General features: G+C 37.3%; 1 protein-coding gene and 1 pseudogene across 1 annotated transcript; both read right to left on the reverse strand.

Annotated features, from left to right (window-relative positions):
• Positions 1 to 1,840: 1,840 nt before the first annotated feature.
• Positions 1,841 to 223,432, reverse strand: DNAJC1 (DnaJ heat shock protein family (Hsp40) member C1). The gene is made up of 12 exons (XM_045465800.1): positions 222,916 to 223,432; positions 149,145 to 149,246; positions 148,612 to 148,658; positions 141,773 to 141,938; positions 140,785 to 140,882; positions 139,718 to 139,811; positions 126,528 to 126,618; positions 106,390 to 106,553; positions 32,012 to 32,131; positions 6,253 to 6,301; positions 4,482 to 4,942; positions 1,841 to 2,043 (listed from the first exon to the last, which is right to left on the reverse strand). Exons 1-12 carry the CDS (start codon positions 223,126 to 223,128, stop codon positions 1,975 to 1,977), a joined length of 1,674 nt encoding a protein of 557 aa, XP_045321756.1. The 5' UTR covers positions 223,129 to 223,432; the 3' UTR covers positions 1,841 to 1,974.
• Positions 223,433 to 260,838: 37,406 nt separating this feature from the next.
• On the reverse strand, positions 260,839 to 261,049 carry LOC123592370 (annotated as a pseudogene).
• Positions 261,050 to 288,358: the final 27,309 nt, after the last annotated feature.

A 288,358-nucleotide genomic window follows, 5' to 3' on the forward strand; every position in this document is an offset into this window, starting at 1 on the left:
AAGCAGGCTCCATGCTGATAGCAGGAGCTAGAACTCACAAACCTGATCATGACCTGAGCCGAAATCAGGAGTCGGACACTTCACCAGCTGAGCCACCCAGGCGCCGCTGACTTCTTTCTAAAGAAGTTAGTAGGCAGAACAGTCACGCGTAGAAAGCCATGCTAGACTTATTTCCTTGAGTCTAGAAAAGAGGCCATTCTATCTCGGTTGTGCTATCATTGGGCATGTTTGGAGCCCTGTGGGCTGCTCCCCCCACCCTGGGAGCCCAGGACACTTGTAATGCGGTCTGGGGGTATGTGTGACAGGAACCCCAAGTACTGCAAGTAAGGGGCGTGCTTTCACGCTCACGGACCCACAGACGCTCACGGACCCACAGACCGGCTAAGCTGGACCACCAGGCTGCATGAAAGCCAGGCCTGAAGCCGGACTCAGAGATGAGTGGGTCCCGGGCCCGGAATGAAGCCAGGACGGACTCGTTCTCTCCTTTGTTTCCCTCCATGCACGTTTTACTCGCGCAGACCCCCGGGTGAATCGGGGAGGTGAGCTGTGGCCCGCGACAAATGCAGCGACGGCCCCACGGCTTCGGGACAAGCCCTGGGGGAGCAGCCGTTGGTGGCGGGGCCGTCCCGGTGGCCTGCGGAGCTCCGGTTTGCTGTCGGGAAAGGTGGCCAGCACGGCCGGGACGACACGGTGACAGCACCGGCCCCCCCACCCCTCTCCACGCCCGCCCGTCCCCCGGCCCAGGACAGAGCCATGACCTGCTGGCCGGCCTGCCCTCCCTCCTGACTGGGACGGGGCTGGACGGGGCTTAGTTTGTGAAAACCAAATGACCACGGAGCCAGTTAGTTGGTAACCTGCCCTTTTTTTGCATTTCAGTTTCCCTGGTGGCGTGACCTGCGCGGGGGGTGAACGGTTATGGGACCAGTGGGGCCACTGCCACCAGACTTTCCTGCAGGAAATGAATCTTATTTCAGTCCTTAGAGAGAAGTGATCTCTTCATAGATGTTTTCTCAAGTCCCTCCCTTACATGTGTCCTCGTGATCGTAATGCTTTCCGAGTTTAGACGGTTCGCACTTAGCAAACCGTGTGCAAGCCCTGACCCAATGACGGGAGCTTTGGAAGGCAGCGTTCGGCGGATGGTGACAGGGCAGCAGAAACCGGCACAGAACAGTGACTTCGGCTGTCGAAACCAGGACCAACCTCACGGGTCCCTACCACCTCTCCCGCGTGTCCCACGTGTCCCCTGGAAGGTCTTGCAGTGGGGAACGCATTCCTCCCAAGCAGCCCAAACTGGAGTAGGCTGCCTTTGTCACCTTGTATCCTTGTTCATCGACACGGAGTTTTCTTCTAGATGCATCTGAGATAACCTCACACTCTTCTCAGCCAGCCGGCTAGCTCAGAAGTGAGCCCGCTTTTCTCCCCAAGCACCTGCCTCCCGCTACCAATGAGCTCGTTAACCCGTGTGCTTTTGACTCACAGAAGCACATTAGGTTTTTTCGGGGTGGGGGGCGTGGGGGGGAGAGAGAGACAGTGTGAGCTGTAAGCAGGCTCCACACTCAGCTCAGAGGCCGATGTGGGGCTCGATCCCACAACCCTGGGATCGTGACCTGAGCCACCCAGGTGCCCCAAAGCACATGAAGTTTTAATTCTTACACATTCGCTCATTTCTTCCTTCAAAATCCTGTACTTGCCGATTGTTAGCACTTTTCAGTTTGTTCGTAGGGAAATAACTTTGCGATGATGAGAGGGAAAATTATCTGTAAAATACCCGAATACTTTTTCTCCTGTAACATAGTCTTTGTTTAAACAATATAGCACAACATTTTAAAAACTTTTTTAATTTTTTTTTTTTTTTTTTTTTTTACTAAGGCACATGACGTATAGAAAGGTTGAGGTACAAAATGCAAATTTCTGCATAAGACTTTTAAAATAATCATTTTGGAAAATGACGGTGAACATCATCTTCCAGAATATTCAGCTTTTAGCTTGTTTTTTCTTTTGGACCAGTTCAACCAGCAACTTGTATCTAGCGATACAGTCTTCCTGTAGGAAGAGAAAAAGAGAGGTGAAACGGTTATTTCCACAGATCAGCGTGAGCGTCGTGGGCTTCAGCCGCGGCCTGTGCGGGGAGGCGGCCTCGTGAGCGTCCGCTCTGCCCACGGCCGGCCTGCAACCGGCTGGACGAGCCCCGCGGCCCGTACACATGGGCCCACGCGCACACGCCAGGGCCCCCGCCGGCCGGGGCCCACGTGCTGCCGGGCGCCCCCAGGCCAGCGGCAGTCCTGTGAGGTGTTGCGTGGGCCACTGGCGTGAGGGGCCCGTGCTGCTGCGTGTGAGGCACACCACGGGCATCACGATGATGCCTCTCAACTTGCTAACGATAACGAGCAGCTTTCACATTTCCCTGTCATCGCGCATCCCGTCAGAGCAAGCGGACAACTTGAGGCTGGCCGGCCGCCCTGTTATTCCATCTGGGTTTGCCTCTCCTTAAGGGGCCGTGGGGACCCTCCCGTGGTGGCCGCGTCGGCCCAGCCCCTAGGACCGTGGCGGGGAGTGCGCGGCCCAGATCCCGCCCGTAGCTGTGGCCGCTGGGGGCGAGAAGTGGGGCCTAGAGCAGAGGCGGGTGGTGCCAGGGGGCCTCACGCTCTCCTGTCCATCATGAGGTACTTTCCAGAGTCCGTTCCCGTTTCTGGCCAAGAGATACTCCCCTCCGAGGCGTTGGAAGCCTTCACTAACTTAAGGTCTAGGGCAACATGATCGCTGCTCCCTGGCAGATGCTTCTATCAGCCGGGGACACAGAGTGGATGCTCATGCTCTTCCTAGGGTTCTAGCTCAGGAGTGGTATGAGGGATGCTTCTAGAAGTGCCTCTCTGGATCCCCAACGATCACGCGCATGGGGTCAGTCTTTAAATACCAGCCTTTTCTTAATAGCTGTGCTGCCCACTGGTGAGGCCCCGGGCATGATGCGGGGACTTCACCGGGGACCACGGCGACCCAGAGCGCTGAGCCGCAGGCCTCAGGCAAAGTCCCCCCCTTCATCGCCAGCGGCTTGCGGGCCACGTATAGGGACTCGCTCCCTAGCAGACGAGTCAGCAGGCCACCTCTCCGGGAACTGGTTCCAATGTCAAGGCTTAAGGGGAACACTTGCGGGACAATAAAAGGGCTGCTCGTGTCTGTTTCAAACGGGAGGGTTTCCAAACCCCGAGGCAGTGAGTTTCTGAATGTTCTATCCTTAGGAATCCACGGTTCCAGCTCCTTCATTTTAAGCCAATGTCAATTCATCACACATGTAGATGCCTGTGTCCTGACAGATGCTAGGGAAATTCAGGGAAAATAATTACTTCTGGCAAACCAGTTGGAGAGGCTGGGAGAATCTGTGTTTCTCAAATAGATCAACTGCTAATGGTTTATTTTTCTCCCCGGGAATTCTCAACTTCATCATTTTAAAGTAGGTGATAGATAACTAGACCTGTACACACGGGGACATTTATGGCCACAAGCTAGATTTTCCAACATAGAATTTCAATTAAAAAAAAATAAGAATGTAAATGAACATCAATGTGCCCAGAGGCTACTGAGTGACAGGCACAGGAGGCAGAAGAGACTCGTTCTTCTGATTTCTCCGCGTTCCTTGGTGCCTCAGACTGAGAGTATAGCGAGGAGGGAAGAAACTCAGGAGATGGTGTGTGTTTCGAGAAAGGCCCGAGTGGGAAAGCTCACACCGTGAGCCCCGCAGCATGAACTGGCAGACGGAAGGCAAAGGCTGGGGTGAGCGCTGGCTCTCTGTGGGGCACCCCGTCTGCCCGCCTAGCTGGGAACTACCTGTGGGGGTTTGTAAGCAGATACCGAGAGCCGAAAACAGGGAAAAGACTTAAAGTACAAACAGTCAAGGCTGCAGGGTGGGTTGAATCCTAAATGTCATCCCTGCCCGGGCCCCCACCCCCGCCGCCAGGGCCTCGCCAGTCTGGTGCAGCTGCTGAGTCCAGAGTGATGTGCACTGTGGACCCGATGACCAGCATGACACGGGCCGCCACGCGCTCGCCCTGGGGTAAAGGCTCCTCGCAGAGCTGGAGGGAGACCTCCCCCCACTCTGGTTCAAGGGAGCCTCCGCCCGGGGGAGGGCCTGCCGGCCGCCAGGGCTGCTCCCGCTGCCCCAGCGATGAGGGTGTGGCCCAGCCACCCCCCTGCTCCTCTCAAACTGCCAGACTGGGGCGGATGCTCCAGAAGGTTGGCGGGCTTGTTGCGGGTGAAACTTATCCTCTATGCATGGAATTTTCTGAGGAAAACCAACCGGTCTGTATGGTCTCCTTAGAATCTTGACCTCATTCATACACACTAATCAATCCGGTGCACAGACTGACCATGCTCTTAGAAGAGCACCGGATGGTCACGCAGACAGCTGTCGCTAGAGGGGTGTGCGTAAGGTGGGGGATTAGGTGGAGCTGGCCGCGCTGGTCTCGTTCTTCCCCCGCCTCACCCACCTTACTCTTAGACGGGACACACTTGGCTATTTTGTCCCAGCGGTCCGAAGATCCCTTTGGGTACTGCTGTAATGCTAATTCCAGAAGCTTCTGTTGACTCTGAGTCCATGGCTCCTCGGCAGCACGAGTTCTCTCTTTCTTCTGGCTCTCCTCATCACTGGATTCGTTTTGTTCTGAAATATCGAAGTCCTTCTGCCTCTTTCCTCTGAACTTCTCCTCGGGCTCCACCCTTGTTGCTGCCTCAGGCGGCCTGGCCGGCCTCCGCCTCCGTGGCCGGCTTTCCGGAAGCACTGCCTCCTGCTCGTCGGCATCTTCCTCCTCCTGCTCGTCCTCCTTGTCTTCCTCCCCGGGCTGCCGTGCATCTTCTCGCTGGGTGATGATGTCATCTGGCAAGGCCGTGGTGGCCTTGGTGGGCCGGGGATTCTGGGCTGTTGACTTGAGTTCGGAGAGTCTGACCATTCCTGTGAGGAAGGACACACTTTATCACACAGATGGAATGGCAAGGTCAGTGCAGGTGACAAGAGTAACAGCAGCTGTCACCAACACAGCAGACAGTGTGGTAGGTGCTGTGCACCTATGATTCTGCTTAATTTTCACGCTATTCTAGAAAGATAGGTGTCATTATCCTAATTCTACAGATGGCAAAAATCAGTCTCAGAGAGCAGCGGAGGTGGGATTTGAACCCAGTTCTGTCTGATTCCAGTTCTTTGTCCTTTCCAACGCTCTGAGGGACTGAGGGCCACATACAGAATCAGGTTGTGGCCAAAGAATGCAACGTGGCTCTTTGACACTTTTTAGATAAGGAAGGATGTTCTTTATGATCTGGAACTGGGACGACTCATTCCATTAGCGGAGCTAAAATGGATCTGTCTAAACTCGCGCTGTGCTCACACCATTGTAGGTGAGCCACCGACGCTGTGGGACGTGCTGTCTGCTCCAAGCTGCTTCCAGTGCCACTGTGCCACCACGTTGGCCAGTAAAGAGCAAACGGACTGGCTCTCAGGCGCCATCTCAGGGATGCCCCTGAATGTTCAACCATACGTCTCCTGTTCTGGTCACTTTTTACCCCCCCCCCCCCCAACCCCCCAATGCTCTAGTAAGATCCCTATCTGTGCCACAGTCTACACCACACTGCCTTTTCCAGAATACACAGAGTGTCTCGCAGGAAGGCCTTTTCACATGGCCTCTCACTGCCCATTTTAGCCTCTGTTGCCAACAAAGAATTGTGTTCGCAGAACAGGAATCTGGAAATGCCTTCTTTCCTGAAGCCAGCAGAGCCCCACATTGAATCCCTGCTGGGGACGGCTTTTTGAGATCTCCCTGCTGGGGACGGCTTTTTGAGATCTCCGGGTTTGCTCACCTGCATTGGTGTCTTTGGGACTTGTCTTTAAATTAAGTTAGAAGGTTTTAGGAAGTATTCTCTTCCTGGTTCCAGGCAAACAGTATGGAGACTCTAGCAAAATTCCAGTTAGTCTTGGAGGAAACATATTTTGAGAAATGTGGGTTCTTGGGAAAGCTGCTGGTCTATTCTGAAAGACGGCTCCGTGTGCGTGGGGCTGGCAGGGGGACCGCGTGGGGGAGCCGTGCACCCCGCGTTTGTGTGGCGTCCAGAGAGATCCCCCCTGCGTGCCCCTCCCCCAGTACTAGCAAAGAACTAGGTTTTTAGGGTTTTTAAACTTATCAGGTCCATCTTAGCACCCACCCTTACGAAAAGGGATTTATGTGGGAGAAGTCACTTTAGCTCAGTGGGGTGAAGGGGGCACTGACTCACCTGGGGAGCAGGTAACGGAATCCTTCAGTTGCTTGGCTTTGGTTGTCACCTGTTCCAAAATATAAAGGCAACGAAGTCTTACTTTCCACCTATCTCTTGTAGGTCAAGTGACCTATTTCACGTAAGGTCCATGTGAATGAACCGGGTTTACTGAATCTTCGGCCTAGAAGGACCCTCGTTCATCCATCCACTCATTTAGTTAAGCAACAAGGAAACTTTTGTTTGAGTATCATAAACGGTGGAGAAATTCAACTAATGTTTTAACATAAAAGTCTGTCTTTTCTTTGCATTCAAGAAACCACAAGAGCATAGTAGGCTAACACTAGAAGAGTAGGAAGAAGAAGAAAATACTTCCTAACACGAGGCCCACGAGACGTACGTACATGAGTGAGGGGCCACAGAAAGAGTTTCGTTCGGTCGCTGTTACTTCTTTGTTCTCTGTATAAATGGTATCACATCATTTGTCTCGTTCTATACCTTGCTTTTCATTTAACAATGTCTTGGAGATCCACATATGGATTTCTTTTTAAATTGATATAAAATTTGCATACAATTCAATACACAGATTTTAAATGTACAATTCAATGGGTTTTGACCCCCCAAAAAAGGGCCTATATAACCATTCCAATTCTAATCAAATTATAGAACGTTCCTGTTATCCCAGAAAGTTCTCTTCTGCCCTTAAGTTAATCTCTACTCTGCCACTGACAACACTGTTCTGATTTCTTAAAATACAGGATCAAAATTAATTAAAAAAATTAAAAATGGTTGATTGCCCAATGAATTTTCAATCAAGCCATCCTTTCCCCACTTATTCGAAATGTTAACTTTAGGGGCGCCTGGGTGGTTCAGTTGATTAAGCATCTGACGTTGGCTCAGGTCATGATCTAGCGGTTTGAGTTCGAGCCCCGTGTTGGGCTCTGTGCTGACAGCTCAGAGCCTGGAACCTGCTTCGGATTCTGTGTCTCCCTCTCTCTCTGCCCCTCCCCTGCTCACGCTCTGTCTCTCAAAATAATAAATGAACATTGAAAAAATTAAAAAGAAATGTTAACTTTATTAAAATTAGTGCCACTGTATACGTGAACTATTTTTCTACACTTTGTATTCTATCCCATTAATGCATGCATATTCTTGAATCAATGTTTCGCTGCTTTAATGAGATTTGAAAATAAAACCTCAGAAAGCCTGATTGCTAAGAACTCAGGTAGACTCATCTTGGTCCCACCTCTTCTTAGCTGGGTGATCTTAAGCAATTTCCAATCCTTTCTCTGTGTCAAGAATTACCCTCTGTAGTATGTGGATAATGCTAGTAATACCATTTGCCTATTAGGTTTTAAATTTGAAATAAGCTCTTAGCAGGATACCGAGCAGATATTCAAGTCTCAGTAAATACTACCTATTGTAATTGACATGGGTCATTTGTTTTTCATTCATACAAAGGACAGAATTAGAGAAAATATTTAAAGCCACTTAGAAACACTCTTCAATTTTATTCCCTACCTTCCTCTCTTTCCAGATGACCTTGGTTAATGTGAGAAAAAAGGAAGTTCTCCAACATGAGCCTCCTTGCCTTCCAACTTTCTCAACTCAAAATTCTGATTACATCACTTTATATCCTTCCTATCTTTTATCCCAAATCAAAGAAATTATCTTCCTTCCTCTTGAATTTTCCCAGAACTATGCTCCATCTATTAATTTCCTTTGCATTCTTTCTTTTTTCTTTTTCTTTTTTTAACGTTTATTTACTTTTGAGAGAGAGGGAGAGACAGAGTGTGAGCGGAGGGAAGGGCAGAGAGAGACACACACAGAATCTGAAGCAGGCTCCAGGCTCCGAGCTGTCAGCACAGAGCCCGACGCGGGGCTCGAACTCACGAACTGTGAGACCATGACCTGGGCTGAAGTTGGACGGTTACCGACTGAGCCACCAGGGTGCCCCTAGTTTCCTTTGCTTTCATCTTCACCTTCTCCCTGTCCGTCAACTGTGTCCCATGATTCTTCACGCTGAGCTCAAGCGGCCTCCACTCCAGAAGGTGATCTTCCCTTAAGCTGTCTTTTCTACTCCTTTTGGCTTTCTCTTTCTCTGAATGTTCCTTCACTGCCCATCCCACCCCCCACCCCATATAATGCTCCTCAGCATTCCGTCCTTGCCATTCATATGTTCTTTCCATTTTCTCCGTTGGTATCTCATGCCACTGGTTCAGTAACACTTTTGAAAAGGAATGATTAACCTGTATGTCTAGCCCTGACCTCTCCCTTGGAGTGGCAGTATAACAGAATTGACCACATAGCAACAATGGGTCATCAGATCGAAAGGGCCTTCGTCTACATAGCAATAAGCTTTCTTTGTACCAAGCGTTGTTCTAAGATATGTGTCTGTACAAATATTCCTCACAGCAGCCATAGTAGGTAGGTATGTAATATTACCCCCATTGTACAGAATCTGAGGCTCACAGGGCATAGAGAACATACGCAAGATTAAAAGGCTAATGGGTAGCTGAACACAGACAAGTTGGGTTCTGAAATGTTGTCTCTCAGTCCCTGTAACATGCTGCCTTTGGCATCCAAATCTCTTGTTGTATAGATGAGGACATGGGCGATGCTCTCCTTCCGCTCTGCTACGTGACTGCCCTCTTTAACTGCCACTGAATCTCTTATTTAGCGATCTCCTAGTTCCTCAAACCAAACTTACCGACTTGTCTGCTTTTGCTTCCTTTTCTTTTTTTTTTTTAATTTTTTTTTAATGTTTACTTATTTTTGAGACAGAGAGAGACAGAGCATGAACGGGGGAGGGTCAGAGAGAGAGGGAGACACAGAATCTGAAGCAGGCTCCAGGCTCTGCGCTGTCAGCACAGAGCCCGATGCGGGGCTCGAACTCACGGACTGTGAGATCATGACCTGAGCTTAACCGACTGAGCCACCCAGGCGCCCCTTTTGCTTCCTTTTCTTGATAGAGCTGTCATCCCAGTCACCCAGGCTCACGACCTGAGTCCAGTTGTGGACCTTTGCCTCCCGCCCCCGCCAGCTGCTACACTCTTCACAATGTCAACCCCGTCTGTTCCCTGCTCACAATCACACCTCCTCTCTTAGTTCTTCATTCTCCCGCTGGATGAATGTAACAGCCTTCTAACTGGACTCCTACTTACCACTAATTTTTATAGATTAATACCCCTAAAGCAGAGTTCTGATGAGATTCCTTTCATGGTGCATCACTGATTACGTAATGTTTAATTCTTAACCTGACATGCAAAGAGATCCACAATTTGTGGTCTGTTCTCTTTCCTGTGGTAGCTTTCCTTTGAGCAGAACTGAATAATTAATGCTCCCCCAGACAGAAATTTCCCTACCCTGCACTTTTTGCCATCCTTAACATTGCCTGAAACGATTTTCCTTTCTTCATCAACCCTCCCCTTAAATCTCTCTCTAGAGCCAAACCATCCTTCAAGGTACTCTCAGGTGTAACTTTCTTCTTGAAGACTTCCTGGTGTTCACTACCAGGGTGACCAACTCTGGTGACAATTAATCCTTCTTCTCTCTCAATTTCTATTGTGTTTTTTAAAGATTTAATTATCTTTTTCTCTTCTGTCACATAGTTCTATGAATTTTATTTATTTATTAAACTTGAGAGAGAGAGAGAGAGAGAGAGAGAGAGAGAATGAGTTCGAGCAGGGGAGGGGCAGAGAGAGAGGGAGAGAGAGTCCCAAGCAGGCTTCACATCCTCAGTGCAGAGCCCATTGTGGGGCTAGATCTCACAAACCTGTGAGATCACGACCTGAGCTGAAATCAAGAGTCAGACGCTTGACTGAACTACTGAGGCACCCTAAACACACTCAGAGAGGTTCAAGTAACTACCGCCACATCTAAGATGTGAGATAATTCTTTTTTTTCTTGGACTTGTTTTCTTATTTAACAAAACATTTTGGAGATTATTACAGAATAGTACACAAAGATCTCCTTTTTTTTTTTTTTTTTTTTTTTTTAAATAGCTTAACTGAAATGTAATTCACATACCATACAATTCACTCACTTGAAGTGACAATTCAGTGGTTTTAGTATATTGGTATGTATAGCCATCATCATGGCCAACGTCAGAACATTTTTATCACATCAGAAAGAAATGAAGTACCCTGTAGGTATCGTCCTCCGTTCTCCCCCTCCTACCCCATCACTCAGCAAGCAATAAACAACCATAAATCTACTTTCTGTCTCCATAGATGTTCCTGTTCTGGACTTTCATATGGATGGAATCATATCGTGTATAGATTTTTTTGTGGCTGGCTTCTTTCCCTTAGGGTAATGTTTTCCAGGTTCATCCACGTTGTAGTATATATGAGTACTTCATTCCTTTTTGCTGAATAATATTCCACTGTATGAATATACCACATTTTGTTTATCCATTCATCATTTGATAAACATTTGTGTTGTTTTAGTCTTTCTGGCTATTATGAATAATGCTGCTGTAAACATTTGTGGATATGTTTTTGCTTGGGCAAACTGTTTTCATTTATCTTGGGTATATACCTAGGAGTGGAACTGTGGAGACATATGGTAATTCTATGTTTAACTTTTTGAGGAGCTGCCATACTGTTTTCCAATATGGCTGTACCATTTTATATTTACATCAGCAGTGTATGACGCTTCTGATTTTTCTACATCTTGGCAAACATTTGTTATTATCCAACTTTTTGATTCTAGCCATCTTAGTGGGTGTGAAGTAGTATCTTGTGCTTTTGATTTGCATTTCCCTAATGACTAATGATATTGAGCATTTTTTCATTGGCCGTTCAGATCCTTTCTCCACATTTTTAAAAATTTGGGTGATTTCGCTTATTATTTAGTTGTAAAGAGCTTTTTATATATTTTGGATAAAAGCCCTTTATCAGATAAATGATTTGCAAATATTTTCTCCCATTCTGTGGGTTATCTTTGTACTTTCTTTCTTTTTTTTTTTTTTTTTTTTCAACGTTTCTTTATTTTTGGGACAGAGAGAGACAGAGCATGAAAGGGGGAGGGGCAGAGAGAGAGGGAGACACAGAATCGGAAACAGGCTCCAGGCTCTGAGCCATCAACCCAGAGCCTGACGCGGGGCTGGAACTCACGGACCGCGAGATCGTGACCTGGCTGAAGTCGGACGCTTAACCGACTGCACCACCCAGGCGCCCCTCTTTGTACTTTCTTAATGGTGTCCTGTGAAGCATGGAGTTTTTAATTCTGATGAGGTTCAATTATAGTTTTATAATTTTATAGTTTTTAATTATAGTTTTAGCTCTTATATTTAGGGTAATATTGCTATCTTGACAATTAAGACTTCTGATCCATGGACAGGGGATATTTTTCCACTTCTTTTGAACCTCAATTTCTTTCAACAGTGTTTTGTCATTTTCAGAGTTTGTACTTCTTTTGTTAAATTAATACCTAAGTATTTTATTCTTTGTGATGCTATTTATGAATGAAATTATTTTATTAATTTAATTTTCAGGTTGTTCACCGCAGGTTTATAAAAATAAAACTGATTTTTGCATATTGATATGTATCCTCCAATCTTTACTGAAGTCATTAGTTCCAATAGTTTTTTTTAGTGAATTCCTTAGGATTTTGTAGATATAAAATCATGTCATCGGCAGACAGGGACACTTTACTTCTTCCTTTTCAACCTTATTTTTTTTTCTGCCTGACTTCCTTGACTAGACCTGTAGTTCAATGTTGAAAAAAGTGGTGAGAGCGGTCATCCTTGTCTTTCTTACCAGGAAAACATCCCCTCTTACACCAGTAAGCTGATGTTAACTGTGGGTTTTAGTAGACACTCTCAGGTCGAGGTATTCTCTTTTATTCCTAATTTGGTGAGTGTTTTTATCATGCAAGGGTGCTGGCTTTTGTCATATGCTTCTATTGAGATGCTTTGTGCTATTTGCTTTTTTATTCTATTGATACCATGTCTTTAATAGTTGATTTTCAGCTGTTGAATCACCTTTGCATTTCCTGAGTTAAACCCTACTTGATCAGGGTATCAAATTATTTTTATAAGTTGCTGGATTTAGTTTGCTGTATTTTGTCTAGGATTTTTGCATTCATACTCATAAAAAATTTGTCTACAGTTTTCTTGTAATTTTCTGGTTTGGTATAAGGCTAATAGTGGCTTCATAAAATGAGTTGGGAAGTATTCACTCTATTTTTTTTTTTTTAATGTCTATTTTTGAGAGAGAGAGAGAGAGAGAGAGAGCACACGCGCACTAGTAGGGGAGGGGCACGGAGAGAGGGAGACACAGAATCTGAAGCAAGCTCCAGGCTCTGAGCTGTCAGCACAGAGCTCAACACAGGGCTCAAAATCATGACCTGAGCTGAAGTCAGAGGCTCAACCAACTGAGCCACTCAGGTGCCCCCACTCTCTTCTATTTTTAGAAGATTTTGTAAAGTACTAGTATTCTTTAAATTGGTAGAATTCAGTGGTGAAGCCATCTGGATCTGGGCTTTTCTTTGTAGGTAGGTATTTTAAGTACTTGTTCACTTTCTACACTTGTTATAATTTCAATGGTCTATTTCTTCTTGATTCAGTTTTAATAGTTTGTCTTTCTAGGAATTTGTCCATTTCGTCAATATCTATTAGAAAAATAGATATCTGGGGCACCTGGGTAGCTCAGTCGGTTAAGCATCTGACTCTTGATTTCTGCTCAGGTCATGATCTCACAGTTTGTGAGTTCCAGCCCCACATTGGGCTCTGAGCTGACAGTGCGGGTCCTGCTTGAGATTCTCTCTCTCTCTGCCCCTCTCCTGCTCATGCTTGCTCTCTTTCAAAATAAATAAGTAAAAAAGCATTAAAAAATAGGTATATAATTTCTTGGCATATACTTATTCCTGGTATAGTATTCCTTTACAAAGCCCTTTTTATTTCTATAAAGTTGGTAGTAATGTCCTTTTTCTCATTTCTGATTGATTCTAGCAGTTTGAGTCCTTTCTTCCCCTGTTGGTCAATCTAGCTAAATGTCAATTTTATTACTATTTTCAAAGCGTCAACTTTGAATTCACTGATTTTTCTCTACTGATCCTCTAGTCTCTAATTTCTGCTCTACTGGTTATTTCCTTTCCTCTGCTTGTTTTAAGTGTAGTTTGTTATTTTTCCAGTGCCTTAAGGTAGAAGGGTAGAGGGTAGATTTGGGATCTTTCTTCTTTCTTAATAAAGGCATTTAAAGCTATAAACTTCCCTCTACGCACTGCATTAGCTGCATTCCCTAAGTTTTGGTGCATTAGGTCTTCATTTTCATTCATGTTTAAGAATTTTGATTCCCCTTGTAATTTCTTCTTTGACTCATTGGTTATTTAGGAGTCTGCTGTTTAATTTTGTCATATTTGTTGATGTTCCCACTCCCCCCCCCCCCCCCATTAACTTATTTCTAATTTCATTCCTTTGGGATCAGAAAACATATTTTGCATTATTTCCATCCTTTTAAACTCATTGAGGTTTGTTTGACCTGGCATACAGCCTGTCCTAGAAAATGTTTTATGCATCCTTGAGAAGAACATATATTCTCTTGCTGAATAAAGTGTTCTAGAGATATCTTTTAGGTCTAGTTTGTTTGTTGTATTGTTCAAATCTTCATTGTTGATCTTCTCTCTAGTTCTACTCACTATTGAAAGTGGGGGTATTAAAGCTTCCAATCATTGAATTGTCTCTTTTCCTTCCTCCCTCCCTCCCTTTCCTTCTCTCCCTTTCATTTTTTGTTATTTTAAGGTAATCTCTACACCCAACATGGAGCTCGAACTCACGACCCGAGATCAAGAGTTGTATACTTTTGTGACTGAGCCAGTCAGGCACCCCCATGGCTCATCATTTGTTGAAAACTGAATGTTTGGATATTATATGGCAGCATTTCTGGTTACTGGTCTTCCCTTGCTCTACTCCCCACCCCCTCGATTACACTTATTGTTATTTGCATGTTTGTTCATTGGATGGCTCGATTATTTTAGTGAAGTCTATGCCCCTCTGTCCCCTGTGTTAAGCCTCTGATGTTGTTCCTCAGGGAGGTGCAGGTATGGATAGGCCCAGTAATTCTGGATGATAGTGGTATTTGTAGGACTCTTCTTTTTACCTGACCACACCGAGCTGTTAAAAACCACTAATGGCTGACAGATGCTCTACTGTTTACAAGATGCCCTGGTGCATAAATTGCTCTACAAACAAGTGAAATCAAATTGTGGCTCCTTTGAAGGAAAGTTTCTGAGGTCAGTGTTTCATATTTGTTTTGACCTCAGGAGGGCTCCTCCAAGAGAATGTATTCATGAGTGGGTTTGAGCATACATGGTTAGTTACTCCTTGTGCTGAGAGAATTCTGAATACAGTATATATCAAAATCTGGCCTGTCTACCACAGAAAACAAATAGCTGCTATAATCTGAGTCCTTTAAATCCTTAGCATCTAACAATGAAACTAATGGGATGTCACCACAGTTATCTTTGAACCATATTTTTCTCCCACTTAAAAGGCAACTTAGAACTTATTAGAAAAAAGCAAAGCACAACTGTGACTTTTCCAGTTCTGTGGTAAAGGAGTTCCTTTAATATTCTAGCCTCTTTGTGAAGTTCACATTTCCTGGTGTCATTAAACAGTTGTATGACAATGATTACAGCAATGATCCCCTTTTCTTGAGAATTTCTCTTCATTGGCTTTTGTCTCAGGAGAAAACATGTATATGGCAATAATCACAAAATAATTGTTTTGGGGGCAAGTGTGGCATCCTCAGCATATTATTTATGATTCTAAGCAGATAAAGATGTTTCTAAACAAGTGATGGTCTAATATAAAGCTTAAAGGCCAGGATGTCCCTGAGTATGATAGTAGGTCACCTCAGGAAAGTCAGATTATCTTTCGGTGACCATGGTCATCGCTAAATCCAATTTTCCCCTATGGATCTAGATGACTTCAATTCCATGGATGTCAATTTACTGTTTTGTTTAGGTACAGTTGACAAAACTGTACTAAAATTGTAAGATGTTTACAGTGCACATGATAATTTTGTATTTATATCCACCGTGAAAGAATTTCCCCCATTGAGTTAATTAACCATATTCATCACCTCATGTATTGACTTATTTTTGGTGAGAACATTTAAGTTCTACTCTCTTAGCAAGTTCTAATTATATACCACAGTGTTGTCAACTATAGTCACCATGTTATACATTAGATCCTCAGACCCTATTCAGCTTATAATTGAAAGTTTTTATCCTTTTACCATCCTCTCCCTATTTTCCCCACCCTCTAGCCCCTGGCAACTACTTTTCTATGATTTGTTTCTATGAGTTTATTTTTTTGGCTAGATCATATTCCTGTGTGTGCGTGTGTCTTTATGTATTTGTATGTGTATATACACACATATATAAAATCACATTTTCATTATCTATTCATCTGAAAGACACTTAGGTTGTTTCTGTACCTTGGCTAATTGTGAATATTGCTGCTATGAACATGGAATATGGTTATCTCATCGAGATCATGATTTACATTCTTTGGATAGATAGCCAGAAGTGGGACTGCCGAATCATATGGTAGTTCTATTTTTCTAAAAAAATATCCAGGTGACTTTTTGTAATGTTTATTTGTTTTTTATGTGGGGGCAGAGAAAGGAAGAAAGAGAGAATGCCAAGTAGGCTCCATGCTATCAGCACAGAGCCCAACACAGGGCTCAAACTCATAAACCCTGAGGTCATGACCTGAGTCGAAATCAAGACTGGAGTGCTTGACCAACTGAGCTGCCCAGTGACCTTGGTAATTCTATTTTTAATTTTTTGAGGAACGTACTAGTTTACATTTCCACCAACAGTGTACAAGTGTCCTCGTTTCTCCACATCTTCACCAGCATTATCTTTTTTTTTTTTTTTTTTTTGCTCTTGCATTATAGGAGTTCCTTATATATTTAAATATTAACCTCTTATTGGATATGTGGTTTACAGAGTATTTCCTTCAATTCCATAGGTTTCTTTTCCATGTTGTTGATGGTTTTCTTGCCATGCAGGTTTTAGATTTGATGTAGTCCCACTTGTTTACTTTTGCTTTTGTTGCTTTGCTTTTGGTGTCAAATCCAAAAAAAGCATCACTAAAATTAATGTCAATGGGATTACCCCCCAGTGTTTTCTTCTAGGAGTTTTAGGGTTTCAGGTCTTCAAGTTCTTAATCCATTTTGAGTTGATTTTTGTGTAGGGGGTCCAATTTCATTCTTTTCCATGTGCTGTCCAATTTACCAGGCACCATTTATTGAAGGGACTGCCCTTTCTCATTGTATATTCTTTGCCAAAGATTAGTTGACCATATATGTGTGGGTTTATTTGTAGCCTCTACCCTGTTCCGTTAATCAGTTTGTCTGTTTTTATGCTAGTACCATATTGTTTTGATTACTACAGCTTTGTAATATAGTTTAAAACTGAAAGTGTGATGCCTCCAGCTTTGTTCTTCTCAAAATTATTTTGGCTACTGGTGGTCTTTTGGGGTTCCATACTGATTTTAGGATTGTTTGTTCTATTTCTGCGAAGAATGCCAGTGGAATTTTGATAGGGAGTATATTGGATCTGTAGATTGCTTTGGGTAGTATGGGCATTTTAACAATATTATTTCTTCCAATTCATGAGTACAGAATATATCTCCATTTATTTGTGTCCTCTTTGATTTCTTTCATCAATGTCTTGTAGTTTTCAGCATGCAGGTCTTTTGTCTCCTTTGTTAATTTTATTCCTAGTATTTTACTTTTTTGATGCTATTGTAGATGGAATTGTTTTAAGCTCTCTTTCTGATAGTATGTTGTTCATATACAGATACACAACTGATTTTTGTGTACTGATTTTGTATCGTGAAAATTTACTGAAATAGTTGATTGGTTCTAACCATTTTTTGGTGGAGTCCTCAGGGTCTTCTATATATTATATCATGTCATCTGCAGAGATGACATTGGAGGTGACATGGTCATCACCAAATCTCTCTCTCTCCTTTAGATCTGGATGACTTCAATAGCACATGTGCATATTTAGTCTTGAATGTTTAGTGTTATTATTCTCACATATTCCATAATGAAAATTTCAGTTACTCATTCTGCTTTTATATCATGTGCAATTGTAGAAGATGTAGTCTCGTGCTCTCTCTCAAAAATAAACAAACATTAAAAAAAATTATACATGTGTTTTAACAGTTACATGGATTGTAGAATTGTAGGAAAATTTGTTTTCCCATGTTCTGATTCCAAGTAGGAAACATTTTATAATCCTTCTTCTTAATATAGCTATGGCTGAATTTATCTTTAAAATTCTTATGACATAGGGGCTCTACAATCAAATCTGGGACATATGGCATAGGTTGGGATGGATGAAAAAAATCCAAAATAGGTTTTATTCCTTCTAGTGAAAACACTGATGAAAGTAAAGGAAAATTAAAATAGTAAAATGAAAATTATATTCCATAAGGTACAATTAGGATCAGAGGAGTATAAATATGCCACCATGTAACTCTCAATATACAGAAGAATTTTCCAATTTTCTGAGCTATATAAAGTGTATCCTCAATTCCTGGCATCTTCAGATAACTCAGAAAATAAATGATGACTACTAGTGATAATCTCAAATCCTATTTTTCAAATTCTGGCTGATTTGATGACATTTTAAGTATTACTCTAATATTAAAAATTGTGTAACTGAAGTTCATATTTTCATTCAGTTGTATTTAATTTTGGCCAACTCTCTATATGAACTGAGCACTCATTATAACTGAGAACTACTGTACCTTTCAAGTACAGAGGGCACTCTGTTATCTGAACATTAAATAAACTGAGAATGTTTCCCACTGGTAGAAAGCAGTGTTCATTCTTTTCTTTTATCTTTATTTATTTTTTAATGTTTATTTTTTAAATATAATTTATTGTCAAGTTGGCTAACATAGAGTGTATACAGTGTGCTCTTGGTTTTGAGGGCAGATTCCCCTGATTCATCACTTACACACAACACCCAGTGCTCATTCCAACACATGCCCTCTTCAATGCGCATCACCCATTTTCCCCTCTACCCTGCTCCCCCCACCCACCCACCCTCAGTTTGGTCCCTGTATTTAAGAGTCTCTTATGGTTTGCCTCCCTCCCTCTCTGTTTGTAACTATTTTTTTCCCCTTCCCTTCCCCCATGTTCTTCTGTTAAGTTTCTCAAGTTACACATACAAGTGAAAACATATGATATCTTTCTCTGACTTATTTCACTTAGCATAATACCCTCCAGTTCCATCCATGTTGCTGAAAATGGCAGGATTTCATTCTTTCTCATTGCCAAGTAGTATTCATATATACATATATATTCAATATATTCACATTCATATAGATGTACATATATATATATACATTCAAATATATATACGCACATATATATGTATACACACCACATCTTCTTAATCCATTCATCAGTTGATGGACATTTAGGTTCTTTCCATAATTTGGAAATTTGTTGAAAGCGCTGCTGTAAACATTGGGGTACACATGCCCCTATGAATCAGCACTCCTGTATCCTTTGGATAAATTCCTAGTAGTGCTATTGCTGGGTCATAGGGTAGTTCTATTTTTAATTTTTTGAGGAACCTCCACACTGTTTTCCAGAGTGGCTGCACCAGTTTGCATTCCTACCAACAGTGGAGGGTTCCCATTTCTCCACATTCTTGCCAGCATCTGTTGTTTCCTGAATTGTTAATTTTAGCCACTCCTGACTAGTGTAAGATAGTATCTCAGTGTGGTTTTGATTTGTATTTCCCTGATGATGAGTGATGCTAAGAATCTTTTCATGTGTCTGTTGGCCATCTGGATGTCTTCTTTGGAAAAGTGTCTGTTCATGTCTTCTGCCCATTTCTTTCCATTTTCAATCCGAAAAACTGGACTGTTTTTCAGGTGTTGAGTTTGGTAAGTTTCCTTATAGATTTTGGATACTAATCCTTTATCCGATATGTCATTTGCAAATATCTTTTCCCATTCTGTTGGTTGCCTTTTAGTTTTGTTGATTGTTTCCTTTGCAGTGCAGAAGACTTTTTATCTTGATGAGGTTCCAATAGTTCATTTTTGCTTTTAATTCCCTTGTCTTTGGAGACGAGTCCAGCAAGAAATTGCTGTGGCTGAAGTCAAAGAAGTTGTTGCCTATTTTCTCTAGGGTTTTGATGGTTTCCTATTTCACATTTAGGTCTTGTATCCATTTTGAGTTTATTTTTGTGTATGGTAAGAAAGTGGTTCAGTTTCATTCTTCTTCATGTTGCTGTCTAGTTCTCCCAGCACCATTTGCTAAAGAGACTGTCTTTTTTCCATTGGATACTCTTTCCTGCTTTGTCAAAGATTAATTGGCCATACATTTGTGGGTCCAATTCTGGGTTCTCTATTCTATTCTATTGATCTATGTGTCTGTTTTTGAGCCATACCATACTGTCTTGATGATCACAGTTTTGTAGTAGAGGCTAAAGTCTGGGATTGTGATGGCTCCTGCTTTGTTTTGCTTTTTCAGCATTACTTTGGCTATTTAGGGTCTTTTGTGGTTCCATGCAGATCTTAGGATTTTTTCTGTTCTAGCTTTGAGAAGAATGCTGGTGCAATTTTGATTGGAATTGCATTGAATGTATAGATAGCTTTGGGTAGTATTGACACTTTAACAACACTTATTCTTCCAATCCATGAATATAGAATGTTTTTCCATTTCTTTGTGTCTTCTTCAATTTCTTTCATTAGTTTTCAGCATACAGATCTTTTACATCTTTGGTTAGGTTTATTCCTAGGTATTTTATGGTTCTTGGTGCAATTGTAAATGGGATCGAGTTCTTGATTTCTCCTTCGGTTGCTTCATTATTGGTGTATAGAAATGCAACTGATTCTGTACATTGATTTTATATCCTGTGACTTTGCTGAACTCATGTATCAGTTCTAGCAGGTTTTTGGTGGAGTCTTTTGGGTTTTCCATGTAGAGTCTCATGTCATCTGTGGAAAGTGAAAGGTTGACTTCTTCTTTGCCAATCTGGATGCCTTTTATTTCATTTTGTTGTCTGATTGCTGAGGCTAGGACTTCCAACACTACGTCAAACAACAGTGGTGAGAGTGGACATCCATGTCGTGTTCCTGATTTCAGGGGGAAAGCTCTCAGTTTTTACCCATTGAGGATGATATGAGCTGTGGGCTTTTCATATATGGCTTTTATGATGCTTAGGTATGTTCCTTCTATCCCGACTTTCTTGAGGGTTTTTATTAAGAAAGGATGTATTTTGTCAAATGCTTTTTCTGCATCTATTGACAGGATCATATGGTTCTTATCCTTTCTTTTATCAATGTGATGTATCACATTGATTTGCAAATATTGAACTAAACCTGCAGCCCAGGAATGAATCCCACTTGGTCATGGTGAATAATTCTTTTTATATGCTGTTGAATTCAATTTGCTAGTATCTTCTTGAGAATTTGTGCATCCATGTTCATCAGGGATACTGGCCTGAAATTCTCCTTTTTTGCGGGGTCTCTGTCTGGGAGAAAGAGAGAGAAAGAGAGCACGAGCAGGGGAGGGGCAGAGAGAGAAGATGACACAGAATCTGAAGCAGGCTCCAGACTCTGAGCTGTCAGCACGGAGCCTGATATGGGGCTCGAACTCACAAACTATGAGATAATGACCTGAGCTGAAGTCAGATACTTAACCAACTGAGCCACCCAGGCGCCACTTTTCATTCTTATTATTTCTCCAATGTCTAAGTTTTTCTATGTTTTCTCTGGACAGAAAAATATAAGAAATAATAAAAGTGCCCATCTTAACCATTTAAAAAAGAGTGTGTTGTGCTAACTTCCTGATTAGCTTTATAAGTAATGTAGATGTTTTGGTTATTGAGTTGTTGGAAAGTCTTATATATTTTAGAGATTAATTTTTTACCAGATATAAGGTTTGCAAATATTTTCCCTCAGTCTGTAGGTTATCCTTCACTCTTTGAATTGTTTTCTTTGCTGTGCAGAGCTTCTTAGTTTGATATGGTCCCACTTATTTTAGTTCTTGTTGCCTGTGCTTTTGGTATTATATCAATGAAATCAATGCCAAGAACAATGTCATGATGCTTTCCCCTATTCTAAGAGTTTTAGTTTTAGATCTTATGTTTGACTTTTTAATCCATTTTGAGTTGACTTTTTACATGGTGTAAGAGTCCAGTTTCATTTTTCTGCATGTGGCTATCATGCAGATTCCTAACATCATTGCTGAAGAGGCTACTCTTTCCTCGTTGTGTACAGTTGGTATCAGTTAGCTGTATATATGTGTATTTATTTCTGGGCTCTCTATTCTGTTCCATTGTCTGCTCATCATCTTTATGTGAGTACCACACTGTTTTAATTACTGTAGCTTTGTAATATATTTTGAAATCAGGAAGTCTGATGCCTCTCGCTTTGTTCTTCTTTCTCAAGACCGTGTTGGCTACTTGGTGTCCTTTGTAGTTCCATACAAATTTTAGGATTGTTTTTCCTATTTCTGTAAATCAATAAAGCCTTTATAATTAAAAAAATGAAGAGTCAGGTAGGTATATATACACTGATACAGAAAAACATTAAAGGTAACATATTCTGTTTCCTTAGATTTTTAAAAAGAGTTTTAAAAATCAAGATAATACATGTTCATAGCTTAAAAAAGAAAAGCAGTAACCAACAAGGGCTTACGTTGAAAAGCAATGTACCCTACATCCTGAGGCAATAATTTATGTTCACAGTTCTTCTGAAGATTACAGTGTGCACGTGTGTGTGCATGTGTGTATGCTTTGAGTTAAACTTCTTTTTCCCACCTCTCCCGATAACCCTTGGACCAAAGTACCATTATCTTTTGCAAGAACAACTGAAATAGCCTTTTACTTGGCCTGCCTTCACACACTTTCCCTGCTATGGTGTCTTCTCCACAAAGTAGTCAGAATGACCTGTCTAGATCTTGCACTCCTTTACTTAAAATCTTCCAGTGCTGTAACCATCTCAGAGTAAAATCCAGGATCTTTATCCTGGCCGGCAAGGTCCTATATCATCTGGCCCTCCACTGCCTCTTGTCCTCATCTTCTGTAATCCTGTCTACTCACTCTGTCAGCCATATTGGCCTCTATGCTGGACTCTGCACACCCCATGGGTGTCCTTGGTCTTAAAGCTTTTGTAAGTGCCTTATCCTCTACCTGGAACACTTTTTCTCAGACAACCTTGCTCCTTTACTTGCTTTGTGTCCCTGCTCCTATATTACCTATTTGAGAGACCTTCCTCAGAACCCCACTTTTAATTGCAATTCCCTTCGGTCTGTAACCTCTTAATCTGTTGTGTGTGTGTGTGTGTGTGTGTGTATATATATATATATATATATATATATATATATATATTTATCTTGTCACTATCTACAATTTTCCTTTTACTCCATCCCCAGGTTCTTTCCACTGTGCTTTGCCACCATCTTTGGGGCTATTGTCTTTGCCTGCAAGGTTGTAGCTTGGCTGCAGGCAAATTTTGTATTTCAGCGCAGTAGAAGGGAAAAGTGAATAAGAGCTCCTATGAACACACATCATTTCAATTATGTTCCTCTGAAAAGAAATTAGTAACTTAGAGCAGAGGTTTGGGGGACTTGGACAAATTGTTGCTGGGCAACTTGCCATCGTCTTCTGCAACTTGTTGATTTTAAAAATTGGAAAACCATCTGTAAAACACATAAAATGTTTCAAATATGAAAAGCCATTTTGTAAGATCTTATAAATTATGATCTGGTACATATTACTGTAGAGACAAGTACTGCGCTGTGAACACACTTCTTGTGCTACTCAAAGGAGAATGGTCGCAATATCAAATTATTTGGCTGTATTACTCTACTTTCTAGTATACTTAAATTTAGACTTTGCCTTTTTTGTATGGTTTTCTGTTGTCTGTGGAGTTTCTGGTTGCCTTTTTCCATATATAAAAGTTTTTCCAAGTTTTCAGCCATACTATCTAGTCTATCAAATTTCCCTTTCTTTAAGGGTTGCTGTCAAACAATCCTTCATTCTCCTACTTCAACGAGAACACACAGTAAAACCTTGGATTGTGAGTAACCTGTTCTGCAAGTGTTCCACAAGATGAGCAAACATTTCTAATAAATTTTAACTTGATAAACGAGCGATATCTTGCCATACGAGTAGTACGTATGCCGGACACCACATGATCACAACTGAGCTAATGGTTCTTCTCTCTCTCTCACTCGGCATTGTGGGTGTTCATCTCCCATGCTCGGATGCTCGGTCTCAGGCTGTGGTGTTTGGCAGAAATTAGTGATTTTTCAGAACATCGGAAGGTGCCCGCACTAGTATATTTTTTGTCACTTCAAAGCACCTATGGACAGTCCTTTGCTCTTCCCCACAAGAGTAAGCTTAGGAATGCTTTGCTTCATTCTAGGTCAGGCTGCCTGCAGATATAGACCCTTTCCTCTGTTGCCTTATTGTCAGTTACATTAAATACAGTATATTGCAAGTTTATTAATATGGCACTGTAGTCAACATCCACATGAGCATATACAACAGCCCTCATGCAGAAAAAGGTTGAAAAGAAAGTAAGAAGAAGGAGATGATTACAGTGAAAGTTAAGATGGTAATCACCAAGAAGTATGACTGAGAGATTCAAGTCGCCGAAACTGCAAGATTCTATGAGAAGTCTACATCTGCATCTGGTCTGCAGAGGAGGAGGAGAAAAAGGTGGAGGAATCCCTCGCTTCAAATGAGATTAGGGAGATGTGTAAAATGTATGAAACAGAGCAAACAAACTTTTGTAGAAAAGCACCATCCGAATAAGGCTGTAGCAGTACGAGCCATGAATCTGTTTAATGACAGTGCTAGGTCACATTTCTGCAAAATTCTCAAAAGGAGGCAAAAACAAGTGTCATTGGATAGGTTCCTTATTACAGTTTCATGAAAAGAAAAAGATTCCATTGAGCCAACAGATAGCAGTGATTCCATTAGTGATAGTGAAAGTTGTCCCACACGATAACCCTCCTCTCTCTTGTCTCCCTCACACTAGTCACAAAGGTTTTCAAAGGTAAGTGCAGGTTAATTTGCTTATTTTTCCTTATATGTTGTATTTTTTTATTATTTTGTATTATGTTACAGTATTGTTATCATTTTTATAAGAACATTTTTGGGTTGTGGAACGAATCATCTGAGTTTCCATTATTTCTTATGGAGAAATTCCCTTTGATATCCAAGTGCGTTGGATTACAAGAATGTTTCTGGAATGAATTATGCTCACAAACCAAGGTTTTACTGTATTGCGCTTTGGGCCTATTATATCACTGTGGGGTCTTGGGATTCCTGCTCATTGGGTTGGATCCTTGGATTCCATGTCTTCCTCTTTTTAAAATTTATTCAGCCTTCTTGTTTTTGTTTTGTTTTTGCTAGAGTACAATCTCAGGGAACTTTCTGAGAAGGAATAATCCTTAGATACTCCTTGCCTTATATATTTAACTATCACATTTGGTCTGTTCTAGATTCAGAGCTATTTCTCCTCAGAACAGTGAAGGCATTGTTCCCTTGTGTCCCAGAACATAGAGTTGCAAAGCAATTTGATGTCACTCTGATTGGCCTTATTTGGATGTTTCTTCTCCCTAGAAGTTTTAAAGATCTTCTGTGTAATCTCAGTGTTCATAAAATTTCCCAGGAGCTTTTCCATGTATCCAACTTGACTTTGGACAGCTCTTACAAACTGCTCTCTCTGGAAACTTCATTTCTGTTTACCGAATAATGTTCATGCGTCTCTCATGTCTCTCTCTCTCTCTCTCTCTCTCACTGGAACTCCTTTTAACCGGGTTTGGACCTCTTGGACTGATTCCCTGTAGTTCTTATCTTTTCTATAATAGTTTAATATTTTTTAAGTTCTTCTTCACAGTAGATTTTCTTGATAACTTTCAACCATTCTACTTCATTTATTTGGATACTTATTTTTGTCCTGATTTTTTTTCCCCCACCACATCCTTTCCTTTTTCCTGTTTTATGAATTCAATACTTTCTTGACCCTCCAGATGCTAGAAGGCTAGTATAATTAACTAATTCTAGAAGGTTGGTATAACCCTACCTAAAGATATCCAGTTAACAAAACAAAACATATACATATATGCAAGAATCTTAAATTATTAACTAATCAAATCCAGGTGTTTATTAAAGAAGAGTATTATATGACCAAGTAAAGTCTATCTTGGAAATACAAAGATCCTCATTAGGTCATATGAGAAGAATTGTATGATCATGTCAATTTATGTCAAAAAAGTATTGTTAGAATTTCTTATCTACTCCCGAGCACAATTGTAATGAATTAGAATTAGAAAAACTGAATAAAATTTCCTCAGCGTAATAATATATCTCTTATATCAATGACTAATATTAAAATTAATGGCCAAACATTAGGTTTTTTTACTATAATGTTGAACAAGAAGTCTCCACTAATCACTATTACTGTAATATATTTCTCTGGAATAGCTACGTAATACAGTCAAATAAGAAATAAGATAAAGAAAATGCCAAAGTACATGCAGATGATAGGAGTCTATCCTAAAATTCTAACGCATTAACACAAACTCTATTTGAAATAAGACCAATATGTAAGGAGGCAATATACAAAAATCAGTGCTGTAGCACTTTTCACTTATTTGGCAGGCAATGATAAAAAACAAATAATAACATCCGGGGCACCTGGGTGGCTCAGTTGTTTAAGCTTCCGCCTTAATTTCCGCTCAAGTCAAAGTCTCGCGTTCCTGAGTTGGAGCCCAGTGTTGGGCTCTGCACTGGCAGGGCGGAGCCTGCTTGGGATTCTCTCCCTCCCTCTCTCTAAGAATAAATAAACTTACAAAAAAAAATAACATTCAGTGTTGGTAAGATTACGAGGAAGTGACCTCTCTCATATACTACCATTGGCATTGTGTATTGTTATAACCTCTCTGGAGCCCAATTTTAAAGCCATCAAAAGTCCTAAAAACATCCATATATATTTTTTTAGGTTTACTTATTTAGAGAGAGAGGGAGTGTGTGTGTGTGTGAGTGGGGGAGGGGCAGAGAGAGAAAGAGAATCCCACGCAGGCTCCATGCTGTCACTGCAGAGCCTGACACAGGACTCAAACTCATGAACCATGAGATCATGATGTGAGCCAAAATCAAGAGTCAAATGCTTAACCAACTGAGCCACCCAGGTGCCCCAAAACATCCATAGCCTTGAACCAAGCAGCTCTACTTCTAGAAATACAAGCTACAAAAACACAAGTGGAAAGTAGAATGAAAAAAAAAAAAAGACAATCCTGTAAAACAGCAAAAAAGGAAGCAATTTAAACGACAATCAGTATGATACTCCTTAATTATATCAAAACAACAAAGTATTCTGTGTTTAGAAAAATGAAGTGTCATGAAAGGTAGCTCATGTTTCATAGCGAAGTGAAAAGGACAGGATACTGATTAATAGTGTTAAAATTATATACACTCATGCCTAGAGGAAGACTAAAGTCTAGAATTATATATGACAAATGTTTATAGAAATAATTTTTATTATGGCTGATGAGATAAATTTTTTTTGAGTGTATATTTTTTAAAGTTTATTTGAGAGTGCGTGAGCATGAGTGGGGGAGGGGCAGAGAGAGTGAGAATCCCAAGCAGGCTCCACACTCTCAGCTCAGAGCCCCACGTGGGGCTCGATCCCACCATCTTGGCGTCCCTACCTAAGTGTACTTTTAAAAGCTTATTTAAAAATTTTTTTTTTTTCAACGTTTATTTATTTTTGGGACAGAGAGAGACAGAGCATGAACGGGGGAGGGGCAGAGAGAGAGGGAAACACAGAATCGGAAACAGGCTCCAGGCTCTGAGCCATCAGCCCAGAGCCCGACGCGGGGCTCGAACTCACGGACCGCGAGATCGTGACCTGGCTGAAGTCGGACGCTTAACCGACTGCGCCACCCAGGCGCCCCTACAAGTTTATTTTTTATACGAACATAGAGTTTTACCAAAAAAGGTCTAATGGTAAAAGTCTCTAGACATATTTAAAGTGCTCTTCAGGGGCGTCCAGGTGGCTCATTGGTTAAGCATCCGACTATTGATTTTGGCTCAGGTCATGATCCCAGGGTCATGAAATCAAGCCCTACATCAGGCTCTGCACTCAGCATGGAGCATGCTTGGGATTCTCTCTCTTCCTCTGCCCCTCTCCCCTGCCCGTGTGCTCTCTAAAATAAAAATAAAGTATTTTTCATACACACAGCAATAAACAACATTAAGTGGTGACAGGAACATATGAGATGAAGAACCAAACTATCTAGTGTTGCCTCAACTCTCTAGTAGTTGTGTCACCTTGAACAAAGGTCTCGGCAGTTTACACAACTGTAAAATAGAGATGAATAATGGCTGCCTCTCTCTCTCTCCCCATGCTGTTGTGAAGGTCAAGTAAAATAAGGAGTGTTTAAATGTTTTAAAAATACAAAAGAGCATAAAGAGGAATGAGGGAATAACCAATATTATCAGTTAAGACAGTTAAAAATGTTGGTTTGATCTCTTAACTGATTTTTGCAATGTTATGCTCATGTAGTGAATGTATAGCTTAGCCATCCTGTTCTGTGTGTGACGTTACTCAATGTTGAGACAGAAATGGTGACGTGGAATGCACATTTACACACCTTTGGCCCAGAAGCCATATAATAGAAAAAGTCTAACCAGGTCAGTAGACAGATTAAGCAATTAATTATGTAATTTTGTCTGATGGGACCCCAAAAGGTCCTATTACTGTCTTCTCTTTCCTTTAAACAGGCAATCAAGTTGCCTGAAACTCTTATTCCAATCATTCATATACTTGGGATAAGAACCTGAAGGCTCCTATTAAAATACGTGTGTGTGTTTGGTAACACATTAAATTATCGTCTATTAATATTAGTTTGAAAATTGGTTATTAAGTTAGCTAGTGACTCATGTAGCAGAAGAAAGGGATAAAGGCCCTATTCCTTTCTAAGATTCAAATGCCTTTAAAGGTCTTGAGGTTGGGAAGGTGAGGGAGGAGAGGGACCAGAGGATGAGGTCAGGCCCAAACCAAGAGAAGTGTGCTAGGGCAGGAAGCCTGGTTCAGAGGGCAAGGTTGGGCCTGGTTAGTACTTGGATGGAAGAGGGCAGGGAAGCAGTCCTTGTGATCTTTACAACTCATGTAGGTCTAGCCTAACTCGAAAAGTAATGGCAGTAATATACTTGCCAAAATAATTACTATATATATTAAATACGTAATTACTATGTAGTATATATTTAATTCACTGATAAACTGTAAAGTTTATTTTCTATGGAATAAAATTCCACTTACATATTTTTAGAACAACTGCCATTACATACAAATCCCAAGAGTATCCCCTCTCTAGCTGTAGCTATATAAAACACACTTGGGAATTTTATGATTTTTCCCTCCTCTTTTTTTTTCACGTGCACATGGGGATGCTTATCTAACTACACACCTCTTACCTCTCACTGTGGCACTAAGCTAATTATAAAAGTCTGTCTAAATCTATTCACCTGTTTTTTGTTTGGCTGCCTACCTGGGCCTTTTCCAAGCAGGCAGAAAATCTCCAATCAGTCTGTTATCACAACCAGAATGCAAGAGATTAGTGGCCACAGAGAGAAGCAGAATCAGTTTACATCCTTTCAGGCAAGAGAATGATATTACTTCACAAGCAAGAAATCTGAGGCTCCCTGACCTTAATTTAGAAAGCCTGCAGTTAATAGTCACATTAAGGTTGGTTTTACGTGCCAGTTTTTGTTTTCTTTGTTGTTTTTACAATTTGAGTATCCTTTGTCATTATCAAAATTATCTGCTGAAAGGCATACATTAACGTTTAAAATACTTAATCTGTAATAAAGGAAGTCTTATACTTTTGATATATCTGAGCTAAAATACACTTTGCATTAATTTTTTACAAAGGCAATCACATTGCTTGTGTTTATCCAGAGTAGAATTTAGCAACTTGTTGACTGTGACAATTAATACACTGAAAACTCCTTTTTAAATTGAAGAATCAAATGGGTTTTTCATTGTAATCTGTCAATCCCAAAAAAGAACATATAGATCCCACCAAGAGTACACTCTTGCCCCTCCCTGAAAAAAGGTCAATTGTCTCTTGAAGGAAAGAGAACTAAACCCGAAGCTACAAAGTTAGCAAAACAAAAAAACAAAAACGGGTCAAGGAACAGATGTGCAGACCAGGGAGAGTTGGCACAGGTGACTAGGTCAGTAAGAAGAGGTTCTGATGACAGCAAATTGAACTTGGGGTTGTCCCCATAATTAAATACTTAATGAAAACAAATCTAATTAACGCCATAAGCCAAAAAGAACTATAAGTGATCTTCTCAAGTATGGTCAACTTTCACTTGACATTGTACTGAAGGAACTGTATTAGCTCAACCTGCTTTAGCTGCTTCAATGTAATTCACTGTGTTTTCACTAAAATGAGTTATCTGAGTCTTCTGACACCTGCTCTCTTTTAGAGAGAGATTTGTGTGTGTTGAAGGGGGGCGGTTATGATGTGAAATGTGTAGTCCAGCTATGAAAATGACACAGAATGAAAATACTCACAGAATGAAAAAAAATGTACATGCTGTACTAGAAGAAAAGTTTGTCACAAGGACATTTTTTGGTGCCAAAAAAGTTTGGGTTTACTAAAATATTTATTTTCAAGGTACTTTTGGTATTATGCAAATAGAATACTTGGAGGGAAAAAAAAATTCCCAAAAGTCATGTTTGCTACTTCTATGGTAAAAAGGAAAAATATCTATTGCAGACATGGATTCAGTCTCCCCTGGGTAAGTCTAGAAGAAAAACAATGGAAACATATGGGATGAATTTACAAAAGTTCGAAAAGATGTCTTTGCCTATACTAAGACTGCACTAAGACTACTAGGTTATGTATAGATTTTCTAGATTTCTGATACTAATTAGCCATTCTCAAGGCTGTGTTGGTTACATCATGTCTGTTCTTAGCATTTAAACTTTCATCTCTCTTTTTAAAAACACAGATACAAATTTAGCCAGATTTTAATAACAACAACTTAAAATATCGCTCTATTCAACTGCCTTTCTTGGGCATTTTTAACTATGAGGTCTCCCAGAAATCTTATTTAAAGGCAGTGCTGCCTTCAAAGGAGACACTAAATTAATGAAACATTCTTTCCCATTAAAACTAAAAGTTTAGGGCCCTTTTAAACCAGTGTGTTTTATAACTTTCTAAAAATTATTTCAGTAATTTTTATTAATCATTATATTAACAGTAGTTGTATAATTACAGGGTCATAGTACTTGAAACCCCAATAACTATGGAATATCTTTAATTTGGTCAGATATTTACCGATAAGGCATTATTAATTTATCTTTTACAGGCAACCTAGAAACAAGGTAATAAAATGCATAGCCCACTAACATTCTTAGCAGAAGAAAAGGTACCCTTAAGGTTCTTCTCCGGTTACCTAAGATAATGGGTCTCCTCATGTAACACCAAGAAAAAAAAAATTGTTACAAGATACTAGAGCTATTTTTTCACATGATGAGACTTTGAAACCAAAATAATGCAAAACATCACATAAAAATTCAGTCTTTTAAATGTGATTTTTAAAAGACCTACATGGTAGTAAAAAATTCATATCTATAATTTAAAATTCTCAAAGCAGCTCCTATCCAAAGGGTAATAAATAAATAAATAAATAAAAAAGATTGACAGTAATGTTTTGTAAGTTTGTTTATAAATTAAATGGTGGAAGCTCACTATGAAAAATAACTTTCAGCATTTATGTAACAAGCTGGGTTTTTTTTGGGGGGGGGGGTAGTTGTGTTAATCATTTTGCAGGGTTTTAAAACTGTTCATTATCAAAAGACTCAAAGGTATACTAACAGAATTGAAAAGGACACTTGAACTTTGCTTTCAGTAACCCCTGAAATATTTTAGGTGTATAGGGTTTATTTACAGTAAACTTGGTAAACTACTGATTTATATGGTAAAGAATATTTACTATCATTTATGAAAATAAGGCTCATATTGATAAAAATAAAAATTTTTCTGAATTTCTATTTAGTACATGTCAGGTACTGTGGTAGTTGCTTTTATAAGATTCTCTGCCCTAAGTTTACTGAATAAAAAGCATCCAAAGTGTTAAATTCAAACCTTCCAGGCAAATACTTAGTCTTTTAAATGTTGGGTATAGGCAGTCATTCACCTATAGATTCATTCACACACATATGCATATTATATATGTGATATATATTATATATTTGTTCATATATATAATTTTGTTGTGGTTAAGCAACTTGTCAAAACGGATAGTAGGTACCATCCTTGAAATAAAAAGGCAAACATAAGAATATTGATGATTAAATTAATGCAAACCACCTGATCAAATACCTATAGCAATCTGTTCTTCAATGTTAAAAAGATCCAGCTGAAATTTAACTTCTCTAATTCTGATCAGTCTGAGAACTATCTTTTCCACAGCTAAAGGGGTCACTTTAAACACAAAAACCAGCATTGTTTTCTGTGGTTAGGTTACTGTAGCTTCAGTCTCTAAACACTAGAATTCCTCACACAGCTGTTAATTGTGGACCAGGGGACTGGCTGACATCTGCTTCTTGCTTATTTCGTTAATGGTTCACTTCCAGGTCCTAAAAGGATTGTAGCCTTTCTCCAAAGAGAAATGTCGGATGCATCTATGTCTGTCTTCTACATAGTTGGCTTGTTCTGGTTTGTCACTCTCCATACAATGCAAATCTGAGTGAACTCACATCTGTCACCGATCGACCCAATTCGTGGGCAATCTTTTCCCATCGACCTGGGGTCCCTCCTGGGAACTTAACCATACTTCTTGTCAGCTGGCTGAGGTCCTCTTCTGTCCATTCAGGTGCCTGCAAAACATTATAGAAAAAGATAATTTAGAGAACGTTTGCCAAAACATTTAATAAGCCTGTGAAACAAACCACTGGCAATTTGTTTTCTACAAAAACAGTATTAACATGTGTCCAGTAGTTTAGATAAAGCTTTGAGTTGCATATTTAACATTAGAATGCAAAGCTCCAGCAGCCTTTTAAATTTTCCTACGTATACGAAATAAGAAAGCAGAAATATTGTGAAGTCAGGCTTTTGAAGACATTAAAAAAAGCAGTTTTGCATTAAAGTAGGAACGACTCTCAAAGACTATGAAATGCATTGTGTGTCACTGCTGCTCTCACAGATGCCTCATGTAAGGTCACTATAAAAGGTCTTCAAGTTTTAAGAAAAATTATACTTTGAAGAAAACAAAACACCTTATAAGCGAAGATGAAAAGGTGAACAAGCAAATGTGCTGATTTAGAATCAGAACTGAGACAAAGATAGTTTTTGTTCATTCTGTGTAACACTATTTCATTCTAAAAATCGTGCATTTCCAAAAAGTTTAGCTTCTCAAACGCTAGCGTTTTAATAAACTTGGAACAGAAATAAAATGAGACATGCCTACAACCAAGACTTAAACCATTTCAAGTCCAAGCAAAGCAACACTTCATTTCTGAGAAGGTAAATAGCTTCTAAAAGTTGATCTGTTAAACCGAGTTACAAAATAACCGAAAGATTATAAAATCTTTTTTCCAAAAGCAAAAATTCTAAGAGCAAGCATATTCTCTGCATTTTATCAGCACTACTACTTGGTCAAACCTAAAGCTGAGCAAAGCAAAAGAACCTATCACTGAGTAACAAATAACCACGTTACAGTTATTTTACATGAGATTTTAGCACGAAACTACTCCCTCCCAGAGGCTGCAGCCACTCTGGTATTAAACAATACTCTAGGAGTCAGCAGAGAAATGGAGGAAGCCCACCTTATTTTCCTTAATTAAAAAGAAAGAAACAAGAAAGAAGGGAACCTTGGAGACAAGTACCTTTTCTAATCACCATTTCCGATAATGAACAGCATACATCAGGCCGTTTGCATTACAGAACCGTCAGCACAGAACAACAGTCAGAGGTGAGTGACCCCAGGGATGATCTCCACAGCTACAGCAAAGCTTCTCCCTGACACTAATCCTCGCTGTCATTCTCCCACTGTGCTCTAACCGCACTGACATCCGCCTGCCTCACTGCAAGCTTAACGGGGCCCTTCCTGACTTTTTACTGTCTCCCCCAATCAATGGTTCAAGCGTGCTCTTTTCACCATGTCCAAACGGCAGCTTCACTCGTAATCAAAGCGCACTGCCCCTGTTAAAGGGCTTTCCGAAAGGCTCTCCCATTTGCATTCATTTGCAAAGCAAACTACTTTTATTCACTTTGTTCTGCTATCAAGAATGTTCCCTGAAGCAGATAAATTGGCATAAATACAACCTGCCACTTAAGAGTCAGGAAATAATAGCCAATAGTAGGGAGGATTTTATCAATCATTCTATTTTGTATCCACTAAAAGCTGAAAGCCTCAAACATATTCATCAGTACAATCCGTACGATACAGGCATAAATTCACTTCTATAAAAAGGTAGCCCACATAGGGTATGGTCAGAATTTCTTTGATATTTAATGAATATCAGAAATCTAATGCTCCTTATCAGATAATTTGAAAATTTACACTGAAGCTTTTTTCCCTTTATTTAGGGGAAAAATTCATACTCAGATATTAGAGGGACATAACTGGATTTTCAAGGAAATAGTTTTCTTTCTAAAAAGCCGAAACATTAATAAAGTAATTCTTTAAAATAATTTCAATTTTTAGTAGATTGGCTTTCCAAATATGCTGCATATATGGACAATGGGCATTAAAAATCAATCAGATTTTAATTCTTTGTTAATAAGATGAGTCTAAAAGAACAGTGCCACTTTTTTTTTTTCCCCCGGGAAGGGAAAATTTTAAGTATTTGGACTGGTATTCTGAAAAATCATCTACTGCTAGGACAGTCTTTCCCTTTAGTTTCCTGGTTATTTCATGGCTGTGATTTTTTTCATTATTAATATAAAAAAACTGGATCGATAATAACTAGGCCCATAATCTGAAATCTTTGAAAGAATCCTTTTAGCAATTCATTATTCTCTCTCCTACAGCTGTAAGGCACTTTGGTGAATGTGTAATTCCTCGGCAATAGTTAGTTGTGTCTTTAGAAGCAACTGAGCCTACTGTGACCCAGCTCCTACAGCAGCCGTGAGGGTGGCCATGGTGTGAATGTATTCTCCTTGTTCTAATCTGGAGCCAACTGTAGCTGTGAAAGTCAAATGAATGCATACGCATACTGCTTTGCCACTTAAAACCATGTGTGTCCAATATTACTGAGACACTGGGCCAAAAATTCATCTCTACAGTAAAGTAATGGAAGATACCACATGGTGTGGGGACAGCTGTTGTGACTACACCAGCATTCCAATTTTGCATCAGAAAAGCCCCACTCTGGGAATAAATCTCCATACTGAATAAAAAATAAAAAGTAAGTTTTCAAATTATTCGCGATTTTTATGTAATGATCCCCAAATAGATCTCCTAAAGTAAGAGCTCATAGGAAAATTTAAATTGTATTCCCAAATAATATCCCTTTGGGATAGATTTTTGTCGTAAAGCCACATATGTTCAAAGATTTGATGCCTTTGAAAATCCTTACTATTCTTGGGGGATAGGAGTTGGAAGCTATAGAGGAAAAGCACACTCTATGTTTTGAGTAACTCATATGCACCTTCCCCCTCACAGCTGTAGACCATCAAATGTTAATTACCAAGTATCGTGCAATTTATTTGGTACTGAAACTTAGGGCCAAATTAAAAGAAATTTGTATGGGCTTATTTATTATATTTCCCTATTGTAAGGACAAAAGATCCATTTCTATCTAATAGTAAAACTCACCAATGAATATTTCTATCCACATGACCTACTAATGACCATTATTTATATAACTATAAAACTTACAATTTTGGATTCAACAGTTTTTAGTAGATTCAACTCAATTCATAAATTCTCAGAAATTTTACCTAAGAAATAATGTCCTTGTAAATACCATCACCCAGTTAAAATATCAGATATTATCAGATCTCATAATGTATACCTAGTAATATGGATGGCAAATCTAATAATCTACCTTCCAAATCCACATTCTATACTGACTTTGTGTTTCAGAATGTATATTTGACTTTCACCTATACAGTTTTCCTTTCCAACTTAAAAAGTGAGCATTTACGTGCTCTTGACTATATATGTGGATAAATTGTATGTAAAGGAAAAAACCCAGGGGTGCCTGGGTGTCTCAGTCAGTGAAGCTTCCGACTTCGGCTCATGGTTCTTGAGTTCGAGCCTCACATCAGGCTCTGTGCTGACAGCTTGGAGCCTGCTTCGGATTCTGTGTCTCCCTCTCTCTACCCTACCCCGCTTGTACTCTGTCTCTCTCTCTCAAAAATAAATATTAAAAAAAAAAAATTAAAAGCTTATCTCTTCAAATGTTTTTTCACTCTTAGGAAGTGAAACTCTTCTTTAAAGAAAAGCTTGTAACTCATCCCAAACTGTTGTTCTAAGGCTGTGACCCTTTACCAGTAATCGCTTCATGTCGTGCCCAGAAAGGTCTCCTCATCTATGATTTAGCTACCTTCCCAGAAAGAGGTCTCCTCTGGATCAGCAATCCTAAAGTGTGATTCCATGTGCTGGTACCAGCCTGCAACCAGTTTGTCACCAATCCATGACCGAGTAAGTCCAGAAACTTCGGGTACGGATTAGAAACGGCAAATTAACGCTGCCGCAACAACCAAGTATGTGAGCAGTAAACTCTTCTTTTAAACAATATAAGACGGTGAGATGTTGTCAGACTACCATGATGGGTCACGTGAAGTGTGGGCACAATAGGACTACAGATGGGTCAGCAACAGATGGAAAGAAAAATATTCTACACCTGGTTCTTTTTTTTTTTTTAATTTTTTTTTTTTTTAACGTTTATTTATTTTTGAGACAGAGAGAGACAGAGCATGAACGGGGGAGGGTCAGGGAGAGGGAGACACAGAATCTGAAACAGGCTCCAGGCTCTGAGCTGTCAGCACAGAGCCCGACGCGGGGCTCGAACTCACTGACCGCGAGATCATGACCTGAGCCGAAGTCGGCTGCTTAACCAACTGAGCCACCCAGGCGCCCCTACACCTGGTTCTTTACTACAGATAGTTTGAGAAACTTTGCTCAAGACCATGCATACAGTTCAAATTTCTTTTTACCTCCTTTTGGGGGAAACAACAGTAAATAAATCCCTCTTGAGAAACGGACACAAGGATGTTTGATCCTTTAAAAACTATTTTATGCCACTAAGTGTTGTGGTGATTTGACACACAGTGAATGATGATACTCTGGGATTACTCTGGGATAGGAAACAGCAAGTTGTGAAGGGCTTGCGGCAGGAGCATGTCCAGGATGCTTGAGGAATAGTGAGATGAGCCGGGAAGCTGGAGCAAAGCAAGCAAAGGGGGCAGGGAGAGGAGAGGAGGCCAGAGAGGTAAGAAGATAAAATCATATAAGGACTGAGAGACCACTGCAAGGACTCTAGCTCATTTACTCTGCATGATACATAAAGCTACTGGAGGGATAGTTTTAAACTGAGGTATAATTACAGACATTATATTAGTTTCAGGTGTACAACACAATGATCTGATGGGTTGGAACTGCATGGGTCCCCTTATACACGGATTTTTTTTTTTTAATACAGTACAGTCCTATAAGTGTATTTTCTTTTCCTTATGATTTTAATAACATTTGTTCTCTAGTTAAGTTTTTGGGGAGTCAAGTTATAAGTGGGTTTTCAACTGAGCACAAGGTGGGGGTGAGTGGGTTGGCACCCCAATCCCCATGTTGTTCAGGAGTCAACTGTATTAAGAAATGATCACGGTAAGCCTAGTAACGTTTGTCACCATATATAGTTACCGTATTTTGTTTTCTTGTGATGAGAACTTTAAAGATGTACTCTTAGTAACTTTCAAATATGCAATACAGTATTAATTATAGTTGTCATGCTATAAATTACATCCCAGGGCTTATTTCTTTCTTTATATGAAAAAGATTTTTTTAAGATTATTTCTTTATTATTGCGGGGAAGAGCGGCAGAGAGAGAGGGAGAGAGAATTCCAAGCAGGCTCCTTGCTGTCAGCGCAGACCTGACACAGGGCTCAAACCCACGAACCAGGAGATCATGACATGAGCCAAAATCAAGAGTTAGATGCTTAACTAAGTCCTCCAGGACTTATTTTATAACTGGAGGTTTGTACCTTTTGATCTTCTTCAGCCATTTCACCTACTCCCTACCCTCCCCCTCTGGCAACAACCAATCTGTTCTCTGTATCTATGAGCTTCGTTTTGTTCTGTTTTAGCTTCCAATATAAATGCGATCATATGGTACTTGCCTTACTCTGATTTATTTCACTTAGCATAATGCCCTCAAGGTCTGTCCATGTCATAAATGGCAAGACTTCCTTTTTTTAGTGACTAAATAATATTTTCTTGTGTGTGTCTATGGGTGTATCATATTTTCTTTATCCATTCATCTGTCAGTGGACACTTGTGTTGTTTCCGTATCTTGGCTATTGTAAATAATGCTGCAGTAAATGTGGAGGTGCATATCTTTTTGAGTTAGTATTTTCATTTTCCTTCAGATAAATAACCCAGAAGTGGAATTGCTGGATCATACAGTGGTTCGAGTTTTAATTTCTTGAGGAATCTCCATTCTGTTTTCCATCGTGGCTGCACCAATTTACCTTCCCGCCAACAGTGCCCACAAAGGTCCCCTTTCCTTCACATCCTTGCCAACATGTGTTACTTCTTTCTTTTTGATACTACTCATTCTAACAAGTGTGAGGTGATATCTCATTGTGGTTTTGATTTGCGTTTTCCTGATGATGAGTGATGTTGAGCATCTTTTCATGTACCTGTTGGCCATCTATAGGTCTTCCTGGAAAAATGTCTATTTAGATCCTCTGTCCATTTTTTAGTCATTGTTTTTCTGCTATTGAGTTGTATTGAGTTCTTTAATGTTTTGGATCAGGTATCGAATTGCAAATATTTTCTCCCATTCAGTGGATTAGTTTGATGTAGTCCTACTTGTTTATTTTTGTTTTTGTTGCCTTTACTTTTAGCGTCAGCTCAGTTTGGCCTGCTCTTGAATGAATGAATGAATGGTGCCTCATGGTAGATTACCTCAAGCTAAATGCTGTGGGCCTCATTAAGTTCCCCGTAGCCAATATTATTGCAGTTACTGACTTCATCCAATTAGCAATTGGTAAATATTTTGCTATTATAGATTTAGTGAATATGTTTTGTTTAGTGACTATTTCAACAGCCTCTTGACTGCAGTTTATCTCACCTCCAAAGTATGGTACACTTGTACCCAACTACCATGGGGTACCTCATCAGCCTTGTCCTCACAGTCTTTAAGGACAAGATCTTAACTACTTCCTGATTCTTTCAGGAAGACAAGTATGACATTACACTGATGATTTCTTCCCATGAGGAGATTCATTTGACATACTCATTCAAGGCAGACAAAGGAGCTCACCGAAATGAAATGGGCCATTGCCTCATACAAAATGTAATGTCTTGCCACCTTGGTTAAAGTCTTGAAAATTAATTGGTATACTGAGAGGGCTGCTCCGCCCATAATGCTGTCCAGAAACAGCTACGGATTCTCTCAGCACCCACAACTTCTTTTAGGCCTTTCTGTGTTCTGGAAGAAACACATTTCTCCTTTACATATTTTACTTAAATACTTTTATGCTGTTTGCTGCAAACTGGCTCTTCTTGAGTAGGGGTCCCCTTTAGGAAAGGGATCTAGAACCCATCCAAAATGCAAAATGACAGACACTCCTACTCCTGTTAGTGCCCCCCAGAGACTCCTTCATCGTAGAGAGGTTTTGGCAACTTTCTCTCAGCATCAGAATACCATTTAATACATGTAGTAACTTTAAAATGGTAAAACCACAAATATTTGAATTTTGCTAAAATTAAACTTGTGGTCTTTAAAAGAATTAAAAAAAAATTTTTTTTAATGTTTATTTATTTATTTATTTATTTATTTATTAAAAAAAAATTTTTTTTTCAACGTTTATTTATTTTTGGGACAGAGAGAGATAGAGCATGAACTGGGGAGGGGCAGAGAGAGAGGGAGACACAGAATCGGAAACAGGCTCCAGGCTCTGAGCCATCAGCCCAGAGCCTGACGCGGGGCTCGAACTCACGGACCGCGAGATCGTGACCTGGCTGAAGTCGGACGCTTAACCGACTGCGCCACCCAGGCGCCCCTGTGTTTATTTATTTTTGAGACAGAGAGACAGAGAGCATGAACGGGGGAGGGTCAGAGAGAGGGAGAAACAGAATCTGAGGCAGGCTCCAGGCTCTGAGCTGTCAGCACAGAGCCCGACGCGGGGCTCGAACCCACGAACCGTGAGATTACGACCTGAGCCGAAGTCGGACGCCGAACCGACTGAGCCACCCAGGCGCCCCTAAAAGAATTTTTTTAATGTTTTTATTTTTAAGACACAGAGCATGAGCGGGGAAGGGACAGAGAGAGAGGGAGACACAGAATCCAAAGCAGGCTCCAGACTGAGCTGTCAGCACAGGGCCCAATGCTGTCAAACCCATGGACCGCGAGATCACAACCCGAGCCAAAGTCGGACCCTCAACTGAATGAGCCACCCAGGCGCCCCTAAACTGTTGGGTGTTTCAAAGAAACTATTTAAAAAATGAAATGGAAAGCCACAAAGTAGGAGCAAATATTCCATAACACATATCAGAAAAAAGATTTGTATCACAATTTATCCATTCTCCTACTGATGGACATTTATTTGGGTAGCTGCTAGCTCTTGGTTATCACATATCATTATTATTATTAAAGTTTATTTATTTTGAGAGAGACAGGGCGCATGCACACACACATGCATGCACAAGTGGGGGAGGGGCAGAGAGGAAGACAGAATCCTGAACAGGCTACGCACGGTCACTGCAGAGCCTGATGCAGGGCTCAAACTCACGAACTGTGAGATCATGAGCTGAGCTGAAGCTGGGCACTTAACCAACTGAGCCACTCAGGCACCCCTATCATGTGTTATGAATACAGCTGCTTGGACATTTATTTATAATTGTCATAGTGGTCATATGTTTTAATTCTTCTTAGATAAATACCTAGTGGTGGAATTGCTGAGTCATAGGGAAAGTATACATTTTATAAGAAACTACGTAAGTATTTTTCCGAACAAGTTGTATTGTTTTACATTCTAACCTGCAGTGTATGAAGGGTCCCTCCAGGTACTCACCCACACTTGATATTGCCAGTTGTTTTAGTTTTGACCAGCCTGGTAGGAATGAAACGTGTTTTATTTTGGTAATAATTTCCAAGATTACAGATGATCTTGAGTATCTTTACATGTATTTATTGACCAACTGAATATCTATTTTTATGAAGTGTGTATTCATGTGTTTTGCTCATACGTTAATTGGGTGAAGAGTTTGTTATATTTTGTGGACACAAGATCTTTGTCAGAAATGTTTTATGAATATTTTCTCCCATTCTGTAACTTATATCGTCACTTAAAATCCTTTAACTTTTAGTTTGAAATAAGTTCATTTATTTATTTATTTATTTATTTATTTAATGTTTATTCCTTTTTGAGAGACAGAGAGAGACAGAGCATCAGCGGGGAAGGGGCAGAGAGAGGAAGACAGAATCTGAAACAGGCTCAAGGCTCCAAGCTGTCAGCACAGAGCCTGGCGCGGGGCTCAAACTCACAAACTGCGAGATCCTGACCTGAGGTGAACTCGGACGCTCAACAGACTGAGCCACCCAGGCACCCCGAGTTTGAAATAATTTCAGAGTTCTAGAAAAGTTGTAAAAACAGTATGGAGTTCCCATATGTTCTTAATACAGCTAACTATGATGTTAATATACTTTTATTGAAGTATAATCGACATATAACGTTACATTAGTTTCAGGTCTATAATACAATCATTCAATATATTGCAAATTGTTTACTACAATACGTTTAGTTAAATCAGTCACCACACATAGTTACAATTTTTTCTTTTTTTTTTTTTTAATTTTTTTTTTTTTTCAACGTTTTTATTTATTTTTGGGACAGAGAGAGACAGAGCATGAACGGGGGAGGGGCAGAGAGAGAGAGGGAGACACAGAATCGGAAACAGGCTCCAGGCTCTGAGCCATCAGCCCAGAGCCCGACGCGGGGCTCGAACTCACGGACCGCGAGATCATGACCTGGCTGAAGTCGGACGCTTAACCGACCGTGCCACCCAGGCGCCCCACAATTTTTTCTTTTGATAAAAACTTTTAAGATCTGTTTTCTTAGCAACTTTCAAATGTGCAATACCATATTAACAATAGTCACCATGTCGTATATTACATCTCTATAATTATTTAATGTTTATTTACTTTTGAGAGAGAGTGAGGCAGAGCACGAGTGGGGGAGGGGCAGAGAGGGAGACACAGAATCCGAAGCAGGCCACAGGCTCTGAGCTGTCAGCATAGAGCCTGATGTGGGGCTTGAAACTCACGAGCCATGAGCTCATGACCTGAGCCAAAAGTGGACACTTAACCGACTGAGCCACTCAGGCCCCCCTATAACTAATTTATTTTAAACTGGAAGCTTATACCTTTTGACTCCCTTTTTATCCACTGTGTGTATCCTCTACCTCTGGCAACCACCAGTTGGTTCTCGGTATCTATGGGCCTTGTCTTAGAGCTTACCATCTGTGTTTTATGTCCAAGTCTTTAATCCATTTTGAATTAATTTTTGTGTATGGCGTAAGATAGTGGTCCAGATTCATTCTTTTGCATGTGGCTGTCCTGTTTTCCTACCATCATTTACTGAAGAGACTTGCCTTTCTTCATTGGATGTTCTTGGCTCCTTTAACATCAATGAATTAACCATATACGTGTTGGTTTATTTCTGGGCTTCCTATTTTGTTCCATTCCTCTATGTGTCTTTTCTCATGCCAATGCCATACTGTTTTGGTTACTGCAATTTTGTAATATAGTTTGAAACCAGGCAGTGTGAGGCCTACAGCTTTCTTTCTCAAGACTGCTTTGGCTATTTAGTGTCTTTTGTGGTTCCATACACATTTTAGGATTGTTTGTTCTATTTCTATAAAAAATGCCATTGGAATTTTAATAAGATTGCATTGACTTTATAGATTGTTTTGCATAGTATGGACATTTAAAAAATATTAATTCTTCCAATCTATTAGCATCGTATATCTTTCTATTTGTGTCTTCTTCAGTTTCTTTCATCAATGTTAATATAATAGCATACAGGTCTTTCACCTTTGTGGTTAAATTTATTCCTCGATATTTTATTCCTTTTGTGTGACTGATTTTTGTATTCTGAAACTTTACAAAATTTGTTGATTTGTTCTTAATAGTTGTTTGGTGGAGTCTTTAGGGTTTCTAAAATATATAATACCATGTCATCTACGCATAGTGACAGTTTTACTTCTTCCTTTCCAAATTGGATGCCGTTTATTTCTTTTTCTTGTCTAACTGCTGTCACAAGCACTTCCACCATTATGTTGAATAAGAGTGGCAAAAGTGGGCATCCTAATCTTGTTCCTGATCTTAGAGGGAAAGTTTTCACTGTTGAGATGTTAGCTATTACTGTTGAGTACGATGTTAGTTGAGTGTGATATCAGCTGTGGGCTTGTCATATATGACCTTTATTATGCTGAGGTATGTTCCCTCTATACCCATTTCATTGAGAGTTTTTATCATGAATGGATGCTGAATTTTGTCAAAAGTTTTTTCTGCATCTATTGTGATAGCTCTAATCTTTTTTTTTAAATGTAGTATATCACATTGATTTGATTTGCAGATGTTGAATTGTCCTTGCATCCCTGGAATAAATCATACTTGATCATGGTGTATGATACTTTTGATAAATTGTTGAATTTGGTTTGCTAATATTTTGTTGAGGATTTTTATACGTTTATTTATTTTGAGAGAGACAGAGACAGTGTGAATGGGTGAGGGGCAGAGAGAGGATCCCAAGCCAGGCTTGAACTCACCAAACTGTGATATCGTGACCTTAGCCAAAACCATGAGTCAGATGCTTAACCGACTGAGCTACCCAGGCTCAATCCCCCCCTGTTGAGGATTTTCTACATTTATGTTCATGAAGGATATTGATACTGGCTTGTAATTTTTACTTGTGTTGTCCTTGTCTGGTTTTGGTTTCAGGGTACTGTTTTATTTTTTTGAAGAGTCTAAGTAGGATTGGTATTAATTCCTCTTTGAATTTTTGATAGAATTCACCAGTGGAGCTAGACTTCTGTTTGTTGGCAGATTTTTGATTAATGACTCAATGTCCTTACCAGTAACCAATCCGTTCAGATTTTCTATTTCTTTTTTTTATTATTAAAAAAATTTTTTTTAATGTTTCATTCATTTTTGGGGACACAGAAAGAGACTGTGAATGGGGGAGGGGCAGAGAGAGAGGGAGCCACAGAATCCAAAGCAGGCTCCAGGCTCTGAGCTATCAGCACAGAGCCCAATGTGGGGCTCGAACCCACAAACTGTGAGATCATGACCTGAGCCCAAAGTCTGCCACTTAACCTACTGAGCTACCCATGAGCCCCTCTATTTCTCTTTTTTAAAGTAAGCTCTAAGCCCAACATTGGGCTTATACTCACAATCCCAAGATCAACAGTCATATGCTGTACCAACTGAGCCAGCAGGCATCACTCAGATTTTCTATTTCTTCATGATTCAGTTTTGGTCACTTGTATGTGTCTAGGAATTTATCCATTTCTTTTAGGTTGTCCAATCTGTTGGTGTATAACTGTTCATACTCTCTTATGATCCTTTGTACTTCTGTGGTATAAGATATAATGTCTCCTGTTTCATTTCTGATTTTGTGTCCTTTTTTCTTGGGGAGTCTAGGTATTTGCTAATTTTGTTTATCTTTCAAAGAGCCAGGTCTTAGTTTCACTGATCTTTTCTATCATCTCTTTAGTCTCTATTTCATTTACTTCCATTCTGATTTTTATTTCCTTCTGAATACTAACTCAGCTTTGGTTTTTTTTTTCTCATTCTTTGAGATATAAAGTTAGGTTGCTTAACATTTTTCTTGCTTCTTAATACAGGCATTTTTTTTGCTATGAAGTTCCCTTTTAAAACTGCTTTTGCTGCATTCCATAACTTTTGGTATGTTGTATTTCCATTTTTATTTGTTTCAAGATACTTCATTTCTCTTCTGATTTCTTTTTGACCCACTGCTTGTTCAGCAGCATGCTGTTTAATCTCCACATACTTGTGAATTTTCTAGTACACTTCTTTTATTTGATTTCTAGGATACTTTGGAAATGACTAGTGTGACTTACAAGGATAAGTTATAATATAATGGGAATCCTCCAATTTTAAAAGATAGCATGTAATTTGTTCTTGACTATCGGAACTGACCAATGGTACTACCTACCATGGTGGTAGAAGGCATTCAGGTCAACCTCAACTCCAGGGTTGTTATGGATGACCAAACTGCCACAGATGTTTCCTGTGGGTAAAGGTGGAAACTGTACAATTGGTAATGCATCTTGTGATACGTGAGGGTGGTGGAACTGGCATAAAAATGCTGGTATTCTGGCTACTGCTACTGCTCTCTGACCCAAGAGTCATGTCTTCCATCAGTATCCTTGACACTGTGGCTAACTTGTTAGTCTATAAATAGGGTGAAATTTTACACCTTTTACAGCTGTTGACAGTCTATGCCTTTTCATTTTCTTTTTTTTCTTTTTTTTAATTTTTTTTTTCAACGTTTATTTATTTTTGGGACAGAGAGAGACAGAGCATGAACGGGGGAGGGGCAGAGAGAGAGGGAGACACAGAGTCGGAAACAGGCTCCAGGCTCCGAGCCATCAGCCCAGAGCCTGACGCGGGGCTCGAACTCCCGGACCGCGAGATCGTGACCTGGCTGAAGTCGGATGCTTAACCGACTGCGCCACCCAGGCGCCCCTCATTTTCTTAAAAAGCAGGAGTTTTTAGTTTTCATGAAGTACAACTTATTAACATTTTTCTTTTATGGTAAGTGATTTGAATGTACTATCTAGGAAATCTGTGCCTGTTAGGATGAGATAGGTTCATTGTCTATTTCACATGGATATTCAGTTGTTTCACTATCATTTGCTGAAGACTATTCTTTACCCATCTGAACTGCCTTGATATCATTGTCAAAAAGCAATCGATTGCATTTAATTCAGGACCCTCTGTTACACTGATCTACTTGTCTATTGTGTTATTGTGTGCCATGTAATTTCCATTATATAGATAAATTTAAGATGTAGCATATCACAATGTGGTTTTTTTTTGCATTAAACCTGTTTTAAATTACAAAGAAATGTTCAATCTATTTAAATTTTATCCCTGCATGTAAAATAATGCCTGATCACGCATGCAAAGGACATAAATCATGACATCTAGTGTTTGTTGTATCCCCCCCCACCATTTTCTTTATGATAATGCTGCTGCGCATGTATCCCTTTGAATTAGTTATTTTTGTATTCTTTGGGTAAATACCTACTAGTGCAACTGTTGGATCATAGGGTAGTTCTATTTTTAACTTTTTGAGGAATCTCCATACTGTTTCCCAGAGTGGCTGTCCCAGTTTGTATTCCTACCAACAATGTAAGAGGGTTCCCCTTTCTCTACAACCTCGCCAACACTTGTTTCTTGTGTTGCTGAGTTTCGCTATTCTGACAGGTGCGAGGTGACATCTCACTGTACTTTTGATTTGTATTTCCCTGTGTGATGAGTGATGTTGAGCATCTTTTCATCATGTGTCTGTTGGCCATCTGGATGTCTTCTTTGGAAAAGTATCATTTATGTCTTCTCATTTCTTAACTGGATTATTTGTTTCTTGGGTGTTGAGTTTGAGAAGTTCTTTATAGATTTTGGATACTAACCCTTTATCAGATATGTCATTTGCAAACATCTTCTTACTTTTTAGTTTTGTTGACTGTTTCCTTTGCTGTGCAGAAGCTTTTTATTTTGGTGAAGTCCCAATAGTTTATTTTTGCTTTTGTTTCCCTTGCCTGAGGAGACCTATTTAGTAAGAAGTTGCTATAGTCAATGTCAAAGAGGTTACTGCCTGTGTTCTCTTTTAGGATTTTAATGGTTTGAGGTCTTACAGTTTGGTCTTTAATCCATTTTGAATTTCTTTTTGTGTATGGTGTAAGAAAGTGGTTAATTTCATTCTTTTGCATATTGCTGTTCAGTTTTTCTGATACCATTTGTTGAAGAGACTATCTTTTTCCCATTGGATATTCTTTCCTGCATTGTTGAAGATTAATTGACCGTATAATTGAGGTTCACTTCTGGGTTCTCTATTCTGTTCTACTTATGTATGTGTCTATTTTGTGTGGAAACAGACCAAGTGTCCATCAACTGATGAATGGATAAGGAAGATGTGGTATATAGATATAATGGAATATTATTCAGCCATAAAAAAGAATAAAATCTTGCCATTTGCATTAACATGAATAGAGCTAGAGAGTATTATGCTTTGTGAAATAAGTCAGGTACAGAAAGACAAATACCATCTGATTTCACTCATGTGGAATTTAAGAAACAAAGTAAATGAGCAAAGAGAAAAAAAAAAAAAAAAAAAAGAGAAAGGCAAACCAAGAAATGGCCTCTTATAGAGAACTGAAGGTTACCAGAGGGGAGAGGGCTGGGGGGGTTGGTTAAGTAGGTGATGGGAATTAAAGAGTACACTTGTGATGAGCACCAGGTGTGGTATGGAAGTATTAGATTATACTGCACACTTGAAACTAATATTACACTGTATGCTAACTAAATGGAATTTGAATAAAACCTTAAAAAAAAGTTCCTGATAAAAGGAAAAAAAAAGTATTCTGGACAAAATAGAAAAGATTAAGATCCACCTTTTACCAAATCATTTACATATACATACAAAGACACGTATACATATTATATATGTATATATATATAATATGTATACAGTACATATAATATATATAATATGTATACATTATATATAATATAATGTATACATTATATATAATATATATTATATATAATAAATATATATATAAAAACATGTATTTACTATATTAGAAAGGAAGACTCTGAAAATGAGCACTGGTAAATTTATATTAATTTATATGCAGTCATTAGTTTCTGTTTTTTATATGATGAAAGGTACAAAAATGCCTTATAAAGGATTACAGTACTGCTCACTGCCTGAAACTTTGCTGTTTTTAGAACAATGCAGAATAGTAAAGTGGAGAAAGTCAGTTACATGCATCACTATTACACTACTTAGGATAAAGTAAAATCATATTTCAAGACTAACATCATGTTAGTAGAAAAATTTTAGAACATGACAATGGCTTTAAGACCTCTTGAAAAAGCAGTTAAAACTACTGTTTTAGTTTTGGTGGAAATGAATTAGTCTATCAGCTCGTCAGTCATGCTTTGAAATTCAAGTTCTAAATCTAACATAATTTAAGATTAGAGAGATTAGATACAAGGTACATGGGAAGTAGCCTTTAAAAGTTATTTAGTTTGATTCCCTAAATAAGGATAAGGCCACATTTAATAAAAAATAAATGTATAAAAAAAACCATTATTGAATGCATTAAGGTCTAAACAGCATACTATAAATTCACCTAAAGTATCAAATTCAATGTTTCTTAGTATATTAAGAGTTATGCAACCATTACTACAATCAATGTTAAAACATTTTCATTATCCCCAAGAGAAATCTTTTACCTAGTGTCCCCCCCTTTGCCCCAATCTCCTTAGCCCTAGGCAGCCACTAATCTACATTCTCCCCCCCAAAATTCCCTAGTCTGGGTATTTCATGTATATAGTATGTGGTCTTTTATGACTGGCTCCCTTTACTTGGCATGTTTTCAAGATTTGTGTTGTAGCATGTAACAGTACGTCAATTCCTTTTCGTTGCCAAATAATACACCAGTGTATGGATATACCGAATTTTGTTTATCCAGTCATTGTCTGATAGACATTTGGATTATTTCTACTTCTTAACTATTATGAATAATACTGCTACAGACATTTCATGTATAAGCCTTTGTGTAGACATATGTTCATTCCCTTGATTAGATGCCTAAGAAGGGGACTGCTGAGTCATATGGTAACTCCATGTTTAACTTTTTGAGGAACTGCCAGACTGCTTTCCAAAGTAGCCGTGCCATGTTACATTCACAAGAGTTCCAAATTCTCCATGTTTTTGCCAGTATTTCTCTTATCTTTTTTATTATGACCATCCTACTGGATGTAAAGTGATATCTCATTGCTTTGCACTTCCCTAATGTGAAATACACGTTCCAGATATGCACCTGATAAGGGCCTGGTATCCAGCATACATAAAGAACTCATACTCAACAATAAAACAGGCCAGCAACTGTTAATGAAGCAAGTAGGTAAAATGTTAATTAAGCAAGTAGGCAAAATATCCATAAACATTTTTCCAAAGAAGATATACAAATGGCCAATAAACATATGAAAAGATACTCAGTATCATTAGCTATCAGAGAAATGTAAATCAAAACCACAATGAACCTGAATCTTGTGTCCAATACAGGGTAAGTAATATTTTGAGAAATAAGACTCAAGAATTCAGGGATTAGATCATGCAAGGCTTCCACGGCCTTCTGAGACAGTGCCAGGCACATAGTAAGCATCTATCAGTGCTTCACATGTACTAAATCATTTAATCCTCAACAATCTAAGAGCATACCACAGAGTATTGAGATATTATAGAACTTGCCTAAGAGCTCACAAATGGGATCCACTACTAAAAAATCCACCAATGGTCCCCATTTCCTATAGGAAAAAGAATCCAAGTTCCTATGCACGGCATCTAAAGGCTTGGCATCTGGTCCTTGCCTTCCTCTCTAGTTTATTTCCTCTTAATCTCTGCCTCAAACCTTATGTCTCAGGTATCCGAAATTACTGGCTGAACATTCAGGCTGTTACTTATCACTGTGCCTTTTTGAATACATTCCTTCTGCCCAGAATGCAGTATTGTCTACCTAACTCCTCCTCCATTAAGAGTAAGTTTTCTCAGAGAGGCCTCTCAGGCCCACCCAGTCTGTCCTCACTGGAAAACCTCTCCAGCATTCCTGATTCTCAGGCCTTGAGACTTGGACTGGAATCTATACCATCACTCTCTGACTCTTAGGCCTTCAAACAGACCTCTCTGGGTATCCAGCTTGCAGACGGCAGATCATGAGACTTCTCAGCCTTCAAAATCACATGTAGACTCTGGATTTAAAATCAGTGTACATAAAACCGAACACACAGGCACAGGGGTCCTCCCTGAGGATTGAGAGGATCAGGCCCCACACTGGGCATCCTCTGCCTTGGGAATCTGTACTCTGAAGACAAGCCGCCATAATATCTGGCTTTGAAAATCAGCAGGATTTAACTTGGGGAGAACCAGAGGGGGATAGGAAACTCAGACTCTGCTCTTAAGGGCTAGCATAGTTCTTCTTCTTCTCAGGCAACAGTCTGAAAAGCTCCTGGGTTATACATGAGGTAAATTTATTGACTAATTTCAGCGCATGTGCGCATGTGGCAGGGATCGGTAGGAACTCTTAGGGAACGGAAGTGCTGGCGGGCACAATTTTTCTTGCTCTCCTTTAGCCCAGCTGGCCTGACGTTGACTGGAGCCAGTTCTGACACACTTCATCTAAACCATGATAGCACTGCTTGTCCTTCCCTCGTATTCCCCTGTGGACATGTCCCATTTAACCTGCTCGCCCCTGCAGGTGCCCTTCCAAAGCGGCTCCTGCCCTGAGGACTGGTGGGCAGCTCAGCCCACCAACATGCCCACAACAATTGCAACCGGGGCCCTCAGACAGGGGGTCTGGGTGCTGAGCCCACCTACCAGTGCGCACACAGTAGCCACGGCTGGTCCTCACAAGCAGCTGAGCTGGGGGCTAGCCCCACCCACCAGTGCTCCCAAAGTAGTTGCAGCCCAGTCTCAACAAGAAGCCATGTGCAGCCCACACAGGGGCCACCTCTGGAGTGCCTGGTTTTGATAACCAGGGGAAGTGTGCTCCTGGGCCCCACAGGACGCCTTCAATACAAGGCCACCGCCTGCAAGACTGGGAGCTATACCTGGTCTAATACACAGAAACAAACACACAGAATCAGACAAAATGAGGTGACAGAGAAATAGATGTCAAATGAAAGAACAAGATAAACTCTGAGAAAAAGAACTAAATGAAACAGAGATAAGCAAATCTACCAGACAAAGAGTTCAAACTAATGGTCATAAAGATGCTCACTGGACATAACAGAAGAGTGGAAGAACTCAGGAAGAACTTCAACAAACAGACAGAAAATATAAAAAAAGAACCAAAAAGAGCTAAAGAATACAGTAACTGAAATACAGTATATACTAGAGGCAATCAACAGCAGATTAAAGGATGCATAAGAACAGATCAGCAATTTGGAAGATGGGGTAGTGGAAACCAAGTTGAACAGCAAAATGAAAAAAAGAATTACAAAAAATTACAGGCTAACAGACCTCTGGCACAACATCATGCATGATAACATTTGAATTACAGGAGCCCCAGAAGAAGAGAGAGAGAGAGAGAAAGAGGCAGGAAACTTATTTGAAAAAAATAGCAACTGAAAACTTCCCTACCCTGGGGAAGGAAACAGATATTCAGGTCCAGGAACCCCAAACAAGATGAACTGAAGGAGGTCCACATCAAGACACATAAAAATTAAAATGTCAAAAATTAAAGAGAGAATCTTAAAAGCAGCAAGAGAAAAAGAACTAATTAAATACAAGGGAAATCCCACAGGGCTCTAACTTGAGTTTTCAGCAGAAACTCTACAGGTCGAAGTGGTAAAAGGTAAAACCCTACAACTAAGAATACTCTGACAAGGTTATTATTCAGATTTAAGGGGAGATAAGGTTTCCCGAACAAAAATTAAAGAAGTTCACCACAACTAACCATATAAGAAATGTTAAATAGACTTCTTTAAGCAGAAAAAGAAGGGCCATAACTAGAAGGCAATTATGAAAGGAAAAAATTTCACTGGAATAGGAAAGGTAGTAGAGTAATCGCTTACAAAGTTAGTTTGAAGGTTAAAAAACAAAACCAGTAAAATCATTTATATCTAAAATAGTCAAGTGATACAAAAAATAAAAAGATGCAAAATGTGTCATATACATAAAAGGTGGAGGAAGGAGTAAAAATGTAGTGCTTTTAGGATTGTTTGAACTTAAGTGACCATCAACTTACTATATACTGCTATATATATGTTATATATGAACCTCACGCTAACCACAAGTGAAAAACCTATAAAGATACAAGAATTAAACAGAAGGAATCTAAGCCTAAAGCAAAAGAAAGTCATCAAATCACAAGAGAACAGAGTAAGAGACAAAGAAAGAGACAGAGTAAGTGTATAAAAACAACCAGAAAACAATAAACAAAGGTGCGACAAATACATAACTGTCAATTATTACCTTAAATGTAAACGAACTATGGGTACCTGGCTGGCTCAGTTGATAGGGCATGTAACTCTTGATCTCAGGGTTGTGAGTTCAAGCTCCACATTGGGCATGGAGCCTACTTAAAAAAAAAAATAAATAAAAGAACTAAATGCTCCAGTTAAAATACACAAAAGACTCACTTCAGACCTAAAGACATACACAGACTTAAAGTGAAGGGATGGAAAAAACACATGCCATACAAGTGAGAGTGGAAAAAAAGCTGGGGTAGCAATATTATTATCAGACAAAATAGACTTTAAAAAAAGACTATGACAAGAGACCAAGAAAGGCATATATATTAAAGGATCAGTCCAACAAGAGGATAAAACAATTATATATCTGTGCTAGGAATACAAATAGAAACAAATATGTACAGCAAATATGAACAGACATAAAGGGAGAAATTGACAGTAATACAGTAATAGTAGAGGACTTTAACAGCCTATTTACATCAATGGATAGATCATTCAGACAGAAAACCAATAAGGAAACAGTGGCTTTGAATGACAAATTAGATGAGATGGACTTAATAGACATATACAGGACATTCCAAACAAAAACAGAGAATACACAGTCTTTCCAAATGCAGATGAAACATTCTCCAGGATAGATCACATGGTAGGCCACGAAATAAGTTCCAATAAATGTAAGAAGATTAAAATCGTCAATCATCTTGTCTGAACACAACAGTAGGAAACTATAAATCAATTACAAGGAAAAAAACTGGAAAAAACACAAAACATATGGAGGCTAAACAACAACTTACTAAACAACCAGTGGGTCAATGAAGAAATTAAAGAGTAAATCAAACAATACTTTGAGACAAAGGAAAATGGAAACACAATGGTCAGAATCTTTGGGACACAGCAAAAGCAGTTTTGAAAGGGAAGTTGGTAGCAATACCTGCCTACTTCAAGAAAGAAGAAAAATCTTAAACAATCCTTACAAACTGAAAGGAACTAGAAAAAGAAGAACAAATGAAGCCTAAAGTTAGAAGGAGAAGGTCATAAAGATCAGGGTGGAAAAAATTTAAAAAAAACTAAAAACAAGCAAACAAACCAGAAAAGATCAATAAAACTAAGCTGATTGTTTCAAAAGATAAACAAAGCTGATAAACTTTTAGACAACTCATCAAGAAAAAAATGAGAGTGGACTCAAATGAAACCAGAAATGAAAGACACTAAGTTACAACTGTCACCATAGAAATATAAAAAATTATATGTCTACCAAATTGAACAACCTACAAGAAATGGATAAATTCCTAGAAACATACAATCTTCTAAAACTGAATTAGGAAGAAATATAAAATTTGAACAGACCAACTACTAGTAATGAAGTTGAGCTGGTAATCAAAAACTCCCAACAAACCACAGTCTAGGAACAGATGGCTCCACTGGTGAATGCTACCAAATATTTAAAGAAGATTAAGACCTATTCTTCTCAAATGAGTCCAAAAATTGAAGAGGAGGGAATACTTTCACATTCATTCTATGAAGACATCATTGCCCTGATACCAAAACCAAAGACACTACAAAAACAGAAAATTACAGTTCAATATCCCTCATAAACAAAGATGCAAAAATCCTCAACAAAATATCAGCAAACAGAAATCAGTAATACATTAAAAAGGATCATTCACCACAATCAAGTGGAATTTATTCCAGGGATACAAGGATGGTCCAATGTATGTAAATCAATCAATGTGGCACACCACATTAACAAAATGAATGATTAAAAATCATATGATCATCTCAATAGATAAAGAAAAAGCAGTCGACAAGATTCAACATCTGTTTGTGATAAAAACTCTCAACAAAGTACGTTTAGAGGGAACATCTCTCAACATAATAAAATCCATATATGACAAACTCACAGCTAACAATACTCAATGGTGAAAAGCCTTCAGCTTTTCCTCTAAGATCAGAAGGAAGACAAGGATGTTCATTCTCACCACTTTTGTTTTTTAAGTTGATTTTTATTTTGAGAGAGATAGTGTGCAGAAGGTGCAGAGAGAGAGAGAGAGAGAGAGAGAGAGAGAGAGAGAATCTCAAGCAGGCTCTGCACTGTCAGTGCAGATGCGGGGCTCAAACCACGGACCATGAGATCATGACCTGAGCTGAAATCAAGAGTCGGATGCTTAACCAACTGAGCCACCCAGGCACCCCTATTCTCACCACTTTTATTCAATGTCATACTGAAAGTCCTAGCTGCAGCAATCAGACAAGAAAAAGAAATAAAAGGTATCCACATTGATAAGGAAGAAATAAAACTTTCACCATTTGCAAATGACATATAGAAAACCCTAAAGAGTCTACCAAAAAACTAACAGAAATAATAAGTGAATTCAGTAAAGTTGCAGAATACAAAATTAATATATAGAAATCTGTGCCATTTTTATACACTAATAATGAATTTCTAGAAAGAGAAGGAAAACAATCTCATTTACAAATGCATCAAGGGGCACTTGGGTGGCCTACTCAGTTAAGTGTCCGACTCTGGCTCAGGTCATGATCTTGCAGTTGATGAGTTTGAGCCCTGTGCTGAGCTGTCTGCTGTCAGTGGGAGCCCACTTCAAAAACTCTGTTCCCCTTTCTCTTTGCCCCTCCCCCGCTAGTGCATGCTCTTTTTCTCTCTCAAAAATAAATAAACATTTTAAAAAAAAGTGGGCACCTGGGTGGCTTCAGTCAGTTAAGCGTGTGACTCTTAGTTTCAGCTCAGGTCATGATCTCACGGTTTTGTGAGTTCAAGCCCCATGTCTGGTTCTGCCCTGGCAGTGCAGAGCCTGCTTAGGATTCTCTCTGTCTCTCTCTCTCTGCCCCTCCCTGACTTGCACTGTCTCTGTCTCTCTCAAAATAAATAAATAAACTTAAATAAAAAAAAAAAATAAAATAAAATAAAACAAAAAAATACCTAGGAATATTTAACCAAGAAGATGAAGACACGTATTTTAAAAACTCTGAGACCCTAATGAAAGAAACTCAAGATGAAACATATGAAAAGACATATCATGTTCATATATTAGAAGAATTAATATTGTTGAAATACCCATATCACCCAAAGCAATCTTCAGATTCAGTATAATCCCTACCAAAATAGTAATGGTATTTTTTCACTGAACTAGAACAAATAATCCTAAAATTTCTATGGAAGCACAAAAGACCCTGAAGAGCCAAAGCAGTCTTGAAAGAACAAAGCTGGAGGTAACACAACCCCAGATTTCAAACTAGACTACAATGTTATAGTAATCAAAACAGTATGGCACTGACAAAAAAAATAGATACACAGATCAAGAGAACAGAATGAAGAGCCCAGAAATAAACCCATAATTATACGGTTAACTAATTTACAACAAAAGAGGCAAGAATATACAATGGGAAATAGTTTTGGGAGAACTGTACAGCTGCATGCTAAAGCACGAAACTAGACCACTTTCTCATACCATACACAAAATTAAACTAAAAATGGATTAAAGACCTAAATGTGAAACCTAAAATCATAAAACTTCTAGAAGAAAACATTGGCATTAATCTCTTTGATACTGGCTACAGGAACATTTTTCTAGACATGTCTCCTCAGGCAAAGGAAACAAAATAATTGATTTTTTTCACAGTGAAGGAAACCACCAACAAAACAAGGCAAACTACTGAACAGGAGAAGATATTTGCAAACAATATAGCTGATAAGGGGTTAATCCAAAATATGTAAAGAACTTACACAACTCCACACTTAAAAATCTGTAAGTTAAAAATAAACAGAGGACCTGAATAGACATTTTTCCAAAGAAGACACACAGATGGCCAACAGACACATGAAAAAATGCTCAACATCACTCATCATCAGGGAAATGCAAATCAAAACCACAATGAGATAACACCTTATGCCTGTCAGAATGGCTAGAATCAAAAGACAGATAATAAAAAGTGCTGGCAAGGATGTGGAGAAAAAAGAACCATTGTGCACCGATACTGGAAATGTAAATTGGTGCAGCCACCGTGGAAAACAGCACGGGGGTTCCTCAAAAAATTAAAAATATAAATACCATATAATCCAGTAATCCCACTACTGGGTATTTACCCAAAGAAAACAAAATACTAATTTAAAAAGATTTATGCATGCACCCCTGCGTTAATCACAGCGTTACTTACAATAGCCAAGATATGGAAGCAACCCAAGTGTCTACTGCTAGATGAATGGATAAAGAAGATGTGGTATATATACCTACAATGAAATATTTATTATTTATTTTTGAGAAAGAGAGAGTGTGAGCAGGAGAGGAGCAGAGAGAGAGGCAGAATTTGCAAGCAGGCTCTGCACTGTAAGTACAGATCCTGACATGGGGCTCGAACTCACAAAACTGTGAGATCATGAGCTGAAATCAAAAGTCAGATGCTTACCCAACTGAACCATCCAGACGCCCCTACAATGGAGTATTACTCAGACATCAAAAGGAATGAAATCTTGCCCTTTGCGATAACATGGAAGGACCACAGGGTATTACGCTAAGTGAACTAAGTCAGACAGAAAAAGACAAATGCTATATGCTCTCACTTTTATGTAAAATCAAAAACAAAACAAAACAAACAACAACGAAAAAACCAGAAACAGCCTCCTAAATACAGAGAACAAACTGATGATTTCCAGGGGGGAATGGGCAAAATAGGTGAGTTGTAAAATAAATCATGAGGATGAACTAGGGAATTAACAGGGAATAGGGAATTAATCAGCATAGGGAATTAATACTGTAATAGCTTTGTATGGTGACAGAAAGTAACTACGACTTATCGTGGTGAACATTTCATGTATATAAATGTAGAATCACTATATTGTACACCTGAAACTAATATTGTAGGTCAACTGTACTTCAATTAAAAAAAGGGGGGGCACCTGAAGCTGACTTTGGCTCAGGGCATGATCTCAAGGTTTGTGAGTTCGAGCCCTGTGTCGGGTTCTGTGCTGACAGCTCAGAGCCTGGAGCCTGCTTCAGATTCTGTCTCCCTCTCTCTCTGCCCCTCCCCAACTCACGCTGTCTCTCTCTCAAAAAATAAACATTAAAAAAAAAAAAAGGCAGGGGGGAATAGATTTCCTTTGTGAAGGCTTTCTAACTCCCAGGATTCTGAGGTACTCCATACCTTCAGTACACTTTTACAAAAAATCACTGTATTATATTATGATGGTCTCTTTATGTAATTGTGTGTATGATAATCTCAAGTTTTGGGATCATGCCTTTCATTTACGTATCCTCAATGCCTGTAGTACATTATAAAGTCAGTGAGTAATTGCTGAATGAGTATTTTTGGGGAAAAATACAAGAACCCATAGGAGAAATAAATGGAAAGCTTATTGGAGGTATAAAAATGATGTCTAGATGTATTATTTGAAGTGAATAACATACACAAAGGGAAGTAAAAATAATTACATGTTTTCCCCAGGGTTTGTGAGGCTCAAAATGTAGATCTCGTGCTAAGTAGAAGTCTGCAAAGGACACATTTTCATGTTTCAGGGGATGTTTTTACTTATGTATTTATACCATACATACATACATACATACACACTTATTTATTTAACTTAAATCCAAGTTAGTTTACATACAGTGTAATAATGGTTTCAGGAGAATTTAGTGACCCGTCACTTACATACAACACCCAGTGCTCACCCAATAAGTGCCCTCCTTCATGCCCATCACCCATTTACCCATCCCTCCACCCAACACTCCTCCAGCAACCTTCAGTTTGTTCTCTGAATTTAAGAGTCTCTTATGGTTTGCCTCCCTCTCTGTTTTTATCTTATTTTTCCTTCCCTTCCCCTACGTTCATCTGTTTCGTTTGTTAAATTCCACGAGTGAAATCATATATTTGTCTTTCTCTGACTCATTTTGCTTACCATAATACACTCTAGTTCCATCCACGTTGTTGCAAATGGCAAGATTTCACTCTTTTTGATGGCTGAGAAATATCCCATTGTATATATATACCACACCTTGTTCCTTTTTTTAATGTTTATTTTTGAGAGAGAAAGAGACAGAGCACAAGTGGGGGAAGAGCAGAGAGGGAGGGAGACACAGACTCTGAAGCAGGCTCCAGGCTCTGAGCTGTCAGCACAGAACCCGACGCAGAGCTCAAACTCACCCATGAGATCATGACCTGAGCCGAAGTCAGCTGCTTAACCAACTGAGCCACCCAGGAGCCCCCCACATCTTCTTTTTCCATTCATCAGTCGACAGACATTTGGTTTCTTTCCATGATTTGGCTATTATCGATAGTGCTACTACAAACATTCGAAGCAGCTATGTATTTATAAGTTTTAAAGTTAAACGTAACCTCAAAGGAATAGGTATTTTGTCTCCAGTAGAAAATTTCCCATATTATCTTATTTGGAAAGAAATAACTGCAATAAAAAGCAATTGAAGGGATTTAAAAAATCAGGATTTATGATTGTTAACGGTACAGGGGAAATGAGAAATCTGCAGTATTCTTTCCATTCTGTTCAACTATGGCCCATCCAGTACTTGTCAAAGTCATATTATTCAGTAAGTATTACATATGTATACTGGAGTTCTATTCTCTTAGAAAAGCTGCATTTCAATAGTGTATATGCTGTAATATTTGATACGATTTTTAGAATTAGAAGGATCACAGAGATAATTTAAGAGAAGAAATTGAAGCCTACAGAAGTCGAACAAAACTTCCTTAGGTTCACGGGATAATCACTGGCAAAGCCAAGTTAAGACCCGAGGCTCTCCGCTGTAGCCCAGGAACACACTATCAGTTTTATAGGTTACCAGTGTAAGCGTCAAGCTGTCACTGACAATGGGCATAGGTATTGTACCATGAAACATCTTAAACATACATCCAGCCAAATTGCTGAAGTGGGACACCTTTTCAATGCTTCTACAAAGTTAAGGGAGGATTACAATTTGAAATAGCATCATAGTCATGACAAGACTTGCAAATTCTATAGAGGAGGAGAAATATCGTTATTTCCTTTTTGTTCTGTAAATGTTGTCTGATAACAAAGTCCTAGAAACATACTAGGTGCTCAGAAAACACTAGTTGAGTTGACAGAAAGAATACCATGTGGTAGTATCAGGTATTAACCATCAACAAGGGAAGGCCTGTAAAACTTACAGAAAAGGGGTAAGAATAAGAATAGAGCGGGGAAAACATAATAAAGAAGAATAATTTATAAAATGAGAATTTAAAAAACAGGTGTTCTTTAGGTCCCCAATCTCTGCAAATTCAGAGACTTAAATCTAGAAAACCACCAACAAAGTCGATTAGAGGCTGTTTAGGGGCAAACAAGAACTTAGAGGAAGTGTGCACCGAAGAACTACTTCTTTGAAGGGCAGATTTTCATGTTTTATTCAGACCTCCTTATGACCAGCTACACAGCTGTACGACGACTCCTAGGATGAGAGAAGTGGACGTGAGAAGTATAAAAGCCACTATTACACCAGGATCACATCGCAGCGCGATACCTTCCCTGGTACCCGTATGTGTGCACCACCACGCATCTAACTGCATTTTTAGACAGAGAAGTTCAGGGGTTTTTGTCCCCCCAAGTTAACATTTGTGGCTATTTTTCTCTTACTGTTGTTCATTTTCCTCACTCTCAAGAAAAGCTATTCAACTGTCATTATATATTTTTTCCTTCCTTATCTAGTCTTAAAAATGTATGGCTTCTGATATGCTTTCCACATATATAAATAGTATCAGCCAACAGATTTTTAGTTTGAACAATAATGTACAAAGTGCTTTATTATTCCTTCATGTGTTTTCAGTATTTGAGAGTAAAAATGGGATATAATAAATTTATCCGCAAGTGAAAATGTGGGGAGAAATTCCTTGATTATCTTAGCATGCTAGACCATGCCGGCGAACTTACGATAATTATGTTGAATGAATGATCGAAAGAAACAGAAAGATTTTGGTCCTTCTGAGAGGGGCAGTAATCTGCCACTAAACAGTTCTTTTAAGTAACCTAGCAGACTAAGCTCCCTTGCTTTTCCAAGGGAAGAGTAAAGCTTCCATTCAAAAAGGGCAGGAGGTTTAAGAGCGGGTGGTGCGGGCCCATACCAAACCTCGGCTTGGCAAGAAGGGAGTGGAAGGAACATTCGAGATGAGGGTTTCAACCAGGCTTTGTTCTCAATGCTTCCACAAATAATGTTATAGGTACATAAGAATAAGAGCTCTAATGTCTCAAACCATTGGAAATATTTGTCATCACAGCATGAAGGAGATACATTTGAGCGTATGAAGTGAGGTCATAGATTAAGGGCATATATTAAGGCCCTAGAAAATAATATTTAATAAATGTTAGTCCTGGGTTATTGAACTCGCAAATAGTCCCAGTACTCCGACGGGAGGTGGAAGTGAGGGAAGTCTGATCTTGGTGTCTGCTTTCCTACCAGCCTCAGCCACAACACCGCTTCCTCTCGGCGGCCACTTCCTACCCAGTTCACAGAACGGCCACAAACCTGCACTTACTAAGTTTTTATACATAATATAAAAATGTACCGTATCAACTCTTTTAAGTGTACAATTTAGTGGCATAATGTTTCAGTGTTCATCTACATTGTACCATGAATCAGTCCTTTTTATGGCTGAGTAATGTTCCATTCTATGTGTTTACCACATTTGTTTATCCATGAATCTATTGATGGACATTGGGCCGTTCCACCTTTGGCTATTGTGAATGGTGTCGCCAAGAATGTGTGTACATGTATTGGAGTACGTGTTTTCAATTCCTATGAATGGAATCAGTGGGTCATATGGTAACTATGTTTGACTAACTTCAAGGACACATTAACCTGTTTTCCACAGCAGCTGAATCATTTTACATTTTCCTCCAGTAATTGATGAAGATTCCATTTTTTTCTTTATCCTTGCCAACATTTGTTATTTTCCTTTTTTAAGGAAACATTTTTTAAATGTTATAGCCATCCTAGTGGGTGTGCAGTGGTATCTCACTATATTTGTATTTGATTTATATTTCCTTAATGATTAATGATGTTGAGCATCTTTTTTTGGGCTTAGTTGGTACTAGTATATCTTCTTTGGAGAAATGTCTATTCAAAGCCTTTGTCCACCTTTGAATTGGGTTGTTTTTTGTTGTCATTGAGTTGTAGTTCTTTATATGTTCTGGAAATTAATCTCTTATCAGATATATGCTTTGCAAATATTTTCTCCCACCCTGTTCCATTTTCACTTTCTTTAAAAAACATTTTTTTTTTTTTTTAAATTTTAGAGAGCAAGAGAATGCGAGTAGGGGAGAGAGGCAGAGGGAGATAGAGAAAGAGACAGAGATAGAGACAGAGAGGTGAGACAGAGAGATAGAGAGATAGAGAATCCCAAGCAGGCTCCACACCTAGCACAGAGCCTGACACAGGACTTGATCCCACGACTGTGAGATCATGACCTGTGCTGAAATCAAGAGTCAGACACTTAACTGACTGGGTCACCCAGCCACCCCCATTTTCACTTATCTCTTGATAATGTCCTTTAATATACAGAAGTTTTCAATTTTGATGAAGTCCATTTTATTTAATGTTTTCTTTTGTTGCTGTGTGTTTTTGTTGTCGTAGCCAAGAAATCTTGCCAAATTCAATGTCCTGAAAGCTTTCCCCCTATGCTTTGTTCAAAGAGTTTTGTCATTTTAGCTCTTATGTTGATGTCTCTGATCCATTTTGAGTTGACTTTTGTATATGCTGTAAAGCAAGCATCTAACTTCATTCCTTTGCATGTGGACATCTACTTTTCCCAAGACTATTTGTGAAAAGATTGTCTTTTTCCTACTGAATGGTCCTGGTACCTTTATTGAAATAATTTGACCCTTATGTGAGGCATACTTCTGGCCTCTCTAATCTGCTGCATTGTCTGTATGTCTGTCTTTATACCAGTACCACCCTAGTTTGACTACTGTAGTTTTACAGTCAGTTTTGTGTTTTTTTTAACGTTTATTTATTTTTGAGACAGAGAGAGACAGAGCATGAACGGGGGAGGGTCAGAGAGAGGGAGACACAGAATCCGAAACAGGCTCCAGGCTCCAAGCCGTCAGTACAGAGCCCTACGCGGGGCTTGAACTCACGGACTGGGATCATGACCCGAGCCAAAGTCGGCCACTTAACCGACTGAGCCACCCAGGCGCCCCTACAGTCGGTTTTGAATTCAAGAAATGTGAGTCCTCCAATTTTAGTTCTTCCTTTTCACGATTGGGGGAGGTCCCTTGAGATTCCATTCTGATAGGGACCACACTGAATCTGTAGATCACTCTGAGTAGTATTCACTTCTAACAATATTAAGTCTTTCCTCCATCATCATGAGATGCCTTTCCATTATATATATATATATAAAATAAATGAACTGCAACCATATATATATGGTTTATATGTATATAAAATTAATGAACTGCAACCATATATATGGTTGCAGTTCATTCATTTTATCTGGTATGTAGTATTCGTTGCGTTATTAGTTCCTTGGGCTACCATGAAATATTACCACAAATTGGGTGGCTATACACCATGAGGAGACGAGAAGTCTAAAATCAAGGTAGGTTCCTTTTGGAAGCTCTGAAGGAGAGTCTATCCCATGCCTCTCTCCTAGCTCCTGGGGGCTTCCAGCAATGCAAGTTCCTTGTGTTCTGGTGTTCCTTGGCTTGTAGGTGCATTGCTTCAATCTCTGCTGTGTCACCACATGGACTTCTTCCCGGGGTGTTTCTGAATCTTCTGTTTTTATAAGGATACTCATCATTGGATTTAGGGCCCATCTGGATCCAGTATGACCACATCTTAATTAAGACCCTATTTCTAAATAAGATCGTATCCTGAACTTCTGGGTTGATATGAATTTTTGGAGGGCACTATTCAACCCACTACATGTTGTATGATGTAATATATAATTTATTCATTTCCCTTACTGATAGACATTTAGGCAGTTTCCAATTTTTCACTATTAGAATGTTGTAATAACATCTTTTAGATGCCTCTTTACCTATATGTGTGTTTCTCTAGAGGATATATTTAGAAGCAGAATTTCTGATCCATCATAATAGAATATGGGTAATTTCAACTTTACAATGAACTATTGCCCAACTCTTCCCCAAAGAGATTGTATTACTTTTCCACCGACAACAAGGGAGAGTTCCTGTTTTTCCTCCACATACTTGCCAACATCTGATTTTTAACTCTGCCAGGTGTATTAGTTTGTTATTATTGCAAAACAAACAACTGCAAATATCAGTGTATAAAACAACAGGCATTTATTTATGGAATGAGTCTGTGGGACTCAGAGATGGCTGATCTGGGCTGGACTGGGCTCAGGGAGCTCAGCTGGATCGCCTATAGTCCCTGTTCCTGGGTCAGTATTATAATCCTACTCCTTTAACAGACCAGAAACTTAGGACCCCCAAATAAGGTAACTCTTCTAAGGTTTCACAACAAATGAATAGTTATTTATAAACTGGATCTCCAGATAATGTTGAATGGAAGAAAATGCAAGTATTATTTTCATGTTCATGATTTTTAAGGGAATGCTTTAAGTATTTCACTACTAAGTATATAGTATTTTATATTTTGGCAGTTGGGTGTAATGGGTTACTTGTATTATTTTATAGCACTCTAAGACATTAGAAAACAACTTCTAAAAACTCAGTATCTAACAGTTTTGAGATTTTTGTATCTGTATTCATATGCAACACTGACCTCTATTTTTCCTTTTTCAGAATACATATTGAATTTAATTTTGAAATTAAGATTTATGTTAGCCTCATAAAAAAACTTTGGGAGTTTTTCCTTGAATATTAGAATACTTTATATAAGATAGAGGTTATCTGGTCCTTGAAGGTGTGGTAATTGTGTATATTTTTTTTGCCATATATAAGTTTGGGTTATGTTAGATGCATAAAGATTATTAGGGTCAGGATCCTTATTTTTTATTTTTACTTTCAATCTTGCAGGGACATTGTGCTTTAGATGTCTCTGTTATAAATAACATGTAGCTGCATTTTGTATTAGTTTTTCAATTTGAAAAGTCTATTTTCATTTACTGTGATCGTTAAAATATTAGGACTTATTCTTTATCTTAATTTATTCTTTTAATTTACCATGTGTTTTTTTTTATTCTATTTTCCTTCTATTGATCAAGTTTTCGTATTCTCTTTTCTTCCATCTAGTGGTTTTGAAAGTTGCACATCATAGGTTTATTAATGAATACCCCCCCCTTTTTTTTTTTTTTTTTTACAAATAATCACTAACAAAGTCTATAGTTAGTTTTCCCGTCTTTGTCCCACTCAATACAAGGATCCTAAAATGTTTCTGGTTTCCTTCTCCAGTCTTTTAAGTATTGCCGTCATGTATTTTAATTTTTTAAAAATGTTTATTTATTTTTGAGAGAGGGAGACACAGCATGAGCAGGGTAGGGGTAGAGAGAGACACACACACAGTACCCAAAGCAGGCTCCAGGCTCTGAGCTGTCAGCACAGAGCCCGACCTGGGGCTCAAACCCACGAACTGCAAAATCATGACCTGAGCCGAAGTTGGATTCTCAACTGACTGAGCCACTAGGGTGCCCCTGCTCTCATGTATTTTAGTTCCATCTAGTTCTTAACCCCTCCCAAATTAGTCGCCATTGTTACAATAGTTTCTTGTACAACCAACACTTAAGATTTATCATCACATTTAATTTTTTTGGTCACAACTTTTTCTTGCTGCCCTTTCCCTTCTTCTATGTTCAATTTTCCTCTAGCTGAAGCAGATATATCCTTTAATAGCCTTCGTAGTAAGGGTTAGGGAAAGGCAAGTTGTTAAATCCTTTTTTTTTTTTTTTTTAAATGTTTATTTATTTTTGACAGAGAGAGAGGGAGACACAGAATCTGAAACAGGCTCCAGGCTCTGAGCTGTCAGCACAGAGCCCGACGCAGGGCTTGAACTCAGACTGTGAGATCATGACCTGAGCCCAAGTCGGACGCTCAACCGACTGAGCCACCCAGGCGCCCCTAAATCGTTTTTAAAGTTTATTTTGAGAGAGCGTGCCTATGCACACAAGTGGAAGAGGGGCAGAGAGAGAGGGAGACAACCCCAAGCAGGCTCTTTGCTGTCAGCATGGAACCTGATGTGGGGCTTGATCTCATGAACCGTGAGATCACGACCTGAGCCGAAATCAGAAGTTGGACGCTTTAATCGACTGAGCCATGCAGGCGCTCCGTAAGCCGTTAAGTCTTAATTTGTCTGAAAGTATCTTTATTCTTATTGTCAACTAATATTTTAATTAGACCTAAAATGCTAAGTTGACCATTATTTTCTCTCAGCACTTTGAAGATCTTTTTCTACTTTTTCTGATACCTTTTGTGGTAGATGAGAAGGCAATTGTTAGTATAGCTGGTGTTCCTTGGTTTCCTCTCCATCATTGGTTTTAGCATGTTCCATTTGCTTTAATGTTTAACAAATTCTCCATGGTTTGTTTAGATATGGGTTGTTTTTATTTCTCCTGCTCAGGATATTGTGTACTTCTATATCAGGACTCTTTTGTCAGTTCTGAAAAATCGCAGCCATTACTTTGTTGAGTGCTTCACCTCCCATCTCACCTTCTGAAACTGTCATTGAATAGGTATATACTGTTTTTTCCCATTCTGCCTTCCATATCTCCCAGCCATTCTCAGATCTCCCCATCTCTTCAATCTACATTCTGGGTGATCTGACCAGATCATCTAATTCACTAATTCTCATCTCAGCAGTTTAATCCAACCATTAAACAATCAACAACAACAACAAGGAACATTTCATTTCCAGACATTGTCGTTTTTTTTTTTTTTTTCTTATCCTGTTATTCCTGTCATATTCTTTCATCATGGTTTGATTCCTTTTTTTAATCTCTCAAGTAACTTATTTTTTTTTTTTTCAACGTTTATTTATTTTTGGGACAGAGAGAGACAGAGCATGAACGGGGGAGGGGCAGAGAGAGAGGGAGACACAGAATCAGAAACAGGCTCCAGGCTCTGAGCCATCAGCCCAGAGCCCGACGCGGGGCTCGAACTCACAGCCCGCGAGATCGTGACCTGGCTGAAGTCGGACGCCCAACCGACTGCGCCACCCAGGCGCCCCTCAAGTAACTTATTTTAATATAAGTAAGTTTATGGTCTCTTTCAGGTCAGGTTTTCTTCTGTTCTTGGAATTACAACTGTCTTCTTTGTTGGAGCTGTTGATTACCCTCAAAATTTATATTTTCACTGTGAGCACATCCTTACTGGGGCTTTTTTTTTTTTTTTTTTTTAATTCCCTCAACAGGAATTTCCAAAGCCCTGTTTCATGGTACAGAACAATTTTTGCATTGGCTTTTGTCAGGGTCCTACAGGTTTTAATGGCTCTGGACCACTGAATTTTGCTCACTCTCCTTTCACCAGGAGAGTAGCCCTGTGAGACTAGGCTTTATGCAAGAGGCTCAATTCCAGCTGCCTGTGAACCCAAAGGCACAATTTCTGAGTCAAGTAGGTATTAAAACCCCAGGCACCAAGGCTTATTTCTGTGGTGTCAGTTCTACTTATGACTATGGTTTTGAACTGTTGTTACTGGCACTAAAACAAAACTGGATTTCTCTTTTATTCTTATTAAGGCTATGATTACATTTTTTTGTTGTTCTGAATACTTCATCTTATATTGGAAGGACAGGGTTCATTCACATCAGCTGTCTTTCATGTTGGTGGGATCCCAAGGGAGCCTTCTCAAGACCTAACCTACATTTACTGTTGTGCCTATAACATAATATTTACTTTATTCATATATGTTATTACCCGTACATATTTTGGATATACTTTATCTATCTATCTACACACATATACATATATATATATATTATTATATACAACATGTATAGGTACCACAGTCTATGATTTCCAGGTGCTGTGAAGGGATCTGAAATTGTATGATATAAAGACTAGAAAATGATTTGAAGAAGAATAGTCAATGACAGGAGACAAAACAAATATCTAAGGGAAAGGAATAGAATAGCATATATAAGCCTAATTACTCCTGTTCTCACAACCTAGATTTCATAAATGTGGCCAAGAAATTCGCCACATTTGTTTTACCTCTCTGCAACGTTCCACTCTCTCATTTCCAATTTTAATCCTTCTGATTCTCCTTACTTTGGGGACATTCCTTCGGTAGTTCTGATTCCTCCATCTATCCCCTAGCTGTTTTTCCTCTACTTGCTTCCCTGGTTTTAGCTATCAGATGTACACCAAGGTCTCCAATAGTTACATCTCTAATCCAGATCTCTTAAATTCTACATTACTGTCTGCTGAATGTTTCCTCCTACTGGCATCATAAACTTGGCATATGTCTCAAACTGATTATATCTTCTTTCTCTGTCCCCTGCTAACTATGCTCCCTTATCTTAGTTAATGGTACCTGCCTCTTCCAATCCCCTGGTAGCCAATCAGTTGGCAAATGTTGAAGATTCAAGAAGATACATACAGTCTCTTCTCTGGTCCCTACTTTCCAGCTAGTTATCTAATTCAGGGCTTCATTATTTCTTAGACTATTGTAATAACTTTCTAACTGGTCCTTCTCTTCCCTTTGACCTTAAACATTATTGTAGCCGAACATTTCTTAGATACAGACTTATCACTCCACAACCTATAAATTGTCCCAGCTAAACTACATTACTTAGAATTCCTGGTAATATGCTCTGAATAGTCTGTCTCAAGAGTGCTTTATATCATGCAAATTCCTCTGTCTGGAATGTTTCTCCCCACCCCACTTCCAAATCCCTCATAAAGCTTTTGGGTTTCTTTTTTTTTTTTTTTTTGTCCCCTTGGTGGAAGTCATCTTGCCATCTGCTGAACTGCAAAAGTACTTTAAACCTCTCACAAAGCTCTTACAGTACCCTTCAAAATGTGTTTAAGTCTCTGTCTTAACTTTTCAGTGAAATGACATAGTAGTGGTAGTGGCTAAGAGCATGGTTATCGAAGCTAGTGAGGTGGGTGTGAATCATGGCTATGCCATGAATCATTGGCTATGCCAGTAAGCTAATTTGGAAAAAGTTATTTTACTTCTCTGTACTTCAGTTCTTTCCTGTGTAATATGAGGAAAATAAAAGCACATACCACGTGGGGTTGCTGTGAGGATTAAATGAGTTTATACCAAGTGCACAGAACAGTAGCAAGTACATAGTAGCCACTTGATAAACATTAGTTAATACAAATTGTACTAGATAATTCCAGGCACTGTAACAGCCAAGTATAAGCAGTACAGAAACGGTGCTATAAGACTTCAGATGAGAGATCATGGTAAGAGAAATTTGTAAGAAAATACTTTAGGAAAGAGTGACTCTCCAATGAAGTAGTATTTAAATTTTTTTTTTTTTTTTAGCATTTATTTATTTTTGAGAGACAGAGAGAGGCAGAGCATGAGCAGGGGAGGGGGGGTGAGAGATACAGAATCTGAACCAGGGTCCAGGCTCTGAGCTGTTTGTTAGCACGGAGCCCGGCGTGGGGCTCGAACTCATGAACTGCAAGACCATGACCTGAGCTGAAGTCGGACGCTCAACCGACTGAGCCACCCAGGTGCCCCTGAAGTAGTATTTTAAAATGATTAATCTGAGAAAAGCCAACAGGATGAACTGATAGGGTAATAGTCAAGAAACTATTAGCAGTCATGAAATAATGAGATACTGGACTAAGGAGGGCTGGCCATGAGAGATTTCAAAGGGAGATACAAAAACAGAGATAACAAAGCCAGAATAGATTGGGTTATAAACACAAGAAGAAGTTAAAGAAAACAGATATAAAATCTTGAGTCTACGGTACTGGTACAGATTTGAGAAAGTCAGGAGGCTTAAGTTCTGTTTTAGATATATTGATTGAAGGTACACTGTGTGTGATGGATGATACAGCAAGGTTCTGTAGGCAGCTATAAAAGAAAGGTGAGAGGTTTTAAAGATGTAAATTGCAAAGTCTTCAGAATGGAGCTGATGGCCGAAAATGTAGACATACATGAACTGGCAGGAGTAAAGAGGGAAGATGAGCAGAGGACTACGGAGTACAGTTTGTAAGGGAATTCATCACTGCCTTTCCGCAATTTTGAATGTCTCTAACAAAGTTAACAGCCCAGTTATCAAAAACTGTCAAAGAAGGTTCTCATGGGAGACACAGTAAACTTAGTCAGTGGGAACACCAAGTAAAATCTGTCCCTCTAGTCAGAATGTAAATTTCGGGAGAGCAGGGCTTACTATGTTCTCAAATGGAGCCCGAGGGCTTAGTTCATGCCTTGCACCTAGTAGTCAATAGATTAGAATCCGATGAATTAATCAGTGAATAAGAAGTATTGAAAAATATGCTTGTGGGTAAAATGATTCAATATAATAGTTAGGATAATGTGTAAATATTAAGCAGAATTAGAGGTACAAAGTTCTTGGAAGTATATACTATTTTGAATTGAGCAAATGTATTTGATAAGTTAGAAGAAATATGTATCATTTATTAGAATAAGCTTAACTTTCTTTTTCTGTCACACACCTGCATTTATCAGTAAGAGAATCCAAAAACACTTATGTAGCTGGTTCTGTGAGCTCAGTGAAATAAGTCCTAGCTCTCCGACCTTTTTGGTGAAGAGCTTCATTTTTTATTCAGATCAAAGAAGATATAAGTGTGCTATCTTCTAATCAAAATTCCAGTTTTAGTTGGTACATTTACTTACTGAGGTTTGCTAATGACCTCAAAATTCTGAAACTATTTCATAATCTTATTGTCATTGGACAGTTTTTCATCTGTGCAGGTATAAGGAGATATGAATATTAAGGTTTTTAGAATTGTTGAATCACTATTTGTACACCTGAAACTAATATAACACTGTATGGTAACTATACTGGAATTTGAAAAAAAAAAAAGGATTTTAGGAGTATATAGAGGACAGTGCCAATTTAACAAGTTTTAGTCAGTAATATAGGAACAGACTGAGCCACCCAGGTGCCCCAACATTGAGTGCTTTTAAAGATATTATGACTTAATGGCTACTTGAAAGAACAGATTTTTCAACTTTTTAAGGGGAAGAGATTACCTGGGTTTTTGGTAATATATGGAGATAAGTTTAAAGGCTTTTCTAAATGATATACTGTAATATCGATGCTTCTCTTTGTCCCTTCAAGTTGCACTAATAAGGAGATGATAAACTGCAAATTTGTTAACTTCATTTGCCATATTGCATAGAGCCTGACCTTTGATCAAACAAACTGGAGGAGGAAGGTCACTATTACGTGGTTAATAGATGTTACACTAAAATTCCTGCTTAAGTCTACATGAATTACATAAAAATTAAAATATTATTTTTAATTGGGCTGTCCAAGTTAACTAGAAGCATTTAGAATCATAAAGTATTCACTCAATTATTTATGATTGTTATATGCTCCAAAGCCAACTGTTTTTGTTTTTTAAATTGTTTAAATGTTTTATTTTTGAGACACAGAGATAGACAGACAGAGTAGGGAAGGGGCAGAGACAGACAGGGAGTCACAGAATCCGAAGCAGGCTCCAGGCTCTGAGCTGTCAGCACAGAGCCTGATGAGGGGCTCGAACTCACAAACCGTGAGATCATGACCTGAGCTGAAGTCAGACACTTAACTGACTGAGCCACCCAGGCGCCCCCAGAGCAACTGTTTTAATGAAGAAAATAATGATAAAAAAACACCCTGGTAATCTGATTATAAGACAATCAGGCATGTGGATCAAATACACTATAGTCTGAATGGGTAATTAGACTGTAATACTTCCAAAGAAAGAAGTACATTAAAGTCTATAAAAAACTTTTTAAAATTGCATAGCTATTACATGGTTATAATTTTGGAAAAATGATTTTTATTTGATAAAAACTTACTTAAAATGTCAAAGAAAGAAATGTATGCCATCCCATGCTCTCAATGTATTAATGATAAAATATAAATACTTCTAAAATTTTAAAAATTAAAAAAGAACTGTTTGAGCTTCAGATTTCCTTAATTAGCTCTAAGTTAAATTACACTTACTAAGTATAACCATGCTTAGTTGAATCAAATTCAGTTATGAAAGGTCTATAATATAATGGCCACAATCCTATTAAAGGCAGTATGGTGTAATGATCAAGAGTAAAAGTACTGGGATCAGACAGACGGCCTTTTGAATCGATGTTTCCCCTAATTACTAACTATATAAACTTGTGCAAAAGTATAACTACTTTAAGCTTCAGCTAACTCCTTAGGAAATGGAAGATAATAATAGTACCCTATAGAGTTGATTTAAGGCTTGAGGTAGTTCCTGTATAATGCCTATTATATAATAAATGATCAACAAACATTAACTGCTATTATTAGATCATTGTGAAGGGAGCTACCTGCTCTTTTACTGAAACTGCTTTAATTGATACTTTTAGAATATAATTTGGGGCTCTAGAGAAAATAATTTAGTATAGTAAATGGACATCAAAAACTTAGGGCTTCCTTAAAATGGCTAACCAGGTATGTGGATTACCACTGTGGCTGGAAAATCACAATTATATATGTCTATATAAAAGCTTTGAAGAACTCACAAGATAATAAGGATTTTTCTATCTAAAATTTAAGGAAAGGCAAAAACCTAGTTTAACAGTGCCTGTAATTTTAGGAGACAAAAATTCCAGAGTCCATGCAAGGAGGGAAGTCTAATAGAATCTTCTCCTCTTATTAAAACTGGGATTTCGATTAAGGATTCCATCCTCAGTTTAAGGCAGATAAGGAAAAACTTCACTACACACCTTCCATCAATGTGGGATTATAAGGAAAGGTTTTTTTTTTTTCCAAAGGCTGAGCACCTTAGGATGATCCGGAGAATTTATAACCATGAGCTGGCTCTCACCAGGATTTATTGTCCAAATTTATTACTTGGGCAATCCAAAAAAGCCGCAAGTCCTGAATTCAGTTTACAGTGATGCTATGTTAGTGGTGTTACCATCACCAGATGCCTGGAAGGAATTCATTCAAGGCCTCAAAGAGTTCAATACATATATTTTAAGTTTATTTATTTATTTTGAAAGAGAGAGAGCACAAGTAGGGGAGGGGCAGAGAGGGAGAGAGGGAGAGACATAGGATCCCGAGCAGAGAATCCCGTGCTGTCAAGTGCGGAGCTCAATGCAGAGATCAAACTCATGAGCCAGGATCATGACCTGAGCCGAAGTCGGACTCCTTAACCAACCGAATCACCTAGATGCCCCAAGAGTTCAATATTTTTTAAAGAAAGATGAACTCCCAACAATAAGAATAATGGAAAAAAACAAAACAAACCACTAGGCATGAGTGAGAACTTGCAGAAACAACAGATAGAAGGTAAAGACCCACAAAAACTTTATATGTTAGAATATCAGAAGATTGGAATTGTCATACAAAGATTATAAAACAACCATGTTTAGCATGTTTAAAGAAATAATCAGTGTGAAAATACCCACAGGGATTCAAAAACTATATACATTTACCAAAAAGACTACAAAGAGTACCATGTAGAGCCTCTAACATTAAAATTCTTCAAGTTGAAATATAAAACTCAGGATAAACTTATGTTAGGTCACAAAACAAGTGTCAATAAATTTAAAAGTATTAAGATGACACAAAGTATCTTTTTCAATCACCAGGATTGAAACCAGAAATCACTAACAAGAGGAAAACTAGAAAACTCACAGGTATGTAGAAATTAAACAACATATAGGGTCAAAAAAAAAAAAAATAAGGGAAATTAGAAAATACTTAGAGATTAATGAAAATGAAATTAAAACATGGGATGGAATGAATACTGTGCTCAGAACGAAATTTATGCAGTAAATGCCTACATTTTTTAAATGTTTATTTATTTTTGAGAGAGAGAGCCTGCGAGCATGAGCGGGAAAGGGGGGGAGAGAGAGTGGGAGACACAGAATCTGAAGCAGGCTCCAGACTCTGAGCTGTCAGCACACAGCCCCACATGGGGCTTGAACTCACGGACCACGAGACAATGACCTGAGCCAAAGTCAGATGCTGACTGACTGAACCACCCAGGCGCCCAGTAAATGCCTACATTGATAAAGAAAAAAAAAATCTCAAATCAATAATTTAAACTTTGTATCTGAAGGCTAGAAAAAGCAGCTAATATTTAACCCAAAACTAGCAAAAGAGATAATTAAAATGAAACAGAATAAGAAAGAAACAGAATCACTGAAACAAGAAGTTTGTTCTTAATAAGATCATCAAAAACATTTTCAATGCCTTAGCTAGACTGGCAATGAAAAAGAGAGGTGATACAAATAAAATCAGAAATTAAAGTGGCAACATTACTACTAACCTTTCAGAAATCCAAACAAGTTTTAGAGATTACTAACAATAATTGTCAACAAATTAAATAAACTAGATGAAATAGCAAACTCCTAGAAATACACAAACTTCTAAAACTGAAGAAGAAATAGAGGATTTGAACAGACTTATAACAATAAAGATATTGAACGAGTTAAAAATAAAAACAAGGGGCGCCTGGGTGGCGCAGTCGGTTAAGTGTCCGACTTCAGCCAGGTCACGATCTCACGGTCCGTGAGTTCGAGCCCCGCGTCGGGCTCTGGGCTGATGGCTCAGAGCCTGGAGCCTGTTTCTGATTCTGTGTCTCCCTCTCTCTCTGCCCCTCCCCCGTTCATGCTCTGTCTCTCTCTGTCCCAAAAATAAATAAACGTTGAAAAAAAAAATTAATAAAAAAAAAATAAAATAAAATAAAAACAAAACTCCACACTAAGAAAGTCCAGAACCAGATGATTTCACTGGTAAATTCTACTAAAGAAGAATTATCATCAATGTTTCTCAAACTTTTCCGAAAACACTGAAGAAGAGGGAATGTTTCCTAACAAATTCTATAAAGCCAGTATTACCCCGATTCTAAAGCCAGACAAAGATATCACAAGAAAACTACAGACCAATATACCTTTTGAATACTGATGCAGAAATCTTCAATGGTATACTAGCAAACCAACTAAAAATGTAAAAAAAAAAAAAAAAAAAACCACAAAAAAACCATGATCATGTATCAACTGATGCAGAAAAAGCATTTGACAAAATTCAACACGCTTTCAAGACAAAAACACTTAAGCTAGAAATAGAATGAAATTAATTCAATGTAATAAAGGTCACATGTGGACAAAACCACAGCTAACATCATATTCTATGGTAAGACTAAAAGCTTTCCTCTCTGAGATCAGGAACAAGACCAGGATGCCGACTTTTGCCACTTTTATTCAGTCTAGGACTAGAAGTTTTAAAGCAACTAGGTAAGAAAAAAATAAAAGACATTCAAGTTGTAAAGGAGGAAGTAAAATTATGTTTTTCAGATGACATCATCTTACATGTAGAAAACTGCAAAGATCCCACAAAAAACTGTTAGAACTAATAAATGAATTCAGCAATGTTGTAGGATATGAAAATCAATACACAAATTCAGTTGTAGTTCTATACACTAATAATGAACAATCTTGAAAAGGATATTATGAAAAGAATTCCATTTGCAAAAAGCATCAAAAAGAATAAAATACTTAGGAATTAACCTAACCAAACAGGTGAAAGACATGTGCAGTGAAAAGTATAAAACATGGTTGAAAGGAACTAGAGAAGACATAAATAGAAAGACATTCCATGTTCACAGATTATAAGACCTAATATTGTTAGATGTGAATATTACCTAAAGCAAATACAGATTCAGTCCAATCTCCAGCAAAATCCCAAGAACGCTATTGTGCAGAAATAGGAAAATCCATCCTAAAGTTTATATGGAATCTCAAGGGAGCCCAAATAGCCAAAACAGTCAGAAAAACAAGAAGAAAGCTGGAGGAGTCACACTTCCTGATTTCAGAACTCACTACAAAGCTGCAGTAATCAAAAGAGTGTGGAGTACTGGCAAAAGGCAGACATACAGACCAGACCAATGCAACAGAATAGAGAGCCCTAAAACAAACCCTCACATATATGGTCAAATGATTTTTGACAAGGATGCTAAGACACCCTTGGGGAAAGGACAGTCTTTTCAACAAACTGTGCTAATATTATACATACACATGCAAAAGAAGGGAGCAATACTCCTAACTCACACAATATACCCAAGTTAATGCAAAATGGATCAATAACTGAATATAAGAACTAAAACCATAACGTTTATAGAGGAAAACAAATGGGTAAAATCCATTAGCTTGAATTTGACAATAGACTATAGAGCTCTGGTACCAAAAGCAACAAATGAAGGAGATAAACTGAACTTGAAAATTAAAAACTTTTGTTATTAAAGAACATATTTAAGAAAGTGAAAAGAAAACCTACAGAATGGTAGAGAAAATATTTGTGAATTATATCTGATAAGAGTCTAATATGCAGAATACACAATAAACTTAATAACAAAAGATAAACAATCTGATTCAAAAAAGGGCAGATCTCCAAAGAGGACACACAAATATCAACAAGCAGATGAAAAGATGCTCAATATCATTAGTCATTAGGGGAATGCAAATCAAAACCACAATGAGATACCAGTGAACATAGGATGGCTATAGCAACAACAAGAACGGAAAATAACAAGTGTTGATGAGGATATGTGAAACTGGAATGAATCTTCATCCATTGCTGGTGAGAATGTAAAATGGTTCAGCTGCTGTGGAAAACAGGTTGGGGAGTCCTGAAAAAGCTAAACACGTAATTATGATATGTCTTAGCAATTCCACTTGGATATATACTTAAAGAAACTGAAAACAGGTACTCAAATACAGGTGTAATCATGTTCATAGCAGCACCGTTCATGGTATGCAAAAGGTAGACTCAGCCCAAATGTCTATTAGTTGATGAACGGGTAAACAAACTGTGGTGTGTGTGTATGTGTGTATAAAATGGAGTATTATTCAGCCACAAAAAGTAAAGTACTGGTATATGCTACAGTGTGGATAAACACATTGCTAAGTGAACATGCTATGTGAAAGAAGCCGTAAGCAACAGGTCGCCCACTTTATAATTCCACAGAGACAGGATACAGGTTGGCGGTTGCTCAGGGCTGGTATGGGGAAGGCGCAGGGAGTGGAGAGCAACTCCTTAATGGGTATAGAGTTTCCCTCTGGAATGATAAAATGTTCTGAAGCTAAAAAGAGGCGGTGGTTAGTACAATCATGTACTAAATGCTAATGAATTACCCACTTTTAAAAGGTTAATTTTATGTTACGTGAACTTCTCCTCAATTTAAAAAATTATTTAAAAAAAAAAAAACCACACTGGGTCACCCATTAGAACAGCTAGAACGAAGAGAAGACATCCCATACCAAGTGCTGGCAGGGATGTGGAGCAACAAGAATACTCATCAGCTAATGGTGGACGTGTTAAGTTGGTTATAGTTACTAAAGAAAACAGGCAATATCTACAAGAGCTGAACATGTGCACCCTGGCGCCATGTCTACAACGTGCTCAAGAGACAGTTTTATGTTTTTTTTTTTTTTGAGAGAGAGAGAAAGAAAGAGGGAACAAATGTGAGCGGGGCGGGGGGGGGGGGGGGCGGCGGGCAGAGGGAGAGAATATCCTAAGCAGGCTCCACGCTCAGCACGGAGCCCAAAGTGGCACTCGATCCCATGACCCTGGAATCATCATGATCTGAGCCAAAATCAAAAGTCAGATGCTTAACTAACTGAACCACCCAGGTGGCCCTCAGTAAATGTTTACTGATTGAACTAATGGACTACCCACTCTTTTTTTTAGGTACTGGAACATAAAAATGAAAAGACAGGGGCGCCTGGGTGGCGCAGTCGGTTGAGCGTCCGACTTCAGCCAGGTCACGATCTTGCGGTCCGTGAGTTCGAGCCCCGCGTCAGGCTCTGGGCTGATGGCTCAGAGCCTGGAGCCTGTTTCCGATTCTGTGTCTCCCTCTCTCTCTGCCCCTCCCCCGTTCATGCTCTGTCTCTCTCTGTCCCAAAAATAAATAAACGTTGAAAAAAAAAAAAAAAATTTAAAAAAAAAAAAAAAAATGAAAAGACATAGTTTTCTTTCCTAATAAAGAGACACATAAATACTTACGGTACAATATATTGTGGAGGATAGACAGCATATTGGTTTTGGAATCAGACCATTTGAGTCTCAGCTCCATGATTTACTAGTTAGCTATGATTATAGGCAAGTCTGATTTTTATTTCTGTATCATTTCTGGAATTTTTTTCCTTTCTACTCTCACTCTAATTTCAGTCTATTGCTGCTAGAGTCGTATTTATAAAGCAGCACATCAATACCCTACTCCTTCAAGCTCATAATCCAGTTTCCCCACTACATAAAAAATAAAATCTAAGTTCCCTAGCCTAGCATTCAAAGACTTCTACATTTTGTTATCTACCTGTCTTTCTAGCCTTCTCTTATAGTATACCCCCACCATATTTTAGGAGCTACATACATGACCTAACACCTACCTTGAGCATGCTTTGAAATGTCTTGCCTTTGTATCTTTGCTCAACATGTCTTTCTTCCAAGAATTCACTGTCTTTTCTTTGAGAAGAGGAATTTGCTACCTCATCTAGGTTATTTAATTTGTTGACAATTAGTAATCTCTAAAAATTGTCTGGATTTCTGAAAGGTTGGTAGTAATGTTGCCACTTTAATTTCTGATTTTACTCGCATAGCCTTTTTTTCCTTGCCAGTCTAGCTAAGGTTTTTTTCAGTTTTGGTGATCTTACTAAGAACCAACTTTTTGTTTCAGTGATTCTGTTGCTTTTCTATCTCTGTTTCATTTTAATTATTTCTTTTGCTAGTTTGGGGTTAAATGTTAGTTTCTTTTTCTAGCCTTCAGATATAAAGTTTAAATTATTGATTTGACATTTTTTAATCAGTGTAGGCATTTACTGGGCGCCGGGTGGTTCAGTTGGTTAAGCATCTGACATTGGCTCAGATCATGCATGGTCTGTGAGCTCAAGCCCCGTGTGGGGCTCGGTGCTGACAGTTCAGACTCTGAAGCCTGCTTCAGATTCTGTCTTCCAAGTGATTTTCATGGTATGTTGATAAAGGGTCCTCTACAGGGGTGCCTGGGTGGCTCAGTCGGTGAAGTGTCCAACTTCGGCTCAGGTCATGACCTCACTGTTAGTGAGTTTGAGCCCCACATTGGGCTCTGTGCTGACAGCTCAGAGCCTGGAGCTTGCTTCAGATTCTGTGTCTTCCTCTCTCTGTGCCCCTCCCCTGCTCGTGCTCTGTCTCTGTCTCTCAAAAATAATTAAAAAAAAACAAACAAAAAGGTCCTCTATATGTAATACAGATTACGCATGGAAGAGAATAAACTGATCATGTTTAGAGAGTAGTCTGATCCATATCACAAATGAGTAAGTTAACATTCAGAAGCATAACTTTGGCCTCCTGGGTATTTTATTTAGTTAAAAGAAATGATTATTTCCTCTATGGTACCCATATTGTTCTATCAGAATGTCTCCTTAAAAGACTGACACTGGAAAACTGCTTTTCCAGTCTAGCAACTTGAATCTAATTCAGAATCAAAGTAAGTTAGCGCTGCCCCTGTGATTCTTAGTTGAGAATATGGTGAGATACTCCCAGGAACTTCAAAATAATGGAAATAAGATTGTCCTCTGAAAGGTAAACACATAGAGGATAAGAGCAAGTAATGGATACTCAGTGATGGAGTAAGTAAATTAGAGGAATCAGTTTAATTGAACTCAATTCAATTCAATTAACATTTACCCTATAGACAGACATTACCATGAATATAAAAAGAGCATGAACTCCACTATCGGGAGGTTCATGGGATAGTAAAGAAGGAAAATAGTGACCAGTAACTCTAATACCAGAATCATATTTCAGTTTCTTCCTAAAAAAGTTACTTACGTTATTAATAAGCCTGGAGAAAGAGAAATAATATAACACAAAAACTAAACCCTGTACTATATATACAACACAGAAAAAATTCACTACATTATAAAAGGGAGACCAGAAACAAATGTGGATTTTTAAAAACTCTCTCTCCATGGGTGTACCTCACTATATTTCAAATATCAAAATTTTACTTTTGGAAAGCAGTTAGTGTACTATGATTGGTCTTTTCTATTACCTCCTTCCCACTGCAAAACACAAATCCTAATTTATTTAAGTATTTTATATAACATCATAATCCTACTAAGACAGAAACAGTTTATTTAGAGACAGAGGGAAAAAAACAGGAAATAGTATTCAGCTAATCAGTAATATCATGTCTGACTAGAACAAGTAACATATTTATTGTTAGGAAGTGGAAAGCATTCTCAGATTTCAAAGCAACATCGATGTGATAAGATTCGAGGCAGAAGAGAGCAGGTGGTGTGGTAGCAGTCATTAATTATAAGATGCCCAGGCTTAACAAAAGTCCTACCTTAAAGACTTAATTATCAATAATATCTTGGCATTCTTCAAACTGATTGTAAACTGTTTCCATTATAGGAAGTTTCTAAGAAGAAATTAAATTTGTAACTAAAAAGTTAAATAGCCATCACAAGAGAAATGATTAAAAAAAATCTTCCTCAGCTTTCTGTGAAATACAGTTCCTGAAAGACATTTTGAAACTAAGGCGTTACAGAGTATTTATTCATCAGTAGAATAAAACATGCTGGGAAGTACCCATTTTAACCACAATCCATTAACTCTCAGAAAATGGTCTACTTAAGATTTAAAAAATTTACTGAAGGGCTACGACGTATATATTTCATTTATTCTCATAGGATTTTTGGTTTACTCACACATACTTGAATGTGTGCATGAACGTGATGCATACAAACTGATACAAAAACCTCATGTACGTATTTTCGTTCAAACAGAGGGACAGTTTATTTTGTGCTTTCACTTTACCCTAGTCTGTAAAACTCTGAGGTCAAGACTGTGATTGTTTTATCTTTTCCCACTCAGAAAATACTTCTATAACAAGATGAGTTACTAAGAATTTAAAAAATAGCCAGTTATGGGGCGCCTGGGTGGCGCAGTCGGTTAAGCGTCCGACTTCAGCCAGGTCACGATCTCGCGGTCCGTGAGTTCGAGCCCCGCGTCGGGCTCTGGGCTGATGGCTGGGAGCCTGGAGCCTGTTTCCGATTCTGTGTCTCCCTCTCTCTCTGCCCCTCCCCCGTTCATGCTCTGTCTCTCTCTGTCCCAAAAATAAATAAATGTTGAAAAAAAAATTAAAAAAAAAATAAAAAATAGCCAGTTATTAAATCCATCACTAAAAATTAAATTATATAAACGTATAATGAATTGAATTATCCTACCAAAGGTAAAACCCAAAACTCATCACTTCCTATTTTACTGTACTTTGTTACTACTAAGCCCTTGAGAATATTCACATCTAGGGTTTCTACACGGTAAAAATATTATGTAATGATATACTACTATTGCACATCTCTTCCTAAGTCCACTTTCAAGTGATTTCATGTTGATAATTTCAAGTCAGCTATAATGGGAGTAATTATCACTGAAATTGGCAAATGCTACAAACTGAGGCTTTCTCCCTCTAAGAATCACTTCTTTTATGTTTAGTATTTACTTTTGAGAGCACGAGAGAAAAAGGGTGTGAGTGGGAGAGAGGCAGAGAGAGAGAGAGACACACACAGAATCCGAAGCAGGCTCCAGGCTCTAAGCTGTCAGCACAGAGCCTGACATGGGGCTCAAACTCCTGAACAGTGAGATCATGACCTGAGCCAAAGTCAGGCACCTAACCAACTGAACCACCCAGGCACCCCTAAAGAACCAAATTTTAAAAATTTACCACGTACCACTCCCATGGATCATTCTAAAATTTTGATGACGATGGCTTAACATGAGTAACACTGAAATACTTGAAAAACTCCTCCCCGAAAAATCATTAGTGACACATAAGGGTTATCTTAAATGGTACTCAGTTATAAATTAGATCATTCTAGAATACTGCATAATATAAATGACCATTCTTATTTCATAAAGAAGGATAAACCATTCATCTTTAACTGATTGCTATGACCAGACTTTCTGTTCTTACTATGTTTTGTTTACTCAATTTTCTTTACTCACCATAACTCTTTTTTCAAAATATAAATATTTGTATATATGGATTAATGTGAAACTGAGGAGGGCAGACATGTATCTTAGAACTTCAGGGTTTTTCCTAGGTGCCTTACCTCCACAGGGTGAGGAAGAGGATGGATGGATGGGACTAGCGTCCCTCATTTTGACATTAATCAGAGAAGCTCAGCTTTTTGTATCTTTCTTGCATATATTGAGGCTCTATGTACAACGTTATTAGAAAAAAGGGAGGGAGAGAGGGCAGAAGAAAGGAAGGAAGGAACAAAGCCACTGTTTTAGAAAAGCATGTGTTTATGTGTGTGCATGCATGTGCATATGAAAGGTGTGTTTGTGTTTTATGAGGAATAGCTGTAGGTAGATTGGGACATTTATGGTTAAAACATTAGAGCATTTTAACTGATTATATGCATTGTGTATTATACACACATACACATACACACATATCTCTAATTAAAATTGTCATTTGAGACTTCTTTTAATTCTTTTGTTTCAATGTTTATTTATTTTTGAGAGACAGAGAGGGACAGAGCATTAGCAGGGGAGGGGCAGAGAGAGAGGGAGACACAGAACCCAAAGCAGGCTCCAGGATCTGAGCTGTCAGCACACAGCCCGACACAGGGCTTGAACCCATAAACTGTGAGATCATGACCTGAGTCGAAGTCAGACAGACACTTAACTGACTGAGCCACCCAGGCACCCCTGAGACTTCTGAAATTTTTTTGGGGGGGTTGAAATACATCAAATTTATTTACACCCATGAGTGCATAATGATGCTTTAAAAATTTAAACTAATAGGTCACTGTTGGGATGATATTAGAGAACTCAATTTACTTTTTTAAATACCTACTTTCCTTTATTTCTAGGCAACTAAATAGAATTATATTGCCATTTTATAACTTTTTAAAAATTTATTTACTTTTTAATTTACATCCAAGTTAGTTAGCATATAGTGCAACAATGATTTCAGCAGTAGATTCCTTAATGCCCCTTACCCATTTAGCCCATCCCCCCTCCCACAACCCCTCCAGCAACCCTCGTATTGTTCTCTATATTTAAGAGTCTCTTATGTTTTGTCCCCCTCCCTGCTTTTATATTCTTTTTGCTTCCCTTCCCTTATGTTCATCTGTTTTGTATCTTAAAGTCCTCATATGACTGAAGTCATATATTTGTCTTTCTCTAATTTCGCTTAGCATAATACCCTCTAGTTCCATCCACATAGTTGCAAATGGCAAGATTTCATTCTTCTGGATTGCCGAGTAATACTCCATTGTGTATTACACACACACACCACATCTTTACCCATTCATCCATCGGGTTCTTCCTATACTTTGGCTATTGTCAATAGTGCTGCTATAAACACTGGGGTGCATGTGCCCCTTCGAAACAGCACACGTGTATCTCTTCGATAAATGCCTAGTAGTGCAATTGCTGGGTTGTAGGGTAGTTCTATTTTTAGTTTTTTGAGGAACCTCCATACTGTTTTCCAGAGCGGCTGCACCAGTTTGCACTCCCACCAGCAGTGCAAAAGAGATCCTCTTTCTCTGCATCCTCGCCAACATCTGTTGTTGCCTGAGCTGTTATTGTTAGCCATTCTGACAGTTGTGAGGTGGTATCTCGTTGTGGTTTTGATTTGTATTTCCCTGATGATGAGTGATGTTGTTGTTTCATGTGTTGGTTGGCCATCTGGATGTCTTCTTTGGAGAAGTATCTATTCACATCTTTTGCCCTTTTTTTCACTGGATTATATGTTTTTTGGGTGTTGAGTTTGATAAGTTCTTTATAGATTTTGGCTACTAACCCTTTATCTGATATGCCATTTTATCGGATATGTCTTCTCCCATTTCATTGGTTGCCTTTTAGTTTTGCTGATTGTTTCCTTTGCTGTGCAGAAGCTTTTTATTTTGATAGTTCATTTTTTTTTTTTTAACATTTATTTACTTTTGAGACAGAGACAAAGGATGAACGGGGGAGGGTCAGAGAGAGAGAGGGAGACACAGAATCTGAAACAGGCTCCAGGCTCTGAGCTGTCAGCACAGAGCCCGACGCGGGGCTCGAACTCACGGACCGTGAGATCATGACCTGAGCCGAAGTCAGACGCCTAACCGACTGAGTCACCCAGGCGCCCCATTTTGATAGTTCATTTTTACTTTGGTTTCCCTTGCCTCTGGAGATGTGTTGAATAAGAAATTGCTGCAGCCAAGGTCAAAGAGGTTTTTGCCTGCTTTCTCCTCAAGGAGTTTTGATGGCTTCCCATCTTACATTTAGGTCTTTCATCCATTTTGAGTTTATTTTTGTGTATGGTGTAAGAAAGTGGTCCAGGTTCATTTTTCTGCACATTGCTGTCCAGTTTTCCCAGCACCATTTGCTGAAGAGACTGTCTTTATTCCATTGGATATTCGTTCCTGCTTTGTCAAAGATTAGTTGGTCATACATTTGTGGGTCCATTTCTGGGTTCTCTATTATGTTCCATTGATCTGAGTGTCTGATTTTGTGCCATGAGACCTCTAAATTAAATTTTAAAATTACAGAGGATATTTATTAATCTATTTAAAAAATTTTTTTTAATGTTTTTATTTTTGAGAGAGAGAGAGAGACACACACACACACACACACACACACACACACACAGAGTGAGTGGGGGAGGGGCAGAGAGAGAGAGAGAGAGAGAGGGAGACACAGAATCCAAAGCGGGCTCCAGGCTCCAAGCTGTCAGCACAGAGCCCGACTCAGGACTCGAACTCCCTAACCGTGAGATCATGACCTGAGCTGAGGTTGGACACCCAACTGACTGAGCCACCCAGTCACCCCTTTATTAGTCTACTTTAGAGGGAAGAAGAAAACAATCTAAATTTTGAATCTTCACAGTTACATTGTATTTGTGTTAATTATAATAATTATATAAATTATTTAAAAATAATTTCATGTGTGGTATTACATCATTTGTAAAATAAGGGCAACACTATTTCTCCAAACGCACAGAAACAGACAACACTTGGCAGATAAATAAAATGAAAAGTTCCTGAAAAACTAAATTTTTAGACAACAAAAAAGTGCTGACTGGAATACTTAGCGTCTCTTCAAAAATATGGCCAAACACCTTTCAAACTAAATAGACTTCCAAATGTGAAAAGGGAAAATAAATAAATGCATTGATTTAAATTACTAGGAATACATTTACTTTTAGAGACCTTTTCCCCCCCTAGAGCAAGTAAATCAATCAAGTAGTAAAGTGCAATAATAACTATAAGACAAGAGTCCAAGAAAGATGAAATACTGGCTGCACAGAAGCTGTGTGTTCCACAGACTCTGTTTTCTTTGAGGTCTTCAATCCCAGTACTGACCAGACCCATCTAGTTTAGCTTATGAAATCTGACAAGGTACAGCCCATGGCAGTAAGGATGCAGGATAGTGATTTTCTTTCTTATTTTATTCATTGCAGCCGCAGGGAGAGAGATAACGAGAACAGGAACAGAATCCAGGTCTCCTACATAAAACACTGCAGACTATCACTATTAGGTCACCAGTGGGGGGGAAGGGGAAGGAACCATTTTATTTTAAAAGATTTATTTGTTATAAGATTTATGGTAGAAAATTATTTGGTTTTGCTTACCCAATGACTCATCAAAATCTCTTTTTTATTGATCGTATATCTGAATGGCTATTTTAACAAAAAATGTTTGACACCTGCTTATTTAAAATATTTTCCCATATTGTTTCAGGAATTGAAAAAAAAATTAGCATCACCACCTTAATTTATAATGCCAAGTAATTATAAAATAATCTGAAATAACTCTAAACATTTTTGCTTTTTGTTTCATATTCCTACTCTTTGGATATTTTTCATCTTGTACTTATTGCTACAAAGCGCTCTAGGCACTATCACTAATGAAAGCTCTGGCAAATTCAGGGAGAAATTACCAGGGTTTGACCCTTCCACGAGCTTAAGAAGGTTAAGAAATTCCATGGATGGCTTAATGCTTAATTTATTTATACTGCTTAAGTGATGTAAAGTTCCTGATATGTCTGTGGTTTGGGCCCTAAAAAATTGTTACTGAATATGATTCAAGGATATATATCACAGTGGTCCCCCCAAACCAATCATCCTTTGTAAAATGGATAAAACATTGTTAATTTAGGGTTCTTGTGAGGCTTAAATAAGCTACTCCATATACAGCACAGAGGACAATATCTGGTACTCAAAAGAGGTTAGAAATGTGGATGATGATGATAAAAATTTTGTATTAACCCTATTTGACATGGAATCATCAGTAAAATAACCAGCTAGCCTTCTACTCTAATATTTTCCTTACGCCAATTTGTCTATGCGAGCTATACATGGGTACATTAACCTCTGTCTGTGGTCATTCACCAACATGTCATATCCCCAGAGCACCCTTTCCTAGAAGCACATTTCTCAATTACATCATTTTACATCAATACTTTGTAAGAGCTTACAGATATGAAATTAAAACCTTCCCAAATATATACTGGATAAAACCAAAACATCTAGGGAGAATAGTACAGAAACTCTTGAAGAAAGATTCAACTTCTTAACACAAACAGCAGAGAGATCAATTGGGACATATTTATCTTCATTTGGTTTCTAGTAATACAAAGACAAAAAGAAAAGTGTAAATGTAGATAAAAACTTTGAAAATTACAACAGGATCTCAAAGAAGGCTAGAATAAAAAGAAAACCATGTTTAAGGTTTCTCAGTTTATAAAACATTTTAACATATATACTCTTATTTCTCAGGTGGAAAGAGTAGATAACTTCACAAGTTTTGTATGGTTTTAAGTAATAAGAAAACTAACTTGTAGAACAAGTAGGTAATAAACAGTGATGCTAAACTAGAATTCAGTTCTCCCAACCTTAAAAATCCAGTATTTTGTCACTACTCCCCTCGTTATTATGCCCTCTCAGCAGAAGTCACCATGATAAATTACTTGGAACACTGGATTAATTTATCAAATAAGAGCCAAATGTGATTACATTTCTATGGCCAGTTCAACCACAGAAACCATAGATAAAAATTCTAGTAAGAATATTAGCCTTGGTTTACAACTGCACCAAAAACCATAAAATAACTAGGAATAAACCTAACTAAAGAGGTAAAAGATCTGTATGCTGAAAACTATAGAAAGCTTATGAAAGAAATTGAAGACCACACAAAGAAATGGAAAAACATTCCATGCTCATGGGTTGGAAGAACACATATTGTTAAAATGGTCATACTACCCAAAGCAATCTACACATTCAACGCAATCCCTATCAAAACAACACCAGTATTCTTCACAGAGTAGGACAAACAATTCTGAAATTTGTATGGAACCACAAAAGACCCTGAACAGCCAAAGTAATGTTGAAAAAGAAAACCAAAGCTGCAGGCATCACAATTCTGGACTTTAAGCTGTATTACAAAGCTGTAATCATCAAGGCAGTATGTACTATATGTACAGGAAACCATCCTGAAACTAAGACAGGAAACCATCAAAATCCTAGAGGACAAAACAGGAAGCAACCTCTTTGACCTTGGCCACAGAAACTTCTTACTAGAGATGTCTCCTGAGACAAAAGAAACAAAAGCAAAAATGAAATATTAAGACCTCGTCAAGATAAAAAAACTTCTGCAGAGCAAAGTGAACAATCAACAAAACTAAAAGGCAACCTATGGAATGGGAGAAAATATCTGCAAATGACATATTGGATAAAGGGTTAGTATCCAAAATCTATAAAGAACTTATCAAACTCAACACCTAAGAAACAAATAATCCAGTGAAGAAATGGACAAAAGACACAGACACGTTTCCAAAGAAGACAGCCAGGTGGTTAAAAGGCACATGAAAAGATACTCAACATCACTCATCATCAGAAACAGAAATCAAAACCACAATGAGATACCACCTCACACCTGTCAGAAAGGCTAAAATTAACAGCTCAGGAAACAACAGATGTTGGCAAGGATGCTAAGAAAGGGGACCACTTTTGCACTGATGGTGGGAATGCAAACTGGCATAGCTGCTCTGGAAAACAGTGTGGAGGTTCCTCAAAAAAATTAAAAATAGAGCTACCCTACAACCTAGCAATTGCACTATTAAGTATTTACCTAAATGATACAAAAATGTGGATTCAAAGGGGGCACATGCACCCCAATGTTTATAGCAGCACTATCAACAACAGCCAAATTATGGAAAGAGCCCAAATGTCCATCGATGGATGAATGGATAAAGAAGATGTGGTGTGTGTGTGTGTATGTATGTATGTGTGTGTATATATATACATATACATATACATATACATATACATATACATATACATATATGTGTATATATATACACACATATAATGAAATATTACTAGGCAATCAAAAAGAATGAAATCTTGCCATTAGCAACAATGTAGATGGAACTGGAATGTATTATGCTAAGCAAAATAAGTTAGAGAAAGATACATATGATTTCACTCATATGTGGAATTTAAGAAACAAAACATGACACAGGGGAAGGGAAGGAAAAATAAGATAAAAACAGAGAGAGAGGCAAATCATAAGAGACTCTTAAATACAGAGAACAAATCGAGGGTTGTTGGATGAGTTTGGTGGGGTGATGGGCTAAATGGGTGATGGGCATTAAGGAGGGCACCTGTTGGGATGAGCACTGGGTTATGTGTATGATACATGTATGATATATGTACATATATGGTTATATGTAAATGATAAATCACTAAATTCTACTCCTGAAACCATTATTACACTGTATGTTAACTACCTTGGATTTTTTTTTTTTTTTTTAAAGATATAAGCCCTGAAACAAAGAAATTCAGGAAAGGAAATGCTACATCATCATACAGTTCTACATACAAAAACTCCAGTATGACCTCATTTGAACTAACTAAATATGCAGTGACCCTATAGCTGCTTGTCACATTTTAAGATACTGGGAGTTGCCATTTGAATTTTGGGAATGATACAATTCAACTCATATGATAATACAAAAAGGTTAGGAAGAAGACAGATGATACGAAGGGTCCAACACCATTTTACCATTTGGACAGTGGCAAAAAGAAAGTCATACAATAGTATAATAAGTTAAGATGCACTTAAATACTCTAGATTAACCGATAATAGAAGAATAAAAGAGTATGTAGCTATGCCAAGTTCATAGAGGGGAGAAATGGAAATTAAAAAAATTAATAAATCCAAAAAAAACCAAGAAAGGAAAGAACAACAAAAACAAGGCCATAAAACAAGGACAAACAGAAAGCAAACACTGAGATAACAAATTTAAATCCCAAAATGTCAATAATACTAAATATAAATGAATTAAATGCTCACTCAAGATTTCAAAAACTGTAATACTTAAATTTAAAAAACTATATGCAAAAAGAAGGCAGTAACAGATTTCTGGAAAATAAACATCAAATAGGTAACTAAACATGAGTCAAAAAGAAAAATCAAAAGAGAAATTAGAATATTTTGAATTGAGGGGCGCCTCGGTGGTTCAGTCAGTTAAGCGTCTGACTTTGGCTCAGGTCATGATCTCACAGTTCATGAGTTCAAGCCCCGTGTCGGGCTCTGTGCTGACAGCACAGAGCCTGGAGCCTGCTTCAGATTCTGTGTCTCCCTCTCTCTCTGTCCCTCCCCTGCTCACGAGTTCTCTCTCTCTCTCTCTCTCTGAAATAAACATTAAAATAATAAACATTAACAAAAAGAATATTTTGAATTGAATAAAAATGAAATATAAAAATTTGTGGGATATAGCTAAGATGTAATATGAATATATAAAGGTATAAAATTATATTTAAATTAAAGTGTTCAGAGGAAATTTACAGCAGTAACAGTAAAGAAGGAAGTTCTCAAATCAGTGACCTAAGCTTCCACCTTAAAAAACTAGAAAAAGCAAATTAAACCAAAATAAGTAGAAGACATGAAAAAAAATCAGTGAAAGAGTAGAAAGCAATGAAATACAAAACTGAAAAACAATGAAGAAAATCAGTAATACTGAAAGTTGATTTTTAAGGAAAACCAGTAAAATGCATGTACTTTAAAAGACCCTGATCAGAAATAAAACAGAGGACACAAATTACCATTATCAGAAACAAAAGACATCATTACAGATATTAAAATGATAATAAAGGAATATTACAAGCAACTGATGCCAATACACTTAAAAGCTTAGAGGAAACGGTCAAATCCCTTCAAAGATAGAAACTACCGGCTCACTTAAGAAAAGAGACGTGAGGGGCGCCTGAGTGGCTCAGTCAGCTTAGTGTCCAGACTCTTGATTTTGGCTCCGGTCATGATCTCAAGGTTTCATAGGTTTGAGCTCTGCATCAGGCTCTGTGTACCATGTGGAGCCTACTTGGGATTCTCCCTTTCTTCCTCCCTCTCTGCCCCTCCCCCACTTGCACTCTCTCTCAAAAGTAAATAAATTTAAAAGAAAAGAAAAAAAAAAAAGAGACATGACATTCTATACAAATGCTTGTAGAAAAGAAAATATGACAGAATACTTCCCAATGCTTTCAGTGAGGCTAAGTTACCTGATATGAAAATCAGACACCAATATGAAAATAAAACAAAGTTATACACCAATCTCCCTCATGAACATAGACATAATTAAAAAAAAAATTCTCATCCAGGGGCACCTGGGTGGCTCAATCATTTAAGCATACGACTTCAGCTCAGGTCGTGATCTCATTGTTTGAGTCTGAGCCCCACAACAGGTTCTCTGCTCAGTGTAGAGTCTGTTTTGGATCCTCTGTCTCTGTCTCTCAAAAATAAATAAGCATTAAAAAAATTCTCATACAAATTCACAATACATGAAAATTATACTAATGACAAAGTGGAGTTTATCCCTGGAAGATAAGTTTATCCCTGCTTTAATATTTTCTCTCTCTCTCAATATATATACAATACATACTATACATATATATATATATATATATATATATACACACAATACATTGTATACATACAATATTGTATACAATATATTATATGTATATAGATACTATATACTATATATATATTTGTGTGTTTATATATATATATTTTTTTAATTTACATCCAAGTTAGTTAGCATATAGTGCAACAATGATTTCAGCAGATTCCTTAATGCCCCTTACCCATTTAGACCATCCCCCCTCCCACAACCCCTCCAGCAACCCTCCGTTTGTTCTCCATATTTAAGAGTCTCTTCTGTTTTGTCCTCCTCCCTGTTTTTATATTATTTTTGATTCCCTTCCCCTATGTTCACCTGTTTTGTCTCTGAAAGTCCTCATATGAGTGAAGTCATATGATATTTGTCTTTCTCTAATTTCGCTTAGCATAATACCCTCTAGTTCCATCCACGTAGTTGCAGATGGTAAGATTTCATTCTTTTTGATTGCCGAGTAATACTCCATTGTATATATATGCCCCATTTTCTTTATCCATTCATCCCTGGATGGACATTTGGGCTCTTTCCATACTTTGGCTATTGTTGATAGTGCTGCTATAAACATGGGGGTGTGTGTGCCCCTTTGAAACAGCATCCCTGTATCCCTTGGATAAATACCTAGTAGTGCAATTGCTGGGTCGCAGGGTAGTTCTATTTTTAATTTTTTGAGGAACCTCCATACTGTTTTTCCAGAGTGGCTTCACCAGTTTGCATTCCCACCAGCAGTGCAAAAGAGATCCTCTCTGCATCCTCGCCAACATCTGTTGTTGTCTGAGTTGTTAATGTTAGCCATTCTGACAGATGTTTCACTGTATATTTTTAAAAAAAATATTTTTTTTTTTTTTGGCAGAGAGAGTGTGAACAGGGGGGGTGCAGAAAGGGGCAGGGACAGAGGATCCGAAGCAGGCTCTGCGCTGACAGCAGTCACCCCGATGCAGGGCTCCAACTCATGAACCGTGAGATCATGACCCGAGCTGAAGTCGGAAGTTCAACCGACTAAGCCACCCAGCGCCCCTTTTTTCACTATATTAACACATAAAAGAGAAAGGCCACATTATTATCTTATTTGATGCAGAGAAAATTTTTGACAAAATCTGACATGTATTTAAAATAAAAACTATCAAAAAACTAGAAACAGAAGGGACTTTGTGAAGAGCCTAAATCTAACATCATTCTTAAATGCTTTCTAAGATCAACAAGGAAACCAAGGTATCTTCTTTCATCACTTAAAATTGGAGGTCCTATCTAATCAAAAAGGCAACAAAAAGATAGTTAAGGCCTCAAAATTGGAAAGGAAGAGGTAAAACTGTATTTGCAGGGCACATAATCATCTATGTAGAAAAATCTCAAGGAGTGTACCAAAATAAGTAAGTAAGTAAGTAAATAAATAAATAAGGTACTAGGACCAATATGTGAATTTAGCAAAGTTTCAGGATAAAAGATCAATAAATATATAAAAATCAATTGTATTTCTATATACTCACAAAGGCCATTAGAAATTGAAATTTTAAAATGCCAATTAAGAAGAGTATAAAAAAATATGGAATATTTAGGTTATCATTTGACAAAAGATGTTCCTAAGAGAAATTAACAAAGACTTAAATAAAATGAGAGATATACCATGGTCATAGATCAAAAAACTCACTATTGCTCAGATGTCAATTCTCCCCAAATTGACCTACAGATTCAATGCAATTCCAATAAAAAGTTCAGATGTTTTTGTTAGAAATTGACAACTTGACTTTAAATTTCATAGAAATGTAAAGAAACTAGAATAGCCAATACAATTTTGAAAAAAGGAACAAAGTTGGATCTACATTATTTGATCTCAAGACTTATTATATAGCTAAAGTAATCCAGACACAATTGTACTGGTGTAAATAAAGACATACAGATTAATATAACAGAATAGAGAGGCCCAGTAATAAACCAACACATGATTTTCAACAAAGATACCGTGACAATCCAATGAGGAAAGGATAACATTTTAACAAAAGGTGCTAGAACACTGGCTAGCTATAAAAAAAAAAAAAAAAAAAAAAAGTATGAAACTCTACCCTTACCCTACATAATGTCAAAAATTAACTTAAGAAGGTTCACTGACCTAAATCTAAAAGCTAAAACTATAAAACTCCCAGATGGAAACATTGGAGAATCTCTTACAGACTTGGGGTTTGATAAAGATTTCTAAATTAGAACATAAAAGCAACTTAGTATACAAGAAAAAAGCTGGATAAACTGAATATCTGAATTTAAAAATTTTGCTTTCAAAAGACACTATTACTAAAATAAAAACCAAGTCATGAAGTGGCAGAAGATATCTGCAGAACACACAGGTGACAAGGACTTGTATCTAAAATACATAAAAACTTTTAACTCAATAATATGACAAAAATGGGCAATAGATTTGAACAGAACTTCACAAAAGAAGATATTTGGATGGAAAATAAACACATGAAAAGGTGCTCAGCATTATTAATCATTAGGGAAGTGGAAATTAAAATCACAATGAGACTAGAAGGGCTAAAAGGAAAAAGAATGATGATAGCGAGGTTTGGTCAGGATGTGGAACAATTACAACTCTCACACATTTCTGGCAGGAATGTAAAGTTGAAGAGCCGCTCTGAAAAACAGTTTGGCAGCTTCTTACTTATTTAAATATATGCCCATCTCATGTTCCAATCATTCCACTATAAGGCATTTACCCAGGAGAAAGGTAAGCATATATTGGCGTAAGACTTGTAGATGATACTTCACAGCAGGTTTACTTGTAATAGCCATAAACTGGAAACAACTCAAATGTCCATCAACTGGTAAAAAGATTTTTAAAAACCCCAACTGTAATATATCCATACAATAAAATAATAGTACTAAAAAAGACAAACTATTGAAACATAAAGAAATATGGTTAAATCTCAACATTATGCACAGTGAAAGAAGCCAGACAGCATAAAGCACATACTGTATGCTGCTTCCATATACATAATGTTAGATCATGCAAACTTCCTATAGTAATAGAAAGCAAAGACAGGTTGCCAGGAGACAGATGTAGGGTGGAGAATGAGAGACTGTAGAGGGGCATGAAAAGACCTTTGGGAGTGATAGATCTGTTAAATATCTTGATTCTGATGATAGTTTAACAGGTAAATAGGTATCATAAAATGGATGAAACACTTTAAATATGTGCAATATATGTCATTTGCATATCAGTAATAAAGCTGTTAAAAAGGAGAGATAGAATGTAAACAATAATCGATTAACACAAAAGAAAATAGATGAAAAAAAAAACTTAGAACATGAAGGACAAATGGAATACTAAAAATTAGTCAAACAATCCTAAAGATAAGTCAAAATTTGAGAGAGAAAAAGAACATAAACCAGGATGGACATATAAAAACCAAATAGTAAGATGGCAGATTTAAATTCCAAAAGTTCAGCGATTTTATTAAACCAAAAATAGAATAAATGTTTCAAAGAAATTCAATACTGTCAGACTAGATTTTTTAAATTTCACAATAATAGGGGGCATGGGGCACCTGGCTGGCTCAGTCCAGAGAGCATGTGACTCTTGATTTTGGGGTTGTGAGTTTGAGCCCCATGTTGGGTATAGAGATTACTTAAATAAATAAATAATTAAAAAAAATAGGAGGCATATCTAAGGAAACAAAAGTGTAATAGGATGGAAAAATATGTACTTTGTAAACAGAAAGTAAAAAAAAAAAAAGCTAATATAGCTATATTAAGATTAGAATAAGAAAACTTAAAAATTAAAAAAAGCACTACCAGAGAGAAACTGAAATACTTCATATGGCAAAAGGTTTGATTTATCAAAAAGATGTAATTATTCAAAATTCAAAGGCACTAATACCTTCAATATTTACAAAGCAAAATCTGACAGAATTATAAGGAAAAACTGACATACGAAATTTCTCACTGGAAGATTTTAACACCTGTCTCACTCTAATTGGTTAAACAAGCATAATAAAACCTAATAATAATGGTCAAATGATTTTAAACCATAACTAACAAACTTTAACTGACATATATACATTACTTATCCACAATTACACAATTCTTTCAAGAATACTGAGTATTTGTAATAATTGACCACATAGGGTAGTCCATAATGCGAATCCCAACACATTTCAAAGGACTGAAATCAGAGTATCTTTTCTTATCACAAAACTTAATTACACAGAAAGTTAATAACAAAATTATAATTAGAACATTTTCATGTGTTTGCAAATTAAGAAATATATTCTTAAAGAGTCTGTGGTTTAACAAAACAATCACATTGAGATTAGAAATATTTTAACTGAATGATAAATGAAAATACAAAATATTAAAACTTGTGGCTTTGTAGCTAAACCATTTCTAGAGGGACACTTAGAGCCTTTAATGCATATGTTGTTACAAGAAATATTGGAAATCTATATGGTAACTCTCCATCTTTAGAGGTTAGATAAGAATAACAAACTCAAAGAAAGTAAAATGAAAGAAATAATAAAAGAGCACTAATCGGTGATACAGAAGAGAGGCATATAATATAGAGACTCAAAAAATTCAAAAGATCTTTTTTTTTTAAGTTTATTTATTTATTTTGAGAGAGAGAGAGAGAGAGAGAGAGAGAGAGAGAGTGAGTGCACCTGTGCTCAAGCACCAATGGGGGAGGGACAGACAGAGAGGAGAGAAAGAATCCCAGAGAGATCAAGCCCATATCTAGCTCTGCGCTGACAGCACAGAGCCTCCTTAGGATTCTCTCTCCCTCTCTGTCTCTCCCTTCCCTACTCACGCAAGTTCTTTTTCTCTTTCTCCCTCTCAAAAATAAACATTAAATAAAGAACATATAATGAACTCTCAAACTTTAATCACAAAAAAAGCAACCAACCGAATTAGAAAAAAGGCAGAAGACACGACGATTTCACTCTAAGAGGATATACAGACAACAAAGAAGCGAAAAGATGTTCAACATGAACCATCAGTAGGGAAAATAGAATTAAAATCATCATAAGATATAACTACGCACTTATTGCAGTATCTAAAATTTAAAAAACTGAAAACACCACATGCTCGTTAAGATGAAAAAAACTGGGTCTCTCATATATTGCTGTCAGGAATGTAAAGTTTACAGTGCAGCCACTGTGTAAAACAGTGTGGTAGTTCCTCAAAATGTTAAACCTAGAACTACCAGATGACCCAGCAACTTCACGTTTAGATACCCAAGAGAAATATAAATATTTTAAATCCAATAACCAGAGGAGATGGGTGTGACAGAAAGAAGCATGAGAGTTATCTGTGTGTTCTCTATCTTGAATAGTTCTGTATCTTCATATATATAATCTATGGATGTGATAAAATGACATTCAAGTACATACAAACCACTGCACTAATGTCAATTTCCTGGTTTTGATATTAAACTGTAGGTGTAGAAGATATAACCATTAGGGAAAAATGGATGAAAGTTAAATAAGAACTCTGTACTGCTGGGTGCCTGGGTGGCTTAGTCCATTTAACTTAGTCCTGGGTGGTTGAGCATCCAGCATTGGCTCCGGTCATGATCTCACAGTTTGTGAGTTTGAGCCCCACATTTGGCCTCGTTGCTGTCAGCATAGAGCCTGCTTCGTACCTTCTGTTCCCCTCTCTCTCTGTCCCTCCTCTGCTCACACTCTCACTCAAAAATAAATAAATCGTTAAAAAAAAAAAAAAAAAAAAAAAAGAATTCTCTACTGCCTTTGCAACTTCCCATGAATCTGAAATTATTTCAAATAAAAGTTTAAAAAAAGAAGAAATGTTTCATATTTTATAAGTCCAGCATGTGATTGACATCAAACCTAGGAAAGATTTAAGAAAAGAAAATCAATCTTTCTCATAAGAAAAGGCCAATCTCTCTCATAACCATAAAAACAAAAATCCTAAACAAAGTACTGTCAAATCAAAACAATAAAATAGGTTTATTCCAGGAAAGAAAGGTGGTTTAATATTAGAAAATCAATCGATATAAATTATCTCATTAACAAAATAAAGGTGAAAAATCACATGATCACCTTAATTAACAAAGAGGAAGGTATTTGATAACATTTTATAATATTAATTTTTAATGAATAAAAATTCTTAGCAAAACTAGGAAGAGAATTTACTTAATTTGATTTATAAAAAACCTAGAATAATGTCAATGAAAATGGCAGAGTAAAGAACTCCAAATTCCATCTCTCTATAAAAGTAAGAAAACATGGGCAAAAACTGTGACAATCAACCCCTTCTTAACTCTGGAAATTAGTCAAAGGCTTGCAGCACCACAGGTAACATGTATTCAAGAAAATCAGCTGATTCTTGATATGAAGAGCAAACTTTCTGATATAGAATTTAATGTAATCGACACAAAAATACTCACTGGAGTTGAAAAGAGAGTAGATGAACTCAGTGAGAACTTCAACAGAGACAGAAAATATTAAAAAGAAGCAGTCAGAGCTGAAGAATTCAATAACTGAAATAAAAGACTCATTAGAGACAATCAACAACACATTAGAAAATGCAGAAGAATGGATCAATGGTTTCGAAGACAAGGTAATAGAAAGCAACCAAGCTGAGCAGAAAAAAGAAAAAAGAATAATAAAAAAAATGAGAATAGGTTAAAGGAATTCTGTAATATCATCAAGCAGAAAAATATTCATATTCATATAGGGATCCTAGAAAGGGAGGAAAAAGAAAAGAGGGCAGAAAACTTATTTAAAGAAATAACAGCTGAAAAATTCCCTAATCTGGGAAGGAAACAGATTTCTAGGTCTGAAAATCACAAAGCCCATAACAAGATGAATCCAAGGAGGTCAATGCCAAGACATACAATTTAAATGGCAAAGACTACTGTTAAAAAGGGAATTTTAAAAGCAACAAAGAAAACAGTTACATTAAACAAACAAACAAACAAACAAACAAACAAAAAAAACAAACTCAAACCAAAACAACAACCCAAGAAATCTGTCAGCTGATTTTTCAGCAGAAATTTTGCAGGACACAAGGGAGTGGTATGACATATTCAAAGTGCCAAACCTACAACCAAGAATACCCTGCAAGGTTATCATTCACAATAGAAGGAAAGATACTTTCCTACACAAAAGTTAAAGGAGTTCGTCACCACCAAACCAGTCTTAAAAGAAATGTTAAAAGGAATTCTTTAAGTAGAAAGAAAAGGCCATAACTAGAAGAAAGATAATTATAAAAGGAAAAATTTCACAGGTAAAAGCAAACATAAAGGAAGGGTAGGAGATCAATCACTTACAGTGTCAAGGTTAAAATGCAAAAGTAGTAAAAACAACTGTATCTACAAAAACTATTCAAGGGATACACAAAATAAAAAGATGTAAAATATGACATATTCATAAAATGTGGAGGAGGGTATAAAAAGTTAGTGATTTTATTTAAAAAAATTTTTTTTTTCAACGTTTATTTATTTTTGGGACAGAGAGAGACAGAGCATGAACGGGGGAGGGGCAGAGAGAGAGGGAGACACAGAATCGGAAACAGGCTCCAGGCTCTGAGCCATCAGCCCAGAGCCTGATGCGGGGCTCGAACTCACGGACCGCGAGATCATGACCTGGCTGAAGTCGGACGCTTAACCGACTGTGCCACCCAGGCGCCCCAAAAAATTTAGTGATTTTAGAACATGTTTGAACTTAAGCCATCATCAACTTAATATACACTATATATGAACTATATATGATACTACATATATGAACTATATATGATATTATATATGAATCCAATGGTAAACAGAAATAAAAAATTCATATGGATACACAAAATATAAAGGAAAAGAATCCAAGTATAACACTAAAGAAAACCATCAACTTACAAGGAAGAGAGCAAGAGAAGGAGGAACAGAGAACTACAAAAGCAATCAGAAAACTAGTAACAAAATGGCAATACATACTTACCAATAATTACTTTAAATATAAATGGACTAAATGTTCCAGTAAGAAGACACAGGGCGACTGAATGGATAATATAACATGACTCAACTATATGCTACCTACAAGAGACTCACTTCAGACTTAAAGGCACACGCAGACAGAAAAATGAAGGGATGGAAAAACATTTACTACGCAAATGGAAGCAAAATAAAAGCTGGGGAAGCGATGCTTGTATCAGACAAAATACATTTTAAAACAAAGACCACAGTAAGAGACCAAGAAGGGCACTACATAATGATAAAGGAATTAATCCAATGAGAGGATGTAACAATTGTAAATATATATGCACCCTAGATAAGAGCACCTAAATACAGAAAATAAATATTAACAAACATAAAAGGAGAAATCGACAGAAACGCAGTTAATAGTAGGGGACAATGGATAGATCATTCAGACAGAAAGAAAATCAACACGGAAACAGTGGCTTTGAATGACACATTAAAACAGATAGACCTAACATATATATAGAACGTTCCATCCCAAAACAGGAGAACATACATTCTTTTCAAGCATACATGAAACATTCTCCCAGACAGATCATATGTTAAACCACAAAACAAATCTCAATAAATTTGAGAAGATGAAATCACATCAATACCTTTTCTGACCATAGCAGTATAAAACTAAAAATCAATTACAGGGAAAAAACCAAAACAAAACCAGAAAAAAACAAACATGTGCAGGTAAAACAACATACTACTAAACAATTAATTGGTCAATGAAGAAATCAAAGAGGAAATTATAAAATACATGGAGGGGCACCTGGGTGGCTCAGTCAGTGAAGTGTTGGTTGATTTCAGCTCAGGTCATGATCTCATGATTTGTGAGATTGAGCCCTGCGTTGGGCTCTGCACTGACAGCATAGAGCCTGCTTGGGATTCTCTCTGCCCCTCCCCTGCTTGTCCATGTTCTCTCTCTCTCTCTCTCTCTCTCTCTCTCTCACTCTCTCTCTCTCTCTCAAACAAACATTAAAAAAAAAAATACATGGAGGGGTGCCTCGGTGGCTCAGTTGGTTAAAAGCATCCCACCGTCAGCTCAGGTCACAGTCTCATTGTTTGTGAGTTCAAGCCCTGCGTTAAGCTCTGTGCTGACAGCTCAGAGCCTAGAGCCTGCAGTCTGTTTCAGATTCTGTGTCTCCCTGTCTCTCTGCCCCTCCCTGATCACACTGTGTCTCTCTCTCTAAAAAATAAACAAGCATTAAATAATAATAATAATAAATAAAAAATACATGGAGACAAATGAAAATGAAAATGCAATGGTCCAAAATCTTTATCTTTGGGATGCAGCTAAAACGGTTGTAAGGGGCACATTTACAGCAATACCTGCCTACCTCAAGAAATAAGAAAATCTCTTCACTCATATGTGGAATTTAAGAAACAAAACAAACGAGCAAAGGAAGAAAAAAAGAGAGAGACAAACCAAGAAACAGACTCTTAACTATAGAGAACAAACTGGTGGTCACAGAGGGGAGGTGGGTGGGGGAGGATGGGTGAAATAGGTGAAGGGGGTTAAGAAAACACTTATCACGATAAGCACTGAGGAATGTATAGAATTGTTGAATCACTATACTGTACACTTGAAACTAATATAACACTGTATGTTAACTGTACTGGAATTAAGTAAAAAATTTAATAAAAAAGAAATGGGAAAAATCTCAAACAGTTCTAACCTTACACCTAAAGAAAGTAAAAAAGAACAAACAAAACAAGGCTCACAGCTAGTACAAGCAAAGAAATAATAAAGGTTGAAGCAGATAAGTGAAACAGAAACAAAAACAACAACACGACAGTAGAAAAGCTCAAGGAAACCAAAAGTTGGCCCTTTGAAAAGAGAAACAAAATTGATAAAATTGTAGCCAGACTCATCACAAAAAAAAGTGGACTCAAATAAGTAAAAACAGAAATTGGGGAAGAAAATAACAACTGACAACACGGAAACACAAAGAATTATAAAGAATATTACACAAAATTGTATGCCAACAAATTGGATAACATAGAAGAAGTTGGTAAATTCCTAGAAACACAGAATCTTCCAAAAGTGAATCATGAGTCAACAGAAAATCTGAACAGATGGATTACCAGCAATGAAACTGACTCAGTCATCAAAAAACTTCCAACAAACAAAAATCCAGGACCAGGTGGCTTCAGAGATGAATTCTAGCAAACATTTACAGGAAAGTTAATACCTATTCTTTTAAAACTTTCAAAAAAAAAAAAAATAGAAGAGGAAGGAAAACTTCCAAATTCAAGCTATGAAGTCAGTATTACCATGATACCAAACCAAAGACACTACAAAGAAAGAAAACTACAGGTCAGTATCTCTGACAAACATAGATGCAAAATCCTCAACAAAATATTATCACACCAAACTCGACAATACATAAAAAAAAAACTTGTCACCACAATCAAGTGGGACAAACCCATAGTTGCCATCATACGCAGTGGTGAAAACTGAAAGTTCTTCCTTTAAAGTCAAGAACACAACAAGGGTGTCTGCTTTCACCTAGTTTATTCAACATAGTCCTTAGAAGTCCCAGCTGCAGCAATCAGACAACATAAAGAAATAAAAGGCATCCAAATAGGTTAGTAAGAAGTAAAACTATTTGCAGATGGCATGGCACTATGTTTAGAAAACCCTAAAGACTCCACCAAAAAACTATTAGAATTGATAAGTGAATTTGGTAAAGTTGTAGGATACCAAGTTAATATACAGAAATCTGTTGCATTTATATACATTAATAACAAAGTAGCACAAAGAAAAATTAAGAAAACAGTTCCACTTATGACTGCATCAAAAGAGTAAAATACCTAGAAATAAATTAAACCAGGGGTGAAAGACTTGTACTCTGAAAAATATAAGACATTCATGAAAGAAACTGAAGATGACACAAATGGAAAGATACACCATGCTCATGGATTGGAAGAATTAATGTTATTGAAATGTCCATACTACCCAAAGCAATCTACAGATTCAATGCAACCCCCTTTCAAAATACCAACAGCATTTTTCACAGAATTAGAATAAAATTTGTATGGAACCACACACACACACACACACACACACACACACACACACACACACACACATCTCGAATAGTCAAAGTAATCTTGAGAAAGAAGAACAAAGCTGGGGGTATCACAATTCTGGATTTCAAACTATACTACAAAGTTACAGTAATCAAAAGAGTATGGTACTGGCACAAAATCAGACACAAGGATCAACAGAACAGAAGAGAGAACCCAGAAATACACCCATATCTATGTGGTTAATTAATTTAGGACAAAAGACGCAAGAATATACAATGAGGAAAAGATAGGCTCTTCAATAAATGATGCTGGGAAAACTGGGGAAAGCTACCCATAAAAGAATGAAATTGGACCACTTTCATATGGTACACACAAAAATAAACTCAAAATGGAGTAAAGATCTAAATGTGAGAACTGAAACCAGAAAACTCCTAAAAGAAAACATAGGCAGTACTCTTGGACATTAGGCTTAGCAACATATTTATGGATATGTCTCCTTAGGCAAGGAAACAAAAAGAAAAATAAACTATAGGAACTAAATCAAAATAAAATCTTTGCACTGCAAAGAAAACCATCAACAAAAAGGTAACTCACAGAATGCCAGGATATCATTTGTAAATGATGTCTGATAAAGGGTTAATATCAAAAATTTACAAAGAACTTATATAACTCAACACCAAAAAAATCAAACATTACAATGAGAAAACAGAAGACCTGAGTAGACATTTTTCCAAAGAAGACATACAGATGGTCAAGAGACACATGAAAAGATGCTCAATATCACTCATCATCAGGGAAATGCAAATCAAAAACACAATGAGATATCACCTTTTACCTGTTAGAATGGATAGTATCAAAAAGACAAGAAATAACAGGTGTTGGTTAGGATGTGGAAAAAAGGGAAAACTTGTGCACTGTTGGTGGGAATGTTAAATTAGTGCAGTCAATATGGAAAACAGTACAGAAGTTCCTTGAAACAATAAAAATATAAATACCATGCAATCCAGTAATTCCAGTACTGGGTATTTACCCAAAGAAAATGAAAAGACTAATTTGAAAAGATATATGCACCTCTTAAGTTTACTGCAGCATTATTTACAATGGCCAAGATATGGCTAAGTGTCCATTGATAGACAAATGGGTAAAGTAGATGACAGACACACACACACACACACACACACACAGAAATAGTATTCAGTCATAAAAAAGAATGAGCTCTTGCCATTTGCGACAAGGATGGCCTTAAAGGGTATTATGCTAAATGAAATAAGTCAGACAGGAAAACTATACCTTTTGATTTCACTTATATGTGGAATCTAAAAACCAAAACAGACCAACAGACTCTTAAATACAGAGAACAAACTGGTGGTTGCTAGAGGGGAGGGGAATTGGGGGGTGGGCAAAAGAGATGAAGGAAATTAAGAGCTACAAACTTCCAGTTATAAAATTAATAAGTTACAGAGATGAAAAGCACAGCACAGGGAATACAGTCGATAATATTGTAACAACGTTGTATGGTGACAGATGACGACTTACTGTGGAAAGTATAGAGTAATGTACACAATGTCAAATCAATACTGTACACTTGAAACTAATACAACATTGTATGTCAATTATACTTCAATTTAAAAAAAAGCACAGCAAACTCTGTGTCACTTTAACTGACCCCAGTCATATACCCTTTTCCATAGCTCATCACAGCCTGTGCAAATAATAACTGATTCCTAATTATGGCAGGAGCAGAATGAGCTAATTTGCAAAGAAGTAAAAACAATTATTTGTTCTAACCTGTCTGCTGGCTGCCTGGAATACTGGTTCAAAAAGCTTGTCTTTATTTTGCCTAAGTCAAAATTGGCCTAATTCTAAAGCTGCTACCCTGGAGGCATTGGTTGAAAACTTTTACAGGCTGATATCTTAGCCGCTGCTGACGGAGGCGACAGAAAACAGTTGGGAAAGCAACAGATTAACCAAAAAGCATGGGGGGAAAGGCTGAGGAATGAGATCCTCTGACATTGCCGGGAATCTAGAAGTCCATGTGCATGCTCAAGGCTATGAGCATGCTCAGAAAAGACCTGAAAATAATCTAAGTTCTCACTGGCTGCTGACGTTGAGTCTCTTTGGAAACAGAAAAGAATAGGGCAGAGTTATAAACCACCAGGCAATCTCCAACACATACACAGAGGCCATGGCAAAGACTGGAAGAATTTTGGGCTCCAGGTATTTAAGGAAATCTCTGTCCAATCACTAGCTGTTCACTAAGCTAAGGAAACAGAGTTCAGTGCTCACACATGACAAAAAATACAGACTTCAGAAAATTAGTTTAAAAAAAAAAGCACTAAACAGACAACTACAATTAGCCCAAATAACAACAAATCCTAGGAAGGAGAGAGAGAATCTGGTTTCCAGAGTTGCCAAGTTGTAATATTGATAATATCTGGTCTTCAATAACAATAACAAAAATTACAAGCCCTGCAAAGAAAAAAGATAGTATGTCCCATACAAAGGAATAAAGAAACAGAAACTGTGCCTGAGGAAGATCAATGTACTTTCTAGATGAAAGCTTTAAATCTGCTATTTTAAATATGTTCAATGAACTAAGGGAAACCAAATAACTAAAGGCAACATTTACACAGAGACCTGTATGTGGGTGTCCAGAGTAGCTTTGTTTATCACAGCTAAAGAGGAGAATCAATCAAATGTCTATTAGCTGATGAATGAATAAATAGTATGTGACGGATCCATACAATGGAATATTATTCAGCCATAAGAAGAAATGAAGTACCATTAAATGCTACAACATGGATGAACCTTGAAAACATTATGCAAAGCCAAACACAAAAGAGCACATATTACATGATTCTAATTAAATGGAATGTCTACAATAGACAAATCCATAGGGGCAGAAAGTAGATTCGTGGTTGTCATGGAATAGAAAGGCTGAGAATTGGAAATAACTGCTAACAGGTAGAGGGTTATTTTTATTTTTTTGGTATGATGAAAATGTTCTCAAATTAGATACTGGTAATGGTTGCACAACACAGTGAACAGACTAAAAATCACTAATGAGTATGCATTAAAAAAAATCTTTACTCATTTTGAGAGACAGAGAGAGAGACAGAGAGGGAGAGAGAGAAAGTGTGAGTAGGGGAGGGGCAGAGAGGGAGAGAGAATCCTAAGCAGGCTCTGCAGTGTCATCACAAAGCTCAACTCACAAACCATGAGATCATGACCTGAGCCAAAACCAAGAGTCAGATCTTTAACCAACTGACCCACTCAGGCACCCCAAAGTGTATGCACTTTTAAATGGTGAATTTCAAGTTATGTGAAATGTATCTCAATAAAAATTCTATAAAAAGCCGGCAACATAGGTCATATTTAATAATGAAATGATAAAATTTTAAACATAATTTCACAGCTGAAATAAAAAGTTTCAATGATGGAAGTTTTTGAGATGGGTAACAAAACAAGGATACTTGTCATGACTTCTATTCTACATGTACTGGAGATCCTAATTAGCACAAAAGAAAAAAATGCATAACATACAAATAAATAGAATTTAAAAATAAATTTAGCAAGGTTGCTGGATAAAAGGTTATTAAAAAAATCCATTATATTTCTATATATCAAACGTAATTAGAAAGTGAAATTAAAGAAACAATATCATTTACAATGTCCTCTAAAAACACTAAATACCCAGGGAATAAATCCAAGAAGACAATGCGCAATATGTACACACAAGAAACTGCAATACATTATTAAAGTGTTTTAAAGACATAAATGAATGGGTTTATTCATGGTTTGTAGACTCAATGCTGTCTGGATGTGAATTCTTCCAAAATTGATCTCTATATATTCAATATAATCCCAATTGAGTATTTCAGCTGAATAATTTGTGGAAAATGACAAGTACTTCAAAAATGTGTATGAAAATACAAAGCGGAAATCTTGTAGAAGGAAAGCAGAGATGGAAAATTATTGCACCAGGTACCTATTACAAAGCTACAGTAATAAATGCCGTATGGTATTGGCATAGGATGGACAAGTAGATTCATGGAACAAAGTAGAAAGCCTGAACAGACCCACACAGTTATAAACACTTGTTTTATGATAAAGATGGTTATTTGTAGAGTTGTAGGAAGCAGTATTTTCATTAATTGAGTCAACTTGTTTGAAAACTTTTGAAAAAAAAATTACACTTAAACATTACTTCACTCCAAAACACAAAAATAAATTCCAGGAGATTATTGATCTAAATGTGAAAAACAAAACATTAAAGTTTGTAGAAGAATTCAGCAATTAATCTTTATGACTTCAAGGTAGGAAAAGATTTCTTAAACACAACACGAAAAACACCAAAGAAAGGACAGTAAAGGAAAAGCATGGTAATTAAAATTAGTGACTCTCATCATCAAAAGAAACCATTAAGAGAGTAAAAGGGCAAGCCAGAGTGGAATAAAATATATGTAAAAGACCTGTTTACGAATTATATAAAGAACTCTTTACAAATCAGTATAGAACGCATAGGCAACCCAATTCTCCTATTCACATAGGAGAATATTAGTGTCCAAAAACATAAGAAAAGGTATTCATTCAATCTTATTGATCAAAGAATATGCAAATTAAACCACACTAGATATCACTATATACCTACCAGAATGGTTAAAATATAAAAGACTTGATGAAATGTTGCAAGAATGTAGAGTAACTGGAATGTTTATGTCCTGCTGCTGAAGTATAAATTGATAAAAATATTTTAAAAAATAGTTTAGAAGTAAAGTTGAGCTACGACCCTGCAACTTAACTACAAAAATAGAAATTTACACATATGCATACTAAAAGTACAACAAAGTTCACAGGAAAATTATTTACTGTAGCCCAAAGCTGGAAAAAATACAAATTTTCAACAGAATAAATTCTGCTACATTTCTAAATGGACTACTATACGGTAATGAAATGAACAACCTACTTCTACACACAATAATGGACACATCTTACAAATATCACACTAAATGGAGGAAAGCAGATGCAAAAGAGTACACATGGAATGTGTTATGGACTGAATTCTGTGTTCCCCCCAAATCATGTGTTGAAATCCTAATCCCCAATGTGATGATATTAGGACGTAGGGCCTTTGGGAGATGATTAGGTCATGAGGGTGGAGCCCTCATGAATGGGATTAGTGCCCTTATACAAGAGACCCCAGAGAGCTCTCTCACCTCTTCTGCCATGTGAGGACACAGCGAGAAGACTGCTGTCTATGAATTAGGAAGAGGGCCCTCACCAGACACCGAATCTGCCGGCGTCTTGATCTTGGACTTCCCAGTCTTCAGAACTGTGAGAAATAAATGTTTGTTGTTTAAAGCCACCCCAGTCTATCATACTTTTGTTATAGCAGCCTGAATGGACTAAAACAGGATGATTCCATTTAGAAACTTCAAACAACAGGTTAAACTAATCTATGATGTTAGAAGTCAGGGTAGTTTTATCTTTGTGGAAGAAAAGGAAGGTAGAGACCAGGAGGAAGAATGAGGGAGGCTTCTGGACAATGGCAATGTTCTACATCCTGATCTTGGCAACAGTTAACTTGGTTCAAATCGTGATAGTTCACTGAGCTGTGTATCTATATTTTATGTGCTTTTCTGTATTTTACTCAATTAAAAGAAATGTTTTAAAGTTTATTTACCTGTTTTTTCTGTGTTTTGTTTCTGTTTTCCAGCCAATCATCCATTTGTTCCTCAATTTCTTCTATAGATGTTCCATGATCATAAGATTGAATATATGCACTTTCTAAAGGCGTATATACAGGAAATTCAGGTTTTGGTTTTTTTACTTTAACTTTCTTCTGTTCTAAAAATGTTTAAGAGAATCAATTATTGATATTTGTTAAGAATAAAAAAGAATTTTAAACATTTTATTCATACTGTATCTTGAAAAAATTGTTCTTTCATCAAAATAGAACTCTATACAATGGAATATAATTTAGCCATAAAAAGGAATGTAATCTTGCCATTCGCAAGAATATAGATGAACCTCAAGGGCATTATGCTATGTGAAATAAATCAGAGAGAGAAAGACAAATACCTGTGATCTCTGTAATATGGGGAAGCTTAACAAAACAAAACCCAAACCCTCAATAAACCCACTCACAAATACAGAGATCAGTGGTTGCCAGAGGTGGGTGTGGAGAGTGGAGAAATGGGTGAAGGGGGTTAAAAAAGATTACAACTGCTTTGCTGTAAATAGCTAGTGGTTTTATTGTGCATTAGCTACTGCATTGTTTTTAAATAAAACTCAGAGATGCTAACGATGAGATGATGATGATCATGATATAACCACTATATCAATTTGTATAGATCTTTAGTTTTCAAAGTACTTTTCATGAAACATTTCATACTGACAAAAGAGCCTGGTCATTAGTGTTTTAATTCTATCCTTACCACCGAATAGTGCCATAATATTGGGCAAGTAACTTAACCCTGTTAGAACAAGTGTCTATTTTCTCATTTGTAAAAGAGAGCTAAATCTAATCTTTTAAGTTGATATGCAGAAAATTATATAACTCTAACATACTACGTGGTGTAACAGTGGCTCTTTAATGAATAGCATATATATTCATCTTTTCAATATTTTAACAAAGGCAAAATCTAATCTGGTGGCAGCAGGGATAGTTATCAATATCAACTGGCCTCTTCAAATCCCATTTTTTAAAAAACATTTATTTTTGAGAGAGAGAGAGAGAGAGAGAGAGTGAGAGCAAGGGAGGGACAGAGGCAGAGGGAGACACAGAATCTGAAGCAGTCTCTAGGCTCTGAGCTGTCAGTACAGAGCCTGACACTCAGAGCCTGACATGGGGCTGGAACTCACTAACTGTGAGATCATGACCTGAGCCGAAGTCGGACGCTTGACCAACTGAGCCACCCAGTCACCCCAAATCCCATTTTGATTAGAGTCAATACTGAGAAGAAACTCCATTCTTAATTGCTACAGTCGAATGCCTTATAACCATATCTTTACTACTGTGTGTGCATGTGTGTTTGCAGATTCTATAATGCTGATGGTAAAATTCATGATATTGGCATAGAAATAGATAAATTCCTAGAAGAGAACCGAGAATCCCTAAACATTTCAATTCAGTGGGAAAATGATTTAATAAATGATGCAGGTGCAACTTAATATCCATTGGAAAGGAAAGTAGACATAATTTATCCAATACATAGAAGTAACTTCCAGTTAGATAAGAGACTTGACTTTAAAAGCCCAAACAATACACATCTTGCAAAAAGAAATCTAAAAAATTACGTGCAATATTTAAAGATGAGGAAATTTTAACTAAGACTGAAAACCTAGATGCTATAAAAAAGATAAAGAATAAACAAATAAAGGGGTGCCTGAGTGGCTCAGTCAGTTAAGTGTCCGACTTCAGCTCAGGTCACGATCTCATGGTCTGTGAGTTCAAGCCCCGCGTCAGGCTCTGGGCTGATGGCTCAGAGCCCGGAGCCTGCTTCCGATTCTGGGTCTCCCTCTCTCTCTGCCCTTCCCCCGTTCATGCTCTGTCTCTCTCTGTCTCAAAAATAAATAAAAACGTTAAAAAAATAAAAAAAAAAAGAATAAACAAATCAAGAGAGAGAGATAATATATTTGGAAAGAATATCTACAATTTAGAGTACAAATAGAAGATTGATCTATAGAATATATAGAGATAGTATATATTGACAAGAGGGTAAGCACCCAACAGAAAAAAATGGGCAACGTTTACAGAAGAACAAATCCAAATGGCCAAGAAACAAGAAAAAATACTCACAACCTCTAAAAGGTTAAAGAAATGCAGATTGAAGTAATAACAAAATATGATTTTATATCTATCATATAGACAGAAATGTAAAAATCTAACAAAAGGTACTGCTGGCAGGGAAAGGGCCATCTCTACATTGGTGGTAGAAATTTGAATTATTATATTACAGCCTTTTCGGAAAGTGATCTAAGAGAATCGATTAAAATAAAAAAAATAATCTTTTCTCCAGCAATCCCCTCAGAAACAAAAGCATTAAAATGTAATTGTATGTAAGTATGTGATATATATGTTTATGTGTCTGTTAGCATGGAGATACAAAACTGTTAATGTAGTACATGCATATTAATAGAAGAAATGACTGAATAATTGTTGGTGATGTATCTATACTAAGGAATATTAAATTACCATAAAAAGATACTAAAGTACAGCTATACCAGTTGACTTACAGGGATTTTCATTGAGTAATAAAGCAAGATACAGAAAAGCATATAAGATTCTCTATTTGTAAAGCAAAATAATGCCTCTTCAAATCCCTATATATGCTTGCATATATATTTTCATCTAAATACATTTGAATATTATTATAAGAGTATGGGGAAAAACATGGATGAATGCCTACAAGGTATGTAGGGGGTACAGATAAAGAGGAAGGGAAGAGACAATAAAGGGAAAGAAAGAAACATATCAGTAAGAAAATAAATAATATATGTGAATGTATATTTATATATTTCTACCAAGTTGTAGATATCAATAAAAAAACAAAATTTAAAGATTATACAACATAAGTCTTTCTGAAAATACAATTTCTAAAACCAACAAACCTACAGCTTATAAATATTTACTAAATTCTTGCTGCTTTAATAATACAGGGCTAAGACTATAGCAACTAACATTTTACACTTGGCAAAACTTCTCATATATTAAAACAAAAACAAAAACAGGTGTTTTCAAAACATGCCTAAAGGAAAAAAAGTCCTATCTGCTAACTACCCTCATCTTTCCTCCAGATTTCAATAAACTCTATATAATTAGTATGGGCCTAGCTATCATGAATTTTGGGGTTGTGAACACATCCGTGTTTATAGTTCATCCAAGAAAAAAAAATCTAAGATCTTTAAGCAGCACAATGAATTTCATGGGGAAGTAGTTAAATAGAAAATATAGAGTATTTTTGCTGGAATTGTAAGTCCTATTAAAGTTTTGTAAGTTATGGGCTTCAAGTTACGATAGATTGATTCTTAATGGCAAGCCTGACAAAGGCAAGAAACAAAAACTAGCTAACCAAGAACAGAACAAGTATTGTTAAAATGTCTATACCACCCAAAGCAATCTACACATTCAATGTAGTCCCCATCAAAACAACACCAGCATTCTTCACAGAGCTAGAACAAACAATCCTAAAATTTGTATAGAACCAGAAAGATGCCAAATAGCCAAAGTAATGTCGAAAAAGCAAAGCAAAGCGGGAGGCCTCATAATTCCGGACTTCAAGCTATATTACAAAGCTATAACCATCAAGACAGTATGGTACTGGCACAAAAAGAGACACGCAGATCAATGAGCAGAACAGAGAACCCAGAAATGGACCCACAACTGTATGGTCAACTTATCTCCGATAAAGCAGGGAAGAATATCCAATGAGAAAAAGTCTCTTCAACAAATGGTGTTGGGTAAACTGGACAGCAACATGCAGAAGAATGAAACTTTCTTATGCCATACACAAAAATAAATTCAAAATGGATTAAATGTCTAAATGTAAGACAGAAAACCATCAAATCCTACAGAACACAGGAAGCAATCTCTTTGACCTTGGCTGTGGCAACTGCTTACTAGACATATCTCTGGAGGTAAAGGAAACAAGAGCAAAATTGAACTCTTAGGACTTCATCAAGATAAAAAGCTTCTGCAGAGGGGCGCTTGGATGGCTTAGTCGGTTAAGCATCTGACTCTGGGTTAGGTCATGATCTCATGGTTCATGAGTTCAAGCCCCACATTGGGCTCTGTGCTGACATCTCAGAGCCTGAAACCTGCTTTGGATTCTGTGTCTCCTTCTCTCTCTGTCCCTCCCCGCTTGTGTGCTCTCTCACTCCTTCTCTCTCTCAAAAAAAATAAACATTAAAAAAAAAAAGCTTCTGCACAGTGAAAGAAACAATCAGCAAAACTAAAAGGCAACCTATAGAATGGGAGAAGATATTTGCAAATGACATATCGGATAAAAGACTAGTAGCCAAAATCTATAAAGAACTTCTCAAACTCAACACCCAAAAAATAAAGAATCCAGTTAAAAATGGGCAGAAGACACAAATGGACATTTTTCAAAAAAGACATACAAATGGCTAAGAGACACGTGAAAAAATGCTCAACATCACTCATCATCAGGGAAATACAAATTAAAACCACAATGAAATACCACCTCACACCTATAAGAATGGCTAAAATTAGCAACTCACGAAACAACAGATGTTGGTAAGGTTATTTTCCACAGAAAAAGATGTTTTCTGCAGAAAAAGGAGAATCCTCTTACACTGTTGGGGGGAATGCAAACTTGTACAGCCACTCTGGAAAACTGTGGAGGTTCTTCAGAAAGTTAAAGATAGAACTACCCTACAACACAGCAATTGCACTACTAGGCATTTACTCAAAGGACAAAAAAAAAAAAAAATACTGATTTGAAGGGATACATGCACCCCGATGTTTATAGTAGCATTATCAACAACAGCCAAATTATGGAAAGAGTCCAAACGTCCATTGGCTGATGAGTGGATAAAGAAGATGTAGTATACATATATGATGGAATATTACTCAGATTAAAAAGAATGAAATCTTGCCATTTGCAACAACATGGATGGAACCAGAGTGTATTATGGTAAGCAAAATAAGTCAGAGAAAGACAAATACCACATGATTTCACTCATATGTATATGTGGAATTTAAGAAACAAAACAGAGGAACAATGGGGGAAGGGAAGGAAAAATAAAATAAGATAAAAACAGAGAGGGAGGCAAACCATAAGAGACTCTTAACAATAGAGAACAAACTGAGGGTTGTTGGAGAGGAGGTGGGTGGGGGGATGGGCTACTTGCATGGTGGGCATGAAGGAGGGCACTTGTTGGGATGAACACTTGGTGTTATATGTAAGGGATGAATTACTAAATTCTACTCCTGAAACCGATAGTACACTATATGTTACCTAACTTAAATTTGAATAAAATCTTGGAAGAAAAAAGAAAAGATACATAATTTCCATGGTACTCTGTCTAGTGAATGAAGCGAAACGGTTTCCCCTCAAAAGAAAAATTTTACACAGTATGATTTTTAAAAGGAAGGAGAAATGAGCCAAATACCATCTTAAAGGAGTCCTTCTGTTTAATGCTCCTATTCAACAAAACAATGAAGAGTTTGGGTCTTCATTGGAACAAAAAACAAAATATTCTGGCATAAGTAGCCTATCTTCTCATATATCTGGAAACTTACACTAAACAATTCAACTAGTGGGCCAGCTACTTAGACCAAATACTTCCTGTCACACGTTGCAAAAGTGTTTATTATGCTAAGACACATTTGCTGAATAGTAATTTGGGGTCCTTGACCATTAACCTGAGGATATTCTTTAGGTCTTGATTAACACTTGTACCTCTATGGTGTTGAAAACAGTGGAACCGAGTTTAAATTGAGCAAAGTCATAACATCTTAACTTGTTATCTTCTTTATCTAGCAGGCACAGAGAATTTCTCTTTGGAAATGCTCAGACAAGAGTGCAGCAGTTATTAATGAAACATAACTTGGAAAAGGAAAAGGAAATACGTTTTATTTATTTAATTTTAATTTTTATTGTATAGAGAGAGTGCAAGAGTGGGGGAGAGGGGCAGAAGAAGAGAGAGAGAATCTTAAGCAGGCTCTACACTCTGGTGTGGAGCCCGATGCAAGGCTCAGTCCCATGACCCTGGGATCATGACATGACCTGAAATCAAGATTCAGATGTTCAACCAACTGAGCCACCAGATGCCCCAGGAAGGAAGTTTTAGTTTTAAGCACTATACTATAACGCAGAACTGAAAAACTAGATTATGTCAGAAAAGTGATCAGAATAGGAAAGATTTGGAATCACATCATTAATATGCAAAGTGGTAGAAAAAAGAGGAAACAAGTAGTCAGAAAAACTAGTTTCTATGTCATTAGTCCTTCACCAATACATTAGTACCTCCTTTACATTACTTATCTCTAAGTCTCCACCTATAAAATGAAATATCGGCTCTACCTATCTCACAGCACAGGTGCAGAAGTTAAATCCTGGCTTGTATAGGAATGTGCTCCAAATATTAAGGAGGGATAGAACCGTCTTCTAAATTAAGCTCTTGATAAAATCCCTTCCCTTCTGTCTACTTTTTCCAGTGAAGTTCCCATTTCTTCGACCTACGGAGGTCCAAAACCTTGGGAGTCCTCAATCCCCCCTTCTCTCTTATATCCTGTATGAACTCTGGTAGGAAATCTTGTCTCGAACTTAAAATACATAAAGAGTTCCATTTCTTCACTTTTATCACCCTGATCCAAGCCATCACCATTTCTTGTCTGGATTATTAAAAGAGCTCCCAACTGGTCTCTTTGTTTCAAGCCCTTGTTTCAGTCTGTTCTTCACCTCACAGTCACTCTTCTGAGAACACGTGTCAAATCATGTCACTCCTCTGCACAACCTTCCTGGGACCTCCCATTTCACTAAGAGTAAAAGCCAGGTTCTTAGAATATAAGGCTCCAAGTGATTTATGCCTCCTTTCAACTGTTTCCTCTACTTGAAACCCACTCCCTTGTCTGCCTTGCTTACTCCCTAACCCCTTGCAGGTCTTTGCTCAAATGTCTCTTTATTATTGAGGCCTTCGTTGTCCACCTTATTTAAATCGCAGCAGGCCTCCCACATCCACGTGTACACACACACGCTCCCTATCCCTCTTCCTTGTTATATTTTGCCTCAGCATCTATCACTACTCATCTTACTGATGCTTTCTACATGGGCAAAAATTCTTATTTTGTTCACTACTGAATTCCCAGTGTCTGGGACGATGTCTGGTGCTAAATAGAGAATGAATGAATGAATGAAAAAGCTCTCACTGTGGACGGATCTGGGATTAAAACTCAGCCTCTGCAATTTACTAGCTCTTTTTCTTATGGTCCTTTACTGTTTTGTAAAATGCGAATAATGGTAATACTGAATCTGATGAGTTGTTAATGGGAAATAAATGAGATTAACACATGTAAAATGAGTAGAATGAACGTGGAAAATAAAGAACTTATAAAGAACTATGCAAAAAGATAGTATTATCATGATTTACAAATTACTATCCTAGGGTTGCCTGCATGGTTCATTCAGTTAAGTGTCCGACTCTTGATTTCAGCTCAGGTCATCATCTCGCAGATGGTGAGTTCAAGCCCTGCGTCGGGCTCTGTGCTGACAGCATGGAGCCTGCTTGGGATTCTCTGCCCCTCCCCCACTTGCTCTCTAGCTCTCTCTCAAAGAAAATAAAACTAAACTTAAAAAAAAAAATTACTATCCTAATATACAAAGAGGGGCTGTTCTGGAGAAAGAAAGAATTCCTAAAACACGTATGTGGGCCAGGAGAAACAACAAAAGGAAAAGATCAAAAGAAGCCACAAATTAATACATAATTTTCTACGAATTTTATTTCACCTTCAAATAAAAAATTGCTGGGTGAACAGGAAACTTTGAAGGGAGGAGTAGTATCATTCATTCATTCACTCACATTTCATTCAAGTCTGTAAAGTTAGCTTGTGCCAAGAATAATGTACATTAAGAACATAGTACTGTGGGAACAGTTCCAGTTAGAAAGGGATATTTTAACTACAAATTATGTGGTATCTAGCCACTATATTTTACCTTATATTGCTTAAACACCTTTATATTTTCAGGCTTTTGAGATGGTGACTTTTTAGAAAAAAGTTCCTGATACTGTAATAGACAATTAGCAATTTAAATGACAGGTGAGTCTAATAAAAGTATCAAAAAACTAAAAAGACAGCATTACCAGAGTACCATACGAGCCCAAATTAGGCAACCAGGTTTTGTTTTTCAAAATATTTTTCATGAAAGGGGAAGAAGTCATAGAACTGATTCCTCATGACGTACATCGCATTACTCAGTATCTCTCAATTCCTTTATTTTGAGCAAAGTACTGCTTGAAGAAAACACGTACAAGCTAGAATCCACCTCATCAGTACTAGTTGCCTTCTTGAACAGAATCAGTTATAAACAAATAAATGTAGTTATTATGTCTAGGGTGTTGTATCACACTTTCAAGTGTTTGATGTTTTTGTAAAGAAGCATTTAAAAAAATCACTTAAAGGGACACCCGGGTGGCTCAGTCAGTTAAGCATCCAAACCTTGATTCTGGTTCAGGTCATGATCTCACAGTTAGATCGAGCCCTGCGTCAGGCTCTGTGCTATCAGCATGGAGTCTGCTTGGCATTCTCTCTCCCTCTCTCTCTCTCTCTCTCTCTGCCCCTCCCCCTCTCACTCTCTCTCTCTTAAAATAAACTTTTTTTTTAATCGCTTAAAAAAAGTAATTCAAAACTTCCACTTCTAAAAAAATGGAGGGAAAGTACTTTTCCATACTCCTCCCCCTAAGAAAATTGAAAAACCCTAAATGTTACATATAAAACAAATATAGGAAGACTGATTTTTGAAGAGAAGACAGGCCAGCTAGGTATGGCAGCACATGATGAACACCAAGGTGGTGAGTACCCTGGGTTTCCTTGCATAGCAAGACAAGTTTAGATAATAACTGATTTACTTCAAGCAAACAAAAGACAAAATTGTGGCCAACCTCTTCTCCTTGCCAACAAAGCCTAATGGGAAGCCTAGACTTCTGTCACCGTGAGGCTATAATAAGGCACCCCAATCTCCCTACCAGGGTGATGTGGGAGAAGATTGTGTAGGAAGCCAGACTTTCTCTCCTACCCCTTCCTCCTGTAAAGTCAATGGCAGGGGTAGGGGTAGCCTGGGCTTCCATAGCTACCCAGGGGTAATGAGGCATCCCTCCCTATTGCTTTCAGGGTGGCTTCAGAGAAAGCCTAGAGGAGAGTTAGGGCTTTCACAACTGCCCAGCAGTAAAGAGACCGACACTCCACAATGTCAGCAAAGGCCAGGTGGGGAGCTGTAAGTAGGCCTGCTTACCTATGCCAGCAAGGGGATATTAGTGGAGTGTTCTTAGAGGCAGCCTACTGGTAAGTGAGGACACTCACACCTGCCCAACCCTAGGCAGATCCACAACCACCTTCTCCTGCAGCTATAAAACAGGCCATGGACTTCCACCCCTACCTGAGTGTAACAGGGCAGCATCTCTCCCCTTCCTCACCTCAGCTACAGCATTGCCACAGAACATCAGGTAAGGTAGTATACTTAAACAAGATTCTGAGAACTATAACATAATAGCCAAAATGTCCGAGTTTTAATTAAAAAAAAATCCCTCATCAAACCAAGAACCAAGAATATCTCAACTTGAATGAAAAATATAATCAACAAGATGAAGAAGACATCCAAAGGATCCAACTGGGATTTTAGAGAAGGCATACAAAAATGGTTTGACATGTAATAATGAACATCCTCAAAACAAATGAAATAAAAAGTCAACAACAAAGACCCAGAAGACATACAGAACAACCAAGTGGAAATATCAGAACTGAAAATATGCTAACTAAAATAAAAAAATGTAATGATTGAGAACTCAACAGAAAAACGGAACAGAGAAAGTAATCAGTTAAATTGAAGACAGAATAATAGAAATTGCCTAATCTGAAAAACAGAGAAAATAAACAAAAAAATAAATAAAAAGAGCAGAGCCTTGGGGACTTTTGGGAGCATAACAACACTCCATTAAACAACAGCAGAATATATGTTCTTTTCAAATGCCCATGGGATATATACGTAGCTAGACCATATCTTGGGTCATAAAACACATCTCAACAAATTTAAATGAATTGAGATCATACAGAATGGGTTTTCTTTCTTTTTTTTTTCTTCTTCTAACAATTTAACTTTTTTTTTTTTTTTTTTTTTTTTTTGAGACAGGGACAGACAGAGCATGAACAGGAGAGGGTCAGAGAGAGGGAGACACAGAATCTGAAACAGGCTCCAGGCCCTGAGCTGTCAGCACAGAGCCTGACACAGGGCTCGAACTCACGGACTGCAAAATTATGACCTGAGCCGAAGTCGGCCACTCAACTGACTGAGCCACCCAGGCGCCCCCAGGATGGGTTTTCTGACAACAATGTAACCGAACTAAAAATCAATAACAGAAAAATAACAGGAAAATTCCCAAACACTTGGAAACTAAATAACATCCCTAAAACAATCCAGGTATCAAAGAAGAAGTCTCAAGGAAAAAAAAAATACTGAACTGAATCAAATGAAAATATAATGTATCAAAATAGGTGGGACACAGACAAAACAGTGCTGAGAGTGGAATTTTAAGCACTAAAAGTTTACATTAGATAAGATGAAAAGCCTCAAGACCATAATCTAAGCTTCCATACCAAAAGCAAACAAAACCAAAACAAGATCAAGCAGATGGAAGAAAATAATAAAATTAAGAACAGAAATAAATGAAATAGAAAACAAAAGCAATAGATAAAAATCAATGAAACAAAGAACTAGTTCTTTGAAAAGATCAATAAAATTGACAAACATCTGGCAAAACTGATGAAGAAAAAAAGTTACCAATATTAACACTGAAACAGGAGAAATCACTACAGGACATGCAGACATCAAAAGGATAGTAAATTAGTTTTAAAAACAACAGTGCACACATAAATTTGACAATTTAGGTGGAACTGACCAATTGCTTGAAAAATGCAAACCACTGCAACTCCCCATAAAATAGATATATAAAATAGATATTTGAATAGCCTTGTAATTACAAAATAAATTTAACTTGTAATTTAAAAACTCCCAAAATAGGCCAATATTAAATGGTCTCACCAGGGAATTCTACCAAATGTTTACAGTATTAACATCAATTAAATACAGTCTCTTTCTGAAAATAGGAGAACGCTTCCAATTCCTTAGATGTTAGTACTACTCTGATACCAAAACATACAAAGACAGTACAAAAAGAAAACTACAGACCAAAATCTCTCACATGGATGCAAAAATCTTTAGCAAAATATTAGCAAATAGAATTTGGCAATATATGAAAAGAATTATATACCAAGATTATATGATATTTACTGCAGGGATGCAAGTCTAGCTCAATATTCAAAACTCAATCACTATAATACACCAAATTAACAAGTAAAGAAATACCACAAGATCATCTTGAGTGATACAAAAAATTAACAAAAGTCAACCTCTAGTCATGATAAAAAAAACTCTGAAAATTTGGAATAGAGGGAGACTTCCTCAACTTCACATAAAGTATCTAACAAAAAAACCCTACAGTTTACACAATTAATGTAAGACACTAAATGCTTTCCACCCAAGTTTGGAAATAAAGGAAGGATGTACTCTCACACCACTCTTGTTCAACATAGTTTTGAAAGTTCTAGCTAGCAAAATAAGAAATGAAAAGATAATAAAATGCATATAGATTGAAAAGGAAGAAATGAAATTATCCCTATTGTCACATGACATGATTGTCCATACCGAAAATTCAAGGAACCTACATAAAAACTTCTATAATTCACAAGTAAATCTAGCAAGGTTGCAAGATACATAATTAAAGATAAAAATTAACTGCATTTTGGGCATCTGGGTGGCTCAGTCAGCTGAGACTCCGACTCTTGGTTTTAGCTCAGGTCATGATCTCACATGTATGAGATCAAGCCCCGTTTCAGGCTCTGTGCTGACAGCATGGAGCCTGCTTGGGATTCTCTCTCTCCCCTCCCATGTGTGTGCTCTCTCTCTCACTCTCTCTCTCTCTCTCTCTCTCAAAAATAAATAACCTTAGAAAAAATTAAAGAAAAAATCAACTGCATTTCTTTACCTGCAGTGAACACATGGAAAGTGAAATTAAAAACCCAATACCATGTATAATCACTCAAAAAGAAAAACATTTAGATATAAATCTAACAAAGATTTGTATACTAAAATCTACAAAACACTTAAGAAAGAAATCAAAGAAGATATAAGTAGCCAGAGATTAAAGGACTCCAGATAGTTAATATCCACTTCTCTCCAAATTGATATACAAGTTTAACATAATCCCTAAAGTTTCAGCAAGATTTTTTGCGGATACACAGGTGATTATTCTAAAATTTATATATAAAGGCAAAGGAACTAGATTGGCTAAAACATTTTGAAAAAGATAGGAAAGTGGGAAGAATCACCCTAGTTGACCTAAAAAAAAAAAAAAAAAAAAAGAGGGGCGCCTGGATGGCTCAGTTGGATGAACGTCTGACTTTTGATTTTGGCTCAGGTCCTGATCACAGGGTCATGGGATCAAATCCACATCAAGCTCTGAGCTGAGCATGGAGCCTGCTTAAGACTCTCTCCCTCTCTCCCTCTCTCCCTCTGCCCCTCTCCCACTTGCACATTTGCATGCACGCACTCTCCCTCCAAAAATATTTAATTTAATTTAAATTTAAAAATAGTGCTAGAAAAACTGGCTATCCATAGGCAAAAAATAAAAAATAAAACTTTAACCTAAACCTCACACCTTACAAAAAATTAACTCAAAATGGATCATAGATTTAAATGTAAAACATCAAATTAAAAAAATTTTAGAAGAAAACATGGGATAAAATTTTTAGAATAGGGTGGTGAAGAGTTTTTAAAAATAACATAAAAAGCATAATCCACAGAAAATAGCAACAATAAATTGGACCTCATCAGAATTAAAAACCTGATCTGTGAATAACTATTAAGAAGATGAAAGACAAGCTACAGATTGGAAGAAAACATTTGTAAACCACCTATCTGAAAATGAGTCATATATAGATTATATAAAGGAGTCTCAAACTCAATGGTAAAAAAATATATCTATATATCTATATATCTATATGTATCTATATATATCCAATTAGAAAATAGGCCAAAGACATGAAGAAAGAATTTACTGTAGAAGACACGCAGATGGCAAATACGCCCATGAATGTTTCAGCATCGCTGGCCAAGGAAATGCAAATTAAGACCATGATGAGATATCTCTACAAACTTACTAGAATAGCTAAAATTTTAAAAAGTGAGAATACCAAATGCTGGTAAAAGTACAGAGATATTAGATCTCTCATATATTACTGGTAGCAATGTAAAAAGGTACACAAGCACTCTGGAAAATAATTTGGCAGTTTCTTTGAACTCTAAACATAAACCTATCACCCAGCAATCACACTTCTGGTCATTTATCCCGGATAAAAACTTGGTTCAACCAAAAATGTACACCTGACTATTCACAGTAGCCTTATTTGTAACAGTCAAAAACCAGAAGCAACCAAAACGTCCTATACTGGTGAAAAGTTCAACAAATTGTGGTACAGCCATACCCGGAATAAACAGGGACGAACTACTGATACATGGAACAACTTCAATGGATCTCAAGAGTACTATGCTGAGTGAAAAAGCCAATCTCAAAAAGTCAAATATTGTATGATTCTCCAAATCACATTCTCTAAATCATATAGTCAAAATGACAAACAGAGATAAAACATAGATTAGTAGTTGCCAGATATTAGGGATAATGGGGGAACCAGAGGAGATGGGTGTGATCATAAAGGGGTAGTGGCTGATTGGGATGGTGGTTACATAAATACACGTATGTGATAAAATGATAGAGAACTACACACACACTTCATATCAAGGTCAAGTTCCCGGTTTTTAGGAGGGTACATGGGACCTTCTCTACACTACTTTTGCAACTTCCTATAAATCTATAATGATTTCAAAGTAAAAAGTTACATAAAAAAGCAATAATTCGACAAGTGAAAACTAGATATCCACATACAAAATAATGAAGTTGGACCCTTACCCACTATGAAGTGAAGTCCGAATGGATCAAAGACCTAAATGTAAGACCTTAAACTATAAAACTCTGAAGGAAATACAGGGCAAAAGCTTTAAGACACTGGATTTGGCAAATGATTGCTTTAATATGACAACAAAGGCACAGACAACTAAAGAAAAAATAGACAAATTAGACTTCATGAAAAAATTGTGTGCATCAAAAGACAATGTCAACTGAGTAAAAAGGTAACCCACAAAATGGGAGAATATATTTACAAATCATATATCTCATAAGGGATAATAGCCAGAATATATAGAGAACTCCTAAAACTTAACAAAATCAATCCAATTCAAACTTGGTATTGAATAGATATTTCTTTTTTTTTTTTTTAATGGTTTATTTTTTTATTTTTGAGAGAGACAGAGACAGAATGCGAGTGGGTTAGGGGCAGAGAGAGAGGGAGACACAGAATCCGAAGCAGGCTCCAGGCTCTGAGCTGTCAGCACAGAGCCCGACGCGGGGCTCGAACTCACGAACTGTGAGATCACGACCTGAGCCAAAGTCGGCCGCTCAACCGACTGAGCCACCCAGGCACCCCACTGAATAGATATTTCTTTAAAGAAACACCCATCAAGATGGCTACAATAAAAAAACAAAACAAAACAAAACAAAATCGGTGTTGGCAAAGATGTGGCAAAAATGGAACCCCTGTGCACTGTCAGTGGGAATAGAAAATGGTATAGCTGCTATGGAAAACAGTATGTTGGTTCCTCAAAAAATTAAAAACAGAATTATCATATGATCCAGCAATTCTACCTCTGTGTATATCCCCAAAAAACTGAAACCAGGGACTCAGAGTTATTTGTATACCCACGTTCATAGAAGAATTAGTCACAATAGCTAAGAAGTGAAATCAACCCAAGTAACCATTGACAGAAATTTGAAAGGATAAGCAAAATGTGGCATACACATAGAATGGTATATTATTTATCCAGCCTTAAAAAGGAAGGAAGTTCTGACAAATGCCACAACATGGATAAACCTTGAGGACTTCATGCTAAGTGAAATAAGCCAGTCCCAACAGAAAATACTATGTGATCAGCCTTACAGGAGATACTCAGTCAAAATCACAGAGACAGAAAGTGGAATGGTGGTTGTCAGGGGCTGTGGGGAGGTGAGAATAGGGAGTTACCGTCTAAAGGGTACAGACTTTCAGTTTTACAAGAGGAAAAGAGCTATGGGAGATGAATGGGGTGACGGCTACACAACGTTATGCACATACTTCATACCACTGAACTATATACTTAAAAATGCTTAAGATGGTAGATTTTGTTAGGTGTGTTTTACCATAATAAAAAATACTAGGGAAAAAAAAGAAACAATACAGTGGTTTTATTGTAGCAATCATGAAGAAAGGGAAAAAAAAATCCGAATATTAAGTGGCTAGGTACTTGTGGCTTGGGATAAAGTTTCCAGCGTCAGCACCATACATGGGACCATATTTCATTATACACGGAAATAAAGAGGATATACTCTGTTAATAAGCTGTGTTAATAAATAAGCTGTGTTGATCACTCAAAAAGCAGTTTTACTGATAACAAAGATCTTCTTGTCAAAAATGTTACTGAAAAGTTTTAATAAATTCTTTTAACAAGTGTGAAGTAGAAAAGAACAATACGGTATTTCATTAACCCATTTGACAAGTATTTCCTGAGTTACCTATCATATATCTGGCATTGTTCTAGGCTCTGGGGTTACAGCTGTAAACAAGACAAAAATACCTTCCTGCATGAAGCTTATACATGGACACATTATTTTATAAAAAGCATAATATTAAGAAGTATATTTTTAGTTCCAAATTAAGTAAATTAATTGTTAAAATTTTAGTTCAAATTTAACTAATCTAAAGCCATAAATGTTTACATATTCAGTTGGATAAAAAGGTTTCAAAATCATTTCAGTGGGAAGACTAAGATTGTGTTAAGACGGCATTATACTAAAGCCTACACCACATAGAATTTGAAATATTGAAGGAATTGTAAATTTACATTTGAGCTGTATGATTTAAAAAATCCACATTGCGTTGTTACTTGAGCAAAGTACCTAAGAAATAATACTGTTCTTTAGATATTCTCTGCCTACATATAAACTCTTGGGACCGGGGCTCCTATTAGGTTTTACTATATAACACAATTCCTAAGTTAAGGTACAGAGTTTCTGTTTGGTCGTGTTTCCAAACGTACTGGAGCTACTGACTGGAATATGCTTTTTCTGAGGTTATCTCCGACAGTGTTCTCCCACCCACGAGCACACTGTATTACCACAGGGTAAATGTGCTAACCTAAATTGGAGTTACCTCTACCCTATCTCCTTTGTCCTCCTCACAACCAACCCCTTAAATCAGCACTAGCATCTCATTTCTTCACGAACCTGAGTTTTCTAAAAGCCAGTCTTCCTTTATCCTAGGGAAGGTGAATGGTTTCTCACCCTGTCCCCCTAAAAAGTCCTCCACCTTCTCGCTGTACTTAGGTCCATTACTGGGGTGTGCAATGGGGACCACAAAACTAGGAGAAAATATAATTCATGTCTGGAACTATCATATCTGCAGCCAAAAAAGTACTTGACTGTAAGGCTTTGATTACTTGATTTTGTTTCTGTTTGACATCATATAAGGTACGGAGAAAAAGATAAGGGAAATATTGTTTTACGTCTATTCTTCCTCCCCCAATTTTGTCTATTCAAATTTTCACCTTTAGAGCCAATTTATTTATAAAATAACTCATTTTTCCCATTCATGATACGAGCTGTTTCATTATCGTACTTAGAATTTGCATCTATTGACTTAGAAGAAAACTCATATAATTAGAGAATGTATAAAAATATCATTAACAATGAAAAAGTCATATTTATAAATATTCAACGTATTGAAATATAAAACATAAAAATTGATTAAGCTTGTAATAAATAAATAAATAAATAAATAAATAAATAAATAAGGGCCTCTAGTTTTCCAAACAGATATCACATCTTCTGCATAGACTCCCAGAACAATGATGTTTATTTTTAAGAAATCGTCCTTTCCGTATTGCCCGTTCTAACACACTGTTTTAATGAGACCACCACACCTTACGGTCTGGCCCTCCGAGGGTACTGCACAATCTCAGCAGTAGAGCAGATTTCTTGAGGGCAGATTAGCAATTAGGTCATGAAAAACAGGCAGCATAAAATAGCTACTGCTAATCTACATGAGAAGCATTTACTCAATTAAGCAGATGGAAATGTTATTATGAACTCAGTACTCCAATGATGGTCTTTAAAATTAAGAAGGATAGGGGCAAATGAAATGCACACTGGGGGATTTGGGGCCTTTATATATTAATTCTAAAGTATACAATGCAGAACACTGTAATGAAGTTAACAAAATTAATTAAAAGATTCTTTGCATGTAACCATTAGAGACTACATTAAAAAATACATGACAGTTTCTGACATTATTAATAATGTGACTGTACTTTAACATTCTTAATGTTGATACCATGACCTTTCCCTAATATACCACTGATACCAAAAACATGAGCATGAGAAGTCTTATTACTCATGGCTGGTATGAATACGGTTTTTAATATGCTTTCTGGTAGTGCTGTTTCCATTTTGAGTTTCAATAACTGATAAGCTCATGATGAATTTTCAAATATTTAAAAGATTACTACGTATTTTTACTAGCAAACAGAGTTTTCATATATTTATGTATTCGAACATGTGTTTCTTTACATCATCTTTTTATTAGACAATAACAAAAAAACCCTGAATTATTAATCTGCTTAAAAACCTCCATCAAACTCTTAGAACAAAAATCTTCAAGTGACTTGGGGAAAATGGTCACAAACAAGGAATTTTTACATTGTGATAAAATATCTTACATTGTGATACATATTTTATGTCTAACTCCTATTTTCCAAGTTTCAGTGTATAAACTTAACAAATTACTATTACAGAGTTCTAATATATATGCCAAAATTATAACAATTAAGTGATTTGTTACAAAAGCTACATAAAAATAAGCTGTGCCTATGAAAGCTATAAAATGTATATTCACATTAACTCTAAATATTACATTTAGACTTTTATTGATTTACTCAACGTAATTAAAACTTCTCAACAATTACTATAACAAACTTGTTTCAATATTTTTAATATAACAATAATAGTCATTTGCCCACTCATTCTCCCCAACGCTTATCTTTATATGTAATCTTCTATCATCCTAAACTCTTTCTTAACAGAAATCTACTTTTTGATATCCTTGGCTTGAAAATTACATAGTATGTAGAGTTGTTGAGTTTATTTAAGTTTATTTAAGTTTAAGTTTATTTACTTTGAGAGAGACAGAGACAGCATGCGCAGGGAAGGGGCAGAGAGAGAGAGAAAGAGAGAGAGAGAGAGAGAGAGAGAGACAGAACCACAAGCAGGCTCTGCACTGACTGAAGCGGGGCTCGAACTCAGGAAACCGTGAGATCAGGACCTGAGCCGAAACTGAGAGTCAGACTGACTCTTAATGGACTGAGCCACCCAAGTACCCTGAAACTTTATAAGTTAAATTATGTGCTCCTTAAAACAGAGTTCTATACAGGATAGGTGCTCATTAATATTCATGGCATGACATTAATTCATATATTCATCCAATATATCCATATACTATGCGCCAGGACACTGTAGTTAATTCTGCAGACATAAAGATAAAAAAGAAACAGCCCCTGTTCTAAAGCTGCCCAGACACCTGAAGGATTGTGGTAGGGAGAAAAACGGACCCTTGAAGATGTTCACATTCTATTCCCGGAGTCTGGCAATATTTTACCTTAGATGGTAAAAGTGATTTTGCAGATATGATTAAGATTGAGCACCCTGAAAAGGGAGACTATCCTGAATTACCCAAATTTGCCCAGTCTAATCACATGGGCCCTTAAAAGCGGAAACTTTCCCCAGTTACAGTCAAAGAAAGACGTGACTCCAGAAGCAAAGTCGGACATTGCACTGCTGCCTTTGGCTTAGTCGGTTAAGCCTCCAATTCTTGATTTTGGCTCAGGTCAAGATTTCATGGTTCGTGAGTTGGAGTCCCACGGCTGGACTCCATGCAGACAGTGTGGAACCTGCTTGGGATTCTCTCTCTCTAATGTGCGTGCATTCTCTCTCTCTCTCTCTCAAAATAAATAAGCTAAATTTTTAAATGTTTATTTATTTTTGAAAGAGAGAGAGAGAGAGAGAGAGAGAGAGCAAGCAGGGAAGGGGCAAAGAGACAGTGAGACAGAGAATCTGAAGCAGGCCCCAGGCTCTGAGCTGTCAGCACAGAGCCCAATCGGGGGCTCGAACCCACAAACTGCGAGATCATGACCTGAGCCAAAGTTGCATGCTTCGCTGGCTGGGCCACCCAGGTACCCCAATAAATAAACTTAAAAAAAATAAAGCAAAGTAAAGGGAGGAGGGGATATATGTGGGAAAGATGTAGATCTGTCAAAATGAGACAAAAAGACCAGGGCTGGAGAAATGCCTTAATTGTATGTTTAACTTTTCCTAAAATCAGCAAGTACTGCCTTTAGTGTTCAATAGAAGACTTCAACACACTGATAATTTAGTCCAGGGTTTTCATGTTATATAATAATACATCAACTAATGATGAAGCAAAGACTTTCAAGACAAAAGTCATTGCTATTTTCAGGTTTCTGAGTTGATACTGTTTTACAGCAAGTTGAATGACCAACTGGACAGAAATGGCACTAAATATCAATGACAATTACAACACTGGGGTATGTTAGGACTTCCTTGATTTGGGATGCTTCCTAGATTTGACAAACTATATGACTTCATGTGGATTTTATCCCCCCTCTGATACTGAACTATGGGTGGTTCAGCAATAACTAATATAGTACTTTCCACATCTAATACATTAAGGAAGTAACTGCTCTTAGAGAATGGTAATGCAAGCACAGAAAATTTAATGACTTTTGACTTTAAAGGAAAATCCAAATTTAAATAATCAGTCTTATGTGATATTGTTAACACAGTAAGAAGACAATGTTTAAAACTCACTTTGAAGTGTTTCAAGTTCAGCCCGACTCAATGCATCTTCCTTTTTCTTCAATCTTGTTTCTTTATATTTAGCATAAAACTCCCCAGCATCCTTAAAAAAGAAGTTACAAAGAAATTAACATAAAGATCAGTTTGCTTTGATACTACGTCACGCACAACTTCATTTTAAAGCCGTGTATTGTCTTCCTTTCAGTTTATGGTTTTAAATTGTATGACGAACAGAAGAAACAATAAATGTTTCTCCCCGATTTTTCTCTCTCAGAGAGCTTATTTATTAAGGCCAGAACCTGCGTGAGTATAAATCTAAGGAGAGTTTTTTCTCTCCGACATGGAAGGGAGGACTCCTCTTCCTGTTTTCTACCACTGTTTGTGTTCTCAACGTTGGGCTACTCCATGGACAAAGAGAAGACACACTCGCTGAATTAAGCTAAACGGATAAATTATGTTACTGTGACTAACAAAGCACTATTTTCATATTCATCCCTTCACCTCAAAAGATTTTCAAAATTCTCATATGCAAATCTGATTAAGAAACCTATCTGACCCTGTCAATACAAGTGAAGATGTCATTCCTCCTTCCACCACACTTAGAGATCAGTGCCTGTCATGGAGGCTTGAGGACTGAGGACACATACTTAGGTGTCCAAATACAGTGGCTAAAGTGTCAAGGAGTGGCACACAGGCAAGACTCTAGCAGAGTACTGAAAAAAGATCAGGCCTACAATAATCACAAACGTGGAGATCAACAAATTGATGCTCTAAGCATATGAAGATCCTGACAATGAGAAAAACAGAACAGGTAATTTTCCACTACCTCTTGGCTTCAACTTCATTCATCACACAGCAATACTACTTGTAACTGCCAGGCGACATTGTGCTTTTAAGTCTTTGCATACCCTTTGCCCACTAACTAGAATATTTTGCTCCCCTGCCATTATTTTGATGAACTCCTATTCATCCCTGAAAACTATTCAAGCATCACCTCCTTTTGCAAGGTTTTCTGACCTTCCCTGGCAGAGGAATTCTCTCCTGTATACTGCTTCTGTGTTTAAGCACACTTCTAGGATTGCTTGTATCATGCTATATTCTCTCCTAGAAAATGGGAAATCTGAGACAGGGGTACTTGTGTGCCCAGAGCACAGAATCTGGTATAAAACAGGTACACAATAAATATTCATTGAACTGAACTAGGTCAAAATATATGAGAAATCTTGTAAAGGAAGAAATGAAAGGGCTTGTGTGTGGAATAGGAAAAAGAGAGCTATCAAGGATAAGTCTAGGGTAACATTCCCAGATTTTAAGATACCTAGGGCAGATAAATCATAGACTCATCTGAGAGGGTTAATTTTTGAAGGAAATACAGGAACAAAAGCTCTATCTTGATTCAAATGGAAATGCATGAACACTTAAACCCTAGAATGGAATTTTCTCTTTTCATCTGTGACTGTCCAAGAAGAGTTAAAGCTTTTCTTAGAGTCTGTATCTCTTGGGCTTATATCAGAACTCTTCCATCTGACGATGAATTAGGTGAATAATAGGCATTCCTAAAATCACTGGATCGGTATAATAAAGATGTATCTCTTATTCTCCCATTCTCATTTTCATGTTCCTACCTCATTTCTACCAGAAGGACTCCACAAGCCCTGGGTCAGCGAAATAATGGTATAACTTGAAGGGTATAGAAAGTCATGAATCCAACATACTCATCCTCCCCGTCCATACATACTTTAAAATGCAACAGGATTTGGGGTTAAGGATTTACAGCCCCTTAACATTCCCTGCACCCCTAAAGAAACCTCAGCCCTGGAATACTCTTATTTTCTTTAAGCCACATCAGTCATTCGTTCCATGACGTGAATGAATGAATGAATGAGCTTATTACCTTCTTTCCGGGCAGTAGTTTTTATTTTTTATTTATTAAAAAAAATTTTTTTAAATGTTTATTTACTTTTGAGAGAGAGAGAGTGAGAATGCAAGCTGGGGAGAGGCAGAGAGAGAGGGAGACACAGAATCCGAAGCAGGCTCCAGGCTCTGAGCTGTCAGCACAGAGCCCGACGCAGGGCTAGAACCCACAAACCTTGAGATCATGACCTGAGCTGAAGTCGGACACTTAACCGACTGAGCCACTCAGGCGCCCCCAGGCAGTAGTTTTTAATAGTAGGGAAAAGCTCAGGATAGCACTGGACCCTTGAAGGGAGCAGGAAAGGTGGCACCATACAAGAAAAAGGGGCACAGATAAGTTATCTATGAGATGTGAAAGAAGGTAGGTTGAAATCAAACATCATAGTATAGTATAGTGAGAGAAAATGCAGTGATTACTAGGACAGATTCTGGAGCCAGACATGACTTGAATTAAGGTCTCAGCTCTGCCTTCTTTCAGCCTAAATAGGATTCAGCGAATTACTTCACTCAGCGTTGTGTGAATTATCTCATTCATAAATGGGGACGATCACAGAGCTACTGCGAAGACTGAGGTGCTGATACATGTATCAAACACTCAGAATAACATCTTGCACACAGGCCCTCTATATGTTACCTATTTTTATTATTACTTCTTATATTACCAAAGCCTTATTCTCTACCACAAAAAGTGAGTTTTTCTGCTTCAGACCTCACCAAAACTCCCACAGAATCCTATAACTTCTTGCTTATGACGCTTTCTTCACCTGCACCCTCTCAAAACAAAAATCTTTTACTTGGTAATAGCAGCCTCTTCCTAGTGGTTCTACCAAACTGGAATATTTCTGTTTGTGTTTCTGCTTCCTGCTACAGTACAGAATTCCACTAAAAATTCCTCTTTGAAATTACCCATTTGACCCCAAAATCACACTTATCTGAGGATCATTATGCACTCACTCACGTTACCCTACTTCGCCCAATTCCAAGAGTTTTAACACATTCCCTAATTGCACTCACGGTTTGTTCTAGGCCAAGAATCCGTTCCTTCTTTTGCTCCATTTCTAAGCATTTATTTAAATGTTCCTCATCTTTTTTCTTGTCATATCTTACTTGTACTTTCAAACCATAATAACAATATGCCTACTCCAGAAAGGCTCACTTCTGTAAGAAACCTATGATCTCAAAGAACTCTACTGCATTCAACACCCTACACCACTCCAACCCTCCTTGTGTGCAGTTTGGTGTACCACACTTTAAGGTACACTGACAAACTGGAACACTTTAAAAGGAAAGTGATCAAATGGTAGGGAAGCTTGAAATTATTTCTTAAAAGGGGGTGGAGATCAGATTAGAGATAACATGATAACTATCAAAGAATATCTTAAGGGTCATTATAGGAGAGAATGATGTATTCTAGAGATGGAAGTTTTGATTTTGGATAAATATAAAGAAGAGCTTTCTAATAATTAAAATTACCTTAAAATGAAAGAGATTGATCTCAAAGGTAATATTCAAGAAGAGACCTATGGCTATTATTTAAGGTATATTCTAAGTGAGAATCACAGAGTCAAAGGGGTTGAATGAGAGTAGTTGTTTTGGAATCAAAAACAAATTTTTTTTTTTAGTTTCAAGTTATTATTTGACTTCCAGTTAGTTAACATATTGTGTAATATTTCTTTCAGGAGTAGAATTTACTGATTTATGACTTACATATAACAGCCAATGCTCATCACAAGTGCCCTCCTTCATACCCACCAGCATTTCTTTTTAAATTTTTTTAACGTTTATTTATTTTTGAGACAGAGACAGAGCATGAATGGGGGAGGGTCAGAGAGAGGAAGACACAGAATCTGAAGCAGGCTCCAGGCTCTGAGCTGTCAGCACAGAGCCCGACGCGGGGCTTGACCTCACGGACCGCGAGATCATGACCTGAGCCGAAGTCGGCCGCTTAACCGACTGAGCCACCCAGGCGCCCCATACCCACCAGCATTTTAACCCGTCCCCCTGCCCACTTCCCTTCCAGCAGCCCTCAGTTTGTTCTCCATAGTTAAGAGTCTGTTTTATGGTGTCCTCTCTATTTTTCCTCCTATGTTCATCTGTTTCATTTCTTAAATTCCACAGATGCATGAAATCATATGGTATTTGTCTTTCTATTTCTGAATTACTTTGCTTATGATAACAGTCTCTAGCTCCATCAACACCATTGCAAAAGGCAAGATTTTGTTCTTTTTTTGTGGCTGACTAACATTCAATTGCACATATATGCCACCTCTTCTTTCACTTGATCTTGGCCAAAAGGCCAAGAAGCGATATATACATAGTACCTCTTCTTTAATCCATTCATCAGTCAATGGACACTTGGGCTCTTTCCAAAATTTGTCTAGTGTTGATACTGTTGCTATAAATAATGGGGTGCATGTTTCCCTTTTAATTGCCATTTTTGTATCAATTGAGTTAATACCTAGTAGTGCAAATGTTCAGTTGTGGGATAGTATTCTCTTTTTAACTTTTTAAGGAACCTCCATATTGTTTTCCAGAGAAGCTGCACCAGTTTGCATTTGTACCAACAGGGTAAGATGGTTCCCTATTTTCTTCGTCCTCCTTAACATCTGATATTTCTTGTGTTGTTAAATTTAGCCATTCTGACAAGTGTGAGGTGAATTTCATTGTAGTTTTGATTTGCATTTCCATGATGATGAGTGATTTTGAGCATCATTTCATATACTGTTAGCCATTTGTATGCTTTCTTTGGAAAAATGTCAGTTCATGTCTTCTTCCTATTTCTTAACTGGATTATTTTGAGTGTTGAGTTTTATAAGTTCTTTATATATTTTGGATACTAACCCTTTGTCAGATATGTTATTTGCAAATATCTTCTCACACTCTAAATGTTGCCTTTTAATTTTATTATTTCATTTTATTCACTGTGAAGAAGCTTTTCATCTGGGTGAAGTCCCAATAGTTGCCTGCCTGCCTTCCTTCCTTCCTCCCTGCCCCTTTCTCTGTTTCTTTTTCTTTCTTCCTTCCCTCCTTCCTTCCCTCCCTCCCTCCTTTCCTTCCTTCCTTCTTTTCTTTTCTCTTTTCTCCTTTCCTCTTTTCTTTTCTTTTCTTTTTCTTTTTCTTTTCTTTCCCTTGACCCAGGAGACATATCTAGTATGGCTGATGTCAAAGAGATTGTTACCTGTGTTCTCTTGTAGGATATTGATGGTTTCCTTTATCACATTTAGGTTTTTCATCCCTTTTGCATTTACTTTTGTGTATGGTTTAAAAAGTGGTCCGGTCCCATTAAAAGCGGCCCAGTTTCATTCTTTTGCATGTTGCTTTCCAGTTTTCCCAACACCATTTTTTAAAGAGACTGTTTTTATTCCCTTTGGACATTCTTTTCTGCTTTGTCAAAGATTATTTGACCATGTAGTTTTAGGTCCATTTCTGGGTTTTCTATTCTGTTCTGTTTATCTCTGTGTCTTTATTTGTGCCAGAAACAAAAAAAAATTTTTTTTTTAATAAAAAAAAATGAGTAGTTGTTTTGAAACATTGCCCCCTCCCATTCTTCCTGAGTGGCTAATTCACATCAATATAATTGTCAAGTAGAGAAAATAAACATAAAGTCTCATTTTGAGTCCAAACAAAATAAGCTCAGTTTACCTATACACAAAAAAATTGAATTTCTAAGTAAACTTCTTATCCATCTTTGTGGACATTGCCCGAAACATAACAGAAGCTTAATAGATACTCAATGAATGAATGAAGGCTTACTTTAATCAATCAGGGCTCTGGACTGCCTAGGTTTAGCTCTGTTAAGACTTTATTAAAACTACGTGATTCACAGGGTTCCAAACAAGAGTTCCTATCGGCAATGAGCTTATAGCATAATCATCAATGAGCTGAACATGAGCAAAAGTTTTTAGTTTAGAAGCCACTCTCCCGGTACTTAACAACATTTTTTGAAGGGCTCAAAGCTTATCTACATATATATCAAGCAAGGACCTGATCTTACATTGCAGAAGTACAGCCAACTTAAAGAATTTACATGTTATGAGTTTTCTTTGTATGTAATTGTAGAGCATGGTCCTTGCACAATAAGACCTTAGTTATATTAACTTATGCTTATTTATTGAACCACTATTATATGTGCTGTACCTTGTTGGGATACATGGAGATTACAGGAAAAGACAAGCACTTGTCTTTAAGGCAGATGTTAAAATAACTGAATGACCCCAAATTTGTAAAATAACCTATGAGAATAGGGATTTTTGCCTTAAAAAAATTTTTTTTTTAATTTCTAGGGCCTAGAAGAGTAGCTGGTATATAGTAAGCACTCAATAAATACTTGTTGAATGAATTGCTTGAAAACAGAATGAAGCTCACCCAACATTCTATCTGTTTCCCTACATTTCCTTATCCTCTTGAGATTAGGTGGGGTCATGGGACTAGTTCTGGATGGGCTGTGGATGGAAATATCATGTGTCACCTTCAAACGAAGGCACCAAAAAGCCTGTGCAATACTCTTGCCATAGTGAGGAAGGAGGACACATGTTTCAGATCATACAGCTGGAAGATGGTAAAGACGTCCTTGTTCTGAGTCCCTGAATGACTAGTTAGAGCAGAATGCCCTCTTTCCTACCAAGAAGTGACAGACAAATGGTATAAGCTAGAAATATGTTAAGCCACTGGAATTTCAGGATGATCTGTACCTTGCCATAGTATATCAATCTATCCTTATTATAATATAAATAATAAGTGCTATGAAGTTAGAAGTTAGCACAGAGAATATACAATGGGAAGTTTTCAACTGGCCTAATCAGGAAGGACTTCCTAATGATAATGACCATTCATATAAGCCTTGGAGATACTATCTCCAAGATTAGTGAGTTATGAGATGGAGAATATCCATACCAAAAGCTTTTAACATTACTGACATATTGCATTTAAGTGATAAAATAACATGCTGAGCTGGTACTATTTGCCATGTTTTGGTTTTCTTTTACTTGTCCATCCCAGCTCTGTGCTGATGGCATAGAGACTACTTGGGATTCTCTCTCTGCCCCTCCCCTAATCTCTCTCTCCAAATAAATAAATATTTCCTCTTAAAAAAAATAAACTTCAAAATATTAAATGACTGAAGGAAACGTAGGAAAGAAGGGAGTTGATCTAGAGTGGTACAAGCAGCAAAATGCTACCCATCACCTGTCCTAATGGGAATAAGGAACATGGAAGAGCTCTGAGGACAGGTAGCTACAAAAGAGATGAAGGATGTGCCATTTCTTTGACGGTCTGACAGCACAAATCTCTTGTTTGAAGCTTACATATAAGCTTCAACATAGGGAAATAGCGTAAGCACATTTCTGAAAATCTGCCCACAAAGTATTTATGTCAAGATTTGTTCTCCCATTGGCTTATACTATAATCTCAGAGTTACACATAATGTGTAATAAAATTACAATGAAGAGCATAGGAAAAATATAAATTGTAGGCTTTGAAAAGATTTTTTTCATTTTTTTTAAAATTTATTTTGAGAGAGAGAAAGAGAGACAGCAAACCTAAGGGGGGCGGCGGGGGGGGGGGGGAAGAGCAGAGAGAGGAGGAGAGAGAATCCCAAGCAGGCTCCGTGCTTTAAGCACAGAGCCCGACGCAGACTCTGATCTCACAAACCGTGAGATCATGACCTGAGCCGAAATCAAGAGTCAAGGCCTAACTGAGCCACCAAGGCGCCCCCTATAGTGTAGACTTTAAATAAGAGTCCAAAGTTTTGTACAAACACTGAATTCACAAATATTAATAAAATAAAAATAAAACAAAAAATGAGAAGCTATGCCTTCCTCTCCCTCAGTCAGTGGTATTCAAGATGTAAGGCCTAACAGCTACTTTTTCCACTTGGGCTAAGAAACAGAAGAGACTATAGAAGTCGTCTATTCAGCCCCAACTCAATGCAAGAATCCTATAACTTTAGTGTAATTATAATCAGCCTAAATACTCTGATAGGGACTTGTAAGAGTAGATAGCTTATTCATTCACTGTAGAGTAGCTATCCTTCTAGTTATTCCACTATTGGGAAAAGTTATCTTCCTCAGCTTTTATATTTCTCATATTTTAATACTTATTGTCATCTGCTTTAAGTTTCATTTCTACCATTCACTAGTTATGTCACTTTGAGCAAACTGCCTCACCAAGCTAAGTCTTAACTACTTTTTATCTATAAAATATGGAATCTATGAGACTATATATCTCTAACATTGTACCTAACATTTTGTGTTTTTTTTAATCTTTTCTACATCTAGCAATAACCTACAAAACTCTACTTTATATTCTATCTTCGGACCTCCAAGTACTTCCATGTTATGTTCGTTCCCCTTTCAGGGGACAGAAGGAATGGAATCTTTGTCTTCTGTTGTGAGGTCTTTCCAATTTTCCTTTCTCTCTCTGTCCTTCTGTAGCAGTAGAGTTTCAGCCTTACAAAAATTCAGACGCTCTTTTCCATCCCTTTTCATTTGTTTGCATACTCCCTACATAAAGTATGTTTGTAAAGTTTTTTTTTAAAGTTCTTAGAGTACTAAAAGTAAGCTTTTCCATCCCTTGGAGAATCTGTGTTTAACTCTGAGTAGAACAGGCAACTCAGCTTGCTACAATTGCCTCAAAGCCTTTTAGGAGCTTTTTTCTGCTGCTAATTAGCTGTGAATGTTTTGTTTATTTGGTTTCTGACAGAGTCCCAGCAAGCAGAAGCAAAGGGGCTAGAAAGGAAGGGCCCTGACTGTACAGAGGTGACCTCCAGGCTTGTCCACAGTTGTAGTTTCCATGGGAGAAGCTTCTTGGGAGGGAGGATGCCTCCATTTACAGATAGTTCTGTAAACTACAATATTCCCTTTACTCTCTTAGGTAACTTTTTATTTTCTAAGGTAAAAGCCACAGCATTATAGAGAAGATTCCTCTATTTTTTCAGACACTGCTCCTGGGCAATCTATGAATCCTGATGGGGGTAGGGCTATGCGTGCTGGAAATTTCCTACAATAATTCTTAGTTTAACTGTGTTCACATAAGATCAGCTTGGTAGTGAGAAAAGATGGGGCTGGGACTTAACAATGGGAAAAATTTACAACTGTGGGCAGTGCACACATAAAGGAGTTTTATGTTTTATAAATTATGTAACTGAGAAATGTAATATAGCAGGTAGAGAGAAATTTGGTGAATTCCCTCAGAATCAAACAAACTATCAAGCAAATAAATTCTCAGTGCCTAAGACCGTTTTCATCTTAGAAAGTATAGAGAACAACAACAACAAAAAGGCAGTTTAGAGAACTATGAATAAACCATAATTTAGACTGGTAATTACTTAGAATATTTGGCACTTACTGATTTTATATATGAGAAATCAAATGGTACTACCAACCTAAATTTTTATGGGCCCAAATATATAAGACTCCAACAAAGACAGGCAAAACAAAAATTAACTAAGTTATAAGGGTTAAACTGGAAATATGCACATAGCATATTTCGTCAATTGTTTGCTACTTTCATGGTTATGAATATGCTTCAGAATATATACGATAAATCAAAAAATATCCAAAAAGGGCATTTTGGAGGCTAGAAAAATTTCTGGGTATTATAGGCTGAAATTAGCTAACAAAGATGACTGGCTTAGTCATATTCCAAGAGAATGTGTATTCCCTTCAAAACTACCATGAGAAGAGAAACAGGCTGGTAAGACGCAAGTGTCACCAGGGCTAAACTTTCGATGTTAAAATTAAATTCTAAGCTCCAAGCATACAGTGCCTCTCTTGATACAGTCCCAGTTCTCTATTATATTCAAATTCATATTCCGTGTCTTCTGTTGAGCATTCTACTTGCTTTCTGCACTAAGACACATTTTCTCAAGTTTCCCCAACTTCTCTGCATATAGTCATGCATGTTACTCTTCTCTAATGTTCTCTCCTCACTCTATGCACACATTAACCTTCCTTCTCGTCAATTTACAAACACTCCACATTTTTTACCTTGGTTTCTCATTTGACTTTTTACTTTTCTGCATATGTGGGTGCGTGAATGATATGAGGCATACATTTTACTAAACACAGTTATGCCCATATGCCTTTCCTTGGATATTTTCCAATCTGGGAAGTGTCTGACATTAATTTAACATTATCAAATATTTTATATGTGTCAAGTGTAATAGGTTTTAGTTCTTTTGTCTCATTCTTCTAATATACCAATTATTGTAATTTTCCCATTATCTAGAACTGTCATTTTCCAACTCCTACTGGATAACCATTTATGTGTAAGAAGTACAATAAAGGAATGGGTATTCACAGGAAGAAGTTGGAGACGAAGAGCTGTTGATATGACAAGGACAAAATTTGAGTACAGACCTGACTAGTGTAAAGGCCACTTGCTGGAAGTCTCTGAATCTCCCACTTTTAGTTTGGACCCTTCTTCATATCCAAATAGCTACATACTTACGCAGAATACTTGCAGATCAGTTTTAATGAATTTCATAAAATTCAAGGGATTCACGCACAGAAGTAAAATTCTCTTAACGGACATCTGCTTAACTAACTTACCGCATGCCCATAGGAGCTAGATGTGTTAGCTCTTAAACCTGTCAGTGATAATTGTTATGTAATTATATGATTCAATTTAAATACTATATTAAAAAATGAAAAGTGAATAGAAAAAAAGAGAGTTGTTTCTATGAAAACCAAGTGGATGCTTCGGAAAGCTCAATGAAAGAGTTGTTAAAAATGCTGTTAACTAGATAGAAGTTAGTCAATTATGAAAGACCAGGGGAAATCATAAAACTCTGTAAGGATTATACAATTACATTGTTTGGCAAGAGTCTCGTTTAACTCTTCTTTAAGAAATCAATTGGAAGTTTGTCCTTAGAGAAACCAAAATTATAGACAGTATAGGCAAGAAAAAATGAAACGATGGCCCTGTATCACAAGAGTGGTCAATAAATAAATAAATGTAAAGTACATGCTTAAAATGTTTGAGGTCATATGCATCATTTTGTATACCTAGAGCTCTAGTAGGGCTCTTTTGTGACCACTGTACCAATTACCAGTTTACAATGCTTCAGGTAAGGAGGGCTTCTTCTAAATTTCACAAATATCTTATTGAAGACCTCATAGAAGTGTCACATCAGAACTTCAGCGATGTGAAGAGGGCGTATGTACTAACATTACACAATTTTATGGATGACAGATTAATACAGAGTTACAGTAGACTGAAGAAAAAAAAGAAAAAAAAGCAGACACAAATCTAATCCTAACAGCAACTATTCAGTATTGCTTTGCTGATGCTTTCTATGTTGACCAATCTGTAATACTTTCATTTTACAGCTTGTATCAGTCTACTCTAGACATTATTTTGTTAGTGAACATGAAAAACCAAATCTTATATCCTCAAAACAAAATTAAAATACCAAGTATTTGTTTAAAAAAAAAAAAGGAACATTGTCTTATTTTTCTTCTTGGAATGAAATTATCAGAAAGAAATAATTAGAACAAAATTTAAAAGTCAGATTTACAAAGGTTTTAAAAACCTAATGCTTAGTGTCTCAAAACTGAAAGCAACAGGTACAACCAAGTAAGTAAAAACTTTAAAACTCATACTGATCCAACAGTTTAAGAAAGCAGAGTTTCTAAAGAGACTAAATATTTTTTGTAAAATTTCTAATTTTTGTAACTTTTAAAAAATTTATGGCAAGGCAACATAATCTGTTAGTTCCAGACTCTGCAGGCAGATAATTTAAAATAACACCTTATAAATCTAAGCCATCTTAATATATCAGTTCTAGTTTTGCAAACTGCTCTGCATACTAACCTGGATTTATGGTAATTTTACCAAATAAACATTGTTTCAAATGACTTGGCTTACAATTACAAAGAAGTGTTTCAGACTGACATTTTATGTGATACTCAATTTACTCTGCCTCGTGACTATAAAATGCATCTACACTCTGGTTTGCCTATTGCAGATTCTAAAGCAAAGCAAAACAAAACAAAACAAAAAACGTCACTCTTAAAAAACATAAGAAAATACATGTCCTAAAATATTTTTTGGTTACATCTTTGCACACAGATACTGGTATGACAAATATATTTTACTTCTCTCTCTTATTAAGACTTACATACACAGCACACAATGATTGTGGGTTTTTACACAAATAAACAAGATAATATGCTAAATAACTTATAAACAAAAGCTTTTAAATTACCAAAATACTCCAATTTTCTCTATTAACTATAAACAAAATATATGATTCTGCAAGCAATAACTATTAAGATGAACTATTTTGATGGAAGAATTGGTAAATAATTTTTAACGACCACAAAGAAACACACTAGTGATTTTTATTTCATTTTCCCTTCTAACATAAAATTTTTGTTTTAAGAGGAAAAAAGGATAAAATGCAGAAGTTGGAGTCATTCATTTCCTTAAATGATTAGGAAAAACAGCTCTGATATGTGAAAAGAAGCGGGTAGAACTGGGTGGGAATCATCTGGCTCTCTTGTTTTTTCTAAACATTTATTTTCTGAAATGAAACATTTCCTACCCAAAATTACAACTTAAAAGAACGTCGAAATTTTTACACCCAAACTATTACATATACTTTTAAATGTTATGTTTATGTGTTCGGAATTTTCTAACCAGATGTAATAATTAAAATTAGCAAAGCAATAATTTAATAAAATATGCTTTGGTATGCTGAATTTTTTTAAAAAATGCGAGAAATTGCCATAGAAATTATACATACCCACATTCTATTGTTTGATCGAGACCTACTAGCAACAGAAACTGATTGCCAATGTAAGACAAAATATCTCACTCCTCTTAAAGTTGCAAATAAAATGGAAAGCAATATATATTTTTGCACAATTATGCAAATGTTCATGCGTTCCCCTCCCCCCCTCCCCCCCCCACTGTGTACTTAAATGCTGTTAAAATAACAGGTGACAGGCTATTTGAGTCCTGTTCTTTTTTTTTCTGGATACACCTTAAATGATTACAGTGACTTAAATTTTTATTGCTCTTATACCTAACGGTTGTATTTTTTTTTCTTTTTCTATGTCTTAGAATTCTAAGTTGTTCTAAAAGCAATGCAAGAGACAGTTATAGGGATAAACACCTAAGTAAGTTTAGAACTATTCTAAATAGGTTTATACTTACATCAATTCAATCAGTATTATAAAACATCCATTGTCTATCAGTACTCGGATAGCAGACATGGGCATAAATTATTTCATGAATAATTAAAGTGAAAGCATCTAATATTATATGAAAGAGGTACACTCTACCTGGATTAGATGAGGCAATGCTTTTAGTGTAAGGCAAAACCAAATTCCCAGCTTGCATGGAAGCAAATCATGCCACTGTGGTTTCATCACTAATCTAAAAGGGAAAAAAAAAACAAAAACAGAAACAAAGAAGTAAAATATAGAAAGTTGGGAAACAAATATTTCTATAAAGATCATGAATTCTATTATGAATGGCTATTCCAACAAAAGTACGAAGAAATTTTTCAATGAAATATTTATGACAGTTATCACTACATTTGATGTATTCTATCACGAAATACATTAGTTACAACAAGTGCAATATGCATAGCAACTAAGAAAAGCTAGGCTAAGATTTTGGGGAAGGAGACTCCTAAACAAGTTATAAAGAAACAAAAGCTCTCTTTCTAACCTGGACTTTTCGTCAGTTCTGTAAAATGAATTCTTAAACCTTATGATTACTTGAGCTATAAAAGACTAAGCACCATCAGAGTGTTCCCAAGTGCTGACAAGCAGATATGAAGACTGTAGCATAAACAAACCAATACATAAAAATTAATGTCATTTGCAGTTCACTGAAGCATTACTCACTGATGTCATCAGAACAGAAGACAGGCAGAATAGTCTCTGATCTCCATCTCACATTGATCCAGTTCCTGCCCTGCTGTGTGAACTATTTAAACCCTTTATTTCTTTTTATGAATCGATACTAGAAATGGTATCTTTTTGAATGTACCGCATATCACTGCCTTTCTGCATATTGTCACTTTTGAGCTAAACATTAAAGTGACAGGTTCTTCTAGGAATACTTTATTTCTAAAGTTCAGTATAAAAACTTCAAATGACAAACATTTGGGGGTTTGATTACTTAAATACATGTTTACACTTTACAAGGGGAAAAAAACCTGTAGAACTTTTGCCTAAGATTAGGATTTGTCTCATAAACTATGGCACATTACTAATCTTTTATAAACCTACTACAGATGTAAATGTTAGCAAATCTGAAATGACTATTCATATGAAGTTGGATCATATTAAAGACGCTTTAAAACAGTTTCAAATTACACAATATTTTTATATGCACCCACCTTTCATTTTTTTCGGAGGCACCAAGTTTTGACACATCCACACTCTTGCCGCCTGTCTTTTTTTTCTTTTCTCTCTTTTTTCTACTAAGCAGTTCATCCTTAATGTGGAAAGAATTATGGTTACAGGTTATCATTAACACATACTCTTCAAATGTTATCAAGAGTCTTCTGTGAAGGGTAAACATTACAGAAGAACATTTATGCAAATGTATGTAGGGTCCAACATGATTAAGTAAAATCATCAATCTTTAACAATAACTGTTGCCATGGCATCCAGTCCTTAAACACACATGAAGTTCAGCACTGTCAGTCATGTGCATCTCCATAGCAATCAAAGTTTTCTAAGAAGAGAAAGCATTCAACTTACTTTTTCTCATTCATCCAACTTTAATAATGTCACTTCAAAAAGAATGAGTAAACAGATGCTAATTTATGAATACTGATAAATATGTTTGATTATCTTTAGCACATAAAAAAAATCTGAGCAGAATAAACTATGTAATGGTATGTTAAAAGAAGAAAAGTGTAATTTTTTAACCAACTGATCTCTGAAATTATAAAATTATACTCATTTCAAGTATCATATTTAGTTAAAACCTTTTAAAGTAAAATTCTTTACATAAAAGGCTATGACACAAAAATTTCTAAAATCATTTTTACATAAAAAATATTTGTTTGGAAGGTGACAATTAAGAAAACATGGCTCTCCCTGCTAATTTTCAGCTAGATCTTTGGACCTTCACAAAATTTTATGACAAATTCAAATGCCACATTTTTTTATTAAAAAAGAAGAAAAACAACCCTTCTTTTATGTCATAGGTTCTTCTTGACTTAGAAGCACATCGAACACCAGCTATGGAGTACAAAACTATTAGGATAAGGAGTACATATAGAAAAATTGAAATTTTTATCTGTTGAAAAATAAAATGTCTGAAATTCCAGATAAAATTAAGGAGGCTAGATCATTTGATTTATTACCAATACTTACCAGTTGTTTTTCCAGGTAGATTGACCAAACCACAGCGTAATGACCCACTGTGAGAATAATGAACAAAAGTAATGCCAGCTCAGCATTGCTCATTTTTCTCACCCGCCTGTAGTAGAATACAGGCTGTCGCCAATCTGGAAGTCCATTGATCAGAATATCATCATACCTACAGTAGCAAATATAATAGTTTTTCATGGGGAGTTTAAAATAAAAACAAAAAAATTTATTCATACCCATATTTACAAAGAGGCAAGAGAAAAAGAATTTCTCCAAAATATATAACATTTGTGTAGATTAGCAGCATTACAATGGCCTATAAATTCAAACCTCTGTGTGTAGTACAATCACAATCTTCAAAAAGACACACAGTCATACACTGTGGATACCAGACCTTGTATTTAACAGTGATGTGACTTCTGGAACGACATCTAAACTAAAGGAGCCATATAGTCTACCTCTCTATCAGTCTGCAGTAAAGACCCCACCATAGAAGCCAGCAACAAAGGGAACGATCTCAATGGAATAAAAATCAAGATAAGAGCTCTATTTGTTACCATGAATTATATATTAATTGAACCAAATTCAGGATACATCTTCTAGCCAGTGCTATTATTTCCAACCCTGCACTATGTAGTTCAAGGTTGAAAAATTCATATATAATATTTCATCAAAGCTCCTTCGTGATTAAAAGCCTGTAAGACAAGCATCTTTTAATTTTGTATTGCTCAAATTCCTTTAAAGAATAACAAGTTTCCATAGTAGAAAGAGATGGGAAACAACCAGTGTTTATGTTAGATTTCTCAGTAAAACTGTTTATTTGTAAACATTTAAGTGGCAATTTCCTCATTTTTGGCTTTGCTGGAGGGACAGAACATAACGGATAAAAGCTCTCCTAGTAATGCATTTTAAATCAGCTTTCTTTAGAATAAAATTTTAACTGAATTTCAATTTACCTGTCAGACCATTATTAAGACAAATATTTTTAAGGTTAAAAATCAGGAGTAACATTTATGATTGTAAAACTCAAAATGGTCACACACAAACACTGTATGTTCAAAACACACAACCTGTTAATCTTAATTGAACACAACTCATTAAAAATTCTAATCACACTATTTCTGGAATTAAATCTTCACTGAAAGGCCTAATTTGGTGCAACACATTGACCAAAATATTTTAATTAAAAATATTCTGAGTTAGTCGCAGGCCTAATTACAGGAATAGAAATAGGGCCTATATTGTCAGGCAGGTCAGTAGAACTCAGTAGTAGGTTTTTCTCAAGTAAATTGACCGATCTAGGAATAATAGCGCAGCTGCTAAACTGCCAGTCTTGACATGTAAATCAATTTAAATGCAACAACTGCAGTAGCTACTTTGATAGTTATTAAATTGATACCTTGGAGATATGCTGGAAAAAAAAATAAAGCAGAGGATTTATTATAGGCACCTTCTTTTTTCAGTAGGAAAATATTGGTTACAAATTCAAAATATATTTTATTAGCAAGACTGGAAAATCTGACATTTAGATCAACTTAGATTATTAATAATAATGGCAGATCAGAATAACTAATGTTCAAAGCAAAAGACATTAGCACTAAACTCTTAAAAGGCAAACTGTGTAGTGTACAAGAGTGTACAAATTAAAATATGGTTGTGTAGTGGCTAGACCAGACAAAATCTGATGTTAACTATTCTTTTTAAATATTTATAGCAATTCTTGAACACTAACATCAAGATATAATAACATGATTGAATCAAAAGCTATCATTCCTGTCCTCAGAAGTTTGTTTAAATCCATCTTTGTAAAAATTGACTCATTTTAAATTAGAAATGGATTGGCAAAAAGGTTTCAAGATTACAACGTTTGAATGAAGGCCAATGAATGTTAAATCCTGCATGTATTCTAAATCTACATTCTACTTCAGATTTGTTCAGGGAAAAGGAGGTGAATATAGAAACCACTGTTTTCAGCGAATCTCTCCTGTGAAATAACTTCACGAAGAAAGTGGTTATTGATAAAGAACATCTAAGGAAGTGGCGACGATTCCCTAAGAGCATTACTAAGTATTGAATTTGTTTTAAATCTACACTGTATTGTAAGAAAACATAACTAAACTCGTAGCTATGAATCTCATATCACACATTTTATCACCATCATTGTTGAAGTGCTATGTATCTAGTAATAGCTAACTCTTTTCTCCCCTCACATACAAGTTGTACTTAGTGTACAGCCAAATTCAAGACAGCAAAACCGCATGCACTGAACACATTAAACAGAACCAGATATTTACTAAGCTATGTCTGCCACTCTAAACAACAGTCTCCAAGGATTAAGCTTAGAATCAATGCTCTATTGATTTTACTATCAATGAACATTATGGCTCACACGACTGGCCATTTTAAGGGAAGATAGCTTCTATTATAGTTCACTTTTTTAGAATATACGCTGTTAAAAGATAAATCACCACTTTCCTGAAACACCGAAAAACAGAGATATTTTGTACAATACGCAGGGACTATATTCATAGTCATTTAAGAAAAAATGTGTTGACAACACATAAAATTTAAGGCATCACTATGTTATGCTGTTGCTGTATTTAACACATAACACTGTTAAAATGTTCTGTAATTCAGTTCATGCAAACCACTCTCAATAATTTGCTAAAACCAGATTAAGAATGCACACATGTATGAATATGTTATAAGAGAAAACAAAAGTAAATCTGTGTGATGAAAATATCGCTAATGCAAAAACTGGTATGGAATTATTAAGGCCATTATCTTGGAAGTTAAAATACTGATTAATCAGTTCCACATTCAACATATGGCCTAAAATATGTTTACTTTGATTTTCTTAAAATGTACATGATAAACATAAAATAACGGTTACATAATCATTAGTGAGTTTCACTCTATAACCTCAATTTCTCAAATATTATTTAGCCTAATACAAACATCAGAAAGCAAATAAATCTAAAAAGGTTTAAATTACCAATGGAAAAAAATTTATATAAATATAAAATATTTGCATATTTTGAAATATAAAATAGCAACTATGAAACTAAAATAGAAAACATACCTATTTTGAAAACAAGTACTTAAATAATTCTAGCATTTGCCTAAACTGTAAATTTCCCATCATACAAAGTGTGAATTTTTAGTTTAAAACACTAATAACCACATTCACTTAGGTCCCATTTTGAATCTTTGAATAAAAATTAATTACACAAAGATCATAAACAAGAAACACATCTAAATTAATCAATCATACTCTCCTTTATAAAATATATATATATATATATATGCGCCAAAACTTGTGGTACACAGCACTTCATGTATTGCATATAATAGGTATCTTATATCTCCTAATTAGGGAAGGTACTAAGATTTCTTATTCTCAAGTTAATGTTTACTTTTCTTCAAACACACCTGCAATCAAATTTAGAATAATGATGTAATGGATTTGTAAATGTTTATCATATTAAGGCTGAGATAACTATACTTTTCACTGAATTTTAAATAAAACATGATTTTATTTAGTAAGCTAAAAAAATACATTCAACTTTTACAAATATAGTACTGTAAAACAGACCAAAAAAACTAAAACAAATTTAAAGTTGTATAACTGGGTTAGCAAAATACCGCTGGTTAAAAATTTAGAATATATTTTAAACAAAAGTAATATACTGATATTACAAAGCATAATCTAGTGTTTATATGTAATGATTGGTATCTACTCAGGACTTCATTTCCTCTAACACTCAGGATACTTGTATAGAAATTTATGTCAGAATATAGCTGAGCTGCTATTCCCCAAAATAACCAAGTTACCTCTGGAGTTTAGAAAAGGCTTCTAGGGGCGCCTGGGTGGCGCAGTCGGTTAAGCGTCCGACTTCAGCCAGGTCACGATCTCTCGGTCCGTGAGTTCGAGCCCCGCGTCAGGCTCTGGGCTGATGGCTCAGAGCCTGGAGCCTGTTTCCGATTCTGTGTCTCCCTCTCTCTCTGCCCCTGCCCCGTTCATGCTCTGTCTCTCTCTGTCCCAAAAATAAATAAACGTTGAAAAAAAAAAATTTAAAAAAAAAAAAAAAAAAAAAAAAAAAAAGAAAAGGCTTCTATGCTAAGCTTCCTTCCACTAACCAGGCAGACTTGTTATTTTCATAATGTAGTCTATGTTTTGGGGAGGAAAAAAAAAGGCTTGAAAGTTTATTCAGAATCTCACTCCCAGGAATCTATTCAAGAGGAATAAAAAAAAAAATTGTTCACACAAAGATTTGTATGTGAATATTCATAGTAGCATTGTTCATCACAGCTGAAAAGTGGGAACAACCTAAATGTCTATCAGTTGGTGAATGGATAGACAAAAGTAGTATATGACATGGAATATTATTCAGCAACGAAAAAGAATGAACTACTGGTATATGCTACAATATTGATGTACCTCAAAAAGATTATGAGAGAAGCCAGATGCAAAAGCGTACCTATTACTTGATTTCATTAATACGAAAGGCCCAGAAATGTCAAATTTACAAACACTGAAAGGAGATCAGTGATCACTTGGATCTGGGATCAGAGTGGTGACTGCCTGCAAACGGGCTTGAGGGAATGTTTTGAGGTGATGGAAATGTTCTAAAACTGGATTGTGGTGATTTGCACAACTGTGTACATTTACTAAATAAAAATCATTATCTTGTACACTTAAAATCTGTGACTTCTATGATATGCAAATTATACCCAAATAAGGCTGTTTAAAAATAAAATCTGTCTTTAATTAAAAAGAAAAAAAGAAAAAGGTTATCCAGTTTATTTTATCTACTTCCATTGCTATTCTCTTTCCTACCAAAATTTAAAGCACGCACTTGATTTAAGTGAAAGCACAATTACCTGTAAGGGGAATAAATAGGGAAACACATATGACAACTTTCCAAATTGCAAATTCCTGGGAGGTTACACATTTAAAAGTACTTATTTAATGAATATTTATAATAAATAATTGTGATACCAAAGAGTATTTTTAAATACCAGTATAAGGCAATCTTCTTTTGGAAGATAAAAATGACTACTGGGGTTTTTTTCCTAAAGGAATTAGAAACATCAGGTAATTGTCTGTAGAGGTGCATTTCTCATATACGTTTAAATACACATAGGTCACCTGGCCTCAGGCACAAGCTTTAGAGAAGTGATTCTCAGCTTGATTAGTTAAGACTTTTGCCTCAAGGAAAACCAGTTACCAAAGAGTTACTTGTGCCTCAGGGGGTTAAATACTACAGCTGTTTGTGTAACTGTCAGATCCATTTTTTCAACTAACATTGAAAAAAAATTGCAAAGAGAAGAAATCCTAAAAAGAAAATGTTAGAGGAGTATACATTAATGAAGAAACATTTTATACATAAGAAGTGATTTGTTCTGTAAAGATATAAATGATTTTTCACCAACAGGAAGAAATTGTTACAAAGTTTACTGACCTTTAAGATAACAACAAACAAAAAGACAAAATCTAATGCCAAAGATGTAGGGAGACTAAATAAAGCTATCTTTACAGACACATTCTTGATGTGTGAAATAAAACTAGGGGCTCAGTGAGAGAAACCAACTAGAAAATATGCACAGAATGACCAACACTTCTTTCAACACACTTCTAGGACTCTTTCAACACTATGGATTATCTCAAACCAGAGGAATGTCTGCTATGGTATCTGGACCAATGCCAGCCCTTGTTATAAAGCAAAGAACACTTACAGAGAATATCCTGAGTTCTTGCTTTGCAATCTGACAAACTGAGGTATTCAAATTAAAGAGTTAAGATGAGAACCAAGAGTAGTAGCTAACGTTTTAGGACACAGAATAATTCCAGATAATACATTTGAAGAATTTTTTTTTGAAGAAATGGCTAGTCTAGACTAGCCTAGAATAGAACATATCAGTCTGTTTCATATACTGTAAGTATTTTGTGGAATTTTTGCTTCCGGTATGTGAACGTGTATGTGTGTTCTGAGGCATGATGCCAAATATACTTTTTTTTTTTTTTTTTTTTTTTTGCCAAATATATTTCTTACTGTGGGTCTGACTTAAGAAACTCTGAAGCCCGATGCAATAGTGTCTATACATTCCACACATTCTGAAGGAGCAGAGGAAAGGGGCCCCTCTGCAATCTCCTCCTGTCACTGGCACTATAAACCACTGCATAAATATATTACTACTCTTCCTCTTCTGAACAGGGCACAGAGAAGTCTCGAAGTGAGGGCGCTGCCTCCACTACGAAGCTTAACCCTAAATGCAGAATCACCGGAGCAGAGTAAGAGAAGGGAAAAAGGCAAAAGAAATAGGAAAAAGAAGCAAACATGTTTCTTCCACACCTATTTTCTACAGACTTATACATGTCTGTTCTCTCACAACTATCAGGGTTTATTTTGAGAGTGAGGAAATACCAAGAATTTGTGATAATGCGAGTATCACTGACAACCTAATTCCAAAACATTCAAGGAATAAGAAAAATAAAAAGACTACCAAGCATAGATAGGAGTTATTACTGATATATCAAAAATGACTGGGCATTTGTTTGAAGTCAAGTGGTATTTGTATTTCCCAAAATATAGACACTCACGTTAAAAATCATATCTAACGGAGCCATGACTTGCTAATGTTACGACTCATGATCCTGAAGTCTATGAGTACAGAATCAACCTAGTGAACATTCTGAATATAAATAAACTCTGCTCTAAACATAGGAAGAAACAAAAATAAAACACTAACTTATAATGTTTAGTGAGACAATTCTTTCCTTTATAAACTGAGACATCAAACTACAACATCTTAATTCAAAAGCAGAAATGAACACTCACCTCTGCCTTCGTTCATCATCCTTCAAAACTTCATAAATGGCCACCAACTAAAATAAAAGAATCACTTTAAAACAAAAATACTCTCAACTAAAAGAAATCACTTAGGAAGGTGAACACATTATAATGCACAAGGAGAAAACCCTGGGTGCTCATATATACAATGAACAGACACAATTTTAATTATATGTAACATTTTATGTTTTTAGTAGGATCTTCAGAGGTTAAAATATGCTTGATACCAAAATAAATCTTTGTGAAAGTTCCAAAAGTAATTATTAAAATGTGCTTTTTAAAAACAAAAGCTATAATTTAGACAAGAAAATTATGACAATTATGATCCTCCAAGAATTTAGAGTTCTAATATAAAAAAAATTGGTGACATTTTGTAAAAAAATGAATAAACATGGTATTATATTCCTAAACTACAACCTCATTTTCAAATAGAAATGTTCTACATATAAGTTACTATTTCTACTAGAGAACATTTATTTATAAATCTGTTACAAAATATATTAATAGCACACTTCACTTACTTGTCTAAACTGAGTTTCTGCATTTTCATCTTTATTCTTGTCTGGATGCAAAGTCAGTGAAAGCTTACGATATGCTTTTCTAATGTCTGCAGATGAAGCATCCTGGAAGTGGTAGGGGGAGGGGAAAAACACAAAGCAAACGTTGTCAGAAAAAGAAATTCCCAGAACCTTGTTAAGATCTGAGAAGACAGCCAACCAAGTGCAGGACCCCAGGCAATGTAATTTGAGCAATCAGTCTAACAACCAGGCTATGCAACTGGCCTGACCCACATGACTGAACAATTATTCAATCTAATTTGGCTCTCCTCTTAACTTTTCATTACCATACAGTCATTTAAAGAAGACAGTATTTGGCAAAACTTTTCAAACACTTGCCTTCCTAAAATTAACCAATAAATCTTTTTCAGTAATTAAGAGATCAAAAAGAAACAAATTAAAAATTAATACATCCATGTGCCTTCAAAGAAGGTCTTTATTTATTTGAGAATCTTAAAGCCAATTTCTGAATCCCAGGCTTACCATATGTGGTTTCTTCATTGTTATTTATATTGAATTTACCATCGAGCCACAACCTATGGAATCTCAATTTCACATGTCAAAAGTATGCCTATTTGAAAGCAGTTACATTTGCATTTATCCAAAATAACTATAATTAGATGTAGTTGTGTATATTATACTTAACATTTTTTTAGTGTTTCCTGGGTGTTTTCAGTGGGGTCCAGTTTCCAGTCTAGTTTGCAAAAATAAATTTGCCCACTATTTATATACAACTTAGACATATTTAAAAGGTCACAATAGTTCAGTAAGGGTATGCAGGATTCAGCAGATGTTAAAATTACATTTTATGTAATCCTGTGTGTACAGATAAACTCGGAAAACATGATTTCACATAGCCATCATAAAATATATGACAATAACAATGAACACAATGTCAAAATGGGTTTAAAACTTGATCTCCACCTAGGTCAAAATGATTCTATTAACTAGCATATTCATAGTAGTACAAAATGATAATAGAGTTGTTTATTAAATTTATTTTGTTTTATAGTTGAAAATTTGTCCAATTCTTAAAACTACTGTCCGAAAAAAGGCCAAATGACTCAAAATCCAAAACAAAACACACAAAAAAAATCTGTGTACCTGGGACAAAATAGCTGTTAAAGAAACAGAGCTGGAGAGAGGCAAAGTGAGAATTTGTAAAGCTTTTCTTTATGAACCACTATTTTCACTATCAGTTTTCTGGGGCTTACTGCTCCTGGGTGTCACTCTAGTTAACAATTTTAGCTTAGGTGTGAATATTCTTGTGACTTATAGAGGACTGCGAAGATATAAAGTTAGCAGAGTAAGTTTTGCTAGTCATACAGTTAAAATTTCATTCTAGTTTGCTAAACAGAATGATGTGTTCCTTATACTTAATAGGTAACATGCAATAGAAGAGGATGATTATTTACTGAAAATCTGTGATGGAGATTTTGTTGAGCAAAGAGGACAAATGTCTTTCAGTAACTGTTCTCTAGTTGGGACTTTAATTTTGGATTTTATTAAATTGGGACTATATCATAGAACAATTCCAAAAGTAGATTTCTTACAAAATAAAACATGTATTCTTGTGTTACAAAATTAGTTCATGCTCATTATGAAACACCTCTGCCATATTTAAAAATAAAAATAACTAATAGTCACCTAAGGCATTTTCCTCCTTCTATTCTTACTATGCTGATTCTAATTCTCCATTTTCCTGCCACAATATGTGCCCTAAATATAAATGTAGCCAGATGGCTCTCCTATTTCAAACCCTTCAGTAACTCCCAAGTGCCTTCATCATCTGTCTTTTCCAATCTTTTTAGCTTTATCTCCCACTATTATGGCCCATCCTCCTGGTCCCCCAGATCATTACACAGTAGGATGCCGCTCCCTAACCTCATGTTTTTGTTTTGCACCCAGCTGTAGATATAGACAGTTCTCTCCTGGCTAAGGAATGAGTATCTCAGGCTACCCACAAATATTGTCTGACTTTTTCCTCTTGAGAATCTGTCCAGTATGGTTATTTCACCAATTAGCTCCACCCTGCGTGCATAGAACTGAAAAATTTGAGGATTTCCCTGTCTAAAAGACATGCTCTAGATAAGCTTCACCTCAAACTAGCTTAGGGATGTATTTAATTTCAGTAAATTACTTAATGAATCTTAACTTATTTCATCCTCAAAACAAAGCTACAGGGTAAGTATAGTTGTTGTTAGGCTAATTTTACTGATGAGGTGAGAGAGGTTAAGTAACTTGCTCAAATTGATACTGCTGGTAAATAGATGAAAACAGAATTCAAACCTAAAAAATGCCGCATCAGAATCAGAGATCTCTATATTAGCTCTTTAGATTCAGTTAGTAGATTTGGGTTGAGTCACTTTGTAAGAGGCTACAGCTTTGGGAAGGCAGTGAGAACAACTGTTAGATTCATACTGATCTGATAAACCATGTGGAAAACATCCCCATAACTACAATGTGAATGTTCAACTGCAATTTTATTTTATTTAAAAAAAAATTTTTATGTTTATTTTTATTTCTGAAAGAGGGTGGGGGTGGGGTGGGGGGACAGACAGACACATGCAGCACAAGTAGGGGAGGGGCAGACAGAGAGGGAGACAAAGTATCCAAAGCAGGCTCCAAGCTCTGAGCTGTCAGCACAGAGCCCAATGTGGGCCTTGAATCCACAGAATGAGAGATCATGACCTGAGCTAATGTCCCACGCTCAACCAACTGAGCCACCCAGGTGGTCCTCAACTGCAATTTTAAAGGTAAAGACCCTAATATGTGTTAACTTTTCTAACATTTTACATAATATTTCTACTAGAGACCTGAATGTTAGAACATTCACCTCTTATACTCAGTAGATGAGCCTTTTATCTCTCTGGCTTGCAGAGTAAAGTTTTTGATAGGGCTGTGGGTGAACTGGCTATCTTTAACACTGTTGACATCAGTAGATCTACAGAGGTCAATTAGCAGAATTCTTTTCCTTCTAAATATGATATGGTTCCTTGGCAACTTGAACATGAATTATCTTAATGTTTGGATGACCTCTGTAAAGAAGGTACATATGAACATTCTTAAAATAAAACTATGAAAGTGATATGTTTGTCAAAATTGAAACAATGCTATGGGACATCAGCAAAAATGACAGAGTAGGGAACTGCAAGGGCCTGTCCCTGCACAGAAACAGCAAATAATCTGGCAAAAACGGTCAGAATCGACCCAATCTCAACTATGCAAACTACTTAAACAAGAAAAAGGCAGCTGATTCTCAGCGTCTTGAAGACACCAATCTGAGTTCTTGGTGTGGGCTCCCAAGTGCTGAAGAAAGCAAAGTGGTTCCTTTTTTTTTTTTTTTTTTTTTTAAATAAATTTTTTTTTTTCAACGTTTATTTATTTTTGGGACAGAGAGAGACAGAGCATGAACGGGGGAGGGGCAGAGAGAGAGGGAGACACAGAACCGGAAACAGGCTCCACACTCTGAGCCATCAGCCCAGAGCCCGACGCGGGGCTCGAAACCCGGACCGTGAGATCGTGACCTGGCTGAAGTCGGACGCTTAACCGACTGCGCCACCCAGGCACCCCGCAAAGTGGTTCTTAAAGAACCATGGTTGTTTGTTTCGGTCTGCTTGTTCGTTCCCTGATGGATTGTGTAAAGGGCTTACCTTTATTTTACCAAACTCAGAACTCTACCAAGGCAAAGAGGCAATTAATTACCTAAGATACTTGTTAAAAACATAATGGCAAATTTATTAGCCAGTGCCAAAGGGAGCAAGGAATAGCAGTTGGGCCATACAAAGACACATCAAAAAGCTTTGGAGGAAAGACTGATGAGATGCTTTGGAGAATATGGGCTTTGAAAAGCTCCCACATACTCCTTGGAAACCAGAAGACCATGTGCATGCCCAAGGTGGAGTACATACTCAGACCTGCAAAGGCTCTAAATTCTCACTTCTGACTGATCTTTAGCCTGGACACAAGCAGAAAGTGAAGGCTGAGAGAGTTGTAAACCTAGCTGAATGCTGAAGGCATGCCCCAACATACACACAGAATCTACCCCTAGCAAAGTCTAAGTACCCCCCCGCTTCGGGCCTTTAAGGAAATCTGCTGGATCATTAGCTGACCACTAAGCAAATCAAACAGAGATGTCAGTGGCTACACATAACATATACATGTCACAAAATTAGTTAAAAAAAGTCACTAGGCAAACAACAACCACAAGCAGCAAAAAACAGAAAAACAAACAAAAACCCTAGTGGGGTGAGAGAATCTGATTATATGTCTAGTATTCATTAAAAATCATAAAGCATCCAAAGAAAACAAAAAGTATGGTGATAAAAGAAATTAATACAAATTATCCTTGAGGAAGCCCAGACATTGAACTTACTAGACAAAGACTTTAAGTAAACTATTTAAAAAAAAAATTTTTTTTAATGTTTATTTATTTTTGAGAGAGAGAGACAGAGTGTGAGCAGGCGAGAAGTAGAAAGAAAGGGAGACACAGAATCGAAGCAGGCTCCAGGCTGTGAGCTCTCAGCACAGACAGCTGTTCAAGCCCAACGCAGGACTTGAACTCATGAACTGTGAGATCATGACCTGAGCCGAAGTCAACACTTAACTGACTGAGCCACCCAGGCACCCCTAAGTCAATTATTTTAAATATCCTCAAGCACATACAAAGAAGTAAAGTAATGTCTCACCACATTGAGAATTTCAACAAAGAGACAGAAATTTTAAAAAGGAGCCAAATAGAAATTGCGGACTTGAAAAATATAATAACTGAAAATAAAAATTCACTAGAGGGGCTCAAAAACAGAGCTGAGCAGAAAGAATCTACGAACTTGAAGATAGGTCAAATTGAGATTACCCAATATGAGGAGCAGAAAGAAGAATGAAGAAAAATGAACACATAAAGCGTTCCAATAGGAAGTCCAATAGGAAGAGTCCAACAGGAAGAAGTCCCATAGGAAGAAGAGAGTCCAATAGGAAGAAGTCCAATAGGAAGTCCAATAGGAAGAAGAGAGTCCAATAGAAAGAAGAGAGAAAGGTACGGAAAAAAAAATATTTGAAGAAAAAATGCCTGAAAACAGCCAAAATTTGATGAAAGACATAAACATATGCATCCAAGAACTACAACAATCCTAAGTAGTATAACTCAGAGAGCCACACTTAGAAACATAAAAATCAAATTGTTAAAAGACAAAGTCCAAGGGAGAGAATCCTCACATTATTAACAGCTAATTTCTCATAAGAAACCATGGAGGCCAGAAAGTAGTAGAATGACATATTTAAAGTGCTAAGAAAAATTTTTATCCAAGAATTCTAAGTCCAGCAAACCTATCCCTCAAAAATGAAAGAGAAATGAATATTCCAATTACATAAAAACTGAGAATTTATTACTAATAGATTTGCTAAGGAAGAAATACCACAGGGAGTTCTTCAGGCTGAAAGGAAAAAAAAAAAAATACTAGACAGTAACTCAAATCTATATGAAGAGATAAACACTGGTAAAGATAACATATAGATAAATATAGAAGTCAACATCTGTGTATTTTTGGTTAGTATTTCAATTTTTTTCTATACAACTTAAAGGACAACAACTAAAGCAATAATTATAAATCTATGTAAAATAAGACAATGATATAAATCTATGTCTATAGGCATACATGTATATAGATGTAATCAGGGACAATAACTACATAAAGAAATAGGAATAGGCTTTGTAGGAGCCAAAGTTTTTATATGATTTAAATAGGTATTAATTCAAACTACATTGCTATAAATAAATGTTAACTGTAATCCCCACGACAAACACAAAGAAATAAACAGTAAAATAAAAACTGGATCAAATGGTACACTAGAAAAAAAATCTAACATAAAAAAAGGCAGAAAAGGAGGAACTTAGGAAAAGAGAAGATAAAAAGCATATAGAAAACAAACAGCAAAGTGGTAAAAGTAAGTCCTTCCTTATCAGTAATTACTTTAAATGTAAATGGATTAAGCTCTCCAATTAAAAGGCAGAAACTTGCAAAATGGATTAAAAACAACCATGCTCCAACTATATGGGGCCTATAAGAAAATCATTTTAGAACCAAAGTGAAAATGTGAGGGTGGAAAATAATACTAAGTGCAAAGAGTAACCAAAAGAGAGCTGGGATGGCTATATTAACACCATGCAAAACAGACACTAAGACAAAAATGGTTACAAGAGACAAAAAAGAACATTACATAATGAAAAAAGATGAATGCATCAAGATGCTATAACAATTATAAACATATATGCACCTAACAACAGAGCCCCAAAACATATAAAGCAACTACTTAACAGATTTAAAGGGAGAAATGGAGCATTTGTACAGTAATATTGGAAACTTCAATACCCCAGTTTCTCAATAATGTCCAGAGAAATTAGGCAGAACATTAGCAAGTAAATAGAAGACTTAAACAACAGTAAACCAACTGGTTGACCTACCTATCAGACATCCACAGAACATTCTACCTAACAATAGCAGAATACACATGAAACATTTCCATAATAGGCCAGATTTTAGGCCACAATGTAAGTCAAGATAAATTTTAAAATACTGAAATACTGAATCAATTTTAAAATACTGAAAAATTTTAAAATACTGAAATACTGAATACTGAAATACTTCTCTAACCACAATGGAATAAAATTAAAAATCAATGACAGAAGGAAATTTGGAAAATTCACAAATGTGTAGAAATAACACACTCATGAACAACCAGTGAGTCAAAAAAAAACCCACCAAAAACAACTTATATATGAATGACAAGTGCCATTATGTTATCTCTCTATAAGATAATTGTGTACATGTTACAAGAACACAGAAACAGTCTAGAAAACTGTGTTTCTTTTTTAATTTTTTTTAATGTTTATTCATTTTTGAGACAGAGAGAGGGACAGAGCATGAATGGGTGAAGGTCAGAGCAAGAGGGAGACACAGATTCTGAAACAGGCTCCAGGCTCTGAGCTGTTTGCACAGAGCCCAACGAGGGGCTCGAACTCACAGACCGCATGATCATGACCTGAGCCGAAGTCAGACGCCCAACTGACTGAGCCACCCAGGCGCCCCTAGAAAACTGTGTTCTTGAAGAACAAAACTGAAAAACTCTAGAGAATCTTTTTCCAGGGATGTTTAGATTGTGAATGAAACAGGAAAGGTTATTAAATTTCGAGATCATATCATTTCCTTTTGGATTTACTCATTCTGGGAGGTTTTAATTCATTAACATTAATAGTTATTTACAAGTATTTTTCTAACTTAATATGACTAAGCATTAAGCAAGAAGTAAATTAAATCATGGTATTCAATTTTGTATAAAGTAAAAAAAAGGAATCACTATAAACATTAGAAAGCACTTTGATATAAATGAAAACAAAACTGCAACATACCAAAACTTAGGCTGCAGTAAAAGCAGTGCTCAGAAGGAATTTTACAGCTATAAACAATGATTTAAAAAATCTCAACCTAACCTTCCACCTTAAGGAAACAGGAAAAGAATATAAACTAAACCCAAAGCAAATAGAAGAAAGGAAATAATAAAGATTAGAGCAGAGATTAGTGAAATAAAGAACAGAACAACAACAGAGAGACTCCATAAAACCAAAAGTTGGTTCTCTGAAAACGTCAACAAAATTGATAAACCTATACTTGAATGAGAGAGGGGATTCAAGTTATTAAAATCAGGACTAAAAGTGGGGACACATCACTGCCAATCTTACAGAAATAAAAACAATTGTAAGAAAATACTATGCATGAGGCACCTAGGTGGCTCAGTCCATTAAATATCCTGGGTTTCAGCTCTGGTCATGATCTCACAGTTTGTGAGATCAAGCCCCACATCAGTCTCTGTGACGACAGCACAAAGCCTCTTTAGGATTCTCTCTCTCACTGCTCACACCCACTGTCTCTCTCTCTCTCTCTCTCTCTCTCAAATATTTTTAAAAATTAAAAAAAAAAAATTTTAATGCTTTTATTTATTGAGAGGAGATAGAACGTGAGCATGGGGTGAGGAAGAAAGAGAGGGAGACACAAAATCCAAAGCAGGCTCTAGGCTCTAAGCTGTCAGCACAGAGCCCTATGTGGGGCTCAAACTCATGAACCATGAGATCATGACCTGAGCTGAAGTTGGATGCCCAAATGACTGAGCCACCCAGGCGCCCCTCAAAATAAACATTTTTTTTTTTTCAACGTTTATTCATTTTTGGGACAGAGAGAGACAGAGCATGAATGGGGGAGGGGCAGAGAGAGAGGGAGACACAGAATCGGAAACAGGCTCCAGGCTCTGAGCCATCAGCCCAGAGCCTGATGCGGGGCTCGAACTCACGGACCGCGAGATCATGACCTGGCTGAAGTCGGACGCCTAACCGACTGCGCCACCCAGGCGCCCCAATAAACATTTTTTAAAAAGAAAATACTATGCATAAATAATTGTTTGCCAAGCAATTAGAAAACTCAAACAAAATAGACAAATTCCTAGAAACACACAAATTGACTCGTGAAGAAACAGAAAAACTGGATATACTTATAACAATAAAGAAATTGATTAGCTTTAAAGACCCAAAACCAAAAAAGAAACCTCAACATCCAACAAAGCCCCAAACTGCAAAATCTGATGACTTCACTAGTGAATTCTAATATACATTTAAAGAAATCACCAGTCCTCTACAAACTCTTCCAAAACACAGAAGTGGAAGGAATGCTTTCTAACTCATTCTATGGGGCACCGATACTGAAAGCCAGACAAACACTACAGAAAAAGAAAACTATAGACCAATATCCCTAATGAATATTGACACAATTCCTGAACAAATTTCTAGTAATACAAATTCAGCAGCATATAAAAAGAATTATATATCATGACCAGATGCTATTTATCCCATGAATGCAAGGGTGGATTTGATGTATGAAAAATTAACATTATATACCATATTATTAAAATGAGGGACTAGGGGCGCCTGGGTGGCGCAGTCGGTTAAGCGTCCGACTTCAGCCAGGTCACGATCTCGCGGTCCGTGAGTTCGAGCCCCGCGTCGGGCTCTGGGCTGATGGCTCAGAGCCTGGAGCCTGTTTCCGATTCTGTGTCTCCCTCTCTCTCTGCCCCTCCCCCGTTCATGCTCTGTCTCTCTCTGTCCCAAAAATAAATAAACGTTGAAAAAAAAAAAGTTAAAAAAACATTAAAAAAAAAAAATAAATAAAATGAGGGACTAAAATCACATCATTATCTCAATTGATGGGAAAAGTATATGGTAAAATATAATACCATTTGATAACAAAATAAATAAACTAGGACTAGAAGGGAACTTTCTCAAGCTGATAAAGGGCATATATGAAAAACCTATAGCTAACTTCATACTTAATGGTGAAAGTCTGAAAGTTTCCCCCCAAGATTAGTAATAAGACAGATGTCTGCTGTCACCACTTTTGTACTGGATGTCCTAGCCTGAGCAACTACTCAAGAAAAACAAATAAAAGGCATCCAAATTGGTATGGAAGAATTAATACCATCTCCATTCACAAATGATATGATTTTACATATAGAAAATCCTAAGGGGTGCCTGGGTGGCTCAGCTGGTTAAGTGCCTGACTTCAGCTCAGGTCATGATCTCATGGTTTGTGATTCAAGCCCTACATAAGGCTCTGTGGTGACAGTGCAGAGCCTGCCTGAGATTCTCACTCTTCCCTCTCTCCCTGCTCCTTCCCCACTCTCTCTCTCTGTCTCTCCCTCTCAAAAATAAATACATAACTTAAGACAAAAAGAAAAGAAAAGAAAAGAAAAGAAAAGAAAAGAAAAAAAGAAAGAAAAAAGAAAAGAAAAGAAAAGAAAAGGAAAAAGAAAGAAAGAAAGAAAGAAAGAAAGAAAGAAAGAAAGAAAAAATTCTAAAGTATGGGGCACCTGGTTGGCTCAGTCAGAAGAGCATGTGACTCTTGATCTTGGGGTTGTGAGTTTAAGCCTCACATTGGGTGCAGAGATTACTTAAAAATAAAATCTTAAAAAAAAAGAAAAGAAAATCCTAAAGCATCACAGAACAAGTATCAGAGCTAATAAATCCAACAAGTAGTAGGACCCCAGATCAACATATAAAAATCAGTTGTATTTCTATACACTAGCAATAAGAAAATCTGAAAATGAAATTAAGACAAATCTTTTATAATAGCAACAAAAAGAATAAAATACTTAGGAATAAGTTTAACAAATGTGTAACATTTGTACAATGTGAATTATAAAACATTGCTGAAAGAAATGAAAGATCTAAATAAATGGAGAGATATCCCATTTCATGGATGAGAAGACTTAATACTGTTAAGATGGCAATACTTCCCAAGTTGATCTTCCCAAGTAGATTCAATGCAATCCCTATGAAAATCCTACCTGGAATTTTGGAAAAATGTACATGCTTATCCTAAAATTCATAGGGAAATGCCAGAGACCCAGAATAGCTACAACATCATGAAAACAAACAAACAACAAAATCGGAGGACTTGCAAGTCTTAATTTCAAAATTTCCTATAAATCTACAGTCATTAAGATAGTATGGTCATGAAGCAAGATCAGACATATAGCTCAATAAAAGAATTCAGAGTTCAGAAATAAACTTAGTCATCTATGGTTAACTGGTTTTCTTTCTTTCTCTTTCTTTCTTGCTTTCTTGCTTTCTTTTTTTCTTTTATGGTCAGCTGATTTTCAACAAGGATGCCAAGATCATTTAATAGGAAGAGAATAGCCTTTTCCACAAACAATGCTGAGACAACTGGATATCCATATGCAAAAGACTGAAGCTGGACCCTTACCTCACACTACAAACACAAATTAGCTAGAAATGGATCAAAGTCCTAAATGTAAGAGCTAAAATGATAAGATTCTTAGAAGAAAACATAGAGGTAAATCTGCATGACGTTGGATTTTATAATGCACTCGTAGCTACGACATCAAAGGGATAGAAAACAAAAGATAAAAGAGAGAACTATACTTCATCAAAATTTAAAATTTTGCAGCCACTGGGCAAAATCACTGTTTGGTGATTCCTTGAAAATATATATAATAAATAAACATAGAATAAATAAACACAGAAGCACCATATGACCTAGTAATTACACTCCTAGATATTTATTGAAAAGAATGAAAACAGGTGTTCAAACAAAAACTTGTACACAAATGTTCACAGCAGCATTATTTACAATAGCCAAAAAGTGAAAACAACCCAAATGTCCACCGACCTACGCATGGATGCAGTAGAGGTCTATACACACAATAAATATAATTCAGACACAAAAATGAATATGGTACTGATATATGCTTCAATATGAATAAACCTTGAGAACACTATGCTAAGTGAACACTATGCTAGAGACTGGGGAGAATGAGGAACAGGGGAGTGACTCCTTAATGTACACAGAGTTTCTGTTGGGGTGATGAAAATGTTCTGGAACTAAATCATGACTGCACAACACTGTGCATATACTGTAAATCACTGAATTGTATACTTTAAAATGGTTATTTTATGTTTCATGAATTTTATCTCGCTTTTAAAAAACCAAGACAATGCAGAAATACCTTTATTGCATGCTATGTAGTACGCATCATTCTAGCCACTATATGTATGTATATGTATACATATATGTGCATATATATATATAGGCATATATAAATATACATATATATAAAGGGAATTAGCACATATATGTATATATATGTATATAGGATGTACACAGGATATATATATTAATGTACATATATATTTATATATGCTAATTCCCTTCATCCTTCCAACCCTTTGTGATAACTACTATCTCTATTTCAATGAGGAAACTGGGGCTCAAACTGAGACTGAGTAATCTGCCCAATGTTACACAGGTAGTAAGTGGCAAAAAATTTCTTGCCAGAAATTTGGTCTCACCTCCCATGGTACCTCTTCTAGAATTAAAGACTTTTCTGCATATCCTATGGCCACTCCTTGGTTATCTTCTTCTTTTTTTTAATTTTTTTAATGTTTATTTATTTTTGAGAGAGACAGACGGAGAGTGAGCAGGGGGAGGGGGGCGCAGAGAGAGAGAAACACACACAGAATCCAAAGCAGGCTCCAGGTTCTGAGCTGTCAGCACAGAGCCTGATGCGGGGCCCAAATCCACAAGCCATGAGCTGAAGTCAGACGCTTCCTCGACAGAGCCACCCAGGCGTCCCTTGGTCATCTTCTAATGTAAGATATCCTATATACGTCAAAATGGAGGCAGTTATCTCCGGGAATCGGAAAAACAAGATTACTAATGATCTGATACAGCTCAACTCAGAGATGTTTAAAATATATGTGTTGCTCCCTGCGAACCATTCTTCTAGAGACAGACGTACTAATGTAAAAGAAAAAGTTCTCACCTAATGTATTTATGTATAGACCTGGTAGGCTTGCTGTTTGATTGGGACAGAGCTCACAGAAATTTTACTTATATTCTAGATCCTATCAGAACTAGCCCCTTTGCATTCATTACAATGTTTATGATGAAGACAGGTGTGAACATAACTAAGCCATTTAGTAGTTATGTGGTTTTGGAGAATTTTTCGGCTGTAAAATGTAAAAAAGATTGCTGGGATGTTTAAATGATAATACGTATGAATGACGTGCTTATTATGGTATGTGGCAGCAGTGCCAAGGAAGTGAAAATTCTTATTATAACACGTAGGCTAGAAAGTCACGATTTATCCTTCATTTTTACACTTGGCAAATCTGACTGGAAGTTACTTTGGATTTGTGCTTTAAACCACAAGAACTAGGGAACTGAGCAGAGTAAAATGGATTTGGAGATTTCTTATTTTTTGATTTGTTTGATGTTTATTGAATACCTACTACGTGCAAGCATTGAGGATACAGTGGTGAACAAAACATAACGTCTATTCTCATAAAAGTTTGACAAAGAGCATTGTGAAATCACTGCCTAGGTGACCTAAGAGAGATTTATTTTACTTTCTATTGAAGATTGGCAAACTTTTTCTGTAAAGGTTGGATAATAAATATTTGAGGCTTTGCAGGCCAAAGGGTCTCGTTCCAACTATTCAGCTCTGCCATTGTAGTGAGGAAGCAGCCACAGAGAATACAAAAACAAATGTGTGTGGCAGTGTCCAAACAAAATTTTATTTTCAAAAACAGGTAGCGGCAGGCTTTCAGCCATGGGCTGGACTGTAGTTTGTTCACCTCTGATTTATATCAGTAGATTGCCCATAATTTAATTGATTCTATTTACGCTCATCTCACAAATGTGAGACCCACCTATTTTTAGGTCTGCTAGGCTGTAGAAAAACACATGACTAGTTAATCAAAACAAAAATCAGAAGACCTTATCCAAGATCTGACCAAAGAAAACTCTTCTTGATAAAACTTTCTATTGTCTTGAAAAAACACAAGGATATTAAATCCAAGAGAAGAACATATATTTGGCTATCAGATTCAGCAAGGAGAAAAGACCACAGTTACCCAAACTATGTATTTAGGCACAAAACTGAGGGACTTCAAACTCTGGTTGACATCTAGAAATCTTAATTTGTGTAGTGTTACTACAGAAGATCAACTGTCTCAAAGTTAGTAATTCCATGTAATCTTTCTGACTTGGTCATTTTCACATTCGGTACTACTGATTAAAAGCTCACTAAATGAAGTCTTAATAAGAACTTTGTCCTCTTTATTCTGGCCTTTGCACTTAAATTTATTAGTCAACAGAGTCCACCCCCTCCACCCTCTTCCCCCAAAAAGCCATCAAACGCGCACATACACACACACACACACGCCTAGACATAAATGCAATTACCATGAAAAGAACTAAATAATAGAGACACTGAAAAGAAATCCCTGGTCAGTGGACTGGGAAAATAAGGCAGGAAACTTATACATACTAAGATATGTATTCACATCTTCAGGACCATGGGATTTTAGAACAGGTGCATATAAAATTCAAAATAACTTGAAAAAGGAAAATGTTTTAAAAATAAATAATGATTGGGGCGCCCAGGTGGCTCAGTCGTTAAATGCATAACTTCGGCTCAGGTCGCGATCTCAAAGTTTATGGGTTTGAGCCCTGCGTCAGGCTCTTTGCTGACAGCTCAGAGCCTGGAGCCTGCTTAGGATTCTGTGTCCCCTTCTTTCTCTGCCCATCCCCCACTCATCTCTGTCTCTTTCCCTTTCTCAAAAAATGAATAAACATTTAAAAAATTTGATAAAAAAATAAAGATAAATAATAATTTCCATGGCAAAAATAAATAAATAGCATAGAATAAAGTAAGTTTTCTTCACGATAAATTTTAAGTCTGGGCTTCTATGGCTAATCTACAAAAGAAGCAGGGAGAAGCTTTGGGTTCTTCTGCTATAAATCTGTTAAAGTCGATTGCTTTTAGAGAAATCTACTGAAATTTATATAACATGATAGTTTTAGTAGATTTTTCTTAGCATTAAACTCTACATAGGAACCAATGATAGGTTAGCCTGTATAAAAATCCTTTGGGAGTCAAGGTCAGTAAAAATGATTTGTTGACAAATCAGATAATTCCTAGTACAGTAAAAGAGGAATACTGCCCTCTCATTTTTAACTTGTCTCAAAACACATTTGGATTAATAACATGTTTATTTAAGTTGGCCACACCTCTGCTCTCTCCACAGGATTAAAAAAGTAAGCATTCTCTAAATGTAGGTTAAAAAAAAGATTGCAGCCTCAAGAAACAGCTGCTTCTGATATCTAATTACTGGCAGACTGACTTGGCAGGAAGACCAGATCAACTATTCACAAAACAAAATTATCACTTCTGGTAACCAGATTAGTTATCTTAGACTACATTTTGCAACTAGTTCCTGTTGAAGAGGAAGTCTTTTTAACAAGTCAATGGCAGGTGAAAAAAAGTGGAAGGGATAGTTCAGTACTAAAGAGATTTGAAAGACAGAACAATCAAATGTAATGTATGGACCTTGTTTGGTCTCTGATTCAAACAAAACCAAGGTGAAAATTGACATTTTGAGACAACTGGGAATATGTGACTAAGAACTACATACTAGGTGCTATTAAGGAATTATTATTAATTTTATTGGCTAGATGATTATGTCATGACTATTTAACAAAATATCTTTATCTAAAAGAGGCATGTCATAATGTCGATATTCATTTTTAAATACTTCAGAAGAAAAAAAAAAGGATAATGTGGCAAATGCTGAAATCTTAAAGAAGGCATATGGGAGATTAAATTATTCTGCTTCTGTGTATGTTTTTAAATATCCTTAATAAAAAAAACCCCAAAATCATAATGGTAAGCAATAAATCATGCAATATATAGTTAAATCTATTACAATTGGTTGCTTTATGTATTTAATAAGTGATCTTGAAACAGAAGAGATATGCCATAAGAGACAAATATTAGCAACCAAGAATTAAAAAAAAAAAAAAGGGAAGAGTAAAGAGGGAAAGAAGGATAAGTAGTGAAACAAAAGCTATTATATTTTGATCCACAAGAGAAATACAGATTTTATTATCATTTTTAAAAATGAGAAGGTAGCCACCAAAAACTTCCAAATTAGCAGAAAAAAATTTTTGCTAACCAACAATAGCAAGTAAAAAACAAAAAAGTATCATAAATATTATAGACAAAATAAGAATAAAAAAATCAAACATTAATTTCTCAGTAAATATAAACATATATTGAATTCCATTATCAAAATACAAATGATCATCAAATTGAGTTAAAAACAAAACCAAGGGTAGCTCAGTTGGTTAAGTGTCCAACTCTTGACTTTAGCTCAGGTCATGATCTCATGGTTCGTGGGTTCGAGCCCTGCATTGGGCTCTGTGCTGACACTGCAGAGCCTGCTTGGCAATCTCTCTCTCTCCCCTTCTCTCTCTCCCCTTCTCTCTCTCTGTCCCTCCCCTGCTGGCGGTCATGCTCTCATGCTCTCTCTCTCAAAATAAATAAACTTAAAAAAAGACTGCCTTTAAAAACAAACAAAACAAAACCCGAAAGACTTTTGAAACCAGAGATAAAGACAAAAGTAAACAAAAGAAAAGCAAGAGTGTTGACGTTATTATCAGAAAAATTGGAACTTAAGGTCAAAATTAACCATAAAGCGTGGTAGTAGGTAATGATAAAAGGCATATAACCAACTGAAAAGTTAAAACAGTCATAAACTTTTATGCTCCAAACAACCCAAAATCCATACACATAAGAGCAAAAACTCCCAAACTTCATAAAAATAATCATGGGTAGAAGATTTTAATATACCTTTTACAGAACTTGACATAAGTGAACCAAAAATAAGCACAGTTATAAGGAATTTGAATGATTTAAAAAAAAAAAAAACCTTTAAGATGCTTATACTTTGCATAGATATAAACATACAAACATACATATAAACAAAACAGCACAACGCCCCAAATCCAAGCTCAGAAATTTAAAAAAACAGTAATGAATTTGGTCACAAAGAAAGTCTTAATTCTAAAAAGTGATTTTTACAGCTCACATTTTAAAATAACAATCAAATAACTATCAGTGTCAAATATGACAAAAAACCTCAGCTGTTTACAGGTTTAAAAAAAACAGATTTATGAAAGCAAATTAAAAGTTGAAATTATGTACATATTGCCTAGAAATTAATGAAAAGGAAAATATTCAACATCAAAGCCTTGGAGAGCTATAGCTCTACTTTGAGGGAAATATATGTAACTTTAAATGCTATTATTAACAGGGTAAACTGAAAATGAATAGACCAAGTGCCCAACCTAAGAAAGTAGAAAAAAATAACAAAATACACAAAAGAAAATAGGAATAATCATAAAAGCTGAAAGCAGTGAAACAAAAAAGGAAAAAAGCCAGTTCTTTGGAAAGATGAACAAAATGTACCAGGGAGTGCCTCACTAGTCACTCAAAACCTCAGTCTCCATATCTTGAAAATGGTCACATATCAACTTTCCTTTCCTTTCCTCTATTTTTCAATAGCAGGGTTGAATGATCTCATCTGAAAGCTCAGCCCAAACAACTTCTAGATATAACAGGGGACATTTAACATCTGTTGTTCACCTAATGCAGTTTTGCATTTATTCCCTTTTAGAGACAGGTTGGCATTTAAACAGCCACATGTGGCTAAAATGAACAAATCAGGAGACTATAGACACTGGTGAGGATGTGGAGAAACGGGAAACTTCTTGCACTGTTGGTGGGAATGCAAACTGGTGCACCCATTCTGGAAAACAGTGTAGAGGTTCCTCAAAAAATTAAAAATAGATCTACCCTACGACCCAGCAATAGCAGTATTAGGAATTTACCCAAGGGATACAGGAGTGCTGATGCATAGGGGCCCATGTTCCCCAATGTTTATAGCAGAGATTTCAACAATAGCCAAATTATGGAAAGAGACTAAATGTCTATCAACTGATGAATGGATGAAGAAGATGTGGTTTATATATACAACGGAATAGTATGTGGCAATGAGAAAGAATGAAATCCTGCCATTTGCAGCAACGTGGATGGAACTGGAGGGTATTATGCTAAATGAAATAAGTCCATCAGAGAAAGACAGATACTATACGTTTTCGCTCATATGTGGATCTTGAGAAACTTAACAGAAGAACATGGTGGGTAGGGAAGGGGGAAAAATTACAAACAGAGAGGGAGGGAGGCAAACCATAAGAGACTCTTAAATACAGAGAACAAACTGAGGGTTGATGTGGCAGCGGGGAGAGGGGAAAGGGGGTGATGGGCACTGAGGAGGGCACTTGTTAGGATGAGCACTGGGTGTTGTATGGAAGTCAATTTGACAATAAATTATATTAAAAATAAATAAATAAATAAATAAATAGCCACATGTGGCTGCTGGCTAACTGTACTGGACAATGCATTTCTAGAGCACCTTCTCATATTACAGGAGATAGAAAGCAAAAAACTAGAAGTGAGATGGATTTGGCCAGCAGATGCCCTCTGATACAGAATGCAGAAATGAGGTAAAGACCACTTGGCAAACAAGGTTAAGGGTTTTTCGATGACAGTTAGAGTAAAGATCCTAGTATTTAACCACTAGCTTCAGGAACACTGGGCACGTCTTTGAGTGAGGTGGGTGTAGGTCTGGAGCTGGCACAAGTTGCAGTGGCTAACTGGTCACGAAAGTGTCCTGATCATGGTGATTCCTAATTGTGGCAATCATAGTACAGTTCAAGTAAGAGATACAAGAGAGTGGCAATGAGTTTGCCTTGGGTAACCTGTGGGGGAAAGAGAAGGAAGACTCTGAAAGAGAAGGAAAGAGAAGGAAGAAATGATATTGAAGAACTTCCACTGATAAATTAGATCGAGGTTCAGTGTAAATGACAGATGACTTGTAGGTGTCAGACTTGCACAAGTAAGGATACTGGTACCATTGGCAGAAACAGGGAATACTGGAGGAGGACTGGATGCACAGAGAAGACCGTGAGTTTGCTGAGCAGAAGGTGCCTTTGAAATAATCAGATGCAACTACCAATTAAGCACCTGGATACATAGGTCTGAGGCTCAAAGTAGTTTGTGCGAGCTATAGAAATTTAGTTGGACAAGAAGAAAAATCAAACTATGAACAACGTTGCTTAAAGAAGAAAGTATGGAGTGGTAAGATATGAAGGCCTCAATAAGTATAAAAAATGTAAATAATTAGTGGCAGAGAACCAGAGGCAGGCAGAAAACCAGAAAGAAGAGAGTGTAGTTTTATTTCAGGAATAAAAGAATGGTTTAGAAGGATCCAGTTGAGAGAAGAATTTAAACACAGGTGAATAGGGGATAACTGAGAGTATGCTTCCAGAGTGGGTGGGAGCAGAGCAAGGGATAAAATTCAAATTATGAGAAAAAGACTGGCCTTCAAAGCAGGGACCTCTCCAACAGCAAGGAGAGGGCAGATGGAAGAGTAAGTCTGTAGGTGGGCTGTGGGCAGCTGAAAGCATCTGAATGTAAATGTTATAAATCTTGACGATATATAAATCCCATTGGTAATAAAAGTTGGAAAGGGAATTCTTTGCTTGAATTAACAAGAATGAGGGTATAATCTGAAGGTATAATCTGAGGGTATAACCTGAAGGTATAATCTGAAGGTATAGAGTTCTTTTAGGCTTGAACTCTTTTTTAAAAAAAAATTGTTTAATGTTTGTTTATTTTTCAGACAGAGAGAAGCAGAGCACAAGTTGGGGAAGGGCAAAGAGAGAGGGAGACACAGAATCTGAAGCAGGATCCTGGCTCTGAGCTATTAGCCCAGAGCCCAATGTGGGGCTCAAACTCAAAAGCTGTGAGATCATGACCTGAGCCGAAGTTGGCTGCTTAAACAACTGAGCCCCCCAGGTGCCCCTAGCCTTGAACTCTTCATCAGAGGTAGCAGGAAGGTCACACTAAGGGGAAAAAATGGACAGGTGGATATGGAGGAGACAGAACTAGTAATAGTCTGTAAATTTTCTCTAGCTCTTCTTTAAAAAGAAGGACTGGAGTGCCTGTGAGGGCTCAATTGGCTAAGCTCAGGTCATGATCTCGCAGTTTGTAAGTGAGCTCAAGCTCCGCATCAGGCTCCGCACTGACAGTATGGAGCCTGCTTGGGATCCTCTGGTTCCCTCTCTCTCTGCCACTCCCCTGCTTGAGCTCTGTCTCTCAAAAATAAATAAGCATTAAAAAAATAAATAAAAGAAGTTCTGAAGTATGTAGTGATACGCCTACATTTAACTTAACCCTTTTTTCTACATTAGCGTTTCTTCATATTTCCAGTTTTATGCAAAATAACTGATAATTTAGTAACTTGAGAAGTGACATGTGAAAAATAAAAATTATACTAGACAATCACTGAATAAAATGATCAGTAAATTCAAGTTCCCAGCTTTTCTCCCTACATATTACATAGAGAAAAAGATAATATTTTACAATCTATATATTTACATCCAAATGGCCAACAAACACATGAAAAAGGACTCCATTTCATTCACCACTGGGGAAAAGCAAATTAAGGCCACAGCAAGATACCACTACGTACCTATCAGAACGGTCAAAATTAAAATGATAATTTTTTAATCTTTATAAAACGAAACAATAAAAGACTTTCTTTTTATAAAGGTAATATCAAGTGTTCACAAAAATATGGAGAAACTACACCATCAAACCACAGCTAGAGGGAGAATAAACTAGCACCACCATTTGAATACTGGCAATATCTACTACAGTTGCATATACACACATCCTATGGTCAAGCAACTTCATTCCTAGGTGCATGCCCATATGCTCATCAAAAGACATCTGCAAAAATGTCCATACATGTACTGTTCATAACAGCTCCAAATTGGAAACAACCTAAATATCCATCAACAATAGAATGGATAGGGGGCACCTGGGTGGCTCAGTCGGTTAAGCATCCAGCTCTTGATTTCGGCTCAGGTCATGATCTCAGCGCTGTGAGTTTGAGCCCTGCATCTGGCTCTGTGTTGACAGCACAGAGCCTGCTTGGGATTCTCTGTCTCCCTCTCTCTCTGCTCCTCCTCCCCTCACTCACACTCACGCGTGCACTCTCTCTCTCTCAAAATAAATAAACATAAAAAAAAAAACAGTAGGATGGATAAATAAATTGGGGTACCTTCAAACAATGAAAATACATAGACAGCAATAAGTATGAGTAAAACTTTTGTTCTACACAACAGCATTGATGAATTTTGAGTTTTATGAGCCTACTGAACAAAAGAAGCGAAGCAATCATAGTATATACTGTGTGATTCTGTGTATACAGATTTTATTTTAAAGATAAAACTAATTTATGGTGTTATAAAGCAGGATAATGACTACCGAAGGAGAGTAAACGAGAGGGAGCACAAGGCAGCGGGGGGGTGGGAGGTATTCTGGAAGGCTGGTAACATTCTATTTCTTGACCTTGGTCATTACACAGATGGATTTAGTTGTGAAAACTCATCCAACTAAATACTTACGATTTTTGCATTTTTCTGTATGTATCAATTTGTGCATTTCAGTAAAAACTTTACTTCAGAAAACTGTATCTGTTAAACTACTTTGGTAGATCTGACTCTCCAAATGAGCTCCTTAAAGAAATAGCAACAATCCAAAAGAAAATAGAATATGTAACCTCCACATTTAAGCAACTTCTCTTCCAAAGAAAAAAAAGGCAAAAGATATCAATGCAAATTAAACAAAAACTTTCCACCAACCAGCTTCATTCCATAGCATCATCTGATCTTCCTCCCTTTCCTTATCCTGAGTAAACAAACAAAGAAAAAAAGAAAAAAAAACCTCATTTGTAGCTTTCCATGAGATAAAATGGTATGAGATGATACCCGATTTATTCTTCCTCTTTGCTCTGTGCTTACTTTTAGGATTGTAGCCAGAGAAGAATTTTGCAATTATTTATCTTCCCTGTTGCAGGGTAAGTTGTAATTTCTATGACTTAGGAAACAAACAGGCAAGTAATAAAAGAAAATCAGTATTAGTGTATACTTTGATACTATGTATCTTTCCTATACATTTTAGCAGCTCCTGAAGCCAAGAATTTTCAAAGTCTTGTTTCCCCAGGGACATTTTATTATGCAATAGCTTCTTATAGATTATTCCATGATCATTATGCTCTAGTCAGGGTCTGATAGTTCTCTGTGAAAAAAAATCTGAAGTATTTTACTTTAGCATATTTGTCAATACTCTACTTGTTTACCAAACTGTCATCGAATTATTTGTAATAATTTATAAGTCCATCTTTGTAGAAATTACAAAAGAAACAAAGCAAATATAGGCTATTAAATTCCAAGTTCTGTTTCATCTATATTTCCAAGAATTAGTATGCGGCCTGAATGGGTTGGGGGGATTATGAACAGTTGCGACAGAAAATGATTGTGAAAGACGAGGAAGACCTTAGTGGTCTGTAGACAGAGAATTTGATGTGATCTGAGAAATTTGATGTGAACTGAGAGGCAAAGTAAAAACAAAAGGATGCTAGAAGTACCTAAAAGATTGAAGAATTTAGTAATGCTGGTTGCTAGGAAGAGAGAACGAGGTAAGAAAAAAGGCTATTGCAATGAACACTTACTTAAGCAAAACCATAATCAAATTTGAACAAAATCAACCTAGTTCTAACCACTGGTCATCAAGCAAAATCACACAAGACACAAGCACAATAAAAGTATGCTGTGTATTATTCCATAAAGTAATATGGAATATTAACTCTCCTAATTACCAAGGTAACCCCAAAGGTTTAGAGGACTGAATAACCTAGTTTGGTGTTAGAAAGCAATCACTTCTTGAAACATGGGTACTTCAAAACAAAATAGGATATAACCCTTGTGAATCTGGAAATGGTTTTAAATCATTTATCAAGTCAGTTAAAAGTAGAGAATGAAAAAAAAAAAAAAAGAAGAATACTCAAATCCAAAAATTATTTCAACAATGTATTCCTGGTTCTAATACATGGGTAACATGAGGGAAAAAAGAACCTTCATTCTTAAACTGGTTAGGATTATCTCACGTCTCTTCTGGGAATTTTAATTATTTCTGTTTTTTGTTTGTTTTGTTTTGTTTTTAAGCAGTAAACAGAAAAGACAGAAAAGAAAAACCCTAACATACATCCAGATTTTAAAACTTTTAACTATTGAAGGTGAGCAAAAGGTTTAAAAATGTATTGCCTGCAATGCAACTGGTGGAGTCTGACCTCTCACTGAAAGATACAATTTCTTTCAGCTACTCTTCCAAGTTAATCAAATGTGCTTTAGTAATATTAATTTTCTAGAAAGTCTCCAATTGGGAAAGAGTGGAGAATGAAGCTGAGATAAGTGGCATTTTAAAGAACAGGTGCTCTTAACTTGTCCTAAGTTTCTTTTGAACTTACATGGATTCCTAATGTGCACTACAGGTCACCAAACACAATCTGCCTAGAATGAGAAATTTTCCATGTTGAGTCTATCACTACTGATTTGGAGATCACTGTGATACCATATTAAGTGCTTCTTAGAGTCAGTATTCTGCCATTTATTTTGTTCCTAAAATTATTATGTGCAGGGTTTCTGATAGTCTTGAAAAGCAGTAAATATACAGAATGTTAAATGTTGACAGTTACAGACTGAACCACTAAAGACTACAAGTTGGTAAAGATATAACGACTGGTTAGTACTACTATTTTTATTATATCCCATTTCCTTGCATGACATTAGCGATATCTGAGAAATCAAACTAGTCTTCAAAAGTTAACACATTTCCATCTGAACCCGGAACAGATCTATTTTAAAATCTGTACTTAAAATTAAAACAAAACAAACTTTTGCATATTATTATGGATTAGAACCACAATGTAATTGAGAAGCTAACAAAACTGTGAGTGATAATTAATAACATTCACCGTTATCTGAATAATTTAGGCTTACTTTGCTAATCATAACATACCCAGTTCTGTGAGGCTACATGCTTTTGCAGGGAACTTTATTAAGACAATATAAAACTTTTTAAGTCAAACCAAATTAATTTTTTTTTTAATTTTTTTTTTTTCAACGTTTATTTATTTTTGGGACAGAGAGAGACAGAGCATGAACGGGGGAGGGGCAGAGAGAGAGGGAGACACAGAATCGGAAAGAGGCTCCAGGCTCTGAGCCATCAGCCCAGAGCCCGACGCGGGGCTCGAAATCCCGGACCGCGAGATCGTGACCTGGCTGAAGTCGGACGCTTAACCGACTGCGCCACCCAGGCGCCCCTAATTTTTTAAAGATAAGTGAGTACTTACATTGATAACAAAACACTCTCCTTCTAAAACCTCAAGATAATCCTAGATATGTAATAACTGTTTGTATACAAGAAATCAGTTTTCAATATTTTATTAAGTCTATATATCAGGTCTGGGATGAAAGCTTAAATCATAAAATACTACCTATCTTCATAATACAACAGTCTAACACATATCTATTATTGTATCTATTAAACTTTTCTTTTCACAGGTCATCTTCAGTTACATGAATTTACCTAGTTACTATTTTTATGCTACAGTTCAATTAATATGTGAGCAAGAGGACTGAGAACACGGAGTTCTGTAAGGTATTATCAAAATATTTAAAAAATAAAATAGTATCTAGCTGATGTTTATAGAATAGATGAATAGAAGAGCTGCAAATTTTCTATGCAGTTCTTAATACTATTATTTCTTATTGATAACTAATTATTTCATTATCAATATGCCACAAAATGTATCTTACAAACATACATAATTATTCACATAACATATAATCTACTCTACAGACTTTATACATACTTTGTCTTATATATTATGACCTTATTATTTAACCTTCATTAATAAGCTATTAATTCATAGTGAAGTTACATTTTTAGAAATCAACTAATTTTTTAAAGTTATTTTCAAAGTTCATTTTATTACACAATTGAAAATTAATTTAATCAGTGACTTTGGAGATAACATACACAACAAATTTTGCAAATCATCACACCTGTATTTGGATGCAAATAAATTTGTTCATAAGTCAGAGCTACTTTATTCAAGAGTATTAACATAAACCTTATATTTAAAAGTAAATTAAAATAATATCTTTACTATAAAAAATACATATACATTAATATGGTCTTTCACTTGGTGTTATTTACCTTCATAAATATTTAAAGAATACAGAAGATTAAATTCAGAGGGTTTACTCATTGATCTTTTGCTTTTTAGTTTAAATAAAAAGTTATGGTGTTATTACATAAAAATCATATCTTTTTTTCTGCTTAATAATGAAAATTTTAGGGAAAGGGGATGGATCCAAGGTAAGGGACAACCCAAATAAATCATTTGTGTAGTACAACTTCATTAAAAGCCTTTTTTTCAGAAGAATGTAAGCTCTGGAAAGTATTTCAATAGCTATTTAGGTAGCTTGATGATACAAGATAAAATGAAATAAATTATTTCACTATATATATAATTTTATTTTTAAAAGCAAAATAAAATAGAAATTCTTTAATGCTAGAATAAATGAAAAGGATAAATAAAATTTTTTATTAAAATAAAGTAACAACTAGAGAGCCGAACTGTTTTTCTAGCTATTGTGTGATCATATTTTAGGTAGCAATGAAAGCTATCAAATATTAATGTAAAATCAAAACTTGAACAGAATGAAGACAAACAATATTAGAACACATATATAACTAATGGAATATAGAGTTGTTCAGACACATTTTAAGAATTGTCAAACAGAAGTTATATTCTTCAGTCTGTGTTAATAACAGGAGCCTTATCTGCTTCTGTTGGTATATTAATAGAATGTTTTGACAAATCAAAAGATTTGTATTAAGCACTATAATAACTGCTACATATTTTCTTGTGCTTGATATACTTGCAACATATAGTTTAATAAAAGTCTGTTAGGTATTCTACATTTCAGGAAAACTTATTTTAAAAAAAATAGTTTACCAAAAGAAATAAGAGAAGTTTGATTATCCTTTTCTACTTGGTTAATTTTTATCTTATTGACATTGATAAAATTTACTGTTAACAATGTGTATAGTACTAACATTGAAAGTGAGTATATAATATTCAAGATATAATGCTAAGTGTTAATCAACCGGAATGCTTCATTGCAGGCTTTGGCATTACAACCAGTAAGATAAAGTAACATAAGTAAACTTTACTAGAGATGATACTACATAATGCCAACATACTGGTTAAAAATGGAGAAAATGCAATTCAGCAACCTCAATGTAAAATAAAGGAATTTTTCCTCCACCAAATTGAAGATAATTTTTAAATTTGTAGCAAATAACAACTGTATGCTTTACTCTTTTTCCTTTAAAAAGCTTTGACATGTGAAATTAACTTGATACATAACTGATTTTATTTCTTAGGGCAAGAACTTCAGAGAAATGGAGAATATTTCAGTTAACTTTTGTCAAGAGAGATTGCTCAAGTTAAGTGAAGTTCAAACTTAACCATAACTATTTTAAATGGATTTATTTTAGGAGTAACTATAAGTACAAGGCTATCATTTACAGATATTTGTAGTAGCTTAACAATTTTTTGGAGTTTTCCTATCTGAGAAATAGACTGTATCTTTTCACAGTTCATTTTACTACACAATTGAAAACTAATTTAATCCAATTATATTTGTTTAGAAAGTATTAATAATAAGAGGAGATGCTTGAAAAATTATGACATGTTTCTGAAATGTTTAAAACTTAGTAAGATAAATAAAGATAAGAACAAAGCAGTACATGGCTTTCTTAGTAAGATAAGAAACAAATCTTAGTAAGATAAGAAACAAAGCAATACGTGGCTTTTTGGAAGACTGTTGCCACTAAGGTGATTAACAAGCAAATTACACCGCAAATTTAGCTGACTTTATACACAACTTGAAATGAATTTATACCATATTTGTTTAGCCGTCCCCCCAAATTAACTGCTACAAACTCTATCATTAAATGTAATTATAAAAAGTTACTGGCAACTCCTCTACTTCAGTGAACTGCCTCAATAGAGAAAAATTTTATCAAGAAACTGAAGAATGGTAAAACCACCACAAATCATTTTTCATGCTTCTCATATGATTTCCCAATTATACATTTTCTTTCAACATAAAACTACTATGTCATGTTAATGCCAGACTAAATATCACCCATGGTTTCCCTCTAACATTTGAGTGCTAAAAATACCAGTTATAAACCAATAGCACATATTTACTAAAACGTTTTATAAGACAGCAAAAATAATCCAGGTTATGGTATACTAGTAGGAAAGTAAGAAAACTTACTATTCTTGTTTTCAGTTTTCTTGTTATTCCAAATGAATTAGAAACTAAAATCAACAGTGTACTGAGAATATTAACATCCATTTTTTCCCTAATAAAAATGACAACTTTATTCCCATGTATAGTGATAATGGATTCCTTATTTGGCTACAAAAGGTAAACATTTCTGATGAGAGTAAGAATAATTACTACTTAAAGAACATGTATGTATGTTCCGTAAAAGAATATTTTACATAAAATCTCCTAAATTTTGATTACATTAATTTCAACTTTTTTTAAACTTGGGGAATTGAGTTGGAAAAAAATATTTATGTTCTGTTAAGAGAATGTAACAAGTAACAGTATAGATGATAATGTTTAATTAAGGGGCAATATTGATTTTAAGCACCTGATTTCCTACTAATAAAGTGCCTTTTACTAACTGGTTAGATATGCAATCTCATTCTAATTAATACTAGGTTAGGAACATTTGACTAACATTTTTAACATACTTTTTCAACAAATACTAACAATGAAATAGAAATTTTAGACACTTAAATAGCCATGTTTTCAAATTATTGGTGGGCTTGGTGAATTAATTTCTCTACAAGTGACATATTCATCCTTAAATATCAGTTTAAAAAAAATCCATTCTGGATTCAACATAGTATCTAAAACAATATAAAATATGTATTTGGAAAGATACAGAAAATGTTCTCCCTTAGAAAGTACTGAAGCTCCATCTAGAGGCTTTTCCCCCTATTACTGTCACTTTCAATATAAGTAATAACACCTAGAAATGTGAATAATATTAAAATGTCAGAGATTTCTTTTGTATCTACCTTTTTGTTATTCATAATGAGTTCGTGCCCTAACCTTCTTAGGGTTGCTGTAGCTCCATCACTGCCATCAAGTGGTAAAAAACTAAAACTGAACATTAAAAAAAAGGTGGGGGGGAAGAGGGCAAAAAAGACAGGAAAAAAATTTATGTACTCTATACCACTTACATACCTTTTTTGTTTCAAGAAATGAGTTTGTGGGTTTTTTTCCCCATTTATCATCTTAATCAAATTAAGGAGAAAACAAATTTTCCATCTGTTTCCAGAAAATGATAACACTATAGTCTGTAAATCTGAACTTTGCTGGATATTCTTTTGTTTGCAAGATATATAAAAATACCTTAAATCATGATGCAGTTTAATGATATATTTAATATAAGTACAGCTCATAAATTACTTCACTGACAGAGATAGCAGTGAGAAACACAAAGAATTATGATTAATGAATTTTATACTACAACAATTATGAAAAGAATAAAACCATGATATAACTTGAATAAGTATTTTCTATTTTTTCTAAAAATAATCTAGATTTTAATACATTCAATGCCCTCATTGTACTCTCAGGATGTACTCATAGCATTGCCTATGAATAGAGAAAGATGAGAATAAGGGATTCAACACTAAGAAAAGAAAAAAAAACCCAAAAAATTAACACTGAGGCAACAAATCAGAAATATAATTCAATTCAAAATTATTTAATACCTTTCCTTCTTTTTATGAACACTTCCTTCCTGAATTATGTAATACAACTTAGGACTTTCAAAGAAACAAAACTACAGAACCAAAGAGAAAGACCAATGATAGACTATCTCAGTTCAAGGGCTACTGCTCTGTGAAATACATCATCGCTCATGCACAATGTAAAAATATTAAAAAAAAAAAATTGTGTATGAAATAGCATGTGGGGACATAGTTAACTCAGGAAGTCTCATAATCATGTTTGGAAACTCCCCCAAATTGCTAAAATATGTGTTTATGATCCATTCTGTTTTATATATTTGTAACATGAACATTTCAGAATGCTGATTTTATTCTTTTGACTAGATTTTCATTTTTACCATGACACTTATTTCTAAATCAGAGAAGTTGAAAAATTTCTTTGACTGCAGATATGAATCCACATTTAAATTAACAACAAAACAACAGCAGCCAACTTTTATAGAGTTCCTACTCTGTGTCAGGCACCATTCCAAATTTTTCACATGTATTAAATAGCTTCTCAACAACTCTATGATAGGTACTATTAATATTATATAGATAAGGAAATTGAGGCCCCGAGAGGTTAAATAACCATCCACAGTCACACAGTAAGGAGAGGGCATAAGATATGAACCTAAGCAGTCTGCCTGGGGAGTCCTTACTCTTAACCATTTTCATATAAGGCAGTTTTTCTCAATCTTAGCACTTCTGACATTTTGGACTAGATAATTCTTCATTAAAGGGGTGCTGTTCAGTGCATTTAGCAGCACCCCTGACCTCTACCACCATATGCCATTAGCATCACCTCTTCCCCCAAGAGGCAATAATCTAAAATGTCTCCCGACAATGCCAAAAGTCTAGGGGAGGAAGAGTAGGATTGCCCCCAGTTGAGAATCATTGATTAAGATTAATCACTGATTAATCACTGATTAATCTGTTATAACATTGCAGAAACAAATGGTGACCAATTTATCTGAAATTAGTTGTCCCTAATTTTAAATTATTTGCCACAACACAGAAATTTTTAAATCTACAGATGGGTTAGGATAGTAACACTCTTAAGTCTTACTGTTTAGGGGATAATGTGTCATATAATTAAAAACCATAACATGAGGGGCAAACCTCATAATGCAAGATTTATATAGGTAAACATGAAAATATTAGGCAAACATGAAAACAGTGAAGGAGATACATAAATTTCATACAAATTTATATAAGTAGTTACCTCTGGCAAAGGGACTAAGGGACAAAGTATGGGAATATCACTTTTTACTTTATATATTTTTGTATTGTGTTAAATTTTTTCAAACAGCATACTGTTTTTTTACCAAGTTTTTTAGAAACCAAATTTTAGGAAAAATTTTCTCTTTCTAAAATTAGCATTTCAGGAATGCTTATTAAATATGCTGTTTTCACTGGTTTTCCCATATTTCTCCCTATATGTTCTATCTTACATGCTAACATAGGAAATATAATAAATACATGATAAAAATAATTGTACTTAATCAGGCCAAAAATACAAATTAGATAGTCACCCATGGGTTTGAAAGCTAGCAAACCAAATAATAATTAAGAGGACACTAGAGGTATATATTTTCAAGAGTGCTATTTAAAGATGTATATGACAGTGGGTGTAATTGTTTTTCAAACAATTCTTACTGATTTCTAAATTTTTTTGCAATAACTTTAACCACATACATTTTGCCAATCCCCAATTAGAGCAAGCTTTCTTCCCAATTATTTCTGATTATTCAGAAATCCTTTAAAGAAAGCACAGAGTCATTAAGCAAAGCACTTTCCTTGTGTTAAAAAAAAAAAAAAAAAAAAAAAAGAACTCAGGGCACCAGGGTGGCTCAGTTGGTTAAGCATTCAACTTGATTTCAGCTCAGGTCATGATCTCACAGTTCGTGAGTTCAAGTCCCCATATCAGGCTCTATGCTGACAGTAGGGAGCCTGCTTGGGATTCTTTCTCTCTCCCTCTCTTTCTGCCCCTCCCCCACATTCTCTTTCTCTTTCAAAATAAATACACTTAAAAAAAGAACTCCTAATTAATGTCTGTCCATTTGCATATTCCTTTGCTGGGCTTTGTTGTAATCTTCATTTTCATACAAATTATGCTACTTAAACTAGTTTTATCAAGGATTTGACTTATTATTAGAAACATTTAATTGAGAGGGATGCCTGGGTGGCTCAGTTGGTTAAGCCTGCAACTCTTGGTTTCTTCGGCTCAGGTCATGATCTCACTGTTTGTGAGTTCAAGCCCCACATTGGGCTTCGAGCTAGCAGCCCTGTCTGCTTGGGATTCTCTCTCTCCCTCCCCTGCTCACTTTCTGTCTCTGTCTCTGTCTCTCTCTCAAAATAAATAAATAAATTTTAAATAATAATAAAAAAAAACATTTAATTGAGAATACCATTATGGAAAACATACATCATTTTAACACATAAAATATATAAGTAGGGACCAGAAAGTAAAACTATAATGAAATTAAAGTTTAACCAAAATATTCTCCATACAAGTATTGAAATATTAATCAGAATAATCAAGGAACGTGGGTTTTATTTTCCTTCTGGTGCATTTATATTTTCAACAGCTTTAAGTATAATTTACAAACCATAAAAGTCACCTGTTTTAAGTATACATGATTTTTTAGTAAATTTATAGAGTTGTTCAACATTATTACAATTCCAGTTTTAAAATATTTCCAACCCCCCCTCCCCCCCAAATTTTCTCAAACCCATCTCTATAGATTTATTTGCCTTATCTGGACATTTCATATATATGGAAGGGATGAAATTTTTCTAATATACTTCAGTATCAGATTTAACAGCAAAAAAAATATATTCTTTTTTGAGTGAAGATTTTGCAGTTGAAGTTCTTTCTAAAAGTTATAGATGCTTTGCTCATTTGGTAAGGACAGTATAAACTAACTGAACTCCTTTGCCTTATTTACCTTCCCCCCTTCTACTTCCTTTCTTCCATTTGCCAATTTTCACTGTAGTATTTAATGATCATCACTCAAAAAAAGCCACCATTGTTTAGTATAGTATACATGGGAGGTACAAGGAATGGCCTTTCCATATTGATTCCATTACATATCTTGATAGCTTAGCGAAAAGCAAAAGAAAACAGATGAACATAGACCCTTGAGATGTTCTAGTTTCTCCTAAATGTGAAATACATTTGAAAAAAACCGTTCAGGTCTTTAATACAGGTCTTCTAAAATATGAATTCTGTCGCCAAATGCAATTTTATCACCAAACAGAATTCTATCATTCAAAAAATTCTTGTGTCACCCTTGTCTCCCCTGTCTCTCACAGTCCACATCTAATTCACTAGCAAGTACTGATGTTTCTACACTCAAAAGTATATCAGAATTTGAACATTAACATCTCTGGCCAAGCTACTATCTTTTTTTGCTGGGATCATTACAAAATCCCCTAACACACTGTCTGACTTCAGCCCTTGCTTGGTCCCTTCCCTCAACAGTCTGTTTTCAGCACAGCAGCCAGATTAAAACAAAAAACAGATCCAGTCAAAAACCTCCAACAGCTTTCCATTTTCCTCAGATCAAAAGTCAAAGTCCTTGGTGGTTATCTCAGGAATCTCAATTAACGCTTAAACTTAGAACAACCTAGTTTAACTCATAACAACCTATATAACCATTAAGCAATAACTGAAAAAGAAATTTTATTATTTTTATTTTTTAATTAAAAATTTCTTTTTATGTTTATTCATTTCTTGAGAAAGACCGAGTACAAGCAGGGGAGGGGCAAAGAGAGAGGGAGACACAGAATCCATAGCAGGCTCCAGGCTCTGAGCTGTCAGCACAGAGCCTGAAGCAGGGGTCAAACTCGCGAACCGCGAGATCATGACCTGAACCGAAGTCAGATGCTTAACTGACTGAGCCACCCAGGTGCCCCTGAAAAAGAAATTAAAAGAAAAAAAAGGGAGAATAAAAACAGTATACTACAAAAAAATCAACTAAATACAAAAACAGGGGAAACTGAAGAACAAAAAACATATAAGATACAGAAGCAAATAGCTTCAAAGGACACTACCCAAAGAGTGAAGAGACAACCACAGAAGAGGAAATATACTTGCAAATTGTATATTTGATAAGAGGTATATGTCCAGGATACATAAAGAAGTCCTACAACTCCAAAGCAAAAAGACTAATGATACTGTTAAAAAATGGGCAAAGTATTTGAACAGACATTTCTCCAAAGATGACATATAATGGCCAATAGGTGTATGAAAAGATGCTCAACATCACTAATAATTAGGGAACTATAAATCAAACCTATAATATATACTTCAAAACTCCCAGAATATAGTCTTTAAAAATGGAAAACAGTGGGGCGCCTGGGTGGCTCAGTCGGTTGAGTGTCCAACCTTGGCTCAGGTCATGATCTCACCATTTGTGAGTTCGAGCTCCGTGTCAGGCTTTGTGCTGACAGCTCAGAGCCTGGAGCCTGCTTCAGATTCTGTGTCTCCCTCCCTCTGAGCCCCTCCCCTGCTCATGCTCCACCTCTCTCTCTCTCTCTCTCTAAAAAGAAACATTAAAAAATTTTTTTTAGTGTAAGGATGTAGAGAAATTGGGACCTTTGTACATTGCTCATGAGACAGTAAAAGGATGCAGTCACTATGGAAACCAGCATGACAGTTTCTCAGAGTTAGATATCATGTTATGATATGATTATCAAGTCCACTTCTCAGAATATTCCTCCAAGAATTGAAAACGGAGTCAAACATATCTGTGCACCAACGTCCATAGAAGCATTATTCACAATAGCCAAAAGGTGGAAACAACACAAATCCATCAAGAGATGAAATGATATATAATGGAATATTATTCAGCCAAAGAAAGCAATGAAGTCTAATAAATGCTATAGCGTGGATGAACCTTGAAAACATTATGCAAAATGAAATACAAATATTGTATGATTCCACCTATATGAGGTACCTAGAATAGGCAAATCCATAGGACAGAAAATACAGCAGAGGTTACCAAAAGCTGGGGGAAGGGGGATGGCAATTGGTGAAAAATATTTAGAAATAGATGGGGATTAGGTTTTTAGAACATTGTGAAGGTACTTAATGCTACCGAATTGTACACTTAAAAATGGTTAAAATAGCAAACGTTTCATCATACATATTTTACCACACTTAAAAAAAAAAAAAAAAAAAAAAAAAGCCAGTCTTCACATTACATTAAAATCTCCAAAGTCTTTCAAAACGGTCTACCAAGTCCCCAGGACAAGATGACTCATTATCTCTCTGATCTGATTTCCAATCACTTTTCCTCTGGCTTTTTCCATACTCACACCTCCTTGATGTCCCCTGAACACAGGGCACCATCCCACTCAGAGCTCCTGTAAGTGCTGATCCCTCTGCCTGAAAAGGACTCCCCCCTCATCTCCATGGTTCGCATCCTTCCTCTTTCAGTTCTTTGCTTAAGTATCACCTTTTAAATAATAAAAATCTGCTGTCCACTACACCGACAACAGCAACCTCTCCCCTGACACTTCCTATCCATCCTCTCCTTTATTTTTCTACATAGTATTTCTACTATCTGGTATGTTATATATTTCACTTATTTATTGACATTCTCTTCCACTAGAATGTAAATAACACAAAGGCAGGAAGTTTGCCTGTTTTATTCAATGCTGTGTTCCTAAAATAGTGCGAGGCACACAGAAAGCAGGCAATAAATCACTTCTGGGTGAATGAATAGTAAATTATTATAATCACCAATTTACTTTCCATCTCTTTAATTTTATCTTCTCTAGAAATGTCATATAAATGGAATCACCCAATATGTAGTCTTATTCATTTAGCATAATGTTTTAGAGGCTCATACAGTAACATGTTGTTACTGGTATCGTTTATTCATTTTTTTAAAAATTACTCAGCAGTGTTACAATTTTATCATGTTTTAAGCAATTCCTTACTTTGTTAACACAGTGTTCTAAGTTCATCTATTTTTCTCTGTCCCAGCCCTGGAAAACAATCATTTCATGTAACCCTGGTTATTTTTATTCACTCACTGAGTTTTTATTTCAATTTTCTTTTTCATTTATAGAAGTACTAACGAACTGGTCCTTTAAAAAAATCTGTTTGGCTTTCTTTAAAGTGCACTAATTAGGATACAGTCTAAGCTCTGTAACAGATTCTAAAATATAGTGGCTTAAATAAGATAGAAAATTGTTTCCTTCTCATGTAGAAGTCTAGAAATAAGCAGTGCTTGGCTGGAGGGGCAGCTCAACACATGCTTTAATCTCTGTGTCCAAATTCTGTTGACTCAAGTTTTCATCGTCAGTAGGCATGAAAGGGGCATATGTAGGCATTCCTTCTTAAGGCAAGACAGAGAAGTGTCACACTTGACTTCTGTTAATAATCCATTGCCAAAATTAGCCTTGGCCACACCACCTTCAAGGGAAGTCAGTAAATGTAGGTTTTAGTCTGGCAGCCATAAGCCATAATATATTCATCTATAACCCAGGAAATTTTGGTGTATCACTAGCACTGACTCTGGTGCCAATGAGAGTCCGCTTCAAACTAAATTCCTCACCTGAGGTTCTGTAACATAAGTAACATAACACAGGACCACCAAATTACCTGAAGACCCACTCACAGTTACAAAACCTCTGGGGAGATGTTTTTGCCTCTTTACAGAGCACCAGGTTTGAGATAGCCAAGTTTTGGCGTTCTGAGAAATGGCAACCTTTATGCCAGCTGAGTAATGCATTCAAATTGTTTCCCCTCACATTGTATTCAGTATTTTAATTGTTTCAGTTGAGAGGATCAATGCACCACATACAAACCAAATGCCCTGCTCGTTCTTTTAAGCTGTGCAAGGTGGCAATAATTCTGAATGATCATAGATCAAGAACCAAAACAAAGGTCACAAAATATGCCAACAGCTTTAAGCTTTTATCCTCACGCTGGTTACAAAATGTATCATTTCACAATCTTCAATTTAAAATTATTAATTACCTTCTAAAACAATAGGAATAATTTAGCATTAAATTTCCAAAATGACCCATTATATACAATACCATCCTCGAATCATAAATGCACATTTGAATAATTTTATAATGCACCAATAACTGAAGTTCTTAAAACATTTTTCCAGCATTTTCACTCAGTCATCTGCTACCTAAATTTATCAGTATCATTTCCTCTACAAGTTACAGCTATCTTCAAAGCAAAAGCACACACAAGCAAAAATAAAAAATAAAAAAAAAAATACAAGGAGCTCAATAAAAGTACATCCTCTTAGAAACTAGGATAAAGTAATAGCTAACATTTATTAAGCAGTGTACTTTTAATATAGAAACCTCAAAACCATTTTAAAAGGTAAGGACTGCTTATCTCACAGATGAAGAAACTAAGATTTATGCACTTATCCAAGATCACACAATTAGCCAATAATACAGCAACCCAACTGTGAGATCTTAGCCAATTTGAGCAGGCTGGGCTAAGCCACTTAGCTTTAAAATGAACATTTTGCCCATACTTTAAGCTCCTTAACTCCAGGATGTATCTAAAATTGTTGGTGTATTACAACTACGTTGGCAACAATGAGGCAGCTGTCATTCCCTATCCACACACAAACCTCCAAAACACTAGTACCAAACATGCCGAATTTGAGTTGGAAGAAAATCCTAGAGATAAGACTGGAACACTTTTAACTCCGAAGAACCAAAAACTGTGAGGAGAGGGAGAAAGTGGAGGAAATAAGACCTATTCAGCAACACTTCCAAGAAACTTTTCAATGTGGCAATTAAAAGTAGGTTAGCTCCACAAAACTGTAAAACTGGCTCAAGAACTCAGCAGCAATGGTTTCTTGATTCTTACAGAAATGCTGCACGGAGAAAAGACTCCATGTGGAGAAACTGAACTTCACTGCCTGAGTCAAAAGGCGATTCAGGAGTTGGACTCTGAATGTAAAGAACTTTAGCAATCCTTTAACCAATTTATTTCATATCTATTTTCATGTTCAGGTATGTGCAAAAAAAATAATAAAATGTATGCCTCATCAATCCTGATAGAGTTCTTTTAATAAATATGAAAATTCTGACTGATAAAAAGCTGCAACAGTTTATCTTTCGTTTAAGTAGCATATAAAATCACGGTACAACATACTATGATGGCAAAAACAGTGTTTACTATATAATTCACTAAAGGACATCTTAACATAGAGCTTCAGATATAACATCAATGATATCATGCCCTCCCCCCCAACCTCACCTCTGACCAGGAGCTTATGCATTACATGGGACAAAAATCTGATAATTAACCCATACCATAGCACTGACACTTTCTCAATTTTTTTCAGGATCATAAAGTACAATGTTTTTCTGCTGAGTTTCTAATTTATTCAAATAGTTCCTGATTTCTTTATGTCTTAACCTATGTACAATATGCAAGTCTGCAGTAACAACTAAAAATATTTTAGGCATTTGAGTTACCATCTTAAATTTTTTGTCATGAAAAATTTTTAACTATTTCGTTGATTTCTGTTAGCATTTTTTGCTACTCAACATTGTGATGTTTCTGCGTTCCTCTAGTTGGGCAAAATTTATTACAAATGCAAAATAAAAAATAGTAATTCAAAGCTACAATGTGATTTTGTACTATCAAATAAAAATGGGATAAACACTATGAATTAGGTAAATTCTCATTGCGCTCTCCAGATGTTATGATTCTGACAGTTAACTAACAAATTAAGTCTCCTTTTTGTTTCAGACTAAGTTCTTTAAAGGAGGTCAATAAGAGAAAACAACAAAAAATTCCCCATTTCTCAATAGGTATTAAAATACAAATATTTTTAAAAAGGAAAATGCAGAAATAGCACTGGAGCCAGAAAACAAGTAGAAGCAGGCAATTCTGAGTTACAAGATAGGCTAATAAACATTTTTAAATAAAAAAATTTGGAATTTATCAAGAGGAGAGAAAATATTTGTGATACTATTCAAATATTTGTTCCTGTGCTTCCAGAATGAATGCTTTCCTTTGTAGATCTTGACAGACTACTTCCTGTGTCAGAATCTCTATCTTAAGTTGATAGACCAAAGATATATTTTTAAACATGATTTCTGCTGTGCCAATTCCACAAAACTATTCCTAATATTCTCAGAGATAGTTAATATGATCATGATTATGGTAGGAAAAAAAGATAAAATTATCAATTTAAGAGTTTGGAATCTTATCCTAAATATTTCGAGATATTTTTCCATTCATGAAATGTTTCTATATTGCTAATCTCTCATATACATTTTATATCACAGTAAAATTTTGAAATATAGCTTCTAAACTTTTATTCCACACTACTAGGATAAGTATTTTAGTTTGTCTTGACAGGACCCAGGCCACAGAAGCATATATATATATATACATAAAATACCTGTCTAACCATACAATTGACATAATGCCTTCAACTTTATAATTTATTTAAAGAGATTTGGAATCATTGATGGCTAATAAATACTGCCCTTTAACAATTAGATTCAGCTTATTAACAATTCAATAATAACTAGGAATGAAAGAAATAATTTATTTGGATATCCTTTGTTAATATCAAACAATGAATCGTTTATTTTAATATATTTCACCTTCAGAAGCTAAAATCATCTCAAAGAGTCACATCTTGTCTTCCTCTTTGGTATATATTTAAAAATTTTTTTAAATGTTTCATTCATTTTTTGACAGAGAGTGACAGAGTGTGCACAAGTGGGGCAGGGGTAGAGAGAGAGGGGAACAGAGGATCCAAAGCAGGCTCCATGCTGAGAGCAGAGAGCCTGATGCAGGGCTTGAACCCGTGAACCATGATATCATGACCTGAGCCAAAGTCAGATGCTTAACTGACTGACCCAACCAGGTGCCCCTCTTTGCTATATATTTATAAGGACCAGCTTAAGAGAAAATTTTAAGTTCTAGTAGAAATCAAAAGAAAAGGACATCGAGAAATATCATTTGAACTTTTAAAAAAGAAATAAATACTGTTATAAGAAAAACTGATGTAAGAAAAACAAAACAGTCATTTAAAAATTTTTTAAAGCCCCATTATTTTGAGAAACATCAGATATGCTATACATTTTTTTGCATATATATATATAACTTGTTACAACCAATTTCTGCACATGTCAGAAACTCCTAAAAGTTACGTGGGAAATGTCTTGAACAGAGAGTCTAACATCACAATCCAAATTACTTCAACTAAAATTAATCATTTAAAGAGGAAATGGTACAAATATAAATGTATAGCATAAAAGAGCCCTCAGTCATTGACAGGACTTCAGAATTTTAGAGCAAGCAACCTAGATAGTACTATAACTGCATAGAGTAACTAAGGCATATATGTCATATAAACAGTAGATTTCCAATACAAAAAACCTGCTATTCTCAGAAACAGGAATTTGACTCTATAATTTAAGTTCACCATCTTCTCCGTTTCCCTTTAACTTCTTTATTTAACACATACCTGCATAAATTAAGAACCTCACTCTGCTGCAGCTATTTACTAACATGGAGCATGACCCAGTCTGTGTTTTGCTTTCAAGGAGACTTGTGTAAAATATAATATAAATGAATTACTGGAAAAATACACTTTAAAACAAGGACACATCAAATATAATTCCCAAATTTGTTATTATTAGAGTCAACAGGCATATATATCTTTGTCAAATTGCCATAAAAATTTCTAAATGTTTGCTCTCAATTTCTTTATCACATTGCAAACAAGGTAACAATTTGCAAACAAGCACCCAGTCCCCAGATCACAATTTGAATAGCATTATCTCAGAGACCAAGAAAGAACATAAAACAAAAAATAATAATTAGGAATTAGTGGTTGAAGCTTTATTCAAGTGCTAGGTATTAAACAAGTTTATGGCTAAAGAGGATATATTTAAATTGAAAATAGGGGCAAATGGGTGGCTCAGTTGATTAAGTGTCCGACTTCAGCTCAGGTCATGGTCTCACGGTTCATGGGTTCGAGCCCTGCGTCAGGCTCTGTGCTGACAGCTCCGAGCCTGGAGCCTGCTTCAGATTCTGTGTCTCCCCCTCTCTCTCTGTCCCTCCCCTGTTTGTGCTGTCTTTCTCTCTCTCTGTCTTTAAAAAATAAACACTGAAAAAAAATTAAAAGTCTAAAATAAATGTGTTGGGGGCTCATGGTTGGCTCAGTGGGTGAAGCATGAGAATCTTGACCTTGGGATTGTGAGTTCGAGCCCCACGTTGGGTGTAGAGATTTCTTGAAAATAAAATCTTTAAAAATAAATAAATAGATGATATATGGATAAATAAAAATAAAAGTGTTGAATTATAACTTTTTTCTTCCTTAAGAGGTAGCTTTATCACATTTGAAGTTCACAGTTTGACACCTGAGCATGCAATTAATTTAAAAAAACATGAATCTCGAAAATAACAAACTACAAATTAATCTAATCTATTTTCCCTCAAGAGTAACACTAGTTGTCAACGCAGTCCTATAACCAATTCCTACTTATCCGATATAAAACAGTACTTGCTAAATAAGTGGTCTGTATAAAATGGACTGATGATCATCCACTGGTTTTAATCCAGAACTACTTCTGCCCTATTTCTACTACTTGAGAATAGTTGCTGGTATATTTCATGTTCTACATTAAGAAAATGGCAACAGGGTAATTTTAGGCTGAAAACAGAAACAGAGTACCTAAATATTATGATACATTCCAGTAAAAAGCCTTTGCTTCAAAAAAAATCAAAAACTGAAAGCCTCTTCAAAAGATGACATTTTTCAAATCGGCTTCCAACTCTGTTAACAGCTTTATCAACCACATAGTTAACTAAAGTATAGAAATATTTAAAACTGACAATTTATGCAATAAGCCTCGCAAAGTAATTAACCAAAAATTAATTAGTGTGTGTATATATATACATATACATATACGTAAACATAAAGAACAGGGCTACTTGTTGTTGGTTGGATTACTGACTATGTGTTCTGCTTTCTCAATTATCTAAAAAACAGCATTCCCATAACAAAGAAGTCTTGTTAAACTGTCACAATTAAAGAAGTACTGTATACTCTTTCCTGTGTGACTTCTGAAGGCAAATATAGTACCAATGAATGCAACTGACAGGTATTTCTTTTTTTGAGTGTTTCTTTATCTTTGAGAGAGGGGGTGGGGGAGAGGCAGAGAGAGAGAGAGTATCTGAAGCAGGCTCCATGCTGCCCCTGCAAAGCCCAATGTGGAGCCTAAACTCAGGAGCCAGGAGATCATGACCCCAGCCAAAGTCAGATGCTCAAATGACTGGCCCATGCAGGTGCCCCCGTGGTTAAATTTTAATAACCAACACTAACAATGAAAATGACTACCTAGGAAGAAAGTGACTATATCTCTATTACCAGAGAAAATCAAACAGAAGGTAGATCTGCCAACAGCAACTTTTTTAGGGTTCCCAGATCCAATTCCAACATGGTGGGGGGCGGGGGGTGGGGTCCCACTCCTACAACACCAACCAATTCTTGGATACCCTGGTATTTAAGAATTCAACTCAGTTCTGGCGCTAGTCACCTGGAGACAGTATCGGATTCCACAGGTTAAGGGCTCAGTCCTTACTGCCCTCCAACCCCCTACTTCAGATATCAGTCGCAAGCCTCAGGCTGTGAACTGTGCTTCTAGCCCACCAGCTTCAGATTGGAGGTCCCAACAACTTCCCCTTAGGTTCTTTTAATTTGCTAAAGTGGCTCACAGAATTCAGGGAAACACATTCGTTTACCAGTTTCTAATATGATAAAGGATACGAATCAATAGTCTGATGAAGAGATATACAGGGTAAGGTGTGGGGAAAGGGTGCAGAGCTTCCGTGCCTTCTTCAGGCACACTACTCTCCCAGCACCTCCATGTATTCACCAACCCAGAACCTCCCTGAATCCAATCTTTTTGGGTTTTTATTGAGAGGCTTCATTATAGTCATGATATGACTAAGTCATTGGCTATTGGCTGATTCAACCTCCAGCTCCTTTCCCCTCTCTGTTCAGGGGGTGGGGCTGAAAGTTCCAACCTTCTAATCACGCGGTTAGTCCTCCTGACAACCAGGTCCTACCTATGGGTGGGGTCCAAGAGTCACCTTCATTAGTAAGAAGACATCTATGTCACCTTTATGGCTACAAAGTAGTTTCGGGAGCTGTGAATAAAGGCCAAATATATCTGAGAAATAGATTTTGGCCATTTAAGTAACTAAATATATATTTTTTATAAATCATTATAATATAGTAGATAACCAACAATTAAACCAAAATTATTTTCTAATGTTCTGCTCAGTACTAAGATTCTATCCACCCATAGTGGTCTTAACAAAGGGATGAAATATTTCCTAGCACTTGGCTGGAACTCATCTTCTCTTGTACAACAGAAGAAATACACGATAGATGGAATTTTGCTGAAATGAATCTAAATTCATATACTGAGGGATATCAGTATTCTTCAAATATGCTACCATACCTAAAGTTACTCACAGTGAATAAGAAAAGAGTTTCAAAGCAAATTTGACACAAACCTAAATGTAACATAATGTGGCACGCTTAACAAAATTATTTTGAGAAATTATTTCATAAGGCCACACAGTTTTATTGTATTACTGTATTTTTTTTTAAATTATATTTATTTTGAGAGAGACAGAAAGTATGAGCGGGGGAGGGGCAGAGAGAGAGGGAAAGTGAGAATCTCAACCAGGCTCCATGCTCAGCATGGTAGGCTAACTACTTTTAAAAAAAAAAAAAAAAAAAAGGAAGGGCACCCGGGTGGCTCAGTCTGTTGAAAGTCCGACTTCGGACTTCGGTTCAGGTCATGTTACCACAGTTCATGAATTTGAGCTCCAACTGGGCTCGCTGCTGTCAGCCTGTCAGTGCAGTGTCCACTTTGGAGCCTCTGTCCTCCTCTCTCCACCCCTCCCCTGCTTACACTCACCCCAAAATAAATATTTTAAAAAATAAAAGGAACGTGTTATTAGCAAAGATTGTGGAGGTGAAGTTTTCTCTAGTTTGAAGCAGGATTTGCAAGAATAGTAATCCCACCAACCAGATGTTCTTGACAATTTCTTTTTAGCAATAAGAATATTATACTCAACCTCACTAGTTAAAATGAAGATTAAAATAAATTTTTCATCCTTAAGAATACAGAATATGTAGGAGCCCTGGGTGGCTCAGTCAGTTAAGCGTCCGACTTTGGCTCAGGTCATGATCTCGCAGTTTGTGAGTTCAAACCCCATGACAGGCTCTGTGCTGACAGCTTAGAGCCTAGAGCCTGCTTCCAATTCTGTGTCTCCCTTTCTCTCTGCTCCTCCCCCTCTAGCACTCTGTCTCTGTCTCTGTCTCTAAAAAATAAGCATTACCAAAAAAAAAACAAAAAAAAGAAAAAGAATATAGAATATGTAAAATTCTGACTAGAATATCAAATATTGATTAGGGTGTAGGGAAGGTAAATTAGTGCAGCCACTATGGAAAGTAACTTGGCTATGTCCAACAAAATTCAAAATATTATGTAGCCTATGATCTAGTTAATCCACATCTGGGTATATAACCCAAAACAAACTTAGATACACATTACAAAATACATTTTGTATCACACTATAAACTTTTTGACTGAGACCTGCAGTAGGAAATACACTTTCTATAATTGTGTTCTGAGTTGTGATACATGTCTCATGAAAATAATATATGCCCTTTACTCTGACACTTCTACATTCTATTTTTTTTTCAAAATGCAGATTCCAACCTACCGAAATTGATTCTACTACCTGCTATGTGGAAAACACTGCCCTAAAAAACTATAGCAATATGTACAAGACAACATCTATAAGACTGTTTGCTCTGGCATTGTTTAAAACAGAAAAAAATGGATATAATTTATATGTCCACTGATAGGTAGATAATTAAAATGTAAAATACAATGTAGTATTATGAAGCAGTTAACAGTTGAAATTAGCTATGTAATATGTACAGACCTTTAAAATAGAGTGAAAAAAGAACAGTATTTCCAGAATTATGTAGATTTTCAGCAATACCATATTATGATTATGAATATGTATACATACATATATAAAATTACTAATATGGCCAGAAGTGTGTATATATATATACATTATATATATATATATATATTATATATATAATATATATATATTACTATATTAATTCACAGAGAAGTAGAAGGCTCTCAGACAATAAAGCTGGTTAGAGAGACTTTAAGTGATATGCTTTTAATTTTCATTATTTTTAAATGTTTAAAGAATATTTAAATGTTACTTGAAAACAAATTTGAAGAGTTGCAGCAAGTTTTGAGATAGGAAGGAGCAGAATGAATGAATGGGAGTAGAGGTGAGGAATAAGGAGGTATAGAGGAGTAGAACCAGGTATACACATCCGTATACTTGCATCGATGAATAAGAGTGAAACAAGCTGGGGGGGGGGAGAAAGACCAAAATCATAAGAACTAAAGAAAGATTAGGAAGGTATGTAGCAACAGCTGGGGGGGGGGGGGGGGGAGGCGGCAGGCAGGGGAAGCATGAAGTGGATTGAAAAGGCAGGAAGAAAAGGCCTAACAACTGGTAAACTGATCCATTCCTCATTGGAGGTTCAACTGTATAAATAAAAGGGTGGCAGATTAGTGGGAAAGTACTTAGCAACTCTGTTTACACAGACAACAGAAAGTGCCACTAGAGTGGCAAATTGAACTGTGGAAGGCCAATTAACCCTTTCACCTTAGCGTTTTATACTAGCTATCTCACTTACTGTGCCTCTGTTAGATCTACACTGATGTGTTAGAACCAAATGTAATTATAAATCACTGTTACATGTATTGATGAATTCTGCAAATTCCATGAAGCATATCCATTTTTTAGTGCTCTAAATACCTTCTTTGCTACTCTCATCTGGTTTTAATTGAAGAATGCTTTCAAAGGAAGAAAGGTTATCCAAAAACTCAAACTACACATGTCCTTTATTAAACTATGAATTGATTACTACTCAACTTTTTTGGCCTAAAGGATTTTTTTTCTCCCCAGTTAGATTCACCTCAAATTTCTTCTAGATAAATTAGGGGAAAATTAGGGAAAGAGAAACATATTTAAATGGGCAAAATTCTAATAGGGAAATCCTAATATGCACTGAAGACTTCTATAAACCAACCAGCTGCTATATAAGCAGTTATATCTGTACTTATGACTTACTACTTCTGAGAACTTAGCATCTTGAAGGGCTATATACCTATATATAGGCTATATGTGTGTGTGTGTGTGTGTGTGTGTGTGTGTATTATAATCATATTATAATATGATTTTCTAAAAAGACAGTAATAGGTTTATTGGTGAAAACTGTATTCATCTTCCTGATTCCAAAAGTCACGTATCTTCGTTGAAGCATTATACTCGAGAACAAGGATCGTATCTTCCACACATTCTATAAAACTTAGAAAAGTATCATACACTTTATATAGGCATGCAAATATTTAGTAATGACCAATGTTGTGAAATGTTGGCATATGTGAAAGGCTCGCTTCTATGATATAGAAGAGCCAATAATAAAAACATGCATTGTTCAATAGTAAGTTAAGACAATCCATATAAACACTTATTCATTAATCCTAACACTGTCTTGTCCCTACTACCCACAGCTCTGGGTAACCAATATCATCCCACTATCAGACAAAATTCCATGTCAAATCTTCTGGCCATGTTATTTGTCACTGAATCTTAATAGCAACAATTTTTAAAATGCTATTGACATATTGGGGGAAATGCCAACAGATTTTTTTTGAGGTGGGGTTTAAAGCAATACACACTAGAATTCCTAACCTAACAAAGATCAATACCAGTCTGAAAAGGTTACACTTGCTTTTAGGAGCAAGGGACTTTTGCTAGTTCTGGCTTTTCTCAGTTCTTCCTAATGGATAATAAAAGACAAAGAGGTAGAGAATTTGGCCTGCATCATGCTACACAGGTTATGTTTACTGATTTCTACAGCTAAGTTAAAATCAGTGGAGGAAGAGAAGGATACAGCCTCTGCTTTTCTCCAAGTCTCTTCTTGAATGCGGGCCACCCACCAGGTTCCCCTATTACTCTTTTCTTCCGTAACACCACCAGCATAACCATTGCAAAAGCAACCATCAAAACAAGCAACATCAGTGAGGAGAAATTAGGGCCAATGGTAACCAACGGAAGACAGAAACAGTGATAACTCCAAATCTGCCTCATGAATGACCCTGAGCATCCTGATGCTTCTTTGTAGGTAGGTAGAGACTATGGTGGGCACTCACAAGGACAAAAGCCAATCTTAGTACTTAAATGCCACACAAAATTCAGGATTTTATCCAAGTGATTTTTTAAAAAGAAAACTATCAAATTTCAAAAATGAAAAGAAAAATACCATGGGAGACTATGCCAAGTAAATGTAGGTTATTTACCTAAAAGTTGCAATACAGATAGCGTAATTAATAACTTACAAAGCTCAGTTTCTCTAAAGCAATTGTTACAAGGTCTTCTTCAGGAATTTTTTTTTTTTCAACGTTTATTTATTTTGGGGACAGAGAGAGACAGAGCATGAACGGAGGAGGGGCAGAGAGAGAGGGAGACACAGAATCGGAAACAGGCTCCAGGCTCTGAGCCATCAGCCCAGAGCCCGATGCGGGGCTCGAACTCACGGACCGCGAGATCGTGACCTGGCTGAAGTCGGACGCTTAACCGACTGCGCCACCCAGGCGCCCCAAGGAATTTACTTTCTTGTTTTGTAGATAAGCACACAAAGTACAATATGAATCAAAATCAAGATTCTGAAGGAGAAATAATTTCTAAAAGTAGTAATTATTTATGTGGTTTGAAGAAGTATACATTATCTCCTCCTATTTCTCTTCTCAACATTCTAGCCCTGGAGCCAATGTGGACTTGAGTTTAGAATTGAACCCCAGGGCAGAGGACCAAAATACACATGCCCAGGAGCAGGTTGTCAATTATGATGATTTTTTTCACATTAAATAAAACAAATACACTTTAATATAGCTAATATAACATTTAAGTTAGGAGTCAGGAGGCTTATGTACTTGTGTTGACCCTATATGATCATTACATCACTCTGGATCTCTACTCCCCCAGCTGGATAATGTCGGTTGATAAGTTGATAATAGATCTTTTCTCTCTTCTAGAAAAGCTGATCAGATTGTCTAATATAAACATTCTTTAAAAAGTCTACAGAAAACTAATAAATAAATGAAATTTATTTTTCAAGGTGGCAAGGGGAGTAAAAAAAAAAACTCATGCCCAAATTATTTTGGTACATTCTGTACGTTAAGCCAACATTTAGATGATAAATTTAACTGCAAAAGCTTTTAAATTTTAAATAAGGAGGTTTAGTTTGTATATAGGAATATTTCGCTTACTTTGTTTTGTTTTTTAATGTTTATTTTTGAGAGACAGAGTGCAAGTGGGGGGAGAAGCAAGAAAGAGACACACACAGAATCTGAAGCAGGCTCCAGGCTCTGAACAGTGAGCACAGGGTCCAGCGCAGGGCTCAAACCCACGAACCGTGAGATCATGACCTGAGCCAAAGTTGGGTGCTTAACTGACTGAGACACCCAGGCACCCCTTGCTTATTTTGCAATTTAGATAATCTTCAGGTTTTTTTTTTCCCCTAAAGCTCTTCTCTTCAGAAGAAAGTCCTTCTACTTTTTTCTTTCCACATCAACCAAATTATGTATGAATAGAGTGAGATTTTTTCTTGATTAACTCTTTTTAATAGGTAATAAAGTATTCAAGAAGTACTAAAGAATATAAAACATAAACAGCCACTAGCTACCTAGAAGCATATCTCCATCAAGAGAGGGAAATCTTAGGGTGCCTGGCTGGCTCACTTGGTGGAGCATGTGACTCTTGATCTTGGGGTTATAAGTTTGAACCCCAAGTTGGATTTGGAAATTACTTCAAAATAAAACTTAAAAAAACCCAACTCTCTCTCTCTCAAAAATAAACATAAAAAAATTAAAAAACAACAACTCTGTCTCTCTCAAAAATAAATATAAAAAAAATTAAAAAAAAAAAAACAAAACTATTATCTCAAGGTGCCTGGGTGGTTCAATCTTAGGTTAAGCGCAGACTTTTGGTTTCAGCTCAGGTCATGATCTCACAGTTCTGGAGTTTGAGCCCCATGTCAGGCTTTTGTGCTGACAGAGCGGAGCTTGCTTGGGATTCTCTCTCCCTCTTTCTCTGCCCCTCCTCGGCTTGCTCCCCAAACCCCCGCCCCCTACCGCTGTCTCTCAAAAAATAAACATAAGAAAAAAATTTAAGAATTTTTTTAAAAAACTATTATCTCAAGTAAGAAAGCAGGAGTACAAAAGTTAAAGATTTTAAGGACTGACTATAATGTTAGGTAAAAATGCTGATGAAGATTTAATTAAATTTTTAAAAGTATGGTTGTAGTTAATGCCTTCCATGGAAGGCTGTATTCAATCCTTTTCCCCTATACACTGTTTTTCTTAGAGTGTGATTTTGCAGAACAAGAAAGTCATAAATTGAGTTACAGCAAAAATAACTTTTCTTGGATCTGGACTACCTGAATAAAGTAGAAAATAATGGAAAGCAAATTAAAGACAGGATTCCTGTAGAGGAGATGTCCTTATTTACTTGTTTCACCATGGCTTACTGATAAAATCTTCTGCAAGTCCGTCAGACTAAGGTATAATGAATAAAAAGACCCTCAATCTTTTCTTGCTTACTACTCTGAGCAGTTTGTTCTAGGCCTTCAGCGCCTTCACTGGTTTTGATAATGATCAAAACTTCTCTCATGGCTTTTGATTTTCTTTATTCTGATTCTCTGTCTAGTTCCCCAGCTTACCATCCTTTCTCAGAATCAAAACATAATAGACTTAGGGGGTTCGAAAGTCCTTAGTTACGAATATCTATTGACCACAATGCTAAATAAACGCTGTGCTAGATAGTAAAGAAATGGCAGCAAGCAACCTAAGACACAAAATCTAGACACTGAACAAACTATATAAATACACGTTTTTCCTAGTTCTTTCCATTGAGGAATATTACATGCAATGGCACGACAGAAGTAATATGCACACTTAGTGACCATATTTTAGTTTCTAAATGCTATTCTTCAGTGAAAAGAACCAGAGCTCCTTGAAGAAATGACAGATTCCAGGGCTAGGGCAGTGGGAAGCACATAAGTCTGGAACATCCTGTGCTGCCAGGAAAGAAGAAAGTATCCTGCAAAATAGTAGGTATAAGCTAAAGCACAGAGGAGCCAACGTGAAGGAGCTCTCAATGGCCAAATGTGATATAATATTAGCAAGGAAATAATGATGGTGATGGAGTATAACCCATAAAACAAAATAAATATTCACGAGTACATACTGATATAAGTAACTCATTAAATAACAAGAAGGGATATTTCTTCCTTACAGTACACTACCAACTAATAAATATACAAATAATGGAAATAGAAAAATCACCATTTGGTAAATACCACAGTAATGTTGGTTACAGGCAAAAGTCATCAATGGATGCTAAAATTACTGGGCAAAAGTATGATGAGAAACAAAATATCTGCATAGTCTCAAAGTATTTTCCCACAAGAAAAATGAGAAAGGGAAAAGAGTAACTTTGCAGTGGAAAACTTGGCAGATGCTTAACCAAGTAATCAAAATTAATATCATCTGTAATAAGATACATTACTATCATGTTCCTACTGATATACCAGAAAGGGCACAACATCACTTCTGTGGATATTCATGCCAAACATACATGGCCTGAATTTAATCATTAGGAAATACAAGATAAACCCAAATTGAGGGACATTCTAAAACACAACTATCTAAAATATAACTCTTGAAAAGTGTTAAGAAAGACGAAGACTGAAGAACTGTCCCAGGGTAAAAAACATCAATGAGATGAGGTAACTAAATGTGTGATTCTGGACCAGAAAAAGAATGTTGGAGGGACAGTTGGCAAAATGTGAATAAGAGTATCGGTTAGTTAACAGTTCTATCTGTGTTAATTTCCTGATTTTGATAATTTTACTTAGGTTATTACCAGACATTTGGGAAAGCTAGGTAAAAGGGGTACAAAGACCTCTTTGTATTATTTTTGCTATTTAAGTCTGAAGTTATTCCAAAATGAAAGATAATAAGTAAAAATAGTTTAAAAATATATTTTCTAATTCTAATTCTGAAGTTAGTGATCATTCATCCCTTTAGCCTCTCCTTTCCACATTAAATATGTTCTTCATTGGACAAGATTCTTAGAACCATTATTATATTGGTAACTCCCCCTTAAAAAAACTCCATTTGGTAATATATTACCAGGACTGTACATAATATACTGATAGAGACTGTGTAATATTTCTCACCTTCTATAATTAAGTTACTATAATGTTTATTAATACAAACTAGAGTTGGTTTTTAAAAGCAGATGCATGTGGGGGCGCCTGGGTGGCTCAGTCGGTTAAGTGTCTGACTTCGGCTCAGGTCATGATCTGGCGGTCCGTGAGTTTGAGCCCCGCGTCAGGCTCGGTGCTGACAGCTCAGAGCCTGGAGCCTGCTTCAGATTCTGTCTCCCTCTCTCTCTGGCCCTTCTCCTCTCATGCTCTGTCTCTCTCTCTCTAAAATAAACACTTAAAAATTTTTTTTTAAAGCAGATGCACGTGTCCGAGATGATCACGTAATTTCTGTTATTGATTTTATTAGTATGCCACACTACATTCAGATGTTAAGCTAACCTTGCATTCCTGGGATAAGTCGCATTTAATCATGATGTTTCATCCATTTTATATGTTGCAAGATTCAATTGGCTAACATTTTTGCTGGAAATTCTACATTTATATTCATGAGGGTAATTGGTCTGTAATTTTCTTTTCTTGTGATATCTTTGTCTGGCTTTATGTTACCAGAGTAATACTTACCTCACAGAATGAGTTGGGAAGTATTCCCTCCTCTCCTCTTCTATTTTCTGGAAGTTTGTGGAAGACTATAATTACTTATTCTTTAAATATCTGATTGAATTCACTAATGAAGCTATCTGGGTATGAGCTTTTCTTCATGGAAAATTTTTAATTACTAAAGCAAGTTATTTACCTGTTATAGGTCTCTTGAGATTTTCTTTTTTATTATTATTTAAATTTATTTATTAAATTTATTTATTTAAATTCAAGTTAAACATACAGTGTAGTCTTGGTTTCAGGAGTAGAACCCAGTGATTCATCACGTACATATAACACCCAGTGCTCATCCCAACAAGTGCCCTCCTTGAATGCCCATCACCTATTTAGCCCATCCCCCCACCTACTGCCCCTCCAGCAACCCTCAGTTTGTTCTCTGTATTTAAAGGTCTCTTATGGTTTGCTTTCCTCTGTGTTTTTAACAGATTTTCTATTCAGACAGTTGTGGGAAATAAATTTTGTTCATTTTACCTATGTTGCCTAATTTGTTGGCAAACTTCATAGTATTCTCTCATCATCCTTTTAACTTCTGTAGGGTTGGTACTGATACACATCTTTCATTCTTGAAGTTGATAATTTATTCTTTTTTTCTTTGATCAATCTAGCTAATAGTTTATCAATTTTATAACCTCTTCAAAGAGCAAACTTTTGGTTTCACTGGTTCTCCATTGTTTTTTGTTTTATATTTTGCTCTAATCTTATTATTTCCCTCATTTTTTCTTGTGAATTTGCTTTTTTCTCCTCCTTCTGTCTTAAGGCAAATGCTTAAGGCTATTGATGTGAAATCTGTCTTCTTTGCTAAAATAGGTATTTAAAGCTATAAATTCCACTTAGGTACTGCTTTAACTGCATCCCCCAAATGGTGATATGTTCCTTTTTCATTTTCATTCAGTTCAAATATTTTCTAATTTCCCCTGTGGTTTTTCCTTTGATCCAAGGGTACTTGAGAAATGTGTTGAAGCCCAAATATCTGGGGATTTCCCAGATTTGTTTCTGTTGTTGATTTCTAATTTAACTCCATTATTATTAGAGACCATACTTTGTATGATTTTAATGCCTTTAAGTGTTCTGAGGCTTGGTTTCTGGTCTACCATATGAACTATCCTGCAAATGTTCTATGTGAACTTGAAATATGTGTATTCTGTTCTTGGGTGGAGTGTTCCATAGATGTCAGTAAGGTCAAGTTAGTTGACATAATTATTCCAGTCTTGTATATTCTCATTGATTTTCAGTCTAGGTATTCTATCATTTATTGAGAGCAGGGTACTAAACAATTATTGCTATCTATTTTTCCATTTAAATCTGTAAGTTTTTGCTTCATGTATTTTGGAGTCCTGTTGTTAGATGTGTTTACTGAATTTACTGTTGTAAATTCTTGATGAACTTACTGTTGTAAATTCTTGATGAATTTACTGTTGTAAATTCTTGATGAACTGTCCTTTTTATCACTAGGAAATGTCCCTCACTATCTATAGTAGGAAATATTTTTTGTCTTCAAGTCAATTTTGCCTAATATATCAGTATATTGGTACATTGCTTAATCTCAGTATATTACTAATATATTATTACTGCTTATACCATCCTTTTACATTCAATCTATTTGTATCTTTGAATCTAAAGTGTCTATTGTAGAAAGAATACAGTTGGATCTTTTTTTAATCCAGCCTGACATTCTCTACGACTTTATTGTTCAAGCTAGTCATATTTAATTTAGTCACTGATACAGTCAGATTTACATCTGCCATTTTACTATTTGTTTTCTATATATCTCATGTCTTTTTTCCCATTTCTTCTTTATTGTCTTCTTTTTAGTTACATAGCTATAGATATGTCCTAGTGCTCCATTTTACTTTGTTAGCATTTTTACTATATTAATTTTTTAGTTAATATATACTATATCAGTTTTTTAGGTTCTTAATGGTTGCTCTAAGGATTACCATATATATTGTAACTTATCAAGATCTACATCAGATTAATACTAACCTTTTACTGAAAATATATTGAAACATTGCTCCATTATAGTTCCTTTCTCCTTTCTTTATGCTGTCACTATCATATACAGTAATCTTTATATGCTAAAGCTCAATAATATAGTTTTATAATTATTGTTTTATGTAATCGTATATCTACATATTTATATTTTCTATATAGATTCACATTACTCTCTGGTTTCATTTCCTTTCAGTCTAAAGAACTTCCTTTAGTATTTCTTGTAAGGCAGATCTACTAGCAATGAATTCCTTTAATCTCTGCTTATCTGGAAATTTCTTTATTTTGCCTTCTTTTTGAAAGTTAAGTTTGTAGGATATAGAATTTTTGGTTACATTTTTTCTTTCAGAACTTTGAATATAATATAACACTGTTTTCTGGTCTCCATTGTTTCTGAATTGAAGTCAGTTTTTAATCATACTGTCATCCTGTATGGTTTTTAAATTCTACTTTCAAGATTTTCTCTTTATTTTTGGCTTTCTACAGCCAAAATCTACCGTGATTTGCTTAGGTATGGATATCTTTATATTGATCCTTCTTGGAGTTTATTGAGCTTCCTGGATGTGCACATTAATATTTTTTTTATCAAATTTGGTTAATTTTGAAGCATTCAAAATACTTTCCCTCTTTTTCTCTCTTGTCCTTCTGAGATTTTCATTACACATATTGTTGATATGCTTGATTGTGTCCCACAGGTTTTTGAGACTGTTTATTTTTCTTATTCTTTTTTCTTTCTGTTTTACAAACTGAATAGCTTCTACTAATCTATCTTCAAGTTCACTTACTCTTTTGTCATCTTAAATCTGCAGTTGATCCCATCTAGTGAATTTTCATCTCAGCTAATGTATTTTTCAACTCCATAATTTTCATTTTTTTAATTTCTATTTTCTTTATATTCTCTACTTGCTGAATCATTGTCATCATACTTTTCCTTAGACACGATTTCCTTTATTTCTTTGAAAATATTTATAACAGCATCCTGGAAGTTTTGCTTGCTAAGTACAACAGCTGGGCCCATTTAATGACAGTTTCTATTGATTTCTTTTTTACCCTGAATACAGGTCACTTTCATGTTCTTTTGTATCACAAATTTTATCAAAGACTGGATATTTGATAATATACTGGAGCAACCTTAGATTCTGATTTCCCCCCTTGCACTGGGGCTTATTCTTCTGTTTTTGTTTGTTTAGTGACCAGCTAGGGATTATTCTATGGAGTCTGTCTTCTGTGTGGTGTGCTGCTACTGAAATCTGTGCTCAGGATTTTTTTCCTCCCTTGTTTTTATTTTTAAGCTTGCTCAGCATAGTAATGATTCGTCAATCATTAGCTAGAGGTTGTGCTCAAACATCTCAAGCCAGTAAAGCTTCCACTTTTCGATGATGGGTCTGCATGTCAGCAAAGGAACACATTCATAACTTAAGCATTTTATAAGTCTTTTGAGGTTACTTTCTGTTTGACCCCTTGTGTCTCATCAGCACATGCACAAGACCTCTTATTCAGCCAGGAATGTGTGAAGGTAGGGCCTTCTCCATTCCCTCTTGAATGTGCATGCAGCCTTGTGGATATGCACAGCCTTCCAGATTATAATGGAGAGGTGGGAAGTTATCAAGGCCCACATGACTGTCCCATTCTCTGGATCTCCTGGTTAATTTTCTGACTACTCTGCTGGGTTACTGCTTTCTCTATCTAGGATCACAATCTCAGGGAGGCTGTGATCTTGGCCTTCCCCATTTGTTTGCCACCGAGATAGCCAGTACTCCTGATGGTACTCAATGGCTAGAGAATTTTCTGCACTTCACTCCAAATCAAGTCAGCTCTTCCACCAGCAGTGGTGGAAACTTGCTCTGCCTTGGTAGAACTACCTTACAGACAGAACTGGAAGGAGGGGTGAGTGCAATCCCGAACAAAAATGCCACCAACTTCCACTTACTTTACCTGAAGTTCACCAGCTTATTTTTTAATTACTGCTTCTCAATTTGTCATGTGCCTTTGTTCAATTTTCAGAGTCCTGAAATAGTTGTTTCATCATTTGGGGGGTGGGGGGGGGGGAGGAGACTTGCTGAGCTCCTTACTTCATTAATCCAAAAGCCTTGCCTCTTATCTTTCACCTTCTTTCTCTTTCTCTTTTAAAGGAGCCTCTAAACTATGGCTTCCAAATATTTTTGGTCATTAACTATCTGTAAAAAATTTTTAATTTTAATATTTATATTTAAATTTCATATATATTTATTCTCTAACTTACATGTAGCCAATATATGGTATATTATAAAACACACATGAAGACATAAAATTTTAAAGGGTAAAAGAAATATAAGTGAATAAAGCTTTAACATTTTCTTCCTGAGCCCAATAACTATCTTTTACACCCTGGGCAAGGTAAGTACGTGCTCCTCCACCCAGAAATCTACACCAGGGACAGGTCATACTTTGCTGATGCCTGCAGGAAGCCAGCACTGTCCGATAAAAATATAACGCAAGCCACATGTAACTTTACATTTTCTAGTAGTCACATTAAAAAGGGGAAAATTTTTGAAATAGGTAAAATTAATTTCAACAATATTTTATATACACCAATATATAAAAATATTCTTTTCTGGGTCGCCTGGGTGGCTCAGTCGGTTAAGCGTCCGACTTCGGCTCAGGTCATGATCTCGCGGTTCGTGAGTTCGAGCCCCGCGTCGGGCTCCGGGCTGACAGCTCAGAGCTTGGAGCCTGCTTCACATTCTGTGTCTCCCTCTCTCTCTGCCCCTTCCCTGCTCATGCTCTGTCTCTCTCTGTCTCAAAAATAAATAAACACTAAAAAAAAAAAAAAAACAACCTTGTAATCCCTTTAAAAAAAAATTCTTCCCAACATGTAATCAATATTAAAAATTACTGACATATTTTACACTACTTTTTCTACAAAGTTTTCAAAACCCAGTGTATATTTTACATGTGCAGCACATCTCAATAAATAAGCCAAATTTTTGATGGCCAAAGTGAAATGTAGTCCTACCCAAACAAAAAAACTGTGTTTAATAGGAAAATATTTTTTACTCGTTCAGTTTTAAAATTTTAATTTTAGTTAATCAAGATTAAATAAAATGTAAAATTAATGTTCTTAGTCAAGCTACATTTCAAGTGCCTGATGTGCCTGATGTCATATGTGGCTATGGGCTACAGTACTAGACAGCACACTTCTCAACTGTATGCACTGTGAGGATTGGAGAAATTATAAGCCTATAATGTAGCTGGTTGTTCAACAGTATATACAATATGCTGTATATATGTGTGTAAGCATTCAGAAAAATAATAAAAAGTTAAGAGGCATCAAAGTGTGGTCTCATCCTCAAGACGTATTAGTTGGCTTTCTTGGCTAGGACATCATGGTGTTTGTTTGCTAAAATGAAGAACTATAGCCACACCATACTAAGTATATTTGCAACCATAAAGCTACTTTGACCCAAGCTATTAATTTCTCAAGTGACTAACATCTGAAACTATGATGAAATAGGTTTTGATTCACTGAAATAAATATTAGAAATTATTTGATATTTTTAAAATAACAAAATAAATGGATGGGTTTTTTTAGTCTAAAGTTGTCTGTCCAATTTCCCACTTATAATTATAAATAGGTTATAGGTTAAAGGCAACTTAAAAATACCCATTCAATTTATCTAATAAATATGAAAATATGTTGTTAATTTAGTTTATCTGTGATATAATTACATAGCATTCTTTTTCCAAAGAAATAGAATGTACATGGGTATATATTACTAATATTAACAGAACTCTAAAAGGAAATATTCACCCCTAAATGAATTAATTCTACTAATCCCACAACTCACTGTTCCCATTAGTCCATGTTACTGCCCCACTTTTGTGCACATAAATAATTCCTACAAAATTATAACTAAATGTGAATATAACTTGGTATTTGGCTTTTTTTCACTTATATTATAAGTATTCTTCCATGTTGTTGCGTGCTTTTCACATATAGTATTTACTGAAACATTCTCTGGTTAAAATTTGATTGTTTCCAATTCTTTACTATTATTAGTAATACTATCAAAAGAACTAATGAATTAACAGATATAAAAAACAGGCTTTGTTATCAGTTTTGTAACATAATCTAGATAGTTTTGCATATTCTATGCTATCACAAAAACAAAGGTCAAGAAACATTGCTGCAGAGACAGGGTTGTTATCCACATCAGAAAACCAACAATGATTGTCTGTAAGTGAAACGTCTTTTAAAAAGCTCATTATACCATGGTTGCCTTCCACGTTTGTATCTTTAAACACATCCTTCAGATTAACAACTAAGTATTAAATGTATATAATAATTACAAAATAAACATATTCCTCAAATTATGTGTAAACTGATTATAGTTAAGTGCTATGAATCCAAAATGAAGGACTCTTTACCTTTCCTTGTAAATCTGAATTGTATACTTCTTTCCTTAAAATAAATCATTTATTGAAGCTTCGGTTAAGGATCATTCAATTCCATGAAGTTAATATCCACTGAAATTCTATGATTTTAGTACTGTCATCAAGTTAATTACTAAAACAGTTTTCAGTGAGGTTAACTCTCACTGTCCTATGGTTTGTTTTTTGCATCTTTGAAGACTGAATATAAGAGAACGTAAAGTTATTTAGGCCCAGAAAGAGGTTTTGAAAATTTTTTATTTTATTTTAGAAAGAGAGAGCGCGCACAAGTAGGGGAGAAGGGCAGAGAGAGAGCATCACAAGCAGGCTTCACACTCACATGGAGCACGATGCGGGGCTAGATCCCACGCCCTTGGGGTTACGACCTGAGCTGAAATCAAGAGTCAGATGCTCAACTGACTGAGCCACCCAGACACCCCCAGAAAGAGAAAGAATTCAAGAGGCTTGCAAGTAGCATATATTTATAGCCAACATATATACGTGCATATAACTTAACTTTAGGACCATTCATTTCCCCCAACAATGGTTTTGATGACATGTATCTTGACTTTCACTATCTTTCTCTCCACCTGGCATATTTTTCTCGCTAAGGTTCAAGACAAAGTTGAGAACTCTCCTCTGAGCATCTCTAATAACAGGACCATATACATCACTCTGAGGTCACAGAATCTACTTATTACCATATTCAAAACCTTGTGAGATTCAAGTACTTTAGAAATGTTACTTGACTGTTCTAGCACCCAGCCTTGGAATAAAATCCAGGAATAGTGGTCAGAAAGTGAACTGTCTACTGTCCCTTTCAATACCTAATAGTCTTTTATAGTGCTGTGAATAATAGGCCTGATTATAGTTCTGGATGATAAATGGTTAAATGTTCTTAGGTAACAGGAAAACTGGCATTAGAAATAATAATTATTATAAAAGAAATGAAGCTTTTAAAAATATTCCAGGGTTAAAGTGGCACTGCAAGAACCTGAGGGACTTCCTCCCTAACCCCACTCCAAATACATACCAATGATACGATTTAAAAAGAGAAAACTACCAACACATAGCCATGATAAAACCTAGTTAAGTATCTCTGTAGACAAAAACAAATGGAAACTTGTAGCCCCAATTAGAGCTTCAGGTGTAGTCCTACCGGACTCCATACCTACAAGTAGGCAGTACATGAGAAAACGGACTCTCAAAGAGTAATGAGGACTAAACATTCTCTACAAAAGGCCTGGGATCAGAGCCAGGCTCAGTGCTTGAAACCAAGAGTTGCAGTGGACTCTACCACCTGTGGGGGGAAAAAGGTAAAAAGTGAAAAGGCGACTACCTGAGGCTACGACTTATAAAATATCACGTATCCTAGATGGTAAGACGCCATGGTTTCAGCCCTGCAGCCGAGACCAGGGCAAGCGATCTGCAGGGCTGGTAGCTGGATCTGCAGTGGCCCTAATATAACCTCAGGAGGGAGCCCTAAGCTGCCTATAGGAGTAAAAGCCACAGTGAAGCCCCTAGGGAGGGCTGCATAGAAAGGAGAAACTCCCACTCAAGATGAACTTAAAAACTAAAATACTATTGAAAGAAAAATAACATTTTAATCATGAAAGAGAAACTACTTCCTTCAAGTTGAACTACCTATGTGTAGTTCTTTATAATAATCTCCAAGTCTAAAAGATTTTTGTATCACAATGATAGGAAGTCTGAAGTAGACACACAACCCGCACAACCGCACACATGGGTCCTGCTTTAGGACTCTGTAACAACGTCTGGGTACAGTTTTAATTAAATTAATCTTGTGGTCCATATTATCAAGGCTGGCATTCCCCAAATCATATCATGCTTTCAACTTTTAGAAATTTTCTGTTGCTGACTTTGATGAGCCCAGCAAATCATTTATAGTCATCTCAAATCATGCTGGATGTAATTCCAAGAGAACATAACTATGGTGGCTTAGGTCTTCTCTAGGGTGGATGTGGTACATATCTAAAGACCATGAAAACAAGAAGACCCCATGGTTGCCTGTATATTTTCTTTGTAATAGCTTTATTGAGGTATAATTGACATAAAAAGAATTGTGTGTATGTGTTTTTTTAAGTAACCCTACGATTGTAGAGAGAATCAACAAATAACTATTTTCCTTGTGCATTTTATTTTAAGGCATTTCAGAGCAATAATTTAGAGGGAATATATATTCAGGGGAGCTCCAAAGGAAAAATGCAAATGAAGCTGAAATTAGATATAAGAATTATGATTTTGGCTTTACATAACAACATTTCCACTGAGTACTATTATCTAAAAACTTAACAGGTTGTTTCATAACCCCACTGTTAGACATAAATAAAACAGGGTGGGTGACCATCTGTTGGGAGACCTATAGAAGAGAGTCCTATATGAGGAAATAGGTTAGATACTGGTGAGATCTCTTCCAACTTCAGGATTCTATTATTGGTTTTTTCATTTTTGTTTTTGTTGGTTTTTTTTCACTCAACATAGAATTCTTAACATCTCTGACCTCAGTGTAATTTTCTTCTTGTACCAAGATTATTTAAAACAACAATAGCTAGATATGAGAATCATCAACATTAAGATCTACTTCTTTTCCTCAACTGTGTATGAAATTACAAAAGGTAAAGTCAAAAAGATCAGCAATTAATTATTCAGTCTAAAGGAAAGCACTACTTATTAGGAACTATGTAGAGGAGGCAGAGGCATCTAGTAAAACAGGATTACTTGGAATCCCTGATTGATATTTAAAGAGCCAAAATACTGGCAAGCAAACAGAGGTGCATCTAGAAATCTCCTTTGAAAACCGTTTAATAAAAAGACAAAATAATCAAAATAGATGCCAGTAGAGAATACAGTGACTGTTTCATAGCTAACAACATATTTGATGGATGAGTTTCAAAATAAATAGAAAGAATGAGCAAAGGTTAAAATTACAGAACACTGGTGAATTCCTGGTTAAAGCAACATTGAAGACAATCCATTAAGTTAATAATACTTGAAGAATTATCAAACAGGCAAATCAGCAAAAGTAAATAACCAATTTGAATTAGATTGATTACTTTAAAACACCCTTATTAGTAGGCAGGCCTCTATGCATGGACGTTCAGAACCCACTGTCCTTAGAAAAGCAGCATCGACTATACTGATAGCCTTTATAGGCCAAAGAAAAGAATGGAAAAATGTACAGATAACTAACTAGGAAAATGAGATTTAGCACAACTCAAACAATCTAAAAACAAAGCAACAAAAACTATGCTCAGTTAAAATGCAAAAAAAAAAAAAAAAAAAAAAAAACAAGAAAAAAGAAAAGAAAGAAAGAAAAAAAAGAAAACTACAAACTATAACCTGACAAAATGGAAGTAGTAATTAGTGATTTTATCCAAAAATATTTAAATCTATCTCTACAACACAGAAATGCTAATTCTCTAAACCTGCGCTTTCCAAAGTGGTAGCCATTAGCCACATTTGAGCACTTAAAACATGCTGTTACAATGCAGAAACCAAATTTTTAATTTTATTTGATTAATTTACATTTAAATTTAAAATGTATTTGATTCAGTTACTGGAAAGCTTTTAAGGATGCTTGGAAAAATGAGTACATGAATCTACTTGTTAGCTGTACATTTTATGAAACCTCATGCAGATCAAGTATTTTCTATCAAAATTTAGTATCTGAAGTATAATAGAAGTATAAGTGTAAAATACATACCAGATTTTAAAGACAGTAAAAAAGCCAGAATGTGAACTATCTCATTAATGATCATTTAAAATGTGATTACATGTTAAAATATTTTTGATACACTGGATTAAGATACTATCAAAATTATTTTAATGTTTCTTTTTCAATTAAAAAAATTTTTTAATGTTTAGTTCTTTTAGAGAGAGACAGAGTGTAAGCAGGGGAGGGGCAGAGAGAGAGGGAGACACAGAATCCAAAGCAGGCTCCAGGCTCTGAGCTGTCAGCATGGAGCCTGATGCAGGACTAAAACCCACGAACCACGAGATCATGACCAGAGCTGAAGTCGGACGCTTAACCGACTGAGGCACCCAGGCGCCCCCTTGTTTACTTTTTAAATGTAGCTTTCAGAAAATATAAAATTCCATATGTGGCTTATATTATACATCTATTGAACAGTGCTGCTCTAAGGGATCAGTGGCTTGAAAAAGTGTCAAATGCCAAAAATTTGAAATATAGGTCAGGATTTTTAAGTAAAATATTACCTATCTCCCAATGTCACAAATATTACTTTAGGCTACTCAGAATTTTTTTTTTAATTTTTTTAAACGTTTATTTATTTTTGAGACAGAGAGAGACAGAGCATGAACGCGGGAGGGTCAGAGAGAGAGGGAGACACAGAATGTGAAACAGGCTCCAGGCTCTGAGCTGCCAGCACAGAGCCCGACGCGGGGCTCGAACTCACGGACCACGAGATCATGACCTGAGCCAAAGTCAGATGCTTAACCGACTGAGCCACCCAGGCACTCCTACTCAGAATTTTTATATTTATATATCCAAAGTTATTTGTATTCCCTTCATACAGAGGATTGGTACAAATTCTTTGTGTTACTGCAAACCATGGCAATGTTTAATGGTTATTCCATCATCAAGAATGAGTAAGTAACCAAGTATCTGAAGGACACGAATTCGTCAAAGACTTACTGATTCCTTTAACATTCAGATTTTCACACTGATACAATAAATAATGCTTTTGCATCTATGAGAGCTAAATAAGGATCTTTAGTATAGCAAAGATTTTAGTAAGGCTAATGTTACACATCTATTATATGTACGTATGTGTGTGCATATCTGCACACACACACACACACACACACACACACACACACACACAGGCTTACAAATTTTCCCCTGGAAGAAAAAATCAGAGCTATGTGCCTTCACAGTGCTTTTCCAATCTTTCTTATTTCATGGCATTTCACAGAAAATTGTATTTGCAAAGACACATTGGAGTAAACTGTTAAGGCCACCCAAGGGAAAACACCATTATCTAAGCACAGTTGCTTGTAGCACACCAGTTGGGAAGCTTGGTTTTAAAGGTTCACCCAAAACACTGCAAAAATCTCTGACCCATGTTTTATTTTCACCTGACTCAAATTTTATTTTTACTTATGCCTACAGTTGTGAAAACACAACCCCTCAACATTTTTACTGACAATATCCAAAGAAGGCCACAAGATGGAGATATTACACCATCACCATTTTTATTTGTAATTTATGCATTTTTTCCACATTCCCCGCCCCCCCCCATGTATTTCCTACTTTCTCACCTCAGTGGTATTGCCAGCTATTGTCCCTATCCCTAACACTTACTCTGATTCCTCTGCCACTCTGCTGTAACAAGCTTTGTTATAGAAGTATTATATGAATACTATATGAATACTTTTCTTAATACTAAAAGCAGGCGAATTATTTTCTTCTAGCTCTATTTTTCTACCTCTCTAAAATTAAGGTGATCTTTATATATTTTTCTCCTGTAGGTAAAAATCTTTTAAAAATTTGCTACCCACAAAGTAATAAGCATTCTAAAAGTCATTTACTAGAATACATTGTTACTTTGTAAGGCTATATAGATTTACTTCATGTAGATATTGCTCCAAACTTCTCTGGAACACTTCTTTGAGAACAGTCCTTAAATCAGTTTATGAACCTTACATTAAATTTATATTCAGATCTTTTTATCAGTCCAAACTGTATTTAGCCAAGCTTGCTAACCCAATTTAGTCACTGAACTTAGCTCCAAATGACTATTAGGTATAGCTAAAAATCAAATCCATCTTAAAGACTTACTACTAATGAGAATAATCTGCCAAATATGCTGCAGGCTTTGAAGGTGATTCAAAATAAGTGGTTTCAACAATAGTTTGAGAGATGGCAGCATTACTGAAAACCTCTGACACTTCCCGCAACTAATTTAAGATCAATCTAATTTACTCTAAGTTAAACCTCATATGCTACTTCTAAAGGCATGATATAAAAAGTCACACATTAATTCTGTGAACTACTACAGATCTTACACAGCATGGCAGTCATTTAAATGTCTAAGCTAAAATGCTTTAAACACAAGAAGTCTATTTCCCATCATAAATTAAAGATCCATTAAAAAATACCGTAAGATATGATATAATCTCTACAAGTAAAATCACAATTTCCAGCTTCATTATACTTACATGTTAACTTTCTCAAATCGAATTTAGAAACCAACTATTAACCAAAACACTACTTAAAGTCAGAAAAGAACCTAAATACTAATTTTTTATCTGTTAACTAAAAGCGTGGTCATATAAGATTTGCAATATTTTTTAATTACAAAAAGTCAGAGGCTTCCTGGTAATGTATAAATGTATAATGTATAAATGGTCATGGGATAGTATCCTTATCTTGATCCATTTTAATGTGGCATGAATAAAGTCCTTAAAAATTGACTGGAAATAAGAAGTCTCTACCTTCCTTCGTAGGCATGTAGATGTACCCTATGATTTCCCTATGATCTCTTTGGACCTTCCAAGTAAATGACAATGATCTTTCTAGTCTTAACTTGTTTTGACTACTGCTCATTATACATGCCACAGTAAAGACTCAGTAAAGTAGCTTTTTAAAATTATTGTGCCTTTCATAATCAGGAGTTGTGTGTGTTCCAGAATTTGTTTAACTAAGGAAATTATTCCCTCTTAGAATTTAGTGTTTGCGCTCAGCAGCATTTTAATATTGCTTCTTTTCCATTTTAATACTGCTGTTTATACTATGATACCCTTTATTTAATTCTTAACCTCAGACTCTTATCCTCAACAATTACTCTTTACCTTTAACAATTCAAATTCTATTAGCTGACTGTGTAGCTACACAGAACTTTACGCTTACTGCCTCACTGGCACTAAAATGGGTGTCTAATAATGAAACACATATTCTCTCTAACCAGAAATGAAGAATGTGGCATACCCTTGCTTTTGCAACATGCCCAATTACAAATGAGATTGCAGTTCATGGATGATATTAAGCAGAAACACCTACTAAATGAATTGTTGAATCCTAACCTTACTTACCTTTTTTTAATGTTTTTATTTACTTTTGAGAGACAGAGAGAGACAGAGCATGAGTGGGGGATGGGCAGAGAAAGAGGGAAGCAGAATCTCAAGCAGGCTCCAAGCTCTGAGCTATCAGCACAAAACCCAACGTGGGGCTGAAACTCACAAACCACAAGATCATGACCTGAGCCTAAGTTGGACACTTAACCAACTGAGCCACCCAGGCTCCCCTCTACCTAATTTAATGTTAACAAGGATTTGAATGAGATCCAAATTCTAGATTAAGTTTCTAATTAAGTCCTAATGACACTCTTCAAAATTTCAGTAAATATAAGTTAGAAATCCAAACATTTAGCTCTTAAAACAGAATACTATGATGTTACTTAAAACACAGTAATCATTTCAGCTGGGCTTGAGACAAGAAGACTTCAGGGAGACCCTTACCAACCACAGGGATAAAAGAGTTAAAAAAGAATCAGTCAGAAGTGAAAACTGCAATAACTGAGACTGGAAAAAGGCTTGATGTGATGAACACAAGGCTGGAAGAAGCAAAAGAATGAATAAATGATATAGAAGACAGAAAAATGGAAAATAATGAAGCTAAACAAAAGAGAGAAAGAATAATTATGGAACACAAGAATAGGCTTAGGGAACTCAGTGACTCCACCAAATGTAATAATATTCATATCACAGGAGTGCCAGAAGAAGAGAGATAAAAGGGGGCAGAAAATTTGAGGAAAAAAATAGCTGAAAACTTCCTTAGTCTGGGGAAGGAAACACACACATCCAGGAGGCACAGAGAACTCCCATCAAAATCAACAAAAGCTGGCCAACACCAAGACCTATTATAATTAAATTTGCAAAATATATGGGATGCTCATGCTGAGTACAAGTGTCCAACTCTTGATTTCAGCTCAGGTTATGGTCTCACAGATTCGTGAGTCTGAGCCCCACATCGGGCTCTGCACTTAAAGTGGGGGGCCTGTTTGAGATCCTCTCTCTTTCCTCTCTCTGCCTCTCCCTCCCTCTCTCTCTCTCAAAAATAAACTTATTTTAATTTGCGAAATATAGTGATCAAGAAAAATTTTTATAAAGAAAATACCTTAAAAGCAGCATGGCAAAATAAGTCTTTAACTTACAAGAGAAACCCATAAGCCTAACTGGAGATTTCTCAACCAAAACTTGGCAAGCCAGACGGGGGTGGCATGATATATTCAAAGCACTGAATGGGAAAAGTCTGTAGCCAAGAACATTCAGAATAGAAGGAGAGATAAAGATTTTCCCAGATACGCAAAATGTGAAGGAAATCATGACCACTAAACCAGCCCTGCAAGAAATATTAAAGGGGACTGTCTGAGTGGAAAGACCAAAGGGGACTGTCTGAAAGGAAAGGCCAAAAGTGACAAAGACAAGAAAGGAACAGAGAAAATCTCCATAAACAAGGACAAAGCAAGTAATAAAATGGCATTAAATACATGTTTATCAATAACTACTCTGAATGCAAATGGACTAAATGCCTCAATCAAAAGACAGAGCAGAATGGATTAAAAAAAAACAAAAACAAAAAATAAAAAAACCAAGACCCAGCTACATGCTGCCTACAAGAGGTTCATTTTAGACATAAAGACGCCTGCAGATTGAAAGTGAGGGGAAGGAAAAACATTTACCATGCAAATGGATGTCAAAAAAAAAAAAAAAAAAATCCAGAGTAGCAATACTAATATCAGACAAACTAGATTCTAAAACAAAGACTATAACAAGAGTTATAAGAACTGTATATAAGAACTGTACCATGATAAAGGGGACAATCCAACAAAAAGGGGACAATCCAACAACAAAAAAAAAAATCCAAAAAAAAAACTGTACCATGATAAAGGGGACAATCCAACAAAACAACAAAAAAAATTGTTACAATAACAATTGTAAATATTTATGCATCCAATATGGAAGCACCCAAATACATAAAACAATAACATACGTAATGGAAATAGATAATAAATAATAGATAATAATACAATAATGGTAGAGGACTTTAATACTCCACTTACATCAATGGACAGATCATCTAAACAGAAAATCAACAAGGAAACAATGGCTTTGAATGACACACTACACCAGATGGACTTAACAGATATATTCAGAACATTCCTCCCTAAAATAGCAGAATACATATTTCTTTTCAAGCGTAGATGGGATGTGTAGATCACATACTAGGTCACAAATTAAACCTCAACAAGTACAAAAAAGATGGAGATCATACCATGCATATTTTCTGACCACAACACTATGAAACTTGAGAACAATCACAAGAAAAAATTTGGAAAGACCACAAATACATGGAGGTTAAACAACATACTATTAAATAATGAATGGGTCAACCAGAAAATCAAAGAAGAAATTTAAAAAATACATGGAAACAAATGAAAACAGAAACACAACAGTCCAAAATCTTTGGGATGCAGCAAAAGCGGTCTGAAGAGGGAAGTATATAGCAATATAGATAAAAAGCTAATAAACAGTCTAGCTTTATACCTAAAGGAGCTAGAAAAAGAACAACAAACAATGCCTAAAACCAGCAGAAGGAAGGAAATAATAAAGATTATGGCAGAAATAAATGATATAGGGGCGCCTGGGTGGCGCAGTCGGTTGAGCGTCCGACTTCAGCCAGGTCACGATCTCGCGGTCCGTGGGTTCGAGCCCCGCGTCGGGCTCTGGGCTGATGGCTCAGAGCCTGGAGCCTGTTTCCGATTCTGTGTCTCCCTCTCTCTCTGCCCCTCCCCCGTTCATGCTCTGTCTCTCTCTGTCCCAAAAATAAATAAACGTTGAAAAAAAAAAAAAAAAGAAAGAAAGAAATGATATAGAAACTAAAAAAAATAATAATAAAATAAAATAAATAAAATGATAGGCCAGATCAATGAAACCAGGAAGTTGTTCTTTAAAAAAAATTAACTGATATCCCCAGCCACACTTACCAAAAAGAAAAGAGAAAGGACCTAAGTAAATAAAATCACAATGAGGAGAAATAACAACCAACACCACAGAAATACAAACAATTATAAGAGAGTATTATGAAAATCTATATGCCAACCAACTAGACAACCTGGAAGAAATAGATAAATTCCAAGCAACATATAAAGTACCAAAACTGAAACAGGAAGAAACACATAGAAAACGTGAACAGGTCAATAACCAGCAAAGAAATTGAATCGGTAATCAAAAATCTCCCAATAAACAAAAGTCCAGGGCTAGATGGCTTCACAGGCAAATTTTACCAAATGTTTAAAGAGTTAATACTTACTCTCAAACTATTCCAAAAAATAGAAAAGGAAGGAAAACTTTCAAATTCATTCTGAGGCCAGCATTGCCCTTATATGAAAACCAGACAAAGACTCCACTAAAAAAAGAAAACTATAGGGGCACCTGGGTGGCTCAGTTAGTTGGGCGTCCAACTTCAGCTCACGTCATGATCTCACAGTCTGTGAGTTCGAGCCCCGCATTGGGTTCTGTGCTGACAGTCCAGAGCCTGAAGCCTGCTTCAGATTCTGTGTGTCCCTCTCTCTCTGACCCTCCCCTGCTCATGCTCTGTCTCTCTCTGTCTCAAAAATAAATAAAAACATTAAAAAAAAAAAACAAAAAAACTATAGGCCAATATCCCTAATGAACATGGATACAGAAAATCTCAATAAAATACTAGCAAACTAAATCCAATAGCACATTAAAAGAATCATTTACCACAACCAAGTGGGATTTATTCCTAGGCTGCAAGTGTGGTTCAATATTTGCAAATTAACCCATGTGATATACCACATTAATAAAAGAAAGGATAAGAACCATATGATCCTTTCAGTATATGCAGAAAAAGCACTGGACAAAGTACATCTATTCATGATAAAAACCTTCAACAAAGTAGGTTAGAGGGAACATACTTCAACATCATAAAGGTCATATACAAAAAACCCACAGCTAATACTATCCTCAGTGGAGAAAAACAGAGTTTTCTCTCTATGGTCAGGAACAAGACAAGGATGTCCCCTCCACCAGGGTTATTTAACAAAGTATTGGGGGGCGCCTGGGTGGCTCAGTTGGTTAAGCGTCCCACTTCGGCTCAGGTCATGATCTCACAGTCCGTGAGTTTGAGCCCCGCGTCAGGCTCTGTGCTGACAGCTCAGAGCCTGGAGCCTGCTTCGGATTCTGTCTCCCTCTCTCTCTGACCCTCCCCTGCTCATGCTCTGTCTCTCTCTGTCTCAAAAATAAATAAACATTAAAAAAAAAAAAACACGAAGTATTGGAAATCCTAGTCATAGCAATCAGACAACAAAAAGAAATAAAGGCATCTAAATCGGTAAGGAAGAAGTAAAAGTTCCACTATTTGCAGATGATATGACTCTATATAGAAAACCCGAAAGCCTCCACCAAAAAATAGCTAGAACTGATACTGAATTCAGTAAAGTCTCAGGATACAAAAATCAATGCACAGAAATATGTTGCATTTCTATAGACCAATAATGAAGCAGCAGAAAGAAAAACCAAGAAATCAATCCAATTTACAACTGCACCAAAACCCATAAGATACCTAGGAATATACCTAACCCAAGAGGTGAAAGACTCTTAAAACAATAAAACACTGTTGAAAGAAACTGAAAAAGACACAAAGAAATGGAGACATTCCATGCCCATGGAGTGGAAGAAAAAATATTGTTAAAAAGCCTACACTACCCAAAGCTATCTACATATTTAATGCAATCCCTATCAAAATAACACCAGCATTTTTTCACAGAGCTAGGACAAACAATCCTAAAATTTGTATGAGACCACAGAAGACCCCGAATAGCCAAAGCAATCCTGAAGAAGAAAAGCAAAGCTAGAGCCATCACAATTCTGGACTTTGTGTCATATTACAAAGCTGTAGTGACCAAGACAATATGGTACTGGTACAAAAATAAACACATAGGTCAATGGAACAGAAAACCCAGGAATGAATCCACAACTATATGGGCAATTAATATGCAACAAAGCAGGAAAGAATATCCAATGGAAAAAAGACAGTCTCTTCAACAAATGGTGTTGGGAAAACTGGACAGCAACATGCAAAAGAATGAAACTAAACTATTTTCTTACACCATACACAAAAATAAATTCAAAACGGATTCAAGACCCAAATGTAAGACCCATTAAAAATCCTAGAGAAGAATACAGGCAATAACCTCTTTGACATCGGCTGTAGCAACTTCTTACTAGATATGTCTCTTGAGACAAGTGAAATAAAAGCAAAAATAAACCATTAGGACTTTATCAAAATGAAAAGCTTCTGTACAACTAAAGAATTTATCAACAAAACTAAAAGGCAACCTATAGAAGGGAAGAAGATATTTGCAAATGACATATTAAGTTAAGGATTAGTATCCAAAATATATAAAGAACTTATCAAACTCAACCCCCCCAAAAACCCAAATAATCCAATTAAAAAATGGGCAGAAGACATGAAAAGACATTTTTCCAAAGAAGACATCCAGATGGCCAACAGGCACATGTAAAGATGCTCAACATCACTCATCATCAGGGAAATACAAATCAAAACCACAAGGAGATACCACCTCACACCTGTCAGAACGGCTAACATTAACAACTCAGACAACAGACATTGGCGAGGATGCGGAAAAAGAGTATCTCTTTTGTACTGCTGGTGGGAATGCAAACTGGTGCAGCCACTGTAGAAAACAGTATGGAAGTTCCTCAAAAAGTTAAAAAATAGAACTACCCTATGATCCAGCAACTACGCTATTAGGTATTTACCCAAAGAATACAAAAATACTAATTCAAAAGGATACTTGCACCCAGATGCTCATAGCAGCATTATCTATAATAGCCAAATTGTGGAAAGAGCCCAAATGTCTATGACTGATGAATGGATAAAGAAGATGTGAGATACACACACACACACACACACACACACACACACTGGAATATTACTCAGCCATAAAAAAGGATGAAATCTTGTCATCTGCAACAACATGGATGGAGCTACAGAGTATTATGCCAAGTGAAGTAAGTCAGTGAAAGATAAATACCAGATCATTTCACTTGCATGTGGAATTTAAGAAACAAAGCAAATGGTCATAGTGGGGGGGAGGGGAAGAGAAAGAGAGAAAGCAGGAAACAGACTCTTAACTATAGAGAACAAAGTGATGGTTACAGAAGGAAGGTGAGTAGAGGGATGGTTTAAACAGGTGATGGGGATTAAGGAGCACACTTGTGATAAACACCGGGTGTCGTGAAGTGTTGAATCACTAAACTGTACATCTGAAATTAATATTACACTGTATGTTAACTAGCTGGAATGTAAATAAAAACTTAAAAGACAGGAATCATTTCTCACACTCATTAATATAGAACTCACTTTCACAAGTGTTTTGATGAAAACAAAAAAAGGTTTTTAAAAACATTTATAACTACAGTTTCACTGTAAAATGGGCTATGGTACTGCTTCCAATCAAAAGTTTCTCTTTTCACAACTCTTCTCCTTCCATCTCTGCACATTTCTATACAGGATAATATTTAAGTGTCTACTATGTACCTAACTATGAAGTAAATAAAGATACCATACCATTTGTCCTAAAAATGAGGCAACTAACTGTCCAAGGTTATAAGTCAGAAACTGGTCTAGTCAAGTTCTAAAAGTCATCAGTCATTCCAATTACAGAGTTCAGAGAGTGACTGAGCCAACTATTTTAGAGCTGGTGGAAAAGGGGATAAAACGGATGCTACATTCAGTCTCTATCACCCCTGGCTTCTAATTGGCATATGGATATCACAAAAAACAATTTATATTGACTGTCTCCAATTCTTGCCCTTCTTTCTCTCCTAAACCCAATCTAACCAGGCTATTGATCTCACCACCACACCCAAACGGCTCCTGCTGAGGTAGCCAATGGGCTCCACACTGTCATATTCAACAGTCAATTCTCCGAACTCACCTTATTTTAATTACATCAGCATTTCTCCCACTTGGTCATTTTCTCCTCTTTAAAATACTCTCTTTACTTGACTTGAAAGAGACCATCTTTTTCTTGGTCTGCCTCCTCCTTCACTGGCTGGTCCTTCTCCATCTCCTTTGCTGGTTCTCCCACCTCTCCCTGACTCAAAGTTTGGAACTTTTTCCTGGTAACTCCAGACTTACATAACCAACTGTCTATATGCCAGGTCCACTTGAATGTCTAAAAGACACCTTAAATTTAGCATGACCCAAACCAAACTTCTGATGTTCCCCCAACCAGACCTGCTTCTATACCAGGCTTCTCCGTCTCAGTAGATAGCACCTGCAGTTAGACAAGTATTTTATTTAGTTACTGAGGCCAAAAACTTTAGAATTATCCTCAACTTTTTCTTTCTCATATCCCACATTCAAACAATCAGTAAAATTCTGTCAGCACTTTGTTCAAATTAAATCCAGAATGTGACCAGATTCATTCCTACATTCCATACCACAAAGTATCCCACTAAGAAACGACCTATATACAAACGATCCTCAACGTGACAATCATTCTGAAATTTAAGTCAAATCATGTACCTCTTCTGTTCAACTCTCCAACACGGATCCTCGACCTACTTATAAATAACAGCCAAAGTCCATGACTCTGATCTCATCTCCTATTACCGTCCCCCTGGTTCACCCTGCTCCAGCCACGCTGGCTGCCTTGCTATTCCTCAAACATCATGCATGCTCTTGCTTCAAGGTCTTAGTATGTACGGCCTGCCTTTCTTGAATGTTCTTCCCCAACTTGTGAACATGACTCACTCCCTTCCTCCTTCAGAGGCCTTTTCTGACCTCCTGACATTTATATTTACTTGTTTGGCCGTTTACCATTAATTCCCCCCCCCCCCTACTAAAAAGTAAGTTTCATGAGGCTACGGGGTTTTGTTTTATATACTAGACTAGTGCTTAAAATTCAGCAGGCACCAAATAAATCTCTGTTGAATAGACAACAAAACTGATGAGTGTATACAGCCAGGTTGCAACTCTGAGTAACCTATCTACTTTGTCCTGGTCCCTCATGTCTGGCTAGTCACCAAAAGATTGATTGGCTCTGAGAATTACACATTCAGGACCGAAAAGAGGCTACATTTGTCTCTACCAAACTTCTGGTCCCCTGAAAGTCTTCCAAGAAAGTTAAGATGTAATGTAAAGAACTTCTTCCAATCAGTGTCTCTGCTTGGGTAGAATAAAATTTCTTCTGTCATTCTTTCCAATTTCAACACAACTAGATAAACACAGATGAAAACAATTTTCAGGATCCTTCTTCTCAAATTCTACCTTCACATAGAATCTTCTTGATTATCTATGCTTCTTTATTTTCCCATCTTTGCCGATATAGTTAAGTGCTCTGGTTGTTCACACTGCCTAATTAACTCTGAAATTAAACTGCATGAAATTATAAATGAAAATTCTATGAGGGTTCACATGCAAGCTAGATTATATAATCTAAATTTTAAACTACTGCTACTAAATTTCTGTATTCTTTTAAAGGGGCTTAATTTTCCTTGAGTAACTGGAAAGCATCTTCAATAACTTTGGACAGGTTACATATAACAGGTTATATATAACCCTGTACAGAGTTTAACCAATCATGATAAATTGTAAAAAATATTCTTGATTTTTAAGGCATTCTTAAAAGTCTTCAGAGTTATATTTTCACTAATGATTTTTAAACATATTGCATGATCATTTACTCTGAAAAATGAGGTATATTTTGTCTCCATAAGTAGGAACTGGCACCAAGTGAAGATAATGAATATAGACAGACATCACATAATTACTTGCATGTAAGAATCTGAAGTGTGAATGCTTACGCTTTGTAACTCTTACACAAATGAAATCGTTAAAATCACGGTGGCACGGCAAAATTTTATATTCCATTATATTTCATTTAAACGTAAATTTCCATTTAGTGTTAAGTTCAACAGGTCATACAAATTTATGATAACCTATAGGAGGAAAATGTACGTTTCATACCTAGTCATGTGAAGTGTACCTTGATGACAATTATTGGCAAACCTTATTTTTTTTAACCCACATAACTATTCACAGCATTTTTTGAAGGGTTCAGTCAGATCGTGTGAAATCCTGTCTTTCACCCCATAATCCTTAAATCAGTGAAATGTCATTTTATTTGACAGTAGGTTTCAGATAGAGATTAGATATACAAGCTCACTCACGACTCCCAAGGTAGGAGTAAAGATCAACAAACGGACCTTACAAGTTAGTCTCAAGCTAAAAAAGAAAAGGAAGAGAAAAAGAAAGAAAACAATCCTGTGCTACTGGTTGGGCTTCTCTCTTCCTGTAGCACCCAAAGCGCCTCCAATGCCCAGAAAACTTAATAGATCCCTCTAATCTAATTCCAGGACCAACACGGTGGAGGTTTCAAGATCCTCCAGGTTTCCAAATTGTGATACGCACCCCTATCCAAAAGGCTAAAAAGTCCAAAGTACAGCGCAAGAAAAACTTCTGCCACACGGACGCCAACCAAAATGCATTCCTAATCTTCCCGGAAAGGAAGAAGCAAGGCAGCAGCTAAAATAAAAAGTGTAACCGGGTGGGTGAAAATTTAGGGGAGACATGACTTTCTTTCCACATTCAGGGGCCAAGAAAGGAAAGGTGTCAAAGGTCTACTTATACCATTCTTCCTTCTTCCTCCAGCACAGCTGGGTGGAAGGATCCTCCGCAGAATGGCAGAGGAAAGAGAAGGTATCACCAGCCCAGGGGCACCGTCCAACCTGTCACTGAGACCGGATCAAGAGGAGCACGGCGAAGAGGCACTGGGGGAGGGGGACAAATCCTGCGGTCAGGGTTCCGAAGAGACCCCGGTGGGCCGAGCAGAGGAGGACAGCCAGAACCCAGGCTAACCAAGCCCTGGCCGCGGTGCCCGGCTCCCTCCGAGGAAAGCGGGTCAAAGCCCTCCCCACCCCCTCCCTTCCGCCCCGACCTGCACGTTTCTTTCCTCGAGCGGCCAAAGGAAGCGCAGCATTTGGGCCGGCCGGCGGCCCCGCTTACCTGCTCCACTCCGAGGAACTGGTAGAAGTTGAGCTGCACCTCCTCCACCAAGTCAAATAACTCCAGGTCTCCACTCTCCCAGCCGTGTGCCGGCCCTACAGCCGCCAGCAGCAGCAGCAGCAGCAACAGTAGTGGCGGCGGCGGCGGGAACCGCACAAGCCGACGCCAGCGGCGCCGAGGAAGCCGGGCCAGCCGGGAGCAGGTAGCCGTCATCGCGCTGGGCTCGGAAAGGTCACCCGCCTCAGTGTGCCGTCGGCCGAGACCGGGGACGTGGCGGGCTCCACGGGCTGTGGGAACAGTGCCTGTCAGTCAGAAGCACGGGCAGCCGCACCGGAGAAGCCCGCCCGGCGGTCCGCCCCAGCGGCAGGGCAAAGCTGGGCGAGGCAGGGCGGCAGGAGCCTGCGGATTCAGCGGCGGGAGGGCGGGCGGGGCCGCAGGAGGCTCTACCTTCCGCAGACCCTCACCCCTAGGCCTACAAACAGCTGTGAAGCCAACGCCGGGCGCCGTGGTTGCCGAGGAGGAGAGGCTTCCCCTCGCTTCAGCCAATCCCAGGCCTCGCTTCCGGTGACATCACGTCTCCTAGCAACCGCGGGTGGGTGGGCGGAGCCGGAAGTAGGGAAGCCGGGCGCCCCAGATCGGGGCCTGTGAGAAAAGCGTTTCTGTAGCTCGCGCTCACTGAGAAGCACACAGACTAAAGCACATAGGCATCGCGCGTGTACCTGGAACATACTAATTATAAATTTCCCGCGAAACATCCACCTTTTTAGTCCCCCTCCCATACTGAAAACTAAGAACATATTTGAAGACTGATTTATTGATTATGGCCCCTGTTCCATGCATTTCATGATACCGCCAACATAAAGTTCTAGGAGAAGGGGCAAATCTAGTGCGTTGTGTAGATTGTCCTTTATGACAGAGGTAAAGCAGAAATAGAATTCAGACCAACACAAAAACTACACTTCTAATGAAGATTTACAGGCAAAATACCATAAAATAGGCAGATTGGTAGAATTAATAATGGGCAATCATGGTCTTAAGGGAAGTGCCGTTTATCCACTTAGTCCATTTCTAATTGGGGTTCCTTTCCCAACTGAGATGTTTTTAAAGGCAAAAAGGCTTAAAATCTCCTTTCTCTTTCCACCAGTGTCTTACCTTCTAGTCCTATGTTGCTTCTGTTCGGTATCTTTTAAATGTTTTTCCTCTACCACTACTACTTTCTCTTGCATGAAACCTTATTTTCTTAGGCATCTCACACTTCTCTTCCCTAACCCCCTACTCTTGTTGAGGAAGTAGAGGGAACAAAAAAATGCTTGTATAACAGGATGCTTGCCCAGTTTTGAAAATTTTACACTACATTTTTCCCATCTTAGACCTGGCCAGTTAAGCTCAATAGGGGAGTGATAAAACTACTTGCACTCTTACAGTAAGAATATGTTCGGTAAAGGTTAGAAAAACAGTATCTAGGAAGTAAATCTTAAGAAATCCTTTTATTAGTATACAGCTTAAAACAATTTTTAAATAGTCATAAACGAATGCAAGAATATCTTGCTTTAAAATGTATATGCTTGGGGCGCCGAGGTGGCTCAGTTGGTTAAGCATCCGACTTCGGCTCAGGTCATGATCTCACGTTCATGGGTTCAAGCCCCATGTCAAGCTCTGTGCTGACAGCCCGAGCCTGTTTCAGATTCTGTGTCTCCCTCTCCCTCTCTCTCTCTGCCCCTCCCCGCTCTCACTCTGTCTCTCAAAAATAAACATTAAAAACAAAATATTTTAAAAAGTAATAATAAAATAAAAATGTATATGCTTGAATTCATCACATTTTAATTTCATCATGAGGCTTACCATTGAAAGGTACGAGAGCAGGGATGTCTTCATCTGCTAGGGCTGCTATAACAAAATACCATAGACAGACATTTATTTTGTAAAATGAAATAAAATAATGTTGTCATTTATTTTGTAAAACTAGAAAGACCTAAAACCACAGATGAAAAAATTAACTCAAAATGGATCATGCCTAAATGTAAGAGCTAAAACTATAAAACTCTTCTAAGAAAAAATAGGGGTAAATTTTGATGACCTTTGGTTAGCCAATGGCTCCTGAGATACAACACCGTAAGCGTGTGACAAAAGAAAAAATAGATAAATTGGACTACATAGAAATTTGAAACTTTTGTGTCACAGACTATCCCAAGAAAACAGAAAGACAACCAAGGGAATGGGAGAAAATATTTGCAAATCATATACCTGATACAGGACTTATATCCAGAAAATGGAAAGAATTCTTACAACTCAACAACATTTTTTTTTTTTTTTAAACGAGCAAAGGATTTGGAACAGACATTTTTCCAAAGAAGATGTACAAATGGCGGTAAGTACACGGAAAGAGGCTTAACATCATTAGCCATTAGGAAAATGCAAATCAAAACTAAAAAGAGACACTGCCTTACACACAGTAGGATGGCGATAATCAAATAGATACTAAAGAGTGTGAGTGAAGATATGAAGAAATTAGAACTTGCAGGTATTGCTGGTGGGAATGCAAACTGATGAAGCCCTTTGGGAACACTTTGACAGTTCCTCAAAAAACTACAGAGTTACTACATGACATAATTTTACTCCTATGTATGTACACCAGAAAAATGAAAAAAGTTTTGCTGCACAAAAACTTGTACCCAAATGCTCATGGCAGTATTATTCACAATAACCCAAAAGTTAGAAACAACCCAAATGTCCATCAACTGATGGATGAATAAACCAAATGCGATATATCCATACAATGGAATATTATTCAGCAATAAAACAAAATGAAATATTGATACATGCTATAACATGAATGAACCTTGAAAACATTATGCCAAGTGAAAGATGCCAGTCACAAAAGACCACATATTGTGCGATTCCATTTAAATGAAATGTCCAGAATAGGCAAACTTACAAAGACAAAAAGTAGGTTAGTGGTTACTTACGACTGGATGTCGGGGAGGTTGGGGATTGACAATTAATAGGTACAGAATTTTTTTTAGGGGGTATGGACATGTTTTAAAATTAGATTGTGGTTGATTAACTCTGTGGATGTACTAAAAAATATTGATCTGTATACTTTAAATGGGTAAATTATGTCTCAATAAAGCTACTTAAAAAGAAAAAACAACCCCACGGATGCAATGAGCTCAGCAAATCCCACAAAGGATAAATGAAAAAACAAAAAACAACAACAACAAAAAAGCAAATCATACCTTAGTGTATCATAGGCAAACTGTAGAAAAGCTTGTGGGACATAGTGAAGGTAATGACTTTAAAGACCATTTTAAGCCTTAAATGTCTTGGGAAGACAGAAAATTCATGAGTTAAATGTTCAACATGAGGGGGTACATAAATAACCACAAAATAAACCCAGCGTGAGGGTCTCAAGGACACCCAATTGTTTTCAACATGGCACTTATGCAATCTGAGTGGGGTACATATTAGCTCATATACAAAAAAAGTTTTTTGTTTTTTTTTTTTAAATTTCATTAGTTTGCAGGTTCTGGTGTTGACAAGGTTCAACATGTGACCATGATGGCATGTGGCTGAAATGTCTTAAAATAATATGCCATTGGCAGTGAGGAAAGCAGAGAAATCTAGAGAAACAGCTAGATTTATGTGATTTATGTGATGATCTTGTTGTACATGAACTTGAACATCATAACAATCCCTGCTTTCCGAGCGGGGGGTGTGTGTGAAAGAGTACTGGTGATTTCATAGACCAGTAGGACTCAAAGAGGTTTAAATAAGCCATCTAGTAGTCTATCCCTCACTTTTGGGTAAGATCAGACTTAACCTTACCAACAGAATTAATACAATACCTATTATAGTAAAAACCCAAACCTCTCTTAAAATTGCCATTTAGCAGTTAGACCTATTCATCCTATGATTTAGAAATGTCTGGCTCTCATTAAATCTTGACATTTTCTCTTTGCCCCCCTATAACTATTTCTTAAATATAGGACTTGAGTTCTAAGATATCACTGCTCTTTATTTTAAAAAAAATTTTTTTAACGTTTATTTATTTTTGAGACAGAGAGAGACAGAGCATGAACAGGGGAGGGTCAGGGAGAGAGGGAGACAGAGAATCTGAAACAGGCTCCAGGCTATGAGTTGTCAGCACAGAGCCCGACGTGGGGCTTGAACTCACAGACTATGAGATCATGACCTGAACCGAAGTCGGACACTTAACCAGCTGAGCCACCCAGGCGCCCCAATATCATTGCTCTTTAATGGAACATTATCTTCACTCAGTAATTTGTTTATCCAAATAACACCCACAAACTTATATTGAAATTGATAAAAATTCAAGATGCTTGGGGGAAGCACCCCCTTGGAAAATAGTTCCTTTTTAATTACAGTATTGAATTTTAGTCATTTGGAAGTTCCTCATGAATAAATACAGAGTTTCTTCATACTGTAAATAATAAATTTATTTGTAACATGTTGACACATGTTTTTCATTTCTCTGAATAATGTACTATTTATTTTTTTAATTTTTTAAAAATTTATTTATTTTTGAGAAACACAGTGAGACAAAGCATGAGTGGGGGAGGGACAAAGAGAGAAGGAGACACAGAATCTGAAGCAGGCTCCAGGCTCTGAGCAAGTGGTCAGCACAGAGCCTGATGCGGGGCTCAAACCCACGAACCATGAGATCATGACCTAAGCCAAAGTCGGATGGTCAACCGACTGAGCCACCCAGGCGCCCCACTATTTACTTTAATAATCTCACAGTATATAAAGCACAGATTCTAGATCCAGACTGATTAAATTTGAATCTTGGTTCTACCACCTGGATCTCCTGTTGGGTGATACCTTTGTTTCACGGTTTCCTCATCTGTAAAATTAAGATAATACTACTACCAAAATCATAAGGTGGTTTTTGTGGGAACTCAGTGAGGTCATTAGTGCCTAGAATAGTGACTGCTACTCAAATGTTAACTATCATTTTATGGGAAGTCTCCATCTACCTAGTATTAAGGATTCCTAGATAAATCTTTAAATGTTTAAATGTTATTTTTAAATCATTTGTTATTAAACTTAGGTGGTGATTGCCCACTTCACCGGAAAATTATCCAATACTGGCTTGCCCAAAATGGTGGGAGACAAGACTGTCTTTAATGACTGGTTCTCAAAGCCAGTTTAATTTTTTTTGTTGTTGTTGTTCCAACTCTATAAAACATTATTCATGATTTTGGGGCTAAATCCGGCTTAAGGTTATACAATAGATACCTAATTAAAAGCATGTAACCCAACTGGACAAAAGGAAGGGGAAATATTCACATTCAATGATTTAGTCCCTAAAGAGTCACTGGTCATTGTCTTACCCTGAAGTAGCCTTGTATTTTCAGATAATGAGGTTTTCCGCTTTACATAGACTTGAGTGTGTCACCACAGAATCCATGTTAAAATCTCTTTCTTCTCTCATCTTCTACAATTTGAAGATTATCATTGATTTTTTTTCAAAGCTTTCTAGTAACTCACTTGAGTCAGTCTTTAAAATTTGAAAACTAGTTTTTCCCCTTTTTCCTTTAGCCAAGCAAGGAAGAAATAAGTTCTCTCCGACTGATTCCTCAATTCAGCTGAAGCACACCAATCATTGTATTTTCCTCATATACAGAGGCTCCAATTAGTCTGCAAAAGAAAAATTTTCACAGACCCCTTCATCATCTACTCTTTCAGGCTGAACAGCCTGGTTTTGGCATTCTGCCAGAGTCCTAATATTGTTTGTGATGCCAAATTGGAATACAAAGGAAAAAACAGTACAAAGTTGCTGTTCACCTCGGCCAACAGGCCATCGCTAAGGAATTAGTTTACGCACAGAAATTCCATGCCTCACATGTGCCCATGATTTAATTTATTGAGAGGAGGCAGAATTTTAAAATAATACCAAATTAGCAGTATGATCAACGGGGAAACAAATAGAGATAGACTCAGGAAAACTTAGTTCCGAATGGGAGAATATGGGAAATTCAAATTATTTTACCACACCAGTGGCCCAGCGTCATCTCTCTCTACTTCCGATACATAATTCTCTACTTTTTTTGTTCACCACGGAAGGATTTCTTAGTGCCAAGACTACATAATTAGACTCTTTTAACTTTTAAAAACTTGAATAATAATAATTTCACCACCAGGGGGCAAAGAACAGTTTTACAGGCAAAGGTTATTTTCAACATTCTAAAGGAATTACCTCGTGTGAACATAATTGTTGTTGTTGTTGTTGTTAGGATTTCAGTTGCTTCAAATGAAGAGATAACAGATTCTAACTGAAATCTATACATTTAAAGAAGAATCATGTTTACAAAAAAGTGTACAAGTGACCAACAACTAGGTGCCCATTCACTTACTATCATTTTTAAACACTTGAACAGAAATTTCTGCCTCCCCTTTCCCTCTCCTTTCATATGTCTGCACATGCGGAAGAGAAATAGAACTTGAATTTTTGAAATACTAACCTAGCTTTTGTCTATGCTGGCCTTTCAACTGCGTTTAGCACGTGCTCTCTTTTAACCAATGGTTTCCCAAGCATTTATTTCAGCTCTGCTTGTTGTTAATCCAGTGTGATTAATTGTACTCAGGTCCTTACCTCCGTCTAAAATTGGATTTATTGGCTCTTGTTTTGATTAATACTTTGCCATTCGTTAATTTTATAACTGTGAAATGATACTAATAACTGATAACCACATCGTTTCACAAATGATCTCTTTTATGAACCTGGTATCACTGAATTTACTTGGCAAAGTACCAGAACTATGGATAACTAATGGACAGTAACACAATTATGGCTACAGCAAACCTTATTGGTAAGAGGTGGAAAATGTGGCCCAATATGCATCAGTCCTGTGTTCTGAAGTTTCTGGATATTTGATCATTTCTGACTTGGTAAAAACTCTGCTAATTGAAATGAAAGTATCAGTGGTATAGGAAAAAAAAAAAAAACAACAGATTTTATTTCTCTTGGCTTGTTTTCTCTCCCCTCTTCCTGCTCCTAAGTACCTGCTGAGACCACATTTCCCTGAATCAATTATAATGATGCCACTATTTCAAATTAGGCTTGGAGTAGAATGAAGACACCGCAGTGGTCTGGCAAGATCTACTATTTTCCTTCCCTCAACTGTTCACCATAAGCCTGGTCATTATCTGCACTGTCAGCCCTTACCACCGGGGCTGTCTCCAGGGGGTACAGAATTGGACCAGACATCACCATGTGTTCACCGAAAGAACATTTTTATCCGTATGAAATCGTACTGAAATAAACACTGAAAACAAGCTGAAGAAAGAAAGAGAAGTTGCAAAAAGTCTGCACGAAGCGTCCATTTCAGACACACTAAAGAACATTCTATGACGCAGCCCTTTTATATTAGTGATAACATTTAGAGATAAGGTGTTTTTTGTGGGTTTTTTTTTTTTTACTGTTGTCAATTTGCTTTTTTATTTTTAATTTGTTTTTAATGTGAATTGACGAAAACAACTTCTTTTTCACTAACTGCCCTCCAGCTGTGACCAGCCAGTAACAACTCAGGGTTTCACTCTGATACATTACAACTGGCATTAGACACCTTGGTGTGTCCCTTCAAATCCTCTCCACCTGACACTAACGTCAGCCAAGTCACCAGCCTCACGCTGACCTCAACCAGCTTCCCACGGTTGCGTTCCGCCATCATCTGGCCTCGGGCCAAATTTTCGGATCTTTTTTTTTTTTTTGGAATGGCAAGGGGTTGTCCACAGTATGCTATCCAGCACTTCCTAAAAATATTAAAATACACATACAGGATCGACTAAAGGTAAAAGCGATACTTCATCAATGACGAGAAAGGAGCTCATACCAGAAAGAAAGCATGGAAAGAAGGCTTGGAAATTTTCCATCATCATATCAATATGACTTCTTTTGCCAAAAATTATTTGTATCACTAATTAAAATTCTCCTCTGTGGATTCTTAAAAACTCCTTTGAAATCTTCCAAATGAAAATTTTCAGTGGGCCTAAAATCCATTGGTTAAAATTATAAACACCCTTAACTTTTCTTTCTCTTTTTTTTTTTTTTACATTTATTTATTTTTGATGCACGGAGAGACAGAGCGCGAGCGGGGGAGGGGCAGAGAGAGAGGGAGACACAGAATCTGAGCTGTCAGCACAGAGCCTGACACGGGGCTCAAACCCACAAACTATGAAACCATGATCTGAGCCGAAGTCGGACGCTCAACTGACTGAGCCACCCAGGTGCCCCAAAAACCTTTCAATTTTCCATTTGTTTGCAAGAAAAATTATTTTGACATCAGCAAGGACAGAAAATTGCTAATCTAAATTCTAGCAAAAACCTTTGTACAATTGCTGAATGGAACTGAAAAACTAGATATGACTTAGCGCCAGAGCCATCTATATACATACTTCATTGGGATCTACGATCTTTTTGTGAGGAATATGCTCACCTATAATATCCATTAAAACTAAGCACCTAAATAAATTGAAATTAGAATCAGACCTTCATTTTATCACAAAATGTTAAACCAGCTTTCGAGACATTGTTGTACATCACATTTCTCTCAATAAGTAGAGAGTAATAACATTCTTCATTTTGGGGGAACATCTTGGTGTAAGAAATACTTCATGATGCAATAATTAGGAGGCTGATAGTAAGGTTAATTTATTAAAATATTTTATCTGTTGCTTAATTCTCTTTAAAAATATTTACTTTTTCCTCATTGTTAAAATACTACCTTTACCTCAAAGAAATGAATTAACTTCCTCCCTCTTTTCTTTTTTCTTTTCTTTCCTTTTCTTTCTTTCTTTCTTTCTTTCTTTCTTTCTTTCTTTCTTTCTTTCTTTCTTTCTTTCTTTCTTTCTTTTTCTTTCTTTCTTTCTTTCTTTCTTTCTTTCTTTCTTTCTTTCTTTCTTTCTTCTTTCTGATGGAAAGTCTCATGGCTTCCCTGGATGCTTACAATACATTTCTTTTTAAAGTCCTCCATAATCAGGCCCCTTCCTAACTGCAGCCCCACCTCATACCGTCCTCCTTCTCCCCACACGGGTCTTCCTTCGGAGCATACCAAGCCCATTCCATCTTAGAGCCTTTGCACTCCCCTTCCTCTTCCAGATCTGCCGATGGCTGGTTGCTTCCCTCCATTCAGTCTTGCACTGATATTCTACCACCTTTTTTTTTCTTTTTTAATACGCTTGTCTCAATCTCCCAACCTAAAAAGGCATCCAGTTGACCTACCAGGTCACCCAGTTGCTCTCTTTCAAATCACCACCCTAGTCGATTTTCTACATAGCACTCACCACTCTTAGCTATTCTCCTTGTTTATTCATCATTTGTTTGTTGTGTGACTCTACTCACTAAAATGCAGGCTCCGTGAGAGCAGAACTTCATCTATCTTGTTCATTTCTCCAAATAGTGTGTGGCCCATATTAGGCTTTCAAGAAACATTGTTGAATTTAAAAACGAAAACACCTTTGCTTCTCTGAGGGTCATAACTTACCATATCGTGGATCAGGTTCCTAAGACAAAACAATCACGTAACCTGGAAAATTGCCTCCGTTCAAGCCATCGGAAAGTACCCAGCTCTCAGGGTAACCTGTTACTTGTGTATCCCATTTGGTGTTCACCTTGTAGAACCCAGTGTTTCAAGATGGAGGATGTGATGAATTGACCTACATGCTGTTTGGATACAAATTGGTTGCATTATTTGCAGCAAGTCTGAGGTAAGTGTTTCCTCAGGTATACCATTTGTAGCTACACTTACTCGTTTTGATTACTATATATTAAACTATTCACGACTTTAAATTTTTTTTTTTCAACGTTTATTTTTATTTTTGGGACAGAGAGAGACAGAGTATGAACGGGGGAGGGGCAGAGAGAGAGGGAGACACAGAATCAGAAACAGGCTCCAGGCTCTGAGCCATCAGCCCAGAGCCTGACGCGGGGCTCGAACTCACGGACCGCGAGATCGTGACCTGGCTGAAGTCGGACGCTTAACCGACTGCGCCACCCAGGCGCCCCAATTCACGACTTTAAAAAAATGTTTTCTTTTATTTTGAGAGAAAGAGAGACGACGAGTCGGGGACAGGCACAGAGAGGGGGAGGGAGAGAATCCCAAGCAGGAACTGGATGTGGGACTAGATCTCACAAACTGTGACATGATGACCTAAGCCAAAATCAAGAGTTGAACGCTTAACTGACTGAGCCACCCAGTGTCCCCAAACTATTCGTGACTTTTAAAAACAAATCAGATTCTAACACGGCACCAAAATGATGACCATGTCTAAAAATTCTTCGGTCACATAAAAATCCTTATTTACATCTTGAATAAATACTATGGAGAGGTACGATTTTTATATATATTCTCTTCAGTTGCTATAGGATATTCCACAGATCATTCAAATTTTTTTTCAAGCTTTTTCTTGTAAATTCTGAGCCATGTTTTCAACCTGCAAAGCAACAGTATTTCCAGGAAGACACAGATATGAAAATACTACAATAATTTTATACACTCGCTATAAAACAAGCCCAACCAATTCTTGCATTTAGTATAGGATTGCATTTCACAGAAGCATCACTGTTTTCATTTATATTCAAAGCAACACATGTCGATATTTTAGTTAATGTTACCCTTCATTAGCTTTTTCGTTACACATCTTTTCCACGTAGGGTCATAGCTGTGTTTAAGGATCATTTCATAATGTCTCAGGCTGTATACCTCTGACACAAAAACACTTTGTTTTAAGCACATAGGAATATTCTCATTTCCAGAGAGAATAATGCTTGTTCATTTTTTTTTTAAATTAAGCCTTCATGCTAGAGTTGTCAGATTTAGCAAATAAAAATACAAGATACCTCATTAAATTTGAATGTAAGATAAACAACAAATACTGCATATGACATGCTTATACTAAAAAATTATTTGTCGTTGGGGTGCCTAGGTGGCTCAGTCGGTTAAGTGTCCGACTTCAGCTCAGGTCATGATCTCACGGTCTGTGGGTTCAAGCCCCACGTCGGGCTCTGTGCTGACAGCTCAAGCCTGAAGCCTGCTTTGGATTCTCTCTCTCTTTTTTTTTTTTTTTTTAATTTTTTTTTCAACGTTTATTTATTTTTGGGACAGAGAGAGACAGAGCATGAACGGGGGAGGGGCAGAGAGAGAGGGAGACACAGAATTGGAAACAGGCTCCAGGCTCTGAGCCATCAGCCTAGAGCCCGACGCGGGGCTCGAACTCACGGACCGCGAGATCGTGACCTGGCTGAAGTCAGATGCTTAACCGACTGCGCCACCCAGGCGCCCCTGGATTCTGTCTCTCTTGCTCTCTGTCCCTCCCCACTCACTCTCTCAAAATAAATAAACATAACAATTAAAAAAATTTTTTTAATTATTTGTTGTTTATCTGGCTTTCAAATTTAACTGGGTATGTTACCTGGCAACCCTGGCCAGTATTTATTTTTCCACTCTTTATGGAGACATAGGTTGAAATACACTCAGATGGTCTTCTAGGAAGTAGTGATGTCTTCCTTACTTTCTTGTTGGCTATTTTAAAATGTCAGCTCTTTTAAAATCAAAAAGGGAAAACTGCTGAAAAAACATAAAATAAATGAAACGTTGGTTCTCAAGACATTGGAAATCAGGCAATGGAGAATTTCATTATGTCAAACAATTAAAAAGCAAATATTGACCAAATATTTACGATACATAAGGCATTGTATTACAACATGCCACAAACACAGGAGAAGGGAAAAAGAGGAAAAAATGAGAAGCTCTTGGCCCTTGGAAAATTTATAATTTGGGGCGCCTGGGTGGCGCAGTCGGTTGAGCGTCCGACTTCGGCCAGGTCACGATCTCGCGGTCCGTGAGTTCGGGCCCCGCATCGGGCTCTGGGCTGATGGCTCGGAGCCTGGAGCCTATTTCCGATTCTGTGTCTCCCTCTCTCTCTGCACCTCCCCCATTCATGCTCTGTCTCTCTCTGTCCCAAAAATGAATAAACGTTGGAAAAAAAAAATTAAAAAAAAAAAGAAAATTTATAATTTGATAAGGAAGATAATACGTATACATATAAAAAGATAACAAACATGGGGCACCTGGGTGGCTCAGTTAGTTAAGTGTCCAACTCTTGATCTCAGCTCAGGTCATGATCTCATGGTTCATGAGTTTGAGCCCTAAGTCAGGCTCACCATTGACAGTGCAGAACCTGTTTGGGATCCTCTCTTTCCCTCTCTATCTGCCCCTCCCTCTTTCTCAAAAAAAACAAAAAAAAAAAAAAAAAAAAAAAAAACACACACACACACACACACACAACAGAAAAAAATAAAATAAAACAGTGCAAGGCAGACGACGGTAAGTGCCAAAGGAGTAATATAGATAAGAAGAGTCAGTTCCACCTGTGTCTTTGTAGAAAGACCCAACCTAAAGACCTCAGAGGGAGAGAGGAGGAGAAAGGGGGTGTTTTACCGAGTGCTTTAAGCCTGTTTAAGCCTTCCCCTATGGTCTGAATGTTTGTGTCCCCACCCCCAAATTCACATGCTGGAATCATAATGCCCACGGGATAGCGTTAAAAGATGGGGTGTCTGAGAGGTGGTTAAGCCGCGAGGATGAAGTCCTCCTGAATGGGTCAGTGCTCTTATAAAAGAGATCCCTTGAGGGGCGCCTGGGTGGCGCAGTCGGTTAAGCATCCGACTTCAGCCAGGTCACGATCTCGCGGTCCGTGAGTTCGAGCCCCGCGTCAGGCTCTGGGCTGATGGCTCAGAGCCTGGAGCCTGTTTCCGATTCTGTGTCTCCCTCTCTCTCTGCCCCTCCCCCGTTCATGCTCTGTCTCTCTCTGTCCCAAAAATAAATAAACGTTGAAAAAAAAAAAAAAAAAAAGAGATCCCTTGAAGACACAGCAAGAGGGTGTGGCTACGGACCAGGAAGAGTGTCCTCACTAAAACACGACCATGCCACTGTCTTGATCTTGGGCTTCCCGGACTCAGAACTATGAGCCATAAATTTCTGTTGTTTATAAGCCAGGCAGCCTGTGGTATTTTAACCCAAATAGGTTAAGACACCTCCCACAACTTTGTGGAGTGGATATTATTTTCATTGCCAGTTTCCCGCTGAAAAAGTGAGCCTTTCACGTTTATGGTTACACAGCTAGTAAGCAGGATGTCTGCTTCCATCCTGGGTGCTCCTGACTTTTAGCCACCAGGGCCTCCTCTGAGATGAGACCTCTGCTCTTATACGGAACTCTTAGAGGTTTGACTGAGATAGTGAGTTAAAGGACTATTTTAGATAACAAATGCTTCCCGCAGGGCCCTAGACGGTTGTGGATTCAAATACTCATTCCATCACATTGAATTACAATGAGCCTAATGAAAGTGTCAAATATCAGAAACATCGTGAAATCAAAGCGAACTGTGTTGGTGGCTGTTTGCAGGCAGAGAGCAAAAGAGAAAAAGAAGAGTCAAAGATAAGTGCAAACCCAAGAGTTCACAAACAAACAAACAACAATCATCTGTTAGAACTAACGAATTCAGCAAAGCTGCAGGATATAAAATTATCACACGAAAATCAGTTGTGTTTCGGGGTGCGTGGGTGGCTCAGTCAGTTGGGGATCTGACTTAATGCTCAGGTCAGGATCTCAGGGTTCCTGAGTTCGAGCCCTGCATCCGGCTCACTACTGTCATCGCACAGACCACTTCAGATCCTCTGCCCCCCCCCGCCCCTCCCCTGCTTGTGCTCTCTCTCATACATAAAAATAAACCTTAAAAAAAATCAGTTGTGTTTCTATACAGGAACAATGAATAATCCGAAGAGGAAGTTGAGAAAAACAATTTCATTTTCAATAGCATCAAAAATAAAATATTTCGGAATAAGTTTAATCAAGCAGGTGAAAGATTTGTACGTTGAAAACAACAAAATATTGCTAAAAGAAATTAAATAGGACATTAATAAATGGAAAGACATCCTGGCTTCATGAATTGGAAAACTTAATATTATGAAGATGGCAATCTTACCCAGGTGGTCTACAGATTCAATGCAATCAAATCCCAAGGTTTGTATTTTTTTGTTTTTTTTTACAGTTTTTTTTTTTTGGTGGTGGTGGTGGTGGGGGGGAATTAAAAATCCATCCTAAATAGAGAATCTCAAGGGACTCCAAATAGACAAAACAGTCCTGAAAAGAACAAAGCTGGAGGTCTCATGCTTCCTGATTTCAAAACTTACTACAAATCTACAGTAACTAAAACAACAGAAACAACTAAAACAGATCAACAGAATAGAATAGAGAGCCCAGAAATAAACCTTCATAGATACAGTGAAATGATTTTTGACAAGGGTGCCAAAACCATTTAATGAAGAAAGAACTGTCTTTTCAACAAATAGTGCTGTGAAAACTGAACGTCCATAGGCAAAAGAATGAAGTTGGGCCCTTACTTTACATCACATAAAACATTAATTCAAAATGGATTAAAAACCTAAACGTAAGACGCGAAACCATAAAACGCCTAGACGACAACATAGGGGAGAAATCTTTATGACACTGAATTTGGCAATGATTTATTGGAGGTGGCACCAAGAGTACAGGCAATGAAGGCAAAAATAAATAGACTTCACCAAAATTTAAAAAAACTTTTGGGCATCAAAGGATACTGTCAACGGAGTGAAAAGGCAACCCATATACTGGAAGAAAATATTTACAAATTATATATTTGATAAGGGATTAATACCCAGAATATATAAAGAACTCTACACCTCAACCCCACCCACCACCACCACCGACAACAAAATAACTTCCCCCAAATCAGCAAAATACTTGAATAGACATGTCTCCAAAGAAGATATACACATACCAATGGTCAGAAAGCATAGGAAGAGATGCTCAACATCACTAATAGTTAGGGAAATGCAAATCAAAACAACAGTGAGACACTCATTCCCAACCCATTGGGATGGCTATTCTCAACCAAAACAAAACAGAAAATAACAAGTGTTTGTGAAAATGTGAAGACATTGGAACCCTTGCGCCTTGCTGGTGGGACCGTAAAATGGTGCAGCTGCTGTCGAAATTAGCATCATGCTTCTTCAAAAACTTAAAGCTGGAATTGCCATATGACCCAGCAATTCCACTTCTGCGCATATAACCTAAAAGAACTGAAAGCAGGGATCCAAACAGATATTTGTACATCAATGTCGCAGCATTATTCATGCAATTGCCAAAAAGTGGAAAAACTCAGATGAATGGATGAACAAAATGTGCTATAGACACACGATGGAATGTTACTCAGCCTTTAAAAGGAACAAAATTCTGGGGCGCCTGGGTGGCGCAGTCGGTTAAGCGTCCGACTTCAGCTCAGGTCACGATCTCGCGGTCTGTGAGTTCGAGCCCCGCGTCGGGCTCTGGGCTGATGGCTCAGAGCCTGGAGCCTGCTTCCGATTTTGTCTCTCCCTCTCTCTCTGCCCCTCCCCCATTCATGCTCTGTCTCTCTCTGTCTCAAAAATAAATAAACGTTAAAAAAAAATTAAAAAAAAAAAGGAACAAAATTCTGATTCATACTACAATATGGATCAACTTTATCTATTGGATTGTATGGATTATGCTTATCCATTATGAAGATACTCTGCTAAGTGAAATAAGTCAGTCACAAAAATACAAATAACGTATGATGCTATTTAAACGAGGTACCTAGAATAGTTAAATTCATAGACATAGAAAGTAGCATGGTAGTTTCCAAGGGCTGGGGACAGAGGGACATGGTAAGTTATTGTTTCATGGATAAACTGGGGAAAATAAAAAAGTTCCGGAGATGGATAGTGGTGATGCAGCACAACAATGTGAAAATACTTAATGCCACTTAACAGTGCATTTAAAAATGGCCGACATGACGGGCACGTGGGTGGCTCAATCGGTTAAGCATCCGACTTCAGCTCAGGTCATGATCTCGCAGTTCGCAGTTCGTGAGTTCAAGCCCCGCGTTGGGCTCTGTGCTGACAGCTCAGAGCCTGGAACTTGCTTTGTACTCTGTCTCCCTCTCTCTCTGCCCCTCCCCCGCTCACACTCTGTCTCTCTCTCTCTCTCTCTCTCTCTCTCTCTCTCTGTCAAAAATAAATAAACATTTTAAAAAATGGTTGAAATGCGCAGGGGAGGGCACCTGGGTGGTCCAGTCGGTTAAGTGTCTGACTTTGGCTCAGGTCATGATCTCACGGTTTGTGAGTTCGAGTCCTGTGTCAGGCTTTGTGCTGACAGCTTAGAGCCTGGAGCCTGCTTCGCATTCTGTGTGTCTCTCTCTCTGCCCCTTCCCCACTCATGCTCTGTCTCTCTCTCTCCCTCTGTCAAAAATAAACATTAAAAATCTTTTAAAAAATGGTAAATTTCATGTTATGTATTTTTTACCACAATAAAAAAATTTTAAGAAGATAATATAATCTGGGGTGCCTGGGTCCAATTTTGGCTCAGGTCATGATCTTGTGGTTCATGATATTGAGCCCTGCATGGGCTCTGTGCTGACAGTTCGGAGCCTGGAGCCTGCTTCGGATTCTGTGTCTCCTCTCTCTCTGCTCCTCCCCTGCTCATGCTCTATTTCTCTCTCAAAAATAAATAAACATTAAAAAAATATTTTAGAAGACAATATAATCTATAAAACCACATGACTGGTCACAAATAAAGTATAGCAAACAGTAACCTCTCTGATTGTGGAATGTTCACTGTTTCCTCAGCATGTTCTGTGTTGCATATGTGGCTCTTAATCGTCTAATATACCAACCAAGTGAGGGCATGAGTATAGAAGTGTGTATCGTATATTAGGGAAGTTTCATTTCTTTTTTATTTTTTAAGTTTATTTTGAGAGAGAGAGAGAGAGAGTGCAGGAGCGAGTGGGGGAGGGGCAGAGCTAGAGGATCTGAAACAGATTCTGCACTGACAGTAGAGAGCCCGATGTGGGGCTCGAACCCACAAACTGTGAGATCATGACCTGAGCTGAAGTCAGACACTTAACCAACTGGGCCCCCCCAGGCGCCCCCTTCCTTATTTTTTAAAGAAAAAATAAATGAAAATAGAGGTTTTCATATTGTCTTCTCAGACCATACCTTTGTAATGACACTACTTGTTTAAAGGAAGGGAAGGAAAGAGAAGCTTAGAACAACTGAGATGCTACAGTGATTGAGGTATGAGGAAACCTGAAAGGATGTGTGCCCAGAGAAACCAAGGAAAGAAGGAAAGTTGGAATGGTTGGCTGTGTCCAATGCTGGGCAAAGGCAGTACGATAAGAGCAGAGACTCGATCCTGGAGTTGGCAACATGAAGATCTTGGGAGACCTTGACAAGAGCAGTCTTGATGGACTGGTGTAGATGGAAACTGGATGGAGTGAGTTGAAGAGAGATTCTAAAATCAAGAAGTGGAAACAGTCATTAAAGTCACTGCCTTCAAAATGTTTTGAAGAAGAGTAGAGAAAGAGACGGGAATTTGAAAGGTATTATGCGGTCAAATGAGATGTTTTGGTTTTGTTTCTTTCACAGGACAGATTGCAGCATTTTGGATGCTGGCCGGAAAAGTCTAGAAGAGGTTGGGGAACTGTAGGAGCACAGTCCCTGAGAACACGAAAATGGATGGCTCCACAGCCCGTGTGGAAGAGTTGGCAAGGACAGTGGGGGGTGAAGCGTGTGCAGGTAAGGTAACCTTGGCAAAGGAAGGATGAGAAAGCTCTAGTCCGGGGAACTGAGGTGAGGGGGGGGATGGGGTGTGCACAGAGAATTTGATGGGAAAGAAGGTACAGAATAACCATTTTGGAGTTGAGAAAGGAAATACACCGGGAATGTAAAACAGGACCCTGGACAGTACTGAGTACCCCTTTGAGACTTAAGGTCACACATTCACAGTGAGACTGTTCCAAAGGGCTGTGCATTTTCTCTGGCACCACTCAGCTGCTCAGGGACAGGGACAGAGCAGACTGGGGCTTTGCCCAAGCACAACAAAGGAAAAGGGAGGATGATATTAATGTGGTTTGCATGGCGTGTGTTGGTGACTGGCAGCGAGAGAATGTTTGGGTTCGGATCAGGTTTGCTCAGTGCTGATGACAAGATCATCACCATGATAGTGGGTGTCTGAAATGGGTTGAGGAAATGATCACTGGAGATGAGAATCAAGGAATGAGAGGTTATGGTACAGATACAGTCATATCTCATTTTTTATTTATGTTTAAAATTTTTTCTTAATGTTTATTTACTTTTGAGAGAGAGAGAGAGAGAGAGGGAGAGAGAGACAAAGCACGAGCAGGGGAGGGGTGGCAGAGAGAGAGGGAGACACAGAATCGAAAGCAGGCTCCAGGCTCTGAGCTGTCAGCACAGAGCCCGATGCAGGGCTCGATCTCATGAACTATGAGATCATGGCTTACACCCAAGTTGGAAGCTTAACCGACTGAGCCACCCAGTTGCCCCTAGGCATGTCTCATTTTTGAAAAGACTTTATTTATTTAGAGAGAGAGAGTGAGAGAGCTGGGGAGGGGCTAAGAGAGAGGGAGAAAGTGAGAATCCCAAGCAGGCTCTCTCCTGTCAGTGCTGAGCCTGATGTGGGGCTTCATCTCACAAACTGCAAGATCATGACCTGAGCCAAAATCAAGAGTCAGACGCTTAACGGATTGAGCCACCCAGGAGACCCCAGGCATACCTCATTTTATTGCACATTGCTTTAGAGCGCTTTGCAGAAGTTGCTTTTTCCAAATTGAAGGTCTGTAGCAACCTTGTGTCAAGCAAGTTGATGGTCACCATTTGCTCACTTCGTGTCTCTGTGGCACATTTTGGCAATTCCCACCATATTTCAAACTTTTTCATTATTACGTATTATGGTGGCCTGTGATCATTGGAAACAACTTGCTGAAAAGCTCAGATGATGGTTAGTATTTTTTAAACAATAACTTTGAAACTAAGGCAGGTCCTTTTTTTTCAGACATAATGCTATTGCATACTTCACAGTATGGTATAAACACAACTTTTATTTGCTCTGGGAAACCGAACAATTCGTTTGACTCACTCCATGGCCATATTAGTTTTATTGGCATGGTCTGGAACCAAACCTTCAGTATCTTCGAAGTGGGCCTGTATGTGGCAGTGAGGATGTGTCACTTCTGTGCAGAGTTTAGGAAACTCTAATCTGATTCTCTTCAGTCCCACCTTGGGCAGGAAGTGTGATTTTTCCCTTTGTGTCTCTATTTCCACACGAGATGACCCAGTGCCCCACCTTCGGATCAAGGGCACAATTCAACTCTGGGAACAGCAGGATGTCCCAGTGGGTGGAAACTTCCTTCCCACTTGAGGATAGCTCAGGAGTCCTGTCCGCTCCGTTTCCTGGTTCCCTCAACGAAGGGTCTTTCTTGCGCTTCCCATTTCAAGAACTCCGCTCTTTCAAGGTTTTCTTCTTCTTTGTGAGCCAACCCTTTACCTGCTCTTTCTTTTTACTGGAGCCCCAACTTACTCAGCAAGTCCGCATCTGTATCTTTCTGTCCTATATTCACAGTGGAGCTTCTCTGAGTATTTGCTTCTTCTTCACCGTGTGCTGGGCCAGGGGTAGAACCATCCTTCAGGTTTCTAGAGAGGCACAGAATTCACAGAAGGCACGTGGGAAGTTAGAGATACACCCTGTCTCAGACTGATTATCCAGAGACTGTCAAAGTCATCCAAACAATGATGACAGGAGTAGAGGTGGAAGAGAAGAGAGTGGGCCAGGTGTGAAAGTCACCGGCGACGGGAGTGGGGTGATCAGGGCAGCAAGATAGTGACAGAGAGATAGCAGGTGGGAAGTCTGACAAGAACTTTGAAGGAGGGTGGCGGCAGGGAGAAGGCCTGGAAATGGTATTTGGAGAGCAAGGAAGACTTTCCCCTCCTTCAGGTGCAAGGTACATGAGGCTTGAGAGGGAAAACCAGTCTCCACTCCAGTGGTGAAATTCTGTCTTCAGGGAGCAGACAGCTTTTCATTCCAGATGCAAGGTCTGCAAGGGCCAACATAACCCTACGTCTGCCACGTTCACCTTCACCTCTTCATTCTATGTACAAGACATCCTATGTCTTGGACGGTGCAGTGAGTATACACTGGGTGCTCAACAAGCATGTGGTAAATCAATGGAAGTGAAGGTAACTGAATCTGGTGTCTACAATTAAATCCCATGCCACCATCCTACCCTCTTTGGGGATGAGTGGCAGTCTCCAGCTTCCTGCTCCGGGATACGCGACTGCCATGGGAAGCAAAGGATCCTCACGGCATCTTGTGTCCCTGGCACCTAACAGAGCCCTGAGAACTGTCCTTGATTATGCCCTCTGCTCACCTCACCACTGGCAACTACAGGAGAAGAGAGTCACCCAAGTGTTCCCTGCCCTTCTGACTGATTTGGCTTTCCGTTGTTAGAGTTTGGGGGAATCTTCAGGACCATCAACAAATAAACCTTTATTCCCCATTTAGGTTAAAATCAAATGAGAAATCGATGCTGGGATCAAATAGACTGAAATAAAAACGTCAGCTTTAGACCTAGCAGGTTTAAAGATCCTAATCTGAGTTATGGCCCTTCACAGGATCCCTAAAAAAGTCCCCTACTCCACCAAATTATGTCAACCCTGGAAAGCTTGGAGAAAGGTGAGCAGGGAGTATGTCTCCTAATACCAGGCATCGAAAAAAGGAGCCCAGAAAAGTTGGACCATATATGTTCTGTCCCTTTAAATACAAATTACTCCCCGATTTTGGGGAGAAGTGAATGAGGAGACTGAAAAAACCTGGGAATTTCCTTTGATATTTCCTTTGCTGCTGAGTGGACATATTCTCCCTTCTTTGGAAATATGAAGAGGAGGATAGAAGGGCTCCTCAGGGCACCCCCAGCTTTTTGTTCTCCTCAGAGACTTGAGTATAGGGTCAGCTGCCTGTCAGGAAGACCCACTCCCACCTTCGTGAGACAACACCCCCCCCATCTCCCCCAAAGCCACCTTTCTTCTGTTTCTCCATATATTTTCCTGAGAAGTTGAACATTTACGTTCTGCCCCCTGAAAACTCTAAAATGGTAAGAACACTAACTTTATTAACTTTATTGTGCTTCTACTAATTGACCTATTTTCCCACCCCTTTCTGTCTTTCCAAATTCTTCCACCATGCCCTCTGGCCCGCATGGCATATCACCAGCAAACTCCATTATATCCCCAACATCTGGCTGGCCAAAATGTGATTCATGGCACATTCTAAAACCAAAATGTAACTAGCAGTGAAATTTTCGGGTCATTTAACAATTCTACCATTAAATTTTTAAAGAACTGCCAAACTGTTTTCCAAAGTGGTTGTTATCACCTTTCTTCCCACCAGCAGTATATGAGGGTTCCAATTTCTCCATATCCCCATCAACACTTAATATTTTCTGTTCTTTAAATTATAGCTATCCTAGTGGGTGTGAAGTGATATCTCTTTGTGGTTCTGATTGCATTTCCCCAGTGACTAATGATGTTGAGCACCTTTTCATGTATTTATTGGCTATTTGTGTATCTTCTTTGGAGGAATGTGTATTCAAATCCTTTGCCCATTTTTAATAGAGTTAGTTGTCATTTAGTTATTGACTTGTAAAAGTTATTTAATAATTCTGGATCCTTTACATAAGTTTCCTTATCTGATATATGATTTACAAACATTTCCTTCATTCTGTGGCTTGTCTTTTCACTTTCTTGATGATGTCCCTTGAAGCACTAAAATTTTTAGTTATGATGAAGTACAATTTAGCTATTTTTTTCTTTTGTTGTTGTGCTTCCAATGTCGTATTTAAGAAACCATTGCCTAATCCAAGGTCATTAAGATTTAGGCCTATTAAGACTCTTCTAAGAGTCTTAATTGTTTTAGCCTCCCCCCTTTTTTGGTAACAGCTTTATGGAAATATAATACACATACCATATAATTCACTCATTTACAGTATACAATGCAATAATATTTAGCATATTCACAGAGCTGTGTAGCCATTACCACAATCAATTTTATGTATTTATTTATTTGTTTGTTTATGAATATTTATTATTTTGAGAGGGAGAGGTCATGTGAATGGGAGAGGGACAGACAGAGAGGGAGAGAGAGAATCCCAAGCAGACTCTATGCTGTCAGTATGGAGTCCCACATGGGGCTCAATCCCACAAACCATGAGATCATGACTTGAGCTGAAGTCAAGATCAGATGCTTAACCAACTGAGCCACCCAGGTGCCCCCACAATCAATTTTTTAATTGATTTTAATTAGACCCTGAAAAAAACCTACCATTGTTAATCTATCATGTCCTATTTTTCCCAACCCTGCAGCCTTAGGCAACTCCTAATCTACTTATGAACTCTATAGATCTGCCTATTCTAAACATTTCACATAAATGGAATTATGCAACACGTGGTTCTTTGTGACTGGCTCTTTCCCTTGGCATGTTTTCAAGATTCTTCCCTGTTGTAGCGTATCAAGACTTCATCCCTTCTGATGGCTGAATAATATTCCATTTAGAGATACACCACTTTGTTTATCCATTCTTCAGCTGACAGACATTTGGATTACGTCTACTTGTTGGTATTATAAATAATGCTGCTATGAACATTCTCTCAAAAATTTAAAAAAAGTTTTAATGTTTATTTGTTTTTGAGAGAGACAGAGCGTGAGTGGGGGAGGGGCAGAGAGAGAGAGGGAGACGCAGAATCTGAAGCGGGCTCCAGACTCTGAGCTGTCAGCACAGAGCTCAATGTGGAGCTCAAACTCATGAACTGTGAGATCATGACCTGAGACAAAGTTGGACACCTAATTGACTGAGCCACCCAGGAGCCCCAATTCTCTCAATTTTTATTTTTCTGAGAATGTCTTCCTTTCTCTTTCATTTTTGAAGGTTAGTAATGTTGGACAAAGAATTCTTGGTTGACAGTCTTTTCTTTCAGCACTTTGAATATATCATCCCACTGACTTCTGGACTTCATGGTTTCCAATAAATATTTAGCTGTTAGTCTTATTGAAGATCCTTCGTATGTGATGATTTTCTTCTTTCTTGTTGCTTTCAAGATTATCTTTTTCTCTGTGGCTTTAGATTCCTTTGATTTTGATGAATCTAGATGTGCATCCTTTGAATTTAGCTTCCCAGGTTTGTGTAGCTTCTTAGATGTATAGATTGTTTTTCATCAAATTTTGGAAAATTTTAGCCATTATTTCTACTAATATTCTTTTTGCTTCCTGTTCTCTGTCCCCTTCTTGTGGGATTTCCGTTATTCCTATGTTGATATATTTAATGATATCCTTGGAATACTCAGGCATACAGTCTGTGGAGTGACAGAAAGATCTCCACAGGTGGATGGAGACAGCTTGATGGGACAGAGGTACGTGTATGAGAATTAGGAGAGATAAAACGGGTGGCATAGGCACCAGGGGAATTCTACCATACATTTAAAGCAGAGTTAATACCTACCTACTCTTTTCAAGCTGTTCCAAAAAACAGAAATGGAAGAAAAGCTTCCAGACTCATTCCATGAGGCTTTGCGTTACCTTGATTCCCAAACCAGACAAAGACCCTACTAAAAAGAAGCATTACAGGCCAATATCCCTGATGAACATGGATGCAAACATTCTCAGCAAGGTGCCAGCAAATCGAATTCAACAGTATATTATTAAAAGAATTATTCACCATGATCAAGTGGGATTCATTCCTGGGCTGCAGGGCTGGTTCAATATTCGCAAATCAATCAACATGATACATCACATTAATAGAAGAAAAGATAAGCACCATATGATCTTGCCAATAGATGCAGAAAAAGGATTTGACAAAATACAGCATCCTTTCTTAATAAAAACCCTCAAGAAAGTCAGGATAAAAGGAACATACCTTAACATCATAAAAGCCATATATGAAAGGCCCACAGCTAATATCATCCTCAATGAGGAAAAACTGACAGCTTTCCCTCTGAGATCAGGAACACGACAGGGATGTCCACTCTCATTACTGTTGTTTAACATAGTGTTGGGAGTCCTAGCCTCAGCAATCAGACAATGAAAGGAAATAAAAGGCATCCAAATTGACAAAGAAGTCAAACTATCCCTCTTCACCAATGACATGATACTCTACAAGGAAAACCTGAAAGACTCCACCAAAAAACTGCTAGAACTGATACATGAATTCAGCAAAGTCGCAGGATATAAAAAATCAATGTATAGAAATCAGTTGCATTTCTATACACCAATAATGAAGCAAGAGAACAAAATATCAAGGAACTGATCCCATTTATACTTGCACCAAGAACCAAAAAATACCTAAGAGTAAACATAACCAAAGACATAAAAGATCTGCATGTTGAAAACTACAGAAAGCTTATGAAAGAAACTGAAGACACAAAGAAATTCAAAAACATTCCATGCTTAGGGGTTGTAAGAACAAATATTGTTAAAATGTCAATACTACCCAAAACAATCTACACATTGAATGCAATACCAATCAAAATAGCACCAGCATTCTTCACAGAGCTAGAATAAACAATCCTAAAATTTGTAGGGAACCACAAAAGACCCTGAATAGCCAAAGTAATGCTGAAAAAGAAAACCAAAGCTGGAGGTATCACAATCTCAGACTTTAGCCCGTATTACAAAGCTGTAATCATCAAGACAGTATGGTATTTTGCACAAAAACAGACACATAGATCTATGGAATAGAATAGAGAACCCAGAAATATATGGCCAACTAATCTTCAACAAAGTAGGAAAGGATATCCAATGGAAAAAAGACAATATCTTTAGCAAATGGTGCTGGGAGAACTGGGCAGAAGAATGAAACGGGACCACTTTCTTACACCATGCACAAAAATAAATTCAAAATGGATGAAAGACCTAAATGTAAGACAGGAAACCATCAAAATCCTACAGGAGAAAACAGGCAGCAACCTCTTTGACCTTCAGCCGCAGCAACTTCTTACTTGACATGTCTCTGAAGGCAAGGGAAAAAAAAGCCAAAAATGAACCATTGGGACCTCACCAAGATACAAATTCTTCTGTTCAGAAAAGGAATTAATCAATGAAACTTTAAAAGGCAACCGATGGAGAAAATAAAGGGTTAGTATCCAAAATCTATAAAGAACTTACTAAACTCAACATCCAAAAAAACAAATAATACAGGGAAGACGTGAATAGACACTTTTCCAAAGAAGACATCCAGATGGCAAACAGACACATGAAATGACGCTCAACATCACTCAGTAGGGAAATACAAATTAAAACCACATTGAGATACCACCAAACACCAGTCAGAGTGGCTACAATTAACCACTAAGGAAACAACAGGTGTTGGCGAGGATGTGGAGAAAGGGGAACCTCTTGCACTGTTGGTGGGAATGCAAACGGGTACACCCACTCTGGAAAACAGTGTGGAGGTTCCTCAAATGATTAAAAGTATAATTACCCTATGACCCAGCAATAGCACTACTAGGAATTTACCCAAGGGATACAGGAGTGCTGATGCACAGGGGCCCATGTACCCCAATGTTTACAGAGGCGCCATCAACAATAGCCAAATTATGGAAAGAGCCTAAATGTCCATCAACTGATGAATGGTAGGCTGTTGTTTGTCACCATGATTGCAAGTCTGTTTTCAAGGCTACCCTGGAGCTGGGGAGAGAAGGATGGGGACAGGGTAAGTAAAAATGAAACAAAGCTCACTGTTTTTACTATGATTCAATGTTTTTCTTGAATAACACTCCTCAAATTGTTCCAAGTCTGTGATTAATTTCCAGAGTTCTGACAAGGTTTATTTTACCATTTTTTTTGCTACTATTTTTGTTGCTTTTATGGAGAAGTAAAATTTCAGAGGACCTTCCTCTGCCATTCCTGAAGGGCCTCTGGCTCCTAATCTATTTATTTTATTTTATTTTATTTTATTTTATTTTATTTTATTTTATTTTATTTTATTTTACTTTGAGATAATTATATATTCACATACAGTTGGCAGGGAATAATAAAAAAAAGATCTGATACATTTCACCCAGTTTCTCCCAATGGTAACATCTTGCTTAACCAGAGTATAATATCCTATCCAGGAAACTGACACAGCTATAATCTACTGACCTTATTCAGATTTGCCATTTACATGTACTCATTTGTGTTCGTGTGTGTGTGTGTGTGTGTGTGTGTGTGCGTGTGTGTGTATTTAGTTCTATGCAACTTTAACACATAAGTATATTTGTGTGACCACCACCATAGTCATGACACCTAGCAGTTCTGTCTCCGGGATCCCTCATACTATCACTTAATAGCCATCACCCACCCACTGTCCCCACGACCACCACTCCTAACACTTAGCAGCCACTAATCTGTTCTTCATGCCTATAATTTTGTCATTTCAAAAGTGTCATAGGGTAGGTCACAACAAAATTTTAGCAATAAAAAGAAGTAAAGTGTTGACACATGCCACAACATGGATGAAACCTAAAAACATGCTACATGAGAGAAGAAGCCAACCACAAAGGACCGCCTTCTGGATGATTCCGTTTAAACCAAGTGTCCAAAATAAATCTATGGAGACAGAAAGTAGATTAGTGGTTGATGAGGCCTGGGTGGGATGATGGGGGTGGGGGAGAGTGGTTGGTGATGGCTAAAAAGGTGCAGGGTTTCTTTTTTGGGATAATAAAAATGTTCTAAGAGTGAATGTGGTGATGGTCGCTCACCTCTGTGAATATACTGGGAACCACTGACTTTTACACTTTAAATGGGCGAATTGTAGGGCATGCGAATTATAGACCAATAAAGCTGTCAAAAACGAGAATGCTATATAAAGGGAATCACACAATATGCAATGCCCCCCGCCCCCCTCAAGGCTGGTTCTATTGTTGTTAAACAAAAGTTTGGTCCCAAGGAAAATATCTGTTACCAGAAGTAGTAGGTATACATAATGTCTACAGTACAGGAAAGTTTATGTATGTGATATAATAGTTGGACATGACAAGAGGCAATTGGGCATAATCAAAAAGAAGAGAATTAGTCCTTACTCTTCAAGGAGTCTGGGTAGCATTACCATTCACACACAAGGGTAATTTAGAGGATGGGATTTCCCACCTCTCTCTGAGCCAAAAATGGGATGGATGAAAACTGTTTCAGCTCAATTCAGATAAGATAGATTTTTATTGAAAGAGAAATCCAGCAGCAATGATAGCAACACAGAAACACACAAAGCTTCACAATATCAGCTGCTTCTAGATTCCCAGATAAAAGCTAGTAGCCAAGAGAGCCTTTCTATACGTGACATAGAGACTGAACATTCTTCTTTCATATGTCCCTCTTGTTTTCCATATTCTTCTTTCCGTCCATATGAGATCATTACAAAGCTTTCTACTGGGCAAGACATGTTTGTAGACCTTATATAATTCTCTGGTCGAAACAAAAGGCTTTGTTCATTTATGGAACGCTGTTCCTTGATCAGTGTTACCGTAATTTCTCACCATTGGCATTCAGTAGACATGAACTTGATTAGGTCTATGAAATACCACTATATGATAAAAGTTCAAAGTTAGAAATTTGGGAACCTAAATTTTTCAAAAAGAGTTCCTGGAAGAAAATCTTTTAATGATTTCGAAATAACAAGAACTCTCAATTTTCTGAAATACATAGTTTATCTGAGTATATTTAATCCCTATTTGAGAAAGAGGGTTAGAGAAAGAGGGAGGGAGGGAGAGAGGAGGGGCGGGAGGAAGAGGGAGAGGAAAAGGGAGGTGGAAAGGGAGAGGGGGAGAGAGAGAGAGGGTGGGGAGAGAGATTGAGCTGTCAAAGGTTATTGGATTATTCTGGCTCTGGATTCTCTTCCATGGTGGACTGCACTTTCATTCTAGAACAAAGCTACATGAGTAATTAATCTTTAACCGGCTGAACAAACTCCCTTCCACAGAGCTGTCTGTAGCTTCTCTGACACTAGAAAAATTAACTACAATAGACATGTTTCACAAGTATCGCACTTCACAAATGTTAGAATAGAGTTCATTCTCTAAACCTGGGGTTGGCAAACTTCTTCTGTAAAGGCCTAGATGACAAGTATTTTTGGCTTTGTGGGCCAAATGGTCTCTGCTGCAACTAGTCAACTCTGCCGCTGTAGCATGAAAATAGCCATAGGCGCTATGTAATGGAACGAGCGTAACTGTGTTCCAAAAAAATTTTTATTTATGGACACTGAAACTTGAATTTCACACAATTTGCAACTGTCATGAAATATTTCTCTCTCAATTCTTTTTTCAAAAAAAAAAATTCCTTAGTTTATGAGCCATGAAAAAAAAAAACAGATGAGGGACCAGATTTGGCCTGTGGGACTGAGTTTGAGAGTCATACTCTAAACCGATGGAAGCGTGGAAACATCCAGTCTCCAAGGCAGAGATGGGTTTGAATATTGGATCTGCCATCCACTAGTTGTGGGACCTTGGACAAGTTATGTGACATGCTTAAAACCATGTCCTCATCTGTAAGATGAGTCTGGAGATAGTTTTTCCATAGAATTGTGAAAAAATTAAATGAAGTACCATATACATGTTTAGCATATGCCCGGTCACAGTGAATGTAGTTACTACTATCATTTAGGAAAGCCACAAAGCCTTCACTTTCCCCAAACTTCTGCCCCACACTAGGATTTATGGCAGGATTTTATGAAGACAGCCTATATCAGGCCCATTCTTAAGAGTCATCCCCAAGTCCTTATTCTCTCACCTTTCCCATTCAGTTCTTCAGCAAATCACAGCTACTCCACACTCAAAATTTATCTAGAATTTGACCACTTCCCTACAACTAGCACCCTGATCCATGCCACCATCAACTTACACCTCATCTTCCTGTTCCCACATTTGCCCTCTTATTTTCCACAGAGGTGCTCTTAAAATAGAACCCAAACTCACTTTATTCCTCTGCTCAAATGCCTCTGATTGTTCACTCCTAGGAAAATTGTAGGCCCTTACCATCCAAGCCCTCAGATCTCCTACACGTTTCCCCCTTGCTTCCTCAGCACCAACCATAATGGCCTCACTATTCTTCAAGCACGTCAATGTTGCTCCCACGTCTCACTTAATAGTTGTTGGTATTTCTTTCTGGAATGTTCCTTCCCCCAGATAACCAAGTGTTTTCAATGTTGCTACTTCTTTTAGGTCTGTGCGCAGCTATAACCTTGTTAGAAAAGCATTCTGTCACTCCTTAACTCTATTTTCCTACTGGGTGACTGTGCTACTATCTCCTGCCATATTTCATATTTATTTGTAGACTGAATGTCTCCTCCTGCTAGAATGTAAACTTATGAAAGCAGACTTTGTGTGTCTTGTTCACGGTTGTATCCTCAGTGTGCAGAACATTGCCTGGCACAGAGTAGTTTCAGATCTGTTGAGTGAATAAATCAATGAACTTGAGCTACTCTAAAAGATTTTGAAAAACGAGAGCTTTTAAGTAATGTCCTTATATTGATTAGAATATATGTTTGATGGTTACTGGAGGGGAGGTGAGCGGGAGGATGGGTTAAATAGGTGATGAGGATTAAGGAGGGCACTTTGTGATGAGCACCAGCTGTTGTATGTAAGTGATGAATCGCTACATTCTACGCCTGAAACTAATATTGCACTGTATGTTGACTGGAATTTGGGTGAAAGCTTGGAGAAAAAATTAAAACATAAAAGGGAATTATGTTTGACTACATATGAATAACAGCAGCTTCACGACAAATTAATTTCTTTATTATCTGAAATTCTGGAGGTAGGTGTTTCAGGGCAATGCTCTATGAGGCTGTCCAGGTAACCGGGCTTCCCCTACTTTGTTGCTCATGTTCCCCAAAGAGTATTGTCTCTGTCTGAATGGTCCGAGGTAGCACTCCATCAAATGCATGTTCTAAGCAAAAGGAGGGAGGAAGGGGTAAGGAGACCACACATAGACTTCACCTAAGGACACTTTCTATAAATCAGACAAAACATTTCCACTCACTCCCATTTAAAACTCAATCACATGACTATGCCCAGGGGCAGGAAGAGGTGGAATATATAGTCTTTATTCTGGGTGGCCATTTCCCCAACTAAAACTCCACAGCTCTATCTCGATAAGGGGAAGAGGGCAAATAAATATTGGGGAGGAATTAGTCTTTGTCACAGTTCTCTATATTTTTCTTACCCTCCTTCCAAAAGGTGTAGCCAAACTGAAGAGGCTTTCCCTGCAGCCCTGCTTCTTGGCCCACGTGTTGGAGAGATTGCCTGGGCTGTTGATATTCTTTTGCTAGAAAATATGCTAGGACACTGTCTTTTAGTTGAATCAAATTTATCAGTTGAATTGATACATTAAAAAAATTAACTTATTATCTGCAAATATATAATCGGGCCAATTATTACAAATTACTTGGGCAAGAAAGTCTTACCCAGATAGAATGGAAGGAAGGAAAGCCTGTCTTTTCTGGCTATGGTATCTCAAGAGAAGGAAGGCAGTGGAGACAGATCAAAGATCCTAGGGCATTTATCTCATAGTTTTCTAGGAAAGCATCCTAGTTGCAGGTAGGGTTATGTGGTTAAAATATCTAGACTGTTATAGGTAGGGTGACCATAAGTCTCAATTTGTCTAGGATTGTCCTGATTTATGTTTGTTACCCCAGTATAATTATTACTAGCTCTCCTATTGACTTCCAAATATACTGGACTTGATAATAAATTATACGGTCACCCTAGTTTGGAAGCTTGAGAAAAACTGAAGCCAGTGTCTGCTTTGTTTGGCATAGCAGGGGGAGGAAGCAAGACCCCAGTAAGCATAAGAGTGAAGACCCAAAGACAGTGAGGGAGGTGGTTGTATGTATGAGCCTAAGTCAGTGTCTCTGGCTCTCCAAGGCCTGCTTGAAGCCTGCAAGGGAGCCAGAAGCACTCACATGCCCAGGTGAGGAAATCCTGGAGTCAAAATTAACTGGAGAGACACATCTATGAAAACTATAGAAAATTCTAGGGGCACCTGCGTGGCTCAGTCAGTTAAGCATCTGACTTCAGCTCAGGTCATGATCTCAAAGTTCATGGGTTCACATATCACATTTAATGGGCTACTTAACTGGGGAATCTATATAGAATATGTGCATTAAAGTTATTAAAAAGGTAAAGATGTCTATTCTTATACTTCTTGTTCAAGGAACTTTCTAGCCAATGGAAATACATGGAACTTTCTAGCCAATGCAATAAAACAGAAGAAAAAATGAAGTATAATATAAAGGATTATATTCACTGTAACAGATTCTCTTTACCCAAATGGCAACAATATTTCTGGTTCCACACGCTCTTCTAGAACCTTGCCACCTTTCTCCCATCAAGAGAAGTCTATGCCCGCAACATTTGTGGTTTTCCCAGCTAACGGGCTGTTAATAGCACTGCTGTGTGACTTCTGAATCTAGGTCATAGAAAGCAATAGAGTTTCTCTCCGGGCATACTCTAGAGCCCTGAGTTCCCATGTAAGAAATCCAGTTCTCTGAAATTGCCACATTAGAATGATCACATGGAGAGAATACACATAGAGGCTTCTGGGAAGCCTTAGGTATTCCAGACCTCTGCCTTTGGAGTCTTTCCAGCACAGGTACCAGACCTGTAAGTGAGCAAGCCACAACATTCGGAAACTATATTAAGACTTTTGATATATTTGACTATTAAATATTGGCATGGGGGATGCCCAGTTTTTGTTTAGGATGTAGAAATCTAGAAAGAGAATTGTTTCCACACTCTGAGTATTCAAAAAGAAAAAAAAAAAGAGAGAGACAGATAATTTGCAAAAATCCTAACATTATTTGAATCTATCATTGATTAGTGGCCTCCAAAAAGACATTATCTATGTCCTGACTCCCCAAACCTGTGGACGTCACCTTATTTGGAAAAAGGGTCTCTGCAGATATAACGAAAGATCTCAAGATGAGACCATCCTGGATTATCTGGGCGGGCCCTATGTCTAACAAGTGACCCTGGTAAGAAAAGGAAATTCTAACAGAAAGACGAGGGGGGAAAAAAACCAGAAGAGAAAACCATGTGAAGACGGAGGCAGAGACTGGAGTTATGAAGCTTCGAGGCAAGGAATGCCAAGGGTCTGTGGCAACCACCAAAGACTGGAATGCAGGTATGTGATACATTCTCATTCAGAGCCTCCAGAGGGAAACGACTGTGCCAACACCTTGATTTCAGACTTCTGGCCTCCAGAAAACGGCAAGAGAATAAATTTCCGTTGTTTTAAGTCACCAGCTTGGTGGTAGTTGGCTATCACGGCCACAGGAGACTCACACCCCATCAGGGAGCTAAGACTGCAGGCAGCCACTTCACCCCAAATCTAAGGAAAAACAGGTGCCTCCAAAGAGAGACGCTTACCTGGGGCAGACACTGGAAGCTATGCAAGTTAGGAAAAAGAAGTCGCCTAAAATGCTTAACAAATTATCAAAGGCCTAATATAAGCTAGCCTCAGAATGTAGGCTCATTACACAGTACAATTACAATATTCAGGAAATTTAACGTTGACACAACACTTTCATCTGGCATAAGGCGCATGTTGACAATTTTCAAATTGGCCTAATATCTTTCACAACAATTTTTCTTTTTCTTATCCAGGATCCTGATTAGGATTGTGCCTTCCTGTACTTTGGGCTCCTTAAATCTGGGACAGCTCCTGAACCCTTCTTTATTTTCCTACCATTGGCATTTTTTATTAAGTTTAAAATCTTAATTCCAGTATAGTTAACATACAGTGTTATGTGAGTTTCAGGTGTGCAATATAGTGATTCAACAATTCTATACGTTACTCAGTGCTCATCACGGTAAGTGTTCTCTTAATCCCTTTCACCTATCTCACCCATCCCCCCATCCCCACCCCAGGAACGTTTGTTAAGACTCTGTTTCTTAGTTAAGACTCTGTGTCTTAGTATGTCTCTCACTTTTTCCCCCCTTTGTTCATTTGTTTTGTTTTTGAATTCCACATGAGTGAAGTCATGTGGTATTCGTGTTCCTCTGACTTATTTCACTTAGCATTATTCTCTTTAGCTCCATCCACATTGTTGCAAATGGCAAGATTTCATTCTTTTTTATGGCTGAATAATGTTCCATTGTATATACATACCATCTCTTTATATACTCATCTATGGATGGACACTACCGTTGGCATTTTTTTCTTTTTTTTACATTTATTTCTTTTTTAAAATTTACATCCAAGTTCGTTAGCATACAGTGCAATAACGATTTCAGGAGTAGAATCCAGTGTTTCATCACCTGCATATTACACCCAGTGCTCATCCCAACGAGATGATCCCCTCCTTAACACGCTTGCCCATCCAAAACCCCTCCAGCAACCCTCTGTTTGTTCTCTATATTTAAGAGTCTCTGATTTTTATGCCACTCCCTGTTTTTATATTATTTTTGCTTCCCTTCCCTTATGTTCATCTGTTTTCTATCTTAATTTCCACATGAGGGAAGTCATACGATATCTGTCTTTCTCTGACTAATTTCGCTTAGCCTAATACACTGTAGTTCTATCCACATTGTTGCAAATGGCAAGATTTCATTCTTTTTTTTTAATTTCTTTTTAATGTTTATTTATTTTTGAGAGAGAGAGACAGTGGAAGCAGAGGAGGGGCAGAGAGAGAGGGAGACACAGAATCCGAAGCAGGCTCCAGGTTCCGAGCTGTCAGCACAGAGCCCGATGTGGGGCTCAAACCCACAAACCATGAGCTCATGACCTGAGCCGAAGTCAGACGCTCAACTGACTGAGCCACCCAGGCGCGCCAAGATTTCATTCTTTTTTTTTTTTTTTTTAATTTTTTTTTTTTTCAACGTTTATTTATTTTTGGGACAGAGAGAGACAGAGCACGAACAGGGGAGGGGCAGAGAGAGAGGGAGACACAGAGTCGGAAACAGGCTCCAGGCTCTGAGCCATCAGCCCAGAGCCCGATGCGGGGCTCGAACTCACAGACTGCGAGATCGTGACCTGGCTGAAGTCGGACGCTTAACTGACTGCGCCACCCAGGCGCCCCGATTTCATTCTTTTTTGATCGCCGAGTAATATTCCATTGTATATACTTATATACCACATCTTCTTTATCCATTCATCCATCAATGGACATTTGATCTCTTTCCATACTTTGGCTATTGTTGATAGCATTGCTATAAACACTGGGGTGCATATGTCCCTTCAAAACAGCACTCCTATATCCTTTGGATAAATACCCAGTATTTGCTGGGTTGGATGGTAGTTCTATTTTTACTTTTTTTTTAAATTTTTTTTTAACACTTATTTATTTTTGAGACAGAGAGAGACAGAGCATGAACGGGGGAGGGGCAGAGAGAGAGGGAGACACAGAATCGGAAGCAGGCTCCAGGCTCCGAGCCATCAGCCCAGAGCCAGATGTGGGGCTCGAACTTATGGACCGCGAGATCGTGACCTGAGCTGAAGTCGGACGCTTAACCAACTGAGCCACCCAGGTGCCCCTATTTTTACTTTTCTGAGGAACCTCCATACTGTTTTCCAGTGTGGCTGCACCAGAATATTTTGCATTCCCACCAGCAGTGCAAAACAGATCCTCTTTCTCCACATCCTCGCCAACATCTGTTGTTGCCCAAGTTGTTAATGTTAGCCATTCTGACAGGTGTGAGGTGGTATCTCATTGTGGTTTTGATTTGTATTTCCCTGATGATGACTATTGTTGAGCATTTTTTCATGTGTCAGTTGGCCATCTGGATGTCTTCTTTGGAGAAGTGTCTATTCACGTCTTTTGCCCATTTCTGCACTGGATTATTTGTGTTTTGGGTGTTGAGTTTGGTAAGTTCTTCACAAATTTTGGATACTAATTCTTTATCTGATATGTCATTTGCAAAAATCTTCTCCCATTCCATTGGTTGCCTTTCAGTTTTGCTGATTGTTTCCTTTGCCATGCAGAAGCTTTTTATCTTGATGAGGTCTCAATAGTTCATTTTTGCTTTTGTTTCCCTTGCCTCCGGAGACATGTCAAGCAAGAAGTTGCTGCAGCTGAGGTCAAAGAAGTTTTTGCCTGCTTTTGCTTCTAGGATTTTGATGGTTTCCTGTCTTATGTTTAGGTCTTTCATCCATTTTATTTTTGTGCATGGTGTAAGAAAGGGGTCCACATTTATTCTTCTGCATGTCGCTGTCCAGTTTTCCCAACACCATTCCCAACACTGTTTTTATTCCATTGGATATTCTTTCCTCGTTGTCAGAGATTAGTTGGCTATACGTTTGTGGGCTCATTTCTGGGTTCTCTATTCTGTTCCATTGATTTATGTGTCGGTTTTTGTGCCAGTACCATACCGTCTTGATGATTTTGTAATACAGCTTGAAATCCGGGATTGTGATGCCTCAGCTTTGGTTTTCTTTTTCTGGATTGCTTTGGCTATTCAGGGTCTTTTCTGGTTCCGTATAAATTTTAGGTTGTTTGTTCTAGCTCTGTGAAGAATAATGCTGTTATTTTGATAGGGATTGCATTGAATATGTAGATTGCTTTGGGTAGTATCGACATTTTAACAATATTTGTTCTTCTAATCCATGAGAATGGAATGTTTTTCCATTTGTGTGTGTGTGTGTGTGTGTGTGTGTGTGTGTGTGTCTTCTTCAATTTCTTTCATAAGCTTTCTATACTTTTCCGTGTGTAGATTTTTCACCTCTTTGTACCATTGGCATTTTTAAAGAACGTGAGCCAGTTATTTGTAACATGTTTCTCACTTCAGCTCTGATTGTTTTCTCATGATTAGATTCAAGACTATGCATTCGGGGCAGGAATTTTACATGAATGATGAAATGACCTATTGATGTATTACATCAGTTTCCCATTTTTGGCCATGTTAAGTTGCATCAAGTTCAGTTAAGGTGGTGACCACCAGATTTCCTCATTGTAGCTGCCATTTTCTCTTTGTAATCAATAACCTCTGGGGACATACTTTGAAACTTTGTAAAAATCTACCAATAACTTTAACATCCACTGATGGGGTCTTTTGACTAAATAATTACTTTGATGCAAAATGGTGCATTTTTCCCTCTACATTTACTAATTGACATCTATTATACAGAGATTTCCCTCATCACCCTCCCACATTCTCCCCCTCCACTTGCCCCCTCTATGCTCATCCCTTGATTTTCTTAGTGTGGATTCAAAAAAGTGATAAATCCCAACAGCGTTTAGCCTGAGTTCATTTCTCTTGGACTCTGGAATAAGTTCAGCAGTCATTGAAAGTCGCATGCCTTTGACCGTCAGAGTTTCTGCCTGGATGGCCCGAAGACTTGTAGCTACAGGTATCAAAGCTATGCTTCTCTTCTGGGGGGGTGGTTAGTGGGTGAGGAGTAACACACCCTTACATTAAATATCAGGAAATACACTAACATGACTAACAGGTTAGTAAGAGGGCTATGTATATTTGGAAATTGTTTTTAATAGATAATTGGCATGTTAAACAATTACATTGCTCCCTGCAAAGCTGTTTCCATCTAATAAATGAGGGTTTTATTCTATTTTCATTTTTTTCTTCTAGATGATTTTGAAAGGTATTCTGCCCCACTAAATTGGTTGTTGCTATAGACTACTCAGTAGACATTAGTTTGCAACACATATCTAAAATATAAGTTTAAGGGGCACCTGGGTAGCTCAGTGGGTTAAGCGTTGGACTTTGGCTCAGGTCATGATCTCATGGTTCGTGAGTTCAAGCCCCGCCTCGGGCTCTCTACTATCAGCACAGATCCTGCTTTGGATCCTCTGTCCCTGTCTCTTCCCCTCTCTCTCTGCCCCTCCTCCACTCGTTCTGTCTCTCTCTCTCAAAAAAAAAGTAAAGAAACTTTAAAAAATAAATATTAAAATATAAGTTTAAGAATGTCTGAATATATTTTGATTTAAGCATCTAGTGAATGCTGTGACTCTGGCAACCCTCACCCCCCCCCCCCCCCCCCCCCCCCCCCCAGCTCTGAGCTAAACCCTTTCTGGGAATTGCCCTCAGCCAAAAAGAGCCACTCTACCTTCCTTCCTGGAATAGCTCACAGTACAGGACTGGACAGGTTGGGGCCCTACTGGCCAACACCCTTGCCTCAAGGCAGGCCCACACTTAAGGGTCTTCTCAGCTCAGAGCTCCCGATAGGACTGGACCTCATTTCAGCTTCTCCCTCTACTTAATCCTATTTCGACCACACAGGTGTTGAGGCCCACATCAGTCCCCAGCAAACAACCACATGCAAATCTCTGTCAAACAGGGTCTGTTTCCCAGAGAAACTGACCTCAGTCAGCTTTTGAAGACCCAGATTTAAAGAACAGTCCTATTAATATGTTAGTATGTTTTTTTTGTGTCAGTCAGAGGACTATTTTATTTACCTGATCTCAGGAAGAGATAATTTTGGGTTGATCTTTCTGTTTGTTTCACATCACAATAGCAGAGTATTTTTGGAAAATGGGAAAGTAAATAAAACTCAGAACTCACAGTTTTAAAACTTGTTGCCAGTGTAGTCTTATATTTAGAAAATAAAAGATGTTATTTATGTATTATTTTTTCTGTCTCTTTCACTAACTTTTAAAAGAAAGCAATAAACATTAAAATAATGACTTGTGAAAAAAAGAGAACTAAAAATAAAAGTGGAAGAATTGGTAGCAGTATCTGAACTTTACCCCAGTTCAGGTTCAATTACGGAAAACATTTTACATATATAATTTTCTAAGACTCTAAGATTCTACCGTGATTTACATAATGTTATTATGTAATGAATATTTTTTATTTATTTTTGAGAGACAGAGAGAGAGAGAGAGAGAGAGAGCGAAAGACAGAGAGCGAGCAGGGGAGGGGCAGAGAGAGAGGGAGACACAGAATCTGAAGCAGGCTCCAGGCTCTGAGCTGTCAGCACAGAGCCCGATGTGGGGCTCAAACCCATGAGCCGTGAGATCATGACCTGAACTGAAGTTGGACACTTAACCGACTGAGCCACCCAGGTGCCCCTACCTTGCTTTACAATTGAACTACAAGTTGGGAAAGTAATTAATGAAATACTGAAATATTGAGTATTTAAGGGCCTCTCTCTTTACACAAATACATTTAATTTCACCCCTATATCATGAGGTAAGCATTATCGTCCCGATTTCATGAGCAAGAACGCTACATTTCAGAAAAATTAGGTAGGTCTTCTACACTTGATCTTAGCCAAAAGGCCGAGAAGCGATAGGTAGGTCTTCTAGATCCATAAAACAGTAGGTGGTGGAGTCTGAATTTAATTCAGATCTGCCTCATTTTAGGATTCTTGTCATGACCTAACTCCATGGTGTGTGTTTCTAAACAAAAGAATGAGCTGGATTGGACCACAGAGCCTTGCTCTAGATTGACAGTGGGAAAGGATCATGATTTTTTTCGTAGTTCAAAGTAGCTTTTTTGGGTTTGACCCAATAACAAACAAAGTATAGGAGATATTCTTTTTAAAATTTTTTTAAATGTTTCCTTATTTTTGAGAGAGAGAGAATGAGTGGGGGTGGGGCAGAGAGACAGAGGGGGAGACCCAGAATCTGAAGCAGGCTTCAGGCTCTGAGCTGTCAGCACCGAGCCTGACGCGGGGCTCGAACTTGGGAATGGCGAGATGGTACCCTAGTTGGAAGTCAGATGCTTAACCGGCTGAGCCACCCTGGCGCCCCAGGAGATATTCTTGAGATAAGCATTCCAATGGGTGAACACAGCAGCCAGTGGCTCCTTTGTTTGTTACAGAGGCATGCTAGAGGTCTGGGGGGGCTAAGCAAGCTGTGAGTGAGGTGTCTGCCAGGTCAGAGGGGCACAGGCCTGTGTGCTTCCTGCTTTTATACCAGCAGCCACGTCAGCATTCGATAAGCACGAACAACACGCACAACTATTTATGGCAATAATTCTGAAACCATGCCGAGGTTCTGAGCCTTGAAGTTCCCTGCCAACACTGGGCATTAACACCCTCACCTCACTCTGGGTCTTGGGGCATAGAAATTTCCATGTCTGCTTGGACTAGCTTGTTCATGGCCTCCCTCACGAAGGCAAAAGTCCTAACCACTTGGTGAAAGTGTCACGTCAGTAACAAGAATTCATATAACAAAGGTAGTATTTGTATTTATAAGTGATTTCAATTACATAGAACAATAAATTCCATTACTTGATGAGAATTTACCCATTAAAAAAAATCAAATGCATCAATCAGTCACAATGGGCCAGTGCTGAGGTTGACAAATTCACAGAAGTTCAGAGTTTTACAATTTAAAATAGAACATGATACTACATCATTCAAGCCTCTTTAGAGATGGTAAATAAAAATTAGAACAGTTTGGATTGTTTAGATCACCTAGTTTTTTAAAAAACAATTTCTTTTGGGGCGCCTGGGTGGCGCAGTCGGTTAAGCGTCCGACTTCAGCCAGGTCACGATCTCGCGGTCTGGGAGTTCGAGCCCCGCGTCAGGCTCTGGGCTGATGGCTCAGAGCCTGGAGCCTGTTTCCGATTCTGTGTCTCCCTCTCTCTCTGCCCCTCCCCCGTTCATGCTCTGTCTCTCTCTGTCCCAAAAATAAATAAACGTTGGAAAAAAAAAATTTTTTTTAAATTAAAAAAAATAATAAAATAAAAAATAAATAAAAAACAATTTATTTTAAGTTTATTTATTTTGAGAGAGGGAGCATGAGCTGGGAAGGGGCAGAAAGAGAGGAAGAGAGGGACTCCCAAGCAGGCTCTGCACTGTCAGCACAGAGCCCGATGTGGGGCTCAAACTCACAAACTGTGAGATCATGACTTGAGCAGAAATCAAAAGTTGGACTCTTAACAGACTGAGCCACCCAGGCACCCCTGTGCAGTTCTTTGTATGGCAATTATACATCCAAAAATTGTTTTTTAAGGGGCACCTGGGTGGCTCAGTCAGTTAAGCACCTGACTCTTGATTTCGGCTCAGGTCATGATCTCATGGTCATGGGATTGAGCTCTGTCATGGAGCCTGGTTAGGATTCTCTCTCTCCCTCTTCCTCTGCCTCTGTCTCTCTCTCTCTCTCTCTCAAAAAAAAAATTTTAATTTAGTCTAATTTAAAAAAAAGAACTGCACATATTTAATATGTATAATTTGATGAGTTTGGACATATGCCAACACCTGTGATACCATCACCATAATCAAGGTAATAGGCATATCCAACATCTCCCAAATTTCCTTGTGTCTTTTTGTTTTTGTTTTGTTTGGGAGTTGTTGTTCACTGGGTATAAAGTTTCAGTTATTCTAGATTAATCAGTTCTAAGATCTGCTTTACAATAGAGTGCCTATAATTAATAATATGGTATTTTGCACTTCAAAATATGATTTTCTTAATTCACTCTGTCAAGAAGGATAGAAGAATATGTATCTTCAAAACCTACCTTTTTTATTTTTATTCCTCAAAGCGAATTAGGCTTAAACTATAGTAAGAGGGACTTGTGGTAAATAACAGAACAAAAATGATTATTTGTATCTAAAATTTTTCTCCTAGTTATAAAAGTAATAACTATCGTATAGAAAGTTAGGCAAATATTGAGAAATGTAAAAAACAATAAAGATTTCTCAGATTCTAATCACCAAAAGACAATTATTTTGATGATTAAGTGTATTTGTTTCCTTCTTTTTTTCATTTATGAGTTGGTAATATATTCATATAATTTGAAAGAAGGGATACTCCAGTCACCTAGGCATGGAGTCCTTCCACCTAGAAGCGACCAATGTACATTTCTTATGTATCTTTCCAAATCTTTCCAGAACTAATTTGAGCACATAAAAATCAAATACACATATTTTCCTCTTTTTCTCTTTTCAGAAACAATCGCATACTATATACATTATTATGCAACCTGTTGTTTTCACTTGATCTTGGAGATCTTTCATATCAATTCAGAAAAAGTTTTCCCATTTTCTTTTTTACTTCTGCTGATCCAATTGTATGGATAAACCATAATTTACCTGAGAAGTTTCTTTTTCATGGATATTTATATTTTTTCAAGTCTTTCGCAATTACAAGAGCAAAGTGCCCTATTTCTATGCCATTTTATACCTGCATGGGCATGCATTTTGGATGAACTCCTGTCGTAAAATTATTAGGTGAAACTTTTTTTGATATTGCCAAATTGACCTTCAGAAAAGGTTCTAAAACTTTTTTTTTTGACTCATATTTTCTTTTAGAGTAGATGATAGTAAATTTTACACGTCAACTTGATGGGATCAGGGGTGCCCAGGTAACTAATTATTACTTCTTAGTGTGTCTGTGAAGGTGTCTGTGGATGTGTGTATGAGGAGTATTTGAATTGCACTGGATAGCATTTGAATTGGTGGGCTCGTAAAGAATATCGCACCCTAGGGGCGCCTGGGTGGCGCAGTCGGTTAAGCGTCCGACTTCAGCCAGGTCACGATCTCGCGGTCCGTGAGTTCGAGCCCCGCGTCAGGCTCTGGACTGATGGCTCAGAGCCTGGAGCCTGCTTCCGATTCTGTGTCTCCCTCTCTCTGTGCCCCTCCCCCGTTCATGCTCTGTCTCTCTCTGTCCCAAAAATAAATAAACGTTGAAAAAAAAAAATTAAAAAAAAAAAAAAAAAAAAAAGAATATCGCACCCCTTCACTCTCAAGGTGTGGATCTACTCCATGGAGGGCCTGAATAGAACAAAAAGATGGAGGAAGGAAGAAATTGTCTCTTTTTTTCTGCCTCATTGATTCCATTGGGACATCTCTTGCCATCTTCTCTTGCTCTCCAACTGGGATTTACATCACTGGTAACCCCTAGTTCACAGGCTTTCAGACCTGGATTGAATTAAACTACTAGCTTTCCTGGGTGTCCAGATTACATATGGCAGTTCTTGGGACCTCACAGCCTCCAGAATTGCATAAGCCAGTTCATCACAATAAGTTTCCTTTTATATCCTATTGGTTCTGTTTCTCTGGAGAACCCTGACTTATTCAGAATTTATTAAAGTAAATATAATATACTATATGTTAATATACTATATATAATTGTATGCATATATATACACATACATACGTATAGCTTTATTTCCAGAGAAAAATGGCAGGATCACACCATTTCTCTCTCATTAAAATCTTAATAAATTCCACCTCACACCTGTCAGAATGGCTAACATTAACAACTCAGGCAACAACAGATGTTGGCGAGGATGCGGAGAAAGAGGACCTCTTTTGCACTGCTGGTGGGAATGCAAACTGGTGCAGCCACTCTGGAAAACAGTATGGAGGTTCCTCAAAAAAGTAAAAATAGAACTACCCTTCGACCCAGCAATTGCACTACTAGGCATTTATCCAAGGGATACAGGTATGCTGTTTCGAAGGGGCACACGCACCCCTATGTTTGTAGCAGCACTATCGACAATAGCCAAAGTATGGAAAGAGCCCAGATGTCCATTAATGGATGAATGGATAAAGAAAATGTGGTATATATATACAATGGAGTATTACTCGGCAATCAAAAAGAAGGAAATCTTGCCATCTGCAACTACGTGGATGGAACTGGAGGGTATTATGCTGAGCGAAATTAGTCAGAGAAAGACAAATATCATATGACTTCACTCATATGAGGACTTTAAGAGACAAAACCGATGAACATAAGGGAAGGGAAGCAAAAAATATATAAAAACAGGGAGGGGGACAAAAACATAAGACACTCTTAAATACGGAGAACAAACAGAGGGTTACTGGAGGGGTTGTGGGAGGGGGGATGGGCTAAATGGGCAAGGGGCACTAAGGAATCTACTCCCGAAATCATTGTTGCACTCTATGCTAACTAACTTGGAGGTCAATTAAAAAAACAAACTAAAGGGGCGCCTGGGTGGCGCAGTCGGTTAAGCGTCCGACTTCAGCCAGGTCACGATCTCGCGGTCCGTGAGTTCGAGCCCCGCGTCGGGCTCTGGGCTGATGGCTCAGAGCCTGGAGCCTGTTTCCGATTCTGTGTCTCCCTCTCTCTCTGCCCCTCCCCCGTTCATACTCTGTCTCTCTCTGTCCCAAAAATAAATAAATGTTGAAAAAAAAAAAAAAAAAACAAACTAAATAAAAATTTTAAAAATCTTAATGAATTGATAAGACATGAGCCTAACACACACAGTCATCAAACTAGAGAGGATCAACATTTTTCTCTATGTTCTTTGAAAAGCATTATTCAGAGACGGAAGTTTGCAGAAATCCTGAAGAGATCTCCAGCTGCTTACTCAGAGGTAGTGTTTGTCACCTCTCCACTCACCCACTCAACAAAGACATGCTGAGTGCCTGCTATATGTTAGAATTCTAGACTTGTGATAGATTTTGCAGATGGGAGAGTAAGAGAGAAGAAAAAAAGCAAGAGGAAGGCACTGAAATAATATTCTAATCTGTGACTAACACATCTACTCTGGAACTGAGCAGAACTGATGGTGAGGAGGCTGCCCAAAAGGAAAGACGCAGAAAGCTTCTCAAGAGTGGAAGTCCCACTCCTCGTCACAGGTAAGTGGTGAAAGTAATGAGTGAAAGCCAGACACACTGCCAATCACATTGGTTTATCTTTCTCTTGCTACGAAGCAGGTAGGAGAGAAGCTGGGGTTCAATAAGGGAAAGCAACCTCTAAATAAAAAAGTCTTGGGGCACCCGGGTGGCTCAGTCGGTTAAGCATCTGACTCCTGCTCAGATCATCAGCTCAGATCGTGATGTCACGGTCGGCGGGATCAAGCCCTGCCTGGGGTTCTGCCCCGACAGTGCAGAGCCTTCTTGGGGATTCTCTCCCTCCCTCAATGTCTGCCCCACCCCTGCTCTCTCTCTCAAAATAAATAAATAAAACATTTTTTAAAAAAGAAAATGTCTTGACAAATGGAATGAAAAAAATAAAATAAATGAAAAACTGCCGGAGACACACAGATGGTACGTGGAAAGTCCCATGCGAAACCATTCTCCTCTGTTGTATAAACAGTATCTTAGCCTGACCTGGAAGAAACCTTACATTTTGCACTTGACCTTCCGGTCAAGAGAAAAGCGTGGGATGTGGCTCGTCGATGCGAGTGGGCAGCGCAATATTCCTTCAGGGCTAACAGTTTCTGATAGTATCAAAAGCATGGTAACACCTGAATTGGAGGCATAATCAGGAAATAGTGGCTTCCCCTTTCCCCAGTGCCCCTGCTCTAACTCTGAGAACAGACATGAGTATACCTAATCGGGAGGAAAAAACTCGGTGCAGTCCTTTAAGCACAACCATAGATGTGAATGGAAAGACAAAAAAGTCTGCCAGATTCACCAATTGTTACTGTGCCCAGCTCTGGGAACTTCCAATTCAGTCAACAGAAAGGCAGAATACAGAACACAAGAATATTGAAGCCAAGGCATTTGGCTGCTTATTATAAATGAGACAAGATGATCGATCTCTTTGTTAAATAAGAAATCTAGTGGAGTCATGGGCATTTATTGATTTTATTATGCAGGCAAGAAAAGGAAAAAATGCTAGTAATCTACTGATTTGCTAGGACCATCTTCCAAGTGTTCATACTGTACAGGAATATAGAAATGTCAAACATGTCCTTAAGAGAACATCAGATGATTGAGTAAGACAGCTCATGAGAATTACAAAGCACTTTGGAGATTAGGAATATGGCAATGATTCCCAGAGTCTTTGTTCACATTATTCTTCCAAGGATAAATTTATAATAATAAAGAACAGAATAAGTGAGTATAGTTATAAATATTCACACAAGTCTCAGTACCACACGAGTTCAAATTCTTTGAACATGTTTTATGACCCAAGGATGGTCACTCCTCTGTAGCTGCAGAGGAGAGGGTACCTCTCCTTCAAGTGTCTCTTAGGCTTTTGCTAATTATTAAGACCTGCATTTTTAAGAGCCCACTCTGGAATTTTATTAATTACGTAAAGCAAAACCAGGACTTCAGAGCTCAATTTTACTTAAGAAAACAGAAAAAGATGAACACAATTTCATTAAATAACAGTGGAGTAAGCTGAAGCTTATTATAATGAGAAGATGCAAACTGGGCCTTGATAATGAAAAAAAGAATTAAGAAGAATCATCTGCATTTTAAGTTAAACACTGGGGCTTATCTAAGCCCCTTATCTGGCTAAGATAAATAGCCAAATTATTTCTAGACTAAGTAAAGTAGCCTTTATGATGAACTATGTGACTCAGGATAATTCATAATTACAAAAATTTCATTTTTTAATTTTAATCTAATTTTTTTTTATTTGAGAGAGAGAGAGAGAGCACAAGAGGGGGAGAGAATCTCAAGCAGGCCCCATGCTCAGCATGGAGCCTGATGTGGGGATCATGACCTGAGCTGAAATCAAGAGTCAGTCGCTTAACTGACTGAGCCACCCAGGTGCCCCATGAAAGGTTGTTCATTTTGACTTAAAAATTTCAACTTACAAATTGATAGAACTACTAAGAGACCCAGATAAATCCACATTCATAGTGTGTTATTTTAATATAACCCCTCAGTAATTTGGTAGAGAAAAACAGTTCTTAAAAATATACACGATTTATGGGGCGCCTGGGTGGCTCAGTCAGTTTAGCATCCGACTTCGGCTCAGGTCACGATCTCACGGTTTGTGAGTTCAAGTCCCACATCGGGCTCTTTGCTGACAGCTCGGAGCCTGGAGCCTGCTTCGGATTCTGTGTCTCCCTCTCTCTCTGCCCCTCCCCGACTCACGCTCTGTCTGTCTCTCTCTATCTCTCAAAAATAAATAAATGTTAAAAAAAAAATTAAAAATAAATAAAAATTTAAAAATATACATGATTTAAACATCATGATTAATGTTTTGACCTAATAAACATATATTTAATACTGCATGTAACAAGCACATTCAAAATATTTACAAGAACTGACCAAATAATCTTAAAGCAAGTCTAAACAAATGTTATAATATTAAAATGACAAGTATATTTTTCCTAACATAACACAGTGAATGATAAACTAAGAACACATCAAGAAAACCTTCATACACTTGGAAATTAATTAAGCACATATCTAAGTAACTCATGGATTAAAGAAGAAATCATAATTGAATTAAAAAAATAGTTTGAGCCGAGGAAGAATTACAATAGTACATATTGTACTATATCAAAACTTACGAGATTCAGCTAAAGCAATACTTAAAGGAAAATTATGCTGTAAGATATTCATATTTGAAAAGGCCTAAAAATTAATAAACTAAGAATATAATTTAAGAAAGTAAAAAAAGAACAAAATAAACCCCAAGAAAGTGGAAGAAATGACCTGTGAGAAGAACAGAGGCCAATTAAATAGAAAACACAGAATCAATAAAGCCAAAGACTGATTTAAAAAAAAAAAACCTAATAAAACTCTCAAACATCTGATGAGACCTATTTAAAAAAAGAGAGTGACAGCCCAAGTAACCAGTATCAGAAAAAAGGACATTACCATAAAAGCTGTAAATATTATATACAGAATAAAAAATCATTGTGAACAATTTAATGCCAATGAATTTGAAAATGTAGATTAAAGGAACAAATTTTATCAAAGTACAATTTGCACAAACTATCTCAATAAGAAATAGAAAAACTGAATGGTTTTAAAGCCTAAATGATCTTTCAATGAGTTGAAGAAATTAAATCAAGGAAAATTTGGGGGCCTTAGATGGCTTCACCCTGAATTGCAACAGTGAAGGAATAAATAATTCTGAACTATTCTGATACTATATACAAACTCTTTCAGAGAATAGAAAAAGAGAGAACACTACTCATCTCACTTTATGAGACTGACATAAACTTGACAACAAGAAAGAAAAACCATAGTCCAATTTCACTTGAGAACATAGATACAAAAGCTGTAGCAAAGAAACATCAACCAACTAAATCCAGCAATATGTAAAGAATATAAAACCTCATGACTGATAGCCAACCTCCAAGATGGTCCTCAATGATCCCCATCTCAGGGTAGTTCACTCCCAACACTGGATCAAGGTCGGTGTATTTGACCAATAGAATACAGCAGGCGCGATGGCGTGTCACTTCTGAGATTTGGCTAGCAAAGATGTGGGACTCTGTGCCATAAAGAGCAGCACAACGAACAGCCTTGCTGAGATACGGCATGGAAACAGCAGTTTGAAAAACATCTGGCATATAGAGGAAGGAGATTTATTTACGAATCGCAGAGCACGTGTTGGAGGGGCAGGGATCTTTGGGACACCTCTCCAAGAACAAAAGAGCCAGTAGGTACCATTTCCCTCTCCGACCCACCAGCCGAGACACAGGGACACCTGTAGAGACCAGTGCTGTGCAAACACTCTCCACCTAGCTTGGCAACAGCATGCCCTGTCCCTGCATGCTTCTGCAGATCTGCCCCCTCCAACCTAGCTGGCCTCGGCAGGAGTTTCTCCCTCTACTCTCAGGCAGCCGTGGCCGCAGCAGCCCGAGTGGTCCTGCGTGGTCCTTGCTGGCACGACATGCCCCATTCCCACATTCTCCTGTGGACCTAACCCCTCAAGCAGGCCCTTGGCCAGAGCCCATCCAAAGTGGTGCCACTAGCCTGGCAGTATGGAGGGGAGAGAGGAAGATAATCACACATGCCAGTCTGATTGTGGCCCCGGCAGCGGGGTGGGGGCAGACATTAGGTCTGATTGCAGGCCCTGCCCACCAGCAAAACCTTCTCAGGGGACAACAAAGGGAAAGCACCCTGCAGTTCAATGTACTGCATCTCTGGCAAAAGCTTTGTCCAACTCAGCACAAGCCCAAGTCAGCCCTTGACTGGCCCACTAACAACACAGGGACCAAACCTTGCTCACAACAGGCAAAGAGACCCATTGCAGACAACTGGGACTGAAGGCAAATGCAGCTCAGCCACAACAGTAGGGTGTGTGCAACACACAAAGGAGACATCCCTGAGGTGCCAGGTTCTGGTCAACAGGGGACATTGCACTACAGGACACTACAGGACCTCTTCCTCACAAGGTCACTACTTTCAAGAGCAGGTGACTTGGCTGACTTTCCTAACACATAGAAACAGACACAGAGAGTTAGAAAAAATGAAGAGATAAGTATCAATACCATGTGTCCCAAATGAAAGAACAGTACAAAGTGACAGCAAGAGAGTTAAACAAAACAGAGATAAGTAATATGCCAGATAGAGAATCTAAAGTAGTGGTCATAAAGGTATTCACTGGATTTGAGAAAAGAGTGGAGGACCTCAGTGAGATCCTCAACAAAGAGATAGAAACTATAAAAAAGAACCAATCAGAGGTGAAGAACTCAACTGAAATTAAAAAGACACCAGATGGAATAAACAGTAGACGAGAGGAAGCAGAAAAGTGGATCAATGACCTGGAGGACAGAGTAATGGAAAGAAGTCAAAGTGAACAGGAGAGAGAAAAAAAATAATAATAAAAAATTAAAACAGACTACGGGACCATAGTGGCCCTATCAAGCAAAATAACATTCACATTATAGAGATTTTAGGAGAAGAGAGAGAAAGGGGGCAGAAGTTTACTTGAAGAAATAATAGCTGAAAACTTCCCAAATCTGGGGAAGGAAACAGAAATCCAGATCCAGGAGGCACAGAGAGCCCCAACAAAATCAACACAAGAGTCCATGCCAAGACACGCAGTGATTAAACGGCAAAATGTAGTGATAACCAGAAAAGTTTTAAAGCAGTAAGAGAAAACAGTTATATACAAGGAAAAACCTAGAAAACTATAAGCTGATTTTTCAACAGAAACGTACAGGCTAGAAGGGAGTGGCAGGATATATTCAAAGTGCTGAAAGAAAAAAAAAAAACCTGCAGCCAAGAATGCTCTATCCAGCAAGGCTATCATTCAGAATACAAAGACAGATAAAGTTTCCCAGACAAACAAAAGTTAAAGGAGTTCATCGCCACCAAACCAGCCTTGTAAGAACTGTTAAAGGGACTCTTTGAGTGGAGAGGAAAGGCCACAAGTAAGAGTAAGAAAAGCAGGAAGCATAAAAACAGTAAAATTAAGTATGTGTATAAAAATCACTCAAGGGATTCATAAAATAAAAGGATGTAAAGTATCACACCATATACCTAAACCAGTGGGGGGGGGGGGTAAAGAATGGGTTCAAACTTAAGCGACATCAACTTAACATACACTGCTAAATGCATTAGATGTTATGTATAAATAACCATAAATAAAAAGAAGTATGCAAAAAATAAAAAGAATTGAAGCATATGACTAAAGACAGCCAGCAAACCATGACAGAAGAGAGCAAGAGAATAGAGACAGAAAAACTACAAAACCATAAAACAATAAAAAAAACCCATAAAATAATTAACAAAATGGCAATGAGTATCAGTACCTATCAGTAATTACTTTGAATGAAAATAAACTAACTGCTCCAATCAAAAGACATAGAGTGATGGAATGGATAAAAAAGCAAGATCCATCCATATGCTGCTTACAAGAGACTATTTCAGACCTAAAGACACATGTAGATTGAAAGTCGAGGATAGAAAAGCATTTATCATGCAAATGGAAGTGAAAAGAAAGCCAGGGTAACAATGCTTATATTGGACAAAATGGACTTTAAAAACAAAAAACAATAAAAGGAGATAAAGAAGGACACTATATAATCATAAAGGGAGCAATCCAACAAGAGGTAGGAAAATTGTAAATATTTGTTCACCCAACCTGGGAACATGCACATACATAAAGCAGCTAATAACAAACATAAAGGAGGTAATCAACAGTAATACAATGATAGTAGGGGACTTTAAAAGCCTACTTACGTCAACTGATAGATCATCTAAACAGAAAATTGACAAGGAGGTAGTAATTTTGAATAATACACTGGACCAGATGAACTTAATAGATATATTCAGAACATCCCATCCTAAGACAGCAGAAGATACATTCTTTTCAAGTGCACATGGAACATTCTCCAGAATAGATCACATATTAGGCCACAAAACAAGTCTCAACAAATTAAAAAAGACTGAAGTCACACCATGCACCTTTTCTGACCACAACACTATGAAACTAGAAATTGACCACAGGAAAAAGTCTGGAAAGAACACAGTACTTGGAGGTTAAATAACAAGCTACTAAACAAAGAATGGGTCCACCAAGATTTCAAAGAGGAAATATTCAAAAAGTACATGGAGACAAATGAAAAGGAAAACACAACGGTCCAACATCTTTGGGATGCAGCAAAAGCAGTTCTAAAAGGGAAGTTCATAGCAATATAGGTCTACCTCAAGAAGCAATAAAAATCTCAAATAAATAACCTAACCTTACACCTAAAGGAGCTAGAGAAAGAACAAAACTCCAAACCAGTATAAGGAAGGAAAATAATAAAGATTAGAGAAGAAATAAATGATATAGAAACTTAAAAAACAACAACAAATCAATGAAACCAGGAGCTGGTTCTTTGAAAAGACCAACACAACTGATAAACCTTTAGTCAGACTCACACATCAGACAGACAGACACACACACACACACACACACACACACACACACACACACACAGAAAGAGAGAGAGAGAGAGAGAAAGGACTCAAATAAATAGAATCAGAAGTGAAAGAGGAGAAATAACACCACAGATATACAAATGATTATAAGAGAATATAATGAAAAATTATATGCCAACAAGTTGGACCACCTAGAAGAAATGGGTAAATGAATTCAGTAAGGTTGCAGGATACAAAATCAATATACAGAAACTCATTGCTTTTCTATACACTAATAAGCCGCAGAAAGAAAAATTAAGAAAATGATCCTTACAATTGCACCAAAAATAATAATTTACCTAGGAAAAAACTTAACCAAGGAGGTGAAAGACCTGTATTCTGAAAATTATAAAACACTGTTAAAATAAATTGAAGTTGACACAAATAAATGGAAAGATATTCCATGCTCATGAACTGGACCAATTAATATCATTACAATGCTCATACTTCCCAAAGCAATCTACATATTTAATGCAATCCCTGTCAAAATATCAACTTTTTCATAGAACTAGAACAAATAAAATTGTATGGAACCACAAAAGATCCTGAATAGCCAAAGCAATCTTGAAAGAGAAAAATAAAACTGGAGGTATCATAATCCCAGATATCAAGATATACTACAGAGCTGCAATAATCAGTATGATACTGGCACAAAAACAGATACAAAGATCAGTGGAACAGAACAGAGAGTCCAGAGTTAAACCCACAATCATATGGTCAGTTAATCTTCACAAGGGAGGCAAGAATGTGCAACTGGAAAAAGATAGTCTCCTCAACAAATGGTGCTGGAAAAACTGGACAGCTACATGCAAAAAAAAAAAAAAAAAAAAAAAGGACCATATTCTTACACCATACACAAAAATAAACTCAAATGGATTAAAGACCTAAATATAAGACCTGAGGACCTGAGACCAGAAAAATCCTAGAAGAGAGCACAGGCAGTAATTTCTTTGACATTAGCCATGGCAACAGGTTTCTAGATATGGGAAGGGAAACAAAACCAAAAATAAACTATTGGGATTACATCAAAATAAAAAGCTTCTGCACAGCAAGGAAGCAATCAACAAAACTAAAAGACAACCTACTGGACGGGAGAAGATACTTGCAAATGACATATCCAATACAGGGTTAGTACCCAAAACATATAAAGAACTAATACAACCCAACACCAAAAACAAAAACAGAAACAAAAAAACAAATAATCCAATTAAAAAATGGGCAGAAGACATGAACAGACATTTTTCCAAAGAAGACATTCAGATGGCCAACAGACCGATGCTCAACATCACTCATCATCAGGGAAATGCAAATCAAAACCACAATGGGTAAGGGGCATTAAGGAATCTACTGAAATCATTGTTTCACTATATGCTAATTTGGATGTAAATTAAAAAAAAAAACACAATGGGATATCACCTTACACCTGTCAGCGAGGATGTGGAGAAGAAGGAACCCTCTTACACTGCTGGTGGGAATGCAAACTGGTGCAGCCACTGTGGAAGGGAGTCTGGAGGTTCCTCAAGCAGTTAAAAATAGCATTACCTACCATATGATCCAGTAATCCTACTACTGGGTATTTACCCAAAGAAGACAAAAACACTAATTCAAAAAGATATACGCACCCCTATGTTTATGGCAGCATTATTTACAATCGTCTAATCATGGAAGCAGCCCAAGCGTCCTCTGATAGATGGATGGATGGAGAAGATGTGGTGTAGATATACGCAAGGGAATATTAGTCATAAAAAAGAATGAAATCTTGCCACTTGCAATAGCACGGATGGAGATAGAGAGTATTATGCTAAGTGAAAGAAGTCAGTCAGGGAAAGTACCATATGATTTCATCCATATGTGGAATTTAAGAAACAAAGAAAAAAAAAAAGACAAAGCAAAAAAAAAAAAAAAAAAAAAAACAGACTCTTAACTACGAAGAATAATCAGATGGTTACCAGAAGGGAGATGGGTGGGGGGATGGGTAAAATAGGTAAAGCAGATTAAGAGTACATTTATCATGATGAACACTGGGTAATGTACAGAATTGTTGAACAACTATATTGTACACTTGAAACTAATATAACAGTATGTTAACTATACTGGAATTTTTTTTAACGTGTAAAAAAATGGAAACTTCTATGTAGCAAACAACTCCATGTTTTAAAAAAGTGAAAAAAGCCACAGAAACATCCCACACTCAACACCAGCATCTGCTTTTAGAGAGCCCAACCTGTGACATACTATTTATTATTATTTTAAAGCAAGCAAAGCAATATACTATATTATCTATAGTAAATGCTTATAGAATATAATTCAGAATAGTATTGGTATAAGGGGTAGAAAACAGACTTCAGAAGAAGTAGTCCTTGAACTTCAAAAGTATCTGTAATTCTTTCTTAAGTCAGTGGTGGGTGGGCATCAGTATATATTATTACATCATTCTTTGTACCTTTGGTATTTAAGAAAATAAACAAATGACTAGGAGAAATTAAACTGTCAGATTTATGATCTCTTCAAAATCAATCAAAAACACGAAAGTCATCATTTTGTATTTTAACACACGAGTATTAGATTTATAAATAAAACATTACTATATCTGTAAATTGAATTTACAGGCTTGAATAAACTGCATATGAATTAAATCACAAGTAACTGTGAATATGTCATTCTGGCCCACAGCCTCTTTTACACATTAAAAACCCACTGAAGAGAATTTCTCCTCTTTACAAATGACATATACCTTCATTTTCTCTAAAGCATGAGACCTACCGGTCCACTTATTGCAAAGTCATTAAGATGAGCTGAATTAATTAATTTCCAAAACTGAAAGATGCATATTTTATATATTAATTAAGCTTTTAAAGTTAGACTTACACATGCATTTTATCACTCAACAAATATTAAATGCCTTATTATGCCAGGAACTATTTTCAGATGATATGGATAAGCCATGAACAAGAAACACAAAGTGCTCTTAAATCATTAGCATGATTTGTTTTAAAAGTATCTTCTTACATTACCAAAGTATCTAATTGTTAATGTCTGACTCAGGCAAAATAATTGCTAATGTCTGACTCAGGCAAAATATTTCTATTTGAGTAGTCAAGCTATTAGAAGTTAAATAGTATTCTGGGGGCCAGAGAGATCCCCTCAAAGACCACATAGAAAATTAAGGAGTTAATTCTGTTTCTGTTCAATGTAGTAATGGAATTTTTCTTCCAGACTATTTGCACATGTCTATTTCACATAAAGCACCAAAGATTATAAATTTAGAATCAAAGGTTTCTGACCATAAAAGTTAACCACCCGAATCTTTAAACACATTTAAACCTGCACGAGGTCCAGGCAAGGAAAAATTCACAAACAGCAACATTTATTGAGGTAGAAACATAAATTACGAGAAACCACCTAGACACCTTAAAATAGAGCACAATACTTCTAGTTTTCTGAAACTGTTGCTCTCCCTCTTACTGTACTTACCATCAGTAACACTTTCCATTTTAAGGTTTTTATAGTATTTTCTTTGTTTTTAAAAAAAAAAGCTACAAAATTCAGTCAAAGCTAAAATTGAAAATCACATTAAGTTTTCAAAATCATGAGTGGATCAATTTTTTAACTTTGGAAGTCAGGAAGGATGTCGTAGGAATTTGAGGTTGACATACATACATGACAGGAATTTGATCACTGGATATTGATTTGGCCTGAAAAAAACCCGAAAGGGGTGCCTGGGTGGCGCAGTCGGTTGAGCGTCCGACTTCAGCCAGGTCACGATCTCGTGGTCTGTGAGTTCGAGCCCCGCGTCAGGCTCTGGGCTGATGGCTCAGAGCCTGGAGCCTGTTTCCGATTCTGTGTCTCCCTCTCTCTCTGCCCCTCCCCGTTCATGCTCTGTCTCTCTCTGTCCCAAAAATAAATAAACGTTGATAAAAACCCGAAATATTTTAGTAAAACACCCCTTTGAGTGATTTAACATCTCTCGATAAAAAATAAAAACCTCAATTGAAGTTTGTTGTTTTCTTTCTCTTAATTGTTAACGTAGTCAGATTCATGACATAATAATACTTTTGCACCTATACATTTCAATCCATATACTAAATGTATTTATTTTGGGCTATTTTCGTAGTTATTCATACAACATATACTAATTGGGCACCAATTATGTGCCAGGTACTTTTCTCGGTCATGAAATGAGCAAACGCAGACATGATTCCTCTCTTCATTTAACTTATAGTCAAGTAGGCGAGGGAGACCTTAATTAACCACCAAAGCAATAAAGTAGTAGGACCGTAATAAGAGCTAAGAAGGATAGTCACATAGTGCTAGTCAGAGTCCTTCCTGGAGTGTTCGATGTAGTCAGGGAAGGCGATCAGGGCAGACTTCTCAGAGGAAGTGGCCCTTGAGCTGAGACCTGAAAGGCACTTGGGCTTCACTAGGTAAAGAGGGGAGGGGAGAGGATAGAGGGTCCCAGGTGCGTGTGGAAGGGCTCTGTGGCTGGAGGCCAGTCTGTGTCAGATGAGACCCAGGAGGTAGGTAAGGACCAGATTATAAGGGCCTTGCAGGCCGCAGTAAAGAGCTTGTCTTCCTCCTCACATGTGTGCATCTGTGAACAGATGGGACAAGGAGCCGAGCGAACAGAGCAGGAGACCAATTAGGAGCCAATGCCAACAGTCTGAGTGAAGGATGGCAACAGGGGTGGTGGTGGTGGTGGAAACAAATATTTCGGGGGTGGAGCTGGCAGGCCTTTGAGATGATGAGAAGACGATAAGAAATCTGAAATGGATTTGTGGTTAGGAGGGTTAGCAATGAAATGTAATTAACTACACAATTAAAGCGAATAATGAAATAATTAAGTCTAATTAGTACACATCAACGGTAGGCAAAAGGTTCAAGAACTGCATGAGGTGGCATTATTTTAGTAAAAATTACTTTGGCCACGTAGAATAGTTTGAATTTTCAAGGTCTTTTATTAAAGAAAACTTACCTTTACCACATTGACTAGTTTGTGTCTTTCGTCTCTGAATGTTTCCTTTAAAACAAAACTCAGTATCATTACATTCGATTTTTGTTTTTTGTCAGCGGTAGATTGCGAAAACATCAAGATCACGCTTTTCCTATTTAGCTTTGTGTGACTTTTTCCCTTTTTTAAATATAAACTCCTGATTTTTCTCAACTACCATAATTGAACTTTCACGAAATTAAACACAAATCCCATCAAATGAAGGCAAATGCATTCATTTCTACTTATTCACCAAACATTATACAAAACTGTAGAAACTTCACAACTGGACTTGTCTTTTAAACCCAACAAGTTCCAATGTGTTTGCAATAGCTCCTGTGTCATTCACGAACATAAACTCTAACATAATGTAACCTATTCTTCCTTTCCTGTTTGGGACTGAGTCAACTTGAATGGAAATTACGCGTATACCAGGGAGAACAAGGAAATGTAACGTGAAAGCCAGCAATAGCAATGCCAGGGCTTTACAGATTCCAGTCTCCATTAATTGTCATTAAGATTGTGTGGCAGGCAGGCTTTTCTTCCCCTATCAAACGCCCTTTTTACTCCTCATCGTCCCTCCTGGGAGGGATCTTCCAAGTGGAGAAAAGCAGCAGAGTGAAACAGCCCTCTGCATTTATGTTATAAAGGTGATCAGTATCAACCACAGAAGAGAACAGCGTTGGTGTGCTGGAATGTTTTCCCTTCGTGGAAGGGCCTACAATCCTCTTCCAAAGCACAGATGTTGCCGTGTCAGCCTTACTGAGGAGAAAACCAACGCAATCAATTGACTGAGATGGGGGTAGGGTAAGAACCCGGGCAAGGGGCAAGAACACTGAGGGAACAAAGACGGAAGGAAGAGATTACCAAACATGTCCCTGAGGTGAACTTGAAGTGTTGGCCTTTGTGTATTTGTACCTGATTATATAATAATAAGATTTTTTTTTTTTCTGGTAAGGAATAGTACCTTCATACCCTTCCAGATGTTACGGGCTTAAGCAATGGTTTGCACTTACTATTCACATTGTAAATTACCTTGACTTTTCCAAAAACCTAGATTTAGAATCTGACCGTCCATTTTATAGTACCTAGATATAGTAGTATCTTTCTACTTGGATACCTTGTTTTATAATGCCTTGTATCATGACTATCTTTATTACCGGTTACCCTAAAGACTCAGTACCCTAGAAAAAGTGCCACATGTGGTTTGTTCTTTAATCAAACATGATGTTTGTTCTGTTCTACACTTAGTAACTCAAAGCCTAGCATCCCAGGTAGTTCTTGGTATAAAAACATGAAATAGTACCACAGTCATTGGATGAAAGCCAGCAAGAGAAGTGAACCAGACAGACTATGAAACTCAAGGTAACCAACACTTATAGGCTCCTTGGGACAAAGCAGCTCTAACTGCTGGTTATGCATAAGTTGCCAAGCTTCATGTCATTTGATACTGTTGCCTTAGCCACAATTGATTAGACCCTAGAAATTCATAAACACCAGCCAATAAAGGCCTTTCATACTGGATTGAGACTAATCAGCTCAGTCAGCTTCTCTCTCATCGGGAACTTGTGCTCTAGTTGCCCAGAGAGTAAAAGTGGATTGGAACCAATACAGAGAAGCTGTGTCATGAGTATGGTGGGCCACCAAAATAGGGGGCACTGAAGCCCACTTTCAGCCCAGTCTCCAGAGCTGTCAAACCCCCAGGATGGTAGTTTAAGGCGTACAACACAACGATTTGTTATGTGTATATATGGCAAAATGGTTACTCTCCATTTCTATGACTTCAGCTTTTTTAGATTCCACGTGTGACTCCTACAGTATTTGTCTTGTTCCATCTGATTTATTTCACTCAGCATAATGCCCTCAAGGTTCATCTATGTTTTCATAAATGGCAGATTTCCTTCTTTTTTTTTATGGCTAAATAATATTCGTGTGTGTGTTTGTATCCCATGCATTTTCTTTACCACTTCATCCATTGATGAACTGATACAGTGATTTCATTTCCGTAGGAAGAATATCCAGAGGTGGGATTTCTGACCTGAGCTGAAGTCAGACGCTTAATCAACTGAGTCACCCAGGCACCCCCCAAAAACTGATTTTTAGTAAATATGAGAGCTAATGCCCCTCTAGGCTTGTTTGGAGCTAAACCTGCAATGTTGGCGACGTTATTGCCACATTCTACCCAAATGAGCTAACCAGCCACCTCGCTGGCTCTTTCATTTATTCTATTCTTTTAAAAAAATCTTTTTTAGTGTATTTGTTTATTTAGAGAGAGACTCTGTCAGCACAGAGCCTGATATAGGGCTCAATCCCATGAACCATGAGATTGTGACCTGAGCCGAACCCAAGAGTTGGGCACTTAACCGACTGAGCCACTCAGGCACTCCTTCATTTTTTTCTTTCTTTTGTGATTGGTCCTTTCTGTGATCTGTTAAAGAAATCTTTTCCAACTTGAGGTCCTGAAATTATTTTCCTATACTGTCTTCTAAAGGAATTTTTTCTCCTGCTCTTTATATTATATTGGTCTATAAGTAACTCGTCTGAATTTGATTTTGTGTATAGGGTAAAATGTGGAGAGATACAGTTAACTTTCACATATGTAATATATTTTATATACGTTATATGTATAATATATATTATGTATCATACTAAGAAGGAACATCCAGTTTTAACACCATTCTTTCCTCTTCTGCTGTACAGTGGCACTGTATCATTAAATCCATTTATATACGTGTGGATTTGTTTCTGGACTTTCTGTTCTGTTCTTTTGATTTGTCTTACCTTTGTTCCAGCACCAGTTTTTTTTTTTTTTTTTTTCTTTAACATTTATTTATTTTTGAGACAGAGAGAGAGCATGAACAGGGGAGGGTCAGAGAAAGAGGGAGACACAGAATCTGAAACAGGCTCCAGGCTCTGAGCTGTCAGCACAGAGCCGGATGCGGGGCTCGAACCCATGGACCGCGAGATCATGACCTGAGCCGAAGTCGGACGCTCAACCGACTGAGCCACCCAGGCGCCCCCCAGCACCAGTTTTAAAATCGCTTCAGCTTTTGGGCCCCTGGGTGGGTCACTTGGTTAAGCAGTTGACTTCAGCTCAGGTCATGATCTCACAGTTTGGTTCGTGAGTTCGAGCCCCACGTCGGGCTCCGTGCTGACAGCTCGGAGCCTGGAGCCTGCTTTGGATTCTGTGTCTCCCTCTCTCTCTGCCCCTCCCCTGCTCATGTGCATGCACTCTCTCTCTCTCTCAAAAATAAACATTAAAAAAATAAAAAAAACCCTATATATATATATATATATATATATATATATATATATATATCGATTAATAACAAAAACTCATTGATAATAATACAATAATAGTAGGGGACTTTAACACTGCACTTAACAGCAATGGGCAGATTCATCTACACAGAAAATCAACAAGGAAACAATGGCTTTGAATGACACGTTGGACCAGATGGACTTAACAGATATATTCAGAACATTTCATCCTAAAGCATCAGAATACACATTCTCTTGGAGTGTACATGAAGCATTCTCCAGAACAGATTACATACTGTGTCACAAATCAGCCCTCAGTATAAAGAGCAAGATCATTCTATGCATAATTTCAGACCTCAACACTATGAAACTTGAAGTCAACCACAAAATAAAAAGACCATAAATACATGGAGGTTAAAGAACATCTTACTAAAGAATGAATGGGTTAACCAGAGAATTAAAGAAGAAATAAAAAAGTACATGGGGGGGGCTCCTAGGGGACTCAGTCATTTGAGCATCCAATTTTGACTCAGGTCGTAATCTCATGGCTCATGAGTTCAAGCCCCACATTGGGCTCTCTGCTGTCAGTGCAGAGCCCACTTCATATCCTCTGTCTCCCTCTCTCTGTGCCCCTCTCTCTGTGCCCCTCCCCTGCTCACACTCTCTCTCTCTCTCAAAAATAAAAATAAAACATTTAAAAAAATGTGCATGGAAGCAAATGAAAATGAAAACATGACAGTCCCAAACCTTTGGGAAGCAGCAAAGGCAGTCCTAAAAGGGAAGTATATGGCAATATATGCCTACCTCAAGAAGCAAGAAAAGTCTCAAATGCATGACCTAACCTTACACTTCAAATAACTAGAAAAGGAACAGCAAATAATGCCTAAAGCCAGCAGAATAAGGGAAATAATAAAGCTTAGAGCAGAAATACGGGGTGCCTGGGTGGCTCAGTTGGTTGAGCATCCATCTTTGGCTCAGGTCATGATCTTGCAGTTTGTGACTTTGAGCCCTGCGTCGGGCTCTGTGCTGACAGTTTGGAGCCTGGAGCCTGCTTCAGATTCTGTCTCTCCCCTTCTCTCTGCCCCTCCCATGCTCATGCTCTGTCTCTCTCTGTTTCTCAATATTTCTCAATAATTATTATTTATTCATTATGTTAAATTATATTATATTTATTATTATTAATTATATTATATATTACTATATTGTATATAATTATTATACATTATATATAAAATATATTACATATATATTACGTGTAAATTATATTATATTATTCTTTATTATTATGCATAATTATTATGAAAAATTATATTGCAACAAACTGGGAAATCTGGAAGAAATGGACACATTCCTAGAAACATACAAATTACCAACACTGAAACAGGAAGAAACAAAATTTGAACAGACCCATAACCAGCAAAAAAATTGAATCAGTAATGAAAGATCTCCCAACAAGAGTCCAGGACCAGGTGGCTTCCCAGTGGAATTCTACCTGACATTTAAAGAAGAGTTAATACCTATTCTTCTCAAATTGTTCCTAAAAATAGAAATGGAAATAAAACTTCCAAACTCCTTCTATGAGGCTTAGCATTACCTTGAGTCAGAAACTAGACAAAGATCCCACTAAAAAGGAGAATTACAGGCCAACATCCCTGATGAACCTGGATGCAAAAATTCTCAACAAGATAGTAGCAAATCAAATCCAACAGTACATTAAAAGAATTATTCACCACCATCAAGGGGGATTTATTCCTGGGCTATAGGGCTGGCTCAGAATTCACAAAATCAATCAACAAGATACACCACATTAATAAAAGAAAGGATAAGAACCATATGATCCTCTCAATAGACGCAGAAAAAGCATTTGACAAAATATAGGATCTGTTCTTGATAAAAACCCACAACAAAGTGAGGATAGATGGAACGTACCTCAATATCATAAAGGTCATATACAAAAGGCCCACAGCTAATATAATCCTCAATGGGGAAAACCTAAGAGCTTTTCCCATACAGTCAGGAATGAGACGGGGATGTCCACTCTCACCATTACTATTTAACATAGTACTGAAAGTCTTAGCCTCAGCAATCAGACAACCAAAAGAAATAAAAGGCATCCAAACTGGCAAGGAAGAAGTCAAACTTTCATTAAATGTCATGCAGATGACATGATAGTCTATGTAGAAAACCTGAAAGACTCCACCAAAAAATTGCTAGAACTAACACATTAATTAAGCAAAGTTGCAGAATATAAAATCAGTCTCATTTCTATACACCAATAATGAAGCAGCAGAAAAAGAAATCAAGGTATTGATCCCATTTACAACTGCACCAACAACCATAAAATACTTAGGAATAAACCTAACCAAAGAGGTAAAAGATTTGTACTCTGAAAACTATAGAAAGCTTATGAAAGAAATTTTTGTTTGTTTGTTTGCTTGTTTTAAGTTTTATTTATTTATTTGGGGGGGAAGAGAGCAGAGGAGGGGCAGAGAGAGAATCCCAAGCAGGCCCTGTGCTTTAGTGCAGAGACTGATGTGGGGCTCGATCTCACAAACCATGAGCCCACGACCTGATCAGATCATGACCTGAGCCGAAATCAAGAGTCGGATGCTCAACTGAGTCACCCAGGTGCCCCTTATGAAGGAAACTGAAGAGAACACAAAGAAATGGAAAAAAAAAACAAAACCATTTCTATGCTCATGGATCAGAAGACCAAACATTGTTAAAATGTCGATATTACCTGAAGCAATCTACCCATTTGATGCAATTCCTATCAAAACAGCACTGGCATTTCCACAGAGCTAGAACAAACAATCCTAAAACTAGTATGGAACCACAAAGGACCCCAAATAGCCAAAGCAGTCCTAAAAAAAGCAAAGCAAAGCTAGAGGCATCATGATTCTGGACTTCAAGCTGTATTACAAAACCGTAGTCATTGGGGCTCCTGGGTGGGTCAGTCGGTTGAGCATCCGACTTCAGCTCAGGTCATGATCTCACAGCTCGTGAGTTCGAGCCCCGCGTCGGGCTCTGTGCTGACAGCTCAGAGCCTGGAGCCTGCTTCAGATTCTGTGTCTCCCTCCCTTTCTGCCCCTCCCCTGCTCTCACTCTGTCTCTCTAAAAAATAAATAAACATTAAAACAAACAAATAAACAAACAAAAAAAAAAACCTGTAGTCATCAACACAGTATGGTACTGGCACCAAAACAGACACATAGATCAATGGAACAGAATAAAAGACCCAGAAATGGACCCACAACTATAGGGTCACCTAATCTTCAAAGCAAGAAAGTACATCCAATGGAAAAAAAAAGTCTCTTCAACGATGTTGGGAAAACTGCACAACAACATGCAAAGGAAGGAAACGACCACTTTCTAACACCATACACAAAAATAAATTCCAAATGGATTAAAGACCTCAATGTGAGACAGAAAACCATCAAAATTCTGGAGGAGGACCAGGCAGCAACCTCTTTGACCTCAGCCTTACTAGATATGTCTTACACATTCTTTTTTTTTTTTTAATTTTTTTTTTCAACGTTTATTTATTTTTGGGACAGAGAGAGACAGAGCATGAACGGGGGAGGGGCAGAGAGAGAGGGAGACACAGAATCGGAAACAGGCTCCAGGCTCTGAGCCATCAGCCCAGAGCCTGACGCGGGGCTCGAACTCACGGACCGCGAGATCGTGACCTGGCTGAAGTCGGACGCTTAACCGACTGCGCCACCCAGGCGCCCCTGTCTTACACATTCTTACTAGATATGTCTTCCAAGGGCAAGGGAAACAAAAGCAAAATGAACTATTGGAACTTCACCAAGCTAAAAACTTCTGCACAATTAAGGAAACGATCAACAAAACTAAAAGGCAGCCTACGGAATGGAAAGAGATATTTGCAAATGACGTATCTGATAAAGGGTTAGTATCCAAAACCTACAAAGAACTTATCAAACTCAATACCCAAAAAACAAGTAATCCAGTTAAGAAATGGGCAGAAGACATGAATAGACATTTTTCCTAAAAAGACATTCAGTGGCTAACAGACACACGAAAAGATACTCCACATCACTCAATCACTCATCAGGGAAATACAAATCCAAACCACAACGCGATACCACCTCACACCTGTCAGAAAGGCTAAAATGAACAACATAAGAAAAAACAGGTGCTGGCGAGGATGTGGAGAAAGGGGAACCCTCTTGCGCTGTTGATGGGAATGCAAACCGGCCAGCCACTCTGGAGAACAGTATGGAGGTTCCTCAAAAAGTTAAAAATAGAATTACTCTATGACCCAGCAATTGCACTACTAGCTATTTACCCAAGGGATACAAAAATACCGATTTGGAGAGGCACATGCACCCTGATGTTTGTAGCAGCAGTGTCAACAATAACCGAACTATAGAAAGAGCCCAAATGTCCATCAACTGATGGATGGATAAGGAAAATGTGTGTGTGTGTGTGTGTGTGTGTGTGTGTGTGTGTGTGTGTAATGGGATATTACCCAGCCATCAGAAAGAATGAAATCTTGCCATTTGCAATCACACGGATGAAGCTAGAATGTATTATGCCAAGCAAAATAAGTCAGTCACAGACAAATACCGTATGATTTCACTCTTATGTGGAATTGGAGAAACAAAACAAGAACATATGGGAGGGGGGAACAAAGAAAAGAGAGAGAGAGAAACAAACCATAAGACACTCTTAAAGACAGAGAACAAATTGCAGGTTGATGGAGGGAGATGGGTAGATGTGGGTGGGGGGCTAGATGGGTGATGCATATTAGGAGGGCACTTGTTATGATGAGCCCTGGGTGTTGTGCGTAAGTGATGAGTCACTGAATTCTACTCCTGAGACTAACATTGATTGCAGTGTATGCTAACTTACTAGAGTTTCAATAAAAATTTGAAAATAAAAATAAAATCAAATAGTTATATAAACCTCATTATGAAAGTGGTAAAATTATATCACATGTTCTTTTAATAGCAAAGCATGTGAAATTTAGGTGCAAAGCCCACACAAAATGTAATGGTAATATACAGTAAATGACATAATTTGATCACATGTCCATGTCATGTCCGCAAGTATTTATTTTGTTATCTGGAAATGTGTGCTCTTAAAAAATATTTGATCTGGGGCGCCTGGGTGGCTCAGTCGGTTAAGCGTCTGACTTCAGCTCAGGTCATGATCTCACGGTCCGTGAGTTCGAGCCCCGCGTCGGGCTCTGTGCTGACAGCTCAGAGCCTGGAGCCTGCTTCCGATTCTGTGTCTCCCTCTCTCTCTGACCCTCCCCCGTTCATGCTCTGTCTCTCTCTGTCTCAAAAATAAATAAACATTAAAAAAAATTAAAAAAAAATATTTGATCTGAAAAACCATTAACTCATGCACATCAGCTCCTGTTTGATCATGGCTGATTGTAACATTCATGCCTAGAGAATTTCACCATTATATCCTGTAAGAAACTTTCAGATGGTCACATGGAGACCTGAAGTTATTCTACTCACACCTCTCTGTCTGTTCAGAGGACTCAAGAATGAGAATCCTGTGAAAGCGGGACTCTGCCTTATTCATTTGCTATCCCCAGAATTTAGGTTATCAGTAATAGATACATGTTTGGGAGCTCACAGAGGGGAAGTGGCAGGTCCACAGCCAGGGGAGGAGTGACAGGAATGATTGGGATACAATTCTGTGGGCAAATCATGGGAAAAAATGTTGAGTGACTTAGCGTCCGAAATACAAAAGCACAAGTTATTTTTAAAGCAACTCATAGATAATAATTAAAATTAATGAGCCGTTGTTGATCACAGAACAGGATGCCTTGAAGGTGGTACTCAGCAAGCCTTTTTAAGTGACTGAATGGCAAGATATTAGAGAAAATAACATAATCTGAATGGCCCCTTGGAAAGGTGCCAGGAGGTCAACTTAAGTTGAGTACTTTTTTTTTTTTTTTTTAATTTTTTTTTTTCAACGTTTATTTATTTTTGGGACAGAGAGAGATAGAGCATGAACGGGGGAGGGGCAGAGAGAGAGGGAGACACAGAATCGGAAACAGGCTCCAGGCTCTGAGCCGTCAGCCCAGAGCCTGACGCGGGGCTCGAACTCACGGACCGCGAGATCGTGACCTGGCTGAAGTCGGACACTTAACCGACTGCGCCACCCAGGCGCCCCAAGTTGAGTACTTTTTTAGGGGTGTGAGATGTGGGGTTTTTTTAAGCACGCAATTTAGAAGATAGGAATAAAGAACAAAAGTACTGCAGAGTCAGAAGATAATTCTCTGAGCATAGGTCAGCCTTCTTACTACACTGCTGCATGGAGGAACAGGACCAGGGCCCAAGCTCTGTTACCCGGTAGTGTCTCTGATGGATGCCATCCACTGCCGAGCTCCCCGATGAAGCTTCTCTTGACCTGTCTATCCTTTAGCTTCCTCCTTGACGCCTCCATTATGCCTTATAGAATTCTATCATCAGACCTGCAATTCTTTATTCCCAGTGGAAGCAGCAGATCGATATCTTTTTTATTTTACAAAATCTTCATTTTAAATCTACACACGATCCACAAATTGCATTAAGAAGAAATCACAAGGGTCGGGTGGGTGGCTCAATCAGTTAAGCATCTGACTCCGGCTCAGGTCATGATCTCACGGTTCGTGAGTTCCAGCCCCGCAGCGGGCTCTGTGCTGACAGCCCAGAGCCTGGAGTCTGCTTTGAATTCTGTGTCTCCCTCTCTCTCTGCCCCTCCCCTGCTCATGCTCTGTCTCTCTCTGTCTCACAAAAATAAATAAAATGTTAAAAGAAGAAGAAGAAGAAGAAGAAGAAATAATCACGAATCCCC

The sequence above is a fragment of the Leopardus geoffroyi genome, chromosome B4 (assembly GCF_018350155.1).
Source record: "Leopardus geoffroyi isolate Oge1 chromosome B4, O.geoffroyi_Oge1_pat1.0, whole genome shotgun sequence".
Lineage (NCBI taxonomy): Eukaryota > Metazoa > Chordata > Mammalia > Carnivora > Felidae > Leopardus > Leopardus geoffroyi.

Excerpts from the sequence above, each read along its gene's own strand:
- DNAJC1 (XM_045465800.1), bottom strand. The coding sequence starts at position 223,128 with ATGACGGCTACCTGCTCCCGGCTGGCCCGGCTTCCTCGGCGCCGCTGG. Across the intron at positions 148,659-149,144 it reads CAGAAACTCAGTTTAGACAA|TTGGTGGCCATTTATGAAGT; the intron begins GTAAGTGAAGTG and ends CTTTTATTTTAG. Across the intron at positions 6,302-32,011 it reads TGGGTCGATCGGTGACAGAT|GTGACAACCAAAGCCAAGCA; the intron begins GTGAGTTCACTC and ends ATTTTGGAACAG.